Here is a 231,018-nt window from a genome sequence, read left to right on the forward strand (position 1 = left end):
AACATGAGTGAATGCACTACTTAATAATTTTAATAGTAAATAAAATAGTGTTCAAAATACTTAGACATGATTTTGTATTTTATTAAGCTGTGTGTGAACTGTTGTTTAAACTTAGAAATCCAAAGACATAACACATTTAATATACTTTTTGATAGTACATTTGCCTATACTAAAAAAAAAAGCTAATATAAATATACCATCCAATTGTTGTGCATCTCAATGCTCTTGATCAATAACCACACACAATTGGAAAATTACACAAAATAAATCATACAAACATCTTAAGAATTCAGTCCTTTATTCAAACATAGTAGTAAGCAACTGAAGCTGAACCATTAAACTGGTTTGAAAATATTTTTGATTAAAATTCTTCTGGAGTTTTCATAGTGTTTGTATGATTTATTTCCTCAATGCTTTGCTATCTCCAATAGAAAGCAATGCTTAACCTTTCATGATATGCCAAAGAATGTTTTAGTGCTGTGCAAATTTATACAAAGATTTAAATCTTCTAAGAAATTAAGCAAATACTCAAAAATATGCAGTTGACACTAGGAGGACAAGGACTTCAATGTAATAGGTAAGTAGGTTCCTTTTGCTGTTTTCCTCCTTATAAAATTATGAGTGCATTCAAGCTGCTTTCACATTTAAAGGTCTTTATCAACTTTGAGGCAACACCTTTAACTATTACTACCGAAATGAGTCAAACACATTTCACAATTGCAGCCTGTTGTAACTGATGTGTTTATTGTATCTGAATACAGTCATTTCTATAGGTTCAACAAAGAACTCTATAGAGTAGGATAAAGGTAAAAAAATTACTTCTAAGTTACAATAACAACTTTCAAATGGGCTACACTTAATTGTTTAGAGATCAAACACTGCAAAACAGCAGTGATAGAAGATACTTAACAGGAAGTGAACATACCTAGAACTGTTCATTTTTTCTCCTATTAACAGAACACAGTAGATTATTACATTTTTCAATAGCAAAGTGTCAAAGGAATGAAAATTGTATAATTTTTTAATTGATAGAAATACGATAGGTAAACTTCTTTAAAGACTTGTTTTTAGTCCTTCAATGTTTAGAAATGTCTTTTAAGAATGCTTTTTTTAAACATATGAAAAGAGTACTATATTTATATTATGATAAATGTTACTATTAATTTATCAATAATTTAATTTCAATACATACTAACTTATTTCATTAAAGTATCAAGTTAGTTAATCCCTAGTTTGTTTCATGTTATTGATTCGCTTATTAATTCCAAGAAATGATTACAAAAATAATTGATATATCAGTTATCCAATAATTGAAAATTCATCTATAATTAAACTGAATAAGCAAAAATATCTTTTAATAATCAAAAACTGTTTCAAGTAATTTCATACAAATGAACTCCGAAGAAAACATAATTGAGGTTTGCAAACCTTCATTCTATAAAAGAGAGATGAAATTTTCAATCATAAATCATCATATACTGTGACAAAAACGGGGTTGCTTTGAATTCATATTCTAATTAAATATATCATTAAGAAATTAACTTACCCATAACAACAAGGGCTTATTATGATAATTTTTATTGTAGGCAATTATTTTGCATGGCCTAATTTTTGTTGAAAACTTCAATTTTTGTAAATATTACACATACTATATCTCGTGTAAAGTCTATTGTCAAAATATTCCAATTTTTCTGCATTTATTTGTTTCCCAACAAGTGAAGGAGTGCTAGAATCATTTTGCCAATTCCATCATAAATTTCGTGGAAATTCGGAGTATCATACATAAAGGCAGGAGTGGTGACCACCAAGTTATTCTTGTCGACAATAACACCGTAATGAAAAGTTAAAGCAACATAACAATTAAAATAATAATATCGACAAGATAAATCAATATTTATCAATATTAAAAGGATATATCAACGTTGGTATTATGATGTATAGCACCCCATGACTTCACGGCTTCGACAGCTCCGCAATAGGGCCATTTTCCAGAACCGTCATCTAAAATTTAAATTGCATATTAATAATTAAATATCAAATTGATTTTAGAAAATAAATCATATAATAAAAACAGAGATCTAAAAATCTCTTAACACAGTTTTAAGTTCTCGAAGATTGTTATAAAATACTATTACGCATCATGGTTGAATGCATGGATAGTTAAGTGTATCTCAATGTAATTTTTGACTTTTTGTATTTTATTTGATATAAGAAATAATATCACTATAATTGATATAATGAATGCTTCATGATAAATAAAGTCATACTTTCCTTTCAGTGTAATGTTGTTTACTTTTTAAAGCTAGTAGATATATAAAGCCAGATAGAAAAACTACAGGGAAGAAAATTACCTTGCCAGTTTTTTTGTTAGTAAAGTACACAATATTTGATTATTAATGGATAGAACTAAGTGATAAACAAAATGGATTGAATTCAATGACTCATTTTCTCCATTCCAGTGAATTTAGGATGTATGTATTTAATGTATGGGATAACTCAGTCAACACTCCCAAACAAGTTTTAGTGACTCATGGAACTTTAAGAACAATAACATTTTAAACTTTAAACATTACTTTGTTATAATAATATGAATGTAGCTAATTTTTAAAAAATTATCTCAAAAATTTGCAAGTTTTGCTCTTTTACTACATGGTGGGAAAGTGAACCATATTATAGCAATTTATTACATTAGCTTTTTAATATTGCAAATTAAATTATTTAAGCTTTAGACTTTTCAATTAAAGTAATAAGATTATCATATGTTGACTTTAATATTAATTTAAAAAATTAAAAATAATTTTCATAATATTTTCTTTAATAATACATATCCTTTTTTAGTTTTTTTTTAATTATTATTAATAACTTGGAAAATATTTTTGTAAAATTACCTTTGTCTTGCCCTAATGTGATCTCTACTTTTCCTAGAACTCTGGCTGCTAGAGTAGGAGCAATGCAGCAAAATCTTCAAGAGATAATGATAATTTTTAATATGGTATAAAAAACATATTTGATAGTTATGAAGAATTTTTAAAAATACTGACGCAAGTGGCTTCTTGGATGCATGAAATTCTTTTATAACACGAGCTACTTCTGGAATAACCTTACAATTTGCACCATCAACGGCAAAAGTTGATCTAGTTTCAAAAACTCAGATATTACTATAAAAATCATTGATGTTTAATACAATAAAAAATTTATTCTGAAATGTTATTTATGTAGTTACATAATTGTTCTGAATCTTAATGCAAAATGTTTTACTTGAAGTATACAGAAATTTTTCATTATATAACATGATAAATATAAAATTATTTTAATGACTACATTTAAGGATCTTATGAAATGCATAATTTTTTCTGCATGTACTAATTTATATTGAAACTACAGTTAATTGAAATTTAATGTGGTAGGTATTGCATTAATTTATATAATGTTTTAGAATTTAATCAAAATGGCATCTAACAATATTTTAACTTTGAAAATGTTAAATAAAACACTATGATATTCCTAGAATTCATCATTTATGGCAGCAGAAAAATTGTTTAAAATATTTATCAAATTAATAATTTAATTTTTCATTATTTTCATAATTGACCAACTTTTAATAACTACCATTAAAACTTTTAAACAATTAATTGGAAATGTTAATAAAAAAGTATTATCCTAAGAAATAATATTTTTTAAAACAAAAATATTTTATAATTTTATTTAACTTAATCTAAATTGTAATTACTGTTCTGTTATTCATTTTAAATCATTTCCATTTAATTTATAACTGCTACTTTGTTATAAATATTAAGAAAGCAGGTTAATGATTCAACATCTCTGGTTGGTTTGATGGGAAGTAATGATTATTTAAAAAATTAAATTAACTTTAAAAATGATTATGATTCTATTGATGTCATTTCTCCACTCTTTATTTGTGGAGTTACTCTTTGGTACTTATTACAATACTCTGCTTCAAAAATTTTTTAAATCTATATATTTACATTAAATTATAAAATTATTCTTTAGATCAAGGGTGTCAAACTCAAACTACTTAAGTGCCAATTTTTGTCTGGAGTATGACAGCAGGCCAGATGTTTTTAGCTTTTGTAGCCAAAAATTTTCTAAAAAGTAGCCAACTCAAAAAACTCTTTTTTAATAACCTGAGATTTGACAATAAATTAAAAAGAAAAAACCCCATTTGTACCTTTCCAGCAATAACTTTAATCACAGAACAAACATTTTCAGCCAATTTACAGGCCTGAAGCAGGTCTGTAAACTGATCCGAAAATAAGGATTACAAAACTCAAAGTACAAAGTACAAAACTCAGAGTACTGTAATTTACTAATATTTCGAAAACACTCATTTTATATGCAAAATAATGCGAATTATGTAAGAAATGATCTTGCGAAGACGGACTTTAATTTGAAATTCAAAAGATGAAACAGACAAAACATAATGTAAACAAAAAATTAAACATAAAAATAAATAACTCTAAGTAATATGAATAAAATAAAAATAACAATAATATAATAATAATAATAATAATAATAATAATAACTCTCCCGTGGTCACCACCTGGTCGTGGTGGGAGAGCCCAGTAATTTTACTGATCCATAGGGGCAATGCAGGCTGGAGCATAAGCTCCTGGTAGGAGACACCCATGCCAGTAAGGTCTATGGGGAGAAATGAAGCTAAGAGTGACCACACACCACATTCTGTGGAGATATTTATTATGGTAATAACTAGATCAAAGTGTGATACCGGCTCGGACGTCGCCCGGGTTAACAAGGTCCGCGTTCGTGGGTTAGGCAGAGGCTCACGTTCGAAAAATAGGTCACAGTCTCCCTTGGTTACCGGTGGCGAAAGCAGCACCGGCCCAAGCATGGCTACTGCAATGCCCTCAACAGATGTGAGGAAGCCAACCCAGCCTTGGTGTTTCTGTGGCAATGCATCCACAGACCACAAAGGCTGGAAAACCACGCCAACGGATGAAATGGACAGTAGAAATGAACGAGTTTATCATCCGTACTTACTACACCATCACAAAACTCGAAACAAACATGACAGCATACAGACAACAACTACACCATAGATTCACACAACAGTATCCTCATCTCACTGTCACCGAACAAAGGGTTGTTGATCAAAAAAGAACAATTATACACAACAACCTTATTCCACAAACAACACTTGAACTTATCAAACAACAGGTTGCTGATCAAATACATCAACAGACAGAAACATCTAACATTAATGAAGATCATGTAACCTGTCAGGATAATCCAGCAACAAGCATTGATAATAACACACATACAACAATTACCACTAATGATACTACAGACACTTCCTCATCCATCACTGATAACATAGACTTGGATTTAGTTAATACGCTCTCACTTATATTTCAGGAAACACTCACTAAATATACAGGTACAGATCCCACACAACGACCACGAATACCAAAAATCAACACGTCAAAGGAAGTAGGAAAAACACTAAATTATGTAAACACTCACTTACTACCACACTACATTCATTCAATTTCTACACTCGCAGACATTCATACATTAGTTTATGCTGGGGCAGTCACAGTAGTGACACACCATGGACTGAAAGTACAATCACAGACAAATACACAGAAAACACAATTCTATCACAAGCCTGCCTGGCAGAGAAGAATAGAAACACAAATAAATGACATTAGACAGCAATTAGGCAGGCTAACACAATACACTAAAAACAACATAACACCCAAATTAAGGAAACAGCTCAAAAACATTTTCAAGAAAATAAAAACACACACAAAACATGAACATCACAACACACGCATTACAGAATACATTGATACACTAAAACAAAAACTTGCTGCCAAAGCACGTAGACTCAAACGATACAAAACATGTACACTACGAAAACAACAAAATAAATTATTTACAAACAATGAAAAACTCTTTTACAGACAAATTAATAACAAAGCAAACACTGATACACAGCACAGTGGCACACCAACAGAAGAAGAACTCACAACATATTGGTCTTCTCTTTGGTCCAGTGCTGTCACGCACAATGCTGATGCAGGCTGGATCGAGGAGGAGAACAGAAACTTGCACAACATACCAACTATGCCCTGTGCTGAAATAAACATACACGATTTCCAATACACTGTTAACAGAACACACAACTGGAAGACACCTGGTGTAGACAACATTCACAATTTCTGGTACAAAAAGTTTACATCACTGCACCAGGAACTAGCTAAACATCTAACACACATCATCATCAATCCACAAGACATGCCAAATTTTCTTACTCAGGGCATCACCTACATGAAACCTAAAAACAACAATACCACAGACCCCACACAATACAGACCAATTACATGTCTTCCAACACTCTACAAATTATTGACATCCTGTATTGCAAACAAAATATACAAACATGTTGAAGAACACGACATTCTAACAGAACAACAAAAAGGTTGTCGTAGAAACCACAGGGGATGCAAAGAACAGTTACTCATAGATTCAGTCATTCTACGGCAAGCACACAGACAACACAGAAACATACACATGGCATATATAGACTACAGAAAAGCATTCGACAGTGTTCCACACAGTTGGCTGCTACATATCCTACACATGTACAAAATACATCCATCACTCATTGCATTCTTTCAAAACACTATGCAGCATTGGAGAACAACACTACATCTCAGGGCCCATAACACTTCCATACAAACAAACCAAATTTTTATTAGGCGAGGAATTTTTCAAGGAGATTCCTTGAGTCCTCTCTGGTTCTGCTTAGCCCTGAACCCATTATCCAACATGTTAAACAACACGCAATATGGTTACAATATCAGACACACAAAAACAACACAGTATACACTGTCACATCTCATGTACATGGATGACATAAAACTTTATGCATCCACACAAAAACAACTTCATCAACTCCTACAAATCACACATTCATACACCAAGGACATACAAATGGAATTTGGCCTAGATAAATGCAAAACATTCACATAGAAAAAGGAATCCTGAAGAAAGAAGATTTTGCACTTGGAAATGGAGACATTATTGAATCCATGGAAGAGGGCGAGTTCTACAAGTATTTAGGATTCCAACAGGCCAAACTAACAGAACATACACAAATAAAGCAAAGATTAATTAAAGAATACCAAAGTAGGTTAAATGCTATTCTCAGAACACAATTAAATGCAAAACACACAGTTAAAGCAATAAACACATATGTCATCCCAGTACTCACATATTCTTTTGGAGTTATACATTGGACTCACACAGATCTTGAGCAACTCCAAAGGAAAACAAGAACAACACTTACTAAGCATAAACAACATCATCCTAAATCCGCCACAGAAAGATTAACCCTTCCACGTAAAGATGGCGGACGTGGCCTGATTGACATAGTTAACCTTCACTACAAACAAATACAGTCACTGCGAGAGTTTTTCTACAAAAAACAAGAAACATCACAATTACATAAAGCAGTAACTCTAGCAGACTCGAATAACACACCATTAAACTTACACTCACATCATATGGACACAACAGCAACATATAAAAAGCATAGACACCATTAAGCAATCGTGGGCTCGAAAGGCACTCCATGGCAGGCATCCTTACGATCTGGCCCAGGATTTTGTTGACAAAACTGCGTCAAACAGCTGGTTAGCTCGGGGATGCCTCTTTGGGGAGACGGAAGGATTCATGATTGCCATACAGGATCAGGTCATAAATACTAAAAACTACAGAAAACACATACTCAAAGATGCAACACTCACAAATGACACATGCAGAAAATGTCACATCATGCCAGAAACTATACAACACATCACCTCTGGTTGCAAGCTCTTGGCACAGACAGATTATTTACACAGACATAATCAAGTAGCAAATATAATACACCAAGAGCTTGCAAAGAAACACAAATTAGTAGACATCCACGAACCATACTACAAATACATTCCACAGACAGTATTGGAAAACAACACGCACAAAATGTACTACGACAGAGCCATAATCACAGATAAAACAATTTACCACAACAGACCAGACATCACACTCATTGACAAACACAATAAAATCACATACATTATAGACATATCCATTCCAAACACTCACAATATACAAAACGCATGCACTGAAAAAATTAGCAAGTACACAGAACTCGCCCAGGAAATAAGGCATCTGTGGAGGATGGATAGGGTGCTTATTGTACCTGTTGTTCTCTCCTCTACAGGTGTCATACCACACATACTACACAAAAGCCTGGGCACATTGGAATTGAATAGAAACACATACATCACACTGCAGAAAGCCACTATATTGAATACATGTCATATTGTGAGAAAATTCCTGAATACAGACACACACACTGATACACTTCTTTAATTTCTGTTTTGGTTACTATGCCTTGACTTTGGTCCGGCATAGTACACAGCCACCGGTGTTAACCGAGTATATCTCACTTAACCCAACACAATAATAATAATAATAATCAACAATTTTAACTCAATAATTATTATGTATTATTTGTTTAAGTACAAAATATCACATTTTCTTTGATATCAAGATAATAAAATATAAACAAATAGCATTATTGAATTCATGTCGTGGATCGTATCTTTGACATGCCTGCTTTAGATGCTACCATATTAATTTGCAAGTAACATTCAACAGTGATGGCATCAAAGATTATATAACATGATATAATTTGATAATGCCTGGAAAGTCAGACTTTCCAGGCTTTCTTTACTTTTCATCTCTAATAATTGCTACCATTATCTTTAAGTCTTCAGATTTATACAAAACTACTAATGATTACTCATAAAATGGGAATCATTTAACTATTTTAAAAAATATTAACCACCAACTCTTCAATATATAATGATATTTTGGTGTAAATTTGATGAAAATTATGATTAATAACAAAGAAATATTTATTCCAAAGAATTTCATTAAAAAATAGTTTATATTTTTATCCCAGATCTAGATGAGAAACATCAACTTCTTAAAACTATTTTATTAATATTAATATAACTACATATTGAAATATTCTATCAAAAGTTATAAAAAGCATAAAAAGACATTAATATTGGAAGTAAGGGAAATTTTCGAAACAAATACATTTATTTTTTGGTAAATAAAAATTTGTATAAGCAAAAAAACATTTCATAAATTTGGGAGCTTTTTGAGATATGGTCCCCTTATCTCCCAAACTAATGATCCAATTTTCCTGAAAATTTCTAGAAACTCTTCCTGATACACAAACAACTCTGAAAAATTTCATAAATTTTCAACAAATGCACGGAAGTTAAGCTTTGCAGTAGGTGAAAAAATCATGCTCCCCCACACACACAAACATACATCCATACATACAGAAAAAACTCAACTTTTTTGCATTTTTCAACATTTCAAAGTCCTGAGTCCAAAAATGTAAAGATCCATCTTGGTGGGAGTCATCTTTTTTGACCAATTGCCATACTTTTCCTCTGTTTTATAACAAGCCACAAAATTAAAAATAATTCAAGTTTGAATTTTAAACAGCATATTTTACTAGTGAAATTAATATGTTATTACACAATAATTTGTTAAATATATCAAATTAACAAGAATTTCTGAAAAAACTTTTTTATATTTTAAAATTCTATAAGACAGCAGATTAAAAATATATGAATTTTATTTGTGTTTTTATTTTTATGGATAATTAGCATTCACAAAGATTAAGGATTTTAATTTTCAAGTAAATATTAATAATTTTGTCACTATTAGTGAAGATCAATTTTGTGTTAAATTGCTTTTTAAAACTCATTCAGAATTTTATGTCCTCGGCATTTTAAAAATATATAACTACAATTTTAGGATATAAAAAAATTACTTACAAATTTTTTGCTGCTCCAAATCCACCAGGAAATACTATAGCATCATGATCAGAAGCTTTCAATTCACTTAAAGCCTTGATTTTTCCTCTAGCAATTCTTGCTGATTCAACTAAAACATTCCTATTAAATTTTGTATCAATAAATTTAATAATCTTTAATAACATATTACTAAGAAATCAAAATGAATACAGTTTTTAGATATATTAATTTGCTTCTCTTTGAAAGTAATAATCAGGTTGTAAAGGTGAAATTTAGACATTTTGATAAAACTTTATTGATAAATAACTCAACAGCAGTTCAACCTGGTAGATAATTGTCATCAACATCGATCACATCTTATCACCTTTGCTGCAAACTTTCAATCTGATTAGTAAAGAATGACTGGCATTTTCTTTGAAGAAAGTCTCAAGTGTTAGATATTGTCATTGAACTGTATATTGGCAATATATTTCTGCAGGGTACAAAATAGATGGTAGTCAGTTGGCACTAAGTTTGGACTGTAGGGTGGACAAGGCAGAATCTCCTGACTTCTTTAAGGTCATCTTTGCTTTATGTGCTGGTGCTTTATTGGGTGATATTGGACTTTGTCAATTTTTGGAGTGTATGGGATCATTCAAGTTGTGCTAATTTTCTGGTGGTCAACTGTAGATTATCATCTACTAGTTGCAGGAAAATGTCATTATCAAAATGGAATCACTATCTGGATGGAGTTCATCCTGAAATGAGAAATCTGCATCCTTGAATTTCTTAAACCAAATGTAGCAGATCTGCCTGTTGGCTATGTTCTTGCCAAATGCCTTGCAGGTGAGATCATGAGCTGTTGTTGTATTGAGGCCACTTTTGAAGTGATAAAGCAACAGCACATGAATGTGTTCTTTTGAAAGTTTCATATTGTCTGACATTGCTGATTTCCAATGAAATATGTGAGATATGTGAAGTCACTTCTCTATTGGTCTCTCATCATCACCTGGTGACAATTCGAAACCCAACAGAGAGCGTGGGAGAGGTCAACGTCGCGACTAAATATGACTCCTCTCCAGCTACGTTTTCCCAGACTTTGGTATTTTCAATCCCATTCTTCCTTTGTTTAAAATTTTTACAATAAACTTTTATTGTTTAACGGAGACCTTTAATTTCTTTCTTTCATATTGTAACAGGAGATATTTTTAGATCTCGTTACTATCCTATTTGGACCCCAGTCCTGGTCCTTACAAAAGCATAGTAATTAATCACAAAAACAATATTTAATTATATATTGTGAAATATTTATTTCTAATTACAAATAAATGAAATTTTGTCTTGAAGCATGGTGTAGCATGGATAACAGTCTTAATATAACAACAGTAAACTACATTGCTACATTTTGCGACAGTATGCATGAAAAGCCAATGTCGGTGCGAAGGTCGAGATTGCTTCTTTTTCACCAGATCAGAAATTCTTGGGACAGTCTTTGCAAGAGCACAACGAAGATCATCTTCCAGAACAAGTCTATATCTGTATTTAGACTTAATAACCAATAAGCTGAAAAACCCTGTTTCACAAAGATATGTTGTTGAAAATGAAAGATGAAGGCACAACACAGCCTCAGACAAAACAGGATATGACTGCAAACACTTTATCCAGAATTTTGTAACTAGCATTATAGAGAAATCAGTTCTCGCTGGATCCCTTGTGCTGTCTCAAGAACGTTTTTAACTTTGACTGTGAATGGGCTTCTGGAAAGTGCAAATGGGGTGTCAGGTAGATTTGGAAAGTATGATGAAATTTCGTCTGCAATAATAATCGTGGCTATTGTATTGTTAAAAATTATTTCTTTATTTTGTACAAACAAAATAAATATATTGAAAAATAAAAAAACAAAAATTATACTGTAGAAGTTAATCTAGTATCAAAAACATTCGATTCAGCACGACACAGTCTGACTGGAAAGCTGGACATTTCAGTTGATCGGCTTTTAGATAAACGACGCTCTACTGTATCATCGTAATCCTTTTGTTTGGGTCAATGTCGTGTTCCTCAAAGAAAGCAGATAAAGTAGGCAATATGTAAATTTTATTTTCATCCAATCTTTTTGCCAAAGCTGAAATTTTGTTTGGAATGATCAGATCTTTTCAGACAAATCAAAGCATGTAGCATTTGGTCCTTGCAGAGATAAATTTAACTCATTCAAGATGGCAAAGATGTCAACCAAGTAAGCTATTTTCTGTAGTTCACTTTTATTGCTGAAAAGTGCTTCGAAATGCGGTCTTGCTTTCTGATTAAAAATTGTTTTGAGTTCATCTCAAAGCTCAAAAGCACATTTTAAAACTTTTCCTCTCACTTCAGTTTGAAATAGCAAAGCATTGTTTGGCACATCCAACTCATTGCACAGTTGCGAAAACAGTCAACTGTTGAAAATGCTCACCTTTACAGAATTGACAGAACTTATGACGCTTTTCATTACTTCTTGTAATTCTTCATTGCTAATATTTGCTAATGAATCATGCAGTTAGTTCTGATGACTTTTGGTGACTCATTCAGTGCCAAACGCTAAATCTAGATCCACATCCTAGCACCATCTGTGCAAACACCACAAACCTTTTTCCAAGAAATCTTATGCTGTTTTAGAAATGAACCAACTGTGTGAAATACATCACATGCAGTAGTTGTCATTTCAAGAGGTTTGCAAAAAAAAAAACTCATCTTTAAAGTCTCCATCATTAATATACCTCACATAATCCAGTAACTGTGAACAGTTTGCAATGTCTGTAGATTCATCAAGCTGGATACTAAATATTCGAAGTGGAGCAGATTTAATTTCCTGGATTACCTGATCAAGTATATCAGCAGTCATGTCGTCTATTCTTCTGAGGATAGTGTCAAAAGATTAGGAAATTGCACTCAATTTCTTAACAAATTTGTCTCCGATCATAACAATGTCTTTGACTGCTGGCAACAGTAAATCCTCAGCAATGGTGTGAGGTTTCATAGCTCTGGCTATTCTGAGTGCCACCAAATATGAAGCTTCAACGGCTGCAACATTTTGTTTGTGGTACTTGCCACCAGTGTCGAGTCTGGCTTTCTTGAGTCTGTCAGCTTTGTTTCTAAAATAGGTGGTATTCTTGCTGGCAAAGCTCAGATGCCTGCTATCAAAACGGCATTTTAGTTTGTTCGGCTTCCTAGATTCGGCTGATAGAACTTCACAACAAATAACATATTGCGGTTTCTCAATTCCTGCTATAATTATTGAGGTAAAACCATACTGTAAAAAATCCTCAGTATGTTTTCTTTTCTTAACATTCTTCTCTACACGATCCATTGTCATGGGTTGGTTTGCTAATGAAAATAATGTATAACAATAGCTTTAATAATACAAAAGATGATACGTGGCATAGTTCAATTAATACAGTTCATTAAAGTTTCCTATGATTTACCATTCTCTGTGTTGTTTTTTTTTTTTTTACATACTTGTTACTATCATAAGGGGGCAGTATTCACATCAACCATAGCTGAATATAAAAAGACTGATCAGCATCCAAATTAAGTTCCCATGGTACAGATATATATATGCAGTAATTGATTATTTTGCAGTATATGATTTTACATTTACCCTGTAATTATAATAGGTGAAGTGTTGTTTTAGCTCCAATACTGCTGGCTTTCAAACTGCTCTGTACACGTGTGATTGGTCTGCATAAGTACTGTACAGTACATTATGATGACCCTGTCACATACACCTGTATTTGTATATGGTATATGTGATGGGGACTCTTATGTGGGCAGACCCACCTGAAGATGGATAGAGGAGCGGTGTCTTGGTTCCTAAGACCATCAGAAATATGTGTTTTCCGATGGACCTAGTTGACCTCTGTGAAACGGTAGTTCAACCCCCAAAGGGGTCACGACCCACAGGTTGAGAACTGCTGTCTTAGCATATCAGGAGAAATTTAACCTGCTTTCAGAAAATGGTGGATGCCACATTGAACATGTTTTGTAACACGTTTTAAAAATAATTAAAAACATTTTCAACCAATGTCTTCATGTCTTATTTAACAATGTTGCATACAGCGCCATTCCCTACTGGTGGTGAATTTTTAAACTATGTTTTTTTGTGGAAAATAAAATCCCATGTCTTCCTGTAAACTATTACCAAGTTTGATAACATTCTTTCCAATAGTTTTCCTTTTATGGCCATTTCAAAGTGGGACTTTAATTATAATGACCCTGTATATTACAAATATTTTATTTATAAGCATCATATTTTCCTTTAATTAAAGTAAATACTGATACACATTTAAAATTTATCAGAATTCTTACCTGGTATCAGCTGTATTTGGTTCACCAACACAATGATTAACTACATGGAACTGATTTACATCGGGAGCATAAATAAGAGGTTCTGCTTTTCCTCGTGTTAAATGTGATAAGACACTGAAAAGTTCAATTAATAAAATCATTTATATTTGGCCTGTAAGAAGTACACATTTATTTTATGAAAAAGTAATTTTTGTAATTTTGATGTAATTAATAAATTACTATTTTGTTATTTTGCTCTATTCATATTTTAAAAATATATAAACACATATTTTTAAAATTTTTCTAAACTTCTAAGTATTTCATCATCAGATCATCATCGTGAAAATACAATAAATTTTTTAAAAATTTTACCTCACCTCTAGAAATTAAATTAATTACATTTTAAAACCAAAATCCAGTTTATGAATTTTAAATTTTTGAATGAAAATGTTAATGAAATATTAAAATTAAATGTTTCTTAAAATCAATAATGAAAATATAGTACTCTGAAAATATTTATCCTCTATTAGGAATTGGTAATAAGCTAAAAGTTTGAAATTCCTTTTAATACTAGCAAGCTTCTTATAAAACAAGTTCTTTTTTGATTAAAAAATTAAGAATCTCCTCTAAATTTGTGTGTATGTTATTTATAAAAACTAGATTTATTATACAGGTATATATAATATGCTATGGCAAAATATATTTCAAATTTGTTAAGGTACTTATATAAACTACACTTACATTTATACATCATTTTGAAGCTTATTTAATGCAGATGAGCCAATTTTATGAATTTTACTGTTTAATTTTATTTAAAGTAATCAGAAACAATGTGTACAATTTCACTCTTGCTGTAGTGGCATGAGTCTACCATCCTGGATATTGAACATGCCCTAACCAGTATAAATAACTTCTCACATTGACACTTTTTTATTCATTCCCAATTATTTATATAACTTTTGTTAACTTCTCATTAGTGTTTAATTTTGTAATTAATGGAAAGGCTATGTAAATTAAGTGTGATGACTATATTGGCAATGCCCAAGTCACAGATACTTAATCAATATTACAGTAAACCTTTTGAATGACTTAAAAAGTCATTCAAGAGGTTTACTTGTTGGAAATTAACATCTTCACTTATACATTGTTGTGAGATCCTGGAAATGAGAATCTAAATTTATTTAATAATATTGAAAATTAAAACATCAGCTAGTCGTTAAAAATGACAAATTTTTACACTTTTGAAGAAAAAGCTCAGGAAAAGGGAAATCAAACTTCCTTTCTTGACTGACGATTTCCCGTAGAGAGATATTATCGCAAAATTTTGACAAACACCTGGCAGGTCGACACATCAGTGCATCCAGTCAGATGATTCAAATCCCAAACTCCAATTGGAAGGAATTTACATATAAAAGGGGGAGAAATTATAATCTCAGGGCAGACAGCCATAGAAAGAAACTGACATCTCGGCAGATGGCCATCAACGAAATGGACTCTGCCATATAGAAGCACGGAAGTCATAAGGAGAGCATAGCACAGCTCCGGCCCATCATCCATCGCAAACCCATCCCCGTCTCTATATTAGGAGAGAAGATCTACACATCGACTGGACTGAATATACTAGTCAGTCAAAAGTACTATTTATACATCATTGTAAACTCTCTTGATATTTAGCAGTGGCGTGCTGTCATTGGAAGCGGTGGAAGCGCCGCTTCCACCTTCCAATGACCTTCCCTTGTAGTTTCTAAAATATAAATTTTTATATTTTAATGTACTTTGAATTAATTAAAATTAATATTTTATTATAGCTGCATTATATATCTTATTACAAATTTCTATACTACATGTGAAAAAAACGATACGATTGCTATTGTATATTCGAATATCAGTGGCGGAATGGAAGCGCTTACGAGACAGCTTCCACGGCGAGAATAACTGAATGGTGTAAAGCAGCCAGAAGGCATTGGCGCATGCATCTTACAGAACACCAACCTCACCCGGTTTAGCTGGTGGAAGCTACATACATACTGTATAATGCTTCCAACGATTCTATCCCTTAGCCACTGGGTAGGGAGCTATCTGACTAAGTGAATTGTTTAAGATTTAAAAAGTAAAGAGTATTCAATGTTATTTTTATGTACGTTTTTTTGCAAAGTTATATTTAATTATAATTTTCTTTTAATTATACTGTAATTATATTGACAGAAGACATAAAATCTTTAGAATTTTTAACACTTTTAGATGTTAATAATTTTAATATTATGAAAAACAATTTTTCCAAGCATATTTTAATTCTTTAAATTAAGTAAATTTTATGGGAAATTTTTTGATTTATCTAAATTACGTAGCAAATCACAATATTTATATTTGCGTCCGAACTATATCGACAAGTAACTCTTAGACATAAAACATATTATAATTAATGTCGATCCGAACAAAGACGTACTAAAAGAATTATATGATTTAATATCATTAATTTTTACGGTACCATCTACCAGTGGGTCTGTCGAGTGCAGTTTTTCGACCACAAAGCAAATTCATACATTGGCCAGGAACACTCGGTCGGAGGAAAAATTGTTGTCGCTGGCGTTGCCTTCGATAGAAAGAGCTTTGAAATACGTTGACGAAGTCGACGACCGGCGACTTTTATGATAAAGTAATTAACAACTTTGCAGAAATAATCGCCGAATAGAGTTAGTTTATAAAAAATTAAAAAAACAAGTTTTTCTATCGTTGTTTGTATCATATCAATTTGTATTATGTATGTATTAATTGTACTTTAGAACTAAAATACATAAATTGTTTATTTTTGTCATTTCCAGTATTTGTTTAAAACTTTTATAGAAATGTGAGGTTCCGGACAGGTCTGACCCGTCACAAAAAACGCGAAAAAACAGTTAATTTAGAGAAAAATTTGTTAGTTTAAAAAAACATAGGTAAAAGTCGTTCGTAGTCGGCACCCAATGTTTATATCAAACTGCCAGACAGAAACTATAAATCGTGGAAGGAAGTCGTCCTATGATCGATGGAAGATGGAATTCATCTTCGATTTTGACTTTTCTCGCACTCCAGGTAAGAGTCTTGTTATGTTTAGTAACCAGGGACCAACCACTCGGGAAGTGTGATTGAGGGAGAACGACCAATCAAAATGGATGAAAGAAAGAATGGAGATCGATATAATTTCCAACAATCGAGGACACCTGGCACTCGGTTAACGTTCCGAATAACCAAAACGCCGTGTGTCAACGCGCGCAAAAAAATTTTTTGTCTATTGTGCCAACCCGTAACCCATGCCACTTTGGCCTTAGACCGTGTCCCCGACGCCAACAGAAGAAGTCTCCCCATGCCCTACAGACTTGTCGACGCCACTGTCCGGGGCCACCTTCGATCGAGCATCGAAGAACCACATCGACACCCAGGATGTCCGAACGACTGATTGTCCTAAAGCAAACTACAGTATTTTGTACATAGTATATGTTTATTTTATGTTTCTTTTTTGTCGGTTTTTGTCAGATACGTCTCTTCCGCCACCATGCACGTACGAATGGACCCTAGGCCATCACTGACGTGCAATTAACTGATTGCCCTGGAAATTGGCTTCTTACAGAAACACAGCTTCCCTATCATCAAATGTCACGGCACGCACTGATATTTAGAGGTGTACATAGATGACAATCAATAGACTATTTCTTTGTGTATTACTATAGCAATTGATTAATCCTTTATGTATTTCTTTATTTTCATTAAATTTTTGAAAAGTGATCTGTGTTGGATAAGTTGTATTGGTCCCACATGTGAGTGAGTTGCTAACCTTAACATCCAAAAGACTTCATATGACTTGTTTACATAAAAATACCTTGTAAAAATGCAAAAATAATTGCTTTTAAGTGATGATAAAGTGCTTAAGCTTTTGCAACAGACTGTATAAACTACATGGGACTTATGCTTTCATAAGTATAGTGTTTATAGAAAAATTAATATGCTGAAATTTTAGAAAATTGTAGACCTATAAATCTGACTGTGGTCCACTGTCTGTCTGTGTCCTCCCTTAATCTCGAGAAAGGAGTTAGATTAATGAGTTGAGACCAAATATGGAAAGCCTATGGGAAGGAGGCCAGATTATCTATATACAAACTTCCGATACAAACTGTAAGTAATGTTACTTCAATTCAAAATTCTCCCTTGAACAGAGTTAGATAGATAACCAGCACAATTCTATTGCTAACAGAAAAAGTATGATACACAGGGGCAAGACGTCACTACAAGAAAACATTGTGATGAAAACTTAAGCCTAGCATTGTAACAATGTCATAATAAATAATTGCTTGTTAGAATTAGTTCAGCTTATTTGGTTACAGCAATGTGACATGTGAGCAACCTGCTGAGGGAAATGCATCCCAGGAAAAGTTTTATGGGAAGTGGACCCTATTTAGATGTTACTAACATGAAGAAAACCTGGAAAACTTCATGTGGCCATGCCTGAGAGTTGTTAGTTGTGAAAAATTAAATATTTACAGACTTTCCACAGGGTAACACTTTTGATTCCATGCAGGCAATTGCTATATGCTAACTGTGGCAATAATGATACAGTGCATCTATTTCACGCTACATCATTGTCACAGTAATTAAGTGAATATAACTTATATTTTTTAAAATTATATCCTTTTTTTTGTAAGAATTATATTTAGTTTATTATTTTCTTAAATTTGTTTCCAATAGATGGCACTACATGTAAAGCCAGCAAATTGAATGTAGATAGAAATTAATCAATTTATAAAAATCCAATCAATATTTTTGGGTGGGATGTATGGCATTATCTAAGTTAGAAGTACGTAAATGTAACTGCCAAACTTTGTAGCAATTGGTTGAATGGCCCAGGAGTGTATAGTGAACAAAGAAACAAACATCCTAATTTATACATATACACGTAAAAAATGCATCAATGTAATAAAAGAGCAATATCACTAGACCAGCATTACTCTATTGGAATGTTCAAAGTTGTTTAACAGATATATTCTGCTAGGTGCTAGCTTTTATTTATTGCATTTTAATTAACCATTTGTCCTTTATAATATCCTACTATTAAGTAAACTTTTACTTACGCACTTGATTCATGTATTTCGCTTCCATCAAAAACACCATTTCCTGATAAAACCTAAAAATGTAATAATAAAAAACACTTTACAAAGTTACTCTGTCTCTAAAAAATGTTAAAGAATATATATTTTAAAGTTACAAGCATACATTTATGATCAATCAAAATTAGATCAAACAATGTTTTATTTTCTTATTGAAAGATTTATAAGATTGAAACATTAATACAAATTTTGATATTTAAAAATTAAATTTTTGAAACAGATTTACATATTTTTAAAAAATGAAAAATTTCGCTTTAAATTGTATGAAATTTTCAATCTGAGCATTTTATTAAAACATAATAACATTGCGATTTTATGTGCTTTTATAATATGTTATTCATAATGAAACAAAATTTAATAATATATACAGGTATCCCTTGTTTAACATGGTTAATTAATCCTTCAATCCTATCATATGTATCAAAATTATGTTAATCAAAATATGATATTTATGTTAAATAAAGATAGCTGGTAAAGCCACATAAATTAAAACTTCTGCCACATATGTTAAGAGATTTCTGCAACTAATTTTATGCATTAATCAAATCCTGCATTAAACAAAGTCACATTAAGCAAGGAATACCTGTATTATAGATTTTAAATTGCATTTTACTTTTCCAGCTGTTATAACATAACAGGGTAACCAGATTTAAATTTTTATAAAGAGCCAACTAAGATAAAAAAAAGCCAGAAAAAAGCCAAAATTTATTATATATTTTATATACATTATACTTTAATTATACTTGAATGCTATTTTATTATGTTAACGCAGTGGCGTAGCGTGCGTACCAGCCGCCCGGGGCGGAGGAAAATTTCGCTACCCCCTTATTTAGGTATAAGTAATGAAAAATTCCATGCTCATTTCAATCGGTCCGAATTGTATGTGCGACAAAAATATGAAAGGAAATGGTTCAAATTTTTACAAGATATTACTATTTATTGTGAAATTTTGCTGCACCCTAAAAGTGCCGCCCGGGGCGGGCCACCCCTGCCGCCCCACCACGCTACACCACTGCGTTAATGCTTCTTTTCCAAAAAGTATATCTTCATGATTAAGGAAAGAAATTGAATCAGAGGAATACAGTTTCTCAGAAGTAAAATACTCTAACATTTTATGTGAAGGGACAAATTCTTTGCAACATATATTTGAGGACAAAAGTTGTGACCTAATCCTAATAATTGCATCTAGAAAAGAAAGTTGCATTCTATTCCTTGCCTTATTCTTAAAATGAGTTAAAAGTGAAAACACCTTCTCTACTGTAGCATTGCTAATGGGTATTACAGGTATACCTCGCCTTATGTCGGTAATTGGTTTCAGGAGAGGCAACGTAACTCGAATTTACTTGTGTAGTTACATAACTACAGTGGAAAACGCCAATAATGAGCACTTAAAGACCGCTAAATAAGACAACACAGAAACACAGATGTTTTCATGTTTCGTTCTCTAGAATTTATGATGATTATATTAACATTTACTGTAAATGTACAGTACATATTTTAATACGATTTTATGTGCTTTTAACGCTTTTCTAGTGATATTACGACTTCAATATTTGTGGCGGACAGGGCCGGATTTACATAGGGACATTTGGGGCCGGTGCCCAGGGCCCCCACAAAACTATGTTTAAACATAATTTTTTTTCCTATTACTGCGACAGCCTAGTGTGGCCTAATCATGAGGGCCACAGGCAAAGAAAACCAAACCTGGGAAAAAAATTTTACATAGGTATTTTTTAATTAAATTAATTAGTTTTACACAATAAAATATATGTATGTTTACAATAACCTTATTTTAAAATGAAATTTACAACTTCCTAGTTGAAACCTAGTTGAAAGTACAGTATTTTGTGTAAATTTTTTAAATCATCAAATTTGCCTACTCTTAAAGGGGAGCCCCAATCGAATTTGTGCCCAGGGCCCCTGGATTGGTAAATCCAGCCCTGGTGGCAGACAGATGTAAAGTCGAATAAAAAAGACTTAAAGTTGATTTTTATTTTTCCATATACTTTTTTGACAAACGACATATTATTGAGGACGACGTAACTTGAATTATACCTGTATTAGGCAATTGAGGGAAAAAGTCGCAAGTTCTTTGAATTGGGGATTTTGTAATATTTTTTGCTAAAAAAGCTCATTTTCATTGGGTATTCCACATTTCTTAAATTGATCTTCATCTATCCAATTGACAAAAGGTAATTTCTTGTATTGCTCTTCAATCATATTAAGATTGTCTTGTGCTAAATTCAAAAATGGCAATTCAGAAAACTTTGGTTGTAAAGCTTGGTTTAAAATTATATTTGGGCTTAATTGTGCTAGATCTTGAAATAAATTCATTGCCGATGGAAGCCGTTGTTGAACTTGATTTAAAGCCTCTTCTAACGTGTAAAAACACCTTTCTTTGATAGTTAGAAATTGTTGCTTGACTTTTTCATCATTATTATTTACTTGCAGGTATTTATCTCATTCATTCAAAAAATTCATTCCAAAATCAACTTTAGAAATACTTTTCTTATAATTACCATCATAAAGTCTACTTTTTAAAGTTTTCTAGTGCAAAATAAACTTTCATGCAACTGATAAGGGTCTGCTTTATTTTGTTGAAAAAGGCCATTTAACCTTCCAAATTCTTGGACTATTGGAGTTGCAAAATGGAAATAGAGATAATTAGTCTGATCCAAGATCATTTCTTTTAATAATATCCAACTTAGAATTTATAATATACAACTTAAAATGCCTACTGGAAAAAATAAAATCAGATTTGTTAAAAAATAAAATTATCATGATGTTATTCGAAAAAAACCAAAAAAAAGCCAAAAAGCCAAACAAAATTTTTGATGCCAATCAGACTGAAAAAAAGCCAAATTTTGCAAATTTGGCATCAAAAAAGCCAATCTGGCAACCCTGTAACATAACACAGGAAAATATTATAATCATTTCAAATTTTTATTTTTTTGGCTGTTATAATATTGTAATTGTGTCACATTTGATTCTCTGGATTTTTAGAATCTCAACGTTTTGGGATCCTCTGAACCCAAAAAAAAGTCAAAAATCTGATATCTTAGGTGTGGGCATCTATTTCATTTAATATCTCAAGATAGGATAATGATTAAAAAATAAAACTTGGCATAGTAATACATATATAAAAAGCATTGATGTTATCAAATTTAAACACTCTCAAAAGCAGAAACTGTTGATTAAAAACACTTCACACTTATACTTACTCTAGCACATAAAATTTAATGAATGCACAAGCATTTTCAGCCACTTTATGGGGACCTTCATCAAACAAAAGAGCTGTTTTGTACATCAAATAAGATATAAAATACTTAAAAATGGAGCATTCCATACATGCAATGATGCAGTTTACAAATTATTTGATATGTGATCAAACAATTTGATGTTTAAAGATAGAGGGGGCAAGAGGAGTTCATGTCATATCTCAAGTGTGGTCAGACTTAATAAAAATTTTACTCATTATTGGCATTTAGAATATTTTTAGAAACTCGTCCTCAAAATTAAGCCCTTTTGCCTTTTTATAATAATTAAGGATATAAAGTTATTTTTATAACATCTCATAACTGATGGTGCCATACACAATTTTAACTTCATGCTAATGTATCTTAGTATTTCTTAAACATAAGTATTTTTTGCCAGAAAAGTTATGCAACTCATTACTAGATTTTTTGATAATATAATTCAAATGAAACAAGGCAGTTCAAGCATTCATATTTCTTACAACTTGTTATACAACTGACTCCCAATAAACCAAATTTTGTTGAATTACTCACTTATCAAGTCAGATTTTATTTTTGTCCCACCATAAATCCCATAAGCTCGATAGATTGTTTGTCTATAAGCCAAAACAGTTTATACAAATACAAAATCTATCATCCCAGTGAATTTATTTCACATGTAAGTTTGTATTCTTTCTGCTGTATTTTCAAGAATTCATATCACATTAAGACAAATTTAATATAAAATAAATGCTTAATTATGTACAAAATACACACAAAACTACATATGTTAACATCTCTAAAGTCAAAATATAAATGTAAAAAAAATCTAATAATGTTTTGGATCTACAGTAATTATGTTCGGTTGAATGTGAAATGACTAATTAAATCTAATAGTGCTTTCAAAAATTTTAAAAGAATTTCTAGAACACATGTGAAACAAGATGTTTATGAGTCAAAGACATTGATGAAACAGAAACAATGGATTGTCAACGCTAAATTTGCATAATGGGTTTCTTTCACTAAAAGTATGAATATGTTGTATACAAAAAATAATAAAAGTAAGTTTGACTGTATTGTTTGTATAATATATTTTTTCAGCTTGTCCTTTATTTATAGATCTAACCCTCTCCAATAGTTTATTCCTGACTATGGGATTGGAATATCATTAAAATGCAATTTTTTCTTATCTAACTTCAATTCATTGAAATATTAGTAGAATGATATGAGAGACATATTTTAATTAATTTGTTATTTCCCAAACAAGCTATAGAATGACCACAAAGTCCTTATACTTGAGACTACATCCTACTGTCCTAGCTAGAGAATATCTTAGCAATAAATTCAGCAGAGAGCAAATAGGAATTGGATCCTTTACAGTGTGGTTCCTTTAAGCCCAGACTTGAGATGTGACAATTCATTCTGAGGTAATGTGAAAGAATTTTCTGAATGCCATCTTGAAACAATATAAGGTATATAGTTTTTAATAAGAGCTAGATTTGTATGCACACGTGTGTTTTTTCCTTAAGTGCTATTATGATGAAACCTCATTATAAACACAAGGTTCAAATAGATCAAATTAAGGTTGTCTAATAACGTGTATTTTATAAGTGTATTTAAAAATGCAAATAAAATATGCATTTATGATTTTTACTGCAAATTTTACAAATTTGACCATTTTTGGGATTAGATAAGTTTTACAACATTTATAGCTTGTTTGCATGATTGCAAGTGTTAATTTTTTAAAATAATTTATAGTCTGTTTTTTACTTTCTGTGCAGTGAATCATTTTTCTACATGCACAATTCACAAAATAAATGTCACTCTGCCATCCAATTACAGATAAATGTGCAAAATTCAAACGTTTAAATTTGAATTGTCTAATTCACATTCTTTTAAAGTCCCACAATCTTGTTTGCATCATAGAATGCTCTCATTTTTTAATTTCTTAAAATCCTTCAAATTAATTATATTAAAATTATTATAAATGTTATATTTCTTAATTTAATGACTATGTTAAATTTAAATGACTAGTCAGCAGTAGGGTAAAACTAAGCTGTCTCTTGACAATCTAACCCCAGCTCATGTTTCCTATTAGTGGGTGAACAATCCAATGCTTCGTAAATTCTACTTTGCAATAATAGGAAGTCAATATCAAAACATCAAAAAGCAACATCACTATGACACGACAAACCAGGTATATTCTGTGATAACTTTTCTGGTACCTCTTGCTTAAAATACCTAAAATCAAAAGAATTGATAGGCTCCACTTTTGTAGTCTGTACCACCGCTTTGCTATCAATGCAGAGCAGAATTTGCCAAACATTGGATTGATCATCCGCTAATAAGAAATGTAAGCTGGAATCAGACTGTCTGAGACAGGTTAGTTTTACTCTATTGATGACTAGTCATTATGATAGTATTCCTGCTCAGTATGAGAGGAACCACAGATTCGGACACTTGATACATGCACTTGATCAAGTGGCCAATGGTACATAGCTACCACCCATGAGATCATGACTAAATACTTCTAAGTCAGAATCTCTCTAGCTGTGGCAACAATAGATTTCTGCCCAGTATTCTAAATGTCAGAGTTAAATTTAAATCTTTCAAAAAAGTATGTAAACATGTTTAATTAAATATAAGAGAGATATTTTCTTGTGAGTAAAATAGTCAAACTCCCACATGAATGGACAGAATGAAATACAGGCAGTCCTTTACTTACGAACATTTGACTTATGAACTTTTGAAGTTAAGAACAAAGCCGACAGATGGTGGGTTAAAGTGCAGTTGGTTATTTTTTATGTACAGTCAAGTTTATTTTTGAAGTTTACATTAAAACATTTACAGTACTTACATATGTACATTTGTAGTTGTTTTAAATGAGTAATTTTAATAAATAATGTACTGTACATGTGATTGATTTGAATTTATACTTCCCTTTAACAGTCTTAATTCAACATTATTCAAGTAACCTAAACATTACATAATTGTAAAAACAACGTTGTATTTGAGTTTTTGCGCCAAACATCGTCTTTTCGAGTTACAAACTTTTCGAGTTGCGAACGACCGCTACAAACGGATTAAGTTCGTAAGTAGAGGACTTACTGTATAACAATAGGGTAAAAGAGCAAAAACTAATACTGAATTTCTAAGAAAGTATGTACTGTACAAAAGTTTGGATCCTAAACTTTTAAAAACAAAATGGAAGAATTTATTATTGTAATGTATACTACAAATCATCTGTTAGAAAATGGTTTCAGGTGCTTTAGTATCTTAAAACATCCTTACACAGCACACAAAGCATCAAAATAAGCTAAAATTGCAATTAATTATAATAAGTTCTAGTTGCCCTGAAATTAACTGTCAAGTTCACGACATCAGTTGGGGATGAAACATTGTTATCAACTTTGGCATCTATAATTGAGGCAAGGTGTTAGTGAAGCCTTTTCTATGTAGCTTACAATATTGCATTTGATCTCAAAACTTGATCGATTGATTTTGATAAAACTTGGTTATTTTCCATTTATTATGAGGAATCTAAAAATGTTATAAAAAAAGAAGGTCCATGACTTCATTTTCAAGATACAAGGTCTTAGCATGAGCATGCATAACAAAGCAATATTGCACAAATTGTGTGATTTTCTCAGGTGATGTTCTAAGGTCACTAGCATGTCTTATATGGGCTTATAAAATTGATGTTCTCAAAATTTGATGAGCTGATTTTGATGTAACTTTGCCACTTTCCATTAATTGCCATGGGAAATCCAAAACTGTAATGAGAGGTCCATTTAAATGTAAAAGATAGGGATCCCTGACTTCATTTTTCATACACAGTGGAGTCAAAGTCCATGCTACCAGACAAAATTGAGCAAGCTTAATGGAATTTAGGAAAGAAAAATAAAAAAAATCAGCATTTGTGCACCTAATGGAAAACATACATGAAAAAAAAAATGACGATTATCAAAACAACATTGTTAATTAATTAAGGCCATCTCAATTCACTGGTGGCAACATTCTATGACAAGGGGATGGAAAAGCTCGTCCACAGATACGACAAATGCCTCAATTTTCACGGTGATAATGTCAAAAAGTGATCATGTTTGTACCTAACTTTTGTTATTTACACTTGTCTTTGTTTTATGGATCATCAGAACTTGAAGGAAAAAACTGCCTTGTACAAATAAGTCTAACTAGAATGCATAGAACTTTCTGGCCACTCAACTTTGTAGCTTTAATTGAAAACTCTAACATAGAAGCAGCTTATTGAAAGTTATATTATCTGATTCTACATATTGATTATTATACATAAAATGCTAGAGAATTTAATAATAAATATAATTTTTGTTGCAATGTAATAAAATAATAATTAATGTAATTTAAATGATATCACTTGTACTTGTCAAGTAATATCACATGATTGACATCACTTAATATCATTTGACAGCGTGTCCAGAAACTGGCACAATGCAGAAGTGAATGACACTGTTGGGACCTTAACAGAGCTGTAGAGCATACCCACAGAAGCAAAAAAGTCAAAGGAACCATACCTCTTTATGTTGCCCTTTGCAAGATATAGCATCCCGAGATTGGCCTACTTCCAGTGCACAAGCGAAAGTCACACCATGTGCTCTGCCAAGACTATTGCATTTAATTATTCAGCCCAGGTGACTTTGAATAGGCCACTTCACAGTTCGTGTACTTGATATTATATAGTTTTAGGGGGTGCAGGGCTGACCCTCATGCGGGCACTTTGGTACTTGCTATCACTTGCACCAAAGTGCACAACTATACATAGAGCATGGAGAATAGGTAATAGTATTGGTTCAAGGTCAGTAGAAAATAATGCATTTATTATTTATGTTAAAGGCATTGGTCGCCATGCCTAAAACATTACTTGCTTTCAAACACGACATCCACAAGCAAGATAGCAACCAGAAAGGGTGTCGTTAGAATTACACATTTGGAGAAAAATGTCTCACAAAGGTTGCATGTTCGACTTTTCTTTATTCTCTATCGATAAACATCATTAGAATGTATGACCACCATCTGGGCTGTCCGTTAAACATGTGACAAGCTTAGCGGTACAAGCAGCACGACTCCCTACAGCTCTGTTAAAGTCCCAACCGTGTCATTCGGACCTGTAATTGTGCCTGGTTTCCTTGACTTTTTTTACTCTACAGGCATGCTGTACAGCTCTGTTAACATACTAACAGTGTCATTCACATTTGCAATCTTATCCTTATATCAATCAGGAACCATTAGAGAAAAGAATCGATATCATGTCTGAAATGATTCTCAGACAGTTTCAAATGGCATCACTTGTAATCAAGTAATATTATGCAATGTCATTTGATTATTTGAAGCCATTTCATCAGTTGATATCAAGTGATATCATGCTGTATTCTTGGATCATTTAAAACCGTTAAAAAAAGTCACTTCAAACATGACATCATTTGAAAATGATAAAATCATAGTTTTACTAAAGTATTTCAAGTCAAATCAAATGGAAGTTTTGTTGTAATATCATTCAATGTACAGTACTTATGATCTTTAATACAAGAGATAAGTTTAAAATGTTTTTTCGATGACTTTCGAATAAATATCTTTGCAAGTGATATTTTATAGCAAAATGTACTAACCACGGCTACTTTCGGGCCATTTCTTGTTGCAGAAACAGAGAAAAATCTCTTAGAAAGCATTCCCGACGAAGCAAACATGGCGGATGTTATGTTCAAGATTGAAAATCGTCTGCTGCGTTATCTCCCGAATAAGAGAAAATAATAAATCAAAATTATAATTTATTATTTTTAACTTTTATTGTAAGAATATTAATAATATAATTAATTAATAAAAAACTAAATTAAAATAATATGTATTTTAAACATGTAATTATATATATATATATATATATATATATATATATTTTAATTTAATTTTAATTTAAAATTCAAACAAATTAAAGAAATTTGTATTAGAATTTTTATTATTAGTTTAGATATTATTCTGAATATTTCGAAGTTTGAAATTTAATTAAATAATTTTATTTGTATATTTATTACGTAATTATTTTATGCATTGTTTACTTATTAGGAAAAATGTTTAACAATATTAAACCGCTTTGTTTAATTATTTATAATACAGTAAAAATAAACCGTATAAATTTTAAGTATTATTAATAACTTTAATCGTAAAATGACTTAAAAAATAAAACTTAAAATTAATAAATTTTTGAAATTTGAAAGTGGCGCTGTTGTAACTATCGTTCATGCTTGTCATTTTAACGATCAATGTGTTGCTGGATTCTTTCGGCGTCCCCAGGAACAAAATGGTGAATGATGTCTGCTAAATCTAGGATTATTAAGCGAGATATGATATATAAAAACATTCCAGAAAACACAAAATATAAAAATGTACGTCCTAGAGTCGACAGCGGTGCCAGCGTTAGGAGATATTTGGAAAGAATGCAAGAATCTCAGAGAGACATCAAGCTGAAGAGAGATGAAGTGTTTAAGAGGATAAAATTAGCTACATTCGTGAATTTAGTGATTGAAGTATCCAGAGAGACCTTTGTCGATAACTTTCGCGAGATATCAACACCCAATCTCCCTCCTATCAAAGCAAGCATCACTCCTAAAGTTCCGTGTTGCAAATCCTTGCCTTCGGGTAGGAGAAGACAAGAAAGAGCTCAAAAGGAAGACATTCTAAGTAATGGAAATGAAGAAAGTCAAAAATATTCTCCTGAACAAAGAAATGCACCATTAAGAGTGGATAGTGCTTTGTCAGTTGATTCTATGAGATCTACTTTTCAAAGTGTAATCAATGGTATCGGTGAAATGGATGTGAAGTGTGAAAAGAGATCTTCGTCTGCTGCTCTGCCAAAGAGTGTTATTGATCCTTATCTTCTGTTAGATGTGAGAGATCCAGATTCTTATCGACAGTGTCACATAATCACTGCCAAAAATTATCCTCACTCTATGCTTTTGAGAACATGTAATTACGAATCAAACGATTTGTTAACTTTTAAAAATGTTCCAAATAAAATCATTGTGGTGTACGACGAAGACGAAAGCTTGGCCTCTCGAGTTGCTTCGACGTTAGTTCAGAGAGGCTACGATAATATATTTATGCTTTCTGGTGGTTTAAAATTAGCATCGTATCGTTTCCCTACCGGATTGATTACGGGACCGCTACCCCCCTCTTGTCGGCAAGGTATCGGTCAAAGAAGTTCCTCGTTGAATAGGTTAAATGTTCGTAATAATACCTCTGATACATTTCTACCAAAAATTTTAAAAGATAGCTTTACGGTTGAAGATTTACAACTATTGCAATCGCAGTTAGATAGGAATGCAGAATCTAGAAGCTCTTCGCGGTGCGAAAGTGAACGCAGCAGGACTGCTCAGAGCGTAATCAGAAAGTCGCCTCGGATAAGCCGAGCGGCTACGGCTTTTGCCAAGCCACCCGGAAAAATTCAGCCCTGGAAATGAACGGTAGTATCTTTCAGATTTATCACTAATTTACAATGCCACAGTTGCCATTCTAGTCATTATACATTCTTTATTAATATATGTGAAAATCAATGTTAGAATAGATTGATACTATTTCAAAAGTACCAGTATACACTAAAATACATTTATTTAGGAGTTAAACCAAAATTATAATGTTGTAAGTAACATTTTTTGAATCTTTGATTTGTACTCATCCACATTCATTAAAGAAATGAAGTGTTCTTTGTGTTTGCTTTCAATTTAATTGCAAAGTAGATTGAAAGATCTGGAAATGTTACTAAAACAATTTTTTTATTTTGGATCCCAAATAAATCAGATTTGATGTTAATATAAAGACTTATTAAAAAGATAATTTTACATTACAATTGAATATTGCAAGATCTTCAGTTGCCGATCTTGTATCTCTGAAGCATATGCAATGCATGATACTTTTTAACAGTTTTGATAATTATTTAGCTGTGATTTGTGTACATATTTATAAAATATTAATTTGTAAATACTCAATTTAAACAAATTTTTTGATAGAAGTAGAATACTTGTGCCATTTTTAGAATGAATAAGCACAGAGAAGTCTTTTATAATTAATTTTAAGAACTTATTAGATTATAAAAACTGAAGATTTGATAATTAAATTGCTGAAAATCGACATTTGTATTTAAAAATTGCTATTTACTGTATGAAGATTTGGTAGATAAAATGTGAATATTTTAGGCTAGGATTAAACTATCAAAGCTAAAGCTTTGTCATTAGTAGAGGAGAATGAATTGCTTTTTTTTTTTTTATCACAAAAACTTTGTAATCCGTCCTAAAGTTTCTCGGGTTGGAATTAAAATCAATCAACTATTTTTTGTGATCAGTTTTATTAGATAATTTGCTAAACCATGTTTAAATATACTTATTGAACATATAAAATAAGAATTTTGAGATATAAATGTTACTAGTATATTATCAAAACTTGTCTACAAAGGTACAATATTTGTAATATTTCAAAATTTAAAACTTCCTATTTTTTTATCAGAAACTCATAAATGCATTTGTTGAGTTTTTAGAGGTTTAAGTAGTTAATATAATAACATGTGATTGTGATTTTATTTTAGGTTTAGAATCTGTTGTTAGCTATTTTAATGTGTAAGCAGCATATTAATGTTTGAGTATCTTTACTCTGTTATATATATTAACATTATACAATTGTTTCACTTAAAGTGCATATTAAAGATTTTTAAATACTCAAATGCTTGTTTTTATAATGAATCTTGAGAATTAGTATTTGAAAAAGCTCAACTTGAATCAATATTTTATAATTAAATACATCAGCATTATGAATTATTGAAATATTTTTATATGGTGTTTAATGTTCCAGTGGAGTAACAGATGCTTATAGTTAGGTTATCAACTCTGGATTGTCAAATAGTTCTATCAGAAACATTCATTCAAATTAGTACTGTAGTTATCTTGCCCTGTACATCATACTTTTCCATTAGCAATAGAGTCGCGCCGGTCATCTATCTAACTCCTTCCGGGGGAAAACTTTTTTAATTGAAATAACGTGATTTCCGGTTTGCATCGGAAGTTCGTATATAGTTAATCGGGACCTCCTGCCCCTAAGCTTTCTATATTAACCCCTCGGCCACTGTTAACTCTATAAAGAGAAACAGCGATCAGAGTGAATTTTACGATAAAATAGTTTTCCTATTATTAAATCATATTGTTCATTATAAATATTCTTTGTAGCTTTTTAATTTATAATTTCTTCAACTTCAGAATTTGAAGAGGATCACAAACTTTTTTCTGTCCCATCTTTCCACTTATCTGAATAAAAGAAGAAAATATGGAATACAGTCCACTTACCACCTGCAAATATACAAGTAATTAAAACAATGGAAGGCATACAGATTCAATAAAGTTTTACGCTTACCCTTATTATAAAATGTTTTTTGATGTAAAAAAATCCTCCCATAGATATTCCCAGAGGAATCTTTCCAAATCTTTTCATGAAGTCATTCATCTGTAACACAAAATACTCTCTTTTCATTAGATAGCATACTGTTTAATTTTATGTACTAAATAGAATTCCCATTCCAAAGTATCTATGAGACTTTAAACATGTGTTTGTGCTTGTGTGTGGGGAGGGGTGTGCGTGTGTGTAAGAGTTATAAATATTCGGGAAATATAAAGGTAATAAAGTTCAATATTGTAGTTCGGGTAATGACATCGACTAGATAATCTCATTGCGGATTATAACCTCTATTCTTTCTTCTATTCAGAAATCAATCAACAATAGCCATCTTAACCCGGCCGGGCCAACCCAAATTGTTTCACGGGTCACTTTGATCACACATAACATTACGGTGGGCCACAATTTAGGCAAACATGCTTTAAAAATAGTGAAACAAATACAAAATGAATAAGATTTTATTATACCAAGAGTTCCTACTCGCACTTGCACATTATAACAATGACATATGCAAATTTTCATTTATTGAATTGTTTTGGTGTACACATAACGGGAAACAAGTTTTAATAGATATATAATATTGCTTAGCAGGCCACACAATTTAACGTGACAGGCTGCAGGTTGGCCAGGCCTGGTCTTAACGAATAATAATGTTCTATTTATGTAGTACATGTTACATTGTAGAACGCTCGCTTGTGTAAAATTTCTGTGATTAACCGTAATCAATATTAAATACCTTTAAAGCATAGATTGTAAATTTATTTAACACAGAATAATATTAAAATGAATACACTAAGAACAATAAAATTCTACGAAAAAAGAAATAGACGTGGATATTTACCTTCAGTTTAAATTCCAAAGGTAGTTTCGCAACAGAAAATCTCTGAATTGAAATAAAATTGTCGTATAGCTGAAAATAAATACTTTTTACATATGCAAAATATATTAAAGAGAAAAATATGAAACACAATTGCTTTATTCCTATTAATTAAATTTATTTTTATGACAACATAAATTTATTTTTGCTTTAACATTTTTTCTCCTGCTGGCACTACAGGACCTTTTTCCCATTCACATTATTGGTTCTGCCAGACCATAATGCTTGAGATACGGAGCAGAGACAGACTGCTTATGAAAAATTCCTGGGGTTGCTCCCTCGGATTTAATCCCAGAGCAGTAGGCTCCACCCTACTGCTCTGGGAGATCTTAAGAATGATAACTGCTAATTTGTGTTAAAATATATCAGTTCTTTGTTAACTAATATCTTAAAAAAAAAATATATTATAAAAGTCGTTAAGACCAAGAATAATCATCGGAGAAAATTCAAAATGAAATAAAATATTGTTTAAATAATCTATATTAAATTAACTAAATATGAGAATGTTTAAAAATTTTATATTTGAACTTTCATTTTACTTACTAAAGAGGTGAAGAATGAGATTGTCCATCCCAAAGTTATCATTGCCGTGACAAACGCGACTGCACCAATTATAAGAACAAATTTCAGTTCAGTCGTTAGGAACAGAGCTCCGTATGAAAAAAAGCACGTGACATACATGAAATGGGTGTAGATCAAAGGATATAATACGTCAAACTGTTCGTTTGTCGAGTTTAAAAATTCCCATAATTCTAAATGCTTCCGATATATGCCTTCCAGCTTTATCTTCAAATAACAATCATCCACACGTAATTCGACTAATTGTGTTGAAATATTTACACATCTTTTCCCAAATAAAATATACACAAAGGCAAATATTATAAATAACGACGCTAACTGTCCACATACGTATATCAACCACAAACAATGCAATAAACAACAAAGAAATGCTTCGATCTTCGTTCCATTAAGTTTTCGTATTTCAACATAGGGCAGAGTTCCCGTAAAGAAAGAAACTATAATCAGAACGACGATCAACCCGAAAATAGTTAAAAGTAACAATGATTGCAATGTTTCGATCATCTTCCACTCTTCATCGTAACTACTTTTTGTGTAGTGAAAAGATATTTTCTTTCTTTTCAAAACACTGAACTGTAGCGCCACATAATAAGAAATGAATGAAATCGCTACAGAAGCCTCAAAAGTGTAATCGTTGAAAATTGAAACCACTCTAAAACAATAAAGATTTATATTGTATATCCTAATTGTAAAAGCAAAAGCGATTGTCCACAAATACATCTCGATGAAATTTCCATAAACTCCGAATAGTTTCGTTGACATCCGCTTGTTTTTTCTAATAGAAGACATGCAGGAACACGGACTAACAAAATCCAATCCGAATATCTTCGAAGATTCCAAGACTGAAACCAAAATAAATCCTGGACAATGATATCGTAAATCTGCAAGAAACATTTTTCTTTTGTAAAAACTTGTGTGTTTTATAATATAAAATTAAATAGGAAAGGGTTCCCTAAGCAGTGAAAGTAGAAGTTGTTACTTTCCTAATTTTTCAATGATAATGATTCCGTTGTTCAATTGCTGCCATTCCTAGGCTTTCCCTAACTTATACATTTCTAATCTTTCCCGTTCTAGAACACACCTAATAGACGAGAATGGAAAACCAGAACAACAAAGCCTGATTCCAAACAGGGCAAACAGGAGAAGAAGAAGAATTCTGTACGTAGAACTCTAAGATAAATTTAAAGTCTCTTCATCTACATCATGTTTCGCTTGTTTTGTGTTCAAAATGCATGCATTCTCTACCGAGAAATTTAAATGCAGTCTGGTATTATATATTCATTTCCATTCTTGTTTATGAAGTATCATTTTATATAATTCTGCTTTCTAGATATATTCTGACGAAATCACGTTTACATAATATTACAAGAATTTAAAGATTTGTGAATCATTCAAATGTTCAAATGTCATGCTAAACGTTATACATAATTGAAATAAATAAGAATCTATATATATAATCGAGACGAGTTGATAATAATAAAAATCACCGCAGGTCCCAAACGGTTAGGACTTGAAAGTTGAAATTTGGTACACAGTTAGGGTACGTCACGAGAACGCACACTAAGAAGGGATTTTTCGAAATTCCTCCCCACGGGGGAGAGAGACAGGATTAAGGCTTAACACTTCCATCAACAAAGGAAGTGTTAGGTAACAATGGAAGTGTTACGTAACTATAAGTTTTACTATAACGTAATAATCTTAATTTTCGCTAAAACGGTTAGGAGTTGAAAGTTGAAATTTGGTACACAGGGTACCAAATTTAAGGACCAAAGTGTTAAGCAACAATGATAGTGTTAAGTAACAATGGAAATGTTAAGTAACAATGGAGAACAAGAGAAAGCGACGTGCAAGATTTACGGGCGCTAAAGGAAAAAAAAGAAAAAGAAAAGAGTAATATGTTAGAACATATTCGATTTTCAAATTTAAACAGATTAGTTCGGTTTTTCTCGATCTTTCTTTAGAACGTTCGATGAAAATCGAACGATATAATCAGAACACGTCGTGAAAATCGAACAATATTAGAACATTCGATTTTTAAATTCGACCTTAATTTAGAAATATTTAGTTTGTTGATGAAATTACTCTTTTTCTTTTTTGACTATAACGTAATAATCTCAATCTTCGCTATCGTTACTTTTGCCCGAGCAACGCCGGGCCTACCTGCTAGTTTTCTAATAAATTTCCATCCAAATACGTTGTTGGAATTTATACAATTGCATGCTTCCGAGTATATTATTTCAAGTTTTTATTTAAACAATTTGGTAACGTTCGCCAGTTACGTAACAACTGCGGAGTATTGTAGAATATGGCAACGTAACACGGGCGATCTACCAAAAGAGGATGCCTTTCGGAAAGATTATTTATGGAAAACTAGCCTCTATTTTGATGTTAAACTCGAAGTAAACCTGAAACATCCTCATTGCCATTCCGTTGTAAAGTGCGAACCCTTGGCTAACTACCAGTGTTCGGTAGTCCGGCTGTCTCAATCTGGATATTATAACTGACTGAGGAGATAAGGAGTCAGCTTACCGCTCTGAGAAATCCGAAGTCGAGTCCGGGCGACTGGCTCCAGGAATTTTTCGAGGATAGTCTGTCCTGGATATATTTGGCCCAGTCTCTCGCCACTCGACCGTCTTCATTGTAAGTCTAGTCGAATCCGTGAAAAGATCCGCTTAATACTCACAGGACGGAGAATCAAGAATGAAAAAATAAATTTCACGTGGACAATAAATATCATATATTTTAAATGATACGAAAATTCGGTTTATATATAACAATAATATTTTCTTAGTTATTAATTAAATATTTTAAAATAAATTTTACATAACGTCGATTTCTATAATTAAATCAGCACATTAAAAATTATACTACACTACAATTTAAAGTAATACTATTAAAATTTATGAATTCATACATTATCATTTACTTACCTCGATGTTTAAAATAATTTGCATAAATATACATTATATATTCACATGAAAATTTAATACGAGTGCTCTTCTCGCGAGCATAAACATCTTTAAATCGAGCATAAATCTTTTTGTACTTTAATGTTCGTTAGTATAAATGTATTCTATCTAAAATTATCCAAATAATACAAATTTCTCCTAATGAATTTTATTATATATAAATCTCTGTTTAAGGCGTGTCGGTGTTTTAATATTTTTGTAGTAATACATCAAAACAAATTATGGGTAATTCCATTTCTGAAAAAATAACTCGCATGATTTATAGGAAACTTGCCTGTATTTAAGCGTTAAACCGCATCACGCGACCCGCACGGACTTTGTGCGGGCAATAAATATGAACTGCATACGAGGCGTGAACCCACGACCACGAAGTAGTAGTGTTCGTGGTCGTGGGTGTTACCGAGTCAACTACTTGTAGTTTTATACAAATTCACAACAATCTGACACTGACGTTTCTATGTATTGTATTCTGTCATGTTAATACAGTAGAGCATCGATTATCCGACTTAATTGGGGACTGTGGTTGGTCGGATAACCGAAAAGTATGAAAAAATACATTATTAGTATAGTGTATTAGGCCTGGTTTAAATACTAGCCTCCCTTTCGTGGTCGAGCCAGTGCTGCCAGCTAAAACATGCAAAAATTTAACAAAAATAATATTAAAGTAACCAAGACATAACCAAATATTGTAGCGTCACATCAATAGCGGACATTTGAATTTACCGACGAGAACGCGGTCGGTTAATCGGGGATTGGATAATCGATGTTCTACTGTACTTTCATCTGAAACAGATTTCATGGCTGATTTTCCTATTAAATTATGAAAAATTTTATTTATTTTGTGTTGTATGCGAAATTCCTATAAGACCGAAAGCTATACATTGTGTCGAACAATTAATCATATACTAGAAAAAACAATGCATAAAAATTTTATTACTGCTGTATTTTTATAAATAGTTCTTCATTTCTTTTTTAATTTTCAACTTGCATTCGTGACATTTTCTTTGGTGATAAAGAAAAAATTATTATTCTTACGATTAAATACAATAATACTCCTGATCATAATAAGACCAAGAAACGTGTAATTCATTAAGATATTTTCGGTTACATCATTATTTCTTTCTTTCCGAAAATAGATGTCAATGACACAATTTAATAATTGACAAAACTCGAAAAAATCGGGCTAAAAATACATTTAGACAATTATAAAGTATGAAAAATTCAAAAATTATACCTACTACTGAGAGGAATTTTAACAAATTGAGGAAATCAATTAAAGTAGCGAACGGGATCCATGTTAACAAATGTTAATTGTAAATATATTTGTTAAGAATATACATTAAAATATATATGAGCATTATTATGAAGATAGCAACCGAATGAAAGTTTTACTGATTTTATCGACAGATTTGAGAAAATAGAATAGTGTAGAATTCAGAAATAATGATTTTTCTTGTAAAACATGTTCTTCCCTATCCTACTCTTCAATTTGAATACAAATATTTCTACATATGTACAACGCGATTTCTCAAGAGGGATTCGAATGACCATGCCATAAAGAATCATGTTGATAAACAAACTGGATCTTGCAATTACTTGTATGGCGCTGATGGATTCGTGTATTGGCTCGAAATTTTAGAAATAATTTCTAGAGACGATAAACATCAACAGTATAAAATTATTGCCAAGCCGTCAAGGTGACAACCTACAGCTCTAGAGAACGTGATACAGATCGTGTACAGTACAACTTAAGAGGAGTGAAATAAATGAAGATATTCCAGTCAGAAGATTGTTAAAAATGTAGTGTTAAAAAAATAAATAAATTATAAATGTAAAAGAAAGGTAGTAGTCGAGCGGATAAGATTCTAGAGGGTGACCCTACGTGATATGGGTTCGATTCTTTGCGAGTTTCGTTTATTTCATTTTATTTTTTAAATGTGTGACAGTTATTTTTATTATTTTAGTGCATCGTCAGCATTATTATTACTATTCTTATTCCTCACGTAAGCCTCAGAAATGGTGTATTGCTTTATTTGAAGTGTAACAAACATAAGCGTACGAGGGAATTGTCTATAACGTTAACAATTAAAAGAAAAACGCTACAGCTGTGCTATCCAGGGCCGGATTTACCAATCTGGGAGATCTGGGCACAAATTCGGTGGGGGTCCCCCTTTAAGAATAGGCAAATTTGATGATTTAGAAAATTTACACAAAATACTGTACTGTACTTTCAACTAGATTTCAACTAGGAAGTTGTAAATTTCATTTAAAAATACAGTTATTGTAAACTTACATATATTTTATTGTGTAAAACTAATTATTTTAATTTAACTGAAAAATTCCTATGTGAAATTTTTTCCCGAAATTTTCAGATGTTTCATAGGTTTTTTTTCCCCGTTTGGTTTTCTTTGCCTGTGGCCCTCGTGGTTAGGCCACACTAGGCTGTCGCAGTAATAGGAAAAAAAATTATGTTTAAACATAGTTTTGTGGGGGCCCTGGGCACCGGCCCCAAATGTCCCTATGTAAATCCGGCCCTGCTCTCCACCTCAAATTAGTACTGTGGTGTATTCCCCTGTACATCACACTTTTTCGTTAGCAATGGAGTCGTGTCTGTCATCTATCTAACTCCTTTCAGGGGAAAATATTTGAATTGAAATAACGTAATTTCCGGTTTGTATCGGAAGTTCGTATATAGTTAATCGAAACCACCCGAATCCAATCTTTCCATATCTGGTATCGTATTTCATCTATCTAATACCTTTCTTGATATTAAGGAACGACAGACGGCAGAAGAACAGATAGAAGACAGCGAGAATTTATGTCCACAATTTTTCCAAATTGTAGCCCAACTAGCAGATACGTCCGGCGTTGTCCGGCCAAAAAGTAAAAAGGATAGACTTAAACATTAAAGAGTTCGGTTGCGCCAGTATAAAAACAGTGCACATATATATATATATTCTGCCACTAGATGGTACTAATAGTTAAAGTAGTCACGATGTGAATCGAAACGATAAAAACGGACGGTGCTAAATGTTTATCGTCCTTTTTCTATAAAATTTTATGGAGAAAGTAGGTTAAAGACCAAATCTTCCAACAATATGTAAATAGCTGATTAATTTACAAAAGACGACGTGCATATTTAATAAAACACCAACGACAAGAGCGAAGAATTTTAGACGAGAAGGAAGAGAAAGGTAGTGCTAGGCCGAGGAGTTAACCGCTCGGCCATCCGGCCGTTTAAAATTATAGGGCATTATAAGAGAAAATGATACATGACAATTAACTACAGTCATTGTCAATGATAAACATTTCTTGTCATACATAGGTTGTACCGACTCAAATATCAAAATTGGGTACGTTCACAGATTCATATTTTAATAATAAAGATATAGATGGCCGAGTCTGTAAAGGCGTTCTAAGCTGTTCTACGGGATTCAGGATCAAATACAGTGGCGTAGCGAACATAACTGGCGCCCAGGGCATAACAGGCGCCCGACACTTTATTGGCGCCCCTCTCCCCCTCCAGAAATACATATAGTTTGTCTTGGAGACCATTTGGGCGCCCCTCTGCGAGTGGCGCCCGGTGCGTGATGCCCTTGCACCCCCTTCGCTACGCCACTGATCAAATATATGTAGGAACTTTTCGTGTAACATATTTTCATGGATGATCCAACGAGCTATATCGAGATTGTCCCTGACTATTAGTTGCTACCGGTATATCTTGGCCTAATCTTGGGTGGACTCGAAAAAAGACCCCGTTAGTGCCACCAGAACGAAAAATCGAGTAAATAAAACAATAGCAAAAATAATTAAGATTTATTAAGAATAATGAGAAAGAAATATGCAAGACGAAATTTCATTTACCGAAACATATAAATAATATTAAAGAGCGATCGTTTTAATAAAAAGTGGTCCAATGACAATTATCCGAGTAAAACATTAAAAAGTTTAAAGTTTATGTTAACTTATTTGAAAATAAGGAAAGTAATTAAACTTGATTTTCTCTCATTTAAGTTAGAACAAGATTGTATAAAAGTACAGTATTTCGTAACTGTTAAAATCGATAACTGAACACAAATTGCCATAAGCCTGAAAAATTGGTTGCAAAATGTATATAAACATTTTATTATAAAATAAAAATTAGCCCTATGTTAACGTTATCGAATTGATATTTGTCCCTGAGTTGGTAATTGAAGTCATTGCTTCTTCATGGCAATACCATTCCTTCGCACCAGTCTAGATCCGTGGGTCTTATAACCCAATCTATAACATGAACTACGCCGTTTCTTGCTGGGATATCTGCACGATACACCGGAGAGTTGTTGACTTCGGCAAAACGCCCTGAAAGTGAATTTTGTACTTTTAGGAATGAATTACTTGTGATTATTGTACGCTTATAGTCTTATTTTTAAGAAAATAGCGTGTTATCTGCAGGAACTTAACGTATACTTACTGTAGCATCCATCGACCCTAATTCCAGCTTTAATTGAATGCTCTTGGTATGCAGTTTGTAAATATTGACCATCGAGTAAGTCACCGCCATAGTATACACCTTCCACAATATGATACAGGAGAAATTCTAAAAAGAAAACAAAAATATGAGGACGATTTCGGTGAAATATTATAATTTTATTAAATTTCTCTCGATCAAATGTTAACTTGCCAAGCTGTATTACCTCTAAGAGCAGTGATGTTAGATTTAAGAATGTCCATGTCCTCTTTTTCGATCTTCATCAGAGCATCATTGCTCGGTAAAAGTAGAGTGAATGGTCCCGCTTGTAAATAAAATGAACCGTTTAGATATTAAATTTTTATACAGATTTTACGTAATAATTGTTACTTACCACCACGTAAATATCCCGTAACATCAGCAGCATCTGCTAAAGTGAGGAAACCATCAAATCTATCACACACCGTGATGGTATCTATTATGTCTTTATCGGCCGGCGGATGGAGAATTCCATCAATTATATGTATGGCACCTCCGTGTGGACCTGGTATATCGGCTGTTATTATCCTTCTTCCGTTGATAGTAACTGTCTGGAAGCGAGACAACATTTAAAAACTAGTTCAGGTTATACCTGCCTTCTTTATAGAGGTGTAAAATGCTTACTTCGTTCCTGTAATCGTTAATATATAAGAGTGCATTGCTTGATTTGGACTCCACGAGTTTTTTCTCACGCAGATCTGAAAGTGTAACTCTTCCATGAACGGCATGATTTAGAAGAATAAACATCAATGACTGAGGATTTCTTTTCCATTTTTGTAAAAGTGGTTGTGGCAAACGTAAAATTACTTCGTTTGATGGTAGGAATAAAGTATACGGGCCTGAAAGCAAAACATATTTTAATAATACTTGACGTTTCGAGTAATTGCGCAGTGGTATTTTTATATACAAGGTAATAATTATTAATGCGCATCTAAAGCAATGAAGTCATTAATTAATGTTAAAAAGTTCAGGGAACGAATGCAGAGCAAACTCTGGCTCTTCGCAGATCGAATTTCTATCCCTTTGTCCCATCATGGAGGCTGATCCCAGCGAGGATCTGATCGAATACTCGACAGATGAGACTTTTCTAGTGTCAATATACAAAGGGAAGAGCGAAAAATACCTACCTCCAGCTGATATTAAACGCAGTAATCCATTTTGAGATAGAGGAACGTGTTGAAACAGCAAGTTTGCATCGTATCGTTCAGTGATCTGTTCTAAAGAATTTTCAAGATTATGGTTTTCGTTGCTAATCCTTGGTGCGCAGTTCGGCAATGATGGTTGCGGAGGTTGAGGAGCAGAAACAAATTCTTGTCTTATACCATGAGGAACGGCTGGGCCGACGGAAGGTCTAAAAGAAGGCTGAAAAGGCACGGCATTATTCGGCTCTACATTGATGTTCGGGTTTATTAATGGTGGAAAATATGTGCCTCTGGACGGATAAGGACGAGAAGAAGGATGAGCATTTACAGTTTTGTCGATCTGCGAAATAAATTGCGTTTCGCCTTTCTCGTAGTGGTCCTTCAGTTCTGTATTTTCTCCAAAATGTAACTGACTGCCGAGTGTTTTCTGGAAATGGACGGATGATTGATGCTCTCTATCATTAACGACGGATGGTTGTTGACCTATGTTAGTAACTACAGATGATTGGTGCTCATTGTTAGATTGAAACAGTTGCTGGTTGGCAGAGTTGGGACGAATTGAGGGATGAAAGCGTTTAGGAGGTAAACGCTTTTCACTCGAATGGACACTCGAATGACCTTCAAAATACTATAATATATACATAAAACACATTAAAATATGTATTATTTAATTTTCATTAATGTGTATTATTAAAATTTTATTTAATTTAATGCGTATTAAGGAAAATTAGTAATAACATAATCTACAAAAAATGAATACTAACCTCAATATTTTCGTATCCTTCAGCGTTAGGATGAATTCTTTCGGCGTTATCTGCAAAATTCTGTTGTTTAAACTTCTCCTCTACTAATTTTGTCTCCTGATTACGTATTCTTAATCCAAAGTGATGGTCATTTTTGTGGAAATTGGGATGAGGACGTTGCTCCTGTGCCACTTCCATTCCTTCTTGTTTAAATCCTCTTAAACCGCGAAGATTATTCTCTTGAACATTAAGGTCTTCCGCGTGTTGAAAATGTCCCGTATTTGGAAAATTAGGAATAATACCGATGGGTTTTAACTGCAGTACACCTTGATGACTGATTTCAAACGTCGGATCGTTTCCTTCTTTCTGACTGGGGTGATTATTATGAAGTTTGGTTCGTTCTCCATTAAACGGTCGTGGTTTCCCAGGAAAAATAGTTTGATGAAAGACTTCACTTTGTTGAGATTCTTGCACTTGCTGGTCTTCGAATTTAGCACCAATGAAAGTCCTCAAATCTGTAATGGGTTCCGAAACGGGGAACGGTTCGGCATCCAACGCTCTCAGTTGCTTAACTTGCGATTCTGCCGGGTGATAATCTTCTTGATGGTGTATTGGCTGCTCTCTAGCAGGCTCCTTCGCGGCGTTAACTAACTCACTCGGCACTACAACGTATAAGTTTCTTTGAGAGGGGTCGATTTTCGAGTCGTTCAGCTTCCTAGCGTAGTGATTCCTCCCCCTAATGGGCCTCCATCCTCCGTAATTAACTCGTACGCTCCTGGTATCGTCTTCATCCGATTGCCTACACCACGCGTGACCAACAAACACGAGCAGAACCACTCCAAACTTCTCCGTTCTCATTTCTAACTCGCCGTCCATCCCAGGTCATCTCTTTTATAAAGGATACCCGATCACGTGACAAACAAGATTGCTATTTTGTTTTTTTTCTAACAAACAAACACTTCCTCTTCCTCCGTTCTAAACTCACTAATACTACAAATCATGCACTACTTCAAAATAATGATAGAAATTTAATAAATAAAAGCGAATTATGAAAAATAAATAAAAATAAAAAGTGAGATTTAGGAAACTTTTCCGGGGTTTTATTGCCCTTACAGTAATTTTAATTAATTTTATTTATTTAATTAACTAATGTTACCGAAATTAAACGACAGTATGGTCTTCTGGGAAGGTTAGTAGAGTAACGAGACGAAGGCGACCTGTTTATAAAGGTCGTGTCCTAAATGTTTCTTTTCCCTTTAACTTTGTAAACCTCCTTGGGGTGAAAGGTCAGAGGCAACCGGATCAAAAGGACTTGGACTTGTTCCTAACCGTTGCCTTATTATTATTTAATTTTCAAATTATTCATTTGTCGTCTGCTTTCATTTCCGTCGCCTTCTCGGATTTGTTAAAAAGGTCTTACTTGAAAGGTCGGCTTACTTGAATTTGCGTTTTTAAACTTACTTTTCTCCTAAAAAGCTGAGAAATTCATTTAATTCTCATTCAGTAAGTTTAAATTTTATCGAAAAACCTATTATTTTCAATGATAATTTGAATGTAATTGCAAATAACCGAGTAAATTGTTTACAGTCCTAAACTTTTTGTTCTTTAAACAAGAAAAATTCCAAGTCAAAACCTGATACTACATTCTGTTCAGGTACGTCACCTCTTGTTTATCTTCGTGTATTATACACAGGGTCTTCGAGAAGAGGAACCGGACTTTCCCGGGTCCCATCTCTAATTTATGTTAACTTGTGTATTACTTTATTGTTTAATCGTGTCTCGCATTGTTTTAAACACGGTTCTAGCACTTTTAATTGAATAGTTAATGGATAAAATTGTAAACGATTATTGCCAAATGTCAAAATTTCTCCGCACGATTCGGAGTTGTAAATATGCCAATTTTGCGGGAAATTTGTAAAAAAGCCGAAGAGGAATTGCAAGTTCGAAATGCGAAGGCTACTATTAAAAATAAATTGATATGTTGAAGCTGGTCTTGTGTCTGATGACGATGCGATAAGTCTAGAAATAAAGAGGCCATTATAGAGCTCATCGATACATTTTAAACTAGACAAGAAACCTATTACAAGTAAAAAATTTAAAGTCGAAACCTATGTTTAGGTATTTTATCCCCCCGTGATTTGAAATTTTGTTGTTTATTTTTGGATTTATATTATAGTTATGTTAATTTAGGACGATTTTACTTCGGCATTTACAGACATAGAAAGGTTTATGACCAAGAAACAATGTCGAAGTCAGGGTCAAGTGTGTTAGTAGGTCTTCGTATGGACAATATGGTAGAGGTAAGAAATTTATTCTTAAACAAAAAAATTATAGACGATGTTTTCTTTATTCTCTTATTATATATCGTATTAGTATTTTAAGAAGGGGAAATCAAAATTTCGATTTATTTCATACTTAAACATGCAACCAGAATTGGAAAAGGGGTATTGATCTAAGTACAGTACATAATCGTACATTAATGCAAAACTATTAATAAAATTAGGTAAATCTGTATTCTAAATATACTTTAATAGAGCAATTTTCGAACTCTACATTTAACAACAACTTATTTATTAAAATGATTGTAACGTTATCAGGTAGCGCTCGAAATTTAAATGGAAGGATTTAACAAGACCATTGAGACCCGGAAAGGGCATTGTATGCCCGTTCCGGACCTCAAATTAGCATAACCAGGAAATCTATTGGCACTCCTACTTTAAAAGGGCAACTTTGATTTTTATTTCTTAAATAAAAACATTAATAAACAGATATTAAGATATTATTCTCGAGTTTGTGACATTTGATACGGTCATATAAAAATAAGTTTTTTGAATTAGTACACCACCATTGATACTTATTCATGCTGTTGGAAATTAGTTCATTCTATAACTTCTCTTTTTTTTATAACTTAATTGTATAGCATTTTCTATAATTAGATTTATTAGTTTATTTTATGAATTTAATCTATTTCCATTTTTATTTACTGTTTTCTCATTTAAAAAAAAATCGATTTTTTCCCTTAACTACTAAACAATTCAATTTGTTTCTGTTAATATTAAAGCGATAAATATTCTAGAACTTTTGATAATTATCAAATTTCATGACCCCAGAAACTTTTTACTACTAGAAATTTAAATTTACAAGCAAATTCCAATATTTTTTATAATATTTTTCTTTTTGCCATTGACCGTTTCCTCCAGTTTATTCACTTTTTTTTGTAGTATTCACGAATGTTTTACATTTTATATTATTATTTTTTAATTGTCAACTTACTAAATATTTGACATAGTTTTCTCAAACAATAGTTAGGCTACTTTCTAGATTGCAGATAGCAGATAATTTCTTATGTACCGTACATCCTTTATTTATCGCATATTCCCTATAACAAAAAAGAAATAGAAGCAAACAAAACCTGTTTTAAAAATCTAGTCCACGTATCTTTACATCCTGAAGGTTAGATCATACTTTACTCGAATTCTTGAACTACGAGGAAAATTGACTTATAAACTTTTTTATATTAGTCATTAAGTTTACGTGACTTGCAGTACTAAAAATTACGATCTCAACCCAAAATACACGAAGTTATCATATTTGTTAACTTCTCAATTGTTCAGAATCATCACTTATCAAACATATGTCACATTCTAATTAGCTATGTTAAAAAAAAAACAAGAACTAAACGAAAACAACACTAAAAATAATTGAAATTCGGTTAATAATTTATGTTACAGCTAATTGAAAAAAAAGAGGACCTTGATCTTTGCGTAACAACGTTTATTTGTTTATTGCATTATCAACATTTATAAAATTGTTCATCATCGGACACGAATTTATCTTCGACGATATATAAACGAGAACATACAGCATAAAAGACCAGATACATTTATTTGTTTAATAGGGGTTTGGCTGCATTTTCGATGAAATTTGCCAAACGTACGTCAAAATCAGAAACACCGCCAACGTCGTGCGTGCTTAGTGTTATCTGAACTTTGTTATAAACGTTAAACCATTCCGGATGATGATCCATTTTCTCGGCTTGCATAGCAACACGACTCATAAATCCGAAAGCTTGATTAAAATTCTTAAAAAGAAATTCCTTGTAAATAGCATCTCTCCCGTCTACTTCGGTCCATCCGTTTTCTTTCAAGGGATTCAGTTTAGTCGTTCTTTCTTCTCCCGTTAATTTCTGCCTTTTCGTAGTCGCAGCCATTTTAGAGAAACGTTTCACAACTATTCCTACGATGAGAGAAAACTAAAAATCAATAACTTATCACCAACTTCGCTCCGTTGAACTGATAACACGTCCTGTGCATAAATAATTTACTAGACACACAAAAATGTCGGAAATGTCCTTCGATTTTATAATCGAGACCTAACTCTGCTCTCGAATGTTTCATTTTTAAGCTTGTTCACGATTACGACAGGATTTTTTTCCCCGTTTGTACTGTGTTATTAGGTAACTAATATACTTACGTTCCTTGCGGGCAGATTCGGAGCGAAATCCGCTTATACTGTGTAGATTGGACGATAGTCGATAACGTTAAAGGTCAAGACGTCAACCAATAACGTTATAGACTCCATTAGAGTAATATCCGGTTTTCCAACACACCGATGTACTTTAATTTATTAACTTTTACTCGTAATTCGCTGCGTATCGACGTTATTTTCAAATGCGGATATGACGAAAATGGAAACCGTCACAAACTTTTATAACATTTTTGACGGTATTTAATAATACAGAAACATAATCAAAGCTTTAACACTGATTCTGAATAACGATTAATCATAAAAGTCAGTTTGCGATTGATTTAGGAAAGCCACTTGTTAACATAAATTACAGATCCATTTGCCTGCAGTCATAACGACTGATTAGTCACAGCACGATTTATATAAAGGAAATTCTATCCACAATACTCGCCTATATTATTAATCAGCATTCAAAACTTGTCAGGAATAACTTGCTGAAGTTATGGACTTTTGGCCTTAAAATCGGTATTGTTTACATGGCCTTTATTATATGTGGGTTAACATTAGTTATAAATCACACATAAGACGAATCCTTTTTGAAACTGTTCATCACCGCCGTCGTCACTTTAATTTTACTCGTATATATGTCAAAGATAGTAATTAAAATTTAAATAAAAATCAAATGAGATCATCAAAACGAAGGTTGTGTTCTTAAATCCTTGTTACATATTAATTACAATCAATCAGATTCTAAACATTCGTTCAGTCAATTAAAGAACACTAAATATTTTGACATTACACACACACTGTATATATAAATATAATTTAAATAAAAAATTTTACTTGTTTTACTATCATTGCCTGTATAACAACTAGGTATACAAAATTAAATTATTATTAAAATTATTGAAAGATAAGCATATGCAAATACAATTAGTTTAGCATAAATTTTGAAATTACTGTAACCGTTTGCTGCCTCTAGATTGATTCTTACCTTTGTCTTCGATTCATTTTTGCACTTAAGACTTCACTATACACTATATTTTAGACATTTCATTTATGAATTATAATTTTGAGACCTTTTATACAATTTTACAGTACAAGTTTATTTTTATAACAACCACACTGACATATTTTAATGTATTTCAATGTTGTTTTTATGCATATCATCAATTTATTGGTAATTTTTAAATGACTGGATTTAGTAATTTCATAATTTTATATAAGAAAAGTAATTCTAAGATATTAGTGCTTATAAAAATTTCATATTTAGATACAAATGAAAAACAAGTCATTTAAATCATAACTTAAGTATTTAATACAAAGTTGTTTAATAGTGTAAATAAAATTATATATATATATATATATCAATTTTTGAAATAAGGACCATCAGTTCTGCTATTTTAATCCTGTTATAATTTAATTACGTCCGAACTTCGTGGTCATTAAACGGCTTAATGTAAATATTACTGTACGTATTCACGAATATGAAATGAGGCATCAGATAATATAATGTATAAAAAATGAAGATCAAATGCCAATGATGTGAAACACATCCTGGATTATAAGATTAGACTAACTTGCTGCATATTCATTTTGTATCAGAATTAAAAAATGTCTACTATCAAAATTATACAGGTTTAAATGAATAATTTAAGTTGTATACACTACTGAAAGATGTAACAAACTTCAGAGAAAAGTAATTTAAAATCAAATTCCAAATTATTAATAGTTAAATAAAAAAAGCAAAACTAAAATTAGAACACAATTCTAGGTTCAATATCACCTATTATTCTATTGTTCAAATTTTATTTGTGCTATATTATTATTATATACGAGGTGTCCACAAATTCTTTATACAATTTCAAAAATTTATTACAAACTTAAATAAGTTGGTAACAAAATAATTATTTTTGCACATTAAAAGGTTGTTATTAAAATTTTCATTAATTTGATATTCTAAAGCTACTGCAGAAGTGAAATATCTGAAACAACTGATTCATTTGGTGTCGACATTGGAGTTTCGCAGAGTGAGATTTTGAGTCTACTTCTTTTTAATTTGTATGTCAATGGTCTGAGTTAAAGTTGCACTATCAGACCATTGACATGGTTTACCTAGGATCTCTCTCTGATCGAGTTGAGATACATGTACAGTGAGACCCCGCTTAACACTGCCTCGTTTAACACCGATTCGATATAATACGGTCTGCTCGAAGCCTAAAAAATGCTCAAAATTTATGCCGATTTAAATTATCGCAGCATTTCGTTAATTCGTATATAATACTATTATTCCCAAACACCGACCAATTAGCAAAAGATGGCAATTTGTCGTAGTGTTGTACTTTTCTTAAATCTATGTTTGTTTGTTTGTTTGGTGCAATTTTTGGAAAACAAATATAACATCGTGGATGCCATAGGCAATATCAACTTTGCTTGGCAAGAATTAACTGATAAATGCACGAACAGAGTGTAGAAGAAGGAACGGCTGGAGGTATCCAAGAATTCGCAACGAGAAGAACCTATTGCTGTATCGGTGGGTTGACCAAACTCAACCTAATCTCCTAGTCCTGGTGTATACCAGGACTAGGAGATTAGGTTGCTTTGGGATTAGCTTCGAGTCCTGGTGTATACCAGGACTAGGAGATGTAGACAAGCAGGATATTGAGGAGTTACTGCAGGTTTCTAGTGAGTGCCTTACCAAATGACAACCTTCAAGAACAGGCAGAACAAAGAATTCATGTGGAACTGGAGAATAGAGATTCTGAACACAAAGAACCCAAATAACTTGCTACAAATTTCCTTAGTAAAAGTTTGGTAATGATAACCGAAACCATTGATCAAATTGTAGCAAATAATCCAGATTTTGAAAGGAGTGCAAACGCAAAACGAGGCATTCTGGATGTGATCTTCTGCTACCGATATTTGCTTAAGGGAAAAAAAGCGATAAATGAAACTTCATGACTTTCTTGCAAAAAAAAAAAAAACCAATAATTTCAGAAAAGTGAAGACCTTCATCACAAAAATGAACTTTACATTTTTGTGTGCATATGTTTGTGTGTTATTTAACATATATTATTATACAAATTAATATAAAAATAACTTAAAGTAAAATTTGTTTACTTTTGGTCATGTGTTCCTCTTTCCCTATTTACTCTACATTAAAATGACCTCGTTTAACACTTTGTTGTCTAGGAACGCATCCCCTATGTTAAACAGGGTCTTACTATACTAATGTATGCTGCTGACACTAACTTTGGCTGACTCTTCACTAATGTTACAAAAGAAAATTGTAATTCTAGAGGAATTTTGTCATGACTATGGTTTAACTATAAATGTTTCAAAAACAAAGGTGATGGTAATAAAGGAAGGTCAAATGTCACCCGGAGAAAGATGGTTTCTTAACAACCAACCTTTACAAGTTGCTTCAAATTACATCTACTGGGAGTTTTATTTTTGTCTTCTGGACAATTCTTACAGGCTAAAAATAATAGTGTGCATAAAGCTAAAATGGCACTGGGTTCTATGTGGCTTATTCTCTCAAGAGCAAAAATTAATTCTGCTTCTACTTACATAAAATTATTTTGTTCAATGATTTCATCTGTATTACTCTATGCTGCTCCTACATGGACAGTCACTTACTATGATAAACTTGAAATAGTCCTTGCTTTATATTTTAGAAAAATTTTTATGTTATATAATAAAATTCCAGGTACATGTTGTGATTGTAGTTTGGAGTTTCTAGAATATTGGTAATTACAATAAAAGTAATAATTTTATTTTGGATATGTCTCTTAAGATTAGACAATAAAATCTACATTAAACTAGTGTATGATAAACTTCATAAATTGTGTTCAATGACAAATGATTACACACGTAATTGGGGTGTTGGCATTGCAAAATCTGTTGGATCAACTTGGTTTTTCTTTTTTATGGCTATCTCAAGATCCTCATCTGATCAAATGTTATCAACCATTAATTATAAGACTGCACTGTGAACAAAGCATACAAGAAGATTGGTACCTGTTAGAAAAAAATAAGCACTTTCTATTATACTGTAGCATTAAAATGACGTTATACGCAAAGATTGTTTGCTTATAAATTATTAAGCTGATTTGAGATGCAGTCAAAATTATATCTTAACATATAACAGCAGATTAACAATAGATCCCAAAAAAATTAGTAGTAACTGTACTATACAAGTATGAGAAACTTGGGAACATGTATTTCTTCACTGTGTAAAATTTAAAGTTAATAGGGATAAGTATTTAGTAAGGTTTAAGTCTTGGAAAATTATTATTAATATATCATGCTTTTCAAAAACTGATTATTACTCTATATTTTATTTTGTGTGATTTTGTACTAAATTATTAACTTGTTAAATATTACTAATTTTTGTTTTTGTTACCCCCTTGTAACAAACTAAGGTTCATACAATAAAAAATTGATTGATTAAAAATTTTCATTAATGTTGTGTTTTTCTTTTTTTGTTTCAGATAGAAATTAAAAAATTACAAGAAAATTAAAATTTTTCAAAAATGACTCTCCACAACACAATGTTTTTTCTAATTTATCAAAACAAAAACAGATATTCAAACACAAAGAAATTACAAAACTAAATATGGAAAACATCCTTCAGCACACCAGCCTATTTGCAACTGGCATCAGCAATTTATGGAAACAAGAATGATGCTAAACTGAAGACTGGATGTCAAGAACATCTGATGATGGCACTGAATGTGTCTTCAGTCCTTTCATCATAACCCAACTAAGCCCATCTATACTACCTCCTGTTCGACGACAAATGGCGAGATCAATTCACAAAGTTCTCCATAAGAATCTGAGCTATGGACAGAAATTGAATATTGTTTACATGTCCTATGCAATGGATGGAGCCCATTTAGAAATGTATTAACAATTTGAAAAAACACTTTATGATTTACTTGATGTTATGCAAACATTTGAAAATAATCTAACTACAGTTTTTACTTTAATAAATTTTTGAATTTGTCTAAAGACTTCGTAGACACACTGTACGTTAAAATGTTATTGTATCTTTTTTATAAATATACTTCTAAAATTTCAATTTTTAATTATTTTATATTTTCCATCATAATTTTAAGTGTATGATAAAATGCAAATTCTAAATATTTTTATTCATCTCTCATTCTTGAAGAGAACTCTGTATTATAGTCTCCAGATTTCTATAAAATCATATAACCCAAATTTGATTATGAAAAATGTTTAAATGCCAACTTGATAATAAAGATGCTTCATCTTTATACATATTGTTCAGAATTACTAGAATTAGATTTGTATTCTATAACAACACCTTGTCTACAGTTCTAAAGCAATTCACCAAAAGATTTGGAACTTCATTAATTTATTATTCTATGACAAGTTTCAACTCTTCAGATAAGTTGCTTTACCAGAATACAGAATTAATCATTGTATGTGCTAGCAAATGCATTTTCTATCTCTTGTGATGTAGAAAATTAAATAGAAAAAATAACATTTTATTTTCATTTTTGGCTCTTTTTGCCATCAGCACCAAGGGCTTTTTTTTACATCCCTTGTAGTTTGACCAGACTGACAATGAGGACAACGTAAGATCAAGAATGAAAAACAATGGCTAGCATTTACTAAATATGCCAGTTCTTGTTGTAAGATGCAAAGGATACACTGTACTTCAATATGAAATTGCTGGGTGTTGTTGGCATCTTATCTATGGCACTGTGGTCATAGATAAGTGAATGTGGCATCTTGGGGCTCTTAATCTAGAAGATTAAAAAAAGCCTCAAGATGCCACAGCTACTAGCCCATAGATAAGATGACAGAATGAGATTGAGAGAGAGAGGGAGTAGGTTGACAACAGTAGTAGTATCTGGCCACAAAACAAATCCAAATCACTAAAAGGCAGTAACTGCACAGAAAATGAGTCTAATAATGCTGAAGAAAGAGTAAGGTCAAGACTAAACTTTACTTATATTTTCAATGTGATCTACAATTAGAAACTGAATATTATATTTTAACAGCAGACACAAATATCTATTCCGGAAATGTTTCTAAACAACAGGTTTATTTTAAATTATTTTATTGCTAAAAGTTTTAGTTGATCAGATTTATATTACTTTTCTATAGATTTTTTATCTGTGTTCTAATAAAATGTTTAATTAAATAATAAATATTGATATTGTTTCTTAATTTCAAGTAATGTATAATAATATGATTTCGTAAAATAAATAAATTTCATTAAAATATTTTTATGCAAATTATTTATTAAATAAATATTCTGTATAAATAAATATTGATCTTAATTACATACAGCATTTTAGAATACTTTTCAGTCTTACTACTTAAAAGCGTAAGCCCACTGATCTCCAAATTTATCGTCATATTTTTTCCTATCGATAGAATCCAATTGCTCGCAGATGTTTTGAACGGCTCTTTTATTAAATACTTTCTTTTCTAGCCTTTTTCGAACAGTGTTTTCTTCTTTAGTAATATCAGTTAAGTTAGGATATTTCTTTTTCTTCTTTTGAGAAGATTTTTTTTGTAATTTTTTTCTCTTTTCTGGCATTTTCAGATTAATACCAGTAGTTGCTTCTAAATCTCGTAACAATTCTGGATCTTGCCAATCTGGGACACTTTCCTCATTTGTTGATTCTACGTTTGATTTAGATTTTTCGTCTGAATTTACTTTATTTCCGTATTGGTCTCTCGGTACAATTTTTCCGTGAAAAGGGCATTTATATCTGTCTTTCCTGGGGCATAATTTACCACTTGGGAGAGGAGCTCGACAGCTCCATTTTACTGGAACAAATTCACCAGTAAAGTCTATTTTTCTCATTCTAAGAGCTGCTGCACCATCTTTTAACTGAAATTCGGTTACGTCAACCTGACTTGGCAACCAAAATTTATTACAGGGTTCGTATTTTATAATGGTTGGTGCTTCGAGTTTTTCGTCTTCCCAATGATAAAGATCAATATCGTAGGGTTTATGAGGTGCTTTAGAAAGCATTTCTGCTTTTTTTGCATCTACGTCAATGTCTTTACTACAACAAGGAACAGGGTCTTCTGCTTTTTCATTTTTTCTGTTTTGTAATTTTTGACCCATTTTTTCATATATTGCATGAAGATTCGATGCAGCTGTTGTAGGATCTTTTGTTTCATCGACATTATCTTTCACTTTTGTATTTTGTTTATTATTATTATTGTTAGTGGGTTCTAAACCATATTCATGTCTTAAATGAGGTGGAATTACAGTTTCTAAGCCTTCTTTTTCTTCTACAGTTATAAATTCCTCTTCCTCTTCCTCCTCATGATCATCATCCACAGAATTCTGCTCAGGTAAGATTTTTAGCTCTCTGAACTTTTCGATTTTAGTCATTAGCAAATTTTTTAAGTCTATCGCTCTCTTAAGTGAACCTGAACAATTAGATCCTTTTGTAAAGATATTTAACCATCTACCAACCATGGGCAATAAACATTTATTAATCTGAGTATAGAGATCTTTTAAATTTTCAATAATAATTAAAGTATCTTTGTTCATGTGAACACAAGGATTAATTACAATCTCAAGATTATAATTATCTTTCATATTTTTAAGCCCGTGATGTCTCATCATTTCATCAACTTCCAATTTATCTTCAAGATCATCTTTGTCATTTTCATTAGATTTATTAGATTCTTCTAAAATGCTGGAAAGCTTTGAAGTAGAAGGAGTTTCTAAATCATTGCAAAAATCATCAACAGTCGGAAACAGAAGATTGAAACAATTATCCATTTGATTTAAAACACACTCAATTTCGGGAATCTTATCTGTCATCTCCACTAAAGTTTTATTGACTTTGTCTTGGATAATATTTTCCTGACGTTGTCTAGCTTCTTCTTCTCTTCTCTGAGTAACGGCATCCTGTGCTTGAAGATTTGCAAAGTCAATTTTTTTACATTCTCTCAAAAAATTAAAACCAAGTTTTAAACGTTTATAATCTTCTCCAAATTGATCATTCCATTCTTGAACAAATTTTAATGTTTTAATTTTTAGGTTTTTTCCTATATTTTTAGGAGGAGGTAGCAACTTGTCTTTATTAGTTTCAGCACAGAGTTCCAAAAAATTTTGAAAATCTGACAGTAAAAGTTTACGAAAAACGTGTGACCTTTTGAATAACTCGTTAATCACTAACAGGGAACTGTAACGGATTTCCGAATGAGGTTTACAGATCTGCATCATAATCACGTGAAATGCATGATTGACGTATTCCTCGGACTTTTTGCAAATATTTTTCACTTTTTTCATCATTTCTTGATTTAATTCTTTATCTCCATTAGTCGTTAACTGTTCTAAATGAGCCGACAATTCATTTCGTAATTCCAGATCAGAAGCCATCTTGATAAATGTTATAAATACTCTGAAATAACAATTTTATATAATTAATTTAATTGCTACATTTTAAATTTATACTAAAGCTACTTTTTTATATCATAACAAATCCAGAGTTAAAGAATTTGAAAAATTCTATAAATTCACTTTAATACACTTTCATTCAATTTACTCACAGAATAAATTTATGTTAAATAAAATACTTTACATTCACTCTAGGAAAAAAAAGTAGAAAAAACTATTTATAAGGAAATTGTTTTATTCTGATACAACTAAAGTCACTTATTGAGCAGAACTCTACATAAGTCAGAAAATGTTTCTACTATCAAATTTTAAAGCAACTGCATGACCACTAAACATGATATTTTGCAAATATGTACAATAAAACTCAGCAAGGCCAATGTGACAAAACTGGAATTTTGGAATTTGATCTACGGGTCTAGATATTTGAGATCAAAGTTTGACATGTAAAATCTACAAGCCTATTGCAAGCTGGTCACATACTACATGTCATGTTTCCAATTGCTGTCAATTTACCCTAATCTCTAAAACAATTTTTTATCTTGATTGTATGATAGGCATTTAACATGCATAGCCTGAATGTTTTAACTGGTTACTGGAGTAGGTTAGGTTGCTGGACATACACGTGACATTTTAAATGTTTCGTTACATTTCTCTCAGTTATGATGTTGGACATCCTTCTCGTAACCTGTGTGTTTTAAACCGTTTTAGACAAAACATTATAAGTATGTTACCATATTTGTATTTTCATGTAAAGCTAAAACAGAAAAACCTAGATGTGGAGCTCAGTTTCATTTTCCTAGAAAATATCTAGTAATAAATATTAGAATGGATCAAAAATTCTTTGCCTAGTTTTTGCCAAATGTAAACAAAGTAATGTACTGTACAATATTGTGGCTAGAGATTCTCATAGTGCTACTTCCATCTGTCTGGACAAATAGAGAAATTTCTCAGTGAAAAACATGTAACATATGAATTGAAGACATTTGTTCATCTATGACTTAGCATTTGGTTAGAAAGTTACAATCTGGTAGGCATAAAAACATACATAAAATATTGGGGTAAATTCATAAATTGGCTAGATAATTACACTGAGAAGTAAACACAGAACTATCATGTGCAAAGCTTAAGTGAAGATATTGTTCATCTATTTATTTTGTAAAGTATGAATTCAATGTAAAATGTTTTGTTGGTAGTTCTTAACTCAAAACAGATCATAAACAATTGATTTTCCTGGCTTCTAAAATCGGAACTGTACATTTTATATAAAATTTTCAAATTATCAAAATACGGTAGAGCATTGATTATCCGATCCCCGATTAACTGACTTATCGATTAACCGATCGCGTTCTAGTCGGCAAATTCAAATGTCCGCTAGTGATGTGGCGCTACAATATTTGGTTATGTCTTGACTACTTTATTATTATTTTTGTTAAATTTTTGCATGTTTTAGCTGGCAGCACTGGCTCGACCATGAAAGGGAGGTTAGTATTTAAACCAAGCCTAATACACTATACTAATAATATATTTTTTCATACTTTTCGGTTATCCAACCAACCCCAGTCCCCAATTAAGTCAGGTAATCGATGCTCTACTGTAAATCAAATCAATAACAAAATCAAATACAATATGTTAAGTACAAAGAGTAATTAGAGCAGTTATTGTTAATTTTTCTTATTGACTTACTTTTCAATTTGTACTCAATCATATACAACCTTAAATAGCAACAAAAAGGTTCATTCACTGAAAAAACTAATGTTTTTGATCATTTTTAATGATCTTCATCAGGTTGATGTTCCAAAAATCAAACAATTATAAATACTAACAAACAGAACAATAATAACTGAATACCAAATGTGTTTAAATATAAATTTTATAATTGCCTATATCACTGTAAAATACACAAAAATGACAAAAAAATAATAACAAAAATGTGTACTGCATTCCATTGTGTAGACCTCAACAAGGATTTCCAAGCACCCATTATCATGTTTAGGTCCTTGTAGTTGATAGTTTCCCTTAATCATTGATTTATAGATTTTGAGGGTCTCTAAGATCTCGAAGGTATCTAACGTGGTGCTTTCTCAATTGATGGAGCTAAAGACACAAATTTAAGACAATAGCGAGGTTGAGGCCAAAGTTTTAAATGTGAAAATGTGTACGTCGGATGTTCAGCGCCACTTTCCTGTAAGCCTAGAAGATTGACAATGGCGTTTGGAATGTCGAGCGTGATTCCACTGACTTTCCAAGTACCATTGTCAAACTTCTAGGCTTACAGGAAAGCGGCGCTGAACGTCCAACGTACACGCTTTCGTGTTTAAAACTTCGGTCTCAACCTTGCTAATTTGTTTAGGTTATAATTTTTCAGATTACTGAAAATTCTCCACAGATTGGCAACTGAGAAATACTGTTTTGTATCACTAAATAATATAAAAACACTATATCTTCCATAAAATTCAAAATATCTAGAAAAAATTCCAACTTTTATTTGGTGATATTGTATCTGGCTGTAAATTGTGTGTCAATATAATATCACCAGATCAAAATTGTAATTTTTTTCTCCATTATAGTTATTTGTGAGATTTGGGTTCAAATCTTATTTTAGATATTGGTATTTATTTCTTTGGGAGAGATAATTGTGTAGATAGCTTTGATAAGAAACAACTATAATCACAATAGTATGCGACATTTTTTCTACTTAAATCATTCAATTGAAAAATTACACTATACAAAATATACCTGAAAGAAAAATAATATTAAAAAAAAATAATAATAAATATAGAAAATTTTTATCAAAATTATTTAAGAATGTAATATTTTCTCTCTCTAGTTACTGCAATCAATTCAATTTTAAATCACAAATAATCTAAACATGTCATTACTATTACTTGAACAAAATTCTATTAATATACTTATAAACTTATAGTTAACACACAAATAACAATGTATCGTAAATCCACATTCTCAGATGTTAAATTAAAAATATTCAAATTTGTTTTATTTTCTTAATAGTAGTCTTGCTGATGCATAATGTTGAATTCTTAAGAAATACAGCTACTATAGTCTGCACAGCAAAAGAGTAGACATTAATCGGTCTAAACTGGAAGGTTCTATGTCAGATGTAAAGAGACATGCAACTACCCCCTTGGGAGTTGAGACATGGATCTGATCTCTTTCATCTGTTTTTTGTTTTTAAATTCCAAAATGTTTTCATACCATTTTTATCATAAATAAAGCTATAACAACTGCCTTATAACATCGGGCTATATATCGACTATAATAATTATAAATTACTGATAAATTTGACCACAGGAGGCGTTAGGCACCATCTCTTATTAAAATTTAATAATTTTAGATTAATTAACTTATAGTTATACGGCAATAGTTATAGCTTTATTATAATGTTTCGGGTTCCGTAAGATGTTTATATTTGTTTATCATAAATAATTTCATTGTTTTCTTTTTTTATAAATTTTATTACTTAATTCTTAAATTACTCACATGCTGCTTTCTATCCCTTTCATCTGAAATACCCTTCCAGCTCAGGCTGACTCATGTTTATGCTTTCACTGTGCAGACTTTAGCAATATCTAAAATTAAAAGATTTAAAGAAATCAAAGTGAAAGATGCTATATGATAGAGACCGTCCATAAATTACATCTGCATTTTTCTTGAAATTTTTACTCCCTCTTCCTCCATTGTTCCAGTTTGTTCAAGTTTTCATAACCCCCCTCCTTGGACGTCCAATAAAACTCAACTCCCCTCAAAAACATTATGCATTTTATTATTCATAAAATGAAAACTGTAAAAAACTTAATGAAATAAAACAAATGTCCACTGAAGTTCAATCTCTCCTCTCCCACTTGTTGTAACCCCCTTCCTCTCTTGTAATGTGGATATCATTTATGGACAACCCCATACCTTTCATTTCATTCATTTGATTAAATTTGTTTTATTTTCTTCAATTCTTAAATAATAGATTAAGAAAACAAAACATTTAACACCTAAAAAATTGTATTTACAATGAATAATGTGTAGGAAAATAATTTTCGATATTGAAATGATACAGAAGCATTTAAATTCAATTCTAATCCACTCATTCAGATTATTTCAAAATTAATTTCACAATAAATTCCATTAAAAAAATGATAAACAAAATTAAAAAACGTTTTTCATAAATAAAGTTATTTTAATTATTTACTATTTTCAAAACATTTTAGCACATTTTCAGAATATAACAGATTTATAAATTCTAAAATATAGTTAATAAGTTAAACAATTTTAAAAAGGCCAACCATCAATTTTTTGGCATGCTTTATTCCAAAACCTTGCCCAGTAATGGTTTAATTAATGAACTGATCCAAATCATACAATAACAAGCACATTGCCCAATAAAGTTGCTTTAATACAGCTGGACAATCAAACCAATTTGGAGGTAATTTCTAGAATATATAAAACCAGATGGTTGGATTGGACAAGCAACACATGGATTATATGCCAAGTAAGGGAGGACATCTAACGGAAACTGGCATGAGCATCTGCAGAGGGGAGAATAAGGAGCATTTGTCCCTGGAATAAGTAAAAAATAATGCAAATTATAATTTTAAAAGTGATTGAGACATGTAACCTTATACCTAGGACACTTTGATGCAATACTGTATTCTACATCGAGTTCGATTGCGGGTACAAAGGGTCTACTTCTGGAAAAACCCAGAAAAATTCATTAATTAAATAAAAATATATTGATGTAATATTTTGTCTTCCAAGTTTTGCTCCCTGGAAAATTTTCTATAGATGCCCATGGAACTGGTCCCTATTTAGGTGTTATACATATGAAAAAACCCTGTAAACTCCACATGGTTAGGTTTAAACCTTCCACTAACTACCAATATTCTGTTGTGTATCCACTGTCACAGATAGACTTTCAGAGACAAAATTAAGTTATTTTGAATATACTTACTAATATAACAACAATTCTACACAATACTTACTATGGTATAACTTCTCTGCCTGTATTTATTTAACACAGAAATAAGGAGAAATCCTTTCTTAAAAAACTTCAATTATCTTTTTTCAAAATGCAAATGTCCAATTAGCAAGTCCACTATCTGTATTTAAATAGAATCAAATTAAAAATTTAAGAAATACATTTATATTTAAATTATGAATATATTTGCTAATAAAGACACTTACAATGATTTGGAAAAAATAAAGACAATTGAATTTAAAATGATATTTTTTTAGAACAAATACTTTTTAAAAAACTTGAGTGCTTTCACATTACATATATTCATTGTCAGGAATCAATGGAGTATGGAAGTGTTCGAGATATCGAAGTTTTGTCCCAAGAAAAGTAGCTCGAATCGGATTTACTTCCGAGTAGTTTCTCTAACACGTGTGTTACAAAATTAAAATAAAAGATTGAATATCATTTTTCTTTAAAATACAAGAGTTTTTAGCATCATTAAACACTAACCAGGATTTGTAGAATTAAGTGGATTTTGTAGAAAAATGTAACTTACTGATAAAAAAAAATTATTAATATATTTTAATTAGTTCATTTCCAACATTTCTAAACTCAAAACAAATTTATTTTGGCTAAATATTTGTAACTATTTCATTTAAAAATATGGTTAATGTTACCTATGGTAGCAAACATGGCGGCTCGTCTCTGAAACAGTGGAGACGCACGTTCTAACCTAACCTATTCTAATAAATTACAATAATTATTGCCAACTAAATTATTAGAATAGGGATAATTTATTAGAATAGGTTAAATTAGGTTAGAACACGTGTCCCCACTGTTTCAGAGATGAGCCGCCATGTTCGCTACCATAGGTAACATTAACCGAAAATATTTTTTAAGTGTATGAAATATGTAAGTGTAAAAAATACATTTGTTCACAATGTAAAATCAAATCCGGGCAAGCAATCTAAGGAACTTTTTACAGACCGTACCTCACCAGCTTCATCAGTTGTGGGTGAGCCCAGCCAAACCCAAAAGCACAACTAAAAAGCACCTCTTAGCACCCACAGGGAAGAGTCAAAAATGGATACAAAAAAGTATACATTAGAATATTCAATGCAATTCACTTATATTGGTACACTGCAGCTCCGAATCAGAAAGTCAGAACCTCATCACAGCCGTACATAGGTGACCAGACATCAAAGGACCATCCCCGGTTTTTCCCATTTCTAATATTTGATTATAGAATCAATCTTTGAATAGAGCAATTTTATTAACACTCCAACATAATATCCCAATTATAGATCAATAAATAAATAAATTTTAAAAAATAACCAAAGTTCAATCAGTTTTAGACCCTATTTTCAGCAGTTCCAAAACATGTCCCCAGTCAGACTATAAATGTTATAATTGGCCTACAGGAGTCAAAAAAGCGGGTGCACTATAGATTGCACCCTATGGAATTTCGGGACTTTGAGTATATATTTGATCTCAGGAGACCGAGACAAGTTCAACGGTACCCTACTTTTGGACCGGAGACAAAAAAATAAAAAAGTTATCATAGTTTTTAAGTTATACTTTTTTAATGCTATCATGCAGACGGCACTGTAGTTGCTAGTACCACCATCTTGCAGTAAAGTCTGCAAACCACGATGTGGGATTACGGTTAGGTTTGTTGGACAAGCTGCAATAGCAGTGCATAGTACTAGCCGACCGCGAGCGATAGCAAGCGTGTTGGTGGCCAAGGAGTGCAAGGGTGTGCGAAAAGGACTTAGCTCCAACTGCAGACGATCAGTGTGTTCGTGGATCGTCATCTGCCTCTGTCGAAGGTATATATGGCCGACTTGCCGGACTGCCTGTTAAACATGTGATAGGCTTAGTGGAGAGAGGGACGCGACTCCTGATCATCGCGCGATTGCCAAAAAAAGTATGATAACTTTTTTATTTTTCATCTCCGGTCCGAAAGTAGAGTGTCATTGAACTCATCTCGGTCCCGAGTTCAAATATATACTCAAATTCCCGAAATTCCATAGGGTGCAATCTATAGTATCCCCAAAAAAGTCAAAGGAATCGACGGTCTACAAGCAATCCTTTAAGAGATATATCCACCCCCAAAATAAGCCCATCCCAAATTTGGAGACCCTGGGTAAAATGTAAGTGATTCTAGAGGGTTGCAAATCCCTAACTCAGCTGCAAACTTACCCTTATATCACAATAATATATTAATGTTAATTAAACATTTAACATTAGGATTCAAACCAATGTTCAGTTTTTAACAAATCATATTTTGCATTTTACAGGGGGAAAAATAACCTGGAAACTTCACTTGCCATTATTTATTTACATCGGTATCTTATTTTAAGTGACCATTTAATATGAAAATATAAATGATCTCAAATATTATAGCGAATAAACGTCTATTCTCTTAAGTTTTAAACAATATTATTTGTATATAAATTGTTTTTAATTACCCAAATTCTTCGAAACTCTTAAAAATCCTACCATCGTACCTCAATAACTGATACCAGACCAGTGTTGCCAGAATTTAAATAGTCAATTTCAAAGTTAAAATATTTCACTGAGATAAATAAATAATTTAAAAACTAATCTTATTTAGGATTTCGGATGATATTAATTTTCTGTTATTTAAATGGAAGGTAGTTCAGTTACAAATAACAATTATTTTTTTTAGTTCCTTAGAGTTACCGTACGACGGCCGGAATGCCGAGCGATTAAGGTGGCGGCCTACGGCTCGGGGAATCTGAAATCGAATCCGGAAGGATCAAAAACTCCAGGAATTTCTCGAATGTTGATCCGTCCTGATACGTTGGACCCTTTATCTCATCACCCGAAGCCTAGCCGAATCCATAATGGGCTAACAAAGAAAGGTCCTCTTAGTGCTCACAGGGCGGAAAGAGTTTTTAAAAAAAACTACTGTCAAACCTTGATATAACGTCTTCCTGAAGAGGACTGCCAGATGGCCGTGATGGTTAACGGACCAGCGAACTCTATCTGCATTTGAACATAAAACTAATTGACAGTGTTCCACGACTTTTGAGGAATAATGAAATTAGTTTTGAGTAGGCCTATTACAAAAGTTTGCTTCTAGCCCATGGTATAATTATATTAATTATCAACAACCGTGAGGCAGATAATAGTGAGGGCTTATCACACCAATGATGGACACAAACGCTCGGGAATCAAAGTGAAGACGTTTAATAAACACAAAAATGACGAAAACAAAAGAACCCAAAATGCATTTCGGACTATTTTCCGATAGAAAATAGTCCCTCATCAGTTGGTATTAACTAAAAGTTTTAATATATTTAAAATTACACAAGGTGAAGATAAACTTAAAACTATGCCTAAAGCTATACAATATAAAGATGAGAACGTCGTTATAATTGTATGAGCAGTAAGCATCATCAGTGTATTCGGGTGTAATAAATCTTCATAGCGTTGCAGGTTGCCGTGACATATAGGGTGCTGATACAAAACAGTTCGTTGCTTACGAGATAAGACAGGCTACCGCATTTCGAGAATGCGCAGGGGGACAAAACGGTTTCTCGCGGTGGCCGCAGGGGCGCGGCTACACCCCTAAAGCCTGAGCGTTGCAACGGATAGAAAAAGCTTCTTAGCAGTGGCGTGCCGTCATTGGAAGCGGTGGAAGCGCCGCTTCCACTTTCCAATGACCTTCCCTTGTAGTTTCTAAAATATAAATTTTCATATTTTAACGTACTTTGAATTAATTAAAATTAATATTTTATTATAGCTGCATTATGTATCTTATTACAAATTTCTATTACATGTGAAAAAAACGATAAGATTGCTATTGTATATTCGAATATCAGTGGCGGAATGGAAGCGCTTACGAGACAGCTTCCACGGAGAGAATAACTGAATGGTGTAAAGCAGCCAGAAGGCATTGGCGCATGCGTCTTACAGAACACCAACCTCACCCGGTTTAGCTGGTGGAAGCTACATACATACTGTATAATGCTTCCAACGATTCTATCCCTTAGCCACTGGGTAGGGAGCTATCTGACTAAGTGAATTGTTTAAGATTTAAAAAGTAAAGAGTATTCAATGTTATTTTTATGTACGTTTTTTTGCAAAGTTATATTTAATTATAATTTTTTTTAATTATACTGTAATTATATTGACAGAAAACATAAAATCTTTAGAATTTTATCACTTTTAGATGTTAATAATTTTAATATTACGAAAAACAATTTTTCCAAGCATATTTTAATTCTTTAAATTAAGTAAATTTTATGGGAAATTTTTTGATTTATCTAAATTACGTAGCGAATCGCGATATTTATATTCGCGTCTGGACTATATCGACAAGTAACTCTTAGACATAAAACATATTATAATTAATGTCGATCCGAACAAAGACGTACTAAAAGAATTATACGATTTAATATCATTAATTTTTACGGTACCATCTACCGGTGGGTCTGTCGAGCGCAGTTTTTTCGACCACGAACAAATTCATACATTGGCCAGGAACACTCGGTCGGAGGAAAGATTGTCGTCGCTGGCGTTGCCTTCGATAGAAAAAGAGCTTTGAAATACGTCGATGGAGTCGACGACCGGCGACTTTTATGATAAAGTAATTAACGACTTGGCGGAAATAATCGCCGAATAGAGTTAGTTTATAAAAAATTAAAAAAAAACAAGTTTTTCTATCGTTGTTTGTATCGTATCAATTTGTATTATGTATGTATTAATTGTACTTTAGAACTAAAATACATAAATTGTTTATTTTTATCATTTCCAGTATTTGTTTAAAACTTTTATAGAAATGTGAGGTTCCGGACAGGTCTGACCCGTCACGAAAAACGCGAAAAAACGGTTAATTTAGAGAAAAATTTGTTAGTTTAAAAAACATAGGTAAAAGTCGTTTGTAGTCGGACACCCAATGTTTATATCAAACTGCCAGGCAGAAACTATAAATCGCGGAAGGAAGTCGTCCTATGATCGATGGAAGATGGAATTCGTCTTCGATTTCGACTTTTCTCGCGCTCCAGGTAAGAGTCTCGTTACGTTTAGTAACCAGGGACCGACCACTCGGGAAGCGTTATTTTATTTTGTTTTTTTACTCTTTCTGCCCTGTGGGCACTAAGAGGGCCTCTTTTAGTAGGCCCATTATGGGTTCGGCCAGGCCCACAATGGGGCGACCGGGTGGTGAGGGACGGGGCTCGACATATCCGAACGGACCACCCCCCGAAAAATTCCTGGGGATTTCTCGACCCGTTCGGATGCGAACCCGGGTCCCCAGAGCGGTAGGCTGCCACCTTGACCGCTCGGCCATCCGGCCTCTCGGGAAGCGTGATTGAGGGAGAACGACCAATCAAAATGGACGAAAGAAAGAACGGAAATTGATATAATTTCCGACAATCGAGGACACCTGGCAGTTGGTTAACGTTCCGAATAACCAAAACGCCGTGTGTCAACGCGCAAAAAAAAAAAAAAAAAAATTGTCTGTTGTGCCAACCCGTAACCCGTGCCACTTTGGCCTTAGACCTGTGTCCCCGACGCCAACAGAAGAAGTCTCCCCGTGCCCTACAGACTTGTCGACGCCACTGTCCCGGGGTCACCTTCGATCGACCATCGAAGAACCACATCGACGCCCAGGATGTCCGAACGGCTGATTGTCTTAAAGCAAACTATTTTGTACATAGTATATGTTTATTTTATGTTTCTATTTTGTCGGTTTTTGTCAGATACGTCTCTTCCGCCACCACGCACGTACGAATGGACCCTAGGCCATCATTGACGCGCAATTAACTGATTGCCCCTGAAAGTTGGCTTTTTACAGAAACACAGCTTCCCTGTCATCAAATGTCACGGCACACCACTGGAATACACCACACCTTTTTCTTCTGTTATGTCGTATTTTTCTTCGTTTCTATAACACAGATATTTTTTTAGTTAAATTTATTTTTTCCGGTATTAAATTAATTCTACTTCTTACTACTTTTTTAATTCTTTCAAATAACTTTGGAACATACCTTAATTTAACAATTCTTTTCTCTTTATCCATTAATTTTAATTGTTTATCATTTTCTAATTTTCTATCCATTTCTTCAGTAAGTATTTTGGATAATCATTTAAAATAAACATTTTAACTATTTCTTCTTCTTGTTTCTGTGTTTCAGTCTCGCTTGTTCTTTGTCTTATTTTATTCGTATACATTTTAAATATGTTACATTTCATATTAACCGGAATTCAAGGGGGTAGGAGGGGGCAGCTGCCCTCCCCTAGAAATTCGAAAAAATTATTTAAATGCTAAGTTTTAATTAAAATAATCTTTTTAGGCTTGTTGTAAGTTTAAAAAATGTTTTAATTAATGTATTTCTTTTCCAGTATATAGTAAATGATTAAAACCGTTGGGGATACTATAGATTACCACCTATGGAATTTCGGGTCTTTGGGTATATATCTGAACTCGGGAGACCGAGACGAGTTCAACGATACCCTACTTTTGGACCGGAGACGAAAAATTAAAAAGTTATCATACTTTTTTCCAGCGATCGCGCGATGATAGGGAGTCGCGTCACTCTCTCCGCTAAATCGGCCTCGCTATCGCAATCGGGAGTCGCGTCGCTTGCCGTTAAAATTGCCTTTAGTAGACGTTTCCCCCCTTTTTTACTTTGTTCAAGAACTACCGTGTTCAAGAACTTCCGAATGATCGGAAGTCGCGTCGCTCTCTCCGCTCTCATATCGCGTGTTTAACCCTACTGGAGATGACCGTAGTCCGACGTCGTGGTTTGCAGACTTTACCGCAAGATGGCAGTACTAGCAACTATGGTGCCGTCTTCGTGAGAGCATTAAAAAAGTATGGTAACTTAAAAAGTATGATAACTTTTTGTTTTTCGTCTCCGGTCAAAAATAGGGTACCGTTGAACTAGTCTCGGTCCCCCGAGTTCAAATATATAATCAAAGTCCTGTAATTCTATAGGTGGTAATCTATAGTACACCCGAATCGTTTATATTTTATCTACATACAATTCATATCCTCTATCAATTTACATCATCTTGCCCCCCCCTGGACCATTGGCTGGCATCGTCCTTGCCGGAATGACTGATTTGTAATTAATACTCATTGCGTCTCAGCCGGCAGATTTTTCTTCCGGGTTAGCGTTAACGGTTTAGAAAAAATATTTATCGAGAACTATACATCTTAGATTTATGCAGTTTTCGCGATTGTTTTCTTCTGTGTTTATTCGTTTATTCTACACGGAAAAAATTGTTTTGGATTTTACTTTTAAATAGATTTGTCATTTTCGATTTTTTAAATAAACACAACTTAAGGTCATCTATAGCCTAGAGGTAAATGTTCCTTTATCTGTCTTTTTCTTTAATTTTTGTGCTAATTTTTGTGGTATTACAAATTTATATTATTTTGTTCGTTTTTGTACTAATTTAAGCTGTTATGTGTTTGTTATTGACAGCTTTTCGTTATTTTTCACATTTTTATTCAACTTTGTTGATTACTTTACAAGATATAATAGTGGCAAATATTGTAAACAAAAGCACATGTTTTTGCGGTGATGTGATAGGTCATGTGACCACAGAAACGCGTGGTGACGCCATTCTACGTGACCTTCGTATGACGTAATATCTAAAACATCAAAATAATTTAAAATATTAAATGTTTTCCATTATTTAAAACCATTATTGTAAGATTCGCCGACTTTAAAGGGGGATACAATTAATCCCGCGTCCCTGACACCAGTGTAAGATTTGGACTGGTGTAGACTGGGCTTAAATATCCCGCGTCAGGATGAGCTTAAGGGAACCCGTGAATGTGGGCGGTTGCGAAGGAGGCAAATGATGACAATTGTTTACAAGTGTTTACATGCGGAAAACCGTTTATTTGGACGAATTCATGCTTACATCGGTTTGATGGTATCCAAGTCTCCGCGATCTACAGTAACGTGCACGAGTTCGGTTGGTCGATTTATCCAGTCTCGGGCGGACGAGAAGGGCTGTTGGACGATGGTGACGGGCGGTGACACACTTAAAGTTCCGAGTGACGACACTACACATACTGTATTAATCCACAAGAGGCATGTCCGTCCTTCCAGAAAACTTTTCTTGACCTTGAAGTCCCAGTTTTTATACGTTTTTCTCGTGTGCTATCCACCTTGCGGATTGGTCCCTCGTCCCTTTCTTCGTTTCCCGATTGGTCTCCCCTTTGTTTTCAGGCGCAAAACGAGACCATGTCGGGTCGCGGGAAAGGTCCGATTAGAGGTGTCTATTTGACACCCTTTGTCGACTATGCTCCAAGATTGTTGATAGAACTACAACACCTGCACTCATAATTTAATCCGTTGTTTATAATTGATGTCATTTTGGAATTTTAACAATCACGCGATATTTTTCTATCTCTTCAATTTTTCCCCTTTTCTGAAATTGTTTTCCTAAGTTCAAATTTTTTTTTTTGATAACTTGTGTCAAACTTATACCTCTTTATGAGTGCGTGTGTCAGAGTTCTACCTTTGGATTGAACGTTAACAGGTCGTTTACCACGCGTTGACGTCATCCCGAGACTCGTTGTTTACATTTTTCGTTACGTTGTTTTGATTAAGAGTTTTTTTTCCCCTCTCTTTCTCTTATATAATTTATCGTTATTTTTTTCACAACCGAATTCTGCATTTTTGCGATTTCGGACCTCGTCTGGGTCCTCACATTATTTCACTAAATGAATTCATTTATTGATTAGATTTATGATAAATAATATTTAATATACAACAATTTATCATAAATTTATGATAAATTTATGATAAATTTATGATAAATTGTTGTATATTAAATATTTTTTATTAATAAAAGTTTAAGATTTGTTTTAGTTTTTCACATTATTTAGTTGTGATTTATTTATTGTTTTATACTTTTTGTGTGCTCTATTTCTTGTGGGAGAGGGGGCCCGGTAAAAAGAAAATGTCTACGGCCCCAAAGTGGGTTAATCCGGCTTTGGTTTTACTGCATTAGGGGTATCAGTACTATCTTCGCTAAGAAAATTAAGGGATTCTTTATTGCCAAGAAAATTTCCGTTTCTGCGTGGCTTGATTAACACAAATGAAGGTGAAGTGTTTATAGTAACATATTTGACAAGAGGAAATGCCTCTTTGAACACTCGAATTTATGGAGCGAAACATCTTTCGCACACCTGACTCTATATATACATGAAGCATTTCTTCTGTTTCATAGCTGGTTTCAAAAACTTCATCTTATCGCATTTTTCTCTTAAATTGTTATAATCACATTTTCCGCACCAGATGAAATGGGACACCTTATGTGACCTAGAGCTGTCACATACCTAGCTTAGAAATTATTTCTTCTTTTATTTAATTTCCATAGATTTTTCGGACTAGCCGACGTATGATTTAAGCATTATTATATTTAAAATTGCTTAATTAATAAAAAATAAAGGACCTTTTTGAGTTTTTGAAAACTGAAATTTACTTTTAAATCGGGAATATATTTTAGTTAAGCCGTTTATAATTTAAAGAAAACTTCGATAACGACTTTCGTGACTTTTTAATCTTATAATAAAGTTATAAAAATAAAGAATATTTTATGTTATACATATCATCGCTGAAAATATAATATAAATTTGTAAAGAATTAAATGAATGTATTATCCACAATTTTCTGCCTTTTTTTATTTTAAAGTTTTATTTCTTTAGATTAAAAGGAACCGTACACACAGAATCTCGGGTTCTATTGGAGCTAGAATGACGATTACATGACGAGCTACATGATAAATGCACATCTATGAATGGAATGTTTTATAAGAATCGTAAACTCTGTAGAAATTACTACTGATAAGAATCATATTGTGTTGAGTTGCTTTTTTATGAAACTGTATTAAAATACTGCTTAATTTTTGAAATGCGTTTTGAGGAATATTTGGTGTAAGACGACCCTCGAACTCTCCCACCTTCCACGATTTACGATCAGGGACGTGTCAGTTTGGTCCAGGAATGCGACAATTAAATCGTCTTACACCTCGTTGCTGTATACGAAATAAATCACCGATTTATTGGCTTTAGGTTGACAACCAGTTTCCCATCTGATAGGGGGTTAGGTCCCGGCCTCACACTACAAAATAGATTATTTTTAATTAAATCGTTTGGAATATAGAGAAATTAATATTGGATAACATTTTTTACTTACCTAAATAAAGGAAATAATATAATTGAACGTAAAACGTTGTGTGCCAGTCATGATGTCAAATTATGTGTAATAACACGTTGGAAAAAATTTGTCACAAACTGTTTATAATTTCATAATCATTAGGTGATTACAAAATCTGCATATTGGCTGAATAGAAAGTATTCAAATTATGATGACTGATTGAAAGTCAAAAAAATCAAAATAACAAGTATATTGATGTAAAAATTTAATATATTTTCAATGTGTCTTGTTTAGTTGAAGTTGAATTCTTAAACTGTTTCTTATGAGAATTCATCTCTCGTTTTGTTTGCTAAAATATAATAAAAATATCAAAAATGTTAAATATCTACTATAACGTCATTACGGTAATAAAAATGATTATAAATGTCAACACCTTATGGTATTATAACTTCAAAATCAGTATGTTTTTGATTCAGAACTAATACTTTTTATTTATATTTTGTCTTTTATTTAGAAATTTTGTCAGGATAAAAATACAAAATATAACATAGTTAATATATTTTTTCTGATCAATTCTATGAAAGAATACTTCATTAAAGAGAATATATCAGGCACGGGCAAATGCGGCTCCTGCTGAAAGTGCTATCCTTTCCTGCCTTACCATACTATCCGCCACGATAGTACGGAACTGCGGCTCCCATTTATTTTGCAAAACTTACATTTCGGCTCCCACTGAACTCTTGCTTGCCCACCTCCATTATATATGATTATTAACTTGTATAACTTGTACTCTGAATAAGTTTAAAATTAATAAATACAAATCTATTCTGATAGTTCATGGGTTAATTATACTTTCTATTTGCAAAATTTCCTCAACCTTAACACAAAATAAGAAAAAAGCGAATTTTTAAGAAATTTGCGGGATTTTCCGGGTTAAAAAACAACCGGGATCCATTGATCCCGAGATCCCGCTTGAAAAACCCGAATCTGTATAATACTGCTTTCCTTGTCAGTACTCACGTGAAAGTAAGCTTTGAATAGATCGCACCTGCAGAAATATTCCAAACCAAGTTTTTTATAAGAAAATATTTTTCCGAAAAAGTTCCCCCGAAGAATAATATCTGAAATTAACACTATATTACATGGGATCCTCTAATTCAAATTCACCATGGCTTCACGAAGCCATAACGCGCAACTGACGCCGTTATGACTGAATGAAGCAATGGGAACAGAACCATCCCCAAACCGAACCGGCATTTTTATCTTAAGATGATACGATGAACCACTACAAACGAAATCACTGGAAACGGAGCTGCTAACGGCAGCACGTGTATCCATTCTCGTTATGCAAATTTACCTCTGCTAATTGTGAGATCTGGAAATCCCCCTGAACGTAAAATTATGATAATTGTTCCCTATATTGAATTGAAAATTTTCCTATTATAAACATCCTGCCTAAAAAAGGTCCTGGACCAGAAAATATGCGTCCCCGGCCTTATAACTGTCAACTATCCATTGTTCTTACGCTGAGTACAGATCATCTTGCAACTTAAGTTTATAGTTAGCGCCCGAATTCGCCGTATTGTTTCCAATCCCGGGAACATCTATGGCCTAAGCACATACACGTGACCAACTCTCCCAGCAAAAAGCTATATAAGATGCTTCCTTCCCCCCTCACCAGGGAGTCCATCATCGACCTAGATCGAGTCACGATCTCGTCCATTTTGTCCTTTGTGCCTAAGGGAATATTTTACGTTGTGCCTCAAGAGTTACCGATCCTTTCCGTTAAAAGAATTATCGATCCTTGTGACCGACAGAATATTGGAAATACTGATTGTCTAAGAGGTATGGAACCCATTTATGTGAGCTCTCTCTCTCTTCGCGTGGTAGGAATATATAGCTTTTTATATATGTCACCCCCTTTACTGTCAGATTTTTGTAACGTATATTTTTTTTTTCATTAAATCGTTGTTATCCTGTTACATGGTGTTTTGTTTGCTCGAATATTCGCTTATCGCCTTACCACGACTCCACCTTCCCTCCTACACTCGACCGGATGAAACGTAGTCCCGTCCCTACGGGATTCCTACCGACAAATAAGCCTTCTCTGACACGTGGGCAAGTCCCTCCGACTTGTTAGCCGAAATTAGACAGAGGTCTGACCTCGTCGTCCCTCCTCGGTACCCACATAATTATCTGCTTAGAACGTCCGAATAGCATGTGGCAGTGAAGGCCTATCGTTCTGGGGAATCCGGATGAACAAATCAAAATTTTTCATGGACGGCCCGTTTCGATACGTCGGGCCCAATCTCTCACCGCTCGTCTGGTCCATTTTAGACCTGACCGAACCCACAATCTGTACGGAAAAATCTAGAGCCCACAGTGAAAAGACAGAAAAAAAATTAAATTAACTTTAGTTAAAAGTCAACGTTTTAAACACTTTTATCCTATCAGAGTTTACTTCGATTTAGCGCCGGCATTTATTCGCCTCCAAAGTTTGCACTAAATCGAGTGTTGTGTTAAACTGAAGTACCTCAAACATTGATTAAGAATTGCATATAGCAGTGAGGTCCACACATGAATTTGAGTTTGAAAGTTTGAAAGTCTGAAAATCACGCGAATTGGATAAAATTAGTCACATGACTCTTGTCGTAACCTACGAAATATAGACGGTGGCATATTTCGCGCCGTTATGTACGATACAAAATTTATTGCTATTGTAGTATTTATTGTAGTATTAAATTAAAATATTACTTTTATTATATTTATTAATATTAATATATATTTATTATAAATTAATTTTGTAATTTTAAATTTAATTTTTTCGGTTTCTTTCGTCACATTCCCGATTTCGTCATCTTAACGCTCTTCTACGATTGGATATTTGAACAGGTTTATCACCAATAGAGAAAGAGGGATTTTTCAAAAAGTTGTTTCAAATGTAGAATAGAAGTTAACATAGAAGCATTGTCGTGTGAGTATTATGACAAGCTTAAATTAAGGGTTTTTGAACTTTACTAATGATTAATTAATAGATGAAAAAGCATGACTTACGCTTAGGAATTCGGTTTAAATACTTTAAAAATTTATTAAAATCTTATAATAACTTTAAACGTTATTACGTGCAGAATTACGTAATTAAGCTATTTTAAATGAAAATTTTGTTGCACGTTTCGTGTCTTTACTCTGTTCTAATTCATCTTCAGAATAACTTAGGTTAAAATCGTGATAAAGGTTACAGTAATACCAAGGTTAGACCTGTACATATATACAAAGCATTTGAATATCACAATCTTATATAATACTAGCAGATAAGCCCGGCATTGCTTGGGCAAAAAGTAATGATAGCGAAGATTAAGATTATCCAAGATTATTACATTATAGCCAATCTTATCCATTTTCACAGAATGCAAGACTTAGGGCCCTCTGTTTCTTGACTAATTAGAGAATTTTTAGATGGGTATATGTTCAATTTCCTGCAAGAAACACATCGGCGCCTGTAAATCTTGCACGTCACTTTCTCTTAACACTTCCATTGTTAAGGAATACACTTCTTTCATTTCCATGTAGTACCCCACTAAAACACAATTAAAAATAAAAAGTTGCATCTGAAATAGTGCAGTAGAAGCCTTAATCCTTTTCCTCACCCTGCAGGGGGATTTCGAAAAATTCCTTCTTAGTGTACGTTTTCGTGACGTACCCTAAGGATGCAACTATGCAGATGCGAATTACAAGCGAGCAAAAGGTTGTGAGCGATAAAGTTCTTGCAAAAGGAAACCATGTACAAACGAGAAGCGAGAAATCTCGCTGGCGAGAGTGAATTTCTGCACACGTCTGACAGGGTTTGATATTTATCGCATTTTGCCCCTTCTCGCCACATATTCTCGCTCACTCGCATCTGCATAGTCACACCCTAACTGTGTACCAAATTTCAACTTTCAACTCCTAATCGTTTGTGCTCTGCGCTTGTTATCATCATTATCAACCCATCTCGATTTATGTTATAAGATTTATGATTGCTCGTCTAAAATTTCTAACAACTTATTCCTAATTAAAACATGAAGCAAATAATGAATCTAGTCTTCTACCTTTGCTTATTAAATAAAAAAATATGTTTATTTAAAATTTTTGAATTATACTAAGGAAAGAATTTTAAAAAGTTTCTAGATGTTATCACAAAGCCCCTATGAATGTAAGTTAGTTATTTGCGTGCTTTCTTCCCATTCTCTTCAAATGTAAATACTTTTTACCATTTTTCTAAGCAACAGCATATCCAGCAACTGTTTTACATCTTCAATTGTTATGAGATTCAGTTGAGAAATTGAACAATACTTTAATTAAACAAAGTGAATTGTCACACTGTACATTAGGGATGGGTAATCTGTGGCTCGCATTAATATTTTTTGTGGCCTGCATTTCATAAAATATGAATAAATATATCAATTTTCTAGCTTAAGGAAGTATGCAGCAAAAATTCAAATGTTATTTTCTACAACTGATGTATGTGAATAGTTTTTCCGCAACAAATTTAGTAAAAATTAAAACAAGAAACCGGTTAACAGACACATCAAAACTAATTTAAAACTAGCAGTGACTAATATTTAACTAAATATTTCTGGTATATTACGTTCACATCAGTTTCAAAAGCTAAATTAAGTATACCTATGCTAATTTATAATTATATGTGAATAAATTATTGATTTAATGGCATTGCTTTTACTTTTCTCTTGCGAGTGTCCTGCATCGGTTCAAAAGTTTTGAAATGCAGCCCTTACATAGAAAAAGATTGCCCATCTCCGCTGTACATCAACACTAGGAAATCAATCCTATTGGATCAAATGCCATAGGATTATTAAAAGGGCATTTAACAAACAAAAATATTATGAGGAGTATTTTATTTTTTATTTTAATATTTATATATTGATTTTATTAACAAGAAAAACTGAATACAAATTTAAAATGTTCCTTTACAAAATATTTATTAAACTGATTATCAGCTGGATTACGGATATTTGCAGATTGTTAGTTGCCTATGGACATAATTTCACTGTAACAGATTCTACTACAGTTCATGTGCCAAATTAAAGACATGTAGAGAATGGGATATTATTATTGAATTTTGTCTTTAGTAACCTAATGTAAAAATGTCAATTAAACTTACTTCTGACATGGCATGAAGTGAGCTGAATGGAATCCCACTTTATCACTGCTGTTGACTTTTAGGCTACATAATATCATCATATGAGATCCATATTCAATGTCATTGAGATATTCTCTAATTTAGAAACATGGGACACAATCTAATTCATAGGACTTTGTGATCATTCTTATTTTCTTTTCAATATATATATTATACACATATTCTTATATATGTATATAAGTTATGGACTAAGTGATTAATATGGGCATTATTTATTATGCTGGGTCATTATGAATAATGACAAACGAAATTGTGCACTGTAATAAATTTCAGCTGTTTTATCATAATTTATCAGATTGGCTGATCATTATGAATACTGCTATCGCTTGGTCAAGCAAAGTAATGATAATACATTGAGGAGTGATCATCTGACATATGCTAGCCTATCAACATTGAGTTGTGCATATGTGTGGCATTTTATCAAATTTTAAATTCATATGACCAGTAGTTAATCTCATGCAATATTTTAATTTTACTTTTGCCTCTTAAAATAGCGTTTTCTTTGAAAAAGTAATGATCATGGAGCACTCATTGATATGAATAATCACTTCAACAACTGATTAAACAAGTTAATAGCAGAAAAAGGTCAAAACAGTGAAATTTTTACAAAATTACCATGTTTGACGTGATACAAAAAGTGAGAGTCAAAAATGAAAGTGACCTAAGTTATCAGAAGAATATCAACATTTGCATAGATATGATATTGTATCTATCAGAGAAATAGAAAAAATGAGTTGTGCCTGTAAAACAAGGTAATGCAATTAAATATTATGTTCATACTGAAGAAATATTTCAGATGTTGCATGATGTCCATATTGCTATTGGCAATGGCAGTAGAAACTGTTCAGAAAAAGAATTAAGTACAAAATATAAAAATATTAAAAGGGAGATGGTCATAATTTACTTTAACTAATGTTAAATCTATCAGAAAAAAAAGAATATTCCTAAGAAAGGCTTGGTAGTTAAGCCAATTTTATGTAATGAAATGAACCCAAGATGTCAGGTTGATCTTGTATATATGCAGTTGCAAGCCAATGAGCAATATAAATTTATACTCGTACCAAGACTATCTGATTAAATTCATTCAATACGACTAATTTTGTTCAACTACAGTTGTTTAAAACCAAAAGGACTGAAGATCTGGCCTATGTTCTTTTAGACATTTTTACATGTTTTCGTGCACAGAGTATTCTACAAAGTGATAACAGCAGAGAATTTGTCAATAATGTCATCAAAGAACTGTATAGTATATGGCCTGTGTTAAAAATGGTGCATGGAAAGCCCAAGTGCACAAAGTCAAGGTTCAGTAGAAAGTTGTAATCAAAATGTAGAAAATATGCTTAGTTCTTGGTTGGAGATTAACAACAATAACAAATGGTTGGAAGGATTGTTTTGTACAACTGGTGGAAAATTGAGCACATCATACTGGTATAAACTGCAGTTCCTATGAGTGTTGCCGTTGGTTTTTGGTAGACGGACGTTTGGATTGTAGATGCTTCTATCTTGATGGCGATGTCCAGAAAGTGGGCTTCCGTGGTGCTTATCTGCTCCACATCTGTGACCAAGCCATACGGGTTGTTGTTGACAGTTTGTATAACAGTTTGTATAACAGTTTGCTGCTATATCAGGCTCCGTCTTCCATAGAATGAGTACGTCGTCAACGTATCTTCTATAGAGCAAAAAATCCGGAAGATACCATGGGATGACTTTACTTTCCATCTGCCTCACCACCATCTCACATAGGTCCCCTGATAGTGGGCTACCCATGGGGACGCCTTTCGTCTGTTTATAAATTGTATTTTCAAAAGCGAAGATCGAGTTGTAACAGACCAGATGGGCCATTTCTAGTATATGTTGGTGGAATGCTTGATCCTGAACGTTGAAAGCGGCTGCTTTATATGAGAACAGGTCGCAGGATCCCTTAGGTATGTACCAGATTGTTTCAATAAGTTTTGTCATTCAATAGGAGATGGCGCTATTAGGTTTGTCGTTTTATTACTCTAAAAATAGTACTACTTTTTTATAAACACGTGTGAAGTTTCATGTAGATCTGTCAACTCATTTCTATATTTGCAGCTGTTCAAAGTTGACGTGTCAGTGTATTTTTTTACAATGGAAAAAATTGAATATCGTGCAGTGATAAAATTCTTATTTTTGGAAGGTGTAGCACCAAAACAAATTCATGAACGATTGGTAAAAGTGTATAAGGACTCTTCACCTTCAATTAGAACAGTAGAAAGATGGGTTGCTGAATTTAAACGTGGCCGTACAAGTCTTGAAGACGATCCACGTGAAGGACGTCCAAAAAGTGCATCAACACCAGAAATCGTAGCAAAAATACAGCATATGGTTTTGGAAGATCGTCAATTAACTGAGAGAGATTTAGTAGAAGCCCTAGGGATCTCATTAGGCAGTGTGAGCAATATTTTGGCTGATGTTTTGGGTTACAGAAAGCTGTGTGCACAATGGGTGCCGCATTCGCTAACTATGGAGCAAAAACACATTCGAATGCAACTTTCTCAGCAACATTTGGAGCGTTTTAGAAAAAATAAAAAGGATTTTGTGCGTTGTTTCATTACTATGGATGAGACTTGGGTCTACCATCATGATCCTGAATCAAAACAAGAGGCTAAGGAGTGGTGTGAACCCGGTACTTTGGCTCCGAAGCGAGTTAGGGTCCAGAAATCGGCCAAGAAGGTGTTAGCATCAGTTTTTTGGGATGCAAAAGGAATTTTGTTCGTGGATTATCTCCAAACTGGTAAAACAATCAACTCAGACTATTATTGTAATCTTTTGGACCAGCTGGATGTAAAAATTCGTGAGAAAAGACCTGGTTTACAGAAGAAAAAAATCATTTTTCATCAAGATAACGCACCCTCTCATACAGCTCAAAAAACCATCGTGAAAATCAGCGAATTAAAATACGAATTGTTGCAACATCCTCCCTATTCGCCAGATTTAGCTCCCTCTGACTTCTGGCTGTTCTCACCACATCTTAAAAAATTCATGCGTGGGAAACGATTTTCATCGAACGAAGAGGTAATAGCAGCCGTGGAAGCGTATTTTGACAGTCTTCCGGATTCTCACTTCAGGGATGGAATCCATAAATTAGAAGATCACTGGAACAAGTGTATTGAAGTTCAGGGAAATTACATTGAATAATAAAATGTATTTCAAACCATAAAATTGTGTTTTTTTTATCGAACGACAAAACTTAATGAACAACCTGGTATATTGGTATATGTATATTGGTGTTGCCGTCGGTTTTCGGTAGACGGACGTTTGGATCGTAGATGCTTCTATCTTGATGGCGATGTCCAGAAAGTGGGCTTCCGTGGTGCTTATCTGCTCCACATCTATGACCAAGCCATACGGGTTGTTGTTGACAGTTTGTATAAAGGCCGCTATATCAGGCTCCATCTTCCATAGAATGAGTACGTCGTCAACATATCTTCTATAGAGCAATCAATCTATGGCTTGGTCATAGATGTGGAGCAGATAAGCACCACAGAAGCCCACTTTCTGGACATCGCCATCAAGATAGAAGCATCTAAGTTCCTATGAGGTCATATTTTGAGCAAAGTTAAAAGTTGGACTAAAGAATTTTATACTTGACAAATTATTGACCAACATTAATACAGAGGAAGATGTAGAGACTTTTTAAAACTAATGATGATAAAGTGAGTCAAAGTTGCACAGATTCTGAAGAATCAGGTATTGTTCAAGATAACATTATAAAAGATTATTTGATAATGTGCATAGCAATATAAGTGAAGTCAAAGATCTTCACATGAAAAAGTTCAAACCATGCTGATTTCCAAAATCCAGGATGTTGTTAGTAGTACAGAGTCGGTGAATGACAAAGAAAAAATCCAAACAATTGATCCAAAAATAGAAGAAAAAATAAGTGTGTCTAAAACAAGGGAAATGACTTTGTCTAATCTTAAAAAGCAAGCAGAAAAAATGATTGATACATTGAATTCCAAATACCCAGAAGTTAATGTTGGTGACACAGTAAGGATTTGTGTACCAGTTGTAGATTGAGTGCACGCAGTGGTGAAAAAATATTTTAGGTGTTTTTTTGTTGCAGTTGAAGATAAAAACCTTTACAAACTGGGTACCAAACATGGTGTATTAATCTCTTATATGTATTCTAGAAACCAATTTACTGTTTGTAAAGAAAACTTCATTTTTGTTGAAGATATACTGGATGCAGAAATTTCACTTATTAGAACTGCAATATTCTTTTATCACTAGAACTGCCATATGGGTCAATTTTGATCTGTCACTATAATATGTAAAATATGATCAGAAATGCTAAAATAAATACAATAATACCCTGACTTATGCAAACTAGGAGTTATGTGGTTCTTGATTTTTTTCATTTGGCAACACTGTTGTCTGCTATCTTCAATTTTCTCTTGCTGTGATATGCATTTATATATATATATATATATTGTGTATGTTAGTTAAGTACAACACAAAAACAAAACAAAACAAATGAACACAGAAAAGAACAGCTAAAGATTAAAGTGTAATGTCCAAGTGTTCTATCCATTCCAAAGTTTCATTATTACACTGGTGGATGTCTATCAAATTTCCATTAAAGAGTCTCTGAGGGCAGTCTTGAACTATATGTTTAACAGTTTAAATTCGACCACAGTCACAGCATGCATTTCTGGACATATTCCATTTGTTCAGAAGATAATTGCTTCTGTTGACTGAGGTCTGGATTCTATTGATGGTGGACCAGATACAGCATGGCAAGTTGAAACCAGATGGTCTGACTGTAGGGTCCTTCACTTTATTAGGAGAAGATGAATTGTTCCATCGGGATTGCCACTCTCTGATCTATATTGTACTAGTCGGAGACTAACCAGAAAGTATTTCTAGATTTCAGGCATAGAGGGGGAGGGTGAAGAAGGATACTGTTGATCTGAAGGTCTGAAATGGATTCAACTTTCGCACAAAGTTTAGATGATGCTTGTTTCCTGTGAAGATCTGGAGGAGCAATGTTGGAAAGATAAGGAAGCTAGATACTTGGAGTTGGTTTTAAGTTCCAGTAATTACTCTCATTGAGGAATTTAGTTGTGTGTCTATGAGGTTGTGTGCAAACTTTCCCATATGGGAACACAGTACTCAGTAACAGAATAGACCAATGAAAGTGCAGTAATACATAACATATCTGCCCCACATCCCCATATGATACCGCCAGTTTAGAAAGTATGTTATTTCTAGCTTTGTTATTTCAAGGTGATGATGGTACTTAAGGGGACCTGCCAAGAGTAATACCTAAATATTTTGGATAAGGTTTGTGAATAATTTGTTTTTTACAGAATGTGAATTTCAACGATCTCTTTGCCTCGTGGTTGTTTAAATGAAACATGGTAGAGACTGTCTTGGAAGGATTAGGTTTCAAGTGCCATTTTGTAAAATAATTTTCCATTAATTTTAAGTCCTTGTTGTTAGTATTTTTGAGAGATATAAATGACTGAGCTTGGTGAGGTAGGGCTATATCATCTGCATATAAAAATTTTAATAAAGATTTTGTAGTTGGGATATCGGAACTATAAAGATTAAATAACGATAGAGCCAGGACTGATCCTTGGGGTAAACCGTTGTTAAGAGTACGAGTTCTGCTTTTCTTAAAGTTCAAATGCACCAATATTTTTCTATTTGTTAAAAATTAGTTTATCATGTTTAAAGTTTTATTGCAGTCATTGATACATGAAAGTTTAAAATGTAGGTCATCTTTCCACACGGTATATTGGCGGCAGTTAGATCAATGAACACTGCTCCTGTTTTTAGTTTCCTTTGGAATCCAGCTTCAGTAGTAGTAGTGAGGGCTAGGACCTGGTCAGCACAGCTGCAGCTAGGTCTGAAGCCAGCTTGATCCATAGGTAGATGAGATTTGATAATTGGAGAAATTCTTTTACGGATTATTTTTCCAAAATTTTAAAAGGAATACAAAGGATGTAGAAAGGACAATAGTTATTAGGATTGTCTGAAGATTTGCCTGGCTTCAGAATTGCTAAAACTTTAGCTTGTTTCCTAACAGGAGGGATAACACTTGAATTAATGATCTGTGAAAAGAATTTTGAGAACCATATTTTTACCTTTTGTTCAGAAGATCTTGTACTCAGCCATGCTCAGCAAGTCTTCTGTATACCTACTTGAACCTTTTGGTTTCACCAAGGCATTATCTTGCCTATGTAGCACCACATGCAAATATTTGTCAACAGCACAAGATTCAGCAATAGTTTCCACTTTGTCTTAATGTTGGATTGCATCTCAGGAATTGTCTGATATTTAGAAGAAATAGCATTTATAATGCTTTACTGCAATGCAACCTTGCATTCTTGTGGTGAAAAAATAATTAAATTGTTAATTTAAAAAATATTGGCTATTCACTTGCTACTTTGAAGTTTTTGACATTCGTGTCATGGTGTTTTGCAGTGGCATCTTGGAAAAAGGGTTATCTTTGTTAATATGTCGAATTGATGCTATTATAAAGTGTTATTAGTGATGAAGGATAACTTATTTGAATGAGTGTTAAGTTATAGTGGTAAAAATTAAATTACATGTATTTTTTTTATAATGACATAATGCAATGAGTTTTACAGAATGTCGCGTTACCAAGAGTTGAGTTTCTGGGACTCTACTGTAATTGTAAACTAGGTGTAAGTTATGTATAAACATTTAAAAACGTTAATAATTATATATATATATATATATTTTAAGAATAAAGAATACATTCCTTTTCTGAATACTGTTTATTTATAGATACTTGTTTTATAGTTGTTTGTAGATATTGAAAAATAAAAATGGATCGCGCTAAGTTCTACACACCTTCACTGTGTGATGCTACACTTAGTTCGGACACTCCGTCCGAAGACGAAGATAAATTGAGAAGAAACTTAGTCGACGAATTTGTAGATGTGTCTGAAAAAATGAAAGTTTATTTGAGAATTAGAGCATCTAAGTTAAATGAAAGAAATAAGGTAATGGTTTAAACTTCTTTTAATTTTTAATTAATACATAAGATTTATCAAACTACTGAAAATTACTTGGTATTTTTCCTGTTGTTTTTGATGTGATAAATTAAAAAATTAAGCATTAGCTATTGTAGCTACATCTTTACAAATCTTTGTAGATTGGTAGAATTTAAGTGTGTGTGTTTTAAATAAATTGCTAGATTAAATTTATTAAATGAAAATGTAAAACTTGGCATTTTGTTGTCATTTAAAAGGTTCAAACTACTATGTTCAAGAAAGCAAAATTATCTTTTGTTTTATTCAGAAATGTTTTCGACTATCTTTAGCTTTCAAAGAAAGAATGATGTAGAACATCATTTTCCAAACTGCTGTTCTATATTAGACTAGTGGTCTGCAGAACAGTTCAAAGAACCCAAAAACATTAAGAAGGTATCTAGTAATCTATATATGTAAATGAGGATGTATGATTGTTTGCTATACATTCCTGGGCTTTTCGACCAATTGTTATGAAACTTGGCAGTTGCATAAACGTACTTTTAACTTAGATAATCCTTAGATCAGTGATTCTCAATGACTGAGATTTATGAAGTGTGTCGTTACTGCGAATATCCATACATAAGCGACGTCAGACAAGTAGTTTAATCAGTTCTACCTTTCTAGAACACGTTTGGAAATTGTAACCGGTGTTACTGGTAACTGCCAGTAGTTATTAAGACGTTTAGAAAATGTGACCTAAATAACTAACTGCATTTAAAAATCACTGTTATGATGTCACCGGTTGTCCTGCGGTACTTATCGAAGTAACCGTGTGTGCCGCCAAATTTTTAAATTATTAAAAGTGTACTGTGATTATAAAAAAGGTTGAGAACCACTGTCTTAGATAATAGGGTCTTACATCCCACCCCAAAATATTGATTGGATTTCTATATCAATTAATTTCTGTCTACATTCAATTTACTGGTTTTACATGTAGTGCTATCTATTGGCAGAAAAAGTTTAAAAATAATATAAATTAAATATAATTCCTGTAAAAGAAATGATATAATTTAAAAAAACAAATATTAGATTTACTTAATCACTGTGAAATATTATAGTGCAAAGTGCACATGCTATATCATTATTGAGGTGAGTAGTATATAGTACTCATCTGTTACACACACAAGTATTTAATTTTCCACATCTAACAACTTGGTTGTTAGATTTTTTTCATTTCTGAGTGGTACTTTCTTAATTCTAATAAGTGCCCACCAGTGACCAAGTAAATAAAACCACCAAACACTTGTCAGTCATGGGTTCATGTATTGCCAATGGGCTGGTCATGTGGAATTTTCAGAGATTGATTCATGTGACAATGTGCAAAGTGCCCCTATGCTTTGGCATCATGTGACTGAAGGGTCAGATTTGTTCTGACCCTTCAGTCACACCTTTTCCTTCAGAAAGTGGTGTCCTGACATGACACCACTTTGTTGATGTCATGTCAGGATTGTGACACCACTGTGTCTTCTGGACAGACACAGAAACCTCAATGGCTGTTAAGTTCATTTTTATGCGAGCAGTCACATTTGTAGGTGGTCAGATTTGGGATAGAGACAGTTCAAGAGAGAGCGCTTCTGAAGGAAGAAGTGCACTCAATTACTGCATTTCTAAATAATTACTTGTTTCATTGTATAGACTAATTTACAAATGTACATATTAGAATAGTATAGCAATAATATCATTCTCAATTAAATTGTGTTGGATCCCTAACTGAGAGAGAGTTTACAATCGAATACAAAGTTGATAAATACCTTGGTAAACTTAGAGATGAATGCTTTCCTGGGGATTTCAATGTTGTGGACAGGTGAAGGTTGCGTCGGTGAAATTCTGAAGATTTGGTAGATGTTGATGAGATGTCTCTGGACGAGGCGTAGCTTTCTAAATACATGGATGTCTTCAAAAGTAATCCAAGATATCTAAAATAGTCAAATGGCGAGAGAACTGTCCGAGAAGGTCGGGACTGGTGACTGATGAGATAGCAAACCTTAACTGATCATGAAATAGCAAGCCTCTTCAAACAATCAAGATGACTGACAACTCCCCTGTCATCATCAATCCCATTCTTTCATTTTGGGGTCTTCCTCCTTGCTACTCTTGTCCAATAGCAATTTTTTTTTTTGTTAGCTTCCTTGTGAACACACACTCAGATGTGTCATCTCTGGACAAGAAAACAAGTCCATGAGAAAAGATACAATTATATCCTTTTTGGGTTTTTTTCCCCTCTCAAAAATTTTTTAAGTCTGAGCCCTCACATCCATGTTAGTGACACCTAAATAGGGACCAGATTCTCATAAAAGTTCTCCCAGGAGGCATCCTCCTTAGCGGATTGCCTAAGTGCCATGTCACTGTAACCAAATAAATCAAACTAATTCTGATAATTTTTCTATAAACTTCCTATGCAGTTTATTGTTATTTTGATATTGTTCTTAAAATGGATTTTACTACATACATTTTTGAAATTTATGATTAATAATACTGGGAGTAATGATTACTGCCATAGCCCCCACATGATAGTGACTGACCAGACCCTAGTCAGGGGCCCAGTATGAAGATGGCCAGCTTGTATTTTTTGCTTTGCTTGGTTTTTCTTGTGGAATATTGAGTTCAATTTAATTGGAATATTTAATTCTTTACATAGTTTAATTTATATTCTAGGTTAGGTTTCTTGCCTCAACCACTAAGGTCTCGGGTTCAAGTGGGCAGCTTGCCAGTGATTCTGGTCTGGGGGCTTCACTGTAGGATGTGGGGGCCATGATTACTGCAATGGATACTTTATAAACCTGGGCAGAGCTGGGTGTAACAACTAGAATGTAGATATTTTCCTAGAATTATACTGTTGAATCATACTGATAGAATCACAAGAAATATACTGTTTGAAATAAAATAACATTTTATATGATAAGTATGTTTACAAGACATTTCCTCTTAGTGTGGTCAGTTCTCATTACTAATTCCAAGTTATGCTTATATGCATGTGAATTAGTTAAATACACAGCTAATGAGAAGCTTAAAGACTGAAGTATAACTTTGGTGCAGTACGTTAGGTACGTACTGACCTTTCAAGACCCTGCATGTTATTTAGTGAATGCCTTCAAGAATCTTTATTACTAGTGCTTGTAACTAATCTTTTGTGAAAATGTCAATCTATGTAGATTTCATTAGCTTGGAAACCACTGATGTAGAACAGCGATTGTCAAAGTTGTCAATCCGTGGTCCACTTAAACTGTGTCACAAATGAACCTTTGCCCCTGTCCACTCCTTATCCTGTAAATGTCACTTTATTTAATGATAGACAAAATATTTTCATTTACAATATATCAAGTAACCTAACTTAATAGATGCAGTGAGTGGAAATATTCTTTTCTCAGACTAAACAGCAAAGAATTGCATTTTGGAAAAATGACTAAGTCAGTCTGGACCAACAGGCTCAAGTTCTCAGTCTACTGTCTATTCATGGACCATATTTTGAGAACTGCCAATGTTTCAACATAAATCTAAATTTGTGTGTTCTTTACTGTTCATTCATACTCTCAGCAAGCTGAGGTTGCTCCAGAATGATTGAAAACATTTTAAAATAAAGAATAATTTTATTTCTCAAACTTGGAAGATTCATCTTTTTAAATTAAGTGTATTAATTTTATTTTTTATTTTCTTCTTTTTTACTTCTAGTATTATTGTTAAATAAAAATTTAAGGTATTTTCTTAAGTACACTATGAAATTTTTCTTACAGAATTGTATTGAAGTTATTGATAAGAGCACAGTAATCATGCATCCACCACAAAAGACTTTATTCACAAAGACACACAGTCAAGATACTAGTAAGTTAAGCCAGAAATTTATTTTCACGGAAGTCTGCGGACCAGAAGTCGGACAAGAAGAATTCTTTAATATAACAATGAGTGATACAATAAAACAGTTTAATGATGGACAAAATTGTTTAATATTTGCATATGGAATAACAAATTCTGGAAAATCATATACAATTCAAGGTAATTGATTTAAAAGTTGTCAATATGTTAGTGAATAAAATTATAATAATTGCTTGAAGTTGTTTTTACATTGTAGGAATCTTCCATGTATTGTATTGTTTATAATAGACTTTATTGCATTGTCTGTTATTTTTTGTTAAATTAAATGAAAAATTCCAAAATTTGCTATTTACTTTCATATGCGAGTAAATGGTTTCGTTATAATAATAATAATTTCTTGTTTTGTATAAAAAGTTTCATAAATAGGTCTAAAAATCAAAACATGTTAGGAGATAAAAGGAATTTATTTAATACAGGTACTCCTCACTTTACGACCTATCTGCTTAACGACCACTTGCACTTACAACCAATCGAGTTTTGACCTGCAATTTGGGGAATCCCCTTTCTCAGCTTGAGTGTCGGTCAGTGGCGAATGGTGACATGCACACTAAGCGTACTATAATAGTCTTTTTATGAATAAATTTGAAGTTTGTTGCATAATTTGTATAATTTTACAACGATCTTATATTGAGTGGTGCGAGGATAGTTATCCTATAGACAGCGTTCAAATAGGGCTACTCAATTAATCGAGTTATGAAGTCTAAAATTTTGGTTTTGTGTCACAATCTTGGTGTCATCCTACTCAGCTAAGTGTTTTGCCCACGTCGATGTCAAATTTGGCCCGATGTGGCCAAATTTCTCCTTGATTCACGGTGTTTTTCTTTCGGAAAATATGAAGCCGGTTATCCGGAACAGGACAGCCGCTTTTTCGGATCTGAATTCCACGCTCAACACAGGACTCCAACATGAGTGACCTGTCAAAATATCTACAAAATAGGACCAGTAGTAATCGTGACTTAGTGTTTGTATGTGTTTCTATGGCTGGTGTCGGCGGGCTTCCAATGATAGCTGTCGGCGAATCCTTTGGTTGTTTGTAAGCGGGCCTCATCAGCAACCTTCTGGCTAATTTTGATGTGAGTACTTACATTACTTACTGTGATATCACAATTTATATTTCACATGCAGTATAAGCACAGACAGAGGTCAACGACCTCAATGGTAATATCAATGGCCATTCCAATGGTTTTTCCTAACGGATGTTTTTATGGTTATCAACGGATTCTTTGCTGAACAGCTGTGTTTACTATGTCTCTTCTACTTTCATTCAGACATTTACTACGATTTACTACAAATTAAACCAATTGTTACGCGAGTAGAATAAGTTAATTTTAAGTCCCAGTTTAATTCTATCCTTTTCACTCTGCTCGGTCAGGTGATAACTTGGAAGAGCAGAGTTTCTGGAACAGTGGTTTCCACTATACAATACACATCTTCAGCTTTGGGAATAGGTACTCCCACGTACACGGGATATTTACTTGGACTCTAATTATTTAGTATTTGTTGTTGTTGTTATATTTTTTTTTCTTTTCTTTTTTTTTTTCTTTTTTTTTTTTTTAATGGTTTCAGAGATAATCAAGGATTTCCTGGATAAGTCCACCCAGGTTATGGACGAGATAAAGAAATATGCAATCGAATTCCCAAAATCACACCTTAGAACCAGTTGTCATATTGATTTTATAACCGAGTGATTCATCAAAGTAGTTAAACTCGCAGAGGATGCCATGAGAAACTATTACATGCCAATCACTATGGTTGAAAAATTGAGTAGAACGCAGCAAGTGATCGCAGAGAAACTGGATGATATCAGAAATAGAGTAATGCAAAGGGTACCACCAGCTCCCCTGTATAGTACAGTAGTCAGTATGGGCTGACAAGCTAAAGAAAATAGGAAAGTTCCGGAAAACGACAGTCCGAAAGAGGTCTTGCTGGTTTACAGCAGAGACAAGGATAATAAAAACAGTGATTCAGTACGAAGGATCATGCAATCTAAAATTAAACCGTCTGAGCTGAAGATCAAGGTAGAGAGGGTCCGCTGGATTGGAAAGGGAGATATTGTGGTAGAATTGAGTGGTAGTGGCGATGCTGGTACCCTTGAGCAAAGCATTGAGGAGAACATACCTGAGATAACGGCCCACAGACCTAAAAAGAGATGGCCACATGTGGTGCTGTTTTCAGCACATCAGGACATTACAAAGGAGGAATTGTCAAATCTCTTACACTCCCAAAACCAACTTTTACAGGACAACTTCACCGAGGAAGAATTCGAAACACAGTTTCAACTGAAATTCCAGCTGGGAAAAAAGGAAGCCATATACAAGAACTGCGTGGTGGAGGCATCTCCTGCTGTTAGAAGGATACTAATAGATCTTGGAAAAGTTAACCTAGATTGGTTGCGCTGCAGGGTCGCGGATTTCTTCCCGGTCCTGCAGTGCTTCAAGTGCTGCCAATTTAATCACGCGGCAAAAGACTGCCCACAAACTAAACACACCTGCAGCCAGTGCACAGGGGACCACCCTTTTTGTGACTGCCCTAACCGCAGGGAAGCACCAACCTGCTGTAATTGCATATTAGACAAGACCAAGAACCACAAACACAACACGAGGGATGTCAAGTGTCCAACATATCAACGGGTTAAATCAATTATTACTACAAGAACCGACTATGGGATATAATCAATTCAACAACATTCGTATACTGCAAAGCAATACTCAAAGAAGCATCTCAGCCACTTCCCTCATCTATGAAACACTAGATAATTACGACTTGGTCTTTCTACAAGAACCGTATTGCCATAATGGCATCCCCTCGTGTTTACCTACGTCCTGCCCGATCCTCAGTAGTACAGGACAGTACCCGTGGGCTATCACACTGGTACCCAATGTTAACTTAACAACATTGCACCACACTAAGTACAGTAACGAGCACATCGTGACTACAGAGATTCTGTTTAACAGTGAAAGACTTATTATTATTAATATCTACTTCCCAGACTGGATGGAGAGCAAAGGCTTCCTCGAGGACCTACAAAGAATCTTAGATACCTTTCAGGGAATCCACATCATAATGGTGGGTGATATGAACGCCCACTCCCCAACTTGGAGAGGGGAAAAACTAGACAGACACGGGAGTCTCTTTGAGGAACTTATACATCGCAAAGACTTCCTCTTACTCAATAATCCAATGTCTCCTCCCACATTTTGCTCTCTACGGGGAAATTCTTGGATAGGCGTGTCGACGTGTAGTTCTGGCCTTTACACCAAAATTGTGAATTGGAGAGTTCTCCCTGACGAAACTTTGAGCGACCACGCTCACATTGCATTTGAAATCACATGCTCAAAGAATGAGCACTCTATGGAAAGCACCCCTAGAAGCAAATTCGACCCCAACAGAGCTGACTGGAACCGGATTAAGGCATATTTGGAGGGTCATCTCAATAAAATCTACTCTGAAAATCAAGGCGATGCCAGAGTCCAAATTGAAACAAATATAGACATTATTCGCAAGGCGTGTGAAACATACATACCCAAAAAGATGGCCAGGAGAAGGAAAGTTCCCCGGTGGACTCCGGAACTCGGAGAATTGCGCAAAGAAACCAACAAATTAAGACATATCTACCAAAGGTGTAGAAATGAAAGCAAACATAACCAGCATAAAGAAGTCTACCTAAATAGCCAATGTGCTTATAAACAGACTATCAGAGGCGAAAAACTACGTACGTGGCGTGAGTTCTGTACCATTACATCGAGGGCCCTGTGGGGTTTTGTTACAAAAATGTGAATGAACAGATTGTGTAAAGTTAAAATACTGACTGACGAAAACACCGTGAGCAACTTTGCAACTATTACCCAAATTATGACTGAACAGCTTAATAAGTTCTGTTCGGACGACGATCCCAAGGAAGATACTGAATGGCAGAGGAAAATTCGTGCTAATAAAGGTAAACTTGAACAGAGTGAAAATACCCCTTATTTTACTGAAGAGGAGATATGTATAGCCTTCTCAACTCTAGGGAAATGCAAGGCACCGGGTCTAGATGAAATTAGCACAGAAATAGTGATCAAGTTATGGGAAATTATACCATCTTACCTTACTGACCTTTATAACAACTGTCTGCGACAGTCTTTCTGAGATCCTGGAAGAGGGCTAGAGTCGTTCCCGTGCCTAAACCGGGACAGTCCAATGATGTCAGACCTATTTTCCTGCTTCCAATCTTAGGGAAAGTTCTGGGAAAACTTGTTAAAAATAAACTTGAATGGCATGTGGAACATCACCAAAAGCTCAACGACAGACAATATGGTTTTCGGCGCCAGAGGACCGCAGAGGACGCCATAGAACAATCTGTGAACAATATCAAATGCCTCCTGCAAGATAACAGATATGTCCTAGGGGTCAGCCTTGACATCTCTAAGGCTTTTGACAACGCTTGGTGGCCCCTAGTGACACTACAGCTGTGCAACATGGGCTGCCCACGCAACCTACATAGACTTCTGCTAGACTACTTCAGAGACAGGGAGGCTATTCTCCAATACGGCCAACAAGAAGTTAGTAAAAACATAACAAGGGGATGCCCACAGGGGTCTGTCTGTGGGCCCCTGCTCTGGAACTTAACGTTTGATACTTTCTTAAGAAGCAACTTTGGGCAAAACTCTTCCACCGCATATGCAGACGACGTGCTCATGCTGATTGGTGGCAGGTCGAGAGCCGAGCTGGAAACCAAGGGAAATCACCTTTTACAACTCATCAGTACCTGGGGTGACAAGCACAAGCTGACTTTTAATTCCTAAAAAACAAAGGCCATAATTTTCAATAAACCTATATCTAAGACCCCCAACACTTAAAATGAATGGTGTTGCCATCTGCGTGGAAAAAACTCTTTAAGTATTTAGGCATAACGCTAGACCACAAACTTTCCTGGGACTCTCATATTGAGAACACCACAAAATGCACCACGCTCATATTTCAAACGTTGGTGCAGGTGGCCAGGAGAGATTGGGGTCTCTCCTGAAGTTCTTTCTGCCATATACGACGACATCTTCATCCTGATCATCAGTTATGGTTGCAGCACATGGGGATGGGCCATTTCGTAGGTTCATTCCAGGAGGAAACTGGTGTCCACTCAGAGGCGGGCACTTCTTTTAATTACAAAGACCTAACGCACAATCAGTAATAACAGCCTTCAGGTAATTGCAAGAAAGATTCCCATAGACATCGAGATCATTAGGAAGAGCAAGATCCAGCAATTTAGATGGGGAAAGGATATTCCAATTGGTGGTGGTGATATTGAATCACAGAGAATGGAAAAACTGTACCCATACTTTAACACATTTCCTGGTGTAAATGATAACTTCACCACTAGCAACTACACACGTATTAACGCCAGCATCGAAATTTATACCGATGGATCCGGCATTGATGGGAATGTGGGATGCAGCTACGTGGCATACGTTGATCGTACGGAAACAGCATCACCAAAAATTCAAGCTACATCCTATTTGTACCATGTTCCAAGCTGAACTCCTGGCCATCAACAACGCAATAGACTGGACCAATACCACCTACACCAACATGCAGATTTCAATCTTCACAGACTCTCTCTCAGCCCTCAATATAATTCACAGTTGTAAACTCCATCCTCTGGCTGTGGACATTAGGAATAAAATTAACACTTCTACAAACAATTTCAAAATCAACTGGGTCAGATCCCACCAAGGGACTGAGGGAAATGAGAAGGCGGATGCCCTTGCGAAGGAGGCAGCACTGGACCCTAACAACCAATATATCTATGACAAGATCAGTCAGGGCATCCTAAAACACCTACTTTGGGAAGAGGCCATTGGCAAATGGCAAACACGCTGGAATGAGAAGAATCAACACATCACTTATCGGTTTATTCCCGACCTTGAACAATTCCTCAAGATCAGCTGGTTCACACCTGATCACTACACGACACAGTTCCCGAGCAATCACGGCAGCTTCGCCAGTTATCTGGCCAGATTCACCGACCACGCTTCCGAGCACTGCCCCACCTGCACCATCAGAGACGGCACCACTCACTATTTATACGACTGCACCATCACCACCAGCGAGCGAACAGAACTATGCGTCCTCTTAAATGAAATTCATACAGACTGGTCCTGCAACATGAAGGATATATGGAAAACTACTGAAATTTTTCGTACTTTCAAAAAGCTAGCCAAAAAAGCTATCATAACCATCAATCCACTCCTTCAAAGAAGGCCTCATCGGACAACATAATGGAATTTAGTGTAAGGGCCATCTCAGCCTAACTCGTGCACATGGTATTTGTTATTTGACTTGGATAGCCATTCAGTAGCACACTCCTTGTGCTACTTCTATTTCTACTTACTCTATTCATATTTTATCATTGTAACTTGGTTATCTTAATGTTTCTCTGCTAAATGCCTATGTTCTGCATCCAGTTTGTAATTGCATGTCATAAGCTATGACAGCATTCTCTCTTATGTTCATTTCCTCACTGTGCCTGCGTGTCTAGCTGTATCACGCAATTTTATGTTATGTATATATTGTTTCACCACTCTTATTGCTGCATGTAATCTACAATATCACAATTGCTTTACATTTAAATTGTACACTATCTCCCTGGTAATGCCTCTGGTAGAACAGGGAATGTATGAATATACGTTAAATAAATAAAATAAAAAAAACGATCCTATATTCCCAGCGCAAGCTCCTTGCTTATCGACCAATTCGCTTAAGGACGTAGTCGACAGAACGGAACTCGGTCGTAAAGTGAGGACAGTGCACATTCATTAATCCAAAGAAATTTTTTTCACTCTGTTCCAAATAAAAAACATTGAATTAAGTTTTAAAATGTCGAATTTGTAGCCTTTTTTTTTTCTTTTTATCTTATTTATAACCCAACTAATCTAAACAATCCTGTACAATAATTAGTTTAGGTTAGTAAAAGTGTACTTTAGTTTTCACTGCAAATGTATCTTGAGTTTCAATACACTTTCTCCAATAACTTCTTCAGTTTGGGAAATATTTAGAAAAATCATTTTTGAGAGAGAAATTTTCTGGTTTGTTTTGTATGAGTCCTATTGATTCAAACTGTTTCTTTCTTCTATTTTCAAAAATTTGGATGAAGAAAAAGTTATTAAGGGCTAAATTGACGGAGTAGAGTGATTGTGGAAGACTTTTAATTTCAAAAGGTGTGATTGACAGAACTCAAAATATGAATCAAAGAAAATTTTGTAATCTTTGAAAGAAGCTGATTTTTTTCCAAAATATTTCCAGAAGTTGGAATTTTCAAATATTATTAAGTGAATGCTGAATAACAAAATTGCCTTACATACATAGCTCCACTTGTAGACTTTCTTAATAAATAAATCACTTTCTCTTGGTAGCATGCTGATTTCTACACATTCTAAATCTTGGAATACGCTGTTTGCTAATCTCTCAAATTTCTGTTTTGCTTACTATTTGTTTTCCTGCTTCTGACAAAACTTTAGGCTGCAACTATGCAGACGCGAGCGAATTTTCTAAGAGAATGAGAATATGTGGCGAGAAGAGGCGAGATGTGATAAATATCAAAACCTGTTGGATATGTGCGAGAACCAGAAATTCGCTCTCACCAGCGTTATTTCTCGCTTCTCGCTTGTGCATGATTTTCTTTTGCGAAAGCTAAATCACTCGCAACCTCTCGCTTGCTCTAAATTTGCGTCTGCATAGTTGTATCATTAGATTAACAACCCAGTCAGCTAGAAATTTCCAACGTTAGGCTTAGCAGTTACCTAAGTGTTATGTTTCGTCCAATTCATTTATTGTGCATGTCCACACGCATGTGCAACAACTACTTGATTCCAAGAATTTATAAAATTTATTTTAAACAAAATCAATATTTAATTTGCTTTTGTGGATTGTGCTATCAGATTTGCTTGAGATAGCCAGTCTTGTTTATTTCTTATCCTCATATCTAAGTTTACTAAATAAAATAAGGAATTGAAGAAGGGAAGATAGTAAGCCAGAAATACATATCTATAATTAAACAAATGTCTACTTGTTGAGTGTGGCTTCCCAAATGAAAGGGGTTACAAATAGGTTTAAAAAATTAGAAAATTTTACATTAATATTTAATGACATGGATTTAAGAGTTAGTGAATTGCTCAGCTTATATTTATTAATGGTACTAAAAATTAAACTAAATTACCAACTAAAGTACAACAAAATCAATAATGTATAATACTTCTAAATAGAAATTTATAAATAGTTCTCTAAAAATTATATAGAAATGACATATTACCAGAAATTTATGTTCAAAATACAAGGTTTAACTAGGAATGTAATACCAATTAAAGTATGGATTGATTTATTGAATATGAAAGGGGAGGAGTAAAAACAAGAGAGATGTACAAACCTTTGATGATTTTGAGAAAGATTATAGTGGTAGATGAATGTTTGTAGTGTGCAAAGACTTTTTCATATTTTTTTAAAGATATTCTTGGTGAAAGTGGATAAAGGAAAAGCTATTTGACAAGTTTGTGATTCGAGTGAAAATTGGCAGATAATCCATAGTGTGTGTTAGGAAAATTATTCTCAACACGAATTTCATTTACTTGTCAGCTGTTAGTCTCGATAACCTGAAACAAAATTGCTGTTGCATAGACGTTTTGTGGGTTTTTAATTTGCAATATCTTGCTTAAAAATTGTCATAGATATGATCTGTTTTTAGTTTTCTATCACATACATATTACGCTTTACGATTGTTAACTTCAACATATCATTTACATTTAAAAAATTTAATAAAATTTAAGATTTTAAAATATTTAAAAAAAATTCATTTTTTATAAATATTCCATTAATTTGTTATATATGTTACTTAGATATGTCTATTTTCTGTTGAATAAAAAAAATTTCAGCTTTCTAAATCGACATAGAGAAATAATATGGCCTATAGATTATAACGCCGATCGGCGTGGGGGTTGTGGCTTTTTTAAATCTAGGTCAATACACTTTTATTATTGATGATGTGTATTTGATTGTATTTATACGTTATTTACACTATTGTACTAATAGTAATAAGCAATTATTACTTTATTATAGTAACGACTATACATGTATTTCTTATGTATTACGGAAGTACCACGATAACCGGAAGTACTTTGTTTTTTGAAAGATTTATTGCTGGATGGTTTAAAAAACATGCTTATTTTTTAAATAGGATAAATATACATAAAAATTTATTAAATTCAAGCTAAAAATAGATGAGAATAATGATTTATAATTGTTTGTTTACGTTTGTAGCTCTGAGAAGATATAATGTTTTCCAAGGAAATTCCCACCTCACAAATCCAAGTCGATGCTTATTTGTTAAATGATAGTAATTTAGCTATAATATACCAATTAGAGCTCAACAGGCATGCTAACAAGGATTTTGTTGTCAAATGAACAAAAGAAGGGTCTCCCATAGACTTAACATGGAAAGGTGGAGTTTTGTGGGTAAATTTAAAAATATGGGGTGGTAACAAATACCTTATTCATTGAAACAAACTTAGTCTATGTAGATAAAGCCAATCAGTGCTTAAATCACCACCACCTAGTTAATTATGAAAAAAAATTGACACTTACTCCAACTTGAGTACAGCACAACAGTTTAACTAAAACTGGTTTCTCCAATGGTGGTACCCTGCAAACAACTGGTTAACAAGTTTTACAAGTTATAAATTTTCATCAGTCTTATTTTATATTTTCTAGGAGAGCCTTCACAGCCTGGTCTGATTCCACGAACTTTAAGCATTATTTTCAATAACATACAAGGATATCAAATGAAGAGCCCTTTATTTAAACCAAATTACTCAAATGACATAACGTGTCTGTCCGACAAACAGCAAAAAGAGGAACTGTTAGCTAAAAAATCACTATTAGGTGTAATTGATAATGAAGTTAGTATTATTTTATAACTAAAGTGAATATTATTAGAAATTATTTATTCAAATAATGCCAAAATAAATATTGGAATTTATTTTTAATAGCTAACAGATGATGATTCAGAAGCAAGTTGTTCATACAGCAAATCAATCGGATCAGCTTCCCTTCAGTCATCCAACATACCTAATGATGTCATGAACAAATATAATTTATTCAAAAGTCAAGGTTTGTATGCTTTTTAAATTATGGAATTAAAACTGCTAATTTAAAAATTAAAATTTGTTTCAATTCAACAGATAACCTTTCTGTTGTGCATTGCGAAGAAAACGATTCATCTGATCATAAGAAAACTGTATATTTGATATGGGTTTCGTTTGTTGAAGTGTATAATGAGCACCTTTTTGACTTATTAGTGCCATCGACTAGCAGATACGAGACTAAGCTATGCTTAGGTCAGGATAAAAATGGAAATGCTTATGTTAAAGGTAAGATAAAGTTTAGTTTTGGAAAAAAGTTAAGGAATAAAATTATTCATAAACTTTTATAAAATTATATGTAATTTTAAAATTTTTCCAGGATTACGTGAAATATTCGTAACCTCGGCTAGAGAGGCTTATGAAATCCTGAAGTTTGGACAAAAAAATTTGCGCATAGCATCGACAAAATTAAATCACCAGTCTAGCAGAAGGTACCTTGAAATTTTATTTATTTTACAAATTCATATACTTAAAAATTTATTGAAATAAGAAATTTTAGATGTAATTTTAAATAACAATTATATACTAATAATAAGAATATAAGTTATACAACTTTTTTGTGAATTGCATCAAATACAAATAACATTGCACAACAAAAAAAATGTTTTTGAATGTTTCCTTTATTTCATGAGTGAAATCTTACTAATTTTGGGGTAAGAAAATCGAATATGACAAAGAAACATTTTTATTAGCTCTAGTTTTTGTGATATATAATAGATGGCAGTATGTGATTTTAATGACTTAAGAGAAAACGATACATTTTAATTACATATGCTAACAACATTGAAAGTACTTTTGAATTTTTGAAAATGTTTTTAAAATGTTTAAATGCTTGATGAAATGTTTGAATTTGAAACTCAAACATTTTATCAAGCCATTAATTCTTTACCCCCTGACATCTTGCGATCCCTCCTAAGGCAATATAGGTCAGTCTGGCGATATTATTTTAAACATTCACTAAAAATCAAATTATCATTATATCTATATGAAAAAAATCACTTACATTTATTAATATCTTTAGTTCTAAATACGATATTTTTCAATGCATTTTATTAGAGAAATTTATAAGAAAAAAAATAATATTTATCAGAACTGACACACAAACTTGATAATTTGTCACGTTTTGTGAAAATTAACATCGTCTAGTTACATAGTTGTTTGCTGGCACCGAGCCAGAAAGACGTAGAATATTGTTTTGTACAATTTGATATAACCCTTATGCGTGTATGTTTATTCGTTGTGAAATTATCGCGCATTATATCAAACGTGTTTGAAATCAAAATTTTATACTGCTATCAACTAATATAATGAATTATTATACTTTATTCACTTTGTATCGAACGAGATTATATCTGTTGTTAATAAATTTTACAAAAATCAATATTTACCAAAGTAACGATGAATCGGTACCCTTGAAGTTTTGCTTAAAAAGCCAGGGTACCGATCGATCGGTGCCTTTGGGGACAAAGGGTTAATTAATGTTAATAACATAGATGTGTGACCAATATTTTCAATAAATATCGTATTAAATAATACAAATGTTTTAATCCCAATCATCGCTTTATTTATTTCCCCCAAACATATTTATGTAGCTAAAATTAGTTTTAACTAATGTTAAAAGTTAAAAATTAATGTTTGATTTTAGTTTTATCTAAAATCTAAACATGTACAGCAGTAAATTCTAGTTTTAACTAGACAAAACGGGTTATAACAATGACATCCAGTAAAAACTAGTTTCAACTAGTTAAAATGTGTTTTCACTAAAAACGGGTTTTTACTGTAACATATATATATATATATATATGTATTAATAAAAATGCCTTAACATTTTATGTATTTTTATGTATAAAATAATAACAGATAAACAAAAAGAAATTATTCGATCTACATCAACGTTACACTAGAATCCAATTTTGCATTTTCTCATGCTAGAGGCATTAAGAATCCTTAGACGTTACTTCCCAACAATTGACAATCACGAAGATGATGTTTTAAAGGTGTTCGTGATGGTTGAAAAAGAAAGTAGAGACAGTTAAGTGCTCAAAACAAACAACACTAAATGAATTTTTCAGTTTTTCATCTACAGAGTAATTGTAAATGGAGGACACAATGTATTGTAAGCCTATACTACTGTGTAACGCACTACTGTATTTTATTAATTGTAGTTTTGTGGTTTTTTTCCAACTTCGCTTTAGTCGTCACATCGGATAACTCGACACATTTCCACTTCCCCTTGGGGTGTCGACTTATGCGGAGTCGACTGTATTTTTTTTTGTGTTGTAACAATATGAGAGCTATGTATTTTTTTGTTATCACTTCGTTATGATCAATAATTTAACACAAGGTGTGTGTTTCAAAATGCTAGGTGAATGTTGTTACACTTGTACATATACAGAGTGATAAATGTGCATGTATTATAATGACTGATACATCATAAAAATTTATATTTTTAAATGAAAATGTCAGTTTTATAATTGTTGTATTTCATTGTAATAAATTATAATTAAGGTTTTCCTTTTTACTTGCAGTCATAAATTGTTATTCTGTTGACTAACATAATAATGCCTTACTCTGCATAGAACTTTCAGAAATATATACATATTAAATGGTTTCATTTCTGTTTATATATATGTGGTGTCTGTGGATGGCTGAGCTGAGCGTTAAGAGGCGTATGTAGAACTCAGTTTAAGAAAACACGAAGAACTTCTTATAACATATAAGGACGTACACTTTAATATAATACAGAGGACGTTACAAAACAAAAAACACTAACAAATCGTCTTGAGGCGTACATGTCGTAGCTTCTTCCTTTCCTACTCTTACCGTCGTCTTCTTTTCGCCTCGGGGGAGAAGAATGCGCTTAAGCTTCGTCTTCGTCTTTTCCCGCGTGCACCAGAATGGGTGCGCACGACATTCGGCTTGACCATGTCGCTAGCGCGGGGGACAGGTACCACATATATAAAACTTTCTAATACCAAATATTTAACATCAAATATTATAATCAAATGATACACCCAGATTTTTATTTAGTTACAATATGACTAATTAATTAAGAAGATATTGAGTAATTTGAACTGGAGGTAAGCAGTTAAGCTACCATCTCTTCTTGTCAAATATAATTATTAGAAAAAATAAATTTAATTTATGTTATTTTGGAATCAAAGATTAGTTCAGAGCAGGATGTGAACTTTTAACTCCTGCTTTCTGTCAGATGTGTTAGCAGTTATGCTATCTAGATATCTATCTGATCTTTACTTCCATACAGATTAATTTAGATATACTGGTCACTCACTATAATTTAGAAAGTCGTACTGGGGATGACTGTTTACATCTCTTCATTGTCCTCAGTCAATTTAAGCTTTCACTTTGGCATGGTGTATATGTACCACCTCGAGGCAAAAAAAGGCTATCTCCAAAAAAAGTTGAAAATCGTTCTGCACTTAAGATCATACCTAATTATCATCTTTCATCAATACTAGCTAATATCTAGCATGAAAAATGTTCTGTATTCTTATTTATATTTAAATGATGAAGTATCACATAATATGGTACATATTGTTAATTATAAAATAAATAATTATTTTTATAATAATTTTTTAAACTAAAATACAATCATTTTAATACTGTTCCTATTAATAATTATTCAAATGTTTAAGTTATTGTTTTCTTTTTCTTTTCAGTCATTGTATTTTTAATATAAAAATGGTTAAAATTGATGACATTGAAAATCATAATGAAGCCAGAATTAATAAGTGAGTATTTAAAGTTTTTTTCAATAGAAATAAACATTGTTTAATTTTAGTGTTTGTTAATTACCATCAAGAAATAATTAAATACATTTTGCAAACATAAATTGCAATATGTCGTGTATTTACATTACTGTTTTAGTTAATAATAAAATGCAATGTTAAGAAAACAAGAAAGGACTTTTCATCAATATAAAATCTATTTTAAATCAACATTAAATTTAAATTAAATCTTGAAAGCAAGTGGCAACTAAATTATGCACTTTAACAAGTTAATGTCTATCATGGATAGTATGAGTCAGGAATTATTGTCCCATACCCATTTTGGTTAGGATCGAGTAGAGTAGGCAAGGAATCTCAACTCATATTCTTGTTGCAGATTGTCTTCCATAACGAATGTAACTGTAGTTAGGCATATAGTTCATAGTGTTGCTAATTGCTCTCATTAATCAATCAATAAATTTGTGAGAGATGAAATCATATAATTTCATCAATAAAATCATCATATCAGGTTATAAAAGTGAAATTTAGACATTCTGATTTTTTATAGAAACAATTGGAATAAAGTGTTCTATTACTGTGATATGGATATACAAATAGAGTAACTAAACATTTCATCACGTATTTTATTGGAAATGGCACATCGGCAATGTCTGATAATATGAAATTTTCAAAAGAACACATTTAGGTGCTATTGCTCTATCACTTCAAAAGTGGCCAAATCAAATTATCAAATTACTTAAATAATAATTTGATTTTCTAAGGCTGATCTTGTGTTCAGTGATGATGTAATAAGTCTAAGAATAAAGTTGCCAACATAGTTCTCACAAGTATATACCAAGCTAGACAAGAAGTATATTATAGTACTTATTTGATACAAAGAGAGTAGTTGGTCAGAGGCAACCTCAAAATGGTGTTACTGTGTAGTTTAAATTGAATTTTTGCTGAGACTCACATATTGCAAAGTACTGTACATAAAAGAAAGACTCACTATCAGTCGATCGATTGCGCAGCTGTGGAAATTGATCACTTGTTACACCAGGACATTCTATCTCTTAGCAAAGGCGTTTCAGGTGGACTGATCCGATTTGAGCCGTAATAGGGGTGAGGAAATCGAGCCGGAGGGACTTAAGCGTGCAGTCAAGCGCTCTGCAGGTTGACAAGACTAATCGCTCATCGCTTGCCTAAAACTGCGTGTGTAGCATCGGCCTTTTTTCTTTTAAAATTGTAAATTTGCCGCCACTGATCATCAGAAATATGATTTTATCCGTTATCTTTATACTTTTCTTTCTGTATAATGTTTTATTTACGTTTATTTTCCTGTAATTTGAGACGATACAGCTTTAAAATAAACAGATCAGGTCTCACTTGCCAATAGATTATCTCAACTTTCACCGATTGTCGTCGGTTCCTTTGTAATCGGAGAGTAATAGGATCCTGTGTCAATTTTCACTGTTAAGTGTTAATTGTTTTTGCAGTAATCTGAGTAGAGGGGAGAAGTTACTTAATAAACCGCCAAGTGTTTTATTACTGTTTAAACAACTGCTCCCCAGTTGTTATTTTTAGTAATTGGAGAGGGGTAGATCGTGTTTCAAGGTCAGTGAAAGTTTATTACTTTCGCAACAGGATGTCATCTGAGCTGCCACCCACTCCCCACTTAAATGACAACAACGTGCTAAGTGTTTTATTATTATATAAACAAAAACTCCTCTCCCTGTCAGAAGTGGGTCAAATGTCAAGGTTACTATTTAATAGTATTGAACAGAATGTTGTCCTTGATATTTAACTATCATTTTGTCAGAACTTTTTATTTTGAATACTTTTCTTATAATTTATTTCTGCTTCGGTTATAAAATTGTTTTTATCATGTTTTAAATCCGCGCGTTTTATAATACACTTGTATAAAGTTACGAATTAAAATTGCAGTGCACATTTTGTTGTTTTATAAAATATTTATTGATTATACAGAGTTTATGTTTGCAAAAATGTTTGCATATCTCTTCTTTGTCATTATATATTATTATATATAATGACAAAGAAGAGATAAAAACAATTTTATAACCGAAGCGGAAATAAATTATAAGAAAAGTATTCAAAATAAAAAGTTCTGACAAAATGATAGTTAAATATCAAGGACAACATTCTGTTCAATACTATTAAATAGTAACCTTGACATTTGACCCACTTCTGACAGGGAGAGGAGTTTTTGTTTATATAATAATAAAACACTTAGCACGTTGTTGTCATTTAAGCGGGGAGTGGGTGGCAGCTCAGATGACATCCTGTTGCGAAAGTAATAAACTTTCACTGACCTTGAAACACGATCTACCCCTCTCCAATTACTAAAAATAACAACTGGGGAGCAGTTGTTTAAACAGTAATAAAACACTTGGCGGTTTATTAAGTAACTTCTCCCCTCTACTCAGATTACTGCAAAAACAATTAACACTTAACAGTGAAAATTGACACAGGATCCTATTACTCTCCGATTACAAAGGAACCGACGACAATCGGTGAAAGTTGAGATAATCTATTGGCAAGTGAGACCTGATCTGTTTATTTTAAAGCTGTATCGTCTCAAATTACAGGAAAATAAACGTAAATAAAACATTATACAGAAAGAAAAGTATAAAGATAACGGATAAAATCATATTTCTGATGATCAGTGGCGGCAAATTTACAATTTTAAAAGAAAAAAGGCCGATGCTACACACGCAGTTTTAGGCAAGCGATGAGCGATTAGTCTTGTCAACCTGCAGAGCGCTTGACTGCACGCTTAAGTCCCTCCGGCTCGATTTCCTCACCCCTATTACGGCTCAAATCGGATCAGTCCACCTGAAACGCCTTTGCTAAGAGATAGAATGTCCTGGTGTAACAAGTGATCAATTTCCACAGCTGCGCAATCGATCGACTGATAGTCAATCATTTTGGTCGGGACTGTACATCAACATATTGCAAAGTACTGTACATAAAAGAAAGACTCACATATCAGAGAAAATTTTCAGTTGCCAGCAAAAAGTTTTAGTATACAAGACACCCAGAATTTCATTGCCTTTGGTAATGTTGACAGTTGAAAAAATTATTTCCTGCTTTATAACTTATAAGCAGAGAGATTTTTTGAATCCATTCTTGGATCAGATGAAGACAGTGACATAGAATTATATGTGGTTATTTTTTAATTTATACATGTTTAAATTATGTTAATTTAAAATACTACAATGATCGGATGTACTGTACTACAACATGTTAGCTTGCTGTTTTTCGTTTTGTATCAGGTTGTCTATTCAAATGTACCATATTTCTTTCTACTTTTAGGCTAATGTCAGAAGAGCGTGAAAACACACAGATGTTTTTTTTTTATTTATAGTGGCGAAGTTGGTGGTCAGATAAGTGCTGTTTTTTATGGAGCCTGCTAATAGCTTTATTTTGGATGCTTGTATATTGCCATGCACTTTTTTTTATTATGTAAAAAGTATTTAAAAACAAAAAAAAAGACAGACAATATTGGGTACACCCTTTTGATAGTAATTGGTCTTCCTTTTCTGTATTTCTGTTTTTATAAAGTTTAAATGAAGTTTCAATTCTAGCCTTTTACTAATTTGTATGATCATTTTTCTTATATCAATGTGCAATTTTTAAAACACAGCAGGAATGATACCGACCCAGTATTTCTTTGAAACAATGTTACCACGTCCACCATTTTTCATGCTCATCTGATGACTGTAGGCTTTGAGTGCATCTTCCTGTGCACAACAGTCATGCAATGTCATGAGATTATCAGATGATCTGGTGGCCCATCCATGCTGTGTAACATGATTTTTTGCATCTATGTCTATCTGACTGCTCCTGTATGTTTTTGCAATCTCATGAAAAATGACGGATGTGAAATCACGCTTGTCTGACATTAGCTTTACACTTACTTTCACTTATTTTGTAATGGTATGTTCTATAGGATTAACTTAACTAAGATTGAAAAGTTACTCTTGTAGGCATGTTGATGTATTTTTGTTAGGATTATGTACATTTTTCACAGATTTATATTGCATGATGTTTTTAATATAATTCTCATGTAAATTAAGAAATCATTGTAATAAAGTTATCCATTAAGATATAATATAAATGCATACCTATACATGACGACTATTGAATAATACACAAATTTGTTTTATAAAATAGCAAAAAAAATCTGTTTTTTAGTTCAGATACTTTTATACCCAAACAAATTTTTCTTGTATATTTTTGTTTTGCAATATCATAACTTTAGAAACCGTTTAAAATGTTCATATCTTTGCAGAAACTTAAATTATTGTATTCAAGTTAAAAAATTATTATTTGGAATAAGATTAATAGACTAAATAAGTTTTTTTTATACTAAAAACTTTGACAGATTATCATTCTGCGATTTGGCCGGCTCCGAAAGGTCTTCGAAAACACAAAATGTCGGAGAACGTCTAAAAGAAGCAGGCAACATAAATACATCTTTATTAGTTCTTGGACGCTGCATCGAAACTTTGAGACAAAATCAGGTTCACAAGTAAGTTTATCAGCTTTTGATGGTAATGGTGAATTTATGATGCTTTGCAAAGAAAGCATATAAATTAATTGAATAAATTTTTATTTCAGAGAGAAGAAAGTTATACCTTACAGAGAGAGTAAATTAACAAGAATATTTCAATCGGTCTTTACTGGAAAAGGTCAAGCTTTGATGGTTGTTAATGTGCATCAGTGTTCTAGTATGTTTGATGAAACACTTAATGTAATGAAGTTTTCTGCTATAGCAAAACAGGTATTTGAGGATTTAAAGTTTATAACTGAATGGAATGAAATGAATAATAGAATTTAAGCATTTAGTTCTGTGATTTATATAATAATCATTTAAAATATAATAAATAATATAAATTTAAGTTGTAATTGGAATATAAACTACTATGAACAATGAAAAAAACTAATGAAAGCAAGATGATGATTACATCATACTATATGGCACAAACTGAGTTAGAACACAGTTGGTTGAAAAGGTTTTCTTTGCTAGAAGTTGATTGGTCAAACAAACTGAAATTCAGCAAAAGTTGAGATGTTTTCAACTGCTAACAAACTAGATGAATAGTCACGAAAAAGGGACAAACTGCTAGTTTGTATTTACTTATAACATTTTGTATGCCAATGTGAATGTAGCTTAACTGTAGTTACCTAGCCAAAATATTCTGTAACATTTCTTTTGAAAGTGTGATATGCTTGTAATGTAGATCTAGTTAAATTTAACTAGTCAGTAACTCGATATAATTTAATCATTCAAAATTTATATACAAAGATAATGCTATTGTCTGTGTTACTAACAACAATGGATGTTTGATCTGATCAGTATTAATTATTGTAACAGATTTTTTATCTGAGATTACTGACATCTCATAGTATACAAAATGCTTTAGTTAGAATTTTGAATTGTTGATGATTTACTTTCCTGGCTCTGTTATATATAATAGAGAGAAAGTATGGTGATCAAAGAAATTACCCCTCCAGGATTTTTACATTTTTTGACTTTGGACCTTGAAATGTTGAGAAATGCAAAAAAATTCAGGGGTTTTTCTGTATGGGTGTGTATGTGTGTGTGTGTAGCAGGGGCACAATTTTGTTTTCCTTTGTAGCTTAATAACTCGTGTGCTTTGACAAACATTTTTGAAATTTTGCACACAGGTTTTGTATTGGGATTGATGCTATTAAATTTTGGTGGTTAAAGGTTGGAGGAGTGGGGAGATAAAGGGGGTCATGCATTATACCTTTGGTAGGTATGGACTTGATGACAATTTTACTCATAATTGGACTGCAATTTGAAAAAATTGTAGACCTATAAATTCTCACTGTCACCTGTCTTTGTGTCTGTCCTTCCTTAATCTCAGAATGGAGTTAGATGAAAGCTGAGACCAGATATGGAAACCTTAGGGGCAGGAGGCCCCGATTTAACTATATATAAACTTCTGATGCAAACCAGATGTCACTTTTTCCAATTCAAAAATTTCCTTTGTAAAGAGTTAGTTGGATAACCAGCACAACTCTATTGCTAAGAGGGGCATGACTACTAATTTCAGGTGGAGACCATATATTTTAAATTAAACAAATTAAAAAAATATGATTAAAACTTGCAGCTTGGCATTGTGATGATGTCACAATAAATAATTGCTCATTAGCATTTACAATTTTTTATAAAACCCATCTTTACCCTCAAAAGTAAGCATTGTTGCCTTTTTATAATAATTATTTAATACTATAAAAGTTGTTTTTTTAAATAATGTCTCATAATAGATGTGCCATACACAATTTTTTAACTTTGAGCTTGTTCATACTATTTTTTTTAACTTACATATTTTTCTAAATGGAGACTTATGATAAGTCTACAAAGTTATTCCTTTTAAGCTTTTGCTGTTGTTTAAATTTTATATTATTTGAAAATTGAAAATGATATAATAAAGTTATATGATTGAAAATTATTGAACTTCCTAATGGTTCTCGTAACCTCCTGTTCGTGTGCCAGGAAGTCAAGCAAGAACCCTTGTCAGCTTTTTTTTTTATAAACTTTCTCTCTCAGTCATTCAGAAAGTGAGATCTACATGATTTGGAAAGTTATGTTTTTGGTGGAATCATTTACATGATGCACCTGAGATTTTTATTTTTCACTTGTGTTTTATAATCTACTTGGAGATCCCTTTAAAGTTTTGGGAGATTCTTTATTGATGTTAGGTACCTTAATCAAAGGTATTTGACATTAATAAAAGAAATAATAATACGTCAAAAACATTTGTGAAGCCATGCAAAACAAACATACTTATTAGAGAAGATGGAAACTATTTTTTACACCAGCAATTATTCAATTTATATTTAACAAAATTGATGTTAGAGGTTTTATCAATTCGAAATGTTCATAATTCAAAAACTAACATAGGAAATACAGAATAATCGGTTATTGTCAGTGTTTGATCCTTCAATGTACTTAATAGAATGCATTATACTCATTTACTTTCTCACTACTGCTTAGTAGCAAGTGTTTTAAACATTTTTTTTTTTCTTTTGCCTAATACACTTACTTTTATAACGTTCAGTTTAGATTCTATGGTAACAGAGCGAAACTTTGTGCATTTATCTAATTGCAAGATTTACTATTATATGGTGAAGCACCAATTGTAAAAATTCATAAAAATTGCAAACAATAGCAAAAACGTTACCAACTTCAATGTCATCTCACAAGTGGCAATGAAATATCAGAATTTGCACGAAATTTAATTTTTAGTTGTAAGTTCAAATTGTTCATAAGATGGATATTTGTAAGTAGGTAAATGCCTGTATTTAACTTGTAAGCATGTCATGTTGAACTTACACAGATGCATAATGGGTCAAAAAGATCAGATCATCCCAAACTAAAAGAAGTGTACTAAATAAAGTATTTTTTGATAAGTCATATATTTTATTACAAGTGGTTTATTGTATAGTAATCATATAAAATTTCTTATATAGGTTATTACTACAGATGTCATAAACACAAGCAAAATAATGGATTGTCTAACTGAAATATGGATAAGAAATAGTAGTAGTTGGACAACTTTCAATAAAGGAAGAGCAAGAAAAAGTTCATCTTTTACAATTGATGAAACGGTGGAAGAGGAGGATGATGAAGATCAAGACAGAGATGATGATCAACATCTAAAACTATATTATGTAATAATTTTCCTTATAAAGTTTATATATTAATTTAATAATTTTGCAGAAAGTTTTAATCAATTATTTATAAATAGTTAATCAAATTATTAGTTTGTCATTGCATTGAGATGATTTTATTGGTAAAAGAAGCATTTCTTGCAATTTAGATGAAATTTGGCGTTGGGCAACGGGATGGTAAAATCCGCTCACGTCACTGGATGGCTAGGAGGGCTATGTTTTTCTGAATGGGAGTGTGATGGTTAAGTCGATAAGATGGCCGTTATTCCGAGTGAGACAGGTGGACAGGTTAACAAAATAACACATTTAACATTAAAATAAAGCAGGTTACAAAACTATCTGTGATTACAATTATTAGGGTGGTACAAGTATACTTATATGAGCTGATATCTACTGACTCTAACTTGAATACTAAACGACCGAGAAAGATTTTACACCAAGCGGTTAATTATCATACCTCTTTTTGGAGTAGTGGCTGTTGTTTCAGTTCTAAATGATCCGGGGAGGAACTTTGCAGAAAGCACAAACAAATATAAATGTAATCCTCTGGGAACTATAACGGCGAGACGACTATATGGTCGTCTTCAGAGTATGTCCGCCCAACTAATAGGTGCCTGGCTGTTATATCCCCATTCAGTGTGGAAATTTGGTCAGATGATCATTTGTTTGACAGCGATGACATGTCAAAGATGTCACTGGACGATGAAAGTTACACAAAGTTGACTCAAAGGTTTAGTGTTTCCTTTGATTGTTTTTAGATTTCCTTGTGGATTAAGTCAAGTGTCATCTTTCTCACACTTTCCAATTGGTTGTTTTAACATATTCTCGATATTTTCGCGGGTCGACATGAGGGGGAAAGGACTTGTTGACAGTTAAATTAATATTTGATATTCTCCCATTTTTAACTCCGTGAGAAATGGATGGAAAGGAAAAGTTTCTGCAATGCATCTTTTTGTTAAAAATTATAGAAAAACAGCCCCTGGATTCTCATATTTACATAAATTATTGTGGACTAAATGTGTAAGAATGGAAGAGAGATATTTTAAATGGGAGCAGAAAACTAAAATTTACAATACTAATTTTCCACAAACATTATAGTTATGATAATTTTTAATTAAAATTATCATATTGTTCATAAATACATTAATACTTTGCTAATAGATGATAATGTTTACAGTTAATTAGGCATTAACTGCAAAATAATAGAAAAAACAATATACAGGTATACCTCGTCTTACGTCGGTAATTGGTTCCAGGAGAGGCGACATAAGTCGAAAAAGGACGTAAGTCGAATTTACTTGTGCAGTTATGACGTAAGTCGTAGTTTCAACTTATGTCGTAACTAAACGCCAATAATGGAGGAAACGCTAATAATGAGCACTTAAAGACCTCTAAATAAGACGACGACACACAAACACAAATGTTTTCATGGTTCGTTCCCTAGGATTTGTGATGATTATATTAACATTTACTGTAAATGTACATATTTTAATATGATTTTATGTGCTTTCAACGCTTTTCTAGTGATATTACGACTTCAATGTTTATGGCGGACGGACTTAAAGTCGAATGAACTGACTTAAACTTGATTTTTATTTTTCCATATACTTTTTTTACAAACGACGTATAATCGGGAACGACATAACTCGAGAGCGACGTAACTCGAGGTATACTTGTATTAGTCTCTGAGGAGTGTTAACTTTTCTCTGTATAACAATTAAAAATACTTCTTTAACTGTTAATATGCAATTAATTTATGTTAAGTAATGAAATATGATATTGATAAAGAATAAATATTTATAATGTTTTGAATCATGTATAAGTTGATTCTTCTTACAGGAACTGGAACAATTGGTAAAAGATTTAGAAAAACAATTGGTAGAAGCTAAAATAGCAAATTCTCTTATGGAGTCACAAATTCGTGAAGAAGTTTCGAAAGAGTATGCAGAACACATGAATGACATAGAAAAAGCTTACAGGTAACAAATTGCTAATAAAATATGTTCATTATTCTAAATTAAGTGAAAAAAATTAAATTCTCTCTCTTATAATGCAATATGTGTTTGTAAGAATTACAGCATTATGTAGTTTTGCACAGCAAAAATAGCATACATGGTTAAAAATGTAATGTTTGGTACCCTATGCTGTGTATTATCTTTTAATACAGTTAAGAGGTTGATTGAGGATGTGTGTTCTGTAATTTCGGGGTGGATATGTTCAACAGCATAGGTGTTGCAGAGGATGGGATGGTAGTTGAAAAGTATAAAAATACCATATTATAGTTTATGGATGATTGCTAACATGTTGTTAGAGAACATTTATAATTAAAGTTTCTGTGAGAAAGAAACTTATTTATTATATTTATTCCATATTTGAGAAAATTTGTATAACTTTGATGTTGACATTTTCAATTTTATTACAGAGAACAGTTAAGAAAAGTTCAACAAAATACAGATGACTTTATAAGAAAAGAAATTGAAATAGTCCATCAGAGGTATAATGATTCTGAAGGAAGTGAAGATGATGACGACAGTTATGAGGAGGAAGAAGAAACAGAAGAATTGAATGAAACAAGAAATTTTGAAAATACATCTGTACAAGGAATTCATGTATAAGTTACTTCTAAATTTTTATAATAATTCATTAAATTTTAAAATTAACACTTTAATATTAATATACTTACTTTTGCCTGTATCAGAATGAGGAATCTGAAAATGAAGATGACTGTGTGAAGGCAACTAATGTAAGTGTAATGAAGAATGAGATTAGGAAAAGCAGAGTATCTAGAAATAATATGTTACTTGAAACTGAGAAACTAACTCAGTTTCAAGTAACAAATTAAAAGAATAGAGAGGTTGAGGTGCAAGTACAAATGTTAAACTTGTACAGCAAGCAGAAGTACACGTTTGACATTTTAAGTCCAAGTAAAAGACCTTGCGGCAATGATTCACAACATCGTGCGACTCAGTAAACGTCGCTCATTGACTCACAGGAAATTTGTTGAAAAAATGGCAGATACATTTAACATAGAGGGTTACCAGCGAAGGTAAATTAACAAATTAAACTATTTTAAAGTATTTATAGCATGTTCAATAACACTAAATAACTATTTTTAGCGTTGTGTCTCCTACCATACGATCACACAATAGGACTACCTCATTCTTTTGTCGAGGGAAGTAGTGGCTTATGTAAATCCGAAAGGAGCTTTGAAAATTAATTTTTAGAAAATTTACAAATGTATTATGCTGTTGATGGTAGATGTCGTGGAAGAACAAACCTACCTTAAGATAAGCTATTATGAAGACAAATATATGTAAATTCTATAGGCACTTCACGTCACTTGCTAAAAAATCGAGTAATTAAATAATTTCTGGATTAAAATTATCTGTTTCTATACGATATTATTCATAAATGCTTAAATAATCATTACTTTAATAAAATACATCATAATTTTAACCATAAACACAAAAAAATGAAGAAGTTTAAGCTGCTGCTCTACTCGCCATAGCAAACGCCATTATTGACCGTATAGAATTGCCAGTGGCTGCGCTCGGCCATTCGCTCTTCACGTTTTGGGCTGAATACGTGCGCCTCAACCTCTCTAATCTTTAAAAGAGGAAAAACATGTTGAAGTGATTATATTACTTGTAAAAGAAATTGATTTATATTTTTGCGTTTTTAATAATTTGTAATGTTAAATGTTTTGATAATTATACTTGTTCATTGGAGAAAAGTCTTTAGGAATCTGTTTTATATATACAATATGATCTGCTTATTATAACCATAGATATTCAAACTTGTGTCAAAACATCTCTCTGCATATATATGAAAGTTAAAATATGTACAGTATGTATGTTAGGTAAAGGATTCCTACTGCTCACCATATCTGCAACAAATTTGGTATGAATATTCTTGGACACTCTAGAAAAAACACTCCTAACTACTCCCAACCTTTAACTTATTAAACACAAAACTTATTTGAAATATACATTTTTTTCAATCTGCTTGTAATAGTTTATAAATATTTTATGATGTCACTTAATTATTTTTGTCCATTTGTTTTCATTAGGATCAACCAAAAGTTGAAAATAATGATGATACGAATAATGAATTAATCAGTCAGTTAACAGTACTGAAGAATGAAATTACAGATATAAAAACGTTTAGAGATAATTTGATTCTTGAAAATGAGAGGTTAAAAGCTGAATATGCTAATGAAGTGAAACAGGTAATTTATTTTTTATTACTCTATAATAATAAAAAAATTAAATTATTTACGGGAAAAAGAATAAAGTGTGCTGCTGTCCAGTTAAGCATATATCCACAATGAAATGTAGTAGTGTAGGTCATTGAAGATTATCATTATTTTTTCTGTACTATGGTATTGTAATCAATGTTTTTTCTTAATAAATAATAAAAATAGACATGACAATAAATATATTTTAAAAATGTGCAGAATAATTGAAGAACGTGAAAAATGTTTTTCCATTTACTTCTCGCCATTTATTATTTATGAATATATTTTTATAATTATGCTGTCATGAAAGAGAAATTCTTAATGTTTTACATATTGAGGCAGATGAGAGCATCCAATAAAAGGTCGACTCTGCCATAAAACTTGTGTTCTAGAGATGGACAAGGATGAAATGTGACATATTTTGTATTCGATTATTCTGTGAATTTTTTAAATATTTTGTTTGTAAATGTACAACAACAGATCTTGTAAAAGTATAATCTATTAATGACACTTGCTATCAGGATTGTCATTGTGGAATATGAAATTAAAACTAAAATTTCTGGACAAACAGTCTTAAAATAAACTGTATTTTTCTGGTGTATACGTGTATATAATTATATTATATCTATTCTTTTCCCTGCAAACACTAAAGATACGACTATGCAGATGTGACCGAGCAAATTTTCTGAGCGAGCGAGAATATGTGGCGAGAAGAGGCAAGACGTGATAAATACCAAAACCTGTCGGATATGTGCAAGAACCAGAAATTCGCTCTCACCAGTGTTATTTCTCGCTCCTCGCTTGTGCATAGTTTTCCTTTGCAAAAACTAAATCGCCCGCAACCTCTCGCTCGCTCTAAATTTGCATCTGCATAGTCGTACCCTAAGAGGGGTTTTTAATCATACCCACAAAGGATAGCCAGATGGTGAGGGACAAGGCTCAACATATCTGGGACAGAGCCCTCCTCACAAAAGTTCCAAAGATTTTTCAACTGCCCAGATTTGGTCCCTGGTTCCTAGAGTGATAGTTTGACACCCAAACTACCTCAGCCATTCAGTTATCATTTAATAGTTAGAAATTACATTTATAATGTCATACATTGCCTGTTTGCTAATCATTTGATAACATAAGCTGTATTAGTTTCCCCCTTAAAGATATTAAACTTTTCTGTTAGAGTAGAAGCAGTATATTTGCTTATTTCACATTTGTGGTGTGGTATTTTCAACTATTTGTGTTTGCAGAAAGATTAACAAAAATAAAAAAGATAAAGATAATTAACTGATGATGTTTTTATCTTACTTGTTAAATGCATTTTACAATTTATGTTGACTGTTAGATTGCATTAGTGGATATTCTCTCTCGTTATTTTAGTGAACACACTTACACAAATTGTAAATGTATTTGATATTAGTAGGCATTGCTAATGTCGACGGCATATTTTACGAGCGGGTTCTAGTTTATTCATCTAAATAAAAAGATTCCAGTAGTAAAATATTTTAAAAGGCTAAAGAAAGTGATTGTCCTTGAATACAAAAAGTATTAGAGCATTTGCAGGGAAGTTAATAATAAATCTACCAAAAACTACATTATGATAGATAAATTACACTTTATGAAAATATGTATTGATTTTCTAAGTATATATACTTTTTTCAGTTGACTAAACTTATTTTTCTGCATATTTCTTTTTTCTATATTCACGTGTTGTGCAGAATGTAACTTCTACAATTACGAGGCTTTTATTCAATGCTGTATTTACTATTCTTTTATTTAAACATTTTTAAATTATACTCTCCTACATTAATAGACTCCTTGATTAGATATAATTCACATATTAACTTACAATGGATTTGGATGATATACTATTATCTACAATTTTTTTTTAAATTTAGAACATCAGTTAAGAAATGTTGAGAGTTATGTTAAAATCATTGAAAAATGTATATTGGAATAATTCCTAAAATAAACTTCTTATGAACTCTCTGCTGTTATGAGATATTAAAATTGTGTAGAATTCCTCACACAACAAGAACCTAATCTACTACTAGTCCTTTCTGTCTGGAAAACAATACACTTGATCGAGCCAGTTTTACATTACTTAATTCTAAGAATGTGAAGGAGATTGCAAGAATAGAACAAAAATATATTAGATTTTAAATACATTTTTTAAAAGAATATTGTAATATTTATTATTTTTTATTTGAAAAGAAATACATACAGTATATTAAAGTCCATAATGAATTTGATCACATAAGCAAAATATTTTGTTATTGAAAGAGATAAGAATGCTTTGGAACTAGTGTAAATAATATATAAATGATAGGTATATACAGTAGTGTGTCGTTAATCGAAACGCCGGTAATCGAAACGATTTTCAGTCGGACTGTGTCGTGCCGAATCGAACGTTTTTGATACTAGATTTACTTCTAAATTATAATTTTCATGTTTTTATATTCTTCAATATATTTATTTTGTTTGTACAAAATAAAAAATAATTTTTAACGATACGATAGCCTCGATTATTATTATAAAAATTTTCGTTAAGCTTAAAATCGACGAAAATTCAACACGAAGCGACAGGCAATGGAGAAAAATTCAACACGAAGCGACACGCAACGGAGAAAAATTTCAACGTCGGATAGGTTAATATATTTTTTTGTACATAATCAATAATCGGAACAAATGACTAATCGGAACAACACCAGTCCCCAATTGATTCCGATTTTCGACTCTCTACTGTAAATGTGAAACATTTAAATAATGCTTCATTATACTTTGTCAGGCCCAGACTTAATACATTGAGAAAATGTTTTAAGATGTAATTTACTGAGTTTCCTGTAATAACTGACTAGTTCAAAATAATGCTTGCCTTGTCAAACACCTTTATTTCATTTTTCAATTGCTATTTAATGAGGGAATAAGTGATCACCTCTTCAGTATGTAGGATATAGCATTAATGAAATAAGGCAACACATAAGTTGGGTGATGCTTTCTAGGAAGTACTTTCTGTGGGAAACTGGATCCTATATAAGTGTTACACATGTGAAGAAAGCCTAGAAAATTCCACTTTGTCAGATTGTTGGTGGGATACAAGCCTGTGACCAACTATCAGTAACCACCAAACCATCAGCTCTCAATACCAGTTTGATGGTTTTATTTACTCAGCCATAGTGAGCTCCTCTTCAGTATGTCTTTTCCATGAAGTTCACAACATTCTAGGATTGACTATTTGTATTAAGACTTCCTGTAACAGTGTAGTAGACACAATGGTTTTGAATCATTTTTCTGTATTAGTTTTTATATAAATCATCTTTATTCTCAGATTTTCTGTAATTTATATGCATTCATTATAATATTGAAAGGCAATTTCAAAACTTATTAGTTATATCATTATTTTTAACATTTTAAATTACCTTAATTCAGTTTTATTGTTAGTATGATATGTGATCTTAAAATTTATTGTGAACAAATTAATATATAATTAACTGGCTTTTAATTTTAAAATATTCTAGGCATGCGATAAAGATACCGAGATTTTGAAGTTAAAGGAAGAGGTGAAAAATTTAGAAAGTCAACTTTCTAAGAAGGTAAATATCTGTTTAGCAGTTATTGTATAATGTATAAAGTTTGATTTCTAATGATCTTCACTTAAATGGTACTGTTTCCTTTTTTTAATTAGTAAAGAATTATTTTTTATAATGTATGTATAATCAGTTTAATTTGCAAATTTGTTTACATTAGCAACATCTAACAAATGACAGAGTGAACAATAGCAAAAAAAGTCTTTTTGAATTTGTTTAGTCCTAGTAATAAAGAGAAGACAAATAATTTAATAAATGTATTTGAAATATAAATGATTTCACAAGTTTAAATATAGTGAAAACATTTGCTCTTATCATATTTAAAATCTAAAAAGGATATTAAAAAAACTAGTTGCACTTTTGAATATATGCTTGTCAGAGGAAATAAAATGTGTTAAAAATTCATTTTTATGGAAACAAAAAATGAAACATTTCTTATGGAATACAATATATATATATATATATATATATATTTTAGAATAGAACATATACATAAATAATTAAATTAACTTTACACAAAATAAATGCAAAATATTAAAATTACTTGACTTTATAGATCTGAAATACAATTTTTTGAGTATATCTAATCCTCAATTTATACAGTAGATTGATTTTGTGAAAGTTACATGTAAATTAAAATTGTGTGAACCTATTCCTTTATTTTCCCATGTAAGTATTAGGGAAATTCAACTTCTGTTCAGAATTTCAGTAATGGTGGTGGAACTGTGTGTGTATTAAATGATTCCAATTTGTATTTCTTTCACTGGGTTCTCCCCTCCATGCCAACACTTCTTTGTTGTTTTGGTAATGATGCTCTGCCTGCAGAATAGGGTTCTGTTGGCTGATGTTGGGATATGTCCCTGTGCACAGTGGGAGGTGATCAATGAACTTGATTGGAAAATTTTGGCTTGCTTGGCCTTCAGTTTGGACCTGTCATTATGTAATTATCATACATTATGTCTTTGAAGGAAGCGTTGGTAGATGGGAGATTCATCCAGAATGCCAAAGCTAGAGAGATTGTCGTGTAGCAGACTCAATGCCAGCTAAAAGATTTTTATTCAGCATGCATAGCATTGTTGCCATAATGATAGGGAAAATGTTGGTATGCAGAGAAGTGGTATAGAAAGGTACATAATTTGGGACTATATAACACAGACAGATTCATTGCCATTACTGAAATTCTGGACTGAAGTTGAATTGTCCTCATATTAATTTATGTAATTTCCACTTAAATAAAACTTGCACAAAACTACAGGTATTCCTTGCTAAATGCTGTTACATTTAATGCAAGATTTGATTAACATGCAAAATTAACTGTGTCAATCCTTTTATATACACAGCAAAGGTTTTAATTAATGTAGCTTTAACAGTTGTCTTTACTTAACATAGACATGTTTTTCTCAGCAAATAAGGTGTTGGATAATTTACTATTTTTGTGCCAAGGGTGATTTCTGTTATCGATACATAGTTTAATTACAATAGTTGTGAAATTTACATATTACTGCTAATGCAATATTGTATTCTTTGTTTAGAAGGTAATTTTAAAACTTTACATTTTGTTCATGTAAAATCAAATTGAAATATCTGCAGATGAAATGCATATCAGGCATATTATGCTTTTTAAGTTTCGTAAAGGATATAATACTATGCTATACAAACAGTAAAAAATACTCAGTGTATGGAGAAGATGCTCCTAAATGTTGAACATGTCAAATGTGGTTTTGTTTGGGAAATTTGGAACTAGAGGTTACAAAATGTACAGGGCACCCAAAAATCTGTTGTTGATGAGAAATTTTGGGAAGAAATTGTCAAAAATCAATGAATTTGAACAAATTTTAGTATATCACTGACATGATGATTGTGTTCCACATGATTTAAGTGAGAAAAACAAACTGGATTGAGTATAGTTTTGTCTGATGAAGGTAGGCAGCTGTAAGGTTTCATTTTAATTTTTAAATTATTTACTCATTTTTATCATAGAAAACTTTTGTTTTAATTTTGTCATCCATAAGAAAAATATTTGTTATTAACCGAAAGTTTGTTCTAGGAGGTCGTGATTCTTAGGTTGAGTATCAAGGTACCAATGTACTATACAATACAGTAATACCTCAAGTTACGTAACACACAACTTACATAAATTCGCAGTTACATAAAATGTAAATTCCAAAAATTGGAGTAAACTGAGTAGAATAACATGTGATTTTACAAAGAATTATTCTATTTCAAACATTCATTCATTCATACTCTCTCTCTCTCCTCTCTCTCTCTTTTTTTTTTTTTTTTTTTTTTGCAACTGTATCTAATTTATTACTTTATTGCTCTGCTAATCCTTTACTTTTTGGTCTAATTCAGTGTTTCTCAAAGTGGGCAATAATGCCCCCTCGTGGGCAGTGAGTAAATCTAGGTGGCGCTGGAGGCAGGGTACTGAATGGTGACCAAAGGCAAAAGTTGGGGTCACTGGCAGCCGTTCCCTTTCCTCTGTTAAACGGGTAAGAGGAAACATTGCGTTTGATGGTTTCCGGATGTTGAGAACAATCTACGGTAAGGGCACAAAGTGTGAGATTCATAGGAAAATTTTCCTAAGAATGTTTCCAATCCATTCTCACACAAGAGAAAATGGGTTAGGGGTGTTGGGTATAACTTCGTGGAACAAAGGGGGCGATGGATCAAAAAAGTTTGAGAATCACTGGTCTAATTGTAAGCATGTATGCAAGCGTACTGGGCACTTTTTCTGGTAAACAATTCTTTTATACAAAAAAAAATAAATAATAAATGTACAGTACACATAATAATAAATACAATATTAAGTTATTAATTACGTACTTACACTTAAGCAATTTACAAATTCAAGTTATGTAAATGTCTATGTCTGCATTACTTATGTAACTCGAGGTATAACTGTATTTGATTAATGCAATTTTGATATACGCGGTAGCTTCGAGGGATTAGTCAATCACACTAATCAAGGGGATACCTGTAATTGAGTGTGCAAGTTGAATACAAAACTCTGCTTCTTTTTTATTTTTTATTTATTTGTTTAAAATATATTTTTCTGTTTCTTGTATTCTTTAAACGATTTATCATGAATTATTAATTACATGAATTATTAATTACATTAATTCTTTATAAAGATTTAATCATGTAATTAATAATTCATTTTAACATAAGTATTAAAATTTTTTAGAATTACAATCAAGATGATGCAATATTAAAGCTGAAGGAAAATGTGAAAAATTTGGAAATTCAACTCATTGAAAAGGTAAGTACTTTTGTTTACAAAATTTAAAAAATGTGAAATGAAGGTTTTCATATATCAAGATGCAATTTGTTATAATGCTGAGAGGAAATTCTCAATAAATTTTAGTATCATAATATAGTAAGAGTAACACATTTATCATTTAGTATTTGACTGCAAACGAGACAAATCTTTACAGATATTACTGAGGTTGAGGCCGAAGTTTTAAATGCAAAAACGTGTACGTTGGACGTTCGGCACCGCTTTCCCGTAAACCTAGAAGTTTGACAATGGCATTTGGAATGTCGAGCATGATTCCACTGACTTTCCAAACACCATTGTCAAACTTCTAGGCTTACGGGAAAGCGGTGCTAAACATTCAACGTACACGTTTCTGCGTTTAAAACTTTGGCCTCAACCTCGCTAATAACTGTTCTTAAAGACACTTGGACTCCAAATTTTTCCTACTTTTATGCAAATTTTCCAGATGGTTTTGTTTTCTAATTTTGATGTTATTCTGGGTCTGCCAGAACAATGTTGATTTTTGACTCATTCAGATGACTTAAATTTTCTAATGATGTTTTGAACTCCAGTTTTACTTACATTTAGTAGTGTTGCAATTCTTCTCTAAGACCTGTTTTGTTTGAATAATGATGATATTTGAAGTTTTAAATCATTTCCCAGCTCCTTATGACCCATGATGCTGTTGTATACTTGCGGTTTATATGATTAAATGATATGGTTTATTTCTAGTTTCATTAATGTCCCCAAACATGTTCATACATTTAACATCTATTCTATTAATAATCAAGTTTTATTGTGAAATATTTTTGGATGTTTTTCATATGGTCTAATACTTTTGTCAAGGAATTTTGCTAGTCTAAAAGTTTTGTCTCACACATGCAAATGATTTAATTTTTTTTTCTAATGTTAAAACACATTAAAATTTTATTGTGTGAATTTTTTCTGTTAACTAAATATTAAATTTTAAGAAAAAAATACAAGAAATTTGTAAAATGTTACTGAAAATAGTTATTTGCAATCAAAACTTCAAAATCAATGTTTTTGAAGGGTGGTCTGATACTTATGGCAGGGGTTGTACATAGTAAAATATAGTAAAAACGTTTATGTAAAATTAAATATACTTATAGCTTGTTGATATAAAAAAGTAGGAAGTTTGTAGTTGAATTTTTCATGAGTGTTGAGGCTCTTATTCTTCAATTAAACTTTATATTGTGGTCTATAGCGGACAGGTCCAGTCACACTAGGAAAAAAAAAACATTTTACCAAGAAAATGCAGTTAATAAATATGAAAAGATTAATGCTAGTAGTAACAATATTATTTAATGGTAATGAGGAACAACTTGTGTTATAGGTTTACATAAGCAAAGTATAAGTGCATGATATAAACAGAATGAAAGAAAAAACTTTAAACTATGGTTGTGTAGAAATCTGTTTTAAAAAAATATATGTAGCTTAGTTATTAATGGAACTGTGACAATCGGTAGTCCAAACTAATTGTAAATATAGTAAAACCTGCATAAACTGAAAACATGCAGTACTGAATTATTTTTCCATTTTTAACAGGTTTGAGTATTTATTTTATCTTTAAACTACACTAGATAAATCTTCACACAGTTACATTTATTTTTTTATAGTAAAATCACTTTTACATATGTAATTAACACGTTTTACTAGTTGTTGCCTATTTTGAAACACTCTTCTTTTATTTGTTTTTTTGTCACAACTATAGGTGCATTGATAGATACTGGGCATTTTGGCATCGCACTTTATTCTGTAATATCTGGGACGAAACTTTTATCGGTTCAGATATTACAGAATAAAGAGTGATGCCAAAATGCCCAGTGTATATCAATGCACCTAGTTGTGACACAAATAACGTTTTACTAGGTTTAATCCAAATTAATCCAAGGTGATTCTATCCAAAGACAGGAGTATTCCAAGAACCGTTTTATTGTAAAATGTTCTTGTTGTTCTAAAGAACTTGTGCTAGGTATTCAATATGATCCTTATGAGCCAGTGGACAAGCTAATTTGAGTACTAAAAACTACTGTCTTGCTCTGCCATTGGAAATTCTAATTTTGTTACAGTAATACAGAGACGGAGTTATTCTCTGATCTGACTTTTCAAGGAATTTTAATGTACTAATTAATCATTTACTTGAATCTTTGTAATTATCAACATGTTTTTTGTATCGATTTTGTTTTTGACACTGTTTCACATAAAAACACGTAGTTAATTAACAATAACTTTATTCACTCTGAGATACAACTGACTGGAGTGATGACTACATAAAGACTTTCTCAGACGAAGAAAAGTGTGTTGGAAATTCCTGCCTTGACTTGATGTCCTCTTATGGCCTCTTGTGACAAGGCAAATTACAACAATGTTAATCAACTTGTTTTGAATACTTGAATATTAGTTATTGATAATTACTAATTACTTTTTATGAGGTGAATTATCATTACTGTGTTACCTTATTCTCATCTTCACAAATTACACTGTTGCTTATTTTCAAGAACTTTGAAAAATCAAATGATTTTCTGATGATGATGTATTATATTATGCTCCTAGTTAATTTCAGCAAAGACTTAATATTAACAGAAACAGTTCTTATGTGCCCTTGTCATGTGACTTGTTTTTCCAACAAGGTCCAAAATTATTTATGTAATACAGGTTGTCATATTCTATGGTGCTATTATATCTGGAGTCAATTTTACGTATTTATCTATGAATATAATCTTAAATTTCCACTTTATCCATGTTAAGTTATATTCATTGTATCCAAAACCGCCTCCTTTTTCATGTTGAACAGGTTTCCCACTCTTGGTAAAATTTATTACAGAAAATTGCTCCATTCCAAAGAAATTTTTCTGTTTAGACAGGTTTTACTGTGCTAATTATACTAAATAAAGAATAAAGTTAGGAAAAATAAAAGGAAGAGAATAGGAATAAAAGTTTAAGTAAGGAAATAAGAATAGCAAACAAGGAAGAATAAAAGTATTTTGACACACAATAATTATTACTAATTTAATTTACAATAAATTAAAAATGTAATTAAGAGATTCAGATTGAGAGTCACTCTTTCATTGACACATTTTCTTGACATTCTATAGCTGATTTTAAAAAATTAATTTTATAGTTACATGAGTTGTAAAAATTTTCTAGGGAAAATTTATAAAATAGAGAGGTTGTGGCCGTCGTTTTCAGCCCAAACTGTGTACGTCGGAAGTTTGAGTGCTGCCATCTGGCAATTTTAGAAGGTTGATAATGGTGTTTGCTGTGTCTAGCATGGCGAGTAGAAGATAGGTTTAAACTACTACATTTTTTTGTGTTTGGGGTTAAAATTGTGACACACATTTTATAAAAATAATGATTATTTAAGCATTTATGAATAATAATGTAAAGAAACAGATGATTTTAATCCAGAAATTATTTAATTATTCAATTTTTTTTGCAAGTGATGTGAAGTGCCTATAGAATTTACATATATTTGTCTTCATAATAGTTTAGCTTAAGGTAGGTTTGTTCTTCCACGGCATCTTCTACCATCAACAGCATAATACGTTTGTAAATTTTCTAAAAATTAATTTTCAGAGCTGCTTTCGGGTTTACATAAGCCGCTACTTCCCTCGACAAAAGAATGAGGTAGTCCTATTGTGTGATCGTATGGTAGGAGACACAACACTAATTAAAAATAATTATTTAGTATTATTAAACGTGCTATAAATACTTTAAAATAGTTTAATTTGTTTATTTACCTTCGTTGGTAACATTCATCATTGTTAAATGTATCTGCCATTTTTTCAACGATATTCCACGAGTCCGTGCACGATGTTCACGTCGTGCACTGACTCGTGGGATATTGTTGTGAATGTGCACCGCAACATATTTTACTTGGAGTTCAAACATCAAATGTGTACTTCTGCTTGTCGTACAAGTTTAATGTTTGAACTTCAGCCGCAACCTTTCTAATAACTTATCTTGGAAAATTGATTAACACTTTGCATTAGAAACATGTAAATAATGCATTGTATACTACATACACAAATTTTTTCTTTGAATGAACTTAAAGAATCTTGGTTTATACTTTCTAAAAATTAACAAATTTAGATTAGATTAATTAAGTAATTTATGTAAATAATTAATATATTGTTTTAACAGACAAGTAGATTCAATGATAATCTATTTTACTAAAGAAAATAATTTATGTAAGAAGAAATGACTCAAACTTACTTATGTAATTATATGTGATTAGTTAATTAAGAAGTAGTAAACATGTAATCCAAATTTGTTTTGCATTAACTATGAATCTAATGTAATTTGTATTAATAATTCCAGAATAAAGAAATAGCAGAACAAGCAAATGTCGTATTGAAGGCTGGAGAAGTATTTTCTGAAAAGGAAAGTGAAATCATAAAATTGGATTCAATCATTAAGTCTATTAAAGAGCAAAATGATTTGCAGGTATTATATTGTTACTTAAGGAATGCTTTTTGTTTGTTGCTATAAAGTATTCTTGGAGATTTTAAAATAATACACATACAAATATATATAAACATCTCAAAGCCTGATTAGTTTTATAATGAAACCAAATGATTGTCAGATTTAAATTGGGTTACTTTACTACTGTTATTAATTAAATATTGAGTAATTTGGTACTAGAGGTACAGTACAAATTACTAAATACTAATTACAATTGTAAAAACAGGACCTCATCACATTTTAATCAAAAAATGTTCACTTCATGATGAAAAGTTCCACAAATGCGAGAGTCTTTTCACAGCAGATCCTTCTCTGTAGGCTACTGTTGGAGCCGGAGCTTTATTTTATTCTTGTCAATCTCTTATTAAATTCAATAAATGTAATTAATTATACATACAGCAGACATCTTGAAATTTGATGTATTACTAATAAGACAGAACTATTGGATTACATCAAGCTACTTTTCCACAATTACTTTTAATTAATTTCTAAATAATTTGTCAATAGAGGGCAATGTTAGATGTCATCTCTTATTTAATTTAATTATAATTATTAGATTTAATAAGAGATGACACCTAATGTCACGATCTATTGACAAATTATTTAGAAATTAATTAAAAGTAATTGTGGAAAAGTAGCTTGATGTAATCTAATAGTTTTGTCTTATTAGTAATATCAAATTTCAAGATGTCTGCTTATGTATAATTAATTATATTTATTAAATTTAATAAGAGATGGTTCTGTCTTTAGTATTAAATTACTCTGCATTTAATTACAAATAATAGCAGTAAAGTAGCTTGATTTAAATCCAACAATCATTTGGTTTCATTACAAAAATAATGTACACTCGCACAATCTGTAAAGGGAATTAAATTCAATTTTTATGATACAATTTAGTGAAAGCATAAATTTCTGTCAGTATATTTATAGAATGATCATAAGTTTGATATACTAACCTTTATTTATAGGATTGGCTTTTCAAAACATGTGAAATTTTGTTTTTGATAAATGATAAATAGCATTTATCTGTAAATTTTTGTCCGACGGAGAATTATTTTTTAATAAAATTAAAGAAAAATTCTGCCCAAAAGGGACCGCCATTTATTTTTTCTGTGTTCCAGACAATACACATTCTTGGCAACTGACCTTTCTCTGTAGGCTACTTGTCACTAGAAGTTAAAAAAGTTTTTTTTAAAAAACACAAAAGATATCCAATTAAAATTACAAATAATTTCTGAAAAAGGAACTGGTGACATACAGACGTCTTGCTTGCATCCATCCATACCTTCGATGGGGTTGTTACTGCTTTTATCTACTAAGAACAAGTGCTGGAAAATGCATTTAATCTACTAAGAACAAATGCATGAGATACATGTTAAGATTATCTCATGCAATTCAAAAACGAGTCCTACAGCCTACAAAGTGTTCTATTATTACCCTTTGTATGTCTATACAATTAAATGATGGAAAGTTTAAGTAAAGCATGAATCCTTTTAGCAGCACAAGTGTTAATATAGACAAACCTCCAATAGTCTGCCTCTGAACATTGGTTAGTTTTTCAAGAAGATTGTACAAAATAACCTCCAAACAACTGTCATTTTTTTGTGTTCTTGTCAGTAGTTGTTGTGTACTGGTTTAACTGTGTTATGAAATTTATTTATTTATTTTTTTAAATTATAAATATTAAAAAATAAAGTGTCTTAAACCTTCAAAAATGGAGATCAGATAGAGTATTCTTATAACTTAATTCTTTAGACTGTTTCTTAATCAGTGCCATGTAGCTTACTAGATACTTGATGCACATGCCAAGGGACCCCAAAATTTGAAAAATATAAAACAATTTTACTATTGGAATTGTATATAATAATTTCTAAATAATTCTTTAGTTACAAATAGACATTATTGGTTTATGATTGGTAAAATTATGCAGAAGAGCTCTCAATCTTACACGCATAGGGCTTCCAATAGGTCTTAATATGTCACCACGCTTCATATATACTTAGTCCACAAGTAAATGCATTTCAGCTATTGGATCAGTAGACACATTATAATGTCATAAAATCAAAAAAATATATTTCAAACTTCTGAGTGAACACATATATCAGACATGGGCAAATGCGGCTCTTTTTGAGTTACATGCGGCTCTTGTCGAAAGTGTTAATTTCTGTTTATTATTATTATTTATACAATTTTATTTTTATAATTTTGTGAAAATATGTTTATTAAAAAAATTCAATATTTGTTTTATATTATATAATAAAATCACACGCCTTACCATACTATCTGCCACAACAGTACAGAACTGCGACTCCCATGCATTTTGCAAAACCTACATTTTGGCTCCCACTGAACTCTTGCTTGCCCATCCCTGACATATATTATATTCCACAAAAATGTAGTATTTACATATTTGATTTATATAATAACATTAACATTTATAACAAACTTTTTGATACGTTATTAAAGTTGGAATTATACTAATTATTAATTACATTTATTCAGAAGTCTGAAATTGCGTCATTATCGGAGAACTTGAAAAAGACTCAAACACTGTTAGAATCTGCTAATAACAGCATCAGTGAAAAGGAGATTGAAAATCAAAAGCTCAAAGAAGAATTGAAATATCTTCAAGGTAATTTTTCTTTCAAGTTCTTAAAATTACAAATTTGCTTTACTCTCCCCATATGATTGTCTGAGGTTGTGTCTGAGAAGCACCTGCAGAAGGTAACATATTCTTTTTAAAACTGGACATTTGGGACCAGGCATATTTGTTTATTGTAGTTTGGCTTTTTACTACATAAGGGAGAGAAGGGAATGTGACTTGCTTTGAGACTGTCAGCATCTTTGAGTTTCTGTCTTTTTGGGAGTTGCGATCTGATGTGTTGATGCACTTTTTCTACAAATTTTAAAATTTATTCAAATGAATGAAATCAGGATATCATAAAAAAATGACAAATATCATCAAAGAAAACATTTTTAAATGAAACTTAGAAAACATTGCTTTTTTCTATTTTAATAAACATAAAAAGCAATTTGCTTTCAATGTTTCGTGAAATGTTGCCAGTTTTTCCAAATTCTTCAAATTTTAACTTATTAATAAGTATCAAACAATTTAAATATGTTAATTTCAATAACTCATGATCTTTGTTTGGTTATTTGTAATTTGAATTACATGAATTTTATGAAATATTTACTTTATAATAAAATACTTAACTCTTTCTTGACTCTTTGCTACGTTTCCTTGTTTACGTTTGTTTTGTGATCCCTCCTAAGGCAATATAGGTCAGTCAGGGGATATTTTAAAAATTCACCAAAAATCAAATCATTACATTCATATGAAAAAAATCACGTACATTTATTAATATCTTTAGTTTTAAATACGATATTTTTCAATACATTTTATTAGAAAAATTTATAAGAAAAATATATATATATTAGAACTGACATTTAAACAAGATAATTTGTAACCTTTTGTCAAAATTAACATTGTCTAGTTACATAGTTGTTTGCTGGTTCCGAGCCAGAAAGACGTAGAATATTGTTTTGTACAACTCGATATAACAATTATGCATGTACGTTTATTTATTGTGAAATTATTGCACATTATATGGAACATTTGTTTGAAATCAAAACTTTATTCTGCTACCAACTAATATAATGAACTAATATACTTTATTCACTTCATATCGAACAAGAATATAAATTTTTGTAATAAAAATATGATTACCGGTAGTAATAGATGTAACATTTGCTGATATTTTAGATTAAAATAAAAATTAAAAAAATATATAAAACATCAGAACTGAAGGTCACAACTTGAATATTTATAACACGTTGACTTATGATAGCTGAATAAACTTATTATAGCATGAATGAACTTACTATAGTAATATTATTGCATGAATAGAGGTATACCTCACCTTACGTCGGTAATTGGTTCCAGGAGAGGCGACGTAAGTCGAATTTAATTGCCTCCGAATTTAATTGTCACTAGGCTAAACCACAAATTACCATTCCCAGTTCTGCGTTTTATTTATAAATGTATTTTTAATAAAATAGATTATTAATCATATATTAAGCTTACAAACAAATAAATTTTAGTTTTTAATATAGTACAGAAAAAAGTAATCTAAATTTACGAATACATGTGCACACAGTACATACTTGCGAATGTACTGTACATGTTTACAATTTGGGGATGTTTACAGTACATCGCAGACTCTTTATTTGTGAATGTGGTTTTTCTATGACATTATAAAATAAGATGATTTTTTTAAGGTAAAACAACAAATACAGTTATTAAAATTATTTTGCGCTAGTGGAGAATAAACTAATTTATGTTAAATTTACCAATAGCGAGTAGTGCTGACAACAACGCCAAATGGTAAATATTGGAACTAATAACTGGAACTACCATGGAAAACGCCAATAATGAGCACTTAAAGACTGCTAAATAAGACGACAACACAGAAACACAGATGTTTTCATGTTTCCTTCATCATAATAATCATAAATGATTATATTAACATTTACTGTAAATGTACATATTTTAATATGATTTTGTGTTTTTAACGCTTTTTTGTGACATTACGACTTCAATATTTGTGGCAGACGGATATACAGTCGAATAAAATGACTTAAACTTGATTTTTATTTTTCCAAATACCTTTTTGATAAACGATGTATAATCGAGAATGACATAACTCGAGGTATACCTGCATGCTAAAAATAAAATAAAAAATTATCAGGAAATGAAAAATTAAGAAGAAAAAGCATTAATTAAAATTTTTTAAGTCAACAAAACATCACCTGGACAAAAATATGTGAAACAGACAATAAACAAGACGCTGCCGTCAAGTGCTGACATCTGTTTTCGAGAAATTTTATAAAAATCGATTTTTAACAGGGTTTTGATGAATTGGTACCCTGGTCTATTTGCTTAACAATTGGGGGTGCGACAGATCGGTACCCCGGTCAAGAAAGAGTTAAACTATTGGGGTGAACAAACAAAAAAGCCTGCTAGAAGTTTGGCAACATATGTCACTAATTCTGAAGTGAGGTGCTAGTTTTTTATTGTATGTATTTAAAGTATGTAATAATTGAAAATGCCTTATTGAGAATCTTCACTGTGAAATTTGCATGAAGAAGAATTAATAAAAACGAAAGTAATAGTTCATAGGGTCTGTGTATAATAAAAACAGGTTGTCATGAATAAAATGTTATTTGAGGAGAAAGACTTTAGAAATTTGGAAGTTCTTAAATAAGAAGACCAAAAAAAATCTTTTTTGTCGTGGAGCAAATTTGGTGGACATTTAAAGACTAGATTATCATATATTTCTGTTTGTTACAGTTATGAAAAGGTACAGATTGTAGCCTTAAAAAGTAAGGATTTCCCATAAAAAATTTTTATTTAATTAATTTTAGATGTTATTTCTCAAATCTGTAAAGAAATGCTAGAAAAGTAGTGTTTCTTGTGACACTTAGCAGTAACGAGTGCTGTTGGCTGTCATCAAATTCTTTGGGTTATTCTCACAAATTCTCTGTTCATTTGATTACACAATATTTAAAATAAACTAAGAATATTAGAGTATAGAAAAATAAATAAAGTAGATTCACTAAATTATAAGAACAACAATTAAATTTATGAAAGAAAAATGAATTACAGTCAAACCTTCTTAATAGAAAGTTGAAGGGACTTAAAAATTGACTCTTTATATTAGCAAGATTTGTAAATCAGCATCTGTACCATCCAAGTGCAAAGGCCAGATTTTTTTCTCCAGTAATTTCACTTTATTTTCTAAATGTATCCAAATAAACAAACAAACAACTTGTGTCTTGCTTGAAACATACACTTTATTGAGGTGCGATGGCTTAAAGAGTCAACGCTCCTTTTTGACATCAGTTACAGATGGTAGAATGACAATTAAAGCTATCTAATACAACACACTGACCTAATTGTCAAATTGAATCCAGGAGCAACAAATTTAAAACAATAATTGCTTGGATTATGATGGAAATGGTTTGTTTTTAATTTTAAAATTACAAATTAATTACATTATTTAATATTATAATTCAGTTGTTTCATTATTTATATTATTGGAACAATTAATAATAATATTTCATAAAACTGCAGATTTTTAGTTGAAAATTTTCCAATCCTATAGTCTTTTGGGTCTCTTGCTGGCAATGTGGCTTGGACAGTTAAGCATCAGCCTATCTCTCTGGATCAAGTCCAGGCAGGTAAAAAAAATCCCAGGGATTTTTTGGAGTGGACTGTTCCAGATATGTCTTAACTAGTCATTCGATATTGTCACAGTGTATAAAGTGCTGGCTATAAGAGAAAGTAATTGCATTATTGATGTGTCATATGTTTAGTGATCGCATTACCAATGATGACATCATTAATGTCATAAGCATTCTGTCCAACATCAAACTCCTAACCCCTAGTGGTGATGTGCCTCGTGTTTTTCCACTTTTGTAGTATTTGATTTATTCCAAATAGTTTTAAGATACCATAAATTTATAGAAAGCTAACAATTTTAATCATCAATAACTGAAAAATTAATGATAATTTATTGATAAAGCAAAGACATATCTTAGTGTTTTTTGTTTATTTTTGTTGTAGAATCAAGATGTATGGCCACACCTAAAAAACTATTGAATGCAGATGTTAGAATAAATGAAGTACATGTTAAACTAGAAGAAGCTTTGAAAGAGAAGTCGGAATATCAAAATAGTTTAGAAAACTTAAAGAAAGAATTAGAAGAAACTCGTCTCAATAACATGAAGGAGAAAGCGGAAATAAAATTATCCTGTGCTCAAAACGTGAGCGCGCATTCGGAACTGAAGGATAAACTCTCTCGCAAAGAATCTGAATTAGAAGAAATGAAGAAGAAATATGAAAATAATGAAGCAATACTGGAAGAAAAAATTAAAATAATAGAAGAATTGAAGAACGAAATTGTTAATTATCAGTTGCAAGTATTGGAAAGAGAGACACTACAAGAAGAGATGGAATCCTTGAAGACCGAGAAAGATAAATTCCAGAAAATTTTATCCGAAGCCACAAAACAACTGAAGAAGATGCTTTACAGTGAGGAAGATAATGTCATACTGCTTATGAAGGAAATGTGTAAAAAGTGGAATGAGATAAATAATTTGACCGTTTTCTTAGAAGAGAGATTATATGTAATGGGAGAAAGTCTTCACTCTGCTGAGGAAAACTATAATTCTGAAATTAGGACCATAACTGAAGAAGTTCACTTTCTAAAATCCAAGAGTGCAGAGAATACATCACATGCAGAATTAGTTGAGAAGTTGCAAAATGACATTATGGACATTAAAAATGAACGTGAACGGTATTTTGAAGAATGTAGAGCATTGAAAGAACAAAATGAAATGCTCTCTAAACTTGAAGTTGATATTAAAAAGAAAGATGAAGAATGTAATAGTATTTTAAATGATCTTCAGATCAATAAATGCAGATATGAGGATGTCTGCAATGTAATTAAGAAAATAGAGGAAAAATTGAAGTTAGACGAGGAAAGAGAGAAAATTGAGGACGGTACAAATGTAATGAGTAATTTTGATAAGTTCTATGAAAAATATGAATTACTGAAAGAAGAATGTGAACAAAAGCAGAAGGAAGTTGAAAATTTGAAAGGTTCTGTAGAAGAAATGTGCATAAAACACACAAAACAAGAGGAAGAATATAAAAGTATTTTATACAATCTTCAAATAAGTAAATGCAGATACGAAGACATAATGGAGAAAATAGAGGAAAAATTGGAATTAGATGAGAAAACAGATAAGATTGAGGATGATACAAACAGAATGAATAATTTTTTAAATAGTTTCGATAACTTTTATAAAAAATATGAATTACTGAAAGAAGAATATGAACAGAGGCAGAAGGAAGTCGAAAATTTGAAAGATTCTATGGAAGAAAGTCATATAAAACACACAAAACAAGATAATGAATTAAAAATGTGTATATCGAAGTTAGAAGAAAGTTTAAAGCAGAAAGAGAAGGAATATAATGAGCTTGTTGTCAAGTATGAAAAAACAAGAGAAGTTAGCGAAGATTATAAGCAAAAGGAGTTAGAATGTGCCAAACTTGAAAATAAAATTCAAGCAATAAATGAAAAACATTTGGATGAAATTCTGCAGAAAGATGCCAAAATTAACAACATTACGGCAGAATTAGAATCTGCAAAAATTAAGCTGGTTGATAATTTTTCTGAAGTCGAAAAGTTGCACAAAGAGGAATGTGCAGAAGATGAAATAAACGTTAGTAAATCAGATTCGATAAGCAATGACAATTCAGAAAAAAATGAATGGGAGAAAAAGTACAAAGACTTTTATCATAAATTTAAATCGACCAAGAAAGCATTGAAGAAGAAGGAATCCGAAGTTAAAGAATTGAAAACAAAATTGTCGTCTTTGGAAGAAGATAGCGAGAAAATGGGTAATGAAAAAGAATTGATAATTTCAAAATTAGAAAGCGACATAAAACAGATTGAAGATAAATATAACAACAATTTACACGAATTGGAATTATTAAAATCTCAATTACAAGAAAAGACAATAGAACTCGAAATAACCTGCCACAAAAATGAAATTCTTCAAGAAAAAATGAAAGATTTGGACGAATTAGAAAATTTTAAGACGAAAGAAGTCGAACATGCGAAGTTAACAAACGAACTGCAACAGAAATGCAACAAACTCTCCGAAGAAATTCAAGAATACCGCGACCAAATGGAAACGAGTAAGTCAAAGATATCTTCTCTCGAAGAAATGCATAAAAAATACGAAGAGGAGAAATGTAATTTGGTCCAAAAGCTGTTAATCTCCGAAAATAATTTAATAGAAAAGGTAAAAGCATATGGCACTCTTACAAAAGAATTACAGGACACAAAAATGAAACTTGAACAAAATAGTAGTGAAGTTGAGCGGTTACAGAATCAGCAAAATGAACATTTAAAAGAAAAAGGTCTTAATGTAAATGTAAGCCAGTTGGAAGAATATATAGAATTGGAAGGTAAATATTTAAGATTTTACTGTAGTTTATGCATTGATTGTCTTCAATTTTGTAAAGTAACTGGATTTTTTGAATTTCAAAAGCTAAATTTGAAAAATGTGAGAGAGAAAAGGAAGAGTTAAAGGAAAAGTTGAAGACTAGTCAACAAGAATTTGATAATATTAAGAAAAATTTTGAGAAAGTATCAAAATTTCAGAATGAAGAACTGGAAAAATATAAAAATAATCAAAGCTCCATGCAGACAGGTAAGATGACATTTTTTTTTACTTTTTTAATGTAACTAACTAAGGTATGCAGCCTCACTTGGGAAAATGTTTAATTAAGTTAATTTTGTTTTAAATCTAAACAGTATCCTTTCCTTTATGGTTGTTTTACACCTGTTCATTTCTGAACAAAACTTCCTATTCATGCAAAAGATCTGATAAGAATTAGTTGTGAACTAATTATTCTTTCTTATCAAATCATATTTCTATCAAAGCTAATCAAATGATTTCAGAAATGGAGAGTAGTCTATTATAATAGTCAAACCTTGGTTTTGAAATGTCATCCTTTTTAAACAATTCGGTTCACGAACGGAATTTCAAACTCGTAATTGCACCGTCGCCACGTGACGACTCGGTTGTCCAACAAGCGACTCGGCAAGAGCCGGTTACAGATTAGAGAGAGACGGATGGCCGACTCCTTATGTTTCCCACATTAAAGAAAGTCGACGGGCTTGCCAATCGACGACGGGACTACCGATTCGGAAGTCGGCGGTGTCGAGATCGCCTCGATTCGTTAGACGTCGTGGCACAAATCGTCGACGACATCGTTATTTAAATTAGATTTTGATAAGCCTTCGGGAAAGACACTATTTCTGTTTTTTGGTACGTGCTGCAGTTGAATCTAAATCAAATTAATTAATAAAAACCATGTCAATTGACATTTGCATAATATAAATGGCATCCAATAATTTGTTTAAATATGCTTTTGTTTTGGGGGTCGGAAATGGATTAATCCATTTTATATTCCTCGTAACGGGAAAATCTGTTTCGGTTTAGAACAATTTGACTCCTAATTTTTCAAATGCAATTTGTTAGTTTTTTGTATGCAAATAAATTAATACGAAAAAGTTTACTTGCATTTGGGTTAATTTTTTCAAAAGGTAAATAATCCAAAATTGGAAATTGACTCGTATTTGGGCCCGTGAGATACTTCTAATCCGTCCTTATTTTCACTCGAATACTTCGAGTTTTGTATAAGGTATCTCGTAAAATTATATACAAATAATAATCAACGGGAGAACTGTAAGCAATGAGGAGAACGTATTTAAATTCTGTAAAATGAAATAGTAAAATAAATAAAACTAAGATTTCAGTTTTTTCCTTTTTCATACACATTCCCACTTAAAAGAGAAATATTTGATCTAGAACAGCTTGGTCCGAGTTGATCGAAACAGACAATGGATGCATTTGGTGCCTTCAACAACTATGTAACAGTTGTGGATTAATGATTACAATTGTCATGAAAAATTGCGTAATCTGAATAACTTGTTGACTGTACGATGTCTAAAATGATTACCAATGTGATCTTTATCTTACAGTTGAACAGTCTTAAGTTATAGATACGATAATCTGACGATAATAGTCGGCTGTCAAGTACTTCTCATTTACCGTATGCTACTTTTTAGATGCTTTTTAAAGAATTCTAGTTACTTTTTAAACTATTTTAGTCTTTTCAATCACTTGCAGCCCTACACATGTTAAAATGCCTAATTATATTAATTTTTTCAGTTTTGTGTTTTAAGTGTTTGTAAAAGTGAAAAGTGGATGAATATAAACTAATCCAGTTTTTAATGCTTCTATGTTTAAAAATTTATGTGAAATGGAAATTTTATTGTATTTTGAATATAAATCATCACTATAAAGATTTTAAAGTGGATTCCTTAAATTATAATTATTTTCATTTCATTTTTAGTTGTTAAAGACTCAGAAGAAACATTTAAAGTTTCTGGAAAGAAATCACCCAAAAAGGTAATTTAAATTATATTTTTAATTAATAATTGAATATTATGTAAATAAGATTTAAGGTATGATGATCATCTTTGCACGAGAGATGTAAATCTGAAAATTGCTTATACTGGATGATTAAATGAAAAGTTAACTGGTAAGGATTTGAATTGTTGATCGGTGTTCTTCCCAGGTCATTTTTCCCTTATGCTCCCTGTCTGGATGGTTTTTCTGGTTACCCAGCCAATAAACTTCATGAGAAGTACTACATATAAACAAAAAGTGTGACTTTTTCATATTTTTTTTTTTTTTAGCATAGTTCATCCCAATTTTTAGTGTATGTTCACCAAAACACATTCAAAATTTAAATAAATGTGTATTCTTTCCAACAGAACAGTCAACACTTCTATGTGATTCTATTTAAAATTATTTTAACAAGGCTTGGTGAAAATATTTTTAAGATATTCTCACACTACTTGATATTGCGACAAATAATTTTTCCTTTGGAATGCAACTTTAAAATTTTGTTTTTAATTTGTAGAATGTTTTTCAATGTTGTACCAATCATTCTGTTTGAATATTGTTTAACTGATGAAATCTTAAAACACTTTTTAATGTGTAAAGGTTATGAGGATGATCCATTTATATACGAAGTTTAAAAAACATTGAAATAGATGTGTGAAAATTTTTTACTTTTATTGAAAATTAATAAAAAACATAAAAAAGAAGCCAAATCAGATTAATTTACTTAGTTTTTTAAAAAACAAGAATGTGGTCAAAATAATAATAATTCCGAAACAACCGAACTGTCGAGTTTTCAAATTGTCAGAGCTGTCGTCATAAATAATCTTACTCTATCCCAAACTTTGCTCGAGTGTTATTTATATGCTGGGATTTGGAAGTTTTTATCGACCACCTGGCAAAAACAACAATTATGGGGAGAACACCGATGGTGCTCGTAGTCGGTGGTTCGAGACTATGGTTCGTCCCGCTCCGCCGACACATTTGTTTAGAGCAGAGCTGTGGAGTTTTGATGTTTTAGTCTGAGTCATCAAAAATCCTCCAACTCCTTTATACTTTTCCAACTTGTTATGTATATAACATGGAAAAGTAATGGAATTGTGTCAAATTTTACCCTATGAGCCCAAAACATGTCAAATAAAGGAGGGAAAAATTTGTGGGGGTGTGTGTGTGTGTGTGTGTTGGTGTGTTGGTGTCTAATTTATTTAATTTATTTATTCTCTGTTCCATTCTGAGATATTGTTTAATATCTCAGAATGGGTAAGGTTTAAGAAAAGAAATTTGGCATGGTAGTTTGTGTATAAAGGGACATTAATGCTATTAAATTTTGGTTCTTAATTAAAGATTGACAGAGAGGAGATGTGGAAGGGGTCATGTGTCATATCTCCAGTGTGGTCAGACTTAATATTTTACTTATTAGCATTCACAATTTTTTTATAAAACTCTTCTCTACCCTCAAAATTAAGCTTTTTTGTCGTTTTATAATAGTACAGTAAAGCGTAGTTAAGATGTACTTGCCTTAGATGTCTCACTGCAGAATTTTAACAACTTAAGGTATCTTCATTTTTCTCATAAGCAGTGGTGTCAAAAGATGTTGCCAGCCAGGGGAAAAATTTACAGATATATATATATTCTTCATTAAGGATGTTTTATATAATTTTCCTGTGTTATCAAAATTTTATTGAATTGTTTAAAGGGATTCATCAGAGTCTGTTGTATCCATGACTAAAATGTGATGCATATCAATTGCCATTTGGACAGGCTAGCTGGTGAACATTAGAATGTATTTTAGTATGTGCACTGTTTGAAGCATACCAAAAGGTATTCATTGATTTGGTGTGTGCCATGTGATAACATGCCCCCATTGCATACTTACGATGTTAAGGTTTAAAACTTTTGTTGTTCTAGAAATTCGTGCATGTCACACGATGACGGGATCTCCAATATCTTCAAATATACAAATTTTTCAATTTCCTAGTATAAAAGAAAATTGAATTCTTTCATTCATTTATCTTGTGATTGGTTCGGTTAATTATAAAGCACTTTATTAATACATTTTGCAAAGAGTTAAAATCGGTATGATTAGAAATCTGTGAATCACTTGTCTTGAAATGAAAATTTTATTTTTTAAATATTTATATTTAATTATTAATTAATTCAAGGATTTGTATTAAATTTCAGGACGAAGAGAAAACAAATGACAATATTCGAAAAAGTACTCGACAGAAGAGGAGGAAGCAACTGTTTGAGGTTTGATTTGTTTTTTTCATTTGTAAATGTTTTGAAGCAAAGGCTAAAGATAAAGAGAGATTTCTGCAAAATTTGTTTTAACTTTGTCATTAATTTTTTTTAGTGGACAGAAAAATTGAAAATCCTGTATTAGAAGCATTACTTATGCATATTAAGAATATATTCAAATTTCAACACTTGATTTTATTAAATTTAGAAATACAATAGAATCTGCTTATTGTAGTTATAAATATTGTTGATATGCAGTTAATCTTTCTATCATGTAGACACTAAGACGTCTTTTTTTTTTCTTATCCATCGTGGATTTGGTTCATAATAGGGGAACCTGGTAGTGAGGGATGGACCTGACAAATTCCTCTAAAAATGGGTTTTTTGACCTGTCCAGTTTTGATTTCAGGTCCCTCAAAGCAATAGGCTGACTCCTTACTGTCTAGGCTATCTGACCAGCCAAAATATAAAGTTAAAAGATATGAAAACTTATAATCGGAATTCAATTATATTTAAGTAATTATCGTCTTCAGATAAATAGGCAATTTTTATTTACGTTGACTGCAGAGTAGATATTTTTAGTTTGCAGATTCCAACACTAAGTATTTATATATATTAGCCACTATTTCATCACTGACATGTAATTCATTAGGCTAATTTACTAATTAGCACTGGTGATGACAATTAGTGAATTGTAACTATGGTCATCTTGTTAGTCCAGAAGTGTGCATCTATAGTTTGACATCTAGCAAAGCAGAGAACATGGAGATCCCATTTCGGTATATGTAGTGAAATATCACTATGACAGCACCATGCTACTGCTGGACTGTAAATTAACCCTTACTGTCTTCATTATCTATCATTTTCTTATCACTAAATAATTGTCTGGTAATTCACATACTTCATTATGTCATATTTGCTTCTCTTGTTTTGTGTTAGTCCTTTCGCACCAGTGATCCGCATCAATCTAATCAACATTTCCATTTATCTTATTTCATTTATTGATAGAATCGTTGACTACTAGATAAATGGTTGTTTTGTGGTACTTGATCAAAATTTATACTTTATTATAATAATAATAGAAAAGCTCTTCCATATTTAGATTTTTCTTTGAGGTTTTTTCAGGACAAAGGTATGCTTGTAAATTGTGGTCACTTTGTATAATGTTGAAAATTATATTTTTATGTGAAGTGCTTTAATTAAAATTTAACTTAATTTTGAAAGATAATGATAAATGTTTCGGTATACAGTTGAACCTGTGCATCTTGAATATCACGGGAACAAGAAAACAGTTTGAGATAGACAGGTTTTGTTATATAGAGGTTTCTACACAGTAAACAATAGTAGGTTTGAATAAAAGTATGGTATTTTTTTTAATACAGTAACAAGCACAATACGTACTTGTATTAGGTATAAATAAAACATCTCTGACATGCCTTAACAGAAATAGTTTGCCAATAGTTTCTGATGCCTGGCTTTCTTCAATTAATAAGATGTAAGCCAAACTCATAGCCAATCAGAAAAAAGCAACTGTATATTGTATTTCGAGTATTGATGGGACGATTAATTGGAATCGAAAAAAATCTGGCATTTTCCAATAATCAGGATTGGGCAAATCTCATTATGATTTCTGATTCTTAAAACGATTCTTCCACATTTAGTAAGAAAATTAATTATTTGTTTCAGTCAAAGATTAAAAATTATTAAAATTACAATATTAACAAGTAAGTATTAGTTTATTAGAAACTTTCACATCAACAAAGCAAAGAGTACACGATGACCCAGACACGAGATGTCTGTCGTGGCGGACTTTTCTTTCGTGTAGTCTGAGTGGTGAGAGATTGCGTGTAGTCGGTACTAACTGTTTCCATTTTTGGGGAGATGGGTTAACGTTGGGGTTGCCACCTGGCCAGTATTGGCTTGGCTTGGCTGGCAATTTCAAATTGAGGATATCAGTCATCAAAAATATTTGTGTTGGCAAAATGGTTTAAAGTATAAACAAAATTATATTTTAATTGAAAAAATATTATATAAAATTATTTTTAATATTTAGTATGTTTACTTATAATGATAAAACGCTTGAACGACACCTTAAAACTGGCAATTCGCAGACCACATACGACCCATTAAGGCTTCGTATCTGGCCCACGGCCTCGACGACTTTTTTCTAAAAATTGATTTTTCGAACATCTTTGGGGGATTAAAACAAATTTAAATGTCTAAAGCTTAGTTCACACTGAGTGATTTTCTGGCAAAAATGAAAAATAGAGCGACTAACACATCAGACATGATGTCATTTCCAGAAAATTTACCATTTTGTGAATCACTTTGAAGTTCAAAACTGTCAAACCTTTTTGCTAGCGAAAAAATTTCACCACTAATCCTATTCCCGCTAGTTTTCACATGGTTCTTATTTTCAAGATGGCTACAGAAACTTTCTCATGCAATAGAGTAATTCATGGTTTTTTAATATTACTCTCATCCAGCATTGTTTTCTTTTTGACGTATTTTTTTTTATCTCAATAAATAAACAAGGGTGGTTAACAGCAGAATATTGGAAGTAGTCATGTTGTTTTTCAAGATGACATTTTCTCTTGCTTGCAAATGATTGGCTGCTTAAAATTTGCAATTGCTTTTTATTTTTGATTGTATGGATCAATTTCACTAAGCAAATAAAAATCACTTTTCTCATTCGCTTTTGCTATTTGCTCGGTGTGGACTTTAACTTTAACTTTAACTGTTTATGTAAGTTGTAAAGGCCTAGCAACAAAAGGACCTTTGTTAGAGCCTTTTTTTAATTACAGTATATTTTGGTTTATTGAATAATATTGAATATGGGCTGTGTCTGATATACCTCCATTTGCTGCATTTGAGTTTGAGACCCCTAATTTAAAGGAAGATTTTCAGCTTCTTTTCATATGTCTGCATCAAGTTTAACAAGAAGATATGAGCTAGACAGTTTGAATCTTCTTGTTAAATCTGATGCAGGCAGACCTATAAAAAGGGGGTCTTAAAAAATGTTCCTTTAAATTGAGTTTCCAACGTTCTTCGTGTATCAACCACTTTTAAGAAAAATATTTTTCCATTGACCCCATTCAATATAAATTGTTCTATATTCTATTATATACTATATTATATTCAATGTTTGGATATCAATTGTATTATTATGTCAAGACATAGGATCAGTCAGTGCTCGGTGACTGCCGACTGCTGACCAAATATGCTGCCAACCGAACTCATTTCAGTTGGCTCCAACTGTCACTTTCAATACAGCATTCAGAAAACTTGATATATAAAAGTTTTAATTTGCATAAATTTTGAGCTTTTGTAATTCTGAGTATCATTTTGAATAAAATTCATTGTTTGTTTCCATGCAATTTTATTCTTATATACATAAAATTAAGCTGTAAAACTGAATTAGCTCTATGGGGGAAACCCCTGTGCACTTTGACCTATCAACCTGGAAATTTTGCCAGCCCCTCACTGATAACAAGAGAGATTTAAGTTTAAAATTTCGCCAAGGACAAACCGAGCATTTTAAGGGCACCGGGCGTTTATAGTATCCCGTTAAGAGACCACAGATTCCAAAGGGACCTAGTATATATTGGTTCTACCAAGAGATCCCTCCAAAAAAGGGTTTCTGAACATAAGAATGACGTTGCCAAAAACAGGCACACCACCGCCCTGTTGACGTATGCCACGGACCCCGATGTAAAAGCGGACTTCGATAACGCCACCCTCATTAAGAAGTCGTTCAAAACGGACCACATTAGGGCATTGGAGACCCTGGAGATTTACAGAGCTACCAAATCGGGGAAATGCATTAATTACAAAGACAGCAACGTTTTATCGTACGCGTGGCGATACATCTCGGAGGTCAATCCACGATGGTAGACATGGTTTTATTTCCTGCATTGATATTTTGCGACGTTACGTTAGTAGACTCAGGTCTATTATATCAATCTTATGTTTTGTATCGTCATCGCACGCTGGAGATGTTCGATTTTTGAACTTCAAAAGAGTTCTATTCTCATGACATTCCATTAACGAACCTGAAGAAGATCTCGATGGAGATTCGAAAACGTTAGTTTTTTCTGTTAATTTTCGTCGTTTGTACCGGAAATTTAAAGGTTGAAGTTGCTGGATTAGACGTCATATGGTACTACAGTATAACTGCTATGTATTTCAAATGTTTATTTCTGTTACATATTGATGTAAATGAATTGTTTTTCATCATGGGACATGCAAAACCCTGAATAGATGTTGAAAAAGCCAAGATTTCAACTTAGGAGATAAAAATTACTCAGCAAGAGTAATTGCAAAGAAAATTAATCATTCTCCAACTGTAATTGACAATTTCATAAAGCTTGGAGACAAATATGGACAAAAGAAATCAACAGGTCGATCTTCAAAGCTTACAAATAGAGGAAAACATAGTATTTTGGAGGAAATAAAAAGCAATCAAACATCTTTACAAAAAATTATCATCAAAACCAGAGCTTAATGTATCAAAATCTACAATTGGAAGAATTGTTAGTACATGTTGGCATATAATCTTTAAGAAGAAAAGGCCTGTGCCATCACTAACCCCCATCCAAGAGTAGAAGTGTTTGTAGTGGGCATGAGAGAAAATGGGATGGACAGACACATGGAAGCACATCATCTGGAGTGGCGAGAAAAAGTTTAATTTCGATGGACCAGATGGTTGGACTTGTTATTGACATGATTTGAGGGATGAGGAAAAAATATTTTCAAAATGGCAGCAAGGGGGAGACTCAGTGGTAATATGGAGTAGGTTTATTGGTTTGACGAGACAAATATTGCATTCCTCAGTGACCAAATGAATGCAAATCATGCTAGAAAGTTATCTTTTGCCTCGGGCTGATATAATTGTTGGAAATTGGTTTTTTCAACAAGAAAATGCCCCTATCCACACGGCTTAATCAACTTATGGGTGGTTTTTAAATAACGGAGTCCCAGTTATTGATTGGCCAGCACATTCCCCAGATTTTAATCCAATGGAAAACCTCTGGGGAATCTTAGCTAGAGCTGTATATGCTAATGGGTACCAATATAACAGTGTAGATTTAAAACATGCAATTAACATCCGTTGGGAAGAAATAACTACAATAGTCCTTCAAAAACTTATACAATCAATGTCAGACCATATCTACAAAGTTATAATGAAAAAGGGGAAGTATATTGGTTATTAGTTGGTTATTATTAAAGATTTGTGACAATACTTTCTACTGTTCTAGTGATTTTGTATTATGCCTTTATATTTTTGGGACAGCGATAAATGTGATTTTGATTTAAATTAGTTTATTGTTAAGTTATTAAACAATATAACTACATGATTTTTTAGTATGTTTATTTGTAACTATTCAATACTTCAAAATTAAATTAGTTTTGTTATATGATAATTAGTTTAGCTTTTATTTGCATAACAAGTTGTGCCTTTATATTTATGGAATACACCTTAGGTATATGGTGAGCATCTGGTTCAAATAATCAATGGCGACCAAAAGTTTGGTTTCTCGGCGTTCGGCTTCCGATGTGGAAACACTCGGAGGTAGCTCTGGGGCAGTGACTTCAAGGCATTTAGGAGGTGGTGTGTTAGGTGAACCAAGCAATGCCAATTTTGTTCAGGATAAGGGTTTGGAAGTCATCACAGTACTGGAAACTGTCTGTCTGTGCTGTGTCTACCACTGTGACCTTGACGTATGGTGATTTTATCAAATTCTTCCCCAAACCTCTTTTTTTCCATTGGTTCCAAGATTTATCTGTCATGTCACCTTTCAATCGGTTCTTTCTTTCATTTCTAGATGAAACAAGATTGAATCAAATCTCAGGAAAAAGTCTACCCGAGAATCCTATCCATCACCTTTCCCAGATATACGTCAAAGATGTCATTAGAACCAGGAAACCTGCACTTGTAACTTTAGCCTATTATTCCTTTTCTGTTAATCTGTGTCTCTATAATTTAACTCCATTTATAGCACGTGAGCTCTGGTGTCAAAGTTGGTTTGATGCCAATCAGTAATTTAATACGTGTCTGAGTCACACTCGGGACTCACTTGTTTTTTTTTACAAAAAAAAAGTCATTTCTAACATCTAATATTTTTCTTACTTTCATTCATTAAAATGATAATTTTTAATGTGAATTTTGTGCCTCAATGTTTTTCAAGCTAAATTAGTTTGTCTATATAGAAACGTTTTTTAATGATAAAACAACCTTCCCATTATAACTATGAAAGTTTTTGGTATGATTCACAGATGATGCTGTAATACGTTAAATTTTCGAATGTGATTCTCAAAATTCTAAGTAAAAATAATTGTTTATGCTAAGTTTATTGCCATTTTGAGTTTTAAAAATTGATTTTTCAAGTTGAATCAGTCTAGGCATTTATTTGATTCTTCTTTTCCTAGAAAAAAATTCATGCAATTGTACTGTACGTTTAGGAAAACCTGGCTCGTGATTGAATTCAAAACTTGGTTAACTCATGATGATGATATTTGTTTGGCTTGTTGCATCCTTTGCCAAACCTCATTTAGTGTTAAATACAATAGAATTAAAGCATTTACAAGGTATGCCGATCGCGAGAAGCATTAAAAAAAAGTAGTGCCTCTTCTTGTTTACCTCTACCCCCTCCCCTGGTCATTGCGCTGGCCAACAAAGCAGTTTCCAAAGCTAGCAACCTTATATGACATGATTGGATAATTTTTTTGAATAAAAGGGAATTAGCTGTAATTTCTTTGGGGGTGGTGTTGCAATATTAACTTTATATGAAATAAGATTACAAATTTATTTTGTAGTACACAATAAAAGCATGCATATCCATGTATAAATAGAGAATTTTGGATTTCTTTCAAAAGATCGATTCTGGATTTGATGTTTATTAATTAATGTAAATCATAAAGTTTTTTTTAAACTAAAATAAACTTTAGAAAGTGTTCAAAAAAATTGGAATTGTATTGGGATCGGGAGTTTTTGGCAGAATTGGAATTGGGAGAAATTTTGGTATCGTCCCGTCCCGAATTGCAAGAGACGTGTCTCAACTACAATTTATGCTATCAATACATAGTTGCCGAGTTTTAAATCTGTAACGCCTTTGGTCCGTAATTTGAGATAGAGGTTTTGGGAGAAAATTATTTCAGATAAACATGTAAAATGTATTGAATTTGGACTGAAAATGCAGGGGAGAAAATAAATTTTGGGATACAAGTTTTCAAGATCAATGTATTTGAGATAGACAGGTTCAACTGTATATCAAACACTATATGATTTATCTCTTATTCATACAGTTTTAAATTACGACATAATTTAAAGGTGCTTGCATACTGTTTAAAAATATTATTATAATTTCAGTATTATCATAATTCATCTGAAAGTTCTTTTGACACAAAAGAAAATGCAGTGGAAACGGTAACATCAAAGCGAAGGACAACAAGAAGAAAAGTCACAAAGAACGATTCCTCTTCAGAAGTCAGTTTAATTTTGCTCCATTAAGAAATAATTAATTTTTCTTTTGTTAATTATTCATTTAGTTCTTAAATATGTATAAGTTTTCATCTTTGAAGACAAACTTTTCACCCATTAAAAAAATTAGTCATAAATTAGAAAATTAGTGTATTTTTTATAAATTCATTAAAGACTACATTGATTGATTAAAACAAATTATATTCTTATTAAATTGCTAATTATCATGTTAAATTAACAGTTGAGAAAATCACTGATTTTACAAAAATAAAGTATTTTTAGATTGTTCATTTCTTTTATATTTGTTGAATTTGACATACGTTGAAAAGTCAACAAATTTGATAGTGTAAATTGTTAAGTTTTAGGTAATTATAAAGGATGATCAAAAAGTTTGTTTGAGGGCTGTAGGGCCTAGTAAGAAATTGGTATTAAGAAAATTATCTAATTGACAAACTGGGTTAAAGATGTCCCTCTGGTAGAAGTTGATTGGCTGCTGTATAAAGTTTGATACACCTCTCTTTGTGTCTGACTAGAACTGTTGTTCTTTTGGGGACTTTTCAGAGGACCAAAGACATGAAAATCACATGGTGATAATCTGGACTGTAGGATGGGTTTGTATCCCATTTATGAGTATCCGAATTCCGCTTGACAACATTGACAAAATGAAAAGTAACATTATTATGTTGTTTGTATAACTTCACATAGGTGATTTTGGATGGCATGCATCCTCATACACATTCACCATTCTTCAGTGGATGCCTACATGTTTGTCCTTTCACAGCCAAAAACAGGACATGGCACATTGGTCTGATTTGGACATATTTAGTAACAACAGTGCCATCAGTATGTGTACCACACATTCTATACACTATTCTGAGTGTAACGAGTACTTTACTAATTGCAAATCTTTCACTGCCTTTATATTAGTTCATCTTGTACCTATACAAAATGATATTATTATTAACATTATTGAGCTAAAATTTATCATCATTCCTCATAATAAGCATTGTTTTAATCAATCAAGTGGCTAATGTAGCTGAATTGTCAGCCTCTCTCTCTGGGAGAAGGTACGAGCACAAGTTGAATTTTCAGAAATTTTCACTCGGCCCAGATATGTCAAGTTTCTACTATCTGGACATCTCGTTAGACTCGCCGAACTCGTAATGGGCATAGAATAAAGCTTTTCTAGTGTCACAGAACAGTTTTAAAATCAAATAAAAAGAGAGACTATATATGAAAATAAACCTTAGCAACTATAAAATCAAAAATTTGAAATTTCTTGTTCTAAAATTTTCATATTCTGAAACTTTATAATACTTTCATCTATTATAAAATCCTTATTGGGCTGCAATTTGAAAAAAATTGTAACCTATAACTTCCTACTGTTGTCTGTCCTTTCTTAATCTTGAGAACAGTGTTAAGTAGGTGAAAGTCAATACCGGATACGGAAAGCTTAGCGGCAGGAGGTCCCGATTAACTATAAACAAACTTCTAATCTAAACTGGAAGTCACACAATTTTAATTCAAAACTTTTCTCCCGAACGGAGTTATATAAATGACCGGCACAACTGTGTTATCAGGAAAAAGTGTGATGAACAGGGACAAGACACTACTAATTTGATATTGAGAACATATATTTTAAATTAAATAAATTAAGAATATGATAAAAAATTGCAGCTTGACATTGTGACGATGTCACAATAATTTTTTTTTCATTAAATGTTCATTCTCGGGGAGTATGCATGTTTGGTTTTGGATTGATATTTAATGAACCTTTATTGTATTTTGTCACTTTGTGCTAGAACAAAAATACCATAAATATTTAAAAGTTGTGTAAAATTGGTCATATGAAACATTCTACTCTTTTAATTTAATTGCTGATGTTTTCATTCTCATTATAAAAAATATTCAGTATGTGTGTGTGCATCAGCATCTTCCAACTTTCAAATATAATGCAATACCAAGAATAGCATTGCAAGTTGTAAAGGAAATTTCATTCCTGGAGAGCTAGAAAGAAAAATTATAAAATTTCTTATGGTACAAAGTGAAAATTTATTAAGAATAGTTTATTCAATATATAATTGAAATAAGCTGACATTTTAAACTTATGAACTGTGAGCAAATAATGATTAAAACAATAAACCATGTATTAATTTATTTTTTTTTTATAATTCTGTTAATTTATTGAATTAAATTATTATTTTAGGAAGACTATCCTTCTGTTAGGAGAAAGAGACAACCACAAAGACGTGCCAAAAAGAGTGTTGATACAGAAAATAAACCTTTGCAACCGCCACCAAAACAGGTTTGATTTCAGTTTTCTTTGCTGTTATTTAAAAAAATTAAATTATAAAGTGTATAGAATACTGCAGCTAATTTAAAACAAAAGAGTTATAAATATATCCATCTACAAATTCATCATATTAGGGTGGATCAAATGAAAACAGAACAGTAGCCAAACAAATTTATTTTCAAATGTAATCACCAAAATTACACAAGCACTTGTCCCACTGTTGCACCAAGCGGTGAATACCTCGTTCGTAGAAAGAGTTTGGCCGAGACTGAAATCGGTTTCGAACGGTGTCCGTGACTTCACTGTCTGATTGAAAACATCGACCCCGCAATGCTTTTTTTAGCGGACCAAAGATGTGAAAGTCACGTGGTGAAAGGTTGGGGCTGTATGGTGGGTGTTCCAACACACACCACTGAAACTTTGCAAGCATGCTCGGTGTGCAAGTGGCCGTGTGTGGCCGCGCATTGTCGTGGAGCAAAAGCACTCCAGAGGACAACATTCCTGGGGGCTTGGCTTTGATTGCTGCACGCAAATGTTCCAGGGTATTGCAGGGACGTTTGCATGCATATTGCCAAATGCAAATGTTCCAGGGTACCAAGTTGTTCTTCTTTAGTCGCAAACATGACTCGGACCGATTGCCTGCCGGACGACACTCCTGGCCGACAGCCAGCTCGTACCACGCGGTTGCGTGCGCTTACCAAGGGTGAGTCCATTCCTCAATAGGGTTTCACCTCCCACTCTACATCTACACACAGTTTTGTTACACTCACATACACATACACCAAATTATGACCACTGTTCTGTTTTCATTTGATCCACTCTAATATTTATATTTAATGTCATTAATGCAGTTGTCTCTCTTATGACTGATCAATATAATGAAATAATTTCTAGAATTCTGAAATTTTAATGTGCAACATAACATGTTTAGCTCCCTTAAACACTTTTTAATTTTTATTCAAAAATGTAATTATTAAATCATTAAATTGAAAAAATTGCAACACACTTTCAAAAAACAAATGTGGATTAAATCATAATTTTGTCTACTTTTTAATTGTTATAAATATTTTATATTAATTAATCAATTTGTTATTCTTAGGTTGAAACGAAATCGCCTCTTAAGAAAATTAGTAGCTTCATTCGTGATAAATCACCTGTTTTCGGTGCAGTGAGTGAGTATTAGTGATAAAATCCCCTAAAATTAATCAATCTTCTGGTTTTTCACATTCTGTTTTTAATCTTTTTTAGCTCAGTCGGTCCTGAATATCATCTCGGGCTCTATCGATAATGGCGAGTCTGAATCTCAGACTACGTCGCAGAAGACAAAACGGCGTAAACCGCTATTTCTGGCCGGCAGTCAGTTGTGTCCCATCTCGCCGGTCGAGGTAAAGGAAATTTTAAACATTAACTGTCAAATTATTCAAATGTTTATGTATGTTAAAGAGTATTTTTTAACTCTTTTTTTCAGGCAGAGGAAAAAGAAACCAATTCCTTGCATACGGTCGTTACACGGCAGCTGAGGACACGTAATCAAAGAAAAAAATATGCAATGTGATTTTACATTTGTTCAAACAAGTATGTCTTATTATTTTCTAAGAAAAAAGTGTAAATTAACAGTTTTACTACCAATAGAGAGAGAGAGAGAACTTTGTCGATTACTTACTTGAACTTGAAATTTTAATTTAACTAAAATAGTTTTGTATATTCTATCATTGGCTGACAGAACCAGAATTTATCGAGAATGCAATTTATACAAACCAATATAAAGTATTTTGATGGTAAATGTCTATTTTCAGCAATTTGATCAAATCTTCGATTGGAATTTTGACAGTTGTATTTAAAGAATCTTAGTTTACAAGACAGTTAGATCAATATTACAACATGAATTTAAAAAGGTAGCAGTTCCTTGTTTAAAAAATTATGAAATAATTTTATGTTAAGAGTGGAATATATTCAGATGAAAGAGATTAGTGTGAATCGTAGATGATTTGATAGAAGATTTTGTAATATGTAATTTATAAAGTGTTAAAATAAGAAAAAAAAATCAGTGTAAGTGAAATTTAAAATTGTTAAAACTTCAAGTACGCGGAAATAAATATGATCCTCGTCGTATTTAATAACATAACTCATCCAGTTTGTTAATTACAAAACAGTTGAAAAGTGCAACTGTCTTCATCTGTGTAAAAGTACAAAAACAATTAAACTACTTTACCATTTAGATATTCTTGCAAGTTTTTCAAGAATAGCATTTGACAACTACACCATCACTAAGCTATGATTTTGATATAACTCTGTAACATCTGGAGCCTTTTATACAATAAACTTGTTTAAAGTTGCAAATATTAATTACCATTCATTTTAGAAAAATATTTGACAGTTACAAGAAAACTGTTATATAATGATTTTGAATAGAAAAATGAATGTTGAAAGATGGCAATGGTAGAGAAAGTTGTTGCAAAGTTACTCTAAAATTAAGATTCGTAAACACAAAATTGTGTGGCAATGTTGCCAATAGCACACCAATACTATTTTTATTATGGCTTTGCAATAGTAAAAAATGAGTTTTGATGTGATTGTATTTTTCATTTGTGACTGTAAAAATAATTTTTTATCATACATTATTAATTTTTATGTTCAGTTTGTGTAAAAGTTATGTATTATATTATTATTTAGTAAAATTCCGTAATATTTTAATTTTGTATTGTATGTTCTGTGTTTGATTTTAGTAAATGTTCTACATAACTTAAAATTATTCATATGAAGTAAATTCTTTTCTCTGCTTTGGTATCACATTTTTATGAATAAATCTTGCAGAGTGAAAAGATTCACAAAGATCCTCAATTGTTTCACATATGAAAAGGAGCCTTTTTTTTTCATATCAATCATGACTTTAACCATGTCACAATAGAATATCGAGTTTGTAGGATCTCGTATTCCTCTTAAACCACCTACAGAAATTAGAGGATTTCACCCCAGAGTCGTATCTAAGTTCTCAGAGAGGTAGACATTGCAAATCATAGTCTGTTGATGATTTTTGCATTTTACTGTTTGTCCTGTGGGCAATAAGTGGGCCTTTCTATTGGACCCATTGAAGGCGTGCTTGGCCCATGGGGCATCCAGGTGGTGAGGGGTGGGACACAACATATTGTGGGTTTTCGATTCAACTGGATTCATTATTGGTTCTCCAGAGTGGTAGGCCAATACTTTAAAACTCGGTGTTTCTCAATGGGGGCGATATCACCCCTAGGTGGGCATTTTTCCACGTTGGGGGGAAATTAGTAACAATTTATATTTTTGGGGGCGATATAGTAAAACATTATACAGTGGAACCTCGCACAACAAACAAAACAAATTGTAAAAGTTTGCCTCGCCTAACAAGCGATGTTTCGCATAACGAGTGATCAGGAAAGGGGAAGTCCCGAATTGTGCGCATGCAGCATGCTCCATCAGTCTGTGCTTTGCACTTGTTTTGCTAGCATCTTACCATCGCTTGTAATCACGTATTTTTCCAAATTTGTGTTCACACACATTACTTATAAACATCAACAACCAAAGCCTGTTATATAATAAACACGCCAAATGATATTCCAAATTAAATTTTCGAAATGTCTGAATTAAAAATTAACTATTTACAATTATTAAATTTAATATGAGATGGAAACATAACTGGATATTCAAATTCAGAATTGACACCCTTTCTGAACAATGAGTTAAATACTCCTTTTTTGTAGTTTAAGCTTAGGATATGGCAGTGATGCTTAACAACACGAAATACAACAAACACTTCCGCTACGTGTCTTTTTTTTTTTTGAATAATTAATATTACAGTAGAGCATCGATTATCCGACTCAGTTTGAAACTGGGGTTGGTCGGATAACTGAAAAAATGGATAACCAAAAAGTATGAAAAAATACATTATTAGTATAGTATATTAGTATATCCAATGTAATTAGTATATTAGTATATCGCTATTAACCTATTTTGCATTGAATTTTCATTGAAGTTAAGCCTAACAAATTTTTTTTTAAAATAATAAGCATCGCTATTGTATCGTTAAAAATTATTTGTCTATTTTTGTATTTATTTTGTGCAAAATAGAGAAAAATAGAAAATTAAGCCTGGTTTAAATACTGGCCTCCCTTTCATGGTTGAGTCAGTGTTGCCAGCTAAAACACGCGAAAATTTAACAAAAATAGTATTAAAGTAGCCAAGACGTAGCCAAATATTGTAGCGCCACATCACTAGCGGACATTTGAATTTGCCCACTAGAACGCGGTCGGTTAACCGACGTGACGGTCGATCGGAGGTCGGATAATCGATGCTCTACTGTATTTTTATCAAAGAATTCCAATTCTTCCAATTAAAGAACCTCTCAAAAACAATTTTTTCATTTTAGATTCAAATTTGGCAATTATTATAAAATTCAAAATCCTTATAATTGAATATTGCATTTATAGTAGTTGTAAATTACTTTGCATAAATATTGAAGTATTGGGTAAAAATATAATTGATTAACACAATACAGTCAAGACTTCTAGAATCTATCAACCAAATTTTTGATAGATTCTAGAAGTATGCAAGAGCCAATAGCATTTTTACATCAGATATGATGATGTAATAAGTATGTTTACAGTGGATGATTGCATCAGTTAACAAAATAGTACTTTGTGTCAAAAAATGTAATCTGGATGAATTCTCGTCCTGTAGGCACAAAAAGAGCCTCTTATAAGGATTCATCTAGGTTTACAATGGTGTTATAGACACGTAAAGTATATGTACACAGTGGATGATTTTATCAATTAGCTAAGAGAGAAATCTTTAAGTTAAAATTCAAATTGTTCAAATAAAAAAAGTTCTATTTGAACAATTATAAAAATAACAATTAGGTGAGCTTCATGTTTGAGATCTTCAATTTATACAAAGTTCAATTAATATGTATGAAATGTAGTAACAATCTTGGTGTTAACAGTAGGTAACTGCAAATGATTTTTATACAAAGGATATTTCACACAGGTTAAAAGATTCAACTTTATTCCAGTCTGCAAAGATCCCAACTGTCCTCCTCCTCCATCTTTACATCCAACCTTCCTTCTCTTGTCACCTAATAAATGAATCAATTAACAAGGGAAGGAGAACCACCCACAGACACTTGAAGAATGGGATTGCAAATGTAACAAGGAAGGATTGTTTGACTGCATATTAACAAAAACTTGGACAGGTTCTTTTACTTATGGATAGTTAACAAGCATAATTTGGTAAGTCCATAGCAGCAGTCAGGATGGTAAAGTCCTTGCTACTTTTTGGAGATCCAAACTTGTCACAGTTGAAATGTTGGGAATTTTTTACAAATGGTTTAATCCAGATATATCGTATTTTACGGACTATAAGACGCACTTTTTTCTTCAAAAAATTGCCTCCAAAATTCAGGTGCGTCTTATAGTCCGTAGCATCTTATAGGTATTTTTTTTAAAAAAATTGCTAAAATATTAAGGTGTCTCTTATAGTCTGTAGCGTCTTATAGTCCGTAAAATACGGTAATAGATGGATCTATCTGGATGTAAACTAATCCAAATCTGTGGTAAGCCTTGTAAAATGTCCTCTTACTGATTGTAGGATTGAAGTTTTAAAAAAATAAATGAATCTTGCATATATTTTGGGGCATTTCTGACAGGAGCTGCAATTCTCTATCAGAAATAATCAAGTCCTCCATTGGAATGGTATTTTATATATAGGCCTTTAAAGGGTAAAACAGGGTGATTGGCACTAGAAATATCGATTCTTAAAATAAGAAAAAATTAAAAATGATCAGATAAGTAAATCACAGACAGAAATTGTATGAATTCTTTATCTCTTTTCTGGGTGTGATGGTGAAAAACCTATTCATAGTGATAGTGTAAGGCAATTGATTCTGGCAGGTAAGTTGAGTGTTAAAAGTTTAATTTTTTTGTAGGCATAGTGTTTCATACAATAAAATACATATTGAGGCTCATTTCTGATTTAAGAGCATAACTATGCTGTCATATTTAACCCAAACAATTATAGGTTTGTGTAATTAAGGTTATTTCATAAGCCTGCTTTTCACTTGCCATTTTTAGATGATGCCAATTACTGCATGTTTTAAATGCATTTTGATGATGATTGTGTAAAATCATGTATTAAAAAATAACAGTTATTATTGGTCTCTGTCAATGACTATCATAATGTAATACATTTGTTTGTTATGGACCTTAACTATCAGGTTAATCGATCCAGGACTTCATAGATGGGGAAAATAAGTACAGTATAGTTTTTGGTTATAACATTACCATTATATCTTTCTAATCTGTTGAAAAATCCGTAGATATGTATGCAGAGCTTAAGTCCAGCTAGGCTGGCCTATTTTTTGTTTCAGCTAACCTCTATTGTAATTGGTGTAATTGTGAAGTTTGTTTAGACCTCCAATTATTTACCATCAGCTATTTACCTGTTTCAGAAGTTACTGCATTTGTTCTCTTGAAACTACATAGTAAAATGCCAAAAGAAAGTTTTGCATAAAGCAGAGCAACTAGAATAGGCTTTGAATGCAATTTCAAAAGGCCACATGCACATGCAAGGATCCACTTTATTAATTGTAGTTCCTCCTTTTCAATAATTGGAGAGAATTCAAAACAATTTTTCTACAAATAAATTCTTTAGTCAAAATTGACTTGTCAAGAAAAGAGAATTGCAAATTGCTTAAATTTGTGTCTTCCCTTTCAATGATCTAATTTTGACTAAAAAAAATCTAGGTTGTAGCAAAATGGTTTTTAACCCTCTACAATTGTTGAAGAAGAGAGACCACAATTAGTAAGATAGATCAAGTGCAAAGAAAAGCTTTCTTCAGGAAAAATATGATGTGCTCCAAAGTGTCCAAGAATTTCTAGAAAACCTCTGCCCAATTCTTTTAAGGACAATCTTCCAGAATATAAAGAGTATAAATGTTTCCTCAAAAGAAACAAAAACATAACTAAGTGAACCTGAAAAGTTTTCACTAATGCTTGCACTTGTGTTGTTAGTGAGTCAGAATTGTTATTCTGAAATATCAACCAATATCTGAAAAAAAAATGGTCTTGAAATTGAATTCTACTTCACTTGTTCCACGTGAAACAGTTTCGTGTTTGGTGTATTCCTAAAGCCACGGTCACACCTTGCAATTTTCAGTCATGCATGCAACTGCAACCGCAATGGGTGTTTGCAATAGCTAGTAAACCCCTCCTAAAATCAACATGACTGCAACTAGAAACAAAAAGTTTGCCCTACTCAAGCCAATGGTAAATGTGCGTCCAATCGGCAAATGCCTTTGTGCTACGTCATACAGTAGAAACTTCAAAGGTAGTTATCATTATGTCAGAAAATGAAAATACAGACTGGTACAGCTTTAGAATTGAGTGCCTGTGGGGTTTTAATTCTTTTTTTATTGAAGAGAAGTGCACAGGCATGGAGTGAGAGATGCAGGTTTTGCCATTGATTGTAAGTACTGTTTTTAGATCTTTGGATATAAAATACTGATTATTTTTTGTTTAATAACAACAATATCATTTTAAATATAGCTAAAGAACCAAGTAAAAACTACATTGTTAGCAAACAACATTCCTTATCATTAAAAAAAAAAAAAAAAAAGATAGATGGAGTGGATGTTGGTTTATTATAAAATCACATGTTTTGAGTTGCAATGCCAACAAACAATGTGACCATGATGAGACACAACTGGCACTCATTGCAGTTGCCTGCACTGCTGAAAATCACTAGGTATGACCATTGCTTAACACGTATACTTCTACCAAGTAATGCACAAGAGAATCAGTATTTGTCAATTTGCTGTAGTAGGCAACTTTGAATATTCAGTGTCATTCAAATTGGGAACAGAACCTTTTCCTAAGATGAAAAATGAACCTAAACCTACAAAGATCTACTGAAAAATACAGGCTAGGCAGCCATCAATTGCAAAAAGAACAAAGTGTCAATCACTGTCTTAGCAAGTAACAATTACTGTACAGTACCAACTGTGCCAATAACTATACTTTTGTGGGTATTTCTTAAAATAGTTAAATATTTAAAAAAATGTAATATGGAAAAAATTGTGTTGATATTTGTAGAGTAGAATGATGAAAGATTTGTTAATCTTGTGTTGCTCTTCTAGAGATGAATCAATCTCCCTACTTTTTAGAAAGTGCAGCATAGAGAATTTTCTAATAAATGATGAGCCTGATGACGATTCTATAACAATGATTCAAAAATTTTTTTTTAGTTTCTAGACACTGGGTTAAAATAAATCTGCTTTACCACTATAGGCGTGTGATAATTTGATATCTTCGGGGATTGATCATACAAGGAAAAACTACATTTTTAAAGAAGTCATTTTTATTATTTTCAACACGATTCTCCTTTAAAAATAGTAGTATTCCCTTATATGATCAATCCCTGAAGATAATATCTAATTGCAGAACTATAGGAAGTAGGCTTTACCACTGGTTTAAAAACAATTGGAAAAGACCAAAAATTATTTCTTCCTCTCATGTTTTCACAAGTAAAACTTTTCTTTCGTAAGGAATAAATGTTAGCAGGTCATAGTTTGGGAATTCCTGGTTAATGTGATTACATAAGAAAGAAAATGCACAAAGTTCTTTGTTGGTGGGTAATATTAAGAATTGAAATTCTCATTCACAACAACAATGCGGTATTGTCAGGTTGCATTAATGCACGTGCAATAGTATGGTCCTCATCTTACTGCCAATTATTCATATTTTTCTATATCTGTATAATGCAACTAAAAAAATTAGGCTAGGACCCATAACGTGCTTAAAACAGCCGTAAATATTGCATAAGTTAAGCACGACTTCTAATGAGATATTCAAATATTAGTTTGTAATGTTCAACTATTGCTTGCCACTTAAACGTCATATCTATTATTTGGCAATTTACCTTGAAGAGTCGCATACACATTATTGATACGGATCTTTATCAAAATACGATTTAAAAAAATTCACAAAATTATAAAAACAAGACAAATAAAAATTTTAAAATTCAAAATTGAGACGAACCAATCGTAACCGGACTATCGTAATAAGCAAAAGCGACCAATAAACGAGCGTTTAATATCGAACGCGTTGAACGACTGCAGTGATACGCGAATCCGCTAGGTGGCGTACGAGATTGGTTACGCATTTTTGTCGTAAGGAGCCGATGAAGAATTAGCTGTTTTTATAGTAAAATTTTATTTTATATTAAATAAAATAATGATGGAAACAATCAATACGGTCATATTGCAAAATGGCGAAGTGTCGTCGATCGTAAGTTGCACGTTAATTTCTAATTTTCTACTTAATTTACGTAATGGAGCTCGAACCGGACGATGGCGTCTGCAGAAAACAAGATGGCGGACGTCGATCTGTTTGTCGTGTGATAAAAGATTTCAAGCCTCTTACCCACAGAATCGCTTCGGTTGAGACCTAAAATTGTTTTTCTTTTACGTATAAAGAGACGCGTTATTTGATGATAATTAAGTTGCGCACGTGAAAATGGCGTCGATGGGAGGTTATTTACGCAAAGAAATTTTTTATTGTTGAATGAGGAGTTGGAATGTTCGATTGAAATGCTTGAGAATCACGTTTCGACTTCACGCCGTTTGGCAGAAATGATGCATTTCCGTGATGATTTTTACGTAAATTTCAGTTAGTTTTGAAGAGTTTTAATTTATTAACTTATTAAAATGGTAATTGAGTTAATTTTTATAATAATTTTACGGTTTTTGTGTGCTTTGATGGGGGTGAGATGTGAACTCCGAATGAGAAGTTTTCACCCCCAGAATTGTAGACCCTCTGTCAAGACTGTTAAAAAAAAAGTCAAAGGAACCATACCCATATGCGACCCTTTGCCAGATATATACCTCCAAATGTCAGTTTTTATGACGAAACGGTATACTTCCTGTTCTCTATGCTCTCTGTCAGTCGAGTCTCGCTATTGCTCGCACCTTCGTACCTAATGGGTCGTTGGAAAGATACGCTAATCTAGCTAATAATGAGTTGATCACGAATGAGATGACCTCAAACTATCAAAAACTCAGTGTATACAACGTAAAATAGTAATAAGTATTAAATTATGTCTTGTTTATTTTACTGGCTTAAAATACAATTGAACCTGTCTGTCTCTCAAAAACCTCTTTAGCTCTAAATTTACTTTTTCCTCTGCATTTTCAGCTTAAATTTAATATATTTTCCATGTTTTATTATTATTTGAGATTATCTCAAATAATAATAAATCTTTCCCAAAACTTGTATATTTCAAATTATGGACTGAAGTGTTGATTACAGATTCAAAGCTTTGCCATTACATTTTGATAGAATAAATTGTAATCGAGAAACGTCTCTTGAAATACAGTACACGGTTGCAATTAACACTGCTTTTCTCTGATTGGCTATGAGTTTGGCTTCCTTCTTATTGGTTGATGAAAGTCTGCTGTCAGAAACTATTGACAAACTATTTCTGTTAAGGTATGTCGAAAATATTTTATGTATACTTGAGACAGGTATGTACTATACATATTATTGTATTAACAAAATATTGTACTTCCAGTCAAACCTATTATTGTTTACTGTGTTGGAACCTCTATATCTTAAAACCTGTTTATCTCAAATTTTTTTGGGTGTACTATAGATTACTATCTATGGAATTTCGAAACATTGAGTATATATTTGAATTCATGGGACCAAGACGAGTTCAACGGTACCTTACTTTTGGGCCAGAGGCAAAAAATAAGAAAGTTATCATACTTTCTCGGCGATCACACGATGATCGGGAGTTGCGTCTCTTTCTCCGCTAAGCCTATCTCGTGTTTAACAGACAGTCTGGCAAGTTGGCCATATATACCTTCAACAGAGGCAGATGTTGATCCACGAGCACACTGGCCGTCTGCAGTTGGAGTTAAGTCCTTTTCGCACACCCTTGCTAGTCGACCTTGGGGGCTACGGCCCCTCAGTCTTGCTATTGCTCGCGGTCGGCTAGTACTACGAGCCGACCACGCTATCGTGATCGGGCGTGGCGATGCTTGAACAAGGAAAAAAAGGAAGTGGTGTTTGACTGTTCGTGCTTCTGACAGACTCCCTCCAGGAGGGGAGCCGCCGGCAGGCCGCCGATTGTTTAACGTCACTAGTTTTTGATTCACCATAGTTCCCGAACGAAAGAAAAAAAAGGAAGTGGCGTTCGACTGTTTGTGCAATTTCTTGCCTTTCAGAGTGCTTTTTTTTAATTTGTTTGCAGACTTTACCGCAAGATGACAGCACCAGCAACTACGGTGCCATCTGTATGAAAGCATTAAAAAAGTATGATAACTTTCTTATTTTTCGTCTCCGGTCCAAAAGTAGGGTACAGTTGAACTTGTCTCAGTCCCCTCAGTTCAGATATATACTCAGTCCCGAAATTCCATAGATAGTAATCTATAGTATCCCCATTTTTTTCTTGTTCCTGTGAGATTTGAGATGGACATGTTCAACTGTACAGTGCATGACTTCCTGTACAATGTGGGGCAAGTGGCAATTAGGGTTTCTCAAAACAGGATCCCGGTTGTTTTTTTAACCTGGGAAATATCCTAGGAAATCCTGCAAATTTCTTAAAAATTCGCTTTTTTCTTATTTTGTGTTAAGGTTGAGGAAATTTTGCAAATAGAAAATATAATTAACTCATAAACTGTCAGAATACATTTGTATTTATTAATTTTAAGCCTACTTATTAGTTTTTTAAAATTTTTGCTCATTATGGCATGTCACAAATGGTCAATAATCAATATGTAGCTTATTTGTGGTAGGACTGAAAATTCTTTACTTGTCAGAACCTGTAATATCTGGAATGATTGTGTTTATGCTGTCTTAATTTTTAACCATGTCCAGTAGCTTCAACAACTGCATTATGCCAGATTGTGCAAATTGGCAAGGATGCAAACGAGTACAAAGTCTTCTTCATAAACCCGATTATTAAAGACAAACCAACTGCTGAATTATCGGGCTATAAGCTTGATGTTTCTATTAAAGCAGCCGAGGTAGACAAATCAAGAATACTAGAGAGCAAAAGAAGTACTGTAATCTCGAAAATGAACTAGAAATCTTTCAGGCTACAGGTAAAAAGAAACATAACATCTGTCTTCTCTTAAATGCATTAAAGACAATTCCACTCACATGAATTGAATCGGAAAGGGTATTCTTGGTAGCAGACTTTTCATTAGTTAATTAAGAACTAGATCGAGTGATTGGCATATTGACTATCATTGCTTTTTAAAATCTTATTATAAAAATTTACAATAATATTTTGTATTATGTTTTATTTAAAAATGAAAATTATTTTTTAAGTTAGAAGTTTGATCTAAGTTCATTTTTTTTTAAATTTTCAACTCAATTCAAAGCATTTTTTTGTTATTGTCGTCGTATGCAGTTTCCAGCAAACTTTAATAAATTTTTTTCTATTTGTGAAAATTTCTACGTAATTCAAAGGTAATTTTTAATCTCTCTCTTACACAGCATTATTAATATGATTTTGGAGGTTGCAGAATGTATTAAATTACTTTAAAAAGTAAAAAATAATTACGTCATTTGATTTCAAGATATTTTGTATATCTTAAAAATAATTAATTCTATCCCGGGATCCTGGAAAACAGTTCACTTTTATCTTGGAATACCGGGACAAGCAAAAGACCAGGAAATGAGAAACACTAGTGGCAACCATATCGTTTCTCGAGGCAACGAGATGAGATCAAGTATGTGATGAGACACCATACACTTGATTTGAATTATCCAAATATGTAATTTTTATGCATTCTGGTGTGTTTTGGCTTAAGGGTGGTAGTGTTTTGAACTATGCAGAAACTGAAACTAGCAAGTTTACTGTATCAAAATGCTTGTGTCTTTAATCACAACACAACACAAACCTGTTAGCAGTGCGTATCTTGCAAAAAATCGTTTCACAAATGTTTTCAAACTCTATTCCACCTGAAGAAGAACTTCATAGAGTTCGAAAACGATTTTTTGCAAGATACACACTGGTAACAGGTTTGTTTTTGTTGTGTTGTGATTGTAGTATATTTCCAGTGTTGATAGAGAGTTGAATAGTTTGTGTCTTTATTTTGTAAATGGCTACATACATAGTAAAATTTATTTATTGTTTATACTTTTCACGCGTTTTTATTAATAAAAATTGGGAGATTTTATTTAAAGTACATGAAAATTTAGGAATTTACTACTATTACACGCAATATGGAGCTATCTTTTTCACTTTATTGTGAATTTGTGATGATTAAGCAATACTTAAGATCTTTCAAAAATGAATTGGGTGGCTGTGCAGTAAGATATCGCTCTACTGTAAATGGAGATCATATTAAAACCTGATCTAGACCCTATTTGTAGTGTGGTAGTGTAGTGTAGTGTAGTATTTGTATCCTTTGCATATGCTGGCCAATGCCACTGAGATGGATCTGTAATGGGTGAAATTGTAGCTGGAATATTGGCTTTTGTTGCCATATTAAATATTCAGATGTCTATCCATGAAATTAGTGAATAGCAGAATTTTTTTAATCTTATGTGCATAAAATTTGTTCAGACTTTGTTTTTTTTTTTTTTTATTTCTTTTTAACTAAAGAGAGGATGTTAGTGAAGATAAGGGACAAAGCAAGTTTATATTCTATAAGCCTATGACATAAATATTGAAAATTATTATCTTTGTTCTGTTTTCTCATCAGGTTCATTGGTGTAAATAATAATGTTAAAAGTATGATTTATGGAATATGTTAAATTTGTAAAATACTAAAACTTTTTGGAAGTATCAAACCAATTTGTTACATACCAAAAATGTGCTAATTAACCAAATTTTCAATCAGAAGAACGTATGTTCTGATGTGAATCAGGACCATTTTCATGTAAATTGTATTTTTGAACTGGGACTTAATAACCACTTCAATTAACATTTTACTAATTTGTTCATTTACAGCAGTGTGCTCTCTTTGTTCTAAGAGAGTTTTGTTACAATCTAGAAAAGTAGCATAGGCCTCTTTTGTGAGAAAAGTTGTGTGTGAGATCTCCAAAGAATTGTTTATACTACTGTTTAATATTTGTCTTAAACAAAGAAGTTTTTTTAATTTGACATTCAGTAAGAGCTTATATAAAATCACTTATATAAACAAATCTGTTTAAAACTTCTGTTTCAGTGTTTATGCACTGTATTCAATAACAACTTAAATTTAATATCTTATTCAATTAATTATAGAATATTATTAGGACCACATATTTAACACTAGTAGGGTAGATGTACCAGTTCTGGCCAGAAAACAAATTTAACTTAAAAATATAATCACCACATATTCAAATCTGTCCAATGAAACAAACTTTTATTGTTAACTGTTTACACAGTTAACAATAAAAGTTTGTTTCATTTGTGATTATATTTTTAAATTAAATTTGTTTTCTGGCCAGAACTGGTACTACACTGGCCAAAACTGGTACAACTCCCCTATTATATATTTAAAACTGTAAAAAACCAGAAATCCAGCAAAAAGTAAAATTTAATACATAAATGTTTTTTACTGTATTAATGGTCATCAACAGGTTGAAGAATGGAACATAGAATATAACATATGAATATATATAACACCAAAAAATATTCTCTATATTATACAGTGAAAACTGCTTAGGTTACCACCTGCATTCGATGAGCACCTGTCAAAACAGGCAAAAATTTCTGGCACAGATTAGTTTATGCATAGTCTTTATATAAGTTACCCGTATTAAACGACCATCTATGTAACGCGACCGCAGGCATTGATATTTTTTTGTCTGAAACAACATACAACTGTAATAAGTGACCACTTCCGCAAATATATCTGGTCTAAAGTGTCTCTTGTTCGAACTCACCTTGGGCACTTCCACCCTTGAAATTAGATGCAGATGTTAATGAATTAGTCTAGCAACAAAGGAAATTCATTTCAGTTTGTTCGAAATTGTCTGAAAATGAAAGAAATGCAAAGTGCTGTCGTTAGAAGATCATGTTAAAGTTATCAGAGAAAGTGAAAATGGTTTATCACAATGGCAATTAGCGGCAAAGTTTAACTGTGAGATAATGAAATTTATTTTACCACAGACCTACAGTATTTTCCTTAGGGGTATAAAATATTGTACACAATACAATTAATCAACTGATCTCATCGTTTGATAAAATTTATTTTATTTTTTTTAATGCTCATATACAGTACATGTGCGATTAATTCACATATGTGATAAATAGTTTCTGTATCAACCTACCTTATTTCCACAGTATTTTTAGAAAAATAATAGCCAAGTAATTTTCGCATGCAAAATATTCAAAAAACAATAAACACAATGCAAAAATCAGTTTTACAGGCAACCTTCCTTTTTCGAATCTGCGATTGTCATTGGACAATCGTGGAATGTAATAAAATCGTATTATGAGAAAAAATAATAAAATTGTTTTATTATTAATTAATTAATTTTTCTTATTGTACTTAAGAAAATATTAAATATTTAAAAAATACAGTATTTTTAAAGTTAAGATTAAACTAATGAAAACCAAACTGATGGAGAGATACGATGCGCTTGTATATCGATGACGTAATACACAACTGAGGAGCGAATGAAAAGAACAAAGTTGAATTAATTAAGTCGGAAAAAAGAAAGTGTGCATAATAATCGAGAAAATGTGAATACTGTGTCAATCTTTAAAATAGTAGTATTAAATCTGTCTTATAAAATCACCACGACTTCTGTTAATCCAGTTATCCGATAAGAATAAAATACAATACCAATATGGCTCTATCTGTTGAAAAAATTTGCTTATTTTTGCTCACCTCGAGTTTTGCTTAATAGAAATGGCTAAAAAGTGCACAAAATACATACAGAAATACGGTATTACAGCACCACCTGTCTAAAAGACCACTTTTTGAAGGAATCATTGGTGGTCACCATAGACAGGTTTTACTGTATTTATATTCAATGTTCCATTCTTCAACCCAAAGATGACTTAAATATAGTCAAAAACATTTGTGTGTTAAAGTTTTTTTTTTTTTCCTGTAGTTTCAGTTTTTTTGGTGTTATAAATAGTACTTTTATCCAGTTTATTCTGTATACATTATATACAGGGTGGGCCAATTAAAATGAAACGGCAGAGTGTTCGTGTTTGTCCAAGCAAATCGCTCGGACAGGTCGATTTTATTCTCGAGGGGACATCTTATGCAATAAAGTTTTTGCGATTCTGAATATTAACTAAATATTAACTAAACAAACATTTTTTTTCAAAATAAATGTTTGTTTCATTAATACAAAATAAATGAGTTTTTAAAATTTTTTGTTGTCTGTTGTATTCAGAATTGCAAAAACTTTATTGCAAAAGATGTCCCCTCGAGAATAAAATCAACCTGTCCGAGCGATTTGCTTGAACAAACACGAACACTCTGCCGTTTCGTTTTCATTGGCCCACCCTGTATATATATATATGACTACATTTATATACTTATTTATTTATGATGGATGAATTAAAATATAAATGGTTGTTTTTGACTTGTTGGCTTTATTTGTTTATAAATAGAAAGTGAAAAAATTTAAAGAGGAAAAAATAACAAAACATTAACAGCATCTGTGTAGTGTAACTGGAAAAGCCACCTGTCCAGTAAGCAATAGTTGTAGATTTCAGTCTTGGTCAGCTTAATTATACAGAATTTTCTAAAATTAATTTATAATCATTAATTTTAGCATGAAATGTCAAATATAAACTGCAAACCTTAAGGCAAATTCATATTGATTAAAAATTAACGTAAGTATAGCATGAAAACATGATTTAATTTATTTTATTAATCCATGCTTTGGTTATGTTGTTTATTATATTTTTGTTATCTGGTGTTGAAAGAATTTATCAGTGTTTATCAGTTTTGTAACAAATATTTCACCTTGACAGTATATCTGACATCTGTGGATAAAATTAAAGACAAATGACATCATTCTTTAACAGTCAATGTATATGTGTGTATATTCAGTTGATTTAGAGTATTATTGGACTTAAAGTTAACAGAAATGAAAGTGAAAATGAAAAGATTCTTTTGATAGTTGCTTCTTGTATTTAATTGAGCTGCAATTTGAAAAAATTGTAGACCTGTTAATTTCCACTGTGTCTGTCTTACTGTCTTTTCTTAATCTTGAGAACAGAGTTAAGCCTGGTACTCTCATGCAGCAATGGACGACGGAAACAGTTGCCGTTCCATCATCTTTCCATGTCACGTGTACTCACATGCAGAAATTACCCTACAATTGAAATGTGCCATCTGCCAGTCCTAAATATAAACAAGCTACTACAGTAGGTTGGCTGGTAGGCCAGTAGGCCACATCCCAGTAGTTGAAAATGGTGTCTACCGAGATTGCTTTGTTATATCAATTAAACTTTTTAAGTTTGTTTTCAATCTTATCACAAACAAAATACCTCAAAAACGAATAATTTGGATAGGAAAAATATTTTAAATCGTCGAAAGTTAGGAATATCGAATACTTTTGTCACCGACTTACAATTACGCCATTCCCGATACTTTACGCAGCAAGTACGTCTATTTGACATTAATATTATGAATTACAAATAAATTTGGCACTAGAGGGAAGCATTGGGTACCATCCCATATTAAATTTAATAATTATAATATTTAATTAATTAATTTAGAATAAACTGGAAGAAAAGAATCAGCCTGGAGCAGAACTCTGAACACTCAACTCCCGCTTACTGTGCAGATGCATTGCCAGTTACACTACCTGGACCTTCGGTCCAATCTCCTCTTCTGTTTCTGAGTCTATGTTGCTTAGTTTTTCTTGACAGCATTGTTGGATAAAACAAAGCCATTTTCTCTATGTTGAAAATCATAAAATATATGAATATGAAACCTTTTACTTGTGTTTTATAGGTACCTGGAGAACTAACTTCAATGTTTTGAAGTATTTACTTAAAAAAAGGAAGCTTTTACTACCTTTACTGTTAGTAAAAGTATTTATTACTATTTATTCAACTGACAAATATAAAACATCAACCAAAACCGATGCATCGCAAATAGACACCCACAATTGCCGTAAATAATCGGCAATATTTTGGAAATAATAATTATGAATTATAAATAAATTTGGCACTAGAGGCACTATAAACCCAAAAAATATAATTGAGAAATTCAAACTTTATTATTTTGTAAGGCAGAATTGTTTCATTTATGTTTTATACAAATGTTTTTAACTGATTTGCAAGTTTCTGAATGTTCTGATGATTTGGAACTTGGTGGCAGTAAAAATATGGTTGGTGAGGATAATTTGTTGAGTTGTCCCTTTTTATCCTTATGTATTCCCGTTGTCCAAAAAGCAACAGTTGTTACTTGCTGTTTGATAAGAATTTGGTTTCCTCTTTCTAGGAGAAAACATTTTCTTTTCATTTCCAGAGGGTGGAGGAGATATCAAGGGTATAAAAGACTGTTCTTCAGCCCTTTCATCATTCTCATTGTCAAATTTGCTCTGGTTTTGACTGTTGAGGCCTGGCAATATGCATACAGACTGGGCACCTGTAATTAACAAAAATTAATTATTTGCTAGTCGAAAGTAACAAAGCAAAATGCCTTCACTGACCAATGACTTGTCATGCTAAATCAGGACGGTTCGTAACCTTACTTTGCTGTTTACTTACTCACAATACAGTTTACAGTCTGGTTCATCTCTCCATCCAGCAAATCAAAAATCACCTTTTTCCATTTTTTTTAGCACAATCAACTTATTCCCAATCTGTTTCAGAACCATCTTCTTTTAAGTCAATTTTCAAGTTGTTCAGATTATTCATGAGTTGTTTCTTATTCATCTCAATTGCATGATTTATCTTCAGTTCTTCAATCATTTGTTTCAGGGTGATTTCTTTTAATAGCATGAACCTGTGACTTATTTAATAAAAATATAGATTTTTATTAAAATATTTGCAAAGATGATTTGGCTTCCTTCTTTACATGATGATGCCATTTTGATAATGTCTGTGTTTTCTTAAAAGTGTAAGCATTTACTAATAAGTAAAAGTAAACTTTTATTCACACATACTTCAAAGCTTTTACTTACAGTAAGTACTTATACTTATACCAGTAACTTAAGCATTTACTATTTTTTATTAAACTGGCTCATTTACTTGAGCCAGGTTTACCTAAATGTACAGTACAATTGTGTGAACTTTTTCGAGGAAAAGAAGAATCAAACAAATGCTTAGACTGATTCATCTTGAAAAATCAATTTTTAAACCTCAAAATGGCAATAAACTTAGCATGAACAATTATTTTTACTTAGAATTGCATTTGAAACTTTATTGTATTATAGCATTGTATGTGAATCATAACAAAACCTTTCATGTTTTTGTTATGTTGGAAAGTTGTTTTATCATTAAAAAAACACTTCCATATAGGCTGAAATTAATTTAGCTTGAACAATACTTTAAATACTTTTTTCAGCAACACTTTAATTTATTTAAATGAAAACAAACTGTCTTCTTAAACAGTTTGAATCTTTTTAAATATGATGCAGACGTATGAAAAAGGTCAAAAAATGTTTAAATAAATTAAAATGTTGAAAAGTATTTATGATGTTTTTTAAAGTGTTTTATCATTATAAGTAAACATGCTAAATATTAAAAATAATTTTATATAATATTTTTTCAATTAAAATATAAACAAAATTATATTTTAAACTGTTTGCTGACACTGAAATATTTTTGTCAACTGTCAGCCCTGATTTGAAATTGCCAGGCAAGCCAACGTGATACCGATTGGGTGGCAACCTAACATTACCCTATCTCCCCTAAAATGGGGACAGTTAGCACCGGCCAAGTGCAATCTCATCACTGACTACATGAAATAAAAGTCCACCAAGACAGACGTATCTCATTTATGGGACATTGCATTCTCTCTGCTTTGTTGACATGAAAGTTTCTAATAAACTAATACCTGATTGTTAACCCTTTGTTTGTGGGAGTAATGATCTGTGTGTACCCCAGGTCACATGAAACACTAGGGTATCGATTCATTGTTACTCTGGTTAAATTTGATTCTTATATAAATTTATAGACCATAGATGTCAGCAATTGACAGGATATTATTCTCCATCCTTTGTTTCACATATTTTTGTCCAGGTGGTGTTTGTTGACCTATAAAACCTTTAGTGAATGCTTTTCTTCCCTGCTTTATTTTTTCGTGATAATTTTTTAAAAATTTTTTTAGCATATTCATGAAATAATAATACTGTAATGAGTTTCATTTTTGCTATAATAAGTCAACATGTCATAAATATTCAAGTTGTAACCTTCAGTTGTGACATTTTATATATTTTTTATTTTTTTAATTTTAATTCAAAATATTGGCAAATGTTACATGTATTACTACTGATGATTATATGTTTATTATTAAAATTTTGATTTTTGTTCAATATCATGTGAATAAAGTATATTAGTTGATAGCAGAATATAAGTTTTTATTCCAAACAAATGTTTGATATAATGTGTGATAATTTCAAAACGAAAAAACATACACGCATCAATATTATATGGAACTGTACAAAATAATATTCCATGTCATGCTGGTTAAGTGCCAGAAACAAATACTGTAATCAGAGAATGTTAAATCTGACAATAAGTTGCAAATTATCAAGTTGTAAATTTCAGTTCTAATATTTTTTTTTTTCCTTCCAAATTTTCTATTGGGTTATTTGGAAAGTAATTTCGTTTTTTTATTACTAAAGGAATTAGATGTATTTTTACCAGCCAATTTTATTTTACACCACATTTTCATTACATACTTTGACAGCTGACATTTTAAGGCTTATTTGTAAAAAATTTTGTTTGATTCTGTACAATTGTTTTTTTTTCGGTGACCCATTAAATATGGAAAATCAAAAGCATATTTTCAGTCATATTTTGCTTTTTTATAACTAAAAAATCAAAATGCCGTTCAAACAAGAAAAAAATTGTCGTACATGTTTGGAGAAAATGTGTTGAGAGAAAGACAGTGCCAAAACTAGTTTACAGAATTGCGTTCTGGCAATTTTAATATCGAAGATACACCACATTCTGGATGGCCATTTGAAGCTAACGAAAACAAAATAAAGGTACCGATGGAAGCAATCTGCCATATAACAATGCATGAAATTACTAAGAGATTAAATCTGTTAAATTGAACCGTTTATTATTATTTAAAACGAATTGGTTTCGTTTCAAAGCTCGATATAGGGGTTCCACACGTTATTAACGAGAGATGCTCTCTATGGTGGGATTTTAAAGAAATTTGTTTTTGAGCTTTTACCAGACAATTTAACAATTGATTGGAAAGTGTACTGCTATCGAGTAAACAAATTGAGTAATATCATCAAACAGAAAAGGCCAGAATTGATCGACAAACAAAGTGTAGTGTTTTACCACGATAATGCCAAATTTCACACGAGTTTGGTAACTCGTCAGAAACTGTTATAGCTTAGATGGGATGTGTTATCACACCAACCATATTCGCCAGATTGGGCACACTTGGATTATTACTTGTTTTGGTCTATACAAATTTTTTTTAACTGTAAGACATTTACTTGAAATGACAATGTCAAAAATCACTTGGATCAGTTTTTTGTAAACAATGATCAAAACTTTTATGAATGTCAAATCGTGCTACTACCAGAAACAATGACAACAGGTATTTGACCAAAATGGTCAATATATAATTCGATAAAATATTTATTTATTATAAGAATATTGCATTTATTTTTCTATGGAAAAAACAAAATTACTTTCCGAACAACCCAATAATAAAATAATTGGAAAATATTTCATCTGAAACTAGAAATATTAATAAATATTTGTGATTTTTTTTCATATGAATATAATAATAATTTGATTTTTGGTAAATTTTTAAAATGACATTGCCTGAGTGGCTTTGACTGACCTATATTGATTTTGATCAACTCAAAAAATATGCATTAACAGGAAGTTGGTCAGGCAAGAGTTAATGTCAGTGTTGTTGTTGTGAGGGCGCATGTGCAGGTGATTGGATTTGGGATGGAGGAGATCTGAGAGATAGCAAGTCATGTGGAAGAGGTCAGAGAGACAGCGCGAGGGAAGTAATGCACTTAGACTCTAGGTTGACCCTTAATTTACACACAACAGTGATGTGCCAGCACAGTGCAGTAAGCATCGATAAATATCACACACAGCCAAGCAGAGTTTTCATGTATGACACTTGTATGATTGACGGAATACAGATCACGTGTCATAGATGAAACTCTGATTGGCTATGTGTGATATTTATCGATGTTTATGCACCAAATGGTCACTGTGCCGGCACGTCACTGTTGTGTGTAAATCGACCCTAACAATTAATAACTGTTTAATTCCAAAGGCAAAGAATATGTGATACAAACTTCGATATTAAATTAACAGATCTGTATAGCATAAGTGGTCATGAGAGAGAGAGAGAATGTACTGTACATGAGATTCACATGGAGATAAATACCTGTAGTTTAAAGGATCCGTTTGAAGATCTGATGCAGGAGAGGATTTGGTCTGTCCCTTAGGTAGATTGAATAACGAGAAGGTTGGCATAATAGAAGAGTTTTGGATAATGTTCCAGCTCAGAGTCTATCGGAGGCACAGAGTTAACGGTATCGATTGAGGAATTGGCAATGACTTGACAACTTCCGTTATAGAACCAGGTGGTGACTTGTTGAGTTGTGGAGGAATGGGCAGTGACTCCTTTTACTTCTAGAGGAACTGGCGACAACTGTCTGTTTTGGCTGTCAATTCTGATATTAACCCTTAGCCTGCCGTTTGCCACGCCCCCTTATTTTGTAAAACGGCCAAGGTCAAAATAGGTGAATCAGGCAATATTATTTTAAAAATTCACTAAAAATTAAATTATTATTTTATTCATATGAAAAAAATCACATATATTTATCAATATAGTTAGTTTTAAATACGACACATTTCGATAATGTTTGTTTGAAAAATTTATGAGAAAAAAATATATATATATATGATAACTGACATTCAGACTTGAAAATTTGTTACTATTTGTCAAAATTAACATTGTCTGGTTACTTCATTCTTATTGTCACTAAGCCAATACGATGTACAATATTGTTCTGTACAATTTGATATAACATTTATGCATGTACGTTTATTCATTGTGAAATAATCGCACATTATATCAAACATTTGTTTGAAATCTGAACTTTATTCTGCTTTCAACTAATATAATGAACTAATATACTTTATTCATTTTATATCAAACAAGATTATTTATTTTCGTAATAAACATATGATTACCAGTAGCAATAGATGTAACATTTGCTGATATTTTAGATTTAAAAATAATTAAAAATTAAAAATTAAAAAAATATATAAAATATCGGAACTGAAGGTCATAACTTGAATATTTATGATGCATTAACATATTATAGCCGAATAAACTTATTATAGCATTAATGAACTTATTATAGTAATATTATTGTATGAATATGCTAAAAATAAAATAAAAAATTATCAGAAAATGAAAAATTAAGGAAAAAACATCGATAATTAAAATTTTTTACATCGACAAAACACCACCTGGACAAAAATATGTGAAACAGACGATAAACAAGACGATACCGTCAAGTACTGACATCTGTTGTCGATAAATTTTATAAAAATCGATTTTTAACAGGGTAACGATGAATCGGTACCCTGGCCGTTTTGCGAAACAGTTAGGGTAACGATAGATCGGTACCCTGGCCGGGAAAGGGTTAAAACAGTGGTGCACAGCTGGGGGTCAAAGGATCACAGGAAAGCATCACTTTTGCCATTGAGAACGTGCAAACTGAAAAGTTCTCAGGTGGTAGATGAAAACAGTTATCTAAATAGGTATTCTGTCAAATTCCAGGTTCTACTTTCAACAACAAAACAAATTCACTGTTGCGGTTTTCATGTCAAATGAGACACAGTGGTGTCAGTCCTGACAAAGCATAAAGAGGTGCGGACTCTCTGGTCACACTGGAATCAGAAGTGAGATTTCCCCCTTTAGCCCCCTGGAACCATGAGAACCTTTTGGACCAACTTGTTTTTTCCCTCCTCTTTTTCTTCAAGTTTGGGCGAAAAGTGAACTCCGGTCACAATGGTGTTAGTGATAGAAAAAATAGTTTAAGAAAAACAAAAAGAACAAGGATGGAGGCAAGTGGAGAGACAAATCCTCCAGGCTGCTTGCATGGAGAGAGAGTAAATTTTGGTGGTTAAAGGTCAAGGGGATGGGGAGATAAAGGAGGAGGTTGTGTTTATCTCCAGCAGGGTCAGACTTAATGATGATTTTACTCATTATTAGCATTTATAATTTTTTATTCAAATTGTCCTTTCCCTCAAAATTAAGCTTTTTGCCATTTTATAATAATTAAAAACATAAAAAGCTTTTAATAATAAAATTACATAACAAATGGCACCATACATACACACACACACAGTTTTAAATCTTGTCAGGAAAGTTAAGCAATTCGTTGATGGATTTTTTTTTATTGGCTAGCAACTCCCATTAGTGCTTGCAACTTCTATAGTTACAAGTGGAAATGGTAAATAGTCATTTGCCAAATTATTGCTAATTAAAAATTATTCTAAGTTTAGCAGATTCTTTTCCTTGATTTGATAATCTACTGTAATTCAAATTCATGGCCTTCCTTTTTTCCTTCAATTTGTGAGTACTCTTTGTAAGTATTCATTCATTCTTCAGAGTGAGAACTTAGAGTAATTTCCAGTATCAGGGTAGGAAAACATGAATAGGAGATGGAAGGAAAGAATTTTTACTAATCATGAGAGAGAAATCTTTGAAGAATATGGTATTTAAATTTTAAAAAGTTGCTAGGACTCGTTGCAAATTTCTGTTTTTGATTTTGATACTTTTAATTTAAACAATATATTTTTTTTCTATTCTAGAGTTAACTTCGTTTGAAGACTAAAAAGAATTATTTTATATCAGGATAGTTTGGCATATGATAACTAAATTCCAACTTTTAAACTGAACTTTGTAGGTTTTCTCCCCGAGACATTTCAGTGAAAATGTGCGTTAATGTAAATTTTGTTGATGCAATTCACGGAATTTTTATTTCTTGTCCTTATCACGCTACAAGGGAAAGTATTGCAGGACTCAGAATACTTTTATGATAATTATTTGATTAATTATATCTTTGTCAGTATTGATGTTTTACTATTCTTTATATATATATATTGATATATTCATGTATTGAGAAAATACTTTTTTTTTTAATTTACAGAATGGAGATGGAAGTGCAGAAAATTCGATGGACGAACCACCACAGAAAAAAATACACCTTGATGGTAATATCTTAAGTTTTCATCGGGCATCTGCATTTCAGTAATTTTGTTTATGTTAGCATTTTATTTATCCATATTTTGTTGTAGTCTTTTTTATTTTAGTGCAGGAATTTTCTTCAATAAGAAGTACTGTATTAACGAAAAGTTCCACATTTCCTTTCAAGCTAATTAAGGTATTCTAAATTACCCATTTGGTTACAACTGAGCCAAATTTAAACCAGCAAAATTAAATATACAAATACATACACACAATATGGTCAGTTAATTTATTGGCCATTTTATATATGGGTAAGTAAATAAAGCAGAAGGACCTTTACTCAAACTTAAAATTATCTTGAAGTTATGAGATAATTCGTTCTTCTGTTTTAAACACAAAATATTACTTTATATGGAACTTAAGTGGCAGTTATAAATTCAGAAATAATGTAAATCAGTGTGAAATCTAATATAAAAATAGAAAGATTTTTAAAGCTAGCTTGAAAGTTATTATATATATAAATTAATATCTAGGGAGGATCTGATGATCACTTTGCACTTTTTAAAAATTAAAGAGAATTTGAGAATATATGTTTAAGTGCAGTAATACTTGTTCTTCCTATTGGTCTCCTGTTGAATTTTTTTTTTTTTTTTTTCTATTCCAATTTTTCTTTCTGTAAGTTTTTCAGGTATTCATTCGTTCAGTGAAAGAAGAGGACAAGATGTGATCAATCCATTAATCAGCAAAACTAAATGTAAAGCCTCTAAAATGAGTTATTTTATTAAGTTAATCTTTACTAAAATATATAAGAAAATTTATTTATAAATGAATGATATATATAATATCATTTTAAAATTAAGGATTTCAACATATACAACTAGATCAACCTAAAAACTAATTTTAATTTATATATATCATAAAATATAATAATTTATTTAATTAGATGATATATTTTATAATATATATATTAATTAATATTGGACATTTACAAACATTGCTATAAAGGTTTAGATTTTAAAGATAAGCAAACAGTAAAATAATTTTCCATTAACACTAATAGAAACTGTTTAATTAATATTTTTTTTTTACCTCTATAATTTTTCATTGCTTTTTATGTAAAGTAAGGAAAACAAGATGATGATGATGTATAATTTTAATATTAAAACATGATGAAATTCACATTTGTAGAAGTAATTATCAGAAAAAGTATACACACAAAATTAAACTGTTACAATAAAATTACAAAAGGCAATATTATCCTATATACAAATTATAATACAGAAAGTTGAAGAAACATTATATACATTGAGAATTCTAATATATTTAAATAGTAACACAAAATTTGATATTTTTCCACTTAAATACACATTTTCCTCTGTAACATTTTAGAATAAAGCTTTACTATATAGAACTGCTAAAAATATTAAAGATGAAATGATTAGTTTGGTTAAATGACTATTCTTAAAAAGTATTTTTGAAATTATTTCTGTGCATCAGTGAATTCTTACTAATCAAAGATAGTTTTAAAACTTAATAAATCAAAAGCTTTTAAATATGTAATTGAAACCCTTAGTTTTTTGTTAGTTTTTATTTTTAATAGAAAAAGATATTTAATATTTATATTTTAAAATGATTTCAGATATAATTTTTTTATGTTATTGCTTTTTTTTTCTTTCAGTATTGCCAATGTCATGCAGCTGTCTCATAAAATATAATTTAAGTCAGAATGAATTTTTTAATAATTTTTGAGACTGGTTTATATTTAAATTAGAATTATTATTTTTTAAAAATATAAAGTATACATTAAATTAAAGAACTTAAAAAAATAGATTTTAAAACAAAATTATTTTTTGATATTGGAATTTTGTAACAATAATTTTTATTCTTGATCTTTATTTTTTTTTTAGTTCTCTCTCTTTCCCTGGCTATTTGGCATACTTTCAAACTAAACTTGAATATATTATCTAATATTTATTCAAGATTAATAATAATTAAAGCACTAAATGTCAGAACTCCGAAATCAAATTTATGGATAATCAAAATTACAGAACACATTTTCCAATTTAAGGAGTAAGTGTTAAAAAATGCATGAATTTTTCAAATTAGAGAACCTTGCAATTACATATCAAAAAATAATTTTATAATAGCTTCTATGTAAGTAGAAATAAATTTTAGTAATTATTATTTAATTAATGTTTAATTAGTAAACTATATGTATGTTGTTAAATATAACTCATACATTTTTTGGGAGGTCTGAAATTGGTTCTACACAACTAAATAGAGCCTTCTGTTCTGTTTTCTTTGTCATTGCAGAGAATTCCACATGCTTTCCAGTGTTGGTGCTACTATGACAGACCTCCACTGGACTCAGAATGAAGTTCCCAGATGTGTGGTGCTTGATTGTTTATATGCATGTGTGACTGTTTTTTTTTTTTTAAATTGTAAATATATTATTGGAAAGAATGGGGGCAAATGATTAAAATTTAAATTAGGAAATATTTTATTATTATTTTCTAAATATAGAATTGTTTCTGGAAAACTACCAGGAAAAAAAGGATGGATCTGCTTAGCAGTTTATTATTGTATAATATTTAATATCAAAGACAAAAAACTTATTAAAATTTGATCATACAACATATTTATTAATGATGTAAAGCTTATTCAATATTTTGAGATGCTACAAAAGAAAACTTACAATTTTATTAAACCATATAAAATTAGTGCATTTGAAAAATTAATTTATGGAATGTTAACTATGCATAGATTATATATACATATTTTAAAAATGTTTTTAAGTTTTTCTCAAAATATTTGAAAGGCTTTCATATATATTAATGTTATATACTGTATAGATTGCAGATATTAAATCTATTCAATTACTTTATATGCAAGGTATAATTAAAAATAAATTTTTAAATTTCAAAAATTTTATCATTTGTAATATAAACAGGGAAAAAATGACGTCCTTAATACAGTATATAACATATAACTTTATTATTTTTATATATTAAGTCATGAGATTTTAAATATATTAACTTTACATTGATAAATTATAAATGAATAAAAGCTTACACTTACTTAAATACTTGAAAAGTTATTTAAAATTTAAAAATTTTAATTTTAATAATTAATGATTCAAGTATAGTGATAAAGTCATTGAAAGGCTTTTTTTAGTTATATTTTAAATTGCATGCTTAAGAGACTATGTTCTTTCTTTATTTATAGTTTTTTCTTTATCTAATTTTGTATACTAATAGTAGTATACATTATATATATTTTTTAAAAAATAAATAATAATGCATTAATAATTAATAATTCAAAAATATATTGAAAATTTTATATAAAATTCAATTCTCAGAAGTTACAATGCTTATGACATTTAAAGAATTTTTTTATTTTAAAATTATTTAAAAGTTTCCACATAACATTGCTCTGATGCTGATTCTAATGATGATGTATGGCTTTGCAAAAATGTTAGCCACAACTAAAAGTGTTTTTAATTTCTTTTTATTAATATGATAATTCTAAATTTTTTGTATAAACAAAATCTATTTTATTTAGCCTGATGATGGCCTATAGAATAGGCCGAAAACGTTTGTTTAAAATTAAACTTTCTCAGCGAAGATAAGGTGTTAGATTTTGTTTATATAATTTTTGCTGAGCACGTTTTATTTAATGGTAAATTTTTTGTTTATGAATTATATTGAAAGCATTAATACAAAGTTATTTGGAAAATTTGACTGTTCTAAATCAGTGTTTAGACTACATTAAAATGTTTAACTTCTATGGTATTGTATGGAACTTGACAAAAGTTTCAATAGCAAAACCTTAGCAAATTCTTATAATTAGAGACATGAGTTTCTGTAATTATCTGTTTGTATATTAATAAACATTTAAATGTAGTCCTTAACACTGAGTTAAAAGTCACAAAACAGTAGGAAGAATTACTCTTAAGCATCCGTCACTTTTTAATACATGGATTAAATTCCAGTTTTACTACATAAGATCACAATGCCTAATCGTAAGATGACTAATAGTTAAAAGTGTAGAATGCAGGTGATTTTCTAACTTTGATTTCTCCTGTTCTTTTTTCTCTTTTTCTTGTGTTTTTATGCTATGTAGTTGAAAGCAAACTGAGGGAAGTCCAACGTTTGGTACAAAGACTTGTGCTCGCTCATGCAAAACGATCAAATACAGCACAAAATGAGACATTAGCATGACTGGCTTGAGAGCGGTAAAGGTTTCTTCAGAATGCTTCTTTTTTGTGTTATAAACTGACTATCGATGAAGAGAAATGTACTGTTTAAATATAAATATGTGTCCAAGCATTGCAATAATGCCATTGTATAAATTTGATCATTATTGCAGTGCAATCTTTCTTAATAGTATAAGTTTTCTTTTTTTTTTTTTTTTGTTTTTATTGTTGGCATAAGCAGAAATATTTTCTTAAATATATAATTTTTTTTAAAAATCTTTTCCAAAAATTTTGTTAAAAAATAAAAAAAGCTAATGCCATTTTTCTGTTTTACTGCAGGTATATTTATATAATTGAGAAATATATTTTCAAAGATATAAAGCAGTATGCCTGTAGTTTAAAACAATTGTTTAAGAGATCTAGTTATTAAGTTAATTATTCAAAATATTAAAATTTGATTAAACTGACAGAGGTTTAATGATAATTTGTAATTTTAATATGTGATTTAATGTGAAAGGAAATAATGAAATAATTTAAATTTCTTACCTCATATGTCAGTAAATTCTTCAACATATCTTTCTTTGCATGCCTTTTTATAAATAAGCCAAGTTAAAAATATAATTAGTTTGAGTGACAAACATTATTGATGTACTTTTATTAATGGGAGTGTCCAAAGATTTTTTTGTACAGTACATAATCATTAAATCATCATTTTATGTAGAATTACAAAGTAAAAATTTGGAGAAACTCCACAATGATTTTAGTACTGTAAGAATGAAAATTTTACAAAAAGTTAATTATATTAATATTTTTAGAGTTTTATCATACTCCATAATTGTATTCTTGTGTTGTATTCTGTCATAAGTGTATCCTGATGAGGATGTATGGTATAGAATGCATGATGGTGCTTTCTGCAAAAATTTGAATGTATAATTAGATGCATTTCATGCAATTTGAAAAAATAATCACCTAAAGCACCAGGTTGAATCACTAATACCTCCAAAAACCTTTATTCGTCGGCATAGATCGGCTCACGTGATTGTTTTTTTAAAGGAGTGGTGGAGCATTTTTAAGTGTTTCGGTTGAAGTTTTATTCGTTTGGAGTTTCTACGGAAGCTATTCGAACGTTTTGAATTTTCGGTTGGCACGTGCATCGCGGAAATAGGTGTTCGATAATTTGAAAATCGTTTTAAGAAGAGAAGATAGCTTGAGAAAGGGCACAGTGAGGTGTCCAAAAACGTTTGCTGAGGGACTTTGAGCAGACTTTCACCAGTTAAAAGTTTTTGGAGATGTTAATTTGAAAAAATTGTAGAGCTATAAATTCCTATTGTCGTTTATCTATCTGTTTTTAATCTCGAGAATGGAGTTAGATAGGTGAAAGCCAAGACCAGATATGGAAGGCTTAGGGGCAGGAGGCCTCAATTAACTGTAAATGAACTTCCCATGCAAACCAGAAGCACATTATTTCAATTAACAAAATTTTCACTGTAAGGAAGTCAATAGATGATTACCTGTACTGTACATCATACTGTTAGCAACGGGAAATGTATGATGTACAGGGGCAAGACCCTACTAATTTGAGATGGAGAGCATATATTTTAAATTAAATAAATTTAAAAATTGCAGCCCAGCATTATGACAATGTCACAATAAATAATTGCTCATTATATATAAATTTTTTTGGATATTCTTTCAAAATGTTTATTAAAATGAAAACTGTTTTCTTATAATATCCAAAAATTTCTTATTACAACTATTATTAAAATTTACTAATAATAAACAACAGTAATAAACTTTGTTATATTAATAAAGTATATAATGAAAGTTTAATTAAAAATATTTTTTTAATTTTTTAGCTAAATTAATATATACTTAAGTAAATGTATTGGCTGCATACTTAGAGTATATCAGTAAATTTATTACTGATTTAATGAAAACTATCCAAAAAATAAATATGTTACAGTTTATTATATGGAAATTAGCTATCAATAAAAACAATTAGGGGAGTTTCTCCAAATTAAATAAAAGTTTATAAATTTTTTTGGTTATATTAAAAAATTAGAAAATCAGCAATTTGAAGAATTTTTTTCACTTAATGTAACATTGCCATTATTTTTTTTTATTAAAATGAAAAAATTAAAGTTAAAATTGAATAAAACAATGTGTGCTTAATTTTATGGTTTTACTTAGTATATATCATATTTGAAAATGTAAAAATACTTTCCATTTTTCAAAAATTTTATTGGTTATAAAATTTTTATCATTAAAGATTTTTTTTTGTTATTAGAAATTATCAGGTAGCTTGTAAAAGTTGTCAATGATCTCATTGTAAGTTGTTTTTATAGATAGAGTTGTTTTATTTATTTTTATATAAAATTTCTAGCTGATTGAGCAAGTTAATCATAAAGCTCTATGATAGATCAAACCTCATTAAGATTTTTTTTTTATGAGATTATTTTTCTGAGGAAATTGTTGTAGCTATAGTCATTTATGGCATTGCTCTTGACTGATTTATTTAAAAGAATGTGTTAATTTTTTTTTTTAGAAGGAAACAACTGAAGTAATTATTAATTTTGAAAGGCATATAGATCAAACTGTAATGTTAAAGTATTGTTTTATTCAATTTTAATTTTTTGGACACTCCTGTTTTACAGGATTAAAAATAATTTTTTTTTTTAATAATGCTAATTAAGTTGCTATTGCCCACAGATCTTAATGGTACAAATGGATCTGCTCAGGTGGAGCAGACTGGCCCAGTGTTGGCAGGCCCAGGTGCTATGCGATCTCCATCATCATTGCTCGGTCTGGGATTGATCAAACTCACTAATGAACAGCAGGAAATGGTCACTAAAGCTAAGAAATATGCAATGGAACAAAGCATAAAAAATGTTTTAATGAAGCAAACAATAGCTCATCAACAACAGGTAAGATATTTTTATACAGGATGCTTCAAAAATGTATAACCACTTGAAGAGAAGTCACTGAAGTTTACTTACATAAAGAAAAGATTATTTATGGTTTGAAAACAAAAAAGTTAAAAATTTAGAATTGTATTTTTCAATTCCACAAAGTTGTTCAACAGTTTTTTCTTCTTAATATAACATTACATATAACAATTAAATTTACAAATAGCCAATGTTTGTAAATTTGTTTTTATATAAATATTACATAAAACATGGCAGTTGTAATTAATTTTTGTACTTATTGTGATAACCTCTGACAGAATGATAGTTCCAGTTTGTATAAATTTCCATTATAAAGCTTTTAAATAAAAATTCTTTCGGTTTAATGCTAGATTACTTAATTCCGAGAAGGTTTAGTGCGTTTCTTTTATTGATAAATGTATATTTAATTATAAAAAGTTCATAATTTTCTGTTAGCTTTTCATATTAGGATAATTATGGTTAATACTTAATGATGAAATTCGGTTTTTACTTCCCATATACTCTTTTCTTGATACTTTTATTTTTTAAAATAAATATCAGTTTTTAAGACTCAACATTTCTGATGACTGTCTCATTTTTAGAATGTGTTACTAATATTCTTTAACTTTAAAACTTTAGTATTATTTTCTAAGGATGGGAATATTTTTAATTAAAAATAATCAGATTAGTGATTGTTTTATAACTTTTTAAACAGTAGTTATGTAAATAAATGAAAAAAAAGAATTAATAATATCCTGTGAGTAACAAACTCATTCTTCTTCATAACATAATTAGCATTTATGAAATGTTATATCTAGAGATTGACTTAGACTTATTTCATCATGCTGTTTATACAGTTTTCTTTTAGAAAATAGATATAAATACAAGTTTTTATAATATTCATGAGAGATTTAAAGTAAAACACTGAACAGTATGATACAAATGCATATCTAGATACAATTGTTTATTGTAGTTCAAAAATTCTACATGAAATATAATCTGTTCTGTAGGTTTAATTTCTGATGATGATTTATAACGTTTTTTTAAAGTTACAAGTTTTTAATGTTTACAATTGTTATAAATTTTATATATCTGGTTAAAGAAGTTGAATACTTGGATGCGATATTTAAATTTTATGAAAATATTGAGCACCAAACACAAGACCGTGTTATGTATTAAACACTTGGCTGTTTTCCACCTTTATTAGTTGATATTAGTTGATACTCAACTAATAAAGGTGGAAAAAAGCCAAGTGTTTAATACATAACACGGTCTTGTGTTTGGTGCTCAACATACGATAAAACACAGTTTCAAGAACATTTTTTATGAAAATATTATTTAATAAAATTAAAAACAAATCATCTACATAACAAAATGCAAGAGATAATTGATTCTTCATCCATTATTAACTTAAACAATTAGATATAAAACCAATATTCCTGGTATATGTTGTTTGATAATTCAATTTAATTTTTTTTTCTTTTTCTTTTTTCTTTTTAAATTTTTTAGAGTTTCCTGCATATTTATTGCCCAGGACACTACCTAAAAGATTATTCTTTAATCAGATCAACATTCTTTGTACATTTTTTAGGATGCTCAATTTTCATGCAAATTCATCATATTGTATAATCTATTGAAGATTTTCTGTAATGCAGTTTTAATCAGTTTAAAGGTATTGTTATTTTTATATGCTAAATTGTAAGTTTTGTTTTATACATTCTTTTAGATCAAATGTTTTGGTATCTGTTTAAATCACCCTGCTACACTACTTGAAGTTGAATTTTAATACCAAGGTTTTTTACTATAGGACAATATTATTTTAATGAGAAAGTTATACTTTTTAAATAAAATAGCCAATTTAATGTTTCCATTTTCAGGACATGTTTGCAATTACCAGTATTTTTTATTTTGATACAATTTTGTTCTCTTTTAATATGATAAAAGATAATCTTTAAATGTATGCCATATAAAAAAGCGCACACAAAAGTCCATCTCAGTGCACACTGTGCAAATTTTTGGAAACAATAAGCATACTCATCTATAACTGTGAGAAAATGTGACATGGTTATTGCCATTCCTCTTGCTCATATCTTGAATCTTGCATTTTCCATGTTATATTGTATATTTATTTTCTGTTTTAAAAAAAATTTGTTTTTATGAAGAAAATAAAAATGAATGTTGGAAATTATAACATATCACTGTCTACAAATGTTCAGTTTAGAAATTTGACAATATACTGAATTCTTATTAGTTAAATGTAATTTACATGAATGTAAAAAGAAAATTGAAAAGAAGCAGATCATTAATATTAATAGTTAATTATTAAATATATAATTTAATTTAGTTGTTTATAAATTTTTATATAATTATTGTTAGCTGAAAACACTTTGAAATGGTGCACAAATTTATAAATCTTAATTCCTATTGGGACCTTGAATAAGTTCTCGCTGTTTTTTCGTAAAAATTAATGCTTTATTTTAAAAAAGTCATAAAAAACATGTCACTGAAAGTATTGTTCATTGCTAGCCACTACTTTCTCCCATCATTCTGGCAGCATTTGAATTCCACATCAGAAAAATGACGTCTTTTGAGGCTATCCAAGAATCGACCCAATTTTTGGCATCTTCATAAGAATGGAAGTGCTGCTTAGCCAGGCCATGTGCCATTGATCGGAACAAGTGATAATTGGAAGGGGCAATGTCTGGCGAATACGGCGGGTGGGGTAGGACTTCCCCTTTAAGTGTTTCCAAGTAGGTTTTCACCGGTTGTGCAACATGTGGCCAAGCATTGTCATGTTGCAAAATCACTTTGTCGTGTCTGCTCGTATAGTGGCCATTTTTCCTTCAGTACTTGGCTCAAACGCATCAACTGTAGTTGATAGCGATCTCCTGTGATGGTTTCATTCAGTTTGAGCAGCTCATAATAAACTACACCTAGTTGATTCCACCAAATGCAAAGCAGAAGCTTTGAACCATGGATATTCGGCTTTGCCGATGATGTTGATGCATGGCCAGGCTTACTCCACGATTTTCTACACTTAGGGTTATCATAGTGAATCCATTTTTCATCCCCAGTCATGATACGATGCAGAAAACCTTTCCTTTTCTGCCGTTGAAGCAGCTGTTCACATGTGAAAAGACACCGTTCGACGTCTCTCGGCTTCAACTCGTACGGCATCCAATGTCCCTGCTTTTGAATCATTTCTAATTCTTTCAAACGTTTCGAAACTGTTGTGTGATCAACTCCTAATGATTCTGCAAGTTTAGCTAGCGTCTGACATGAGTCTTCATAAAGTAATGCCTCCAATTCCTCGTCTTTAAACTTTTTCAATGCACCAGAACGTTTTTTATCATCAACATCAAAATCATTATTTTTGAAGCGTCTAAACCTATCTCTGCATGTTGTTTCCGACAGAGCATGGTCACCATAAGTCTCAACAAGGATTCTGTGCTTCAACTGCAGATTTTTTTTGAATAAAACAGTGCAATAAAATTTGCCGCAAATACTTTTTTTTTGGCACGAAATGCAACATGTTTAACACTATGAAAAAAAATGTTGTTTACACTTCAGCGAAATGACATATACTGATTTTCAAGGTCACTTATTGTACTTCCTTACAGATGCGTCACTATCTAAAAATACACGCGCACAGTTCTGGTAACGCCATCTGTTGGAAAACAGCAAGAACTTATTCAAGGTCTCAATAGTTAGAAAATAATAATAAATGCTTACAGATAGATATCTATGAATGCATATTGCATCACATTAATTTTTTAGTTTGATGTAAAAGTAAATTGTTTCATTCACTACAACTAATACATATAACTCTTTACAAATAAATTACAATGTAATAGTTATCACTGAGATATTATGCATACTTTTACAAAGTAATTTTGTATGTTTGAGTTACTTTAATTGAACTTCAAAGTATTATAGCAGGATGCTAATCAAAGATTATTTGGATCATCAAACCAGAAGTGCATCCAGGCATAGTGAGTACTTTTCATTAAATATTTTGTTTGGGTATTCTTCTTACAGACACTGCCAAGTGAGCTGGTGCTCTCCTTGTTGAAATATATCTTGATAGAAGGTTTAAACATTTTAACTCCAGAAGAATCCAATCTTCTTGATATCATATAAGGTAATTGTTTTGTATGGACTATTTGCTTCTGATCTGTTACTCCCTCAAAGGAAAAGTTATTTATTATACTGGTTTAAATTTCTTATTAAAATTAATAACAGAATGAAGCTATAAAATTCTACTGGGGAAGATATTAGTGAATTTTATGGTTTTATTTTGTCAGTTTAAAGAGATTATTTATATTTTTCTCTGAAGTTTAGTATTACATTTCATTTTTAATTTGTGACCCACCCATTTAAACTCTGAATTAAATCAGTTGAAATATGGCTGACTTAACATCCAATCCATTAAGAGTTATTTTTATTAAATTTTTTAAGTGACTGGTTATCCAATTAATCAGCCTTGAACTATTATTTCTGTTTTGAAAACAATGTTTCAAAATCTTTGTTTTCTTTTTTTTGTCTTGTATTTCTAGTTTGAAATCCTGTATATCATTTTGCCTGATGATGCTCGTTGCGGTCCGAAAAGCTTTGCTTAGTAAAGCGAATATGTTAAGCACTTAAGTTTTGCTTCTCTAGCTGTACTGCTGTACATCATTGTACTGCCACTCAGAATTTATCTGATGCATCTCAAATTTTCAGGTAGGTCAAATACAACTCACTTGCCTGATGGGATTACACCACTAATAACATAGTATGTATTTAAGGATCATTCTTCAACTTTGCATCTTAAAATTAGTCAAAATAATCAAATATCTCATCAGATATTTAATGTAAAACAAAAGATGTATGTTTAAAAAACACAATAGTATTACATTTATAGCAAAATTCAACTCTCTTCAAGTGGCTAAACAATATTTTTGAATCATCCTGTATAAATATCTAATATAGCTTTTTATTTCACTCAGAGAATATTTAAGTTAACAAATGTGAGTATGTATTCTGTAGAATTATTTATATTATTTGACAGTTCATAAGTAATCAAGTTTTTAAACTTTATGTATTATTATTAATCTTACATTGTCATATTTAATAATATAAAATAAAAGTAATAAATGGAAAGTTAAATAACATTTTATAATAGACAGACAAGTATGTGTTACTTAAATAAATTTTTAAATACTTTTTACTATTGGTTTATTATACTCAAACATTATGTAATTTCTACTTAATGAAAAAATTAATTATAATTAAGAGAAGTAATCTTTGTCAGATTTTAATTATAGAATTTAAGGTTTGTTAAGTATTTAGACCTTTTACCATTAAAAAGAAAAAATTTGTATTTCTTCTGACATTAATTATTTTTAATTAAAATTAAATTTCATAATAAAATATAAACACTTCAAAATTTAAAAATACAAAATGTCATGCCTGGCATAATGGTTTATTTAGAATGTTTACATTCTAAAAATAAGTGATATTAAACTTAACAAAATTCACAGGAACATTTCAAAGTGATCAGACATTTAAAGAATGTATGGTTTAATGATAAATAAATAGTAATTCCTGATTGGCAGTAAGATAAATTTTCAAAGCATGTAAATATTACAATGTTTGAGTTTTCTGTACAGCCATTTTTAATGTCCATTAGTTCAGTTGCATTAGCACAACATCCTGGCTGTCTCACTTCAGATCTCATCTCAGTGGATTTCTGTGTAAAGAATATAAGGATTCATCAAAGAGACGGTATTAATTGTATCGCTTAAATGATCTCAAGATCAGAATCAGGAATGCTATTATAGATGTTACAGTTCAGATAGTAACTAGAGTAATAACAAAAAATTGATTATTGATGGAACATATGCCTTACAATGGCAGGAAATCACATTGAAATTGTAATATGATTGCTAGTTATAGAATTTTTTGTTTTGATTAGTCACACTTAATGTACTGGATGAAATGGATCAGTACAACTTACATTTGAAATTGTAAAATTATTTTACGTTCACCCTATAGTTTCTCTAGAGACTTACTTCTCCAAGAAAATTCTATTAAATTTGATGATAAAAACTAAATAACAAAACATTGTCTTACCTTAAAATAACAATATTTATAGAAGTCAACTGTAGTGTAGTACAGTACATATGTTATAATCTTGTTCTGTCTTTAAAATAGTTTTTAAAGTTATTAAATCTAAATAATACATTCCTATGAAGAAAATCACAAAATAAAGTCATGTCAAATATTTTTGAAATCAGAATTATAAGTAAATATATAATAGCAATGATCTCAATCATACTGTAATTTAATGATTCAAAAACTTTACTGTTATGCAGTATTATGATTAATGAGGTTAATGGAGAGAAATATGGATTGTCAGTATGTTTTATATTGCAAATTTTTTTTTTATTTGTCTATATGTATTATTATTATATTCATAAGATTTGCTACAAAAGGTAAATTATAATCTTTGTTGAAAAGACATTGGTACTTAAAGGGTAAGATTGCTCATGAGTTATTCAAAGTGTAAAGTAAAATTTTACAGTAACAATATATGAATACAGTAGAGACTCGTTAATCGGAACGATTTTCAGTCGGACTGTGTCGTGCTGAATCGAACGTTTTTGATACTAAATTTACTTCTAAAGTATAATTTTCATGTTTTTATATTCTTCAATATATTTATTTTGTTTGTATAAAATAAAGAAATAATTTTTAACGATACGATAGCCTCGATTATTATTATAAAAATTTTCGTTAGGCTTAAAATCGACGAAAATTCAACATGAAGCGACACGCAACAGAGAAAAATTTGAACATCGCACAGGTTAATATATTTATTCGTACATAATCGGTAATCGGAACAAATCACTAATCTGAACAACCCCAGTCGCCAATTGATTTCGATTTTCGGTTCTCTACTGTATTATTAATCTCATTTGAGCATTTCGTTACTTATTTTTTTATATCCTATAAAACTGCCTTGGTGTTCAGCTTTTTCTGTTGTCTACAGTGTGATTATTAACATTTTTTTTTTTTTTTTTTTGTCATAGACTTAAACAATAACAAACCAGCCTTTAGAAGTTTATTCGTTGTTAGGTTGTCTTCTTATTCTTCCTTGAATTGGTGGCATTCTGTTTGAAAGTCAAAAAAAAAATTGTTCAGTTTAATAATTGTTTTTCAAATATATTTATCCAATTATAATAATAATCAACCTTACAGAATTACAGGTTTTGTTATTGTTGTCTAATTTGTATCTTTTATCTTTTTTCTTTCTCTTTTTTTGCACTGTAGCAACAGAAAACGCTGCAGAGACACCAGGCATTAGTTCTTATGTGCAGGTTAGTAGCAAGATGGGCTCGATGGCCTACGAGTACAAAGGTGTTTTTCTTACCTTGCAGCAAATGGCGAACCTGAGGAATCAAGTGCAGAGACAGCAAGCTTTGGCTCTGATGTGCAGGTCAGCTTGTGAAGTGATGGAATACATTTATGGTTATAGGATGAAAAACGGATTGTTCAGTCAAAATATGTACCCTTAGAGAAGTCGAGGCAGTGACGATGTGAAGTTACCCTCCACAAGAAGAAAAGATCTCTTACAAAATATTTGACTGAAATCCTTAATTATATTAAATTCCTACGGATTTTATTCTAAAAATTCTTGAGAGTTTGAAATAATATAGATTACTATTTTCATCAGCATTAGAAATAAATGAAAAAGTTTTGTTCCTTACGAGAATAGGGGAATTTATTAATTATATTCAAAAAATTATCATTACATTTTAATGCTTTCTTAAGTTTCATAACAAAGCACTGTAGCAAAATAATTTTTTTTTTTTGAGATGTGAAAATAATATCAAGATCAAAAACATTGAACAGTTTTATTTATTATTAATAGTACTGGCTATCATATACCAAAAATGATCAGGTATGAATGATCTCTTAAGTGCAAGAAAAAATATATTTTTTTGACAAATACAACATTTCAGGAATGTGAATATTTATTTTTAATATTTTTCAAATTTTTGTTTTGTGGGTGACATCAACTATAGTGACAAGAATAAAATAGGGAGTATAGCCTAATTTATAAAATTTTTCTCAGAATTAGATATACATTACTGTCAAATCTGATTCACACAACTGGCAAAATTGAGATGACAATTGGCATTTACAACCCTTTCCATCAGTTCTCTCTCTTGATCTTTATGATCAACAAAGCAATTGACAATCCTGTCACTCACTTTAATTATTGTTGATTGTTTGAAAATTGTGATATAATTATATTAATTATATCACAATTTTGTTGCTTTTGTATCAGTCCATAATTTGAAAATGAAGAAAATTTGAAAAATGATCATATTTTATTGTCAAGTAATGAAATTAATTAATAGTTAACTTTAAAATATACTGGTGTGTAGTAATAATGATTATAATTGAAAATAAGGAAATTTTGCTATAGTGGCTTTACATTTTCATTCAAATTTAAATTTATTTTCTCAAAATATTTGATACTCTGTTAATATAAAGAAACTTTATTGAAAAGCATTAAAGTAGTAAACAAATTCCAGAAACTGAAAATTATTTCAATCTCTTAAGATTTATGTAATGTCAATTTTAGAATATTTAATGAAAATTTTAAAATTAAGTACAATATTCAAAAATTCATCATTCAATGAGTAAATGTGGGAATATAGCTTAAAGGTTGTATAGTGCTTATAACTAGTTTTGTAATGCTAATAACAAGATTTTAATTGATTATAATCTTAGAAATAGTCGTTGCAGTAGCTTGACTTGTTTCATTTATTGCTTACAGTGTTTTATAATTACATTACAAAATTTCAAAAATATTTTCTTTAATCTGAGTAGTTTTTGAGTGTAGCTGTTTGTAAGAATTGAGTTGATATTCAGATTTCTTACATTCAATTTAAAACTGAATTCTCTTATTACAGGGTTTTCCAAAAAGAATGTTACCATTTTAAATTAGTGTTGTTACATTGATCATTGTCAGAGAATGTTGGATAATAATTAACATAACAATTTATATTAAAACATTTGAACTGTCCAAGTTTCACATTTGCTCATTACAATTTCTCAATGTGTACACCTTGTGTCATACAGCATACATTCAACTAGTGCTCAAATTCTTCCTATGCTCGCTACGGCATGTCACTCCACTCACAGCAGCCGCAACGATGAGCGATTCCACTTTCTAGTATAGGTTTTAGCCTTCACAAAACATAAAATATCTTCTCTGTTGTGAAGTTGCCATTTTTGTTTATGGCAATTCCTAGAACTACTAGTTATCAAGGCATTTGAATGTAGATGGGATTCAGATGGTTTCTCTATCAATTGTACTGTACATACTTCTTGGGTAATAATTAACATAATTACAGTAATTTAAAATTGTAGTATTTATTTTTGAAGACCCTGTATATTTAATTCTTGGTGCCATTAAAAGCATGATTAGAGATGATTTTTGTTGATATCTCTATATAATATTTTGCATGTAAAATATATTATCAAAATTTCTCAAACTTCTATGCTTTTCTGAACTTGCAAATTTAGTTTTGCATCTAAATCAGAAATCACACTATGCAGTCTCTTGTGGATAGCCATTTCAGAGATCTTTGTCACTAATTTCACATAACAAACACCTGACAGATGAAAAGTGAAATTTTTGTAAAAATTTGAGATTATTTTACAGGTTAAAAAAACTCACAAAAATATTTTAAATTTCAATTTTTGTATTGTCTGAAGTTGTAAAGATACTTTTAAGACATGCTGTGCTATTAAAATTTTATAATATTGAAAATTGAATGATTAAGAAAACATTTTGCATAGACCAGAAGTCTTGGAAAACACTTTGCCATAGCTGCATCAAGATGAATTTCAGTTGAATACTCCAAAATGGCAGGTATCGGTGATACTTAGTGGGTAGAAAGGTCTTCCATGAATTCCTTTGTGAAAATTTTCAGGGAAGCGGGAAATATATACATTTTATGTAATGGGTGATTTTTAAATTATACATTTTCTAATTCTGAAAACACTGTGCAGTCATAATTCAATAAAACATACGCCTTTTTTTTATAATGGTTTCAACAAGTTTTTTTGATACAGTTTATCATGTTCTTTGTGATACCCAGAATGGATAATTTTTAAAAAATTTCAAAATTTACATTATTTTAATTGCATGTGTCTGTTTATTCCACTTAAAATACATGTGCATTTATATCTTTCTATTGGCCTTTTATCCTTATGTCACATTTTGATTTTCCACTTGTTGAGACTTACCTGTACTGAGTTGGAAAAATGTTTTACAGATGGTTTCTTTCTTTGCATGGGCCTTTTCCTTCATGCAAATTTGAAAATGATTAATGGTGGTGTTATGCACATGTTCATTTCAAAAATTAATCACTACACTTTTTAACTAGTTATCAGCTTTTAATTTGTGATCCTTTCAACATAAAATCACAGATAACAAGCTATTACATGCTATATATATATAACATGTAATGTAATGTCTAAAATATATATGTATATATATATATATATTCATATTCTAGAAAAGTTTATTCATCTGTTCTCTTTGAATTTAAAATGTGTGAAGCTTATTAAACTGAGTTAGAATTGAAAAATTTCCATCCAAATAAATCTATAGAAAATGTTTTAATTAGAATACCTAATTGATTTTGTTTATTTGAAAATATCATTGAATAATGAATGAACAATTAGTATTTAAAGTGGAATTGCAATCTAATATTGGAAGAAAATGATTAAATTATTTAATTTTAGCATCTACAATTAAAATTAGAAGTAACAATATTAGATTGCAATATATTTATATTTTATAAAGAGTTTTATAGATGTAGCAGTTTTGTTTATAAAATTGAGATAGATCTGACAATGTCAAATGCACTAATTTTGAGACCTCTGTACTTAATTACCTAAAAGTTAGTTAAATATTGCTTGTGAAGTGTTTAAAGAAATATCAAAATATAATAAATTTGATAATGCTAGAAGCAATTAATATTGTTCTGGCAATTAACTGTCAACATAAAGTAGACAACAAATTTTAACAATTCCAAAATTATATCATTGCTACAATAACAAATTTGTTTCTGATGGTTAATAGAAAATTGACAGTTCAAGTGTCAAAATGGGTGTAATGGCATTCAATATTTACATTTAATAATATAGTGTAAATCAACTTATTAATATATTGCATCAAACTAAATTTTTAACAAAAATTCTTATTCTTTAATTGATAGTCTGTCCAAACTCTTTCCAGCTTCTCTAAATTTTATCCTTTTTTGCCATTAATGATACTAGATAGTGTATCCTATATGTCTAGAACCATAGGAATTATGTTGATCTTCATTTATTCTTAAACGTAAATCATGGTACTAAGTGAGCTGGAACAAATTTGAGTTATTTTGGTGGTGGGAAGTTGGCACGGAGTTTCTGACAAGTCTAACAGGCCGCATGAAGACTTCCATACACAGTTGGAGGAGGTTTGGATACAGCCTATTAAACTGTTTGGCAACTTCGTGCTGACTGCACATCCTCATCATTGAAATATCTTGAGTTTGTTTCTCCTTACTTGGCTATGTTTTACCTGTAAAACAGTAAATAAAGATCAATGTAACACTTATGGTTTCAGACTTACAGAATGCTCTATAATGAAAACTCTTTATGGGAAATGGACTTATTTATATTATAAACAATAAAGCAGAAATATAACAAAAATATTGTGAGTTGAGGAGTGTCAATGATTCTATCTCTGAGAAAAAATTGCATGAATAGTTTTGTGATTTTATAATTGCCAAAATGTCAGTCTGTGATAAAATTCTGAGTTTTATATGAATTTTATGCAAATATATTGAAACAAGGTTTACTTGTATATCTTTAATAAATTTAAAACTTATATGTAATTTTGTTTAGGATAACAGATTTCATTCAAAATAGCAATGGTTGTTAGATTAAATTAATTTGACAGGCAATTTAATTTTATTACTACTAAATTTCAGTACAGAGATAAATGTCATCAAAATTGAATTTTGAATTAATTAGTTTCTTTGTATAATAACAATTTGGATTTTTACAGAAGACAAATTATAGCATTTATGAGATTAAAGAAGAGGTAATTACAGTTCATACAAATTCAAACATATCAAATTTTCTTCTAAGTTGACAGCAAACAAGAGTGAAAATATAGGTTTTAAATTATGAAATTATCTGAAATGGGTCCAGTTTATTGCTAACAGTAATTTAGCAGTAACAGCTTTATCTGTATAATTTTTTAAATTTACTTTTTATTGTGTTCTTTATCCTCAGTTAGAAGAGAGTTTGTACAGACTATAAATTGATAAATTCAATTTTCTTCTTCTTCTTTTTTTTTTTTACTATTCTCATTTATAGTTTAAAAAGAATTTGCCATATTCTTTAGTTATAGATATTTTAGGCCTCAAAAATCAGAAGAAAATGCAGATATGTTGCTTAATAATTAACTTTGGCATTGGTTTTTTTTATTTACCACAGGGTGTATGTCGGAAGCATCAGTTTCGAACTGAAGGAAGACACTATCAGGCAAGCTTTCCTTCCATTCGGTCCAATAAAGTCCATCAATATGTCTTGGGATCCAGTGACGCAAAAGCATAAAGGTTTTGCATTCGTAGAGTATGAATTACCAGAAGCTGCACAGTTGGCACTAGATCAGATGAATGGAGTTATGATTGGTGGACGAAACATTAAGGTAATTTAAATTTGAGCCTTAAGTTTTAATCTGAATTCTGTCAGCCCTAAAGGTCTCTATACACTTCTGATATGTGAATCTGGTCTTGCCGTAAAAAATGAAATGTACTGTACTACCTGAATAAGTGCATCAAGCAAAGACTGATGTCCTGTATCTGGGAAAACTACATACATAGCATATATGACAAATGTGTATTTTAGGCAAGCAGATAAGTTGCTATTATGCCAAAAAGATATTGAATCACTTGAAGAAGTTTACCGTATTTACTCGCATATAGGATGAGGTGTGACTTTAAAGATCAAAATAAAGAAAATTAGATTTCTTAATACAATTCTAATTTTATTTTGTTTAATCAGAAGTAAAATATCAAACGCACATAAATGCACACATTGTCCCACCGTGCAATGGCGAGTGAGAACTGGAACATTTTGTTTTCTTGCTTTTGTTGTTACACTGTGATTAAAAAAAAAACATTAATAAAGATACCTTTATTCTAATGAAGGTTGTTGAAAATTTTTAAAAAGTTTAGGCCAGTCAGTAGTAAAAACTACTGACTGGTAACCTCATACCTTCAAATTTCATTTTTTAGTCATTTACCTATTCAAAATTCTTCTTCAAAATGAACAATAATTTTTCTTTTGAAGAACTGGCTAGATATATCTTGTTTATGGTGAAGCAAATTGTAATGGACAAGAAGCTGAATGCTTGTACAAAGAAAGGTATCCCAAGAAGCCATTGAGATCTGGCAAGAGTCATGGCCACTTGGGCAAATGTGCAAGCTATCTCAGGAATAAGGTCTATGAAACCATGAATTGACAGTGTAATCTCTGTGTTGAAGTATGATTGCCATTTTGAGCACCTGATGTAAATTTAAATAATTTGCTCTGTTGCCAAAATAGCTCATTCATATGGGTTTATTAAGAAAAAGTGATTGTTTTGCTGTCCTCTATAACTCCCCAAAGTTTGTCAGTATGTTTCTGAAACACCCTGTATATTTTCTAAGGTAACATTAAACGTTAGTCTTATTGTATTCAATAAAAAAAATCATATATGAAATCAGTTTAATTTTTAGTATTTGCTCATTAGAATAATTTAAGAATAACTTGTTTAGAAATAGATTTCCTTTTGCAAACTTATATAATTCTTTTATTGGATGAAATTTCATATAATTCAGAATAAATGTTCACATAATACTTGGGTTAAGTAAATTTTGCAAAATATAAATAGTAATGCAAAAGACAAGAACAAGAAAATTTTCATTGAAAAGTTTTACATTTTGCACAGGTTTTGTCATATGAAATAGAGTGAAATCTTTAAAAAAACATGTCTAGTTCTTTTAAGTTTGAGAACATCTTTTGTTTAGTAGAATTCATTACAAGTTGCATAATGACTCGCACAATATTTTTATCAAAGTAAGATATAATATAAGAGAAAAACAACACACACTCCTCTCCAGTTATAAAATGTGCAAAAGCTGAGCCATATGTATTTACTTAATCTTTCTAAAATTCATTATTTGGAATACATAAAAATCCTCTAAATGTTTTTTTTCGTGATAGTACAAGGAAGACTTCTAATTAGTACTTCAAATTATGTTTATCACATAAAATATGACCAATATGTAACTTAATTAAAAATTGATAGATCTATTAACTTATATTAATAATTATTTTTCAAACATTTTGGTTGTAATTGAATTTTTGTTCAGAAAACAGTTAAATACATCAGTTGCTAAATAATTTTGTTAATCAGAGATTATTATAAACTCTGATTTACATAAAATCTTATAGAAGAAACAAGTTTAAAATATATTTGAAATAACTATTAAACTGCTGTAAATTAAAAAAATTCACACACATTTTCGGATAGGTTGGAAGACCTAGTAATATGCCACAAGCTGCACCTATTATTGAGCAAATCATGGAAGAAGCAAAAACATATAATCGAATATATGTTGCATCAGTTCATCAAGATTTAACAGAACAAGACATTCAAAGGTAAAATTTGTAATTTGTTCATCATGAAATACCATCATTTTTAACATAAAATCTATATGTATTTTAAATTTACTGGTATTTTTAGTGTTTTTGAAGCTTTTGGTAGAATAAAAATGTGCAAACTAGCATCGGGTAGCATACCAGGGAAACATAAGTAAGTTGATCATTTAATTAATTTTATATTTTTTTTTCCATGATTTATGTTGTTATTTTCTTACTTTTATAGAGGATATGGGTTTATTGAATATGAAACTGCTCAAGCAGCTCAAGACGCAATTTCTTCAATGAATCTCTTTGATCTCGGCGGACAGTATTTGCGAGTTGGAAGAGTAAATATCATAATTTTAATATTTTAGATAAACATTAGTATAAATTAAACATTATGTATTGAAAATAATTATAATTAATTTCAGACAATTACTCCACCAAATGCATTGCAAACTCCAACAACTTCTAGTACAATGCCAACGGCCGCCGCCGTTGCTGCGGCTGCCGCAACTGCCAAAATTCAAGCTATGGATGCCGTAGCTAGCAATGCATTGGTATGTACAAATAATTATTTTGTAGAAAATTTTCAAACAATGCTTTATAAAATTATTTGAGTTTGAATTTATAAATTATTTGCAAAAAGAAAAAATATGCATTAAATTTAAATATTCTTTATTCTTTATTTAACATTATTCTTAATCAGAATTAAATTATCTTTTGAATGTTTAAAGCATGATGGCTGCTTTATCAATATATTTTTGTTCTTTACGACTTAAACACACAACAAATTAGTCATTTTTAAATTATATATTCGTAACAAAAATATGCATTGTTTATCACAGACTTTTGATGGTCAGCACTTCAGCATTTCTGAGGTTAGTGTCTGTATTTCTCTAACCAGCTAGACTCTTGCTTTTTCTGATTTTTCCCCCTAAAAGTTTCCTGCTGCAGTATTTTTACATACATACTTAATTTGCTTTTATCATTTAGCCATGTCGTTATTCTTAAATATATAATCAATATAACATTTTAAAGTTTCATATGATGCATTTCATCAGGTTCTCGGTCTCGGGGCTCCACCCGCAGCAGTCGCATCTCCCCCACACACTGGTCTGAGTCCTGTAATTCCGCCCCCAGGACTAGCTATTCCTACTATAGGACCTCCTGGACTTGTAAATCCTCCTATTTTACCTCAGCCAGTTTTAGCTGCTAATGCTCCTGGTATTATTACAGGTGAGTACATTTGTTATATATGAACTTATAATTTTAATGATATTTATACACAAATATAAAGATTGATAAAAATACTTATTTTCCATAAAATTTAATATTAGCAATGTTTAAACACTTTTTATTGTATATTAATTATTTTCATGTTAATATACAAATCATTAAACTATCAGTTAGTATAAAATGTAAAATAATTTTGAGAGAATTCGTATAATAAGTTCAATGCCAATTAAATCACTGTTCCTGCTATCAATTGCAATTTTAATATTTTGTGCAAATTTTAAAGAAATGGCAAAAACAAGTTGGAAGTTGGTGGGACAAGTGGCAAACACATATGGTGCTGCAGGAAAACTGCTTACATATATCAGAGTGGTGGCAGAAGGGGCCAAGAATGGTATTTCCTTGATACATTTGCTTTGGTATTGTAATTTGTTTGAAGATTGTGTGTACAATTGAAAAATCACAAATGAGCAAAATGGTTGTAAAAATTGATTAATGTATAGTTTCTGTAATTTAATCTATTTTTTTAATTGAACATTCTTTTGAATGAATTGCTATTTTTAATTTTTAAAAGATTGGTTTTTTAAAGTAAACTTTTTCATTAGTTAAAATAGTTAATTTGAGAAAGATATCTTTTTTGGAATTGCCAAGTTATTAAAAGTTTAAAATAAGATGTTTTATTACGTGCTTAAAAGTAATTTATTTTGTTATTAAATCACAATTGTGAAGTTATATGCCTTCAAAAAAGGATTAAAAAAAAGTTATTAATTAATTTATTATTTATCAATGAATTCATAACACAGGTCTGCAAGTAAAAAACTGCATAGGATTTTTATATATTTTCTTAAAGATTTCAACTGGGTAAAAACAAAAAAAGTACCAAAAAATTTCATCTCGTCAATTTTTTGTTACACTCAAGTTTTTGTTTATATTTAGCATAAAATTCCTAGTTAACTTAAAATTTAGTTTTTTTTTTTAAATGGCCTTAAAAGGAAGACTTCTCACATTAATTCTATCAATTATAGCTGGACTAGGCAATAAATAAAAGAAAATGTTAATAGTTGAAGAGAGTAGTGGTAGGGGACGTGGGTTAAGTAGTTTTAGCATTAGGAGGAAGGTCACATGATCGTGTAGAAACAGGTTAAAATTTGATAGTGAGTAATATTACTGGTGAGGTTGAGCATGCTTTGACATGTTATCTGGGTTATTAAGAATAAATATAAACAACCTGCTGTTGGATTGGATCATGTTTCAACAAGCTAAATAAGTGCAGTATCTTGCTGGCCATCTAATGCCACACTCGGTTTATATCCAGCATTGGAACGCTACTGTGCTTGTATTTTTATTTCTGAAATATGGCTCGCAGAGGTTGTGTAATTTCTCCCGACAGCTCCTGTTATGTTTGTGGTGAATACACAGTGAAAAGTCAACAAAGAAACATAAGTGAAGAAAGTTTATTTTGCATATTTCAAATTGAAACTTGGAGATCAAGGCAAAGCATGGGCTCTAAAGTGAAGAGCAGAGTGAAAGATTTCACCAGGATGTCCGTGATATCGAAAGACGTTACCAAGGAAAATGGGATGTCAATATGTTAGCCGACTACTGTTGGATGCTCAATCGAGAAACCAGAGAAGGAAATCGGAAATGTGTTCGGAGAAGCATCAAAGAGAAGAAGAAAAGGTTTCATAAGAAAAAAGAGTAGACCTAAAATTGTGTATAAATATCAGAAACAATTTTTGATTAGTTGTAAGAAAATTTAATATATTTAGTTCATTGTAATAAATAAGAGTTTTTATCAAAAATTTGTTTTTATTTTGTTAAAAACCTATACGTAATGGGATGTTAAGGAAGTCATTTTCAGAATCTTCGATCTTTAAAACACATAATTCAGCAAAAATATCTCATACAGCTGGAAAAATTTTTTTTTGCAGACCTGTGTAATCTGTTACCAAAGTATAAATTTATTATATTTGTCTTAAATATCCTGAATATATTGAAATATTAACATTTCTACAGTGGGTTAGTCGGATATGGAGCTACCACAATGTAGTGGAAGAACAAACATGGGAAATTTTTTAAGAATTTTTTCATGCATTTTTCTCGTTTCCATTTCAAAAAAAGTTTTTTTAAACAGTTATGTCTAGTAAAGAAAAACCTTTTTTTTTTATTGTCATATAATTCCTTTTTTATGGGAATTTTTTTTCGTGGTAATTTTTGGCTATATCCGCAAAGAAATTTTGCGGATATAGACGTCGTTCACCACTGCCACGTGATTGCCCTTGACAGATATATCTGTCGATCACTGCAGAGTGGTTAATAAACTGAATCAAAATTTAATTGGAAATTACCTTTTACGTTACCTCATCAAAAATTATTAAAATGAAAAATGATAAAAGATATTTGAAATTTTTTGCATTTTGTTTTCAATTATAGACCAGTTCATAAATAATTGTCCTCAAACACGAGGTGAATAAATAATGCAGAGTTCAAAGTTAAAATATTTCAAGGAGATTTCATGGTTGTTAGATTATTAAGAATACTAGCAGATGAGCCCAGTGTTGTTCAGGCAAAAACTAAAATTGCCAAAGATTAAGATTATTAGATATGTTATATTATATTATAGTTTTTGATTTATATAACTGCAAAATTTATCTTATGTAAGGGTTTATCACATTTAGTGACCAATCTAACACATTTAAAAAATTCTTTAAAACCATATAAAGAGTTTGGCTATTTCAGCCTACCAATGTCATGTTTATTGCGATACTTAGATGGTACGAAATGGCACAATTTCATTGGTCAAAGTAGACAGCCATTGAAAATATTTTCTCTAATCTTTAACTCTAAGAAACTGTACCATTCATATTCAAATATCAAATGGTAATCTGCCAACAAATCAAATTTTGCAAAAAAAAAAGGGGACCAAATTTTTAAACTTGCACCTCAAAAAAACTATTTAAATCATATTTTGTGCAGGTTGGTAACCTTGTATTGTGTAATTTTCTTATTTGAATGTCACCATACTACTGGGCTGATGGAAAGAAGGGACTGTTGCAGAAGGAGGTTGAAGTAAATTCAATCAAAAGTAGTCATTGACTTCTCCCAGAATGGTCAATGACTACTAATTAATACCAGTCTACTATTATTAATATTTGAAAAATGTTGGATAGGTTGTGATGGCCCCACATGTGATCAAAGATGCTAACCTTAACATCTGAAAGACTTCATATAATTTGTTTAAATAAAAAAAAAACTTGTAAAATTGCTAGAATAATTGCTTCTATGTGATGATAAAGTGTTTATATTTTTGCAACAGATTGTATAAACTATGTGGAAAGTATAGTATGTTCTTGTAAATATTATGTTTATAGAAAAAATATTATAATTAGTTTGGTTTATTTAATTATGGCAATGTGATACATGAGTGATCTGACAAGGAAATGCATCCCTGGAAGACTTAAGTGAAGCTGGTCCCTATTTTGTTGTTAGTAATGTGGAGAAAACCCAGAAAACTCTTCATTCTTAGCCATGCTTGAACTGACTACTGGTGTTTGGTGGTTTTGTTCACTTGGCTACTGGAGGGGCACTCATTTAAATTAAGAAAATACCATTTGGAAATGAAAAAACTCTAGTTGTTAGTTGTGGAAAATTAAATATTTAGACTTTAGGATTCCATGCAAGCAAGTGCTGTATGCTACCTGTTGCAGAAATGATATGGCGCATCCATTTTGCACTATATCATTATCACATTAATTAAGTAAATGTAATATATATTTTTTAAAAATTATATCCTTTTTTGTAAGAACTATATTTATTTTACTATTTTTACTATTTACTTAAATTTTTGCTAGTATATGATGATATGTGTAAAGCCAGAAAATTGAATGTAGATAGAAATTAATTGATGTTTTAGTGTAGGATGTAGTGTATGGCATTATCTAAGTTAAAAGATGTGAACATAACCAAGTTTCATAGCAATTGATTGAACAGTCTACAAGTGTATAGCAAACAAACAAACATTCTCATTTATATCATCAAGGAACCAACATAATACTTTTAAAATTTAAAAATATTTTAAATTTGACAATTGATATATTTTACTATGGGATTCTTTTTGAATGCCTATCTCTGGCATTTTGTGATGCTTTTCTCCATGATGCATTTTATAATTCACACAAACATATTAGTTTTAAATTATCTCTTAGAGTATTTTTTAAAATATAAATGTAAAAATTATATGCAACTATCAGCAAAAGAAGCAAGCATCTGTATTAATTGTCAGAACATTAAAATTAAAAGGATATATGGTAAAATTGTGATTTATCTGATTGATTTTAAGTGATTTAAAATAATATGGTTTTATAGAGGAAGAAAACAACCAAATTTTATTGCAGGTGTAAAAATGATTTCTCTAAATATGTTTGTAGGTTTTAAAAAATTTCTGGAACAAATTTACTTTTACAAATATATATATATATATATTTTTAGACTGCATACAGGATGAGTCAATTTCATTCGGTCTCTTCTCACATTATTGAGGTAATAACAATTCCACGATGAAGTCGACCTTCTATTGTAGGCTACATCCTGTATGTATAGTCTCAAGAATTTTTTTTCTTTTTTTTTTGTAAAAGCAAAAAATTTGTTCCGGCAAATTTTTAAAATGTATTTATTAATTTTATCATCATGCAACTGCTAGAGGACTATTTTAACTTTTTGCATTGGATGGCAGACGAGTAGCCTACAATAAAAGGTGCAGAATTGTTATTACCTCAACGACATGTGAAGGGACCAAATGAAATTGACTCATCCTGTATGTATAGTCTGCCCACATTACCAACGGTGTCCTCCTGAATTTATCGTCACTCTTTCACAACATCAAGGATTATCATCGCATCACATGACTGTCATAATGCCTAAGTTATCCCTAATTATTATAAGGAAATAATTTTTTTCCTTCTTTTCTATTACTAAATACACACTGTTCTTTTGATGTTACTTTAGTTTAATCCAAATGTATGCAAGTACTTTCAACTTTTTACAGATGTCATCTTCAGATGAAATAGAATGTACTGTATTTAGAATGAGAACAAAATTTTAAATTGGATATATGTTAATGAATTTTAAAAAGATGTTCTTAATTGAAATTTGCACTTTTGTGATGATTTTTGAACAAAATTTATAAAATTATTTTTTCCAATGTAAGTAAAAGCAATGTGATGTGAATAGGAAACAATGTACAAAATATAAAAAGAAAACATTAAAGAAAAATTGTAGAAAATATAACTTTATCATATTTTCTATGCTATGATTTAAAGTTTTGAAAAGTGACAGCCACAATTCAGGGCGTTCAAGCATAGATTTATTTCATGAGCTTAATGTTGTTATATAAAAATGTGTATTTATTAATTGTACTAATTTGGAACTGAGTGTGTTCATCAGTTTTATTCCCTGTTCTACAAAATAACTTGCAAATTTGGGGCATTATAGCAAAGAAAATAAAAACAGTTTATTATAAATACAACCTATAGGTTGCTTGTGTTTGTGAATGAAGTCTTCATTTTGCAAAATTTAAGAAAATTCCGTAGGGAACACTATATTAGCATTTTTAATTTTAATTAAATTTATTCCATTTCTTTAAACATGGAACACTTTTTATCTAAAGTTAAATACATTTATTATGACAATTATTGGTTTTTGCAAATATGTAGTCTATCTGTTTTCTTGAACATAAAAACAAAAAGTAATATTCACTATGGTAAACAATATATTTTTAAATTAAAGGAAACAAATTTCAATATGTTCTCTTGCTTCATATGCTTCAGTATAACAAATAGCAAATAAAATTGCAGTATTTTATGCTCTTCATCAATAAGAAATTCTCTTGTTATTGTGAGCTTTGTATTAATAATAAATTTTTAAAAATATTTCGTTATTATTATTATTAAGCTAATAAGATTAAAAAACCTTTAATTAATGAAAGTATCATTCAACAGGTGTAACGCCAGTTAGGCCTCCAGTTGCAATTCCGCCACCTGGTGTAGTTACAAACTTACCTGTGGCCACAACCACAGCTACTAATACAGGTTTGCCAACAGTGATACCCGAAATTGCACCTTTAACTCCCCCCACAGTCGTTACTCCAACTTCTTTAGATATAGTTACACCTACAGTAATGTCGTCACCTTTGGAGCAGCAGCCATCAACTGCTCAAAAACAGCAAGAAGAATTAGAAAAGAAATTAGTCGAAGAACAAGAACCACAGACTTTACAGCAACAAGAAAATATGATGATTAAGGGGTCTAATGCTCGTCATATGTTAATGCAAAAATTAATGAGGCGGAGTGAGGTAAAATTAAATATATATATACTTTTTATTTTTTTAATAAAATTTATATAGAAATCATAAATAGAGTTTTAATTTTATATGAATTAGTCTTGTGTCCTGATTTTGAGGAATATGGTTGGAATAGAAGACCTAGATGATGAACTAGAATCTGAAGTGACTGACGAATGTGGAAAGTATGGCATTGTCAACAGAGTCATCATCTATCAGGAGAGACAATCAGAAGATGATGATGCTGACATCATTGTTAAAATTTTTGTAGAATTCAGCTCGCCACATGGTAAAGTAGAAACTTTTATTTTTAGGTTTTAATAGGGTGTTCAGAATAACTTGATCAAAGCCCTTTCTTGCTTTAATAGCTTTTCATTGATAATTACTATTGATGTTCAATGTGAAAATAAATAAAAATATATATGTATACACATACACACACAATAACAATACAATACAATTTATATATATATATATATATATAGTTGATAAAAGGGAACAGAAACAAATCATTTTGTAATAAATGTTATCAGTTTTAAACTTTTTTAAAAAATCCTTTAAAATTTTCTGTTTTATAGCAGTCCTCTTTTCTTCACTGTAATAATCCACAGTCACCTCAGCATAATTTTTCATTAGCAGTCTGTCGTAGATGTGTCAGCCTGTTTCTTATTCATGGTTGTCCTCATTGTGATCCTGGTCAGACCCATAGTGAGCATGGAAAAAAGGCTAATGTGGGTTAATGTGGAACCTTAATTAATCAGGGTTCAACACTGTGGCCTATGCTTATTGTAATCACTTTGATATCTGCCTAAACTGATAACATTGAGGCCAGTATATAATGCTACAGTTAGTGGGATTTCATGTTTTATTGACTCTGGCACTAAAACAATTATGAAATGTAACATGAAGATTTATAAATTATTATTAACTTACATGTTTTGGGATGTGCTAATTTTGATAACATTAAACAATATCCACAATTACAGTAAGTGAATTTTCTGTAATTTTATAAACATTAGACAAATATCCTGAATTATATATGTCATTAAATTATTTTACAACTGACATTTATCACTATTGTAATATTTTATGTATTATGCAGTCAACTTTTATTTTTTGCTTAAACTTTAAATACTGTTTAGTCTTAAAACAAGAAGACGTACATAACAGGATAATCTGTAGACACTAGACTAAACTTTAGTCTTGAAGTGGGATGATGATAAATTATATACTAAATACCATAATTGACTATAAATGCCATACATTTATTCACTGATGTTAAATGCAGAATACAAGGAAGAACTCTGTAACACATGTAACAGATTCTTTTGACTTTTGAGCTTTGTATGGACTGCTTATATTGTGATGAATTTGCTTACAAAAATTTAGCAGTTAAAGTGCATGATTTAATCTTAGTTTTGTGACAATGCTGAAGGGCCCCCTATGCTTCGGCACCATGTGACTGGAGGGTCGATGTCATGTTGGCAATGACTAGTTTGTCAGGACTGGCACCACTGTGTTTTAAGGAACACGGAAACCTCAATGATCTTTTTGTTTGTTTTATGTGAACGGTCGTGTGTGTAGATGCTCGGATTCAGGATGGAGATAGCTTGAGAGACAGTGTATCCAGATAAAAAGAAAAGTTCACTCATTTCAAGACTACTGCATTTTTAAAAATTTACCAGTTTTATTGTATAGATTACTTACACGTATATACATATTCAAACTTACAGTATTGCAATAAACCACCATATTTACTCGCATATAAGACAAGGTTTTTAACCATTTTTCACTGCTTCAAAAACCTAGGTCGTCCTATACGTGTGAGCAAAAGATTCTTTTTGTTTTTGTATAATTTTTGTAAACTGTGTATTTGCATTTTTTACTGGATTTTCACCTTCTGGTGTTTAAAAACAAAAGTATTTTATCTGGGTCATTTGAATCATTCTTGTCTATTGTCAAGAGTAAAGATGAATAGCAATAGGAAAAGCAAACTTTTGAATTGAAAAATTACATGGAAGCCTGATATAAGTTTTAATTCATTCCCACATGAAAACAGATGATTGTTTAGAAATCAGAATTTGAAGAAACTCATAAGTGTAATCAACGAAGAATGAATTCAACTGTTAAGAATTGGCAAAAAAGGTTCCAATTGTCCAGCTTACATGAACAAATTGTGTTATCAATTTTACAGATTTTTGTGGGACAGTGTGTGCATTTACGTGCATTTGATATTTTACTTGTGATTAAACAAAATAAAATTAGAATTGTATTAATAAATCAAATTTTCTTTATTTTGATCTCTAAAGTCACACCTCGTCTTACATGTGAGATTGTCTTATATTTGAGTAAATTCGGTGTATCATTCCTAATTAAATCGGATTCCTAACTGAGAGAGAGAGAGTTTACAATCGAATGTGACGTAGATAGATACCTTATTGATGGTGGATACTTTGGTTCTGTAGATTTGTTAGATGGTCCTTTCCTGAAAATTTCACGGATGCCTTCTAAAGTAAGATGATATCCAATCCAATAATCCAAGCCATATCCAGACGGTGGAAGAACTGTCTGAAAAGGTTGGAACTTGTCCGACGCGACAGCAAACTCCAACTCTCTCGAGATGATCAACAAACACTCCTGTCGTTATTGATCTTGTTCTTTTATTTTGGGGGTCCCCCCTTGCTACTCTTGATCTTTTTTGGAAATTTTGGAGTCCCTGTCTAATAGCAATTTTGTTTTGTTAGATTCTTGGTGATACATCCAGATGTGTCACCAAGTCAAGGAAATAAGTCCTTGGGAAAAGATATAATCACATCCCCAACAATAAAGTTTTTGTTGGAAAGAATCTTAACAGATTTAATTTTTAAAAAAATTCTTTTTTTTTTATCCAAATATTTTTCATCAAGTCCAGGCTCTCACAGTTTCTGTTAACTTTTATTTATATTTACTTTGGTTTCATTAGCATCCTTTTCTGATCAGCTTTTTAAATATTTAATTTTACTATAGTAAATAGTCCAGGTAAATTTATTTTAGTTTTTCAGAAAACACTTGTAGAAAAACTGGAAACAAATATACAGTCAAACCTGTTTTTGTGTGGTCTTTTTCTGTGTGATTATTTTTTTTTGTGCAGTATATGAAAATTTCAATCAAATTGGAACATAATTGACTCCTGTAAAATTTTTAAAAACTCTATTGGTTGTTTTCTATGACATCAGCAGGTTTTTTCATTTTTTATTCAGTAAAATTTTTTTCTCATACATTTATTTTGGTCCCCTCTTATTTTAATAGCATAAAAACCATAAATATTATGTTATATTTAAACAGATGCGGTAAGTTAGCTTCCCTCCGGCTTTAGACTGCGGGTGTGAAATTTCACTCCTTGTTAAATGAAATAACACTTCCTGCAGCTATATTTATCAAATAAAATCATTATTTAACGATTATTTTTAACTTTTTAATGTTAGATTCGTATTTAAGTGGAAATAATTAATTAATATAAAAATTAAAATTCTTAGAGGATTTTTTCCCCATTAGGTGTTGCAGAAAAAGGCCCGAGGAGTTAAAAAAGCAATTTCTAGTTATTTCGTACGGTTTCGAGTTATTTTCTACGCGAGACTTTTTTTATGCGGTCCCTATTCACAGCATAAAAAAAATTATTTTTTTAATTGTGTTGCGAAAACTATTTTTTATAGCCACTTGTGAAGTTTCCTGCGATTTTTTTTTTTTTTTTTTTTTTTTTTTGCGGTCCCTATCCCCTGCACAAAAACAGGTTTGACTGTACTAATCACACTACACCTTACACACTTTTCTGGCACTAGTTTAATCAAAATGAGCAATTATTTATTGTGATATATTCACAATGTTGGGCTGCAGTTTTTAATTTATTTAATTTAAAATATATGCTCTTGACCACAAATTAGTAGTGACTTGCCCCTGTATATCATTCTTTTCCTTTGTTAAAGGAAAGGAATGATGTACAGGATCATGCCAGTCATCCATCTAACATCTTTGGGGGGAAAATGTTTGAATTGAAATAATGTGACTTCTGATTTGCATTGGAAGTTCATATACAGTTAACCAGGATGTCTTGCCCCTTATGGTTTCCCCTATATCTGATCTTGTCTTTCATCTATCTAACTCCATTCTCAAGATTAAGGAAAGACAGACAGATGACAGTGGGAATTTATAATCTACAATTGTTTAAAATTGCAGCCAAACAAATAGTTTTGATTCTGTTCAGGGATCGAAAACATTTGTTCTGATTAAACTAGTGCTGGAAAAGTTATAAGTTGTAGTGTGATTAGTATTATTTTATTTTTTCAATGTAGTCATTTATTATTTTAACTCAAGCTGTGACACAAATTTGTTTTTTAATTAAATGTGTTTATTTTGGTGTGCATATTCAAAAAGACTTACCACTCTTGACCCAAACTATTGCTCAGTAATGAAGGATCATGCAAATTTTGAGATATAGTTATAGTTCGTATTATAATAATTATAAGTTTTATTATGATTTTTTCAATGTATCCTAATTCCTTATTGTCCGTATTTATAACAGCTTAGCTTTAATTGTAGTAACGGTTTTATCAAGTTATTTTAAGCACTGCATAGATTTGAGCTTATTGACCAATATGATGGGGTCCAAATGTAACATGACATAAACTTCCCATTAATCATTTTCAGAATCTGCCAAAGCGAGAGACTCTCTAAACGGAAGATACTTTGGAGGAAGGATTGTAAAAGCAGAACTGTACGACCAGACACTATACGAGGCCAACGATCTGTCGGGCTGAAGGTTCCCCATTTTTAACCGCATCGATGTACATTTTGTGAATTAGATATGTCCGTCAACGTCGACCGTAATTTTGCCGAGAAGAAACCGTATACAACTTCCAGCAAAATGCCTAGAGAGAATGTAGTGTGAGGAATGTGTTCAGTGAAAATGTAAATTCTACTTGTTTCTTATCTTTTGTAATGTTCTCCGTTTTCGTTTCCCCCATTGTAAAGTTTTTTTCACACACCATATTTTACACATTCTTTTATTAATAAATTTATTCTCTAAGAAAATTCATCATAACACTTTTTTAAACTAAAGACTGGAATATGAGATGTCAATTTAGAAGAGAAATGAAAATTAGCCCTTTGTCACAGCAGATGGTTAATTTATCATAAAAATTTTAGATAGTACGTGACTACTTCGGGGAGTGAATAAATGACAAATCAACATTGAGTCAATTGCTCTGATTGTCAGTCTCAATTAAAAATTTGAAGATAAATTAAAGAAACTGACAAAAATTAGAAGGTATATATTAATACTTTAAAATAAATAAAGAATTAATTGTTTTATTTTAAAGAATTTTTTACTTGTTAACTGGAATATTTTCTATTGCTTCTTTATTTTTAAAATCTGTATACACCCGAATAATGAAAACTTTCAGTGAATACAGCCGTGTTAGAAACAATAATGAACAACAGTAAAAGTGCATTTGAAAACATTGTAGTGTTTATGGAAACACTCTAAACACTATCCATTTAACAAGATTATGGAATTCGTCATTGTATTGGGCAGTGTAAGATGTAAACGAGTGCAGACTCAGAAGGCCCCATTTATGGAACAAAATCCATATTGCATGCTACTGTATAATGACCAGTACTAATACTGGACCTCTGCAGGGCCCATTTTATACAGATTTACATAACAAGGCCTGTATTACATGGTACTTGATATTGTACTTGGTTGCCAGATTGATGTTTGAGTATCGTCGATTTATTCAAATGCGTCCAAGGCCTCTAAAAGTCCAAGGCTTTAGGCAAAAGCATTGATTAGTCGTTCCCTAAATGTTGAAATTGAGCATAAAGAATTAAGAACCAAAAATGTATTATTTCTAACAATTGTTTTCTATGCCCTTAACTCATTAGGAATCATTTAATTTAGATAGAATTTTTGCTTTTTGGTTGTTATGTTACATAAAGAATACAATGTTCTGTGTCTATGTTACCCTCTGGCTCTGGAGCTGGAAATCACCTTGCAAGTTCTAATCACTAGTTCTAGAGACAGGTGAAATTAATAGTTAACATATGCTTAATTTTTGGACACTAGATTATATAAGATCATATATACTGTATAATACAGAATAATTAGTGGTATTTTTATCATTGAAAATTTTAAAGAATTTTTGAAATAAAGAAAGATTTCAATTTAAATGGTGCACAGTTATGCATAAAAATTACATTTAATGTTTATGTAGTTTTCAAAATTAACAAAATGCATAGCTTGTGCTTTTATGGCATCAGCTGTATGTGCATTTGTTTTGATGATGGAAGAAATTTAATTATAAAACAAAAATACAAGGCAGCAGTAGTTACACTAAAATCATAAAATGTTACATTTGTGTCTAATAACCCGATTCTTGATTAATATTAAACGACGTGTCAGATTATATTATGACTACATTTAGTAATTAGATATACAGGGTGAGTTTTTTATCTTGACAATGAACTATCTTAATTGGATCTCATTATTTCAGAAAAAGGTTTAGACAAGTTGTAGGGTTTCGAAGGGCCAACCCAATTGGTGACCTCGAAGGTCAAGTCTGTTTTTTCAATGGAAATATATATTTTTGATCCCAGCAATGGAAAGAGTAGGAAAGTTTACAAACAGCCATGACCTCGAGTACCCCGAATTTGACCTCTGAAGATCATCTCAAACGCAATCAATTGAAGCGTGGCTCAACAAATGCATCAAAGTGGAAGGGCATCATTTTGAACATTTGTTATAAAATTTTTCCCCAAAACCAATATCTTAAGCAACGGTGAGAAGTAAAGTGACTCACCGAAAACAAGCACCCCGATAGTGAGAGGCAAGGAGACTCATTGAAAATAAGCACCTCAATGGAAACAGAGAAAACTACGTCCACGTCGTTACTCCCGAGTAGTGCTAAAAGTAGCGAATGCTTTTAAAGGTCAAAGTAATAAGGTCGAGAAAAAATTAAATTTTACCTCCCTGTCTATTCCAGTAATAAAAAGTATGGCTTCCCCATTAGGAAAAGCTTTTAATTTTTACATCAAGATTATCTGATTGTGAAATTTCCCACCCTTTCCATTGCCAGAGTCAAAAATAAATATTCCCATATAAAAACACTTGACCTTCAAATGACCTTGACGGTCAATGTCACCAATTGACTGACCAATGTCTCCTTTGAAGCCCTACAACTTCTGTCTAAACCTTTTTCAGAAATAATGAGATTAAATTAAGATATTTCATTGTCTCAAGATGATAAAAAAAAAAAAAACACTAGTAATTGGTATAGAGATAGGTGATTAAGTCTCCATTTCAAATTCAAGAATTTAAATATACTAAGAGATAGGGACTTAAGTGTTATGTCTACGGCAAATTACTTTATAACAGTGGCGTGCCGTGACATTTGATGATAGGGAAGCCGTGTTTCTGTAAGAAGCCGACTTACAGGGGCAATCAATTAATTGCGCGTCAGGGCCCGTTCGTATTCGTTCGTTCGATAAGCCAGTAAAAACCGTATACTTCCTTAAATGTATTTTTAATAGATCATCCGACGTACTTAATAAATAAAAAAGTTCAATATAATTACCTCCGTTATTAGATTCAATAAATTCCCTACGCCCTCTAAATGCCAATTCTCGCTTTGAGAAAAAACATATAACGTCTATTAATTTAGATATATCTATTAATCGTAATTATCTCGTTATAATTTTCAATATTTATTTTATATCGTCTACCAATGTTAAATTTTATTCTATTTTGATTTCCAAATTGCTTCAATTTTACGAAAAATCGTCATTCGTCATAAATTTTATCGTCAAAATGTCGAAATTTTTTTGTCGACGTATTTATATTTAATTTAGGCATCGATCTTTCTCTTTTAATAATGTTTTCTTTTTCATTATACGGTCTCGAGCCAAAACTTTTTAAAATAAATTTTTGAATCACTAGCCACGATATAAGGGCTAAAATTAAAATTATCAGAAAAACTTACTCGGTAAAACAAAATGTGTGACGAATATACGTGCCTAGTACAAAAAATTCTTCAATTGTGTGAATATACTTTTAATGAAACTTATAATTAAATATAACTTTGTGAAGAAACGTACATAAAAATAAGAAAATATTCTTTACTTTTTAAATTTTAAAACAATCCACTTAGTGAAATAGCTCCCTACGAGTGGCTAATGAATGGAATCGGAGACGGTCCAGGTAGGTGTGTGCCTGCCAAATCCCCAGGGTGCCGATACCGGTCGATGTCGAATGCCTGTTTTGTCGCATCACTAGTATATATCAAAGGACGCGACGGGGTTGTTGTAGATTTTAAACGTTTCTCACCGTAGCCGTAAAAATCTAAATATGTTAAACTTAACAGATTGTCCGTCGTTCGTTTTGTAACTAATTCGTTTTAGGATCGAGTGTTCACGGAAATTTCCAAAATTTACAACTTTTCGGCCACTCTCATAGAAATTTTTCCAGTTCAGTCTTTATTACATCTAATATTACGAAGAGATCAGACCCCATTGTACTCGACAAGAGATTGGTTTAAGTAAAATTTCGGCTCTTTCATCGGGGTTTTATATATGTTTCTAATTCCCTAATCGCTTAATTATTTAACTACTTCTTAAATAGAAATAAGTCGAAACCGGTTACTTTGTACTCAAATATCTGTAGTCTTGGGAAAGAAGTGGAAAGAAATTTTCTATGACAACGGATACATAAATCGTAAATTTAAAGAAAATAAATTCTAGAGCTTTTTTTGTACCATTGTACGTCTCATTCATTAAATTTGGTTGTAAATGATGATGCCAAAGTAACAATTAATTTTTAACACTGTACTAGAATTGTACACATTTTTTCTGCATCCTCTTACAGATGGGACGTACTAAATCGTAGTATCACCAGTTTAACATCGAAATCCGTAAGTAATATAAGATGGGAGAGCAGAATAAATGCGGAATAAATGTATCAAATATTTTAATGGATTTTTTAAAACTCCTGTCAACTATACAGAACTATTAATCAAATTTGGAGACAAGTCTGCCCAAGAGGGACCACCATTTATTTTGCGTTTCAGACTAAAAACATACACGTATGGCGACAGGCCTTCCTTTTTAGGCTTCATGTCGCCAGTTGTAAAAAAGTCCTTTAAAAAAAACACAAACATCCAATTAAAACTAAAGGAGTCGGTGACATACAGACGTCTCTCTTCAACCATCTGGCCGATGGGTGTTTCCGCTTTTTATCTGCTGGAACAGGCGCTGGAAAATACAAATTTTGAAGCTGCACCCTGGCGACGGTACTTTAAAATTTCTTTTTGTCGATTTTTCCGTCCGATGGCGAGATTATTATTAATCAAATTTGGAGACAAGTCTGCCCAAGAGGGACCACCGTTTATTTTGCGTTTCAGACTAAAAATATACAGAACTATCATAAAAACATGCCAGTAAATTCCTATCGGTTGGGTTAAGTTATAAATCTAGTCTATGGTGGGCAACCTTTTTTATAACGTGGGCCAAGAATAAATTTTACGTTTTTTTTCCGCGGGCCGATAGTAGTTAATTGACGCTTTCTTGTGACTCGTAATTTTTTGTCTGCAAATACAAAATAAATAAATAAAAAGTTAATTACTACATTTATTTCTCTTATCGTTTTCGAAAATTACAAAGAATTGGAAAAATAACTATTAATTTTCCAATTTAATAATCTATTAAAGATCTCGCGGGTCGGATAGAAACTTTTCGCCAGCCGTAGCTGGCCCGCGGGCCGGGGTTGTCCGCCGTCGATCTAGTCTGCTCGTGATTCGCATAATCGGGCGAGGGTGGCCCAATATCTAGCGGGTGGCTAACAGCCCACAACCGCTCCGGGATATAAAGTCGGACTCTTTACGCGTGTGTCGCTTCTACCAGCTAAACCGGGTGAGGTTGGTGCTCTGTAAACCGCATGTGACAATACCTATATAATCTGGCTAATTGGAAACTGACCGGTTTCGACACTCCTTCCGCCACCGAATCATTCGAATATACAATAGCAATCTTATTGTTTGTAGTATAGCACATGTAGTATAGAAATTTGTAAAAGATACATAATGCAGTTATAATAAAATATTAATTTTAATTAATGCAAAGTACGTTAAAATATGAAAATTTATATTTTATAAAATACAAGGGAAAGTCATTGGAAGGTGGAATAGGCGCTTTCATCGCTTCCAATGACGGCACGCCACTGCTTTATATCTAATTATTAAATGTAGCCATAAATAGCATGATATATTTCGGCAAATCATTTTGGCATTTATCACGTAGTCCATAAGAAATCCATTTTACTTTCTCCGGCTGCTGTGTATAAATAACAAGGGAAGTATTGGATTAGTGTTAAATTTGACCCTCAGAGTTTTTTGGAAATCTCTGTTTTGAAACCTGAACCCAAAATAGGAATTTTCACGTTTTTAGGCCGCGACTCCACTAGCCGTAAAAGGGCCGTAAAACCCCTCACCGTAAAAGCTTTTACGACCTGCTCAGGCGTAAAATATCATGGTCACGTGATTAAAAGCTTTTACGGTGAGGGGTTTTACGGCCCTTTTACGGCTAGTGGAGTCGCGGCCTTACACTGTGTGAGGGCGTCTGTTTCATTTAATATCGCGGGATGGAGAAAACGATGAAACAAAATTTGGCAGGGTAGTTTGTGTATAAGGAGCATTTATGCTATTAAATTTTGGTGGATAAAGGTCAAGGGGTCTCTTTCCATATCTCGAAAGGGGTCAGACAATGAAAATTTTACTCGTTATTAATAATTACAATTTCTTTTATAAAACTCATCTCTATCCTCAAAATTAAGCTTTTTGCCATTTTTATAATAATATAAAAAGTTAGTTACAAAATTTTAGAAAAATTCTTAAAAGTAGACAATACATAAAAGTGTTTTCTAACTTAACAGTTCCACAGCAGAGTCGACCTTTCATTTGAGGCTGCTTGTCCGCCTCAATTACCTCGTGTGTACAAAGGAACAAAGAAGACACTTTTAAGAATTTTTCTTAAATTTTGTGACTAACTTATTGGTCCTGGCAATTTTTATCAAATTAAAGAGTTTTTTTTATGTAACAAAATCACATAAAAATGGCACCACACACTATTATTAAAAATATAAAAGTTTTTTTAACGGCCGGGAAAGCAGATCGTTGCTGGGTTTTTAATTTAATTTAACTGATGATGATAATTTTGCAGTTAGGAATTCGGATTTGGATCTAGTCCGTGTCATTACGACTTTTTTTGAGTATAACAATATGAATAGCAGTACTCTGGGATCAAGAAGTATCGGGAATGGTTCAATAAAATGCAAGATTAGAATTTATTCATCAAAATTTATTTCGTCCCCTTCTTAATAATCCCCCTCGGTGCGATGCACTTGTGCTAACGTATTTTTCAATCCTCGAAACGCTTTAAACTCGTTTTCGACAAGCCCCTTTTGAGTTCTTTGCTCGCTACAAATTTTCTACGGCATGGATCGACTCAAAACGGTGACCACCGAGCAGAAATTTTAGTTCGGGAAGCTGGGTAAAATCGTACAGTGCCAAGCAGGGCGAATACCGAGCCGGTGGAACCGCATTTAATTGAATATTTGGCCAAGAATTCAAGAAGAGCGTGGCGAGCAGATGCATTATTGCGGTCCACAAATTTTTCGCTAGTAATCGGGTCGTTTTCTACGAATTGCTTCCGCAAACGACGCAAAAGCTTGAATAAAATTCTTTCGTGACAGTTTGGTGCTTCGGAAGGAATTTGCGATGCACGACGTCACAGCATCGAAGAAAACGGTCGACACGAATCGATTTTTGACTGATTTTGATGTAGTGTTTTTGGTCTTGGGAGCGCCATTCACTCGATTGTCGAGCCGTTTCGGTGTCAAAAGTATAGATCCACTTCGTCACCCGTAATGATGCGTTTTAAGAACGATTTGCCTGGAGAAAACATTTTCTCGCCCACTCGAACATGTTTTTGAAAAAATTCAACGTTTTAGGCATGACTCGAGAAGCCCAAACAATCTTTTAAAATTGCTTAACAAGATCGAAATGGTACCAGAACCAGTTCGAAAATTGTTGAACGACGATCATGGAGCACCAAATCTCTGACTCGAGCGTTGTTCGTCTTCGACGCGTTCTCTGCCTTCCTCGAAAATCTCGTTTTTGATAGACTATGGTCACCAAAGGCTTTCTGCAGCGGTAATCCTGTTGCGAAAATAAAATTCAGTGCACGTTCTTTGCTCGATGACGCTCAACGTTTTGGAAAATCGCCGACACAAAACGAGTCTTTATTTGCCAATGAAAACAGATGATGACGTACGAATTGCTGCTAGATATGGACGAAAATCGTACCCAACGCCGAAAAAAACGACGATTCGGCCCTCTTAGTTTAACGCATTCCTTTACACAACTTTATAAGCGAAAATTACGCGAGAGAATTGAGAACGAGGATGACCTCAGCTCACAAATTAGCTCAAAAACACGCGGAAAAAGTTGCGAACGATAGGAATACCTATCATCAACGCAAGCACGAGTCTTACAATTGTACTGTATATAGAAGCCCAGGATTATTTTGACGAAATTTCGTTAATGAAAATTTAGACTATACAAAACAAAGTTTGAGTCCTTTTGCCTATTAATATCCTTTTATTCCAGTTCAGGAACCACAAAAACAGCCAGCGACTCGAAGCAAAACTTCTAAAAATAACCGATGAACACAAAAAACTTACAAATTAAAATTGACGACCCTTGACGGCGATTATATAACTGAATGCTGTTGTGAAGAATTTTAACGATTTTTAATGTTTGTAGACGTCGTAGCCTACAAAAAGGGGTCGATGTCAAGATCATTTTTAATTTGTAAGTTTTTTAATTGTGTTCATCGGTTATTTTTAGAAGTTTTGCTTCAAGTCACTGGCTGTTAATAGGATATTAATAGGCAAAAGGACTGAAACTTTGTTTTGTATAGTCTAAATTTCATTAATGAAATTTCGACAAGTCCTACAAATTTTCAATCAGAGGCAGAGTTTTCGTAAACGAAGTAGCTGTTCCCTCGTGTTTAAAACGTAAATTAGCCGCTCGATGGCACGGTCCATATAGAATAATTGCAGAAACGAGTCCCGTAGCTTTTATAGTCCAACACATTCAATCCGGAAAGAAACTGCAGACGCATGCTAATAAAATGTAGCCTGCAATCGAGAAGCTGAAATTTGTGCCACCCGATGCAGGAGAAGAAAGCACTGACGCGCAAAACGCAAATTCATCACCATATATATGAATGCCCGATCTGTTATGACTATATGACTCTACCTACATTCCAATGTCCAGCAGGGCACACGGTATGTTCTCACTGTAAAGTGCAAGTACGACAATGTCCTATCTGTTGTGGCGAGTTAAGAAATTACCGAAATATAACCTTAGAAAAACTTTCAGAAATTATAGCCTTGCCATGCGTCTACAGAGACAATGGATGCCCGGAAAGTCGTCTCTCTAAAGACAGAAAAGCGCACGAACAGTTTTGCCCGTTTAGAACTTGCTGTTGTCCGTCTTTGGACAACACCTGCGAATGGGAAGGTGACTACCTAAACCGCACTAACTACCCTTGGATTAACGATAGCCAACACACCATTACTTACCATTACCGACCGTTACATAAACGTTTTGGTCAACCGTGCCAGGACCAACTCGTTACTTACTAATCACTTCCTTTACACCCGGAAAATCAAAAGTACTCATAAATGTAGTCCCTGCCCGATCAGTTCGACACAACCTCCCATCGTCTCGATTACTGTGCCAAATTTAACGCTGTTCGGCTTATAATTCTATGCGCTTACCCACTTAGAGAGGGGGATTAAATTCAGTACATTTAGTTCTTGGATTTCAAACATAGGCTGTTAGAGGAAAAAGAGAAAATTCCAACTATTTAGACAACGTTTTCAAGATATTTACAGACACATAATAACTTAGAGGTTGAGAAATAAAATAAGCAAATGTATAATGGCAAAAGCTCAGACAGTATTATTAGATATTAGAGAGGTTGCGGCAGAAGTTCAAACGTTAAACTTGACCGGCAAGCAGAAGTACAAGTTTGACGTTTGAACTCAAAATAAAACACGCTGCGCCACACGTTTACGTCACGCACTGACTCATGGGATATAAGCGGCCGGATGGCCGAGCGGTCAAGGTTAGCAGCCTGCCGCCCTGGGAGACCCGGGATCGAATCCGGACGGGTCGAAAAATCCCAGGAATTTTTCGGGGGGTGGTCCGTCCGGATATGTCGGTCCCCGTCCCTCACCACCCGGCCGCCCCATTGTGGGCCTGGCCGAACCCATAATGGGCTTGCTATAAGAGGCCCTCTTAGTGCCTACTGGGCGGAAAGAGTTACAAAAAAAAAAAAAAAAGACTCATGGGATATTGTTGAAAAATGAACTGTATGTACTACTGCACGTACTAATGCATTGTATACACTACTTGCCCATTGTTTACTGTATCCACTTCAAAGTTTATATATTGTCCGCGTTTACATATTGATATAAAATTGTACATTTGCAATCTATTTCTCTGTGACCCATGTCCAGCTATGCCTAGCGGAGCCGGACACGCATTTTTATCCATTAATAAAATAATTGAATTGAATTGTTGAAAAATGGCGGAACACATTTAACAACGACGAATGTTACTAGCGAAGGTAGATACACAAATGAAACTATTTTAAAGTATTTATAGGATGTTACATAACACTAAATAATTATTTTTAATTAGCGTTGTGTCTCTTACCCTAGGATAAGACGATAGGACTACCTCATACTTTTGTCGAGGAAAGTAGTGACTTATGTAAATCCGAATGCAGCTCGGGAAATTAATTTTTAGAAAATTTACAAATGTATTACGCTGTCGATGGTAGAAAATGTTGTGAAAGAACAAACCTACTCCTACAGAATTATGATAAACTATTATGAACACAAATACATGTAAATTCTGTAGTCGCTTCACATCACTTGCAAAAAATTAAATAATTTCTGGATTAAAATCGTCTGTTTTTTACAATATTATTTATAAATGCTTAAATAATGATTATTTTAATAAAATACGTCATAATTTTAACTCCAAACACAAAAATGAAGAAGTTTACGTCGAACTTCTACTTGCCATACTTTGCTTACTAGACATAGCGAACGCCATTAACAACCTTCTAGAATTGCCAGATGGCGGCGCTCGACGTCCGACGTTTACATTTTGGCTGAAAACGTCGGCCGCAACCTCTCTATTGACAGTGCTAGTGATTACTGATGACGAAGTCTAAACGAAAGACATGTTAGTGGTGTTTTAGGCCTATGTAAACAAAGGACAGGTGTATTAGGCCATCAATAAATTTTCATTTATATTCTACTTTTGATAGTGCAGAGTATTATATAAATTACCAAATTATGTAGCCAATGTGAGTGTCATAAGAAATGTAATTTCTCGTGTCAAATATACAAAACTATTTCATCCCAAATACTATTTCTCACTATACTGAATCAAGTAAAATTGTATAGCACACTTTATGTAGTGTTAAAGTTAACAAGTGGCATAACTTGTAAAACTGGCATTTACGAATTATCCTCGTGAAAATCTTTTATAAACATCGAATTAGTGAATCAAATTGCTTATATTTTTTCAGGAATGTCTTCTACTGTAATAATATAAAGTAAAAATAATATAGTTTTTGCAATAAAGTTTTTGCAGAACAAAATGTTCCTAGCAGTTCATTCGGTAGGACGAGATTTTTCTTTTTGTTGTTATTGTTTTATTGAGGAAAAATTTTATGCAAATTTTAATTACGATTTCCGCCAGCATATAACGCTTTTTAGAGAGTGATGCCCTTAAGTGTAGAGATTTCAAATCTCTATACTTAATGACTTCTGAAACTGGAACTATCGGAACTGTTGGATCAGTCTGTTGGACTGATCCAACTGTTCCATGGAATCAACAAATAGAAAGATTATTCCTTTGTATTCATGTTTTTAATATTTTAATTTGTTTTTGTTGTCTACTTTTTGTACTGTGGGATGTAGGAATTCTTTATCTATTATTATTGTTAATTTTATCACAGTTGCAAGTTATGTGTTCGCAGATAGTGAGCAGGATACCTTACAAATAAGTTTAAAAAATCGTACACGACTACGTTGGTCCGTTGCAAAGTTATACCAAACCGAACAGTGGCGGGCTCCCTAGAGGCGCCACCTCATGGCCGTTTATTTATATAAGAAAAATAATACAAAGGTTACATAATACAAATCATTGCTACACGCACAGGTAATGACAGGAAAGAAATTTAACACTCCCCCTCAATGATTTGTCCCATTTTGCTTACAGTCATCGAGTCCAAGTTGTCTAGCACATTTAACATGTTTTCCAGTACACACTGGTTTTGTTAAAATGTCTGCTACCATTTCCTTGGTAGGGCAGTACATAATACATACATTCCCATTCTTCACTTCATTTCTTACAAAATGATATTTGACATCAATATGCTTCGTACGTTGACTCACACGATCATTCTCTGCCACTTTCATACAACTTTGGTTATCCTCGTACATAGTTACTTTCTTATCGACGGCTTCCCCAAGGTCCAGAAACACTCGCTTCAGCCAAGTAGCCTCCTGAGCGGCTTCACAAAGTGCAACATACTCAGCTTCAGTCGAGGACAGTGTCACATTACTTTGCTTTTTACTGTACCAGGATACAGGACTGTCTTGATATTTAAAGACATACCCTGTATGCGACTTTCGATCTGTGTTATCACCTGCCCAGTCTGAGTCGACGAAACATTCTAGTGTGGTTCTAGTGTTGCTCTTCTCACCCAATTTCAGTTTCCAATCAGCTGTTCCCTTCAGATATCGAAACACCCTCTTCACCTCATTCCAGTCAGCTGCTCTTGGTTCCTTAGTACACTGGGCGAGGATGGAAACTGCTGCCAATATATCTGGGCGTGTGTTAGTTGCAAGGTACAGTAAACTACCTATACCCTTGAGGTACAGTTTGTTACTTTCCATCCTTGGTCCCCTCTCTTTAATTTTGAAATATCCAGGATCAAGGGGAATCTTGCTGGTTTTTGCATCTTGGAGTCCAAATTCTACTAGTTTGTCAGTTATAAAATGTTTTTGATTTAGATGGAATATTCCATCACCATCTCGATCAAATTTGATTCCGAGGTAATGATCGATATTTCCGAGGTTTTTCATGTGGAAATATTTGTTAGTTTCCACTTCAAGCCAATCTAACGCTTCTTTGGAGGTTGATGCTGCAATTACATCATCAACATGTACAATGATGTACATTGTTGCATAGCATCTTTTTCCGGTGTACAGACAGGGGTCATTTATGCTCTGCGCAAAACCGCATTCAGTCAGTACTTCATGCAATTTTCTGTTCCACTCAGTAGCTCCCTGTTTCAATCCATAAAGGTTTTTCACAAGCTTGCAAACTTTGCTCGGTTCCTCTGTGTCATAGCCTTTAGGTTGCTGCATGTATACTGTATGGTGTAGGTCGCCATTCAAGAAAGCTGTCTCAATGTCATAGTGATTCACATGCATTTTACGTTTAGCTGCTAAAGTGAGCAAGATCCTAAGGGTTGTTGGCTTTGCCACTGGAGCAAATACCTGGTCATAATCTTCCCCGTATTTTTGACTGAAGCCTTGTGCCACCAGACGGGCTTTGTATCTTGTCGGTTTACCATGTGGATCACGTTTAATTTTATATATCCATTTGCTTCCAACAACATTTGCTTCTGGTGGTGGATTGGCCAACAACCATGTTCCATTTTTCTCGAGTGCACAAATTTCCGCATCCATTGCCTTTATCCACTCATTCGCATCTTTTCCGTTGACGGCTTCATCGTAGGTTTTCGGTTCAGAAACAACCGTACTTGGCATTGCTTCAATCAATCTGTCTGGGTGACGACCTTTGTTGTTTCTCGTAGAGCGACGGAGTGGCAGATTGTCCTCAGATTGCTTGTTAAAGATGGCTTTTTCATTTAGGTTAACTTCCACTTCGCTTTTGCTGTCATCTTCACTGTGGTAATGTGGGAGGGATGAATTGTTGGTCGAGCCCATGTTGTCATGTGGATCTCCTTCTATGAAGACAACGTCACGACTTATCTTAATTTTCTTGGTTACGATATCCAGCAATCGATAAGCTTTGCTGCCACTTTCATATCCCACAAATCTTGTTTCAGTTGCCTTTACATCCAGTTTCTTTCTTACTCCAAAAGGAACTCTTGTGTAAGCAATACATCCAAAACGGCGGAAGTACTCAATATTTGGCTTCTTACCTTGCCATTTCTCATATGGTGTGATTGGATCCTTTTTTGATGGTAATCTGTTCTGGATATGATTTGCCGTCATTAATGCCTCACCCCAGTAGCATTTTCCTAATTCTGCATCATGCAGCATTGTTCTTACCATCTCACAAAGAGAGCGATTTTTCCGTTCTGCCTTGCCATTCTGTTGAGGGCAATCTGGTGCTGTGGTCTGAATTTTAATACCATGTTCTTTGAAAAATTTACGCAGGTCTTCATTCATGTACTCAGTTCCTCTATCAGATCGGAACTTTTTCACCTTGCATCCCATTTGTGTTTCAACATAATTTACATATTCCTTTATTTTTACATTAGCCTCGGTCTTGTGCTTCAACAGATAAACTTTGGTATAACCAGTATAATCATCTATAATCGTTATGTAATATCTATTTCCACCAGGGGTTCTCACTTGCATGGGTCCACACAAGTCACTGTGCAAGAGCTCAAGCTTTGTACTACTTCTATTCATCGATTCTTTTGGAAATGGTTTCCGCGGCGTTTTATTTTTCATGCAACTTTCGCATCCCACAGTGCACCCGCACTCATTAATTTTCATACCCTCGACACTTTCGGCAGCCATATAACGCATTACAGATGGATCACGGTGGCCACACCTCAAGTGCCACAGATGTACGCACTGTTTCTTGGGCATGGATAATACTTGTAAAGCATTGTGTTGGCTCAACACAAATAGTGATCCCCGAAGCTCAGCCTTTGCATGTGTCTTGCCATCTCGTTTTATGTAGCACTGCATTGTTTTGCTGTCGAAATACACATCATAACCTCTTTGCATCATTTTTAAGACCGACAATAAATTCCCATTTAATTGTGGTACATATAACACATTATCTAATTTTAACTTGCCATTTGAACTATCTTCATTACAAATTAGTTCACCATGTCCAACTCCGCTTGCAGGCACTTCTCTTCCATCAGCCACACGAACAATTTCACGGTTGTTGTTGTTCAACTTTCTGAAGAAGTTCCTGTTGTTTGTCATGTCAGCTGTTGCTGCTGAATCAACATACCAATCCCTTGTAGTCTTCACAGCAAGGCATTGTTTCATACTTAATGGCATATTTTGTGCGCTCACACATGCAGAGTGGCATTCGTATGTTTCATCATTGTCCAACGGATCATACTCTTCCTGGACTTCAGTTAATTTTACTTTGTATTCTTTCTTTTTCTTTCCTCTGCCCAATTCAGGACAATCTCTTTTCAAATGGGGACCCCCACAATAGTAACATCCGGTTTTCTGTTTACGGACCATTGTTTTCAAAGCCGTGGCTTCATCCGTATTCATGGTATGTCCAATCGATCCTCTTGATTGCTTCTCATACTCTTCCATGATCTTAATCTTTACGAATCCAAGAGTGAGGTCCGTATCTGCTCTTGCCTCAAGGGCAGTCGTTAATGTATTATAACTATCAGGCAAACTTCCCAACATAAGAATTCCCATGAGTCTGTCACTCATTTGTTCTCCCGAAGCGGTTAACTCATCTACTAAATCCTCTATACTATTTAAATGTCTTTCCATATCCTGCCCCTCTTCATACTTTAAGTGAAATAATTTCTTATACAGACTTACTTTTTGTGTAAGTGTTGATCTTCGATGATGTTTTTCTAACGATTCCCACATTTCCTTTGAAGTTTTTGCCTTTTTGATGAGCTGTAATTGCGAATCTTCTACCATGAGTCCGATTTTACTTCTTGCTTTTCCATCTTTTAGTTTCCATTCATTCGTCTGTGGCTCAGGTGGTGGATTGCATACAACATCCCATAAGTCACTGTCAATAAGTAGCAGCTCCATTTTAAACCTCCAAGCCGGATAATTACTCCTGTTCAACTTCGTGATAACCGTTTTCACACTGTCGGCCATCTTGTCTTTGTTCTTGTACTCGTACGCTAAATAAACCCGTTACGTAAAATAAAACTCTGTCTCACTATTCACTCAGTAAATACCTGTGTCTGGGCCCATAACCTGTTAAATTTATCACTGTTGCAAGTTATGTGTTCGCAGATAGTGAGCAGGATACCTTACAAATAAGTTTAAAAAATCGTACACGACTACGTTGGTCCGTTGCAAAGTTATACCAAACCGAACAGTGGCGGGCTCGCTAGAGGCGCCACCTCATGGCCGTTTATTTATATAAGAAAAATAATACAAAGGTTACATAATACAAATCATTGCTACATGCACAGGTAATGACAGGAAAGAAATTTAACAATTATTATTACTATTATTATTAAATCAGAGTTTACTACTTGCGAGGTCTCGGTTGTACTTATTTCTTTAGATCTAGAATTTACCTGCCCATTTTACTGTTACGCTTACTCCCAGGCAAAATAGCGAGTCTTTTTAATTCCACTTTGATAAAACAAAGATGAATTTTATGTAGGGTGGGTATCATTTTATGCCTAAAAGGCAGGACAGTATTGGGGAGTAATCCCCGTAAACCCTATTGACATCTTGTGCTTTCCATTTTTTATACATATATGTATAAATAAAATACGGAAAAATAAATACAGTCGACTCCGCATAAGTCGACACCCCGATAACTCGACACCATCGGTTAAGTAGACAGTTTTCTGTGGTCCCGGCCGACTTACATAGGCATTAATGTTAAAAAACTCCGGTTTACTCGACACCGTTTAACTCGTCACCACTGGATAAGTCGACATACTTTTGCTGTCCCACACTCTGATAAGTCGACACCCCTCCTGAAAAAAAATGAATTCACTCCGCACGTGTGGTGCGAACTCATTTTTCTCAGGAGGGGGAGTCGAATTTTTATTAATACAGTATATAATTAATATATATATATATATATATTAACAAAAATGCCTTAACATTTTATGTATTTTTATGTATAAAATAATAACAGATAAAAAGAAAATATACAATCTACATCAACGTCACACCAGAATCCAATTTTGCATTTTCTCATGCCAGAGGCATTAAGAATCCTTAGACGTCCTAAATTAAAGAAGAATCCTTAGACTTATCCTAAATTAAATATAAATACGTCAACAAAAAATTTCGACATTTTGACGATAAAATTTATGACGAATGACGATTCTTTCGTAAAATTGAAGCAATTTGGAAATCAAAGTGTAATAGAATTTAACATTGGTAGACAATATAAAATAAATATTGAAAATTATAACGAGATAATTACGATTAATAGATATATCTAAATTAATAGATGTTATATGTTTTTTCTCAAAGCGAGAATTGGCATTTAGAGGGCATAGGGAATTTAATAACAGAGGTAATTATATTGAACTTTCTTATTTATTAAATACGTCGGATAATCTATTAAAAATACATTTAAAGAAGTATACGGTTTTTACTGGCTTATCGAACAAACGAATACGAATAGGTCCTGACGCGCAATTAATTGATTGCCCCTGTAAGTCGGCTTCTTACAGAAACACGGCTTCCCTATCATCAAATGTCACGGCACGCCACTGATATATATATATATATATAGGCTATATATACATATGTTACAGTAAAATCCAGTTTTTAGTTAGAACGCGTTTTAACTAGTTGAAACTAGTTTATACTAGATGCCTTTGTTAAAGCCCGTTTTGTCTAGTTAAAACTAGTTTTAACTCAAATTCATTTTTGACCAGCATTAAATTCTAGTTATAACAAAGACATCTAGTATAAACTAGTTTCAACTAGTTAAAACGCGTCCTAACTAAAAACCGGTCGGCAGGGTTGGCTGTCCTTTTGTGGCATATACCAACTACTTGGAGATTACCTTTCGGCAAAGGCATCTTCAGCATAGCTGCGCTGTTTTTCAGGCTGAATTGTCTGCTATCCTCTGTGCTGTCGAATGATGCAATAATTACTATCATCGACGATGCATTAACATCTATACTGACTTAGCTATCTCTGTTTTTGCACTAAACGATGACAGGAATACTCATTGCATTGTTAACAGGATAAATTGGTGCACCATTAATTCCAACAATCAGTATTCTTTGACGTATATTACAGGTCACGAAAGGAATAATGGCAATGACGGAGCAGATGAACTTGCTAACGAGGCAACAGGCATGTTTTTGTGCGATTGTATCTAAAGTGCTCGGCCACTTAGCTCCATGATATTCCGGATAAATACTCACAATTACCATCTGTAGCAAAGAATGTGGAAAGGTGAGGGCTCTGGAGAAATCACTCGTCTCTTTTTCCCAACAGTAGACTCGGTAAGGCACCTGCAAAAAGGCATCCTCTCTCACAAGGAAATTCAATTTATCACTGGGCATTGTTGTTTTTTCAGCTGTCTGTGCCCGTCTGATATTCAGGGCGACAGGGATTGCATACTATGTGGGGAGGAGGATGGTTCTATTCGTTACCTTTACGAGTGCCAATTATGGAAAAATCCCACCTGGAAATCAGGATGATGGCAAATTCCAAAGGAGTCAACTGGCCCTGCTCCGCACAGGCACTTATTAGTAATCAGGCTTCGCTTAAGAGCCTTAGAAGCTTCATCGGGAACTACTTTGTACATATTGGCAACAAGATGAAAACCAGTCACAGCTCTCTTGTCACATTACGCAAACTTTGTACATATATATGTTGCAGTCAAACCCAGTTTTTAGTTAAGACGCGTTTTAACTAGTTGAAACTAGTTTATACTGGATGTCTCTGTTCAAACCTGTTTTGACTAGTTAAAATTAGTTTTCGCTCAAATTCATTTTTTATAGCAGTAAATTTTAGTTATAACAAAGATATCTAGTATAAACTAGTTTCAACTAGTTAAAACGCGTTCTAACTAAGAGCTGGTTTTACTGTAACATATGTATATATATATATATATATATATATATAGAAAGAGAGAGAGAGAGAATGGTCGTTACTCGTGTCAGCGTGTTTTAGTCAAGTCAGTTGAACCTGCTTTAGTGTAGACGCAATATTTCTACAATTGATTTATCGTAGTAAATAAAAATGTTCTTTCATAATGATGTTTAAACGAATATTGATCGTAATTTAAGTTATTGTAGTTGAGATTTCGGAGTTTTTTTATTTTATTTGAACAAAGTTAACAAAAAAATTCACTTAATTACTTATGTCCAATTTTGGTGATATTCGCCAGATATTTTGAGAATTACGAATACATGACTTTAACAAAAAATGTTAGATTATAACAGAACTATCCAGTAAATTGCTTGATCAAGGTGACACCAAGAAGGTATCTGTCTTTTCTAAAGAAAGTACAGTATTAGGAGGAATAGTACGAAAAGAGAAAATAAATTTTTATACATCTGAACTAACCATAATTATTAATATTATAAATATAAATTTAACAGGTACTTTTTTGTTAACAATACTAGCCTAAATTTTATCACATAAAACAAATTAGTAACCTCGGCAGTTTAAAATTTGTAAATACTGAAAGCAAAATACACCGTATATATTAGCTTCAGCTGATTTCGATGCACCCTACGCTATTTTAGTGACCTTTTAATATCAAATAAAAGTTCCATAGATGTAAATCGTAATTAACAAGATCTATAGTTACTAAAGAATACAGAAGAACAAGTTATCACAACTAACGGTAGAATACACGAAATTGTGTTGCTATTTAGAAAGTCTTAAAATTCACGTAAAGTTTGATAACTTAATTATTATGTCGTAGAAATATTTTCATATCTAATGTACTTAATATTTAATGAATTCGTCCAAGATAATTTGATTATGAGCTACTTTTTCCAATAAAGATATGCCGCGTACTTCTTAAAAAATGTTTTATGAGTAGTAGTCAAATGACACATACGAATCACAACAATTGTCAAGTAAATTCAATTTGTTGTATTTATAAGTAATTTTTAGGTAAATAAGTTTTATAAGTAATAAGTTAGTGTTTTTGTAATTATTCGGGTTATTTTGTTATTAATAATTTTTGAAATAATGCACTGAAAGTATTTTGAAAGATTTTTTATTTTTACTTTCATTAATACAGAGAAATCATTTAAATTTTACAATTTAAGTGTGTCCACTTTTTCTTTTAGTTTTTCTAAACCAAGACATATTTCTGCCATTAAGTATAGGAATAAATTTTCACGATGGGTAACGATGTAATTACGATCTAATTTTTGATATTTTATAATGTAACACCAGAAAGCTGACATTGAAATTCGTCAATAAACTCTTGGTCAAGTTTTTGATAACGGGAAACAAAATTCCAGTTTAAGAAGTCTCGTATTTGACGTAAAGTTGAGGTTTTTAATTGTTGGTATTTTAAGAGTTTTTTAATATCAAATTTATGTACATAGGCGATAATAAAAGCATCCGAAAGAATTTGGTGTTCGGCTACTTTATTCCAATCAAGATGGTCGGAAAAAGTTACAAGGAAATGATCATTTAATATCTGATATTGGCATATTAAATCCCATTTTGCATAGTCAATATGGTTCATAATAAATGTGGGTAGAAATTTGTAATTTTTCCATATGTGGTCCCAATTTAATTTATCCGCGAAATCCCTAATAAACTCGTTCAGATAAATCACGTCGTCGACTAATTGTATCCCAGTGGACATAGTTTTGAAATTGACAAATAACTTTTTCGTCTATGGGCGAAGATGAGAAAGCTTTCCAGTCAATTTGGAGTTGTGTAGCGTCTATAAAGAAATAAAACATTTTATATTATTTGCTGCTTTATTCAAGTACATATTATGTGTACATATAAGAGTGTACATTGAGGATTACATATATTATATTTGAGTAGGGGAGAGCGGGGCTAAAAGTTCTTGGGGTAAGTTGTTCCGATTGAAATAGCTCCACAAGGAAAAAATATATATATAATTAGTAAATATTTTATGAAATCGAACGTTTCTGCACACCGACGGCAGCTATCTTAATCAGGCCAGTGACGTCCAGTACATTGGAAAGAGAGCCTGTACGTCACTGATCCACATAAGTAAATATTTTCGTGTTTGATATTTTTGGTATATCTGGCGAATTTAAATAGTTAGCGATTAGTTGTTTGATATTTTTATTCAAAAATATATCGAGTAACTTGATATACTACGCTAAAACTGTATATGTCGCGTAACCTAATCTAGTAGCTGCTGAACCCATGTGCTATCGGGGCTAGATGTTCCCTTTTTTCGGGGCATGTTGTGACCTTAGAACAACTTGCCCCAGTTCATCTGTACCGGTAATGCAGTAAAAAATAATGTTTTTTTTCCTTTTGCAGTATGCGGACTTATATTCGAAAAACAACACGGGGTTCTGTATCTCGGGAGTTGATGCAAAGAGCTGCAGATGCAGTTATTAAAGATGGTTAAAAAATAAAAACTGTTGCTAGAGAATTAGATATTTGTCATATGACATTATATAGATTTGTAAAGAAGTTGAAATCTGGAGTAGAAAACGCTGCGATTGGCTACAAAAAAGTAAGATTGGTCTTTATTGAAGAACGGGAAAACAAGTTAGCAGAGTATTTGTTAAATGAAAGCTTTACTGACGAAAGACAAATCTTGGATCAGCCAGGGTCATCGGGAGTTGTAAATTTGCCTGCAACTTCTGGTGTTATACAAGAACTTGGAAAGAATGTTCCTTTCTCCCCCTTTTCTTTAAGTAAAAGTTATAAATGTTGAAACGTAAAAATGTTTTCTTTATAATAAATTTAAGAAAAACAATTAATTATTGATAAGATATTATTGATTAGTCTTTAAATACATACTTAGTTAAATAAATTATTGTTTTTTTTTACATATTACACCTTCCATAGATCTTGTAACAACTTGCTCCATCCTTTGTATAAATAAATATATAAAAACAACGTTTAACAAGAATTACTCTGTTTCCGTTTATTCGTCCGTTGTTCGCTCCAGTTGACAGTCCAATTTCACAAACACGGAGGCGACCTTTCTTTAGAGGCTACTGCCCCCGCAATAAAATGCAAAACAGGCACAGAACGTCCCCTGGCGCTATCGCCACTTTCACAAATATTACAATTTAAGTAAAAATAAATTATAAAAACATGGCCGACGGTAATACATTTGTATAAATAAATATATAAAAACAACGTTTAACAAGAATTACTCTGTTTCCGTTTATTCGTCCGTCGTTCGCTCCAGTTGACAGTCCAATTTCACAAACACGGAAGCGACCTTTCTTTAGAGGCTACTGCCCCCGCAATAAAATGCAAAACAGGCACAAAACGTCCCCTGGCGTTATCGCCACTTTCACAAATATTACAATTTAAGTAAAAATAAATTATAAAAACATGGCCAACGGTAATACATTTGTATAAATAAATATATAAAAACAACGTTTAACAAGAATTACTCTGTTTCCATTTATTCGTCCGTCGTTCGCTCCAGATGACAGTCCAATTTCACAATCTGTTAAACGTTGTTTTTATATATTTATTTATACAAATGCATTACCGTCGGCCATGTTTTTATAATTTATTTTTGCTCCATCCTGTTAACAACTAGCCCTGAACTGGGGTAAGTTGTTACTTTCCGACTTTAGGTATTGTATTATTAATTATAAAAAAACTTACAAAAAATCAACCCCAAAAACTGTATTTATAGCAAAGTTAAATATATTACTAAATCTTAATCTCTTAATACTTATGCTAGAATTATGTTTCCTTAACAAAATATAAGGTTGATTAAAAAACGGAACTTGTAGCCCCACTCTCCCCTACATAGAAAATAATAATTCAGTACATTACAAAATAATATCAAATATTTAATTTTTGTTACAAGTAGTTATGATCATTATAAGTTCCAAAATCTTCTTTTGTTTTAGATACAGTAATTTCGTCTTCAAAAACTACTTTTTTAGTAATATTATAGTCTTCAGTATCAGAATCAGACAACAGAATTTCTTTACAATCATCAAAATTTATTTTTTGAGAAAAGGTACAGTCACCAAACCCTTGTTCATTTCTGTCTGTCTCACTTAATGATTCCATTTCTAAAAATACTGGGTGTGAAATTTTTTCAAAGATAATTTGTGCAATGGCAGTTCCACGTTCAATAACAATATTTTTCGGGCCAAAGTTGTACATCATCACCCCAATATTTCCACGATAGTCAGAATCAATGACCCCTGCATTTATAATTATGTTATCCATGATAAAGAAGATTTTGGAGCTATTCTAATATAACATTTATTATTGGTATTTCGATGGCCAGATCAATAAAAATAATTTTTTGTTCATTCGAGTTTATTTCAAAGCCCTTGACACAAAATATGTCATATCCTGCTGCTCCCTCTGAAGCTTTAGTGGGAATTTTAGCAGCCTCGCTTAATTTTTTAAAATATACAATTTCTAGAAAATAAAATATTTAATATTATTACATTTATAAACATTAATATTACATTTATATTTTATAAAATATTACATTCCATACAATTTCATTTTATAAAAGTAGTATAGATTCGATGCAAACTGGGGTATAAAATTAAATTAATATAGATTTTAATGTAAATGAATGATACAAACTGGGTTATAAAAATAAAGAGGATTACACTCTGAAGTCAAATTGCAGTTCATTTTATTATTTTAACGTTATTATATTGTAAAAATTATCAAATACGTAATTATGAATTTAATCTGTCAATTTCTCTGAAAAAAGTTCTTTATATTAAACAAAAAAGGAGTTGTAAGTCCTAATGTGGTGTAAAGTCTGACGGGACTTCTAAGTCCCATAATTTAAAAATTGTTATTATACATTTTAATTTTTTATTAACTTATCTGTGAACAAACACCTCTTCTGATGAGAAATTTAAAAAATTTTTACCAAAAAATAATTATTTTTTCTATATACACACTAGCGCCCTCTATTGTACACTTCATTTTGTGAAATAACTATTGTAGAGATTAAAAATCGTCTCCCTCCATTAATAAAATTTAATTTGTTAGAATTTAATGTAAAGTAATGATAAAATCGAATTATTTTTTAAAAATTATACTAGCACCCTCTGTCATAGAGTTTGTACCCTGAACTAAGTTGTGTAAACCTGTTGCTTTTCTTTGTTTGTGTGTTAGTAGAGGCGCTGGATTTGAAAAGCTGGAATTATTTTTTGTCACAAAGTTAGGAAATATCGTAAGTTATTGTGATATATATTTAATCTGTAGATAATATACGATCTAGTATTAGTATTTGTAATAATTTAAAAACATATGATTAGTATTTTTAACAAAACGTGAGGGGTGAACTTTGTTTCTTTGTTCTATTCAAAGGTTTAGAATCTCTAGATAATACATGATTGCTGTTAATTAAAAACATGCGATTGGTTGTTAGGTTTTTTAAAAGTAAATATGATTGGTCAGTATTTTTATATAAATTACTTTTTTAAAAAGAGGGAACTAGTTTTATATTTAAACCAGGATCATGGGGATGTATGGTTTCGTACTTACTTACGGCGACTCTAAAAATTATTCAGCCTCTAAGTGCTTATATAAGAGCTTGGACGCATGTGTTTCTGCAGCTAAAAATTTCTCGTTCGATGTTCCTGATAATTTTCCATTTATCCTTCGTTATTTTAAAGTCAAAGATATTTGGAAAGGACAAGGAAAATATGGTTTTATAATTGTCGATGAGGATGGGGAAATTAATGAGGTATGTAATGGATTATATGGTTCGTTTGAACGGTGTGCAGAAGACATGAGAGAAATATGTTTAGAAAATGATAAGAAAACTTTACTGATGTTTAAAGAGATAAGTCCAGGAATGA

The 231,018-nt window shown here is 31.9% G+C and overlaps 8 protein-coding genes and 1 long non-coding RNA gene across 15 annotated transcripts; 4 read left to right on the forward strand and 5 right to left on the reverse strand.

The window, feature by feature from the left end:
• Positions 1–1,328: 1,328 nt before the first annotated feature.
• LOC136981526 (glutamine amidotransferase-like class 1 domain-containing protein 3, mitochondrial) lies at positions 1,329–28,292 on the reverse strand. The gene is made up of 8 exons (XM_067277831.1): positions 28,182–28,292; positions 19,271–19,323; positions 14,190–14,303; positions 9,894–10,013; positions 3,042–3,134; positions 2,889–2,962; positions 1,916–2,001; positions 1,329–1,832 (listed from the first exon to the last, which is right to left on the reverse strand). The coding sequence occupies exons 1-8, from the start codon at positions 28,257–28,259 to the stop codon at positions 1,698–1,700; spliced, it is 753 nt and encodes a 250-aa protein (XP_067133932.1). The 5' UTR covers positions 28,260–28,292; the 3' UTR covers positions 1,329–1,697.
• Positions 28,293–28,746: 454 nt separating this feature from the next.
• Positions 28,747–31,279, forward strand: LOC136981544 (centrosomal protein of 41 kDa A-like). Its single transcript, XM_067277852.1, has one exon. It carries the CDS (start codon positions 28,875–28,877, stop codon positions 30,024–30,026), a length of 1,152 nt encoding a protein of 383 aa, XP_067133953.1. The 5' UTR covers positions 28,747–28,874; the 3' UTR covers positions 30,027–31,279.
• Positions 31,280–31,673: 394 nt separating this feature from the next.
• LOC136981573 (uncharacterized) lies at positions 31,674–36,411 on the reverse strand. The gene is made up of 5 exons (XM_067277894.1): positions 36,388–36,411; positions 35,987–36,103; positions 32,843–32,911; positions 31,963–32,052; positions 31,674–31,856 (listed from the first exon to the last, which is right to left on the reverse strand). Exons 1-5 carry the CDS (start codon positions 36,409–36,411, stop codon positions 31,788–31,790), a joined length of 369 nt encoding a protein of 122 aa, XP_067133995.1. The 3' UTR covers positions 31,674–31,787.
• Positions 36,412–40,292: 3,881 nt separating this feature from the next.
• Positions 40,293–44,205, reverse strand: LOC136981545 (uncharacterized). Of its 2 annotated transcripts, XM_067277853.1 has the most exons (7): positions 42,822–44,205; positions 42,043–42,685; positions 41,540–41,754; positions 41,271–41,466; positions 41,103–41,201; positions 40,880–41,005; positions 40,293–40,767 (listed from the first exon to the last, which is right to left on the reverse strand). In XM_067277853.1, exons 1-7 carry the CDS (start codon positions 43,674–43,676, stop codon positions 40,634–40,636), a joined length of 2,268 nt encoding a protein of 755 aa, XP_067133954.1. In that variant the 5' UTR covers positions 43,677–44,205; the 3' UTR covers positions 40,293–40,633. The 2 variants fall into 2 exon arrangements, 1 of the variants encoding a protein (XP_067133954.1); XR_010881734.1 differs by lacking the exon at positions 40,293–40,767 and having other exon boundaries at positions 40,889–41,005; positions 41,103–41,173.
• A 2,478-nt stretch (positions 44,206–46,683) lies between these two features.
• Pcd (pterin-4a-carbinolamine dehydratase) lies at positions 46,684–47,010 on the reverse strand. Its single transcript, XM_067277895.1, has one exon. The coding sequence runs from the start codon at positions 47,008–47,010 to the stop codon at positions 46,684–46,686; it is 327 nt and encodes a 108-aa protein (XP_067133996.1).
• Positions 47,011–53,522: 6,512 nt separating this feature from the next.
• LOC136981546 (UV-stimulated scaffold protein A-like) lies at positions 53,523–63,155 on the reverse strand. 3 transcript variants are annotated; one of them, XM_067277855.1, is made up of 3 exons: positions 63,106–63,155; positions 60,660–60,776; positions 53,523–55,675 (listed from the first exon to the last, which is right to left on the reverse strand). In XM_067277855.1, exon 3 carries the CDS (start codon positions 55,651–55,653, stop codon positions 53,617–53,619), a length of 2,037 nt encoding a protein of 678 aa, XP_067133956.1. In that variant the 5' UTR covers positions 55,654–55,675; positions 60,660–60,776; positions 63,106–63,155; the 3' UTR covers positions 53,523–53,616. The 3 variants fall into 3 exon arrangements, 1 of the variants encoding a protein (XP_067133956.1); XR_010881735.1 differs by lacking the exon at positions 53,523–55,675 and adding an exon at positions 59,175–59,258; XR_010881736.1 differs by lacking the exon at positions 53,523–55,675 and adding an exon at positions 60,189–60,237.
• A 19,652-nt stretch (positions 63,156–82,807) lies between these two features.
• On the forward strand, positions 82,808–144,861 carry LOC136981575 (kinesin-like protein KIF20B). Its single transcript, XM_067277897.1, has 23 exons — positions 82,808–82,989; positions 86,751–87,009; positions 96,625–96,812; positions 96,903–97,023; positions 97,095–97,283; positions 97,375–97,486; positions 100,736–100,807; positions 105,189–105,335; positions 105,425–105,587; positions 108,308–108,508; positions 110,348–110,487; positions 110,931–111,117; positions 111,207–111,251; positions 112,578–112,736; positions 116,255–116,329; positions 119,508–119,582; positions 123,921–124,046; positions 126,567–126,696; positions 130,690–133,056; positions 133,188–133,349; positions 135,061–135,116; positions 137,295–137,363; positions 144,721–144,861. The coding sequence occupies exons 1-23, from the start codon at positions 82,813–82,815 to the stop codon at positions 144,859–144,861; spliced, it is 5,361 nt and encodes a 1,786-aa protein (XP_067133998.1). The 5' UTR covers positions 82,808–82,812.
• A 2,183-nt stretch (positions 144,862–147,044) lies between these two features.
• On the forward strand, positions 147,045–149,140 carry LOC136981527 (uncharacterized). Its single transcript, XR_010881731.1, has 5 exons — positions 147,045–147,136; positions 148,224–148,296; positions 148,373–148,509; positions 148,593–148,727; positions 148,854–149,140. It is a non-coding gene; the product is annotated as an uncharacterized lncRNA (long non-coding RNA).
• A 7,134-nt stretch (positions 149,141–156,274) lies between these two features.
• On the forward strand, positions 156,275–206,994 carry hfp (Poly(U)-binding-splicing factor hfp). Of its 4 annotated transcripts, none has more exons than XM_067277880.1 (14): positions 156,275–156,432; positions 172,450–172,513; positions 179,392–179,606; positions 187,028–187,086; positions 192,162–192,375; positions 194,245–194,372; positions 194,458–194,526; positions 194,599–194,701; positions 194,786–194,914; positions 195,203–195,235; positions 195,419–195,593; positions 201,587–201,939; positions 202,027–202,216; positions 206,611–206,994. In XM_067277880.1, the coding sequence occupies exons 1-14, from the start codon at positions 156,379–156,381 to the stop codon at positions 206,718–206,720; spliced, it is 1,896 nt and encodes a 631-aa protein (XP_067133981.1). In that variant the 5' UTR covers positions 156,275–156,378; the 3' UTR covers positions 206,721–206,994. The 4 variants fall into 4 exon arrangements, with proteins under 4 accessions (XP_067133981.1, XP_067133982.1, XP_067133983.1 ...); XM_067277883.1 differs by lacking the exons at positions 156,275–156,432; positions 172,450–172,513; positions 179,392–179,606 and adding exons at positions 181,250–181,278; positions 183,645–183,747; positions 184,163–184,328; XM_067277881.1 differs by lacking the exon at positions 195,203–195,235.
• Positions 206,995–231,018: the final 24,024 nt, after the last annotated feature.

The sequence above is a fragment of the Centruroides vittatus genome, unplaced genomic scaffold, assembly GCF_030686945.1.
Source record: "Centruroides vittatus isolate TY-2023 unplaced genomic scaffold, ASM3068694v2 contig_767, whole genome shotgun sequence".
Lineage (NCBI taxonomy): Eukaryota > Metazoa > Arthropoda > Arachnida > Scorpiones > Buthidae > Centruroides > Centruroides vittatus.

Bases quoted from the DNA above. Each gene is read 5' to 3' on its own strand.
- LOC136981575 (XM_067277897.1), top strand. From the start codon at position 82,813: ATGGATCGCGCTAAGTTCTACACACCTTCACTGTGTGATGCTACACTT. The intron at 82,990-86,750 runs GTAATGGTTTAA...TTTTTCTTACAG, and splicing joins AGTTAAATGAAAGAAATAAG to AATTGTATTGAAGTTATTGA. The intron at 100,808-105,188 runs GTGAGTATTTAA...AAACTTTGACAG, and splicing joins AATGAAGCCAGAATTAATAA to ATTATCATTCTGCGATTTGG.
- LOC136981544 (XM_067277852.1), top strand. From the start codon at position 28,875: ATGATGTCTGCTAAATCTAGGATTATTAAGCGAGATATGATATATAAA.
- LOC136981545 (XM_067277853.1), bottom strand. From the start codon at position 43,676: ATGGACGGCGAGTTAGAAATGAGAACGGAGAAGTTTGGAGTGGTTCTG. The intron at 42,686-42,821 runs GTTAGTATTCAT...TATATATTATAG, and splicing joins AAGGATACGAAAATATTGAG to TATTTTGAAGGTCATTCGAG. The intron at 41,006-41,102 runs GTAATACAGCTT...TTTTCTTTTTAG, and splicing joins TAACATCACTGCTCTTAGAG to AATTTCTCCTGTATCATATT.
- hfp (XM_067277880.1), top strand. From the start codon at position 156,379: ATGATGGAAACAATCAATACGGTCATATTGCAAAATGGCGAAGTGTCG. The intron at 195,236-195,418 runs GTTAGTGTCTGT...GCATTTCATCAG, and splicing joins AGCACTTCAGCATTTCTGAG to GTTCTCGGTCTCGGGGCTCC. The intron at 195,594-201,586 runs GTGAGTACATTT...ATCATTCAACAG, and splicing joins TGCTCCTGGTATTATTACAG to GTGTAACGCCAGTTAGGCCT.
- LOC136981546 (XM_067277855.1), bottom strand. From the start codon at position 55,653: ATGGCTTCTGATCTGGAATTACGAAATGAATTGTCGGCTCATTTAGAA.
- Pcd (XM_067277895.1), bottom strand. From the start codon at position 47,010: ATGGCTGCGACTACGAAAAGGCAGAAATTAACGGGAGAAGAAAGAACG.
- LOC136981526 (XM_067277831.1), bottom strand. From the start codon at position 28,259: ATGTTTGCTTCGTCGGGAATGCTTTCTAAGAGATTTTTCTCTGTTTCT. The intron at 19,324-28,181 runs GTTAGTACATTT...TTACATTTTTAG, and splicing joins ATGGCCCGAAAGTAGCCGTG to GTTTTATCAGGAAATGGTGT. The intron at 3,135-9,893 runs GTAAGTAATTTT...TTTTGAAACTAG, and splicing joins TTTGGAGCAGCAAAAAATTT to ATCAACTTTTGCCGTTGATG.
- LOC136981573 (XM_067277894.1), bottom strand. From the start codon at position 36,411: ATGCAAATTATTTTAAACATCGAG. The intron at 36,104-36,387 runs GTAAGTAAATGA...GGATTCGACTAG, and splicing joins AAATTATTTTAAACATCGAG to ACTTACAATGAAGACGGTCG. The intron at 31,857-31,962 runs GTAAGCGTAAAA...TCTTTTATTCAG, and splicing joins AAAAACATTTTATAATAAGG to ATAAGTGGAAAGATGGGACA.